Source organism: Mauremys reevesii, linkage group 23 (genome assembly GCF_016161935.1).
Source record: "Mauremys reevesii isolate NIE-2019 linkage group 23, ASM1616193v1, whole genome shotgun sequence".
Taxonomy (NCBI): Eukaryota; Metazoa; Chordata; order Testudines; family Geoemydidae; genus Mauremys; species Mauremys reevesii.
The window spans coordinates 11940533-12213864 of record NC_052645.1 but is presented as its reverse complement, the minus strand read 5'-3'; the positions used below and the strand labels follow the sequence as shown (position 1 = coordinate 12213864).

The window sequence follows — 273332 nt, the reverse complement described above, 5'->3', positions numbered from 1 at the left end:
AAAAATGACTAGTAATATTTGCAGCCTTATGGGTTGGATGGCTAACTTGAGACACCTTAGAGGGGCCTGATTTTCAGAGGCGGTTGCCCAATGCTGTTTGACAATCCCTTTCAAGAGTTCTCCCCACCCTCCAATCACTGGTCACTTAGGAGCATCTCAGCCTGAAGAGCCTTAGATTCAAATATATTCTCCTGTTTTTCATTGAGCTTGTGACCAGGGTCCTAGTGGGGAGCCAGAGGTGGTCACTCAATTAGGGTGAACTGCAAAGAATAGGGCAGACAATCCCCCAAAAGCCGGTGGATATTCCAATATTTAGATTAACCAGGACAGCATAAACCAGCTTCTTTATTACCTTACAGGTTACTCAGAAATCCAAACAACACAGGTCTCTTAAAGTGATCCAACCTCAGGCCTCCTCCATCCAGGTACCTAAGTCAAATATGATGATTTCTGAAAATCTTATTTCATCATATAAAAGAAAAGGTTCTGTCAATCCCAACGGATCAGACACATTACCTCCCAGGTTATTGAATATTCCAGATCTTAACTAAATACACACTACAGCCAATTCTTAGTAACTACACTAACATTTATTTAAAAAAAACAAGAGAGAGTATGGTTAAAAAAAATCAATATACATGCAGACATGAGTTTAATTAATTGAAGATCAGATTCACAGCGGAGATGGGGAGCTTTGTAGTTGCAAAGAGTTCTTTCAGAAATAGTTCATAGTTCATAGTCCAATGTCCAAATACCATATTCAGGGTGTACCAGCATAACTGAGACCTCAGTCTTGAGACTCAAATTTCCCCTGACGAAGCCTAAGCAGATCTGAGATGACAGAATCAGGACCCAAGGATCTTTTATCCAATTCATGTCTTTTGACAAGTTGGAGTTCAAAAGGTAATTAGCATGACCTTGAAGGACGTCCATCCCTGGTACTTAGCTATAGAATTAACATAAGGCAATTTGCTCGTTCCTCCACCATTCACAGATTATTTGCTATACATTTCAGAGAGAGATGAATACTGAGATATCCCACATTTACAATTCATTAAAATTCTAGGATGTTCTTTTGACCTCTGAATGATCAGAATACAGCATAGACAGGGACTGTTGATTACATTGTCGACCCTACTCATACACATGGAAATACACAAAAACACAAACATTCTCTCCCCACATGTCTTTTGAGGGCTATTTATTTTATCCCTAGAAAGGGATGTTTAACCCTTTCTAGCCATGCCTCACGGAGGTATTCTTCAATGTCATGCACATTGCTGGAGGATTATTAGTAGCATCTAAGAATGATAGCGTGATGATGGCTGCCCTGTTGGCCAACTCACTGGGGACCTCCAAAGCTAAAAGCATGAGCCACTACAACATGAACTAAAGAGCCAAAGCTGTGTAGCTAGAGACTGAAAAAAAACAACTCATATCCTCTGTGCATCAGCCCAGAGGGAGTCTCGTATCACACACTCACCAGAGAGTTACAATAGCACCTACACAGAGCATCATGTGTTCATGGGAGGGTAATGAGCAGTACTTAAGTATTCCTCACAGTGCAGACAGGCAGAATCATTGTTCCCATTTCACAGATGGTGCAACTGAGGCATGGAGAAAGAAGACGATCTGCCCAAGCTCACACAGCAAGTCAGTCAAAGCCATGATGGGAACTCAGCCATCATTTTTGCCTCTTGATCATAAATCTGTGCCTCTTCTTAACATCTGTTTGCTATAGCACCATATCAGGGTATTTACTTATATATTCTGCATGCAATTTAGCACTCTCTTGGGGACTGGATGTAATAATGATAGATTATATAGGAAGGCATGACACAAAACTGCTTCCTGTTGTTTGTATGCATGCTTCGAGAATGGTTGATCGGTATAAATCTACACATTGGTCCTAACCCAGGAGAAGGGCTTACTGCTCAAATGTCCCATTTTAAATGAGCCTGGCTGCTTACTGAAGTAATCATAATCCTGGGTTGGTGACATAAACATCTCTATGACAACCAGCAGTGATGTCACCATCAGAGGATTATGATGTAAGAAGCAGCAGAAGGAGCTGCAGATAGACTCTTAAAGAACAAAGAGCCACCTTGACACACACATATCCCTGCTGGGAAAATACAGGGAAGGGAAGGTGTAGGGAAGGGAAGGTGTAGAAGACAGACATACTGCTTAGCACTTTCGAAAGCAGTTTACTAGCGAGCTGGTCGAACTCATGAAACCTGCTCTAGCAACTGAACAGAGAAGTGGTGTTACCTAATGGTTAGAGCAAGGAGCCAGGACTCCTGTGTTCTGCCCCCCTCCTCTTCCTCTGTCTTGCTGTTTGGCATTGGGCAAGTCATTTCTCTCTGGGCCTCAGCTTCTTCCATGGGGATAATATACCCACTCCAGTGATCTATGGGTAGATTAGAACTAAACTAGATTCTTTGCAAGGGATTAGCGATCAGCTACCTACCTCCCAGGGTAGTGTGAGTTTAATTCATGTTTGTGAAGTACTTTGGGTCCTTTGCATGGAAGGCACTTAAAATGATTTCCCCTCATTAGGCATCAGCTTCTCTTTAAAATCAGCCTATGGCACGTCAGACTAACTGTGGCCTTAATTTAATTCCTAGCCCATGTATCAAATACCAGATGAGGCCTAGTCAAAATAAACAGAGATTCATTTGTGTTTTGGTGGAAAAGAAACTGGTCTGTTTTAACACCCATTCCCAACAGGGACTTCTGGAGCTACAAAGAACCAACAGTGGGCGGATCCTGGCAAAATGTCACGGTTATCCCAAAATAATTTACTCTAATGATGCTGTGTTTAGCCGAGTAACTGTTAGGGTTATAAAAACAACAAGGCGTCCGGCGGCACCTTAAAGACTAACAGATTTATTTGGGCATAAGCTTTCGTGGGTTAAAAAACCCCACTTCTTCAGATGCCAAGGACTGACAGCCCCTAGGGGCCGATCTTGGAAATGCTCCATCCAGGACCCATTGTGGGAAAAAAGCAGCATCTCTCCGACCCATGACCAGCCAGGAGCAGGATTCGGGGGGGAGGCAGGGATATCCTGGGGAGGATTTAGTGCTTTATCCCATAGGGGGAAGGTTGGAGTCCCACCTAGGCCTCCCACCAGGGATCGCTATCAGGAGGGCACCGGCAGCTGTTCCACTGCACTGCTCCAGCGAGCGAAACCAAGGGAGAACAGAGAGCCCTGGAGACTCAATAACCATCAGCGAGGCCGTGACCTGAAGGGGCAGGGCTGACTCCCCAATGCTCTTACTCAGCAGCTCAGCCAGACAGAGGTTACCCTTGGACTTTAGCATCAGCAGTTTTGTTTCCTTCTCCGGGTTTCGTAAGCCATTAACTCCCAGTCTGGTTCAAACTCCATCTCAGCCTCTAATCCTAGTCCCTCCCTCTTGGCCTCCTGCCCAGTCCCCTCCCCAGTCTTCACCCCCCCCCCCAGTCAGTCTCTGCTGTTGGCTTCCTTATCTCACCATTAAAGCCCTACAGAGCTCTCCCCCCGTACCCTCCCACCACGCAGGGCTTATTTTCTACTAGCCATCACTGGTACCAAGAACAATTTTAATCTAACGCCGGCTCCCCCCACACCCGTAGCCTGCCAATGCCAGCTAGCATTCCAGCAGCGGGAGCTTCCTCCCAGCAGTGCCCTGGTGTGGCAAACTTCCTCCCAGCGGTGCCCTGGTGTGGCAAACTTCCTCCCAGCGGTGCCATGCCAGCGACTGACCTAAGCAATGTGAGCTTTACCAAAGCAGTGCCCTACAGTGGGGAACTTCCTCCCAGCAGTGCCCTGAGGGGGGGAGCTTCCTCCCAGCACGACCATGCTCATGCCATCCCCGCCTCACTTTCCCCTCCCATGTTTCAACTCCAGGGCATAGTGTTGCTCAGACAACAGCCGTTGAACCCAGGCTGTTGTATAAACCTGCCCTCTTTTTTTCCCCTCTCTTTGTTGAATTTCCTCACAACGACGGCGCTTGGTGGCCCAGGCTGGGTTGGCACCTGAATGAAAGAGTGTAACCGTGTCCTATAATTTCCTACTTGATGTCGAAAGGCGATTAAGAAGGGCTCTTTGTGAGTGCTTGAGAACACTCTGCTGATGGAGGGAGAGACCCCGGCGCAGCTCCTCTCTTTCTTCCCCAGGTGCTCCATTAATTGCACTTGCAACTCCTTTGTTTCCATTTAATTCTCTCTTTCTTTTTTTTTTTTAATTAAATGAAATCTTGGAGAAGGAGCCCAAAGCCTTGAAACGACAAGTCCCAGCTGGTGCACGGGGAGAGTGGGCCAAACACAGCCCTGGTGTAAGGGGGAGCAATCGCTTAGGTGGCTACGAGCTCCCCATGTGGCGCTGCAGGGCTGACCCACGTCCCAACCTTCCTGCTGAGAGATTCAGTGGCAGACGATAGAATGGGGAGAACTGACATCAGAGCTACCCTCCAGTCATCTCTCTGGGCACGCCCCCCACCACACCCGGGGAGCTAGGGGGCTCCACTCACCCCACCCCAGCCGGCCCCACGGAGAGCTGGGGGCTGGCGAGGGAATGAAATTGGGACGCTCGCTATTAACACACATGGCCGCACCCCCCCCCCCCCCGGAGACAGAGCCCCTCTCGTGTTGTGCATGCTCCCGTCAGACACAGGCACATGCAAACCCTTCAGCACGGTCACAGAAACGCACAAACCCTACAGCTCCACGCAGCCAGCACCAGACATTCCCTCCCCCCAGACACACACACACGCAATGCCTCACACACCAACCCAGCTACAAAGATGGACGCCCTCCCCTCTGCACACCCAATGGGCCGGCTTCAGACTTAAGGCCTAATCCAAAGCCCCTGAATTTTCACTGACTCCGGTGCGCTTTGGCTCAGCGCCCAAAGGGAGCACGCCTGCCATTAGTGGCGCGTCGGCCCGGGTGTAAGAGGATGCAGAGAGCATTAAAAATGTATTTGCTGACTGCAGGGTTGGATTGCAATGCCCAGGGGAGAAGAGGAGGAGAAGCAGGACAGCTGAAAGGGCTGGGCTATTTACACCAGCATCTGGGCTTTATCCCATGCTACGGCTGGGCCTCAAAACCCAGGGTGCCAAACCGACGCAGCACGAGCCATCGTGATGCACTATTGCGGGAATCAGTGCAGCGAGTCCAGAGTCATCTAGTCCTTCCTTAATAAACACGTGGTTGCAGAGCAGAGGAGGCTGATCCGGGTGGAAATCCAGAGTAAACTCAATGCAGACGATCTGGATTTCCACCAGGCTGAGAGCAGAACCCGGCTCAACCCCCGTTGCAGCAGAAACTTTGGGTGCCGGATTGATTTCAGGACACACTGAGATTCCTATCTTCCTCTGCAAATGTTTCCTCCTTCCTCACTTCCCCTCCCCCCCCCAGGACAAAGGAAGAAATGAGGAAAAGAAGCAGATAAATAAAATGGGGGTGGTGGGGAGAGGTACCGATAAATCAATTTAAAATAAAAGGAAGGAAAGACAAAGCGGTGGAGGGGGAAGGGGCTGAAGGAAACGGAGGAGCGCCCCACACAATGGAAACCAAGCCAGACAGCTCCAAGTTCATTAGATTCTCCAATAATATTGAAATGACATGAAAAACAGAAAGGCCGCTCGGCGGGGGGGCTGGGGGAAAGCTGCGTAGCGGGAGAAACTGTGTCATTAAAGGAGCCATCAATGGGGAATTGCATTGTGGATTAAATTGCAGGGTAAAAGTGTGTGTTAGGTCGGGGGGGGCGGCGGGAGAATCTTAAATTCAAGTGATTATTGCAGCTGAGAATGAATTAAAATCCCTGTGCAAGCAATTTAGGTCACAAACAACGTGCTCAGAAAGTACCACAGAAGGAGCAAATGCGTATTGGGCTCAGAGGAGCGTATATATTCCAGGGCTGGGCGCTGCCCGGCAGTTTAGGGCCTTTATCAAGCTGCCATCTCGAGCCTCTGACTCTCTGCCGTTCCCTCTCCCGTCTTTCCTTTTCACTCTCCTCTTTTCTTTCTTCCTTTCCATTCCCCTTCTGCCTTCTCCTGAGACCCGGCCCCTCCCACTGTCTCTGGAGGGGCAGGGGTGAGGAGAAGGAGCAAATGCAGATTGAGGTGGGATGTATTTCGAGCTGGTTCTACGCTCTCCCCAGAGGCAGGATTTTGTGATCTGGGCCTTTCCTTCGGCCGTTCTTGAGAGCGCAGTGCCCAAGCTGGGACCAGGTTGCAGATACCCCTAAACAGGAGGGGAGTTTGATTCAGCTCCTGCTTTCGCTAAAGCTAAGAACAGGCCAGGAACTTCCCTGGAAAACCTGAACCAAACCCTGCTCGGGATCCATCAAAGCCCAGAAATATCAAATGTTATGGCTGGCTCCTTTGCTTCCCACTGAGGCGAGAAGCAGAAGCGATCAGGAGAGGGGAGTGAGCCTGTATTCCTGGCCTAGCTAGCTGCAGCAGTCATGTCTCCAGCTGCAGGGGCGTTCTCAAAAATCCACACAGGCCTCCCAGCTCCAGGGCTTTCCGCTGAGCCTTGTGGTAAGTCTCTGGCCAGGGGGAGCCATGGAAGTGGCTGCAGAACAGGCTCCCTCCTCTGCTGAGAGCCGTGGGGCGCCAGATCAGGGTCGAGCCTCAGACGGCAGCTGCGCTTAGGGGCTGATGCCATCAAGATCCATGGAAAGACTCTGGCTGATTTCAGTGGGCTCTGTCTCAGTGCCTAAGCAAGGACGCCGTTGCAGGGACAGTGACAGCGCGGCGGGTCCTTGGTGTTGGTTTAGCTGGGGACAATGGATGGAGCCACCTGGGCACATCCAGATCTCAGGGGCCACAGCAGTGCATTCTGGGACACCCATCTTCTAGCGTCCAGCATTGTCACAAGGGTAATTTCCAAGCATCGGGGCCTGCCTGGTGGGATGGAGTTAGGAGGACCTGTTGTGTCTCTGATTTACACCAGCCCACTGGATCTAGACAAACAAACAAACAAAATCCCACAGATGCCCAACCCAAGACCCGCTGGAATCAATGGAAAGATGTCGAGCCACTTCAGTGGCCTCTAGATCAGGCCCTAGATGCTCCAGTCCACCTCCCTGCCGGTGCGGTGTTGTTCCCTATTGGATAGGACAGAGATCTCACTCCCCAACCCTCATGATCCAGAGCACAGCCCTGAGCATCAGGAGACCCACGGTCTAGTCTGAGCTGGGCCCCTGACGGCTGGTGTTGCCTTGGGTGCGTCACTGCACCTCCCTGCAGCTGTTTCCCCTTCCACCCTTTGGCTGCAAGTTCTTCAGGGCAAGGACTGTGTCACGCTGTGTTCATACAGCGCCTAGCACAATAGGGCACAGATCTCAGCTGCGGCCTGTAGGTGATGATAATAATATAATATAACATCACCATTTCTCGCAGGGGCAAGCTCATTAAAAACGTAGTCCCCTGCTAAACACGGATATCCCCCAAACTCCTATCCAGACAGGGAGAAGATGATAATCCCATGGAGTTTGAGCTGAGACCTGGGGGAAACTCGTGCAGCGTGTGAGCCAACAGAGCTTTCAGCGGCCTCTTTGCTGTTTCTTCCCCCTTCGGGACCCAAATACCGTCTTGCTTGGTGTGAGATAAAAGATGCTGCCTGCAGCTGCCTGTCAGGAACAGGTTAAATTTACACACACATCAGGCGGGTGTGTAGTGGTGGTGGGGAGGGGGGAGGGGGACCCAACAACCTGACAACGGTGGTGGCCTCATTCTGGTTCGAAAGGCAACACTGACACCCCCGTATGTCACCCATCAGCTCACCGCTAAGCTCGCTCTCTCACTTGGGCTTCATTTGTCTGCCTGCCAGCCTCCTCCTCCCTCTCTCCTGCTCTCCCTCTCTCTCCCCCTCTCTCTCTCTGCCAGAAAGCAGCAGCTTGGAGAGCTCTGCAGTTCAAACATTAAGGTAATTATGATGCAGTGGGCGTTGGGGTGGGGGAGTGGGTGGGGAGGTTGGGGAAATGGCTATACACTGTCCTGCAATGCCCTATTGTTTCAACGACTAGATGGAAAATTTGGAAAGTGGGGTGGGAATGTGTGGGGGGGGTCTAGTGGGATTTTCTGGGAAGGGGCTGATGCAGGAGGGGCTCTGATCTGTCTTCAAGTGGCAAATGGGGAGGTGGTGGTTATGGAGCAATTCATGCGGGCAGGGGCAGCTGCATACCTATAGACGCACCGATAGCCGCATGTACCGACGGACCTGTCAGGAATTGTTTTGGTAGCCAGAGGGAAACAGTTCTCTCCATATGTGCGTCTTATTGTGGTTGGATGTTGTACCTCCTCGGGTTCAGTAATTTATCGGCACCTTCTCCATATCCCTGCTAGTCACAGCCTAGTTTGTATGGAAACAGGCTGGCCAAGGCATTCTCTTTATGGCCCATTGTTCATTCTGCCCTGCCCTTGTCCGATGCCGACACAACCTCTGCAACCTTCTCCATTCTGTCCGCCTTCTCCTACCCCTCCATTGTTCTACTCTGCCTTGCCCTTAGCCATCCCTTCCAGAGGCTTATCCAGTCGGTGCAGCCTCATCTACCCACATGCTCTAACTCCAGCCTTCTATCGAGAGAGGATCTTGCAAGTAGGAGAAGGAAGAAACGTATTGTAAGACCATCCCCCCACAATGTCTTGCTCATCCTATTGTTCAGCTGAACAATACCCATCCATCTTTCCATATTCATACTACACCTCTAATTCTCTGGATGCATCCTAGACATCCCATTCTGCCTGTACACTGGTATTACTATAAATCCTATTGTTCTATGTACCACTACCTGTACATCCAGCACCACTAGATCCTGTTCTTTCAGCGACATTGGGAGTGGCATGGAGGTGCTGGGGACTCAGGGGAAATACAACATTTCTCTGGATTTCTTCTTCAGCAATTTGAAGGAGAGACAAAAACCCAAGGTCCCCCTTAAGAAAATGCCCCTGCCTCGTAAACTACCTCTAAGGCAAAGCCGGTTGTGAATTTGCGTCAGCGGGATTTTATCCTGCTTCAGACATGCATGAAAGGGGCTGAGGCAGGGAACGAGTCATGAAGATCCGGCTTTGCAGATGAGAATCGATTCCTCTCCTCTGCCATCTCATTAGATACATTTTGTTCAGGCAGCGGCAGGTCAGCTTAAAGGAACAGATCTGTGAATGCAGAGAAAAAGCTGTGCAAAGAATGCACCAAAATCTAGAATAGCAGGATACTCTGTGACTGAGGAATGAGCGTCTAGGTTAGGTATGATTATTATTAATAATAATCCAGTAGCATCTAGAGACCACAGCTGATATCAGGGCCCATTAGGCTAGGTGCTGTGTGTCACACACTGAGAGACAGCCCCCCAAAACTTACAGTCTAAACAGAAAAAGGAAGGATGATGATCATCCCCATTTTACAGATGGGGAAATTGAAGTACAGAGCTACTTGCCCAGTGTGTTGCATGGAGTTTGTGGGAGAGCTGGAAACTGAACCAGAGTCTCCTGGGTGCCAGTTCAGTGCCTTAGCCACCAGCCCATTCCTCTAGGGAAACTTGTTCCGGTTCATTTCCAGACTCATGAATCTCTTGGGTCTAGGACTTGGGCTGTACCTCCTGTGAGATCATTTTGTCTAGCAAGGTATCAGGTTCTTTCTGCCTCGAGGCAGATCACACAGAGGTACCCCCAGACGGGCCTTTGCCTTGGTGTTTGGGCACTTCCTGGCCACGGGCCAGGACATACAGAAGCAGCTGCAAAATCACAAAGCAACCCAGGAAAAAACAATGAACCCAACTCTCTGGCACCTGCGTGATGATCTGAGTGACTCAGCCGCGCGCACTCAGCCAGCCGCCCTCACCATCGAAGGAGCCCCAGGATACTGGATAACCCCAACCCCCAGAAGGCGGCGGGGGGGGGGGTGTCCAGGCCCAAACTAACCAACGTGCACTCAGTGCACTGGCACAGGGCCCCCATCTCAGGGAGGCCCCGGCCTCTGGGGGGGGGGGAAGCAAACCACCCACCCGAAACTTCCCGCAGCCAGCCCCAGTTAGCACCCCACCCCCCAGCCCAGGGAGGGGCCAGCCATCAAGCCATGCCAGGGACAGGGAGGGGGCAGGGCGGGACACTGCTTGACAAGGCCCCCCACCAGCCCGCTGTGGAAAGAGCCAAGGACCATAGAGGGGAGCTGGACCAGCCCCATGGCACTGGAGCCACAAGTGCTCTTTCTCCCCCCCACACACCCCGGGGCAGGACCCAAACCCCCATGTCACAGTCCAGGGGACAGGACCCGACCCCTCCCTTGGGCCTCCCAACCCCCCTGGGACCAGGGAAGATGGGGGGGCCCATTTCCATAGTGCGCAGTACCCCAAAATTCTTTCAGCCGGCCCTGGGAGCAGGCAGAGACCTCCAGGGGAGGCGGGGGAAGGTGGGGACCCCCCTGGGGCGAAATGGGCCCATTAGACTGAAAGAGACAAAACAAAATGCCAACAGAATCAGCCAGGAACCTCCGGCTTCCCCCTTTGCTGCCAGCCCGTTAACCAGCCCTGTGGTCTCTCCTGCACCCTATGACTCTGCCCCACCCCCTCACTTTCCCTGGTCTCCCCACTGCCCCATAGCCTCGCCCCTCTCCAGCAGAGACAGACGGAGGTGATGGACCCTGATGTGCGGAGCCCGGGGTTCATCGCCCCTGCTGGCTCCCTAGTGATGGCATCTGCTTCAGGAAGGGCCCAGCCAGGCCAGCACCATGGAGAGCTCCTGGCTGGCGGGTACCACCGAGATTAGCTGTAAAGAGCAATTTTATTTTTATGCAGACCCTTCTCCGGCCCCTCTGCCTCCTCCTCCTCCTCCTCTCGCACCCAGGCCCCCGGCTGCTAGCACTGGGGAGAGGCAGGCAAGGTAGACAGAGGCCTTGTGAAAGCCCTGCCCCCCACACCCCTCTCTCTAGCAACACCCCTGGCTTGACATCCACCTACTGATGCCCCTCAGTTCTGACCTGCAGCAATCCTGCTACTCCCACCCTGGTCCCTCTAGAACAGAGACGGCCCCGCACCCCAGCTTGTCCTCAATTCTACAGGGGTGGTTCAGGGACGCGGACTAACTCCTGCTAAGAACTAGGTTGAGACCACCAAACTCGCATCATATGTGGTGCAAGCAATAGCGAACCCAGATCCAGCATCTCAGCCTCCCCTTTCCCAAGCGCCTTTCATGGTCCAGTTGCTCAGGTCACGAACTGGGACTCAGGACAGCTGGGTTCTCTTCCTGGCTCGGCATGACCTTTGGCGAGTCTTTTCCCCCACTCTTTCTGCCTCCGTTTCCCCTTCTATGCAACAGTGATAACGCCATCGCCCCAGCTTTGAGATCCATGGGTGAAAAGCCCCCTCTGCCAGCCCCCAGTCTTATTCCTTCCTCTGCTCACAGCAAAGAGGATTTTCATTTATTTTAGTCTATTCTTAGCTCTGACCTTGAAATTCACCTACAGGCTTCTCCAACCCAAGAGGGGTTTGATTTGCACACAGTCAGCACATGATAGTCAGCACATGTCACATTCACTGTCCTCAGGGAACATTTTAAAAAAACCCTAACAACCCCACACCACCACACAGCTCACTGAAAACCCACTGAAAACAGGGCTGGCAAATGAGACAGCCAAAGATGAAAAGACGATTGGCAAATGTAGGAAGCTCCATTTGTTCCTAGAGTTTTGCTGATGTGGGGAATAATTATTTTTTCCCAGAAAAATCTTGCAGCCTGATTTTCCACCATTTCCTGCCCCGGCTTTGGCTTCCCTGTGAAATGCAATTAACTTGGCCAGTTGTTTGCTGCAGAAATTCCAATGTCTAAAATGCTAAAGCCAGGAAGATGGAAATAGGGTAACTGGAGATGGTGGGGTGGCAGGGGAAAGGGAATTCGGTGCTGGGAGGAAAAGGGGAGGAGGTTAGTCTGAGGGAGAGGATCAGGGGAAGGGGACAGAAGGAGGGGCAGCTTTGCTGCTTGGTAGGTGAATCCATCCCCGTAACATTCCCTGTGACACAGCTTCCATTCCACTGCCGCACATTAACGTGCCATGGGGGACGTGTGCGCCTACTCCTTCTGTGAGGTGTAATTAAAGCCAGCATGGCTGAGAGAGACGAGGCTGGGGTTGGGGGGGAGGCTGGCTTGGAGAGAGCCAGATTAGTCTTTGCAGAGCCATTATTACCGTTTAGCTAATGATCCGGAGAGCAGAGACGCCCCTGCGAACAAACACTAAGCCACATGCCCCTAAGGGTTTGTCTACACAGGAAAGTAGGGCCTGAATTTAAACTGCAATAGTTATACCGGCATGACTCCCCCTGTGGACACACGCCTTCTGGAACAAAAGGGCCATGCTCTGGTTTAGTGTATGTTGCTTTGGAAGTGGTTTAAACTCAATTGAAGAAAAAGCCACTCTTATAGTGGAATGAGCGTGTCCACACGGAGAATGATATGGGAAAACTACTGGTGCAACTGGAAAAAATCTCCCACGTAGACAAGCCCTTAGCCAAGCCAGCAGGATCCAAGCAAGCAGGGCCACCCTGCACCCCCATAATGCACCCTGCCTCTGGGACTACCCTTCTCCTTCAGCCCTCCCTCACACCCTTGGAGCAGGGGTGGAGTGAACAAAATCCTGAACTGACGCAGAGGGAAAAGCCTGATTCGAGTTCAGAGGGGCACAGGGACTAGGCCAAGGTCACTGGTCACCTGGCAACCCTTCAATGGCAGGCCTGGTTTGAGGGTTAAAATCGAGTGCCAAGCAAAGCCAAGCCCAGCTCTAGTGGAGTCCATAGGAACAGAGGGCCCCACACAGGCCTGAGTCCCGGGAGGTTTTCCCAACCCAGGAGATTGGCTCTTTCCTTAGCAGGCACCTCCTGCTCGGCCCTAAGCCCGGCTAGAACTGCCTGGCCCAGCCTGCCCCCAGCCAGAACCAGCTGCAGAAACGGAAACGAATAGGAAACCTTCTCAGCCCCGGGGGAAGGCACTGTCCGGGGGGGACAGAGTTTGGGGTAATGCGTCTCCTGCTTTGGGCCTGACCATTTATTATTATTATTATAATAAGGGCCTAGAGACCCCACCCAAGCCCCATTGCACCAACACAGAGCAAGCCAGAGCCCCTCCCCCAAAGAGACAGGACAGCCCCAGGGGGACAGAAAGCAGCTCTCATGATCCCCTTTTGTGGACTGGGAACCGAGGCCCAGAGAGATGGAGTGGCCTGCTGAGATCATGCCGGGAGGCAGTGGGAGAACCAAGATTTGAACCCTTGGACTGTGGTGCTGCCTTTTCGTTCTGTGTTTGGACAACTCCTGACGCAGTGGGGTCTTGGTCCCTACAAATAAATAACAACCCAGATCACATAAGCCTTAGTCTGGTCCCTCAACCACCAAATTGCCCTTCCTCCCAAGCACTCTGCGGAGGGAACCGGCAGCCGCCCCACAGAGCTCGCGGGGACAGGCGTTAGAAGTGCAGACAGATTGGACTGGCAGGCTGGCCCTGGGAGCAGCAGAGCTTGCGTGCATAGAAAGGCAGGGTCACATTTAGCTCACTCTGGGGATTTCACTTGTACGTAAGGAAGGATTGTGCCAGTTGTCATGGCAGGACCTTGGGAGGGCCCATGTCCCCACTTGGTGCCTCAGTTTCCCTCTCTGTAAAATAAAGGTAAGGGTGTTCATTGGGGGCAGGGATTGTGAGACTATTAATTCTTGCAAGATCCCCGATGGAGGTGGAAGAGGGGAGCTATGGCCTTAGCTAGGAGCTGAATAGAAAGCTAGCCTGACTGTGTGGGTATCTGCTGGTGTGGGCTGGCACCTCGTGCCCCCAGGTTTTGTACTAGGAAGGGAAGAAGAGAGCATCATGCCTCTCCATGCCTGACGGCCGGTCTGGGCACCGGCTGTGCCACCTGGGGGCAGAGACTCCACTGCTTTAATGGGCATAGCTCCACTGAAATCAACAGGGCTCCATTGATTAACACCAGCAGAGGATCTTCACAGCGACACGGGCAGGGGATGTATGAACAGCAAGCGCCTCGGCAGAGCAGGAGGGGGCAACTAACAGTGCCCCCTACTGGGCAAGGACTGGGGCGCGCTGCAGACGGTCATTGCAGGAGGAAGGAAGGCGGCCGAAGGCACCGTGGCCATGACAGGGGAGAGATCGCCCAGTGCTTCGATGCCAGGGACCGTCCTGAGGAGAGAATTAGACAGAGGTGGAAACGAAGGGCCCACACAAAAAATAAAAGCCATCCCATCCTAGAGAGCATGGGCAGGGCTATGACATCACCAGCAGCCAATCAGGAAGCTCCATTCCACCCCAGAGTCCCAAAAAACTGTTTCAGAATAAAAGTCGCCCAAGGATCTTTAGCCCAAAATGTTAGTGGGGGTTGGGCCAAATTCATCTCCTGGTGTAAACTCCACTGACATCAATAGCTTTCCAGCAGCGATGGATGGGAGTGGGGTGGACAGAGAAGATTAGATACCTCAGCCTTCAGGATGATGTCTATGACAAGGGTTTTCTAGGAACGGAAAAGCTGCTCTTCCATTGTTGTCACATCAGGAGCCCTTCCGGTGCTTTCCCCACTTCCTTTGGACCCAGATGTGAGGTGATGGGGGAAAGGGGGCAACAAGGATGGGGTCTATGCAAGGGGATGGGGCAGCAAACAAATTATCCCCACTTAGCTGGGTTTTTAATTGAACGGAGTTTAGTGTAGGATTTGTTCTCACCTCAGATCTGTGAACCTGACCTAAATCCGGGAGCAGCAGGGGTGGGCTTAAAGAGACAGTGTCCTTTAAAAACATAAAAATAAATGGGCATATGATTTATTTATTTGCCCTGTGTGGAAGATCTCCTTTTCCCATCGTTGTCTCCGCAAAACCCATCCTCCCTCATGCAGACAAATAACCGGGGCTGCCTGGCCGCGGCAGCCCAGGGGACAGCACTCCCCGCCCCAGATTCATTCATGTCACCATAAATGTCTCAGCTGGCCTGTTCCGTTATGTTCGCTCTAACCCTGAGCTCTGGGGAGGGAGCAGGAGTTGAGGGACCTGGCTTCTGTTTCTGGCTTTGCCACCGATTCCCTGGGTGGCCTCGAGAAGCCGGTACTCGTGTCTCAGTTCCCCCAGCTCTGCATTGGGGATAACAAGACTCATCTGCCTTTGTAAGGGGCTTTGAGAGCCTCCACTGCAGAGCAAAGCAAGACTCCCAGGTTTTGCTGGAGCGCCCAAGAGAGGCCTTTCAGATTTGTTCCCTGCATCCCCACCCTGCCCCAGATCTAGTCTACGCATGCTGTATGAGACCTAACTGGCTGCTTCTTGCAGGCCCTCCCTGTCTCTGCCCTGTTTCCCCACAACCAGAGAGCCACGCCCACCTCTTTCACAGCCTGGTGGAGAGAACAAGCTGCACCCACCACACAGACAGCAGAAGTTACTTGCGGCCGGCTCAGCAGAGAAGTCTTGGGTCCCCTTTACCTGCCCATTAAAGTTACATTAATCACTGGCTCCTCAGCCTTTGATCTACATTAGATCCACGCGACCGTGACGGCAGCCTGGTCACGGTGCCTTGTGCTTTAGGGTTTTAGCATTTTGAATGATCCTGATCCATTGCATGATCCTGACCGTTGATAGGGTGACCTGTTACCCGAGCCCTCACCCTCCTGATCACAGAAGAGTTTCTCGAAGGGAAGATGTGGGGGGCCTGATTCTCCCCTTTTATTGGAGTAACTCCATGGGCTTCACTGCAGTTACCCCGAGTCAGGGCCCAGCCCAAAGGCCATGGATGGACTCCCATTGGCTTCAGTGAGCTTTGGATCAAGGCCTGGAGAACAGGCTGTAGGGAACAATCCTCCACCTAGACCCCGGGGAAGGGACAGGGTGAGCCAACAAGTCTTTTTCCATCACTAATTTCTATGGTTCTTTCAAACACAGGGCCTGACAGGGCTTAATTTGTGCTAAGGCTGAGCCCCGGCCGCGCCAGGCCTGGCAGGACGTAAACCCACCCACCCCCCGGCCCCACCAGGCCGATCAAGTCAGTTATGAAAGTAAAAAAAATTGCTTGAACCCCGGCACCTCTTCCTATCGGCGTCAGAGAGAGGGCTGGGCCCACAGACAAACAACAACAATTGAGCCGTCATGAGATTAGTCACAATAACTTTGAAATCCTCCACTCAAGCTGTCCTACGGTCTCCTCTGGGCAGGCTTGTTTATACCAGCTCAGCACCGGTTCCTTCCCACACATGCACGCATCCCTTTAGCATCCGTTTTCGCGTCAAGTCAGAAAAGGTAATTTACAGCTCCCGGGCCTGCCTCTTCTCTCACTTACACGGGTGTAAATCAGGACTGGCGCTGCCCACATCCCTGGCGTCACAGCCATATACAGTCAGCCAAGGTAGGAGGATGACGCCGATGAAGAATCCGCATCACTGCAGCACCCGGAGGCCCCAGTTGAGATCAGGACCCCCACAGTGCTAGGTGCTGTACTTTCCTAGAGGGAGAGTCTGTCACAGGGTGTGGTGTGTCCCTTTAAAGGAGCCAGGTCTAATCAGCTGCCTCCCAGATTGGGGTGATTAAAGCTAACAAGCAGCTCCCTTCAGGGAGAGACCTGCAGGGAGGAGGGTGAGTAGAGGTGCCAGAGAAAGAACCCAGTTTATACGCGAGTCATGGCTAGATGGCCCAGGAGTGAGATCCTACAAGGAGCGGGTTAGGAAGGAGAAGGGAACAGTGAGGATGCCCCAGGTTCCCAGGCAGAGGGGCTGGAGGGTGAGACCAGCAGCGTGTGGATAGGCTCCTGCAGGAGATCCCAGATCAGGGAAAAGGCACAATCTAGAGCCTGGCCCGACCTTGAACTGTCTTATTTTGGAGAAATAAAACTCAGCCCCTGTAGAAGAGAGACAGAAATCCTGGGGCTGAAGAGGGTCCTGTGATGCACTGGCCAGTGGGCTGGCCCTCTGCTGGAAGCATCCCTGGCCCCAAAGAGCTGACACGCTAAATACACAAAACAGGCCAAAGGTGGGAGGGGAAACTGAGGCAGAGAGTGGGGCAGTGACTCTCCCAAGGTCACCCAGCAGGCCGGTAACAAAGCCAGGAATAGAATCCAGGCCTCCTGAGCCCCAGGCCACCCCCACATCCTTTAGAACATCCTGCTTCAGAGGAGCAGAATCGCTACGTCTTGTGTGTACAAGGCTCCTAAGTGGTGTTACGGGAGAGAACGTTCATTAAGCCAAAAGGGACATTTTCTCCACTTAAGAAAAAAACGTGTTTCATTCCCCAAAGCAAATAGGTTCCACACTGCTCAGATCCCTAAACCAGCCCCTTTTACCTTCCTTTTTCTTTAATAAAAAAATAGACTGAATCATGGGGATAAAATGTTAATTCCAGCCCCTTTCCCCCAGCTTTTGAGATCAATCACTGACCTGGAGGGCCACAGAGTGAATGCACGTCACTGAAATGGTGATCAAGTCCTTCCATTGACAGGTGTATTATTTTTAAGGCCAGGCCCACTAAGGTTTTCACAGTTGCAGTTCAGAGTGTTGAGTGCAGCCGGGGGACAAACAGAGCCAGCCCGACGCTGCCTTTGATTGCGTTCAAGAGAAATATTGTGGATGTGTTTAGTGCTCCCGAAAGGAGAGAGTTGCCTGGCCGATACCGGGCGATTTTCTCTGCCAAAGCACCTCCAACCTGGCCTGCAGCTTACGGACCCTCTCTCCTGACCTGCAGCATCCGGCCCCTACACAGCTCTGCCAACAGACCAGTCCTGTGCCCCCCACAGCTCTTGCAATGCACCTCAGTCACCCCCCTGCTCCTCCAGTTCTGGGCTCCCCACACAGCTTAGCCCAGGCACCTACGTACCACTGCCCTCGTGTTCCAGGCCCACGTCCCGCCTCTTGAGCGGCGGCAAAGGGCCAGATTCTGAGCTCAGTTACATCAGTGTCATTTCTGACTTCGGAGGAGTTACTCCAGCTTCACGCCAGCGCAGCTAAGATCAGATTCTGGCCCCTCTTGTGCAGTGGTGTCACGTAACGGGGAAACGTTTGCGACGGGTTAGGACGAAACCACTGGATCCTCCCTTGAAGTCAGCAGAGTTGCACCAGGCATGAATTTGGCCAGTCCTCACTACTGATGTGTGGCTGTTAGCTGGGATTTGGACTCTGGGTCCCCAGTGGTGAAAGGCAAGGGGGGGTCACAGAGGGGGTTTCCTTTCCATCAAAAAGCATTAGGGCCTGGATCCTCACAGGGTGTGAGCACCCACAATTCCCGCAGGAGTGGAAGATGCTCATCACCTGGCAGGATCAGGCCCGTAGCCCTGTCTCCGTTTGCCTGGAGGTTGAGCTCTCAGAAATGGTGCAGTGCACATGGGTTCGTTATTAGGGATTGAAGCACCTTCTGTCCTAGCTTCCATCTAATGCCGTCCCTTGCACGATGCACTGGATGAAGGAACCCATCCCTCCTGCCAAACCAGCTCGGCTTCACGCTCGTTGTGTGCCACCCTCGATAACCCGCCGCAACCTCCCAGGGAAGGCAGATTGATGGGAAAGGAGCCAGGCAGCCATGACAGAGACTGGGCCAGCACGGAGCCCTTGCTTAGCAGGGCCACAGCTCGCCTCTTTCCGTTCGCCTGCTCTGAAATCTCGCCTCGTTTTCTCCTGTCGAGCTGAAGCATCGACAGAGCTCACCAGTGCAAGAGGACATCCCCCGGACAGCAGAGACACTCCCAACAGAAGAGATCCCTCTGTCGCCTTCCCAGGGCTATTAGATAGACGAACCCCTTTTATTCAGGCAGACCCCCAGTCTGCTTAGAGCAAGCGCGTATCTTACACCTCCAAACTCAACATCCCTTATGAAAAATGAAGCAAAGCAACATTCTTTTCCGCGGAGACTTGTTTGTACTGACTCAGGCTTATTGCCTTGGTCAGATCTCTGGGGAAAACGGTGGTTTTCAAGACCACCACCCCGTCAGGGTTTGGGAGAGACGTGAGCTCCAAAGATGGGCTATTAGCACCAAAGAAACGAAAGGGGACTGTAGATTTAGCAGTCACTCAAAAAAAAAAAGGGTGGGGGGACCTTCCTTGCTATATCATTGCTAAATAACAAATTAAATATTGATATTGTGGAAGCGGGAGGCACCAGAATGGCCCTTATTTGGATTTTCTATATTAGGAGTTTCTGTTTCAATTATTCTGGCATTTGATTTGTCTCTGCCGCACCCTCCAAGCCTTCGCTGGCAAAACAGGGGTGTACTATTAATTATTATTATTATTCCCAAAAGATGCCCATCCTGAGCTCTGGGGTTCCCCAGCATAACGGAATTTCACAACCACCACACAATCCAGTGGACTGCTCCCTCCAATAAAAGTCAGTACAGAGCAGCAGACCAAAGCCATATAACAAAACTACCCCTCCGTGAGCGCAGCCCTGCAGACACTTCTGCAGATCAACGTTTGCCGGATCGGGCCCTATCTTAGGTCATTATAAAAGTCAGATTGCTGGGGGGTATTGTCATTAATATCATATGCATACAGACAGGATTATATTTCAAATTACCATCCCCAAAATGTGCTAAGCGTTTCCCAAACACACGAGCTCACAGTCCCGGCCTCAAAGAGCAAACAATCAAAGGCCCCAGTTCTGGAAACCCTTATGGGAAGGGCCTGATCCAAAACCCAAAGTCAATGGGAGCCTTTCAATGGTCTTTAAATAGGTTTTGAATCAGGTCTCAGCTGAGGAGCTTGATGCAGGTTAGCACTGCTCAGAGAGGCTGAGGTTTGCAGAACAAGGGGCTTTAAGAATAATTTAATAGCCCCCGTGTTATTATTGAACATCTAGGTTGCATTAGCTTCAAGCTGCTAATCAAAACAGGGCCCATTTTTGGTAGGCACGTGTCGATGCCCAAAATGGTTTACACTGCAGGTCCCTTCATTTGAACGAAAACCAGAATCATTATCTAGGTATTCGGAAAGCGCTTCATCATCACGAGATCTGGGCCCCATGTAATGTAGAACTGATGGGATAAAATAGAGAGCATCCGTAACACCTGATAAATCAGAATAGAATGGAAACCAACCAGTCTGGTTAGAGATATTAATGAAAGCATCATGTGATTGCTTGGAACGCAGCCAGGCCAAATATTTTGGAGGGGTTTTGCGTATGACTGATGAAAAAAAAAATTCTCCTGAGGTTTTATTGCAACTAGAATGTGAATATGTTGATGGCAAGTTCACAGGGGGAATCTGCTGGTCTGGAGATTTCTGTGCATGCATGGTGACACCCCCCTGCTTTCTATAAAAAGACAGATTCACAGGAGGGAATAATTTCTCTGTGAAATTCTCCCATCTCATTCCTGGCTCTGGCTAGAGACCCAGTCTTCCAATACTGACAGTGCAGATGCACCAGTGTCGACAGGATTGCTAGTTGGTTTAACGGTTGCAGCATCAAGCCCATGAGGCGTATGCGTCTACAGATCTCCTCTCAGTTATGCAGACGTCAATCCATAGCAACCCCGTTGAAGTCAGTGGAGCTGGAGCCGCTCAGAACGTACAGTGGTGTAATAGAGATCAGAATCTGGCCCCCACGTGCAGGCTCATAGGAAACCATCTGTGTGTATTCACATGTCTTCAAGGGTAGTAACTGATGAGTTCAATCCTGCCAGGTGCTGAGCACCCTGGCCTGGTCCAGCATGAACCCTGTATTCCACTTCGACCTAGCTAATAAGGGCCGTGTAAGACTCATACACAGTCCCTACCAAAATCAGACCAAAGACAAGGCACAAAACCAGAGGGGTGTCAGGTGCAACTGGGCCATGTGACAGGACGCTGCCCAATCACACACTTTGATTTCTATTCATTAGGCACGACTGACTATATCACGTTGGTAGCTGGGTCTCCAGCATCCGTGTGGGTCACGGGATGACCCCCAAAACTGTGAAAATAAAAAAAGGGAGTCCCCTCCTCCCCCCGTACTCATCCCACAGCATCAGGGAGGAATCCTAACACTAAGGAAGGCAGAAAATCCTATCCAAGACCTTGGCACAGATGGTCACTGCTGTTATCTCAGTGGTGGCTCAGCAAACTACCTTTCCAGGGTTTGCTAAGGGACCTGCAAGTGGCAAGGCTCCTACTGACGTCAGCGGGTTTTGGATCAGCTCCCAAATCACCCCGACAGCTCTGCCTCTCAGTCACTCGACTGAACTCAGTGGCATGGCATGAAGTGACTCCTGCTCCTTCCCCATCTCACCGTCCTGACTCGCCAAACTAGGCCGGGTCCGTTGCAGAGCCCAGCAGAACGATGTTCCCAAGCCAGGAGAGCTCCATAGCAGAGCCAACCCCCTGACAGATTTCTTTGCACACCAGGGTCCAAGCGACATATCATTTGCTTCCAATGATCAGAGATAACCAGCGATGAGCGGCCCTCGCAGCGTGGAGCAGCATTAGCGGAGGATGCTAATATCCATGTTTGGTCCTTCTCGCTGTGTTTCATTTTCTCCTTCCTGGTACTATGATCAATATATTTTAAATGATCGTTTTAATCCCAGCACTTGGCTCATCTCTGGCACCCTTTTCTCCGAGGACTGCAAAGAGCTTAAAACCACCCATTAAGTCTCCCAATTGGCCTGGTAGAGATAATAACGCTGATTCGTGCCCCTCTTACAGCTGGGGACATTCAGACAGTCAGAGAGGGGAAGTGACTTGCTCAAGGTCATCCAGTAAGTCAGTGGCAGAGCCAAAGAAAGCCTTCAAGAGTAGTTCTCCAGCCACTCAATATTCTTCCTACCCACAAACAGGAATAAAACAAAGAGACCCGATTCCCAATCCCAGGACCATACCACTCCCCCGCAAATGTGGGAATAAAAATCCAGACTCCCTGCCCCCTGCTAAAAATTACTCATTTACCTTCCCTTCCAGGCCTGGGAAGAGAACCCAGGTGTCCTGACTCCCACGCCTCTCTTGTTCTAACTGCAACTGAAACGCACTGCCTTCCCGTTAAACATATTTAAGCGGAAGTAGCCAGGATTCAACTTCTAGGAGTAAAACACCCAGCAGGGAACGCCAAATGCATTTACCTGAGCTACAAAGAGGAGGTCAACCATCCACCCTGCCTCATCCCTGCAGAAGCCTGGATGCCCTCTATTGACTCGTGTGGAGGAATCCACTGGCGAGACTGCGCCCGCTTGCAGGCTTTCTGGATCACGGCAGGCCTGCGGAGCTAATTTGTCAGCTCCAGAGCCGAACACTGCCTGTAGGTGAGCACAACCTAAATCCATGGATTTTAGGGCCAGAAGGGACCATTCTGACCACTGACTCTAGTCTGACCTCCTGTGTAACATAGGCCAGGAAGTTTCCCCCTGTATCAAACCCAAAAGCCTGCAGTACAGTATAATATAGAGATTCGTAGGCTTTATGGACAGATGGGACTCGGATCATCTTGTCGGATCTGCTGTTTAACAGTGACAGGCCATAGAATTTCACACAGACCCCCCCACTCCTACATCCGGCCTATCATACTGTTATGTCAGGGGGCTCTTCACAGCTGGCTGGGTTCTGGTTCCAAGTCCCACCTCCACCCAGTGCTAAAATCACACCTGGATTCACCCCGGTCCAGCCCCTCAGCTTGCATGCAGCAGACCCAAGGCTTGAGGAGGGCAGGGTCCTGCGCTGGTGACAGCATGATTGATGCAGCCCTCTCTCAGAAGGCTCATCCAAAAGAAATGAATTACACATATTGATTAGATTCTCATCTGCCTGGGCCAGGCCTGGGTGGGGGAGAGGCTGGGAGGGGGGTGGCGGGCATGGGGAGGAGAGGGAACCAGGAGGAGGGGACAGTTAATTCAAAAAATTAATTGCTGTCAAGCGGATTTGGATCCCAATCAATCAAGGTCAGGACGCTGCGATTCCCCGTCGATAGACGTGTGCTGCAGTGCAGAGTCTGGGCCCGCGGACATGCTAATTGACTGGAAGGGGAGGCTCTGCGGCCTCCACTAGGCACAGCCACGGAGGTGGGGTGGGGGTGGCTCTGTAGCCTTCGCCGACCTCCTGCAGGCTCCCATCACTTCCAGCTAAAAATACCCATTAGACAATATCTGCACAACACAAACAGCCCTTCCCTCTCCCGGCCCCCTCCCCGCCCCCTCCTGGGATTGGAAATATCTCGCTTCAGGGCAGAAAGACACAATGATAATCACTGATGGGGGGCGGGGAGGGGAGAGCGAGAGAGAGAGAAAATGAACAGGGGTGAGAGACTCGGGGCCCCGGTTCCAATCTGGAACGGCATTATCCCTGATTTACCCTGGCAAGGATCAGGCCTGCGGATTCTAATGCCAGGAAGGTGGAGTCAGAACCGGTGCTGTCCCTTTAAATGAGGCACTGTAACCAATATGACTAATCTCTTATTTATAGCCCCTTCCATTTTAATGAGGCTCCCTGACACCGGACTGACTCAATGCATCGGGCTCGGACTCCCCGCCCCAGTGACCGAGGAAGATCCTGGGCTGTGCAAGCGCTGGAGTGATCTTGACCTCCCCGCTGCGAAGGCCGGGAGGGGCCAGATGCTGGGAGGGGGTTCCTGGGGAAGCCAGGGCAGCGGCCAATAGCTGCCCAGCCATAGCCGGCCCTGCGGGGGACGTTGAACCTTGGCTAGGACAATGCCTCGGTTGGCTCCCATGGCGCTGCCTGCCAGGCAAGAGCCTTGATGCTTTGTGAGCTCATCTATGGGCCTCGTGGCAGGAGCGAGGGGAAGGGCCCTGGGCTTTACCGTCTCCTCTGAAGGGCAGCACCCCCCATGCACGGCACGGCAGTGCCTGGCCGTGCTCGGCCACAGCCACAGAACGTCTGGCTGATTCCAGCTGCCACAGACGCCCCCCTGCGCCGGCTGCCACAGAAATCCTTTCCCCCCCAGGCGGGCATGACAGTTACAGCTGCCATCTCACACGTTGTCTCTCCCCTTCCCAGCAAGCCGCCTGCCTCCCCCCCCCCACTAGCCCAGGGGTACATATTCAAAGGGCTTCACGCCAACCTGATTAAGACGAGGGGCCCTGATTCCCCATTGCCTTGCACCCTGGGCCGGTCCCTTTCACCCGTGAAAGGTGGGTGTGGAATGCTACCAATCCAGAGTTGGAGCAGGCCCAGTTTGCACTGGGATAAAGGATGATACAACAGAGGATCTGGCCCCAGGCCTCATTCGCTCCTGCCTGGTGCCTCATCTGGTCAACTACCCCCGTGTAAACAGGGTGTAAAACGCTACCAAGCTGGAATCCTCTACTCACTCCCCTCTCTGTGCTGCTCTTTTCTCTCCCATCCTGTAGCTGCCTTGTCTCCTTCCGTCCTCAGCTCTTTAGGGCAGAAACGGTCTCAGTCTCACTACGAGTCCGTGCAGCCCCTAGCACAGCAGGTCTCTGATCTCAGTTGAGGCCTCTAGTTTCTAGCATAACAGATGTTGGTCGGCTACTCCCCAGCTTTTCTCTTCCGGGAGCATTCCAGTTTGCAGAGTCTGTAATTTGGGTGGGTTGTGTGGCTTCTTTGTTAAAGTCATTTGCAAAAGAACATCAGGGACCAGATCCTCAGCTGGAGTAAATGGGCTTCGCCCTATTGACATCAAGGCAGCTGATACCGGTGTACAGGAGCTGAGGATCTGGCCCTGCTGTATCCCGTAGGCCTTCCCACAGGAGAGCAGTGCAGAGTCACAAAGCTCCAGGCTGGGAAGAACCGGTTGTTTTCAGCTTGTTCTGTTGTCTAGCTGATAAGAAAACTCCCTCCTCAGCTCCTGCTTTTTAAGGAGCTCCTCTCTCCTCTGTAGCTGCCTCCCGTGATTTGTGTTTGCGTCTCCGTTCGCGAGGGGTTATGGTTATTATGTGGTTTACAGCAGGCCCAGGGTCAGAGTCCCCATGTCACAGCTTAGCCACTAGATTAGGGCTGTGGTGAGAAGAAATAAGACTTTATTGATACTGTAGGCTCTGAGGCAGGGACCGTAGGTGAAATACTGGTCCCATTGACTTCAGATTTCATCCCATGTCTTTATTCTGTGTGAAGCATCTAGCCAGGCTAATAATTCATTATCCCATCAGGTACAGTCACATGTCACCTGCTCCTGCACCCATTTCTCTCCCCCACCTCAGCAAAAGGCCACCACTGTCTCCTGCTATCCAGGGAGTCAGCAAACACACCTATGCATCTAACCAGCTACGCCCCCAATGGTACCATACAGCCTGTCCAGGCTGGGGACAGATTCCTTTGCTGAAGAAAATAGTGTACTCAGAAAACGTTGCAGGGTTAGTTATGGTCATTCAGGAAAGTGATTTAAAGCATTCATGTTGTTGATCATATAGCACATGTTAAAGATTTCTTTAATTAAAACCATGTGCCCTAGAATGGGTTTTGCAATCAGTTAACGACACTGCAGAGTTCAAAAGATTTGCTGTAGCGCACTGCAGAAATCAGGGCGATTTACATAGAATATAGGTCTAGTGGGCTTCAGAGGATGCACATACCACTCGTTATAAGCACCAGTCTTGTTTATCTAGCCAGCAACCAGCTAGTACTAGTACTAAAAATATCTGTAATTATTTATCCACATGAAGGTGAAAGCATTTTATTTATTAAACAAATCACAGATCTGTTTAGTGTTACTACACAAACCAGGGTGCAGGTTTTTATAGGCTAGAAATCTGCTATTGGGTTACAGGGACAGAGTCAGGAAAGAAATACTGTATTTAAAATATATATTTTTTTAAATTCATGTTACCAAGAACATCCCTATATTGCTAGTGCAGAAAGAATTTTGAAAATCTTATTTCCCTTTTATTTTAGTTATTTTTAATTCCACCTAGATAAGACAATGAAAATAGCACCGTTGATGTTGGGTCAATTTCACTTCTTGGTTCTCAGGTGGAGCTGCAGCGTTCAGGGGTTTGCAAAGACTGCAGGGGAAATATTTAAGCCCTGATCCTGCACTGAGAATTCAGGGCATAGGTATACAACCAAGCTACTGTTCCCATTTAAAGCAAATTAGGAAAATATTACTATTAATAGAATCATTTATTTTTAACACAGAGTGGCATTTTTCTAAAGCACTAAGCAACTCTGCTTCTGCTGAAGCCAAGTGCTGTTCAAAATCCTGCTCAGAACCAAAATATTGGGCCTAACTATTGTGTGGCCAATTCTCACCATTTTATCCCCACTTGCATGATATTTGGTGGTTTTCTTAAAGCCCCAGCTCCTGGAATCAGGTGATTGTATGAGAATCTCAGCTTCCATTTAAAAACAACCAACATTGCTAGCCCTCAGGAGCGTGGGGGAAAACAAACAAACAACCCCCCCCCATGAACCCTGAAGGCTCAAAAGGCAAATAAAAATAAACTAAAAATGATTTTTGTAAATCTCATGATTTTGGAGGAGGAGTGGGGCTGATTCATGATTTTTGAAGCCTTGGCATTAGCAACACTGAAACAATCCATTTTAAACAGCAGAGTACTAGGCAATTACTAGGGCAAGACTCTAGGAGACGCTCAGGCCTGTAGCATCAGGACACCCTGGGCAAGTTTTGGGCTGGATACCAAACAACATTCAGTTATTTGCCTCCGATAATAATCTAGCGTTGTCCATTTGCCAAAGGCACAGGTCATTACCCCCACCTAAAGCACAGAGCAGTTATGGGGCTTGCCCGAAATCAAACAGCAGCTCAGTGGCACAGCCACTGACATCACCCAGGAGTTCTGAGCACCAGCCTCACCCTGTTGGCGCTGAAAACAACACCCTTAAACCAACAGGTGTAGCAACCCCCTTACAAGGCTATGGCTCAGAAAGCAGCCTGCTCCCCGCCCCTTCCCTATTTCCCACCCTAACCAACCTGAAGAGCGGCTGTGGTTAGCTTGATTGTTTGGCCTTTCGAGGAATAATCACAAGGCCACTTCTTCATCTGCCAGAGATTTACCCTCTAACTCCAGGCCCATGGTCTCTGCCCAGGGCCCTGCAGCCCATCCCTACGACAGAAACCGTTTCTAATACCCAAGGGGGACTGAGGCCACCGTTACCCTTCTCCCTGCCCGCAGAACAGACAAAGGCACTGGATGGTTAGATCCGAGTGAATAAATATTGCCGTGACACGAGGCTTTACGTGGTCAGTGGCTACACCTCTATTTTCTGTCTAACCCAGGGCCTGATCCACACCCCAATGGAGCCAACCAGTGTCTTTCTATTTACATCAATGAGCATTGGCCCAGGCCCCATGCTCCCCACCACATGCCCCCTCGTGCTTCTGATGATCCATTTGATTCGTACACAAGCCCTGCCAGGAGCGACAGAGATTCCAGCCCTGTGGTTTAAGGGCTGACTCAATAAATACGGTAACAGCCAATCTTGCCGAAAAACTCACCCTCCACTGTCAATCTCTCCCGGGTGTGCAGCGGACTCCCAGGCAGGTCCTTGTGATGGGTGAGGACAAAGGGCGGGGCTTGCCGCCTGCCTCCTGGAGCTAGTTTTTGGTTTGTTTCATGGTTTTTTGTGATGATCAGGAGGACGCTACTCTGGTATCTGGGTCTATGCCCAAGCTGCAAGACTGAACCCTGCCGCTGGGCTTAGAACTCGGCGTGGGGTGCTTTGCAGAGGGGAGTTTGGTTTGGTTTGTTAAAATAAATTCAGTGAAGGCGCAGGGAGCTTGAGCAAACCCAACCGCAATCGATCGAAAGGCCAATTCCGCAGGCGCTCACTGGCTGTGACAGCTTCAATCCTAGGCTGAGCGGATCCACCTGAGGGTCATTGAGGGCGGCTGGTTTAGCTTCAGCCTGGAGTTTCTTTGCTTCTCTTTGTCCGTTTAGTGCTCACGGGGCTTTGGGGGGCTCCCCTTGGACGTGAAATTAACGTTTTTCATGGGCTAATCTTCGAAACGTAGGGAAAAAACCCAAATGGGTCCAGAGGCCGGGCATCGGCTGCAAACTGGGGCAGCATTATGAAGCTGGCTGCGGGCAGCAGCTACGGGGACTCGGATCGCGGGAGTTTAGAAACGGGAATCGGATTTTGTGCAATTGTAGGGGAGCCTGTTATTTTAAAAAAAAAAATTTCCCGCGAAAGAGCCTGTCTTTGTGGTGCTTCTGGGACTCTGATTTCCGCGGAAGATTGAATTATATTTGCTGAGGACTTAAAAAAAAAGACACCCCCCCCAACAATCTGCGACCGATTCTAGAACGGAATTTATTGAGCAAAACAAAATACGGAACCGCGCAAGGGACCCACGCGTCTCCTTTGCCGGAACTCTAAAGAGATGTAACCTCTGAAAATGGGGAGCAGGAGGCATGAAATAAACGATTTTTTTTCCTGACTAAATGTCCCCCTACGAATGTGAAAATTTATCTGGGCCGTGCAGGCGATTTTCTCTATTCAGACGAGTAATGAACAAAATAACCTACTTCCCAAAGGCTGATCCCGGCCCACAAACGAATTTTAAAACGAGAATTTCTTTTCCCTTAAGCGCTTCTCGCGGAGCCGGATTCCCTGCTCGGAACTAAAAATCTTCAACAAACGCAACCAAAGCGGAGATTCCCACTACGGAAATGAGCCTGATACAACCAGAGACACCCGCGTTGCCTTTCAGGAAATCTGTAGATTTTATATATATTTTGAATCCCGCCTAACCCTGGCAAGTAGGAGAAGATTCTGAACTTTTAAATCTCTTGATAATCATAATAATTAATACATCCTGGCAGCCCTCGTGTTTAACAAATAAATTCAAATAAAGTCATCGGGGGTGGTGGGTTTTTTATATATAAAAGCAGGGAGGCAAACGCAATGAAGCCACCCAGAAAATAAATCTCCATTCGGAAACGATCCCTCGAAAGTTCCCAGGGCCAGTGACTGACACTTGCGGGGTCCTTCGACCTCACCTTTTGGGCAGACACCGGCAGAGCTTTCGGACACTGCGGCAGTTCTAATCAGGGGAATTCACTATTGTGGCTCGTTGTGCCTGTTGGTCGTTATCGATCTGGCTTGTTGGCGTTTTCCTCTCCGTGGTCCTTTACGATGCCTTGTGTGCCTCCTTAACAGCCCAGGAAAATCTCGCCGACACAGAAAACCAGAAGCCACAAAGGCAGCAGCAAGACAGAAGAATTGAGGGAACCCCGGATGAATTCCTTCTATAGGGTGACCCAGCAGGGCCCATTCATATTTATGCATATAGGCTAAACCCCAGTCGGCTCTGGGTGCGCATCGCTGAGTGGGGTCACACGAGGCAGAGGGGTTGGTTTGGTGTACACGTGAGTTTGTGTATATGGTGTCCAGTTTTTGAGGCTAGAATCGCTGAGGATTTGTAGTAAACGGGAATACAGTTTTCGGGTGGTGGTTTTTCAAAATCATCCATGCAAGTGTTAGTCAACGGAAGGAGATTAAATGAGTGGTGTTATTTGCTTCCCTTGCCGCTGTGAAATATACAGCTCCCCCCCCCCTTCAGCCTCACACACCCCTGTAAAAGAAGAGAAATCGACATTGCGAGGCTGTATCAGCTGCCTGGATGCCTGGCCATGTTTCCTAGCAAGTTACCAGCTCTCAAGGATTGGTCTCGTCTCCCGGGTGCATCACAGGGTGCAGGGGGGACACCGATGGGTGGCGTGTAGGGGGAAGCAGGATTAGAAGTAGCCTGAGTGAAATAGACAAGGTAGGTGGAGAAAATGTCAATTTCAGCCTGCGGGGTAACACTAGAATGAAGGGAGCCGGTAGCGAGCGATTTGGAAACTTCAGCCATCCGGGTTGGGCTGTTTTGCTTTGTTCCGAAAATCCAAACGTTAGTTTTTTTTGTTTTGTCTTCATTTAAAAATCGCATTAAAAATGAGGGTCGTTTCCACCGAAGGTGAAACAAATCAGCCACAAGCCTTTAAGTGCTGGAGAGACGGAGCGAGACCCGAGAGGATCCCCGTGTGTCCCAAGGACATTTCAGGGGGTTAATTCGATTTATAAATCGGCTGGGGACAATTTTTTTGTCCTAGAGGCGGTACAGTATTTCCCCCTCCGATCTCGGGGTGGGGTTTGTCCAATCGGCTCGTTGCTTTCCCCGGGATTCGTTGCTTTAGCAAAATTCCTTGGCCCAAAAAAATAAGCCCCGGCGACCCGTCTCCTGCCGCGTTCTCCGCTCGTTTGAAAAGTTACATTTCAGCGCGGAGCTGCGCGCAGTTTGGGGCATCACCTCCCTCCTCCGGGGCGTGGGGGGGGGGGTTTGACCCCCGTGACCACCCACGTTTTAAAAGGGGGCGCAGGGACAGCGGCGGGGTCTGAAATGGTCCCCGCTTGGATCCGGGGCACGTGCATCGGAGCCACCAACGATTTTGCAACCAACGGGGCAGCCCGAAAGGGCCCCCAACCCCGCGGGCGCAACATGAGCGGAGTTTAAGCCGCTATGCAGCTAAGCCTCCCCCCACTGCGGCTCCCCCCCTCCCCAATTCCTCTTCCCTGGTTTCCATGGCTCTGTGGGTGGCGCTGGCTTCCCCGCTGGATGTAACGGGTTGACAGGGACGCTCGGGGATGCAAGGACAAGCTTGCGGGGGGGGGGTTGATGAGGATGATCATCATCAGCCTCATTTCACTCGAAACTAGCTGCCGCGGCTAATGGACGGGCCCGGTCCGAAGGGACCCAACACACCAGCCCAGGGGTGTTATTTGCCTTCTGAGCCTTCAGGGGTTCAAACCAACCCACCCCCACGCACCCATCCCTCCTCCGAGCAGCTGCCCGCTGCAGGCCGGGAGATCAGCCCCCGGCTGCCGTCTGGAGCTCTAGGAAGAGGAAACAGAGGCAGGGTTTTCCCCCCTCCCCCCCTCTAGCTGGGGGGGGTCATCTGCCATACAACCCTATTGTCTGCCCCTCGCCTGTGCCCCAGCTCATCTGCCCTCTCCATTGCTCTCACCCCGCTAAATAAACCTCTCTGTAGTCCCCTTCCCCCTGCAATGAAATATTACAACCCCCCCACCAAAAATCCCTCCCCTTTCCCCCACCCCGGGCTCCCCCCTGCCCGGCCTGACGGGTCCCCAGAGCCCCTGTAATCTGGAACAGCTGAGGCGCTCTCACTAATCCTGCTCTCCGAATCATCTGGGTTGATGATGGGGGGGGGGGAGGAGGGGGCGGGATGGGAGGAGAGAGGCAGGGAGTACATCGTACAGCACAAGGCATCTTTCGCCCAGTCCGGGGCTGCGCTTTGGGGTGGATCGGGCTTGGCCAGGCTGAAGGAGTTCTGGTTTCATTCCGATTTCCCCTGGAAAGGGATCCTGCCAGCCGCGGAGCGGGGCTGGCGGGTTGTACCCTTCAAAGATCGCCTCGCCGCTGCGCCGAGACGCGGGGATGCTGCGGCGGCCGCCCCAGGTGCGTGGAGGAGCCGCTTGGAAGGGGCCGGTGTGATGCCAGCTCTGGGCTGGGGCCGAGTAAAGCAGGAACTCCGTGACCCGGGCGCGGGTGGGGTGGAGGTGGGCGCTGGGCAGGACAAGACTTTCCCATTGTAGGGCTGGGGGGGGGGACCAGCTAAGCCCTGGTTTCTCCCCCCCCAAGACTCTCCAGTGCCTGCTCTGCCTGTTTTTTTTTTTTTGCATGATCCTTATTTGTGTCCCCCCCAAAATACGAGCCGATCCCCCGGGGCTGCCGAGAAGGGGGATCTCAGGGTCTGGGGAGGAGGGGGAGGAGAATCTCCATCCCAGCCCTGGAGGGGAGGGAAAAAAACCAAAGGAACCAGCCGCGCTGGAGCCGAGCAGCCGACCGCGATCACACGGGAGACCGAGGGACCGGGGAGCCGAAGACCCTAAAGCGAAGCGTGGAGGCAGAGCCAGGAGTTATCCGCAGCCGGCAGCAGCCTCGTCCCCCGCCTTCTGCCGGAGGAGCCGCGGCGGGCGAATCACCCAAAGGAGCTTGGCTCGCTAATCCGGCGTGACTCCGGTTCCTTCGCCGCTCGGCTTCCGCTTTTCGTGTTCACAGCGGACCTTGATTTAATTTCATACAATTAAGGCACGCGGTGAATGCCAAGAGAGAAGCCGGACTCGTACGCCTCGCCCCTGGCATCGCTCGGCGGGGAGGAGATGGATCCCAGCGCCGGGGAGGCTCCAAGGACAGGAGGGTGAGGGGAAGGGCGACGATCTCCTCGCTCCGGAGCCGGCTTTGCGCAATAAATACTGTCTGTGTGGTTACGGTTCCCAGCCTGTTTCTTTCTGCTCCATCCGGCCGTTCTGCCCTGGGCACCTGCGGAGCTTGTTCGTGTGCTGTGCTCCGGCGGAGGGCAGGGACCCGGCGCAGCGAGCGACCCCCGCAGGGACATTCGGAGCGAGGCGCAGAGGAGGTGCGTGTCCGTGTGAACACACCGGGAAAGGGGCTGCTCCCTTCCAGGCGGTTGACCTCCCGCCCGGGGCATTGTCCTGTGCACACAGAAAGGGGGGAAATGTTGCTTTGTACGTGGCGGGGCTGCGGTGTGAGGGGCTTGCTGCTGCCCGCCGGCTGACGGCTCTGCTGGGGGTCCCGGGATCCCGCTTTCACCGGCTTGGGGGAGAGGGGGGAAGGCGCTGCTGGATATTTTGTTAAGGGGGATTTAAAAAAATGATTCCCCTGGATTTAAAGCGCCAGAAGATGGAGACGCCTCTTGGGGGTGAAACCGACCAGTGTCCTAACGCGGCCCTGTGCGGGTCTTGTCAATTGCAGTCAGAGGGAGGGGGAAGGGGGCTGGATGCTATTTAATTCCTGGGATTTAAGGCCAACGAGATCTTTGTCCCTCCCTTAAGGGAAACGCCGGCGGCCCTGGCTGATGCGCCCCCGCGGCTTTCCAGCAGCCTGGGCAGGTTATTTTAAACCCAGGGAGGCAAAGGGTGATGGTCTTAACTGCAGCTTTCTCGGGGCTGAGGTCTCCCCCTTCTCTCAGAAATCCTTACCACAAGCAGCCAGACGCACTTCTCCAGTGGCGGGTGGGGGAAGAGACAGTCTCAGAGCTGCCCGCGCTCTCAGGGGTTTACGGTAACTGGAGGCCTGGCTGCACGGTGAGAGGCGCTGGAAGCCGCCGGGTGAGGGTCGTGCAGCGCAGGAGGGAGCTCTGGGAACGGAGCCTGTCACCCAGGGGTGCCCTGGCTCCATGGTTCTCCCCCCCCGCCTTCTCAAGGACAGAAGGACCAGAGGTGTGTGCGGGGGTGAGTCAAGGCCAGAATCACCCGATGTAAACTAAATGACTAACATCCCAGCAGTGCCCCCCCACCCCCAGCCCCATCCACTGACCCACACTCTCCCATGCATTCAGGGGCTCGTCTACACGGGGCGATCTGGAAATTTTAATCCAAATTAAGGCCAATGTGTGGTGGATTAAACTAAATCCGATCAAGGTCACTTTAATTCTGCATAACGGCATCCTCGCTGGGATTTATGGTGGTATCACTAAATGCCTTCAACTTCACACCTTTAGTGAATTCGTATTAGATGGCCCCCATGTAGACAAGCCGTCCATAAATACACTCAATGCTGCAGCCACACAGCCACCCACCCTCTGAAATGCACATGCAAATTCACACTCAAACACTAAATCATACACACAGATTCCCAGCCACTCGTCTGTACCCACTCACAACTGCAAACACAGCCACCACTACCTGTCACCTTGACCAGCCATACAAAAAACGACGGGTGATCCCCCCCTCCCCTTCCCCCCTTTAACTAACAAGGGGTTTGGGCATGTTTCAGTGATAAGCTTTTAACAGAAAACCTGTTCTTTTGTCTGTTTGCATCTGTCTCTCTTACCCTGTGACTTTTATTTATAGGACTCACGTCCAAGAAAGGGAAAGCAGCAGCTAAAAGGGGGAAAAAAGAGAGACAGAAAAGCAGCCCTGGATTTGAACATAATGGGTGAAATCCTGGCCCTCCTCGAAGCAAAATTCCCATTGTCTTCAATGGAGCCGGGATTTTACCCAGCCGCGGGTGAAAAAGAGCAAGCACGCGCTGCATTAGATATAGTTCATTGGCAGGGGAGAGCCTGCTGACCAACTGATGGAGCTCAGAGGGCCTGGTTCACCAAACACTCGTGCAGCCATGAGTGCAGAAACACTGAGCCGCGGGCTGATCAGCTGGCATTGGGCACCTCCATGGAGCTAGGGGCAGTGACTGGGCCACGTGCAGGCCAATGGTGACTCACCACCCCAGTGGGGCTTTATTTACTCCTTGGTGTTTCCGGGGTACGAAGGCCTAACCCAAAAGCCTCTGCAAAGGCTCCCAGGGATGAGGGTCGGCTCAGACCTTGACGAGAGTCATTAAGGAATGAGCCAAATCTCTAAATGACGTCGCTGGTTCCCCTTTGGAATGCAAAGTGCAGGTTTTTAAGGTTGTGATTTTGATTTTCCCCTGAAAAAAATAAAGGCTTCCCGTCCACTCCTCAGTTTAGCAGCCGCCCATCCTCAGCACTCTGATCTGCCTTGCCTAGGATCTACCTTGCTCCCTGCATTTCACAGGCATCTCATCTTTAATCCGGCTGCTGGGTTCTTGAGAACTGTGTTTCTTTCCTGTCAGCCAGTATTTCCAGCCACACAAGCGCCTGAGTCGCCTTTGAGGTAGAGTTAAAATCCAATGGCCCTCACTTGTGTGCCCGCGTGCGTGTGTGTGTGTATAGGCTCCAGCCAATTTAAATTGCTAAGAGACCCCACAGGAATATTCTTATCCCACTGCTAAGGAAATTCGTTATAATAAAGCAGCCAGGCATGGGTCAGGCTCGCTGCAGACTTAGAGATGGAGTGGCAGCTCATTATAAGCCTTAACAGGCATTTTTCTGATACAGGGCTAATTTGATGGTGGGCCATTAGGAAAGCACCCCTGGGTAAGGTCCCTCATTCTTGACCTCCAGGAGCGGGTGGCCCATCCTGCTCAAGCTGTAGAAGGATCATGACGTGATCAATGGAATTGATCATCCCGTCCCTTTTTTTCATAGCTAAACCGACGGCACAAAGCGACCCCAGGGAAATATTCCCCTTGAGCTATTCAGCACTAGGCTGAAGCTGTGCAGGGAGAGCGTCCGCAGGAGACACCAGGCTGATCCATCACCCATTGAAGTCAGTGGGAGTCTTCATCTGATGTCACTCGACATTGGATCAGGCCCCAAACACTAGAACCCTGATGGCTTTAGGCTTCCGTAATTCACGAGGCACCTTGCAGCATTTTCATCCTAGCCCCGTGCAAGGCTGTTGGGGCAGAATCCACTTTATGGATTCAGCTGCTTCATTCAAAGAGGATGAAGGAAATATTGGCTCTTGCTAAGAGATCAGAGTCTACAGGGCAAAAGGGGAGGTGGAGTTACCCTATAGTAAGCAATGACTGGGAAAGGGAATATAAACTTCACCCATAAGCCCTGAATGTAGAGCAAAATGCCTGCCCTGGGCCCCCTTCTACAACCGTAGCTATCAGGCAGCCGCCGGCGTTTTGATAGAAAAGAGGAACTGTCGCCCGTCTCCATTGCTCGCCCTGATGGATTTGGGCTTTTTAGGGCTTTTCAGGATTTTTCTGAGCTGAGGTGGCTTGAAAAAATAAAATCAAAATCCAGTCTGTTTTTTTTATTTGACCAGCAGCTAAGGGGCTTTGTGTGCGTGTGCAAGGAGTGTCTACATCTGGCCGAAACACAGAGGCAGGCAGGGAGTTAATGAAGTGGAAAGAATGGCTATAGATAGAGGACATTTGAGAGGAAGCACGCAGTAGGCAAAGCATTTAAGAAGAGGGTTTATTTTTTCTAAATAGAAATGGGGATTTTTGTTTGTTTGTTTGTTTAAAGTGGAACTCCACCTCTCCTGCCCCATATCCGGCTGCAGTTCTGCTAGTGAGAATACCCTGAGTTTTTCCACCCATGCAAAAAAAAAAAATCAATTAGACATTGGTGATCAGCTCTTAACAGAAACAGGACAGCAGTGCTCAGGCGGGGGCTGAGAGGAAGGGGAAGGCGGGTAACTTGTCAGTGTCCTCTAACAAACAGCGACCAGTTCAAATCTTTCCAGAGGAGAGATTTTCTGTTCAGAAAGGCCTTGACAGTGGGCGGAGAAACAGGCAGACACACAAACTGTGCAATGCCTTAAGGGGCCTTCTTTAAAGCCCACTCAGGTCAAAGGGAGTCTCTTCCACGCTGCTCCATTCCTCTTATGCTCAGCTTTCTCGTCTTTCCTTAGGGGATTCGGCTCCTTTCCTCTCTTCTACCAGGCTCCGGCACTGAGTTTTCCTACAAATTCTTAATTGACGAAGGAAGAAAAAACTGAAGTTCCCCCCCAAAGCTGGAGGAGGGAAATGGGAAATTGACAAGGAGGGTTAAAGGTCCTTTCACAAAGCTCTCCGCACCCACCTCACTCAGGCCCCAAGTGCCATGAAAATGGCCGACCCAGGCTGGTTGGTAGCAGCCAAATTCAGCCTCCCTGCTGTTGCAGTGCATTGCGGAGCAGACGCTAAGCCTATGAACTCAAGGAAAGGAGAAAAATCCACGTGCCTCCAAGATCCTTGTTAAGTGTCACTTGCTGCCCCCCTTGCAGTCTGTGGCAAAACACCCGCTGATCAAGTGAGCAGGAGAGAGCCTGTTTAGGGTGACCAGAGGTCCCGATTTTATAGGGACAGTCCCGAATTTTGGGTCTTTTTCTTATATAGGTTCCTGTTACCCCCCCACCCCTGTCCCGATTTTTCACACTTGCTGTCTGGTCACCCTAAGCCTGTTTGACTCCTTGCAGACAGCCCCATACAATGAGGCCAACATCTATCATAGGCCTTGAGCTTTATTCTTTATATTACGTTAAATTCAAACCAAACCCAGCTCCTGGGCTGAGCCAAAGCCCAGGGCAGTCCTCGGAAGGACTCCTGGTGACCGCAGGCCCTTAGTTACTGAATTAATGGTCCCGAGCCTGCTGCTTCCATTGGGTACTTCTGTGGCCAGCGGTAGCCTGCGGCAACAAGCCTCTGAGTCCTGATCCACAACCCCGGGCTTTGCTACCTCACTAAGTGAGGAAGGCCACCCCCACACTCACCCCAGGTTTCAGAGCCCAAAGTCGAGCCCGAAGCACAACGTTTTCACAGCTGTTTTTAGTGCAGTAGCGCAAGACAGGTGAGGCCGTCGAGCCAGGCTCACAGGCTCACCGCCCCGGGCTGCATAAACATCCCCCTAGAATTCAGGGGCAAAACTCCCCTGAACCCGGCTGGCAGGAGGATGGGTCCGTAACATGTCAGAGGTGCAGAAATTGAGTTTCACGGATCAGGTTTCTCCCACCCTGGCTGTTTCTAGCCCACGAGACTTCATGGGGGATTCTGGGTACAAACCAAAGCTCGCAAAACCACGCGCCCAAAGTTACAGCCCCTCTGAGAAGTTCACGAGTTGGCCTTTTGTTCAGGCAGATGAATATTTTGTACCTTTCCCATACTCCCGATGCCCCCTCTACATTGGCTAAACAAACTAGCTGACATGGATTAATGATGGGGCCCGAAACCCTGAACCTTCAGTGCTCAAAGCCTCAGCTGCTACTGCTTGAGCTAAAAGGATGAAGGGCCAGATTTGAAAGGTATTTAGGTGTCCGAAGATGTTTCAGTGTCTCTCAATGACCAGTCTGAGGACCGGCACCAGTCCCTGAGATCCCCCTGTCACGGTTTAGGAAGACAGCAAGCCGGTCTCTGGCATCCAAAAGGTTGAGAAACCTGCTTTAGAAAACAGCGTTAGGTGTCCACCTCTGATACATGTGGAAATTCATCCTTAAGACTCCTAGAAGGAATCAGTATCTCTCTCTCTCTTTTTTTTTTAATGTGAATCAGTCACTAGAGGGCAACAGAGAGGCCTTCTCCTCGCATGGGTAATAAACACAGTACTTACCAAGTAAGGCATCATCTCCCCACCTTTGCATTCGATCTTGGGGGACACCCTAGGAGCATCTGTCCCCCTCGGCATGAGCCTGCAGGTCTGGAGGAAGCACAGGGAAGATGCTCAACCTGGGAAATGGGGCAGACACGGGGTACGTTTCCTCCAGGCTGAGCTGCTGGCACATGGCCTGTGACTTGAGGACTCACGACTTAGCAGGAACCAACACGTCCCACTTTACATTTGCAAAGCACAAGGTGAACTAAGGACCCAAGCCCCTGCCCGCTGAGAGCAATAGCAAAACTCCCCTTGACTTCTCTGGGGCTGTCAGGGCTCGAAGGGTAGAGCACCTGCAGCTCAAGACATAGCCAAGGGTCAATCAGTGGGAGCCAGGCACAGAGCTCCTGCAGGGCCCGGTTGTGGGCCTGGGGCCGGTCGGGTCTATCCTGCTACCTCTCAAGCTAATGCAGTTCAACTGAAGGGCTAACAGAGCTCAGGCACTGCCTTGGGCTGGGGGGAGGGGAGGGCACAAGCCCAGACTCTGTTTTCCAAAGTGGAAACATCAAAGATCAGGTCCACAATTGCTCCTGAGCTGCGCTGCCAAGCAAGGCCGGTTTGCTGGCCCCAGAAGGATTTGCAGGACGGTGTGTGCAGGCTGCTGAAACAAAAGGCACAGGGCCTGTGCCTTTGGCTCTAGGCTGGGTGATGCACTGCTGCTCGCTCAGCCCCCCATGCCGCAGCCCCCATGGCATGCTAAATGCTTGGGACGCCAGTGGGAGGATCCCTGAGTTATACTCCCAGTTCGGCCACCAACTTGGACACATCATCCCCACTCCGTGCCTCAGTTTCCCCATCTGTAGAATGGCGCTAACATTGATGCACCATAGCGAAGAGCTGTGAGATGGATGGACAGAAACCCCTCTGGCAGCGTTGAGGGCTATTAGCTTGGCCCTCCCTTTGAAACACCCGGAATTTACATATTCCTTTAGCAGGAGACACAGATCTGTCCATTTCCGCTTACACCTTTACCCTTCTCCAGGATGACAGAGCCTTGGAAATCAGGACGTTTGCTAGGGACTCACTGTCCTTGTTCCTACTGGGTTGTTTTTTCCATTTGGCCAGGGCAAAAGCCTGGTGGCGTTACTTACATTTGCAAAACGAAGAAAGCTCCCCCGCCTGGGCAGATGGCATGCGGCGCCGGGGTTTGCCCACACACGCCTGCTCTGCTGCTTTTCACGTGGCAGCAGACAGAAGCCCCAACCCCACTGCGCCTCTTGCCCGCAGTAGCCATGCCAGCCAGCACGACGCAGCAAGCGCGGGACCGAAAGGGAAGGGACCGACCAAGAGGACGGATGGTGAACACACAGTCAGGGGGCTGCTGGGAATTCTGGGAGAGGGAATGAAAACGCCGCCATGAATAAGAAACAGCTGCAATTACACCCACTCAGATAAAGCAAGCAGGGCCATCAATCCTCACGCTTTGATGCACACACTGATCACCAGCTGGGGGGAGGAAGACATCTCTCCCCTCCCCCTCACCTCTGCAGTGATACTGGCCTGGATCATCATGCAGTGCTTACTGGCATGGAATTCCCACGAAGCCCCCTGGCACTACAGGTCTGCCCCCCTCCCCCGCAGTGCTGTACAGTAGGTGCATTACAGGAGATTGGCCATGTGGGGGTGTGCCGGGGGGGTGTCAGATCGTAACACCCAGCCCTGGCTGCTACCAGAGTCCCACCCTGGGACAGCTCTGCGTCCATTCTGAAATGGAAATTAATTCTCTTCCCTTAAGGCAGTGGATCTCAGCATATTTATCATTGTGGGTAGCATATGCCTGGGCCGCAGGTTGAGAACCACAGCGCACACCCCCCCAAAATCCCTCCAAAGACCCCTATGCGCAGCACCTCCAGAGACCCCCTCCACAGAGAGGGGCCAAGAGCGGAGCCCTGGGCAGGGGGCTGGGTGGGGCCAGGCATCAGCCCTGACCCTGGACCTGCCTGCACAGGGCCAGGCAGCCCCAACCCCGGACCCCCATCAGGCAGTGGGGCCAGGCAGCACTCCTAGACCCCTGCTGGCGGCAGTCCCAGATCCCCGCCATGCTGGACAGTCAGGAGCCTGGATCCCGCTGTGGGTCCCCACGGCCTTTAGCACACAGCTGGCCCGCAGGTTGAGAACCGCTGCCTTAAGGCAAAGTGTCTCCAGGGCCACTTGGCACATTACCCATGACATCCAAATACATTCAAGAGCCTGCACAGACATTTAGGAGCAGGGGTCCCCCCCCACCTTTCTCCTTGGGTGGCCCACATCTTCAGAGTGAGATTGTCCTGCGGACACCTGCCAGCCATGACCATGCACCCACCCACCTCCCCTCTCACTGGCCATCACATCCCAGCCCTGCGGCAACTGCAACAACTGCTCCCACAGGAAAGAAACATCCAGGAGGTATTTAGCTGCCTCCAAAGCAAGACAGCAGCCGGAAATGAGGCAGAGCCAGCCGCCCCTCCACAGCCCACCGGCAAGTGCACCGTGTCTGGGGACCATGGGAAGTGCTGGAGAGGGACAGTCATGCCAGGAATCAGGAAGTTTGCCTGGGACACGAGCCTGGTGCCAGAATTTAGACCAATCAGCAGGAGGGGGTGGTACAAACAGGTAACATGAAAGGGTGGCTGGGCAGCCCGCACCATGCCAATCATTGCTGCTAAAGAGAGGAGGGGCTTGGTGACTCAGTGCAGTCCAGGCGATGGGGAGAAGGCAAATGCAATAGGATGGCACAGACACCCCGACAGCCCAAGGGAAATGCTGGAGTCAACTGCAAAACTCCACTTGACCTCAGCGAGGCCTGGATTTCACCCACAGCCTTCGCGCAACCAGAAGTGATCAGGCCCCAAGTGCCAGAGAACTCAGTGCTGTGCCTTATACAATTATTAGTATTTGTGTTACTGTCACAGCTAGGAGCCCAAGGCATGGACCATTGGGCTAGGCGCTGCACACCTGTATTGCTATTAGGTGTATTACGGTAGCACCCAGGAACCCCAGGCACAGACCATTGGGCTAGGCGCTGCACACCTGTATTGCTATTAGGTGTATTACGGTAGCACCCAGGAACCCCAGGCACGGACCAGGACCCCCTTGTGCTAGGCGCAGCAAAGGCACCTACCAGACAGGGGACCAGATTTCCAGAGGATTCAGGGCTGGATTTCCAAGTGCTCAGCCCCCAATCTCAGGGCTGGATTTCCCACCGAGCTCAGCTCCCATTCAGGCACCAGAATAGGGACCGGATTTGCACAAGCGATCAGAGCCCAGCAGCTCCCCCTGGGACGCGCCCGGCCACGTTTTCACAACACGCCGTGTTCTTTTGAAGCCCGAGCCCATCGCCTCTGTCCAGACACAGCCAGGGCTGATACGTAACCGCGCAGACAACAGCAGGGGATTCGCTGAAGGAATCTTACGGAGGCTCCGCTAAAAGGATTGGGTGAAGCCAGAGGTCACGGAGCCATGGGGCTGCTGCACTTCTAAGCTGCTGCCATTAGAACCAAAACCATTTTCATTAGCCGCAGAGCATCAGTCGGTCAAAATCTGGTGATGCTTTACCGGCAAGGCACAAAATGAGAAACCCTCCGATGCCTCGGGGCTGCCGCAACAGAAATAGGAACGATACGTTCACAGATTTCTTTCCTATCCTAGCTCAAAAAACCCTTTACAATTTAAACACAAGCATCTCCAAGCCGACGTTCTCAGTCAAAAATAAATGAGACCTGGGGCCTGCTCCTGCTCTCATGAGTGGGATCAATCAGGTGTAACTCCACCAGCATTGGTGCCCCGTGTTGTAGAACCAGCAGAAGCAAGATCAGAACTGGTGCCCAGGGGAGATGGGCTTTGCAGAGCGGCATCATTCCAGTGCTGAGCTGGCGGGGCGCTGCTAAGGCACAGGGGCACCGGGCTGGAATGGCTTCATTCCAGTGCGCGGGCGAGGTGCTGCGGCCTGCAACGGGCAGGAGGTCAGACGAGAGGATCACGCTGGTCCCGTCCGGCCTTAAAGTCTATAAGTCAATGGTGTGACTCCAGATTTACTCCGGAGTCCAAATATGGCCTTTACGCTCGGGCTAGAGCCTCCGCTGGGGCCAATCAGAATAGCTCCACCGAGGTCAGTGCTGCTAGAATCCCACTTTACAGCAGCTGGGTACCTGCCCCCTTGTGCCACAACTTCATTATTGATTCCTCTGACACTGACACCCAGGGACCTGGCAGTCAGCCCCACCCCCTCCGGCGCAGGGCAGGGTGACCAGATCACAACACTAAAATATCGGGACACATTGGGGTGCCGTCAGCCCCGCCCACAGTCCAGCCCCGCTCCTCCCAGGCTCCGCCCCAGGTCCCGCCCCCCCCACCATGCCCTTCCTCATCCCCAGCCTGCTTGCTGCACCCCTCCTCAGTCCCCCACCCACTGCTCACCTCTTCACCCCCCCGCCTGCCAGCCACTCATCCCTACAGCACTGACTTCTGCTCTGCCGGGTGGGTGCTCGCTCACCCCCCCACCTCTTCCCACCCAAGCATCTGCCCTCGCTCTGCTCCCATTCCACCCGCTTCCCGCAAGTCCCCGTCCCTGCCCTGCCCCTTCTCCGCCTCCTCCCCTGAGCGTGCTGTGTCCCCGCTCCTCCCCCCTCCCTCCTGGAAAGTGCTAAGCGCCGCCAAACAGCTGTTAGGCAGTGGGAAGCGCTGGTGTGGCGGGGGAGGGAGGAGCGGGTATGCGGCGCACTGGGGGGAGGGGGGAGAAGGAGATGAGGAGGGAGGAGCTTGGCTGCAAGTTTAACCCATGGGTGCTCCAGCCCCAGAGCACCCACAGGGTCAGCGCCTCCCTCCCGCTCGCCTCCTTACCCGAAAATTGGTACAAATGGCGTCCCGAGCATACATTGATCGGGATGCGGGACAAAGGGTTAAATATCGGGCCATCTGGTCACCCTAGCGCAGGGTGAGGCACTCTGTATAGGAGTCAGGGGTTACACGGGGATTGGGACCAACTCTCAGCCTTGGTGGATCAGGCACGAGCAGAGATCACATGCCGACCAGTGGGTCCCTCCCAGCTGCACCCCCCCGCAGAGCCACAAGCACGCACCGCGTGGTCCAGAGCGAGCCACATGGGGCCGTTTCAGCCCGAGTTCGGTTCCTGGGAGTCCGGCCCAATGCTGCACTGCCACTCCAGTTCTGTAACTGAACGCTCCCCTGCCTTGTAAACAAGGCCAGATTGGAAACAGCCAGCCAGCTGCGCCATTAAAGCAAACAGCATTCTGTGCAGCTTCGGAACGCCCGAGAAACTTGTGCTTCATGTCAGCGTCTGTAACGGACTAGCCGCACGCAGACGCTTTAAATAAAACTGTGATGTAAAATTGGTTTAGTTAAACTGATGCAAAGGGCTGTGTGGACACTCTTAGTTCAGTTCAAACCAGGCTTAGCTCTGTTAGGAGAAGGTTGATGGAAACTAAGCCACTCAGACTGAAATAAGAATGTCCATCCAGTTTATTTAAATCAGTGCAAGTTGGCCCAGACAAGGGCTAAGGAACAGGGGTTTGGAAGAGGGTTTAGAGCCTTCGGAGGGTGAATCCATTAGAACCAGACTCCTTGTGACCTGGCTCCACTTTTTATCCAGACTGTAAAATCCTCAAGGCTCTGTAAAGTGTTGTAACCACCCACAGTGCCACAAACAGTTAATATTAAACACACGCTGAATCCCCTAGCGGCTGCACCAACTGCCTGTGGGTGGGTTTGTGTTAGAGACCCCAGCCAAGATCATGGCCTCATTGTGCCAGGTGCGGTACATATAACCAGCTAGAGACGGCCTCTGCCCAGAAGAGCCTTATAGACCAGACAGAGGCTGGGCGGGAAAACAGAGACACAGCGACGGAATAGAAAGCCGGCCTCCCGAGTGCCAGCCCAGCAGCCCAGCCACCACCTGACGGCTGGTGGGGAACCTGTGTAAGTCGAGGACTTAGGTACCTCTCTCCGATACTTATAGAGCCCCCTTTAGCCTAGTCCCTGAGGACTGTAATGTATTTATTGGCACAACAGCCCTGCAAGTATCCCCATTGTACAGATGAGGAACTGAGGCAGAGAGAGACAAAGCAACGTGTTGGAATCCATGTCTGCCAAGTCTCAAGCTCGTACCCTAACTCCTGGGCCATCCTTCCTCGGCCTCCCCAGTTAAACCCAGGATCTTTTACCAGATAAAAAATAAAGGGAGGGGGACGGGGTTGAGACCCCCCTCCCCCGAGGGATTTCTATATGGAAATATGATAAAAATCAAGGCTGGTTTTCCAGAGGAGCCCACGGCATTCACACCCCTCAGCTGCCTTTGAAAATCTAAATCAACAAGAAAAGTCAGAACGTGTAAAACAAGGGACGGAGGAAAGGACAAAGCAGCGGCCGCGATCCACCCGGAGGTGGCTGGGTAACCGTGGCAGGGGGAGCGGTTCCCCTCGCGTGTAGCTGGCGCAGCTTTTGGGGAAGACCGACCCTGCGCATAGATGTTAACGCTGGCAACAGGGAAAACAGGGCACAGGGAAGGGAAGAGAACGGCATCTGCAAGTGTCCTGAAGACCCTAAGCCACGCTGGAGCGGGTCAGGCTGGACTGACAGATGGAGAAGGGCCAGAGACAGCAGAGAATCAGAGAACAGCTGTTTCCTCAGAAGCAGGGTGGGCAGCACCAGCAGACGTATGGTCACCGCTCTCTGCATTGGGGTGCAGGAAAGGTTCCCCTGATAATCTCCGTTCCCAGAAGGATGGGGCGGCTAAGAGGGGAGTGAGGGATCAATAAGACAGACAAGGTGCCCCGGCTCCATCCCTTGTCCAGACAGATGGATTCGCCCAGTAAACAGGCAGGTGGGAGGCCAGGGTGAAGTGAACCCGTCACACGTGTCCACCGCAGGGGAAGGTGGAGCTGGGCCGAGCCAATGTCTGAAGTTTGGCAGGAGCCGCTAGCCAGGGACACCTGTGGGTCGCCCTTCCCCCACTCCTACCTAGTGACTCCTGCATCTGCTCCATGACCAGGCACTAGAGCAGATTACCTGGGCCAGCATGCTCCAGCTGGTAACCGGAGTCACCGCACATGTGGCCGAGAGGACACACTGGGGCAGCAGCTGTGCTACAGAGGAGATGAAGGGCCAAGCCAGGTCAGACGATGCCAGTGGGCGGCTGCAGGCCCCGGGTCTCAGCTGCACCTCGTACAAGAAACTCTTTGAAAGTGGGTTTGGGGCACTTAGTGTTTGGCCGTGAGCATTAACAGAAAGGCCCCCTCGGCCGATGGGTAACCTACGAAAGCCTTTGCCACTTGCAGCTCCACTCACTGAGCAATGCTGCCATGGGGAGGGAAATATCTGGGAGGTGGAAAGGCAGGTTTGATCCTAATGGGGCAAAACGCAAGGCCGCACTTCCAGGAGTTAACAGGCCAAGTAAAGACAGCGGGGCGGCCTAGTGGTTGGGCTTGTCTGCGCAGGGAAATTGACTAGCAGCGGTTTAGCTGACTTCTTCTATGAACTATGCTGGTCAATGTCCCCTTGCAGCCAAGCCCTTGAATGGAACAGCCTCCATCAGGAGAAAACTATAAATTGTCTTGTCTTGATTTTACTGTGTGTTGATTTGAGCTGGTTAAATTGATTTAAGGCTAACTGCTATGCCCATCACCCCCTCTCACCGGAAGATTTAACTAGCTCTCTTCTTTCTCAAAGGTTCTCATTCCTGCTCACAAGCAGAAGGCTCCGAACCATGTCTCACTGGCAACTATTTTCAAGTCCCTCCTCCATAAAGCTCTATAGAAGGAAGAAACCAGTATTCTTGTCCAATGATTAAAGGAACATCAGGAAGATTTCATTCCCAAGCATGCTGTTTCTGCTGGGTTTTTATACATTAGATAATTTAGGTCTCTTCTACCCTGATTTTTCCTGGAAGACATTCCAGATGGCTGGAGAGCTCATGAGACTTTATCACAATCACACCTAGGAAATGATATTGGATAGAGGAGACACTTATTCCAATTGTATAAACACACTGGACTGGATCCCCCGCTACTATAAGCTGATGTAGCATCACTGGAAAGGAGCAGAGCTGATTTATAGGAAGTGGGGAATCCGACCCTTTGTTTTTGTCAACACTATTTTAACTCAAATGCCTGAGGAATAGTTAGGAGAAAAATCTCTCAAGACCAGACTCACTCCTATTATGATGGATGAGGGTTCTGTGATGGGATGTTCGATGGGATGGGATCTGAGTTACTACAGAGAATTCTTTCCTGGGTGCTGGCAGGTGAGTCTTGCCCACATGCTCAGGGTTTAGCTGATCGCCATATTTGGGGTCAGGAAGGAATTTTCCTCCGGGGCAGATTGGCAGAGGCCCTGGGGGTTTTTCCTCTGCAGCGTTGGGCACGGGTCACTTGCTGGAGGATTCTCTGCAGCTTGAGGTCTTTAAACGATTTGAGAACTTCAGTAACTCAGACATAGGTTAGGGGTTTGTTACAGGCCGGGTGAGATTCTGTGGCCTGCGTTGTGCAGGAGGTCAGATTAGATGATCACAATGGTCCCTTCTGACCTTAAGTCTATGAGAGCTGGATTCAGTTCCAGTGATCTTGGGCAACCCAATTCACCTCTCTGGCCCTCAGCTCCTCACGCTGTACAACGGAAATGCTAGCACCCTGTCGAGTCAGTCTGTACAGCTCCTAGCACCGCAGGGCCAGGATCTCAGCTGGACGTACATAACAAAGAGCTCCAGCTTTCTGAGGCAAAGCCAAGACTCGTACCTGCTGATACCTCCAGGAAAACAGTCCGTTAAGGCCTGTCTCCCGCACCACAAAGCCGCAAAACAAAGGAGGTCACAAGTCCATCCCCTCCCCCGGCAGGTCACCTTTCACTTCCCAACTTTCAGACTCATCACACAGCTGGGCAGAGCCAAACAGCTGCTCTTTCCTTCTACTCTAATTATTCCAACAAAGGGAGGGGGGACGACCCTGCATCATCCCCAAATACCCCCTTGGGTCAAGCCCTGCTGATAAATGAGCCATCTGCTTCCAGAACCTCAATCGCCTCCTTTATTAGCAGGACCATGGGCCAGGCTCGGATGTCAGAGGCAGCAGAGCCGCATGGGTTTTGGGGCTTAAAAGATACGTCGGATAATCCAAATGCTGTGAATTTCATTGCCGGTTACGTGCCAACCTCTAACTGCCCAGGGTTAGGAAGAAAGCTTCCCCCATGTAGGATCACCCACACAGGCATGTTCTTGTCTGATCCCTGCAGGCTCTTTCCCCTGCCTCTGGTTACTGTCAGAGGTCTAAGGGGCTGGACGGATCCATGCTCCAGGCATGCGTGAGCTTTCCCAGCAGCCCTCACCTGAGATGGGATCGAAACCCGTCCCTGAGACCCCTTTGGAGCTCACGCTCTCAGCTGAGTGGGGCACTGATTGCAGTGGTGGATTGATACCCAGTAGGAACTGACATGAGTTAATTTTCTACAGGCTCGGTCACCCAGGGACACGGCCCCACCGGAGGGGACTTGGCCGGCTGCCTCAGCCCCGAGCACTAGCCATGGCCAAGCAGGTCACACGAAGGACTCGGGCAGCTTCTGGGGCCAGTTCTACGGCCTGGGAATTCAACGAGACCAGCTGCCAAAGTTCTGCTTTCGGACACCAGAGCGCTGAGCCCAGGGGGCGTGACTGGCCTCAGAACATGGCCCAGGCCGAGGTGGGAATCGGGCTCTCACACTCCAGTGGCCCTGGCAGCAGGGGGAGGACAAGCCAGGCTGGGGGCTGGTCATTACAGGGGGGAGGCCGGCAGCCTGGAAATAAATGGATCTCATACATACATGGATATCGCCAAGCGGCCCCGGGCTCCGGGAGCAGCGGCTCTTCTCCACGAATACAATTAGCACCTTAACACTTTCAGCGCTGGAGCCACTCTGGAGCCCCCCTTTCCATAGGCCAGTGGGAGGCTGGTCTCCCCTAAGGGGCGAACGAGGGGGCTGGGATCAGACAGCTGCACTGGAAGGCAGGGAGCCCCCAACAGAGAGAGCCGGGTGCAGCTTCCAGCTGTGGGCGATGCGCTGCCCACGCCGCACCACGCACTGCTCTGCGACGCCCTCGCTGCCTGCCCATGCTCAGCACAGCCGGGGGGGGTGCTGACTAATGGTTACAGCAGGAGACGGGAGCCCAGGGTTGTGGGTTCTGTTCCCCTCTCTGCAGTCGGATGTGGAGGGCACGACCCACCCTCTCCATGCCTCCGTTACCCCTGCTGCAGTCACAGCAGGAGGGGCCCTAGGCAGAGTCCTTGAGCAGAGCATCTCCCCTCGGGACCTGCTCCCCCAGACAAGCCCCAGGAGTTCCAGCCGCAGCTTAGGGCAGCACAGTCGAGTCCCTGCCGGGGACATGGGTGGATACAGCGAATAGCTGAGCCAGCACCTTGGTGGAGACTCTCCCAGGAGCACTGGGGGTTTCCCTCCCAATGAGTCACTGAAAGACCCCAGGAGGGGTTCTCTGCCTGTTGGCAGTTTGCAAGTGGTTCAGCGGGAGCCTTTGAAAGTTCTGGTGTTAATTCGTTTGGAGCGGAGTCGTGGGTCACACACACAGGGCAGGCTGGAGACACGCTCGTGCACGACTTAGGCACCTGGCAGCTTCCAGACAGCCCCTGTACCAGGGGAGCAAACCTGGTGCCTTGAGCAATATCCTTGCACCTGTTTAGAGGTGATGCTGTAGGTGGCTGCTTCTCTCGACAGCCACCCAGTCCTGCCCTCACAGCCACCCTCATTCCCACAAGGGCAGATGGGAGGAGGCTCCCCTCCAGAGCAAGTTATCAATTAAAGGGACAGTGAGTTAGTGTCAAGCCCTCCATAGCCCCCAGGAGCCGCTCCCAGGGCTGATACAGCCCAAGAACTGGCCCCGGCTCTCCTTTGCAGAGGGACAGAAGCCCATGAGGCGTGTGTTCAAACACAGAGGTGCTGCGCCGCATGCTCTCGACCGGAGGTTCACCAAGTGCTTTGCAAGACACGAGTTACCCAATAGGCACCGGCGTGCAGAAATCTGATGCCTATTCAAGGTCAGGAGAAGAACCAGCTGGACCCAGCCTCTCTCTTGCTCTGGCCAGGACACTACACTAGCAGCTCCTCTGCAGACTGCAAGCAGCCAGCTCTGAAATTTGAGGCACAGGGGCATACAGGAGTGAGGCACCGAACAGAGGGACAAACATGACACTGTTCACCCTGGGACTGCACGTGTGGGAGTCTCCTCTGCTGTGACGGGTGCTTCCCATCAGATCTGCCTCTTGCTGCCAGGCAATGCGACTTTGTATTACAGTAGCGCCGAAACGCTTCCACGAAGAACTGGGATTTCATGGCCCGAGGTGCCGAACCCACCCTAGGAGACAGCCCCTGCCCCACAGAGCGTCCAGAGCTAAAGTAGATATCAAGGGCAGGGCTCCACTCTGCAGAGCTGGGCACCGGCTGAACGCCCACGTTCCCCCCCTCCCAGTTCAGGCTCTGATCCTGCAGCCAGGTGCTGAGCACCCTGAATTCCCGTGGACTCCAGAGGCACTGGAGGGTGCTCAGCTGCTCCACTGAGCCTTTCCTGCTTTCTAACCCCCTCTGCAAGCCCAGCTGGTATCCGCTGTGAAGGGGAGTTTCCCCACAGAGAATGAATGGGCCTGTGCAGCAAGGCTAAACGGTGCAAGGGCTCCCTCTTGTGGCTAGCACCGGAAACATAGAAGTCCCACATTTTGGTGCATCTGGAACAGGTTCGTGACTTCACCTTTCCTAGAGTGGAACATCTCCTGCTTGCGTTGCCATTGTAACATTCTCTTTTGAGCAGACTGGGCTTTATTTATTTTTTTGTTTCCCCAGTTGGCTGAGAAGCGTTAAAAGCTGCACATTAACCGCGATGCCAGGAGAGAGCCGATCTAGAAGGGAAGGTGAGAACGAGCGAGATGTAAGAACGTGGAAGACCTTCAGATCTTCACTGATCAACCAGATTCGCCCACAGGCCAACTCTGCGCACGCTGACACCTCCTAATGCTATCAGGGCTAAAACCAGGAAGATCCATTTAAATGTCACAGTAAGAACTCAAAGTGGCAATGCCAGATAAAAGGCAGGATACCAGGCACTTCAGAGATGTCCTCCAGCTTTTTCATTCTACAGACCACAGCACAAGAGAAAGCCTCTGGCCTAGCCATCCTGTGGGTCTAGGCCATTGCCCAACTCCTTTTGAATCTCAGTCGGGCGTTAACATTCCTGGCCCACACCTTTTATCTTCCGCTCTGTTTCTCTATGTAACTAGCATCGGACCAGCGTCTTTCAAGGAGGGGGGAAAAATGGAGGATAGTTTTGTGGCTGAAGCACAGGCCAGGTCAGGAGGTCTATATTCTAATATGTTATAAAGACAACAGTGATCAATTGTTCTCCATGGCCACTGAAGGCAGGACAAGGAGTAATGGGCTTAATCTGGGAGATTTAGGTTAGATATTAGAAAAAACATTTTAACCGTAAGGGTAGTTCAGTTCTGGAACAGGTTGGACCAACACCTGTCAGGGTGGGTGTAGGTTTACTTGGCCCTGCCATGAGTGCAGGGGGCTGGACTAGATGACCTCTCAAGGTCCCTTCCCACCCACCATTTCTATGATCTTTGACCTTCACCGTTGGCTTTGGGATCCCAGTTCACTTGTGAAAAACCCGGGTTAGCTCGTATCTACCGTACAGGGCATGTTGGGAAGCCTGATTCATTCACGGGAGCGAAACAACTGTTCACACAGCAGGTGCTAGAGGCGGGCAAAATTGTCCACTGGTGCCTACGACTAAGGTGGCATCAGCTGGTTAACCTTGTGCTGGAAGCATTCTCTACCCAGTGTAAGGTGGTAGCTATGCCATCACAGAGGGCAGCAGTTTCAAAGGTGGGTGACTAAACTCCACATTTAGGTACCTACGTAAAATAGGTGGCTCAGTACGTCTGTGATTCAGGCCATTTTATTTAGGTACCTAAACGTGGATCTAGGTGCCTGATGTTCAGCTCTCCACCACACTTAAAAACGTTGACTTTAATGTACTTTTCACCCTTTATCATGTTTACAGAGTCTTAAAAAAAAAAAATCAACTTGGACCAGAAGAACAGATGAATCAGTTTCACTTTCTAGCCCTGGAGCTAGGACAAGTCAGCAGCGTTTGTTTTGCGAATGCCCCAGGGAAATTTTTTAAGTGGAAACCAACACTGAAATCTTATTGAGTTAAAAAACAGTAGATCCCGTAAAGAGGAACACGTTCACTGCTGCACACGGCATGACCAACCCCAAGCCTTCAGAAATCATGAGACTTTTTTAAAATGACAAAAGTTGGATTCTTTTTATTTACCTTCTGGGTTTTGAGCCTTAGTATTCACGGTTTCCAGCTTCTCAAGTGTTAGTTCAGGGCAACTGCACCTGTATTCCCTCTTGACGGTGCAGCAAGGGCACCCAACTCTAGGCTTCCGGCCCCTCAGTTGTGGGCTGTCTTGGGTGGAGACGAGTTTCCCTTTGACTGGGGTATTTCCTGACTACACTGTGAAATCCCCAGCAAGAAGCAGGCTGCCGAAGCAGGCTTCTTTTGCCTTCTCTTTGGAGACGGTACACACTGTAAATGCCACAGGTATAAGTTAGCACACAGCAAAGCAAGCATATTTTATTCCTAAGGTAAAAGCATTACAGAGAAAACATTAAAAACAATAAAGAACCTACATGCATGCTGATGAGCTTACCAGAGATCACCCTGGCTGCAGCAGTCCTTGAAACCACATGAAAACCCCTCTGCGGGGTTTTGAAGTTCGTGACACCCTTTGCTCAGAACAAGAATCCTTGGGAGTTTGGGAGACACTCATCCCATTGGGGACTTTGGAGCGACTGTGGATTGTTAATCAGGCGGACAATGGATCTCTGCTCCAGGTTCAGCTACAGAAGGATGGACTCAGAGGTGGGTCATTTGCATTCACTTCACCCCAAGTATTGCCTAGGAAATTCACTTCGTACATATTGTCCCCAAAAGTCCTTTCAAGTCCCTAAGTGCTCCTGGAGATTGCATTCCTCAGGCCTCCTAGTGAAGTTACATACAATTCCACAACACAAACAATTGCATTTTTAACACAATGGACCCCAACATTATTAACTCCATAAGGTTTGTCCAGGAGACTTGCAGGATACTGTCATATCTATCTCAGATTCTCATATAATCACAGGGGCTGGGGCTTTAAGAGAAACCACCAGACACCACAAGACTCAGTAGAATGGAGTTGGCAATGCTGCAACAGAAGCTGTGCTCTGGGCCGCAAGCTACCCGCCTCTTCTATTCGGTCAGATCTTCTCATACATCTGGATAATGCTTAACTTCCTGTTGTGAGGCTTAATGGTTCATATACAGCTTTGAGGACTCCAGCAAAAGGTACTGTTATAGCCCCTTCCATGCTAAAATGAGGCCTGGTCTACACCCCGTATAATTATTTCAGCTAAGGGGTTTTGTGATTTACAGTACTACGGACACAATTATACTGGCAAAAAGGTGCCTTATACCAGCATAGCTATTCCCCTTCCCACATGGGAATCAGCGATACCATTTGCATCAGAATAATTACATCCCCACTAGGGGAGGCCGGCCACCATTAGATATACCAGTCTAGTTAAAGCAGTGCACATTGGTATTTAGACAAGGCCTTATAAGCCACACACAACACAGTTGACATTTCAAGCATTCTTGACACCAAATCCCCCTCTTTTCACCCTCTCACTCTACCAAGAGGCCAATCCAGATTTCAAGATGCTCACAGGTGGAGAGATCTTCCAGTGCACACAGACACATTGGGATGCATCTAATTCACATCCCCAGAAAGCTTAAAAAAACCCCAACAGCAGCCCAAAGGATATCAAGGTGATCACTTGCTGTGCTCTGGCTCTTGATAAGCATCTTTCTTGGACCACGTGGGTGTGTTTTTGGGATGCTTAGACAAAAAGCGAACACCTGCCCCCCAAAAATTGAAGCCAGAATTGTTCAGTCCACCCAAGCAAGATGCAGCTGATGGCATCACAGATGCTGCAAAGAGGCAGGTAAGGTGGTTTAGGAATGGAATATTATTACAGATCAATTCAAGGCCCTAATCCTGCAATCATTTAAGGATCATTTAAGGGCACTGGTGCCCCTCAGTCCTTCCTATTCTCTGTCTAATGCACGGAGTACTCTAGTCTCTTGTGGACGGTAATACTTCACAATAATTTTGACGGTTAGGTTTACTGTGTGGGTGCTGAGTGGCCTGGGATATACAGGAGGTCCCTTGAGACTATAAGCACATGCATTTGCAGAACACGTTTTGCTCCCTGAGAATTCTCAAGGAATATATTCTAAAATAAGAGAAGTTTCGTTTCACAGGGAGGGTGGAGCAGGAGAAAGCCAGCAGAGGAAACAATAACCTGCCTTGGGTTGCGTTAGCAGGCACAACAACAAAGGCCGATGCTGAAATGGCCACACTGCACTGTCGGGAGGAGCTTGAAACGGAATTCAAAGCTAAGGAGAAGTCAGATCCCCAGCCTGACTGTTCTAGATGTGCGGTTTCATTTTCAAATGTGCTTGGTGCTTAGGAGCCCAAGTCCCCTGGCAAATCAATGAGCTAAGTCACTTTGGGTCACCTGTTTTGGCCTCATTGCTAACCAATCTCAGAATGGAACAACCCAGGCAACCAAGGGTCATGAGAGCTCCCTACCTTCTCTGTAAGGGCACCTTCATTTGCTTCAGCAGGGAGAAACTGTACGCGACACTCCCTCTGGTGGCTGAAAGAAGAAACCAGAGAGGCCTATTTAAAATGGGCTGCTTGTGACTTCTTAGGAGTTGATTTTACTAAGCTGAGCTCAAGCGAGCCTGGCAGAGAAAGCCTGTTCTCCATCAAGAGCTGCCTGTTCTCCAGCTCAGCAGAGCCATTTGTTCAGTGAACCGTTTGCAGCAGACGCTACCAATGAGGTGGAATTGTGCTATCAACAGACAATGGAATCTCAGAACTAGGTAATGATCAAACTGTGTGGCTCACCCACTTAGCTCAGGGAGAGTGAATATTCTATGGAAATCCATTGAGAAATTACTGAATTCTACAACTATGGTCCTTGTCAAGTAAAAATATTCCAGCAAATCAACATTTTCACACTTACCTGTATGGAGATCATTATGTGTCATGCCACCATGGCCTGCAGACAAAAACCAAGTTTACCCAAACGTAGGAAAGCTTTTGCCATATCCTGCAACCAGTCCTGCAGTTCACAACACAAAGCACTGCCACAGCTCATTAGGAAGTAAAGCTTCCTTAGATCTGTAATAAGATCCCTGGAACTGACCTACCATACAACCTGAATATCACAGTATAGGAATCCTTTATATCCAATGCCAGAAACACACCCACTTGATGACGATGATTCCCCATGTACAGTTACATTCTGAGACCTGTCGGTTGGCCAATTTTTAATCCATTTAATGTGTGCCATGTTCATTTTGTACCATTCTCATTTTTTAAATCAAAATGTCATGAGGTAGGCAATTACCTTACAGAAGTCTAAATATATTAGATCACTGTTACCTTTATCTACCAAACTCATCTCATCAAAAGATGATATCCAATTAGAAAATAGATCCTGTCAAACTATAACCCATGTTCATTGGCACTAACTACAATACCCTCCTTTAATTTTTTAAGAGACCCAGATCATCCACTCCATTATCTTGCCTAGGATTGATTTCAGATTGACAGGCCTATAATTACCTTGTTCATCCCATTTACTGTTTTTAACTAACTTTCTGCCAGTCTTCTGGAACTCAGAGTTAACTTATTGAAAAATCAACATTAATGGTCCAGCAAGCTCCTCGGCCAGCTCCTTTAAAACTCTTGGATGGAAGTTATGTGGACCTGCTGATTTAAAGATGTCTAACTTTAGCAGCAGCTGTTTAACATAGTATGGAGTTACTATTGGAATGGAAAGACCATCCTCATTTTTTGCCTGATTACGTCATGTTTTTCCCCCAAATACACAACAGAAACATGTATTGAACACTTCCACCTTTTCTGAATGACTGATAAATCTACTGTTTCCATCTGGTAATGGACCAATACCATTGTTAGGATTCTTTTGATTCTTAATACACTTATTGTCCTTAACTCTGTTGCACCATAGATTTTTCCATGTGTCTCTTTGCTTCCCCCAATAGCAGTAGGTCAAAGCCGACTACAGAACTTTTAGTGCGCAGCAGCAAGGCCCACCCATCAACTTGGTGAACTGCAGATTTACATCTCCGGTTGCCTTGCACTAAGTCTTTATATAGAAAAGCCTTCAGACGCCATGTGGAAGTCAGCACCATCGCGTCTGTGCTGACTTCCACAGGGAACACATCCCCGAAGAGCAGATCTGGGTAGCACGCGTGTGCTATAAACTGGAAGTGTCCCTCAAAAGTAGCCCACACATTTTACAATAGCTCCATCCAAAAGGCTGCAAATCACATCAGCATCTAGGAAGAGGTTAAAGCTGGCTTAGCCCCATCAGAAATCCCCATTTCTCTCTCTCACACACACCCCCACCCCTCCCCCTTTTTACTCTCAGCACCATCTGTTTGGTCCTTCCTTTGATATTTCCTGTAAAATATATGTCAAGTGGCTTAAAAATTCTATTTGCTCCAATGGCGGCATTTTGCACCCGATAAGACCTTCCATCCGAGAATCCCAAAGTGCCTTCCATGCAGCAATCAGACTAAAAGTATACCTGGCCTATGCTTATGAAGCCAGTTTTACTGCAGAGGGGTTAAGCGACTTGCCCAACATTGGAGAAATTTGTGAGATCCCGGGAAAAACAGCTCCAGCTCCTGATCCCCAGACCTGCGCCTTAAGCTCAAAACCATCCCTACCTTGCTGAAATACAATGGCTTCATTTTCTCCTTGTAGGGAAACCTCAGAGCTGGTTTACAAACCTGGGTCCTAATCCCACTGAGCTACAGGTGGGCTGACCCCTGTGACAAGCAATGACAAGACAGACATGTTAAAGTACCAAGTCCAGGCAACTAAGTCAGCTTTGGTTCAGAAAAGAAGATTTTAACTCTCACCTGAAGCTAACACAAGGGAACAAATGCCACCTCAATTACATGAGGCACATCAGCTGGGTGCAGTCCCAGACTGTTTAAAGTGACAGTTCACTTAAATTTAAAAAGACAAAAGTAGTTTCATGTGTTACATCTGAGACTGAATCCTGGTAAAATTTTATGGGATTTTCAAATCACATTTTTCTGTTCCTTTAACACGTCTTTCCCCTGTTGCTGTGTAAAGATCCACCCTAAAATGGGATCTGACTATACAGAAGGGAACAATGAAACTGACTATGCAAAGTATTGTGAATTGCATGGACTGACCATACAGAAAAACCTCCCTCTTCTTGGACTTGTGGGACTCGGGTGTTACTCACAACAGCAGTAGGTAAGACATCTTCAGAGAAAAAGTATGCTTAAATTGACAGGCCTCTTCAATAACGTACAATATATATGCTCCTTCCAGCTATTTTGCCCTGGTCATGAAGCTTTAAGAACTATGCAGATTTTCCATGATCAAGTTTTTCCCAATGGAACACCAGTTTGTAGCAGGGTAGCGCAGATCAATTTGCATTTACATTGCTGAGCAGGGGCAAAGAGGGAACAGTCAGTAGGACAGATGAAGAAATCAAGGGATTAAATCCAGGCTGGAAATTTCAAAAGAAAATAAGGGAATGAGGTGCCCAAATCCTATTAAATACAATGAGAGCTGACCAAGCTCCCCTCAACTCCTTTGAAAAATCCTAATCTCAGAGCTCAGGGTGGTCTGTCCAGTAAGCAGGCGATCAGGCAGTTAATAGAACATCTTTATACCTGTGACCTTGAGACAAAAGACTGGTAAGTTAGTTTAGACACGAAAAAAAAAGTGGGGAAGGGTTTCATTCTCCAGTCTGGAAAGAAGTTTTCCCCCCATGAAGCTTTTCAGTTAACAGGTTTAACTCCACAAAACCTAACCATCTCCCCTTCTGTGAGAGAACCTCCACTACAACAGCCAGTGCGAATGCAGGAGAATCAGGAAGTGAAACAGTTTCTTTGCCCCAGGTGAAGGAAATGCAGAGTAGACAGCTAGCAATAGTGAAAACCATTTGATAATCAACACCCATTTAATAACCACAAGATATTCTTCATGACATTTTCCCCTCTCAGCAGTATCCCATTTCACTAACAAGAATAAAGTTCTCTTCCAGAGCTCAGATGCTCATTTTGTTTGCCGCCTGCTCAGCAGAAAGAAAAAAAAGCAAGCAGGAGAGTTGGATTTTTTATCTCAAATTATTTCACAGGAAAAGGAGATCATGGACCCAAGTCCACCCTTATGTGTTTGAAGGGCTTTGGTAGAGTCTTCTAACCTACTCACTGAATAGCTAATACATCCCGTTATTTGACACTGACATTTTTTGTACTTGGGAAAGAGGGAATGTTGTGGTGTAGGCGGGAGCCAGGCATAGTGCATGCAACTGCTGGAGAGTTATGGCCTTCACAGATCAAACGCTGCACCTCAGTCCTGACCTGCGGCATCTCCTGCTAGTCCACGCCTGGGTTCCCTACACAGCTGCATCAATGCACCTCAATCCTTGTTCTTCCCATCCTGACCTTCCTAAACAGGGACGTCCTGACAAGTCTGGTATTTCGGGGATAAATATCATTTGTAATGTGGGAAAATGTTCAGAGATCAAACTTACTTTGCCTGGCACCTTGGAAGCCAGGCCTCCAAATGCAAAAAGCTGGCATGATAACCAAAGCAGCTGTACTCCTTTATCAGGCAAACCTCAGCTGTACCAGTCAGTCCCCATGCCCAGGTTTCATGCTTAGGGCCAGTCTACACTAGAACTCCTATGTTCCTGCACCTGTTTACCATAGACCATACCCCAATTCTAGTTTAACAGGTGCTGTAATGTGAGTCAGCAATTGATTAGTTCAGTTTGATCTTGTTCACATACATGAAAACAGTCACCATGGGATCAGGCTGCTACCGGATCTAGGTCTCAACAGTTTTGTTATACACGGGCCAAACTGACCTGCTTCAAAGCCAGTCTCAAAACAATGAGGGTTTGGATGAGACCAAGCTCCCATGGAGGATCAGAGTGCACACAAATTAAAAAAAAAAAAAAAAAAGTGCTGGGTCCCAACAAAGATGTTTAAAACAAACAGGGGAAGCCTAGAGCATTGGCTCAAAACCCTGCAGGGATCACACAACGAACCAGAAGTTAGGAATGGAAGTATTCACCTGCTGCCCTATTTGCAATTTTATTCTCCCATGTCCAGCCTCCTCGTAGCCACAGCCAGGGCAGCACCTACCCCACTGAAAACTAACTGGAACACAGAAGTGATGCTCAACAGGATCTCACGTTTATTATTGAGAAGTGATTAATGGTGAAAAGAAAGGCAACGCCCATTCCTCATTGGCTTAACAAGAAACTGAAGAAACATATTCACTACACATTTTACAATATTTTTCGTTCAAAATTCATGTTCCTGTAAACAAAACAAGTTTTTACCACCGTTCTCAGCCTTTAAATCAAATTAATCCAGACTTAATCTGTAATCCATATAATGCACAAGAACAGAACATTTCTTAGGACTCCTAGTACTTGACTTTTGAGTAACAAAGGGTCAGAGGAAAACAAACCACCCTTAGACACAACCTTGGCAATAATTTCCATTCGATTCTTCCAGGCAAATAAACCCAAATAAGTCATAAAATTCCTCCTCTTCCAGTCCAAGGAAAAAATAGTTCTTCCACTTTCTGCAGCGGATGTCCAAAAAAAAACAAGTCACAACTCGGTGTTCCAAGTGCAAATGTCAAAACCAGGGGGAAAGGAGGCACGAGGGAAGTGGAAGAAAGGGATGCAGCGGGGTTTAAAAATTAGAGAAAAAAGGCATATGCCACTTACGGATTTTCAAATCCGGAAAACATAGTAAAAAGACAAAAAACAAAGCATATGCTCTGAAATCACAACCAAAGCCAAAAGAAAGGGGACAGTTTTTACCTATACTCTACCTAGAAGGGATTTTTTTTTGTTTTTGTTTTTTTAGTCCTATGTCTCTTGTGACATTCCAATACTTTTTTTTTTAAACTGCAAGTTTGTAAGTTTTTTTTTGTTTTAAAGTCAATGAAATTAAGAAAAAAAGTCCTAATTCTCTCTGGGGTGTTTTTTTCTCCTCTCTCTGAAAGATATCCCGGATGCAACCTCTGCTGCAGTCTCTGTGGGAAGGGTAGCCTTTTACTTGACACGGCCTTGGCGTTCCTGCAGGAGAAAAGAGAAGGTGGTTAGTTTAGAGCAACTCTTGCAAAACTTCCATGGGTCAAGAGGGAACAAGATTTTGTTCACTACTATCTCATACACAGACTATGAAAACATAGGGCTGGAACAGATGTCAAAAGATCAACCTTGTTCACCTCCCCACGCTGAAGCGGGATTAGGTATTCCTAAAACCTTCCCTGAGGGGTGTTTGTCTACATTAATATTTAGTGATCTGGTTTATGACAGGAAAGGTCCATTGTAACGAAGCTGAATCTGAGAAACAGTCTGTTTCTGTTCAAGGAGTAGGAACTCATTTTAAGAGGGCAGCTGCACATGGCTAGTATGACAAAGTACTTACATCCTATCTGGTGATGCCTCCCAGCTCTTGCCATTTCCCCTTTATAATAGCAGTTGCCACCACAACCCCTCCCCCCGCACCCTGCTCCTTTCCTCTCCCTACCCCCAGCAACATCTTCTGCAGACAGCAAGAGCAGAGGGCCCACCAGTCTAATTCATTAAAAAACAGCGCTCAGATGCAACCTGCTCAGATTCCTCCAGTTCTGTACAGCCTGCCAAGTATAATGAAGGGAAGTGGGACACGAACAAGGAGAGGGGGGAAAAGGGCAGCCAGTGAAGAGCTAGTGAAATAAACAAACTACTCACTGCTAATGTTAAGTCAATTAACTGGTTGGACACAGTCTGCGGGGCCAGGTAGAGGCAGCCACTGTGCTAGTTATCAGTGAGGGTTTCCAGTGCCTCACTGGTGGGGCGAAACAGGGCTCTCTTCCCCATTCCTGTACATGGATCTTCAGAAAGCAGTTCCCAAGAGACCTGCCTCCAGTTCTCAATCCTATCAGGCTAGAAGCCAGTCTAGAGAGTGAGTAGGTAACAGTGGGGAGGAGTGAACCTGCCCTGGTACAGGAGGGATTTGGGTGCTTTCAAGAGTGAATTGGTAGCAGGGTTCCATTTGCTGAAGGAGATCAGGTACTCATATGTCTAGTGAGAACAGGAGAGGAGGAACTGAAAACCGTTTGTGTTCAGTCCCTCAGCGAACTCGGCACTGGCAAGTTGCTTGCTCAAGGCTATAAAACCAAGCCCCTGTGAGTTCTCCAACCACAGAATTCATGCCGTGAAGACTGGTGATCCAGGGTACGCGCTATTTTAAACAGCCAATGTGACAGCAAAACGGCAGACTGGGCCTGACGTGGTATTGGTTCACACTTCACTTTTTCAAGGTAGACAGTACAAAAGAAGAGCAAATGGCCCCATGCATTGAATGGAGCGGTAAGCACTGAAACCTAAAGATGACGATTCATAAGAACAGCCACGCTGGGTCAGACCAATGGTCCATCTAGCTCAGGACCCTTTCTCCGACAGCGGCCAGTGCCAGATGCTGCAGAGGGAATGAACACAACAAGGCAATTTCGAGTGATCCGTTCCCAGTCATCCAATCCCAGCTTCTGGCAGTTGGGGTTTGTGTCTCTGACCATCTTGGCCAGTGAGTCTCAAACCTTTTTACTGGTGACCCCTTTCACACAGCAAGCCTCCGAGTGCGACCCCCCTAATAAATTAAACACACTTTTAAATATATTGAACACCATTATAAATGCTGGAGGCAAGTGGGGTTTTTGGTGGAGGTTGACAGCTCGTGACCCCCCATAAATAACTTCACGACCCCCGTTTGAGAACCCCGGATCTTGGCTAATAGCTGCTGATGGACCTATCCTCCATGAACTTATGATTTTATAGATCTATCATATCCCTGTTTAGTCGTCTTTTCTAATCTGAACAGTCCCAGTCTTTTTAATCTCTCCTCACATGGAAGCTGTTCAATACGCCTAGTCATTTGTTGCCCTTCTCTGCACCTTTTCCAATTCTAATAGGCCTTTTTTGAGAGGAGGTGACCAGAACTGCAGACAGTATTCAAGGTGTGGCCATACCATGGATTAAATATAATAGCATTACGATCTACCCCTTTCCTAATGGTCCCTAAATCGTTCACTTTGACTGCCACTGCACACTGAGCAGATGTTTTCCAAGAACTATCCACAATGACTTCCCAAATCTCTTTCTTACCTGAGAGCAGCTAATTTAGACCCCATCATTTGGTATGTATAGTTGGGATTATTTTTTCCAATGTGCATTATTTTGAAACTCATTGTTGATAACTGCATCTGCCGTTTTATCGTCCAGTCTCCCAGTTTAGCGAGATTCCTTCGTAACGCATTAGAGTCAGCTTTGGACTTAACTATCTTGAGTACCATATATACTCGTTCATAAGCCACATTTTTTTTAGTGAGAAAGGGAAGCACCAGAGAAGGGGGTTGGCTTATGAACGGGGATAGAGAGGGAGAGGTGGGACACAGCCCCTCCCTGCAACAGAGGCAGCAAAGCCAGCAGAACCAAAAGGGGAGTGGGGGGAGGGGGCAGAGTCTCTCCACTTCTGGCCACGCTGCTCTGCCCCAGCCTCTGAAGCGGCTGCAGCTCCAGGGTTGGCAGGCTGCGGCCAGGCCAGAGACATCCTCCCCGGCCCTCCCCAGATAAGGCGGGAAGGGATGGGGACAGCATGGGGGTCCTGGGCTAGGGGTGGGGTCATGTGGAAGGTGGTCACAGCGGTTACGCCCCTGACTCCCAGCTTCTCCCCCCCAAAAAAATTTCCCCACCAATTGCTGTCCCAGGCTGTCACAGTAAGCAGCTGGCGCGCTGGGACACTTTGTTTACGTAGGTATACCTCTGTGCCTGCAGATGCTCGAAGTAAACAACCCATCTCAGCCCACCAGCGGCTTATCCTGATGGCCCGGGAGTCAAAGTTTGCCGACCCCTAAATTATAGGGTCTGCTTATGAACTGGTTATAAAAATTTTTCATTTTTACTTATCCATCTTGGGGGTGAAATCGACTTAACGAACTGACTTATGATCAAGTATATATGGTAATAGCATCTACAAGTTTTGCCACCTCATCGTTTGCCCATTTTCTCAGATTTGTGAATACGTTGAGCAGCACAGGTCTCAGTACAGATCCTTGGGAGACCCCACTCTCTCTCTCTCCCCCTTGTGAACACTGACCATTCATTCCTACACTTTGTTTCCTATTTTAACCAGTTACTGAGCCATGACAGCACTTTCCCTCTAATCCCATGACTGCTCACTTTGCTTAAGAGCCTTTGGTGAGGGACCCTGTCAAAGGCTTTCTGAAAGTTCAAGTATTCCATATGGACTGGATCACTCTTGTCCACGTGTTTGCTGACCCTTTCAGCAAATTCTAATACATAGATAAGGCACGATTTCCCTTTATAAATGCAGTGTTGACTCTTCCCCAACATAGTGTGTTCATCTACGGGTTTGATAACTTTGCTCTTTACTCTAGTTTCAAACCATTTGTCTGGTACTGAAGTTAGGCTTACTGGCCTGTAATTGCCAGGATCACCTCTGGAGCCTTTTTAAAATCGGTGTCACATTAGCTACCCTCCAATCTTCTGGTACAGAAACTGATTTAAAATGATGGTTACACATCAGTTAGTAGTTCTGCAATTTCATACTTGAGCCCCTCCCAGTCCCTTGGGTGAATACCATCTGGTCTTGGTGAATTACTGTTCAATTTATCAATTTGTTCCAAAATCTCCTTCTATTGACCTCAATCTGGGACAGTGGAAATGTCAACTATTTTACTGCTGATCATTTTAACAGAAGCAGGTAGTTATTCCAAAATCCCAAACTACTTCCTATGGTTCTCCAGGTGCCAAATCCTCATCTGTCCCCTACCTAGCTGCCAAAACCGCCAGCTTCCCCTTGACAACCGCTACACCACAATTATGCATTGTCAGGATAAAAACGACAGCATATCCAAAAACGAAAGAGTGGAAAAGAATAAATTACATTGAAATTCATAACAAAAACCTCAGCAGCTACTGCACTGATATTTGTTTTCATCTTGGATTCATTAACTTTTTAAATGTTAAATGCAGCTGCTGCAAAATTTCCCTCTGTGCTACTTCATAATCAAGGGGCTTCGCCACAGAACTTGAGTCCAGCTTTCCACAAAGGGTTAAGAAAAGCAAGCTGGGGAGAGAGAGATGCTTATTTAAATTAACTCAAAACATTTTCTAAACATTCCTGACAATTTAACATGCAACATCAATAAGATGACCAAAAATCTGCCAACAGATGAGCTCTCCATGAACAATAATGCTCACATCCAGTTACTGATTGGCCCCTTTTCTCCACCTAGTCATTCCCCGTGATCTCTTGCTTCAAGTTCATTGAAAAAGTTGGCCCTCACTGAAACCATTTTTGGATCCAGTTTCTACCCTCAGCACTGGGAAAAAAGTTAGCCATTACCATTCATCAGCAACAGAAAATGACAGCTACAGGTGTCTGGTTAGCCTCAGGCCTTTGTACCCCAGTATAACTCCCTGTATCAAGATGCTTAGGCTTGGTCTCCAATGAAAAAGTTACATTGGCATAGCTACATTGGTTGGGCATGTGAAAAACCACTGCCCGACTCACACAGTTATGCCACCAAAACACAGCTATGCTGACAAAAGTCCTTCCAGCCATGTAGCTCATATCATCTGGGGAGATGGTGTTCTGCACTCACAGAAGAACCTCCTTCTGTCATAGTCTGTCTCGACACTAGGAGACTACGCTGGCATAGCCTCCACAGTGTGTAGACAGCCATATTTTGGTACAAGGGGGCCTTTTCTGATTTAGTTTGTGTCGCTTGGAAAAAGGTTTAATCTAAATCTAACCAAACCACCCTTACACTGGAATAAGAGTGTCTGCACAGTGGGTGCAGACACTGCCTGGATAACCAGTAAAAGTTTCCATGCAGGCGAGGACTAAGCGCCAATTTGAAACAATACATTTCCTACCCCCATCAACCAAGGATACAGTGAGTGGAACGCTGCTTCAGTTTTAAAGCTTCCTCCCCACAATAGGCCTAGTCAACCCATACTTCCCTTTCTCCACAGGACACCTGAGACAAAGCTCTGGATACTTACACGTTGCCTTTTTTAAGGTGGAGTAAATTCTCTTCATTAATATTTGCCATACAAATGGAGCAGAACTGAAAACTGCAGAAATCAGGAACCACAACAGATAACCAAAGCAGTTTTGATCCCTGGGCACCACAGTACAAATAAATAATAAAGCCATATGCCTGGGGGAAGCTGCAAATCGAAATGAAGTTGCCAAGTCTTACTCCTCCTCTGCCTCCTGGTTCTGAATCCAGCCCAGTTCACTAACCAAGGACAGATGGCAACATGCCACACCCACACTCAGGAAGAGGTCACAACTGCATGAACTCCACCCTCTCAGGCACAGATGGGGTTTAAGCTAGCTGCAGGAATACACAGCCTTAGAACACACACACCCAGCCCCACCACAGCTTCAAGTGAGACAGTCCCATCTTGTCCTGCAGATGGTGGCTGCAGTCCCTGCTGACCACTTCAACTGATTAGCTGACCACACAGATCCCAAACCATGGCTTTAATGAGTTGCTTTCTCCTTCCCCTTCCATGAAAGTAAAGCGGCTCCAAAGGCCAAAGCATGGCACAAGGAAAGGAAGACAAGGGGTCTAAGAGGAATAAGAACATAAGAGCGGCCAGACTGAGTCAGACCAAAGGTCCATCTAGCCCAGTATCCTGTCTTCCGACAGTGGCCAATGCCAGGTGCCCCAGAGGGAATGAACAGAACAGGGAATCAGCAAGTGATCCATCCCGTCGCCCATTCCCAGCTTCTGGCAAACAGAGGCTAGGGACACCCACCCCTGCCCATCCTGGCTAACAGCCATTGATGGACCTATCCTCCATGAACTTATCTAGTTCTTTTTTGAATGGCACAAGGGAGATGGAGCAAAAAAAGCCACAGGATGCAGGAACAAAGGACAACACAACCCAAGAAGAGGCCCAGAAATGGATCCTTCATACAATCTGGAAAAAGGCCAGAGATTGAAGAAGCAGACTAGAAACAAACTGTTTAATTTCAGGATTGGGGATTGTACTGCAAGTTTCTCTCAACTGAATATTCAGCAGAACCTGAAGAGGCTTGAAGAACTAGTGTCACACTCTGGCACAGAATAATCCTGTTACTTCCCCCACTACTGCAGCTTCACAGAATATTTAGGGGGAGTTTCTTATAAAGGAATGGTGTAGGGCGTCTATTTGCCCCCGTTCAGATTTTTGGCTCATTCCGTTACCCACTGCAAGTGACTTTTCCTCACATGGCACAAGGATCTGGGTTTATGCTCTCATCCATGCATATGCCATGGAGGGAAAGCAAGCAGTTTCCTTCTACTCCGGTGCAACCATCTGGGGTCCAAAAGCCCCAGTGTGCTAATGTGAGCACTGCTCTCAGTGCTGAAGGAGATACGGGGCGTGATTTCATTCTCTTCATTCATGGCAGTAGTTTTTTCTGTGCTTTTGTTTGTAGCTGAACGAGCAATTTCTCCTGCATTTCCTTCTAGGAAAGAGCCCTTGGCCTAGAGATGATGTCCCCTCTATACAGTCCAACATTGTCCACACCCTCATCCAATGCAGTGGGACACCCCCCTGGGAGAGATGTCTTGCTCTCCAGGGGTTATAGAAGGTAACAAGTGAGTGCTGGACCATGGGGGAGGGGGGGGTAGATTTTTTGGGATCAGAGGTGGGGGTTAAGTGCTGTGTACCTACATGATCTCTATTCTTGTTTTCCTCAGATCTCAGGAGTGTAGGGAATCCTGCTAAGATAACACCCACGTGAAATCCCAGGAAAAGGGCTTGGGACATGTGTACCTGCAGGTACTAACCATGATTCTGCCCTTTGACATGTGAACCCCTGGATGACAAAAAATATCCACATTGCGTTTTATTAAAGTTGCCCTTGATCAACAAAGATTGGCTCAAGTATAACGAAAAACTGAAGAAGGGATAGAGGACAGACCAGGCAAAACCAGAGCTGTGAAGTATCAGTGAAGGACAGGTAAGAGCACTGTGCGAATACAATGGGAGGACTAACTGTACACAGTACCAAGCAACATGATGGAAAACAAGAAACGTATCCTTGCTCAGAGCAGGTGGAATAGACACCTATACACTTTTGCAAGCACGGCCGTGGACATGCTGTGTTTACAGATATCCTAGAGAGCTGAATCAAAATTCTCCATTCCAGACCACGTTAAAATGTGAGATTAGAAGCCCTTTGTGATTATCCTGCATAAATAATTTCAGCCATGTCATCACAGTTATAGGGAGGAAGACGTGATGTCACAAGCTGGCTTGTGACATTACTGAATGAACGGGTCTAGCGCAGTAATCTGATGAGAGGATGTAGTTTCCAGTCACACAGCTTGGGAGCCAATCCTGACAGGAGAGTAAAAGACTTACCTGAAAGTTTATAGCTAGCACCTACATACTGTGATGAATGGCACCTTAGAAATGACGGATACACAGATGCCAATACTACGCACTTGTATAGCACCTAGCAGAGGCTCTCACATTGATTTACAAGCAGCACTTGCTGTGAGGTAGGCAAGTATTATTCCCGCTTTATGGCTGGAGAAAGATTTATCTAAGTACAAATAGGGACAGAACCCACAACTCAAGTGCTAGTTTCATGCCCTCACCACCACACCAGTGACTGCCAAGTGTGTCGGCGCACTTGGTGGTGGGCTGGGCATGGTGTTGTCTGATTTCAACACACGTTACTTTCCCAATGTTTTTCCACATAAGCAACTGCTGTAATGAGCACTGCTGTAGCGTATGCCTGAGTGGGAGAAGTGGTGAGACCTGAAACTTTTAGGCTGTGGGCCGCATTATGGAAATTGGAAAACCCGTACTTTAGACCACTCTCCTTCCTCTAAGGTCATATGCACTGATGACTAAGTTCTGTCCTCTAGATATGTGCATGCAACTGCAGCTGAGATCAATGGGAGATGTGTGCCTTGCCCAACAGCAGAATTCAGCCCCATCTTCAATAACGTTTGCTGGAATCACAGGGATTCTTAAATCTGGAATCATTCTGTTCACTTGGGAAATAAACCATTTGAGGCCTCCCACATCGGATCATATGCAACCCTAACCAAACTAATACAGTTTCAGGGCTTCCAAAAGTTATGCTGCAAGTCAATTTGACTTCTGACTTGAACTAGAAATAAGAGTGATGTTTCTACCAATGCCGTTTTTGCTCTAGTTGTATACTGCCAGCCTTTCCAACCAGATCAGCTTAAAATGTGGTTATGGTTAGCACAAATCGCTTACTAAAATAGCACCTTGTCACACTGCTTATCTGCTCCCCATGCAGCTTCTGAGTCTTAAAATGCTCAGTTTATATACAAAACACAATATTTTACTACTGTTGGCACTGGAAAGCCAATACAACTGCAGAGGAAAGAGCTGCATCCTACCCTGACCTACACAGCAACAGAAACGCTTGCTCCATTCAGTCTGCAGATTTTTCCTTGGTTTGTGACAATGGCTGAATTTTAGTTATTTATCACTTTGCACTCTTGTAAAGGAGCTCCTTAAAATTCAAAAAAGTAAATATACTAGACATGTTGATAACCCCATGCTAGAACTCCTCCTGCTCTGAGAGCAAATTAAAGTTTAATCAAAATCTTGATTAAACAAGAAAGCCTTACAACTTGACCAGAGGGCAAGCAAAATGAGACCCATCTGTGGGATCATATGCCAAAGGAGGATATGTAATCGGTCCTGGAAATCTGAATTACAGGCACAGACAACTCAAGTGTTCCAGCAAACCTCAACTGCATCCATCTGCAGGATATAGGAGAAGAGGGACTCTCTCAAAAAGGTCCCCGTCACAGACTGAAAAGCCAAATCACAGTATCAGGCTGAGTTTGCACATCCTGGCAGTTAGAAAGGTCTTGCTTCAGCATAAAAACCGAGCACATCACCTAATGTTTGTCTCAGATGCCTATCACCCTGGTATCTAATCAACAAAGGGCTATCAAGGCATACAGAGTAAATAGGGAACAGCAAGATGTCCTCTTTCAAGAGTGGTTGTAACCAAAACATGACTAACCTACCGGAAGCATTTACAGAGCACCAACCACCACATGATCTGTGCGTTTTAAACCATAGCTTGCATTTCTATGTCAACCATCCAGCTTGGGAGCTAGGGTGTCGGGAGGGACTTCATGGAAGTCTTAGAAAGACTGCCTCTATTTCTGCAGCAGCAGCAGCATCCTGTCAGTTGTTCCTGGTTGTCAGCTGGCTGGCAGACATGCTCAAATTCCTCCCTACCCCCAACTTGCTTTCAAGGCAGCACCAAAACTGATGCAATTTAGTGCAAAGGATGAACTCTGCCAGTCTTCACACTCCAGATCAAAACTGCATTTTGAAGCAACAAGTCGTCCAATTTCTGCAAACACTTAGAGGAACTTTCCTGCAGGAACCAGCTGCCCTGAAGCATATAACTTGCACAGGGAACAGAATGGTATGTGGTCCTGAAGCAAACAAAAACATGCTACTGGACACCAACTACCCAAAGCCATGTCACTCAGTGAATATGAACATTTAGATCCCCTACAAAAAACAGGTAGTTAAAAGCTTTGAAAAATTTACCAGCACACCTTACCCATCGGGAGGGATAGCTCAGTGGTTTGAGCATTGGCCTGCTAAACCCAGGGTTGTGAGTTCAATCCTTGAGGGGGCCATTTGGGGATTGGTCCTGCTTTGAGCAGGGGGTTGGACTAAATGATCTCCTGAGGTCCCTTCCAACCCTAATAATCTATGATTACTGGAAGTTAATACAAGTTATGGGAGCCTTCTGAGTAGGATTCCAGAGACATCTATTAAGCACCAATGGGCTTCCTACTTGGGCATGGTATTTGGACCCGAATCCCCTCCTGGCTTTAGTGTATAGGCAAAATATATTTGTAGCTTCCATTCCAAGATCCCAGAAGGAAACAGGATTCCTTGTTCCCACACCCAGCTGTTAATAAGAACATTCCCAACACCCTCCTTCTCCCCCCACCATTTGGTAACTATGTGCTACAGCTTTCCTGAACAGCCAAATATAAAAACTTACAAGAAACTCATTAGCTTTATGGCTGCTCAGAGGGCTATGGGCAACAGCAGTGAAACTGACTGTACTCTCCTAAGTTTCAAACTGCAGCTATTGGTGAGGCCCAGAAATTTTTTTTCTACTGGCAAGTCCAGTCTTCTTCCCTTGCCCCAGTCCTACTTCATCAGATATTCTTGTGTATATACACACACGAGGCAATAATGGACTATTTTTTCAATTTGCTGGCCCTGTGCATTTCACAGCACTTTGACTGTTTCCCTGCTTGGGTCCTTCAAGGAGTATGGATATCACACTTTCTGCATTGACTTACATATTAAAGAGTTAAAGTCTCCCATCCCAGCTTTAATAAAGTCAATGGCATTTACCAAGAACCTTCCTTTGAACCTTGTTGTAATGATCAGACTTACAAATTTACTCTAATTGAGGGCTTAACAGTAAAGAGTATGTGAAAGTTCATAAGAATTCACCATAACTTAAAACAAGGGTTAATGTGAAAAGGTCCAAATGGAAGACAGAAAATCCAAACAAAAAGACCTAGTATAACTCAAGGACTGCATTAAGATCATGCCTGGTAAACAAGAAAATCGTAGAACTAAAAAATGAATGAACCAAAATTGGCGTCTCAGAAAAAGGTTTAATTGGTAAACAAAATAACTAGGGGATGGGCTATTCCACCCATCACTCCCTTCTGGGGTTCTTAAAAATATTTTGGGGAGAACTGGCTACTGGAGGAAGCTTCACCATGATGGCTGGTACCCCCACCATCTCCAGGGACCCAGGACCTTTGTCACCCTGATTCTGAGACATGTCCTGACCAGACCAGGCCAGACAGAGGGACTCAGATGAGCTCACCACCTTTACCAACTCTAGCTGAATCCCAACCGCCACCTGGGATGAAACAGCATTAGATTTCAAGAGTAACCGCTCCAGCCACCTCAACTAACTTCTTCTCTTCTCCCCAGAAGGACAATTATTGCCATCTTAATATTATCTAAGAGACTATTGAACAAGGAGGTTTTTCCTTCCATAAATTTTCTCCAGCTAAAGGAGAAGAGATACAGGATGTTAAAATGTAAATCTTAAGACTTTACATTTCAAATGCTTTGACTTTTTCCTTCTTTAAACTTTTATTAAAGGTTAAAATGATTTTTAGAAATAGTGTATTTAGCTTGCTTAGTACCATGGCAAAGTCTTTGTATATAAAACCCCTGACCTTGTTTAACACGGTTTAATGTTAACAGACATAAACCAGTTACTGTCTAACACCATTTATTCCATCTAAATACAACACAACATTATAGTATATCCTTGAGTTTTAATCTGCAATGATGACAGTGAAGTAATACACCCTTGGTGCAGGCTTGGGATCAAATCTCACTCTGGGTCACATGAAATGGGTCTAATGACTTTGGCTGACTACACAGTAGAGAATGTAAGTGTTAGCACCACATAATTTGAACCACAAGATGTTCTGGAGAGGGAAGTTCACCCACTTCCCAGATTCAGAATCTCAATTGATGCAAAGCTAATAAAGCATGTGTTGTACTCATCGTCATACAATACAAATGTGACAGCCAGGTCTGAATAATATTGAAGCTTGGACAACTCTACATCCACCCCCATGGAGCCTGGACAACAAGTACTTCATTCTGTAAGCCAGAGAAGCTTAATATTCATTTTAAGATAAAGTCACAGACAACAGGCCTTGCTGTCTCCCACTTCCATTAACCAGCTGATACCAAAATTCAGTTAATGAGCTCCAGTAAGGAGGGCAACATTCCCTATGACTTTTATACAAATATCTCTATTTCCTAGGTATTTAAAAGGGAATCTTATACCCCAGCAACAGTGGCTGGGGCATACGAATTCCTGCTTAGTTCTTTATAAGACAACACTATGAAACTGTAAACATATATAAACCCAAGTATCAAACAGTTTGTGGCCAAAATATGACCTGTTACATGAGACTCCAGAGAGAATGATCCTCAGGGCTTTAATCTCTTAAAGATCCACTATGATGCCAAGAAATTCTTAAGGTAGCCACTTTATATAGGGCCTGTACTTTTGTCATTCTTATAATGACGGACAGGCCAGGGAGCACAGCAATCAATAACACCATGCGCACACAGAAAAGGAAACAGATGCCTTTTAATTTCAAGCTCAATTAGACATACAGGACAGATGGGAAGGGAATTATAGTTTCTTTTCTTTCTCTCTCTCTCTCTCCCCCCCCCAAGTTCCTACCTTACTAGTCTATAACAAACAATAGAAAAGCAGCTAACTCAAAAAACTGCTCAGCACTGCTCTTTTAATAAAGAAATTCTAACAGTATGAAACTAGAATTGCTGTCTACATTTTGAGTTCTCTACAGAATGGCTCACAACCCCCCCCCCCCCCAATGCTATTATTAACCTGATCAAATGCATTACTACATGACCTATCCTTCAATTAAAAAGCAGCAGGCTGGGCAGCTACCCACTGGAAAGAGCAACAATCAACTCCCTCGTCTAGTCACCAGCTTGCATAACCACAATTCTTGTTAACCAAGAGTTCCTAGGACAACTTTACTGTAGTAAAAGTGCAGTTGCACTATTTTACAAGACAATGGTCCGGTTTTGTGCCACTGGCTTATTAATTTGTAATGCTGTAAGAATTATTATTACTAAGTACAACAGAAATTTTAGAAATTAAGGCAGGGTTCTACTAACTGTAGCTAATATGCTCATACAATGACAAAATAAAAAGAGTACAAAAAGAATCCTCTTAAATTAATACTTGTCACCAGATACCTTATATAAGAGACAAAGCAAAAAAGTGACCCATCGGACAGAAAAAGGTTGCAGGAATACATTCTAAGAACAAAGAGAAATGTAGACCTAGAGGTCAGTGATCTAACTTATCCCCTTGCACTGAGGCGAATAGCTCATGTAAAGCTAAACCTACGACAACTCTGAATACAGGAGGTTCATGTGTTCACACACTAATACTTTTCTAGTTCTTCCTAGACACTTATCAGCTTAAGCAGTGTCACCTGACCAATTATACTTCTTCACTGGGCAGAAAAAGCAGGCAAGAGAACACTACATATGCTCAATTGCATTGAGCTTTCAGAAAACAAAATAGCCAACTGACATTTAGCTTCAGAGAAAAGTAACTTTCCTTGAGCAATTGCTGCTTCTCAGATTACTACAGCTAAATTACCTAGAGTTCTGTAACCCTGCCCTCCACTAATGGGCTATCAACCAGTGTTAGTAAATTACCAATATTTCCCTTAAAAAAACCCCCACAACATTTCCCCTCCATGTATCAAAATCTCATGAAGTTTCTGGGGAATCCTCTTCCTAAAGCACCCCAAAAACATTCAAAGAACAGCAACACAAACCCTAGACAGCAGCACCTTTAACTTGAATTATTGGGAGAGAGAAAAAAAAACGGACACCCACCACATTAAAAAGGCTTTCATTTTAGTTCACTGTGGTATTAACAGCTGATGCATGCAGCTTAATGTTTTTTAAAAAACCAAATGCCAAATAAGATCATTTAAGAGAACTGAGACATATCAACAGATCAAGTTTGCTTTGAGGTAGAAAAGAACAAGTCTTCTGCAAACTGTCCCTTGCCAACGTGCCCCTGCACTGTTCTGGAGAGATCACCTCCAGCAGAACAACATTCAATTTCCTTGGTCTCTTCATGAGGCTGTCAGTCCAGGTACCAGTTGTGATTAAGCAACTGGCTCATTGGAAAATGGCCTGAGATTAACTCATTGCATGTAGGCCATTCCCTGCTAGAGGGTAATACCTTTTGGTTACTCACAACTTGTACTGCATTTCACCCGGTGGCCTAGAGGTGAAAGGCTCTTAATCCGATTACCAATCCTAAAGAAACAATTTTAAACTTCTCATCCTGACAACTTCTAGGGATCAGCTTCACAAGCTACCAGTTGACTTTAACAGTCATTAAATCTTGTAGCTTAATGAGCTTTAACAACTCGCTAAAACTCAGAGTATGTCTATGCTACAAGCATTACAGTGGCACAGCTGCAGCACTGCAACTACCCTGTTGTAGCAAACGTCCATGGCACAATGACAGAAGATGTTTTTCTGTCGCTGCCGTATATCTATCCCCTTGAGAGGCAGTAGCTGGGTCTATGGAAGTAGTTTTCCATCGACCCAGCTGTCTACACAGTGGGGGTTAGGTCAACCTAACTATGTCATGCAAGATGCAAATTTTTCCACAGCCCTGAGCAATGTAACTAGGTCAACCTAAGTTTTAGGTGTAGACCAGGCCTCTGTGTCATTGCAGTAACTAGAACTGGATTACTTTTCACAATCTAACTTCCATTTTGTTTGTACTAAGATGGCTTCTGGTTATTCTTATTTTACAGCAGAGGAACAACTCCCTTCTTCTAAAGGAGGAAGCATGTTTCTGGATTAGAGCATACAATAAAGAGCCATAAGATTTCCCTTTTTAAAAAACCCCACAGAATATATAATGAGGCTCATTTATCAATTTCAATTAAGTGCCTTGAGGTTGGATAAAAGGCATAATAAATGCAAAATACACATCAGCAGGTAGGTACTGAGACAAGGAGAGTAGTTTATCCATTGCAAATGTATTAACTAGCGCACTATTTAGAGAAGGCTGAAACTGTGATGTGCATTTCAGAACTTTAAAGAGTCATAGCAAGGATATTCAGCACTGGCACACCTATCAATTGAGCTTATACTGGCCAGGTTTTTCAGGGGGTTTAGTACAAGTATGGTAGGTAATCTTATGACCCCTGGATGAAAGGAACCATGTCAGTGCAAGCAAAAATTACTTTACACCATGAACTGCAATACCCAAGCAAACAGAGAAGGAAGTTCTAGCTCTTTGTTTACTCAGAATGGTTTTATCATGTTCTACAGGATAACACAACAGGCATTAGGCAAGAGAACAGTAACAGAAGAATCATGAGGATCTCCACCAGTCTTTGGAAAATACTTCCCCTCCCGCTTCCCCAGCCAACTACAAAACCAAAGAAATACAAACTGTGTTAAACAAAAACCAAAAAAATCAGTGCTTAAAAGTGACCATAAAAAAAAATCCAGGTTAGTAAATGCAGATTTAACATTTAGTTGTTTTTCCACAAGTTGCACCCCTCAAATTTGGCAGTGACATTTACCACTCGTATCAGAGGGAGAGCCATGTTAGTCTAGATCTGTAAAAGCAGCAAAGAGTCCTGTGGCACCTTATAGACTAATAGACGTATTGGAGCATGAGCTTTCGTGGGTGAATACTCACTTTGTCAGATTCACCCAAGAAAGCTCATACTCCAATATGTCTGTTAGTCTATAAGGTGCCACAGGACTCTCTGCTCAGTATTTTAAAGGTTTAATATTTCTCCAAAGCATCAGGTGTCAACCAATGAGAAAAAAAAGAATACACTTCAGGAAATGATGGTCCGTTTGGCAAATCCTACGCCCCTGTTTTGAGATTGACAGATACACCCGACACCCAAATCAACTCTTCAGCTCTTTTGGAGTCAATACAAGCTTGATTCTTACCTTCTGAAAAGTACCTTTATCAATAGTGAAGGAAGCACACTACAACAAGCATTGTCACTGGAACTGGAGAATGTAAATCTTTATGCAAACTCCTTTCTAAAGTCCACAGAACGTGTGCACTGTTTACATGCAATTCATAATGCCAAGGCAACAGAACAGAGCTATAAAGCTGAGATCCAGTGCAATTCTTTAGAGAGCACTCATGATTTTACCTCCATTGCTTTTGAGTCTGGAATACACAAGATATTGCCATTACACTGTAAGCAGAATCTCATGAGACTTCCCTGTTAAATATGCATGACCACTTCACTGAAGTCAATGCAACACCTTCTAGAAACAAAGAGTTACTGCTAGTTTTAATATATAAAATAAAGCAGTCCACACACTGCAGCAGTCAGTGATGGAGTGTGCTGTGGGAGCAATTGTCAAGGGTATTGAGAAGGACTATGTTGGCTATCAGCTTCAGCAGTCTTGGATAGGAGAACATCGAACGGTTTGAAGAAAAAAAATCTAATTCTGGATTGGAAAACAGAACAAAACCTAACTAAGGACAGGGACGAAGTGGAGACCAGCATAAGAATGTACATGCAGCAAAGAAGGCCCAGTGGTCTGTTCATAATAGATTTAGACAAACTCAGCCTTTTAACCTCCCTTTATAAGTGAAAGGGCATAGCACGAACACCAAAGCAAAGTACCACTTACATGCCTGTTTAGATATGCTACACAGTGCTCTAAAGAAATCTGTCACTCCTATATATCTTGGATGCAGATATTCTTAAAGAGATAACCTGAGAAACAGGAGAGAAAACCCAGGGAGTCCCCAGAATTTTGAGAGGGTTAGGGGAGAGAGTACATTCAGCAGACACTTTGTACAAGCTGCTCTGGAGAAACAATTAATAGAACAGCCTTGGCCAAGTTTGAAACCAAATGAAACAGTTGTAAGCTTGTTAAAAGTTAGACATCAGCCAAACTTGGAGCTGTTTAAGCTCCAAGGAACAAGAATGCAGAACATGTACAGAGCACCATCTTCCACTGACAGTGACTGCAGAGATAAAGAGCCCTTAGCAGTGGGTTTTCTCCAGTACAAAAGAAGTCTAACAGACCATGGACAGGCAGTCTGCGTCATTAACTGCTGCTGGGGCAGTGTTTTAAATTGGTATGTGGATCCTTTTCAGGTGGCCAGCTGAGGTGCTCACAGAATGCTGCCCACACAAGATTTGCTTTTGCCAACAACAGTCACAAGGCAGAAACACAAGTATCCATTTTATTAATGCCCAACAAAACTGGAAGCCAGGAACCAGTCTGCTGGTTCTCACTGAAGTGATGAAACAGTAGCTGAAGGAAAACCTAAAGATTTTCAAGGCTGCATCAGAAAGTGATGCAAAAGGTCAGGCTGCCCCTGAGGTACCGTACTGAAAATGACAGGCTAAGTCACTTCCTCCATACCAGACATTATAGGCCAGGAACCCCATATACCATAACAAAGAAAATGAGTCTGTAGTAAAAAGCAAACATACTGACTTCTAAATGTACAGGAGTTCATTCCTTGCCTACGAACTTCAGAGATGCATGTTTAAGTTCCCTCACAGGGAGAGAGGAAATTTCCTTAACCACTTCTCTACCTGAGTGTTACATTAAGCTAACTGAAATGTAATGCCAAAAGGAATCGCCAGTGTTCTAAACATCTTTTTCAGCTGCCATTTCTGCTCTTAGCATTCTCACCGGTAACTCTCATGGGAGCGGTTTTTGAAGGAAGCAGGGGAGAGAAACTGCAAATACATTTTTAAAAAACTGAAGGTGAGGTTTAAACCAATTTAATTTCTTAAGATGCTTCCTGTATGGACCATTAAGTAAGTTACAATTGAACATTTTTACTATTTTAAAAAAATATTCTAAACTTTAAAAAGCTACCAAGTTTTCAAATCTGTTTGCTGGGAACTTTCTGCACCTTTGCATTTGTTCTCAGTTCTCCACTGAGTTAATCACACCCCTTCACATTCTTCAGCTGCCTCCCTTCCCCAAGATGTGACCTTCCCTTGCACTGCAAATTCTGCTGCTCTGCACACCTTAAGTGTGAAACGTACTAGGAATCCCACTTCCTGAAGATCTCCATCCCACACTTCAGTGATCAGATTTCTTAACTTCTCCCTCTGCTGCAAGTTAAAACTTAGTCTGCTCTTGTCTGGTTGCTGCATTCTGGGCCTCAAATGACCTGGCAGCTTTTAGGACATGAGACCACCCAGAACCTGCAAACTGCCATCAAGTCCAGCCAAGTTCACACCATGTCAATAGAACTATTCCAATGCGTTCCCACCCAGACTGACAGGGTTTCTGCTCAATGCTAGTCATGTTTGGTATCCCGTCGCTGTATACTAGTAACAAACATTAAAATATTGTACTTGAAAAGGTGTGCACTGTTTAATTTTTTGTTCAATGATTGTCACACTGAATTGTTTGCAGCTTATGTTTTAGCTCTTCAAATACCAGGTGGGGGATTTCCGGTTGCTGGATCTAAGGAGCCTTACAAAACTTGGCAACAAACCAGGAGCTGCTGCTGGTGCTAATTTTTAATTAGTGTTTTGGATCAAATAAGAGTCATATCCCTAAGGGGAGGGAGTCATCCACAGGCAAATTCAACACCCTGATTTGTAGCAAACTAAAAATTAAGGCCACTAAATTTCCATCTAATATCAGTAAGGATGGTAATTTAACTCCATTGGTAAGAATGTTTTGACCTCTAAGATTCCTCATTGCTTTGTTACATGATCATATATTACCTGATTGCCACTCTTATTGTAGAACGTATACTTGTCAAAGAGGAGTCTTGACAACACTGATCAATTTTATTTTTTTAATCAGGTAAATTTGATACTCAGAAAAAAAACTTTGACTTGCAGCACTGACTAGCATCTAGGTTAGCGCAGGCAGGTGCCACACAAGCTTCCCCACACAGCTCCACCAGAACCGCACTGATGTTCTCTAGAACTCCCTCCTACTCTTGGTCCCATCCAGAGCAGGAGCTGCCAGACTAGATAGTAGATTCATGATGTGGGGAAGTGATTAGCTAGGAACTAAAGTGAGACCCCAAACTCACTTATGAGTGCAAGTCTCCAGGTTACTTCATTAGTCCATTGTACCACCTAGCTTCTCTATGCTTCCCCATCCCACAAAATTCCTGAAGACAGGTAGGCAGGTTACCTTTTTAACATTTTCCTCCTCCTCCTGGCGTTTCTCATAGTGTGAGAAGTCATCAAAGATGGAGGTGGTGTGCTTGTAGGTGGCAATGATTTTCAACACCTGCTTAGCCTTTTCCAGAGGCACTTCCTGAGTGTCCCTGGAGTTGGTCACTGGTTTATTCTCGTTGTTCTCTAGGCGGATGTGCCGCAGCTGGCTGTTCGGAACGTCCTTCACAAAAATCCACCTGACATCAAAACGTCCCTTCCATTTGTCCTGGGACCACACACCTGCACATGTGTTGTAGTCCACAGCAGATTTCATTTCTGCTACTCCGCAGAAGTGACCACTGCCGTTGACACTGAACAGTAAGTAAACGGGGCCTTTCCCGTTCATGGAGCGATAAGCAGCATCCAGTCTCTTGTTGCCGTGCTCTGTACTGCACCAGATGTTATATTTAATGGAACGGTGGATATCGTCCTCAGAGTAACTCTTAATGATGAAAACCCGACCGTGTTTTGGGTTCCAGTCAAAATCCTTGGGGTTGTAGTTGTTGATGGACCTCAATTTCTCCAACACTGGGTGCGGTTCCGAAGGAGCGGAACCAGAGCTGGCTTGAGACTGTCCCACTCCATTACCATCCACTCCGTTTTGACCAAACCCATTGCCACGGTTACGAGGTGCAACCCAGCGGGTTGGCTGAGCTGCCTGTTGCTGCACTGGTAGCTGGGCTGGCTGTGGTGGTGGTGGTGGCAGCGGCTGCGGCTGTTGTCCTGGAGAAGCCTGTGTCACTGGTGGGCTGTTATTGATCTGTTGGCCCACTGGTTGAGGGGACACCTGGGTTGGCTGCTGACCAATATTCTGAACTAAAGCCTGGGAAGGCGCTTTTGCTACCGGCCCTTTGTTATCCCAAGTTCCAATATCCATGTTATGTTTTATTGGAGGCGGTGGAAGACTTGAACCTGCAATGCCATTCTTGGTCTTCAGCTTGGGCTGTTGTTTTGCAGGTTTGCTAGCAATATCAGCCCATGATGTCGGTTTCGGAGGAGCAATGGTAGCAGGAGGCAAACTGTTAGATGCCACGATATTACTGGTAATGGACCCGCTACCAACAGCGGAACCAACAACTTTTGGGACATTGCTTGCAACATCCGTGCTGCCCAACTTCAGTGCTGCCATCCCTTGGTCTATGGTATTCATGCCAGGAGCCTTATTTAGAGTCTCATTGGCAAAAGCAGACTGTCCATCAATCATGGCTCCACCCAGTGAGCTTGGTGCATAAGCATAATTGCTACTATATCCAGAGCTTTGAGTGGACTGTCCCTGAGAACTGTTATTCCCCCAAGCTGAAAAGTCAATTCCACTTGGAAAGAAGTTAAAGCCATGCTGCCCAAGAAATGGAGTGCTGCCAAGCGCCCCTGGCTGCCCAAACATTGCATCTGGGAGAAAGTGAGGCTCCCCATTGCTTAGCTGTCCATAGGATGTTAAGTAGGGCATGGGTGGGTCACCTCCTGTAGACCAGGCAGCTTCGCCTAACGAGTAGGAGAATCCAATGGATGGACTGTAGTAGCTGGGCAAGTAGGAGTCAGACATCGCAGTGTATGCATTATTCTGCAAAACAAAAATAAGCACTGAATAGTTAGAATAAGCAGCACAAACCATCCAGGGGCCTGGAATAAAACCCCTTTATTCTCTTCTTGTGCCCCACCCCTACCTCAGCTGTTCAAACATATTCAAAGCCTTCAGTAAACAGGCTTGGTGGCTTTCAAATGTACCCTCTGTCAAATGTGTATTAAAACGTTTCATTGACAGAAAGATTAAATGTAAAGATTTAAGACACTATTCATTCCAAGATGTAGAAGCATTAAGTTTACAGATGCACCACGTGGAACTGGGCACCGATTTTATAGCATAAGCAAAATGCTCTGGAGCTGTTCAACCTTTTATCTAGAGTACAAAGAATAACTTCATCATTTTATACCTGCCTGACGCCGTGGGTTTTAAGGTGTATTTTTTTGAATAGGGGGCATTTTATAATCTGCATGGTTGGTGGGGTTTTGGAAGAAAGGGATATACTGGGGGGCGGGGGAAGACGGGAGGAGAAGGGACCAATAAAAAGCACTATTAAAATTATGAACAACAAACAGTTTTATTAAAGGCCACATTTATTTCTATTGAAAAAATCAATTATCCATAAAAATTTCTTCAAAGGTTAATATTAAAGTGCTCACAAATATCCCAAGAACTTTAAAACCAACATGGAATTTACAGTATCATCCTCAAAACTCAAACTATTCTGGAGCTCCAGCCACATGTTATTAGTGACATACTACAACAACATGGGATAACCTAAAGCTTTTCCAGAGGGGCCTTTCCAGCACAGCTACAGAGACTGACTTCAGGTTTGGAAGAAAAAAACTTGCCGAGTTTTCTACTCTAGATGTTTACATCCAAACAGCCCCATATTACTACCATGGATGTAATTAGGAAACTTTAACAGACATCACTAAGACTTGCTTACATGAAGATCTGTCATTTCATATTTAAACCATACCACCAGGGAGTTCTTGCAGTAACACTAGTGGGTTTTATCATCCAGTAATTTGAACCTGTACGCACACAGGTCTTAGTGCTACATGATAGTTTACATGACAATCCAATGCAGATAAGATGAAAGCCAGGTTCCGTTCCTGTTTAAAAGCTTGGCTTACATTAGGCACCATTCCATTTTTCACTGAATTATGCCAAGAGCAGTTCCTGAAGGACTTCATGCCATATATGCATCAAAACCTATGTAGGATCAAGATAGCTCTGCACACTAAAGAAACAGCAGTTCTGTCTCCCTATCTCTTTTTGAATTAAGTGAAAGTAACCTGCCTAGACTCAAAATTAAAAGAACAGGTTATATTTGGCCTGAAATTTATCTAAAATTAGTAGAAAATTGTAAAGATACCAATGGAGACAGGTTTCGTTTTAAAAAAGTCTCCTGAAGTTCTTGTCACTCAAATAATCATCATATCACTGGGCTACTGCTTGAAAACGGAAAATAAATCTGACTAGTCTATTTTCATTTTCCCAGCTGAGAAGAAAAAGATAAATAAGTAGCACAATAAAAGTGAATTCACAGATTCCAAGACCAGAAGGGACCATCATGATCATCTAGTCTGGCCTCCTGGATAACACAGGCCATAGAACTTCCCCAAAATAAATTCTAGAGCAGATCTTTTAGAAAAACACCCAATCATGATTTCAAAATGGTCAGTGGAGAATCCACCATGACCCTTGTTAAAAATGTCTGAATTTGTCACTTGCAGCCATTGGATCGTTATACCCTTCTCGGCTAATCTGAAGAGCCACTTATTAAATATTTGTTCCCTATGTAGGTACTGAGACTAACCAAGTCACCCCTAAACCTTCTTCTCTTTGTTAAGTTAAATAGGTTGAGTTCCTGGAGTCTATCAGTTAGTGTGTTTGGAAGAACAGTTCTAATCATTTAAGAGCTCGATCCTGCTAAACCTAACTCAGTGAACAGTCTTTACTTTAAAAGTTGATGGGACTATTTAAGTAAATGAGATGTTGCAGGACTGGGCCCTACAGTGTAATGTGTAATATAAATAAGGATTTTTTAAGATGTTAGCTAAAAATCATACATTGTTCCTTTAAAGGATAGAGACCTCTCTCTCCCCAGTTTCAGAGGTAATTTAAAATACTCAAAAGGAAGTTGCCTTAAAAATATATAATGAAGACTACATTTAAAGCTGGGACCCATTCTATCCTGGGGATGAGATCTTTGGCTTAACAGATTTCTCCCATACAGTGCACAAAAAAAGTGACACTGTCAGATCAAATTTGGTCCCTAATGAAGTCAACATAGTCTCTTTTCACCCATTCTCTTATGGTTTGTCTCAAATAATTTTCAGGGGAGGGCTTGATTACAGAAGAGACTGATATTGTCTAAATCTATATCACAAAGTTATTTGTGCAATAAACCTATGAGCATACAAATTAAAATAAGGGTTAGAACAGTAAATTCAGAGAAGAGAGGTCTGTCTGCTCAGTGATGAAATCCTAGCAATGTGCATACTGTTATTAAACATGAAGTCCAGTGCTTCTATATCTCTCAAACTTGAGTGACAGAGTGTCACTGATTAATATGCAAACCGAACTCCACCAGTATTCAATTCCCCTGGATGACTAATGCTTTTTGAAAAGCCCCCCCCGTCTCACTCTTCCTCTGCATTCCTCTCCCCAGGGATTAGAGTTCTTAAGACTTTTTTAATGTTTAAGACTCACTAACTGTACATTTGAGCTTCGGAATACAAAGCAACTTAGTCAAATTTAAGGAGATTCAGTAGGTTGCCAAATTAGTTAATACTGGCTCAAAAAATGGCAGCTCTCACTTGCTCCTGAATTAAAAAGTATGCACCTGTGTCATCTAGTTACCTAATGTTTTATACATATTAGCTGGAATGCAGTTTCAAAATGCAGCCACCCCTCATTTGTGTTACCATCACCTCTAGGAGTCCTACTCATAAGCAGTTGACTATGTTAGCCAACCATGAGTGTCTTGTATACATTTTCTGTCCCATCTTCCGATAACAAACCTTGACACTGTTTTCTTACCCGCCTGTCATTTGTTCAGGGGCACCACAGTCAACTCTGACTGTGATTGTTTCTCTCATCTTATCTTATATGAGCTGACAAAATATAAGAGCAGGTGACAAACTATACAACATAGCGAGAAATGAAAGGAAATCATTCTAGTGGGACTTAATTTTATTTGGAGCTAACCAGCTTTGTCTCATCTTTCATTTTTCTTGCTGAATATGTCAAGGGACACCATCAGTTTGAAATTTAGTCAGTTTCAAAGAGTTCTCAGTATTATGCCAGCCAGTGAATTCCCCTACTAATTTTTGTAGTTCAACAATCATTTTCCTATTTTAAAAAAATAGTTTCCCCTGTGTTCTGTGAAATACCTTCACAAAGAGGGAAAAGTGAGTGACTATTCACTAAGCACTTATTAAATGTTCCAAATAAACTAAAAAAAAAATATTGCTTTTCCTCTAAACTGTCAGATATAGTAAATTTAGCAGTTTAGTTAGTAGGTAATAATTTCACACAGAAGTGCAATTTGTAAATTGAAAGTCTCTTTAAAATGCTCAAAAACCCTTCAGAATTAGTGGTATCAACTTCTATGACAACAAAAAGTGCCATCTAATGAACTAGGCGGGGACATAGCTATCTTTATCTAGGACTCTGCGAAATAACCTAAACAAACACTGTCTACACAGATTCAAAACTAGGTTTTACACTCTTCCAGAGAGCTAGACTCTTATGTGACCTTACCAACCGGGTAGGCTGCTAACAATAGCAATTAAGTTCACTAGAGGCAAGGGAGGATGGGCACTGATTAAATAAAAAACCAAGGAGATGTTAGACTTCTATCTTTAATTTGCAACAAGTATGACACTTCCTATTTAGAATTCTCTTGACAAGAGCCAATGAAATATATATCACTGTTTGAAAAACTACAACTATAAAAATGTGGTTGACAAAACTAAATGAATTGAGAAATGCAACAACTTACTGGCTATTTTAGACTAATACCTGAACTGTTTGAGAAAAGATGAGCTAACTGGGATGAACTGAAAAAGTCACTGATACAGCTTAACAATATGTAGACCTACCATAACTGAGCCTATACTGCCTCGAGTCTGACGTATTCCTTCATCTTTTATATATGTCACACAATACTCGTTTAACAGGATTAACAGTATAAGTTATCTTTAATAAGAAGCTAGTAAAAAAAATTACAAAAAAAGAGTGGTGAAGTCTCTGGTACTGACAATTTCAGATTTGACTGCAGCCTTTACAGCTCAGTTTCTAATTAAAGCTAAGGTTTCATTTGCCACTGCCTTTTCATTTATCAAACCACCTAGTCTGGCTTTTGTAAAAAATAGAGCAAAACTAACTTCATGCATTTTCCAGTTTGCTTGGTAAAGAGATAAGAATACTGATAATATCCTCTGCGAAAGACTAGCCTCTAGAATGTTACCACATTTTACTGAGATATTTCACATTGCCATACAATACAGTCACTCATATTGTATAATCAACCAGAAATGAGTAAGGAAGTGACGTCTTAACAGTAAAACTGAAAGATCAGAAATGATCACAAGATTTATGAATTCCTTTTACTACTTCTAGCTTCATCAGAAGCACAACATTTTATGCTCAGGATAAACATTTTGGGGGTCAAATTCTGCCCAAAGCTACATCTGTGCAACCCAAATAAGCTCCTTAACGCTTTTGCGACTTCTTTTACCCTTATGTTTGTTCCCCAATCCCAAGGTGTTTGTTTGTTTTTTAAATTATTGCTGTTAAAAAACAACAACAATATTCACTGTAGCAGCCCTATACCTAAATATTTAATCAACTAATGAGAACTAATTACCACAGTGTTTTCTACTCACAGTACTGCCTATTTACTGACAAAACAGTATTATTTTAACCGCCACAAAAAGCTAGCAAATGTCAAAACCCAATCTCTGGGATAGAGGAGACGACTTAAAAACATCAAAGAAAAGCCAAAGAAAAATTCATTTTAGTCAGTCACTGGCAGAAAATTAAGTAATTGCATAGCACACCCTACCCCTTAACTGAAGAGAGAAGTTCTGTGGTACTCACCGGTCTGGCCTGAGGACTCAAGTAGGGTTCAAAGTCATCATCATTTAACCCATCCTTCTGATGCACAGATCCATTTTGCACTAAGAACAAAATTAATGCCCTTAGAAAGAACTCCACAATTCAAACAAGTACACGCATTAACCTAAAAGTACTTTTTGTATTACAACATAGGTTGTGATATCACTAATGTCTCCCTGGTTCCAAATGTTGCCAGCTGAGCTGCATTAATAAGGGCAAGGCCTCACACACACCAGCATGGTCCTCTAAAGGAAATTTCCTCTTACTCACAATGGCAGCTAATCTAAGTTCCCTGATTCACCGACACAATTACTTCTGCTGTATAGCTTCCAGACATGGCCTGCAGACAGCTCCAATATATAAACTCACCTGGAGGCAACACAGAGATTCCTTGAGAAATTCTTTTATCCTGATGCTGAGCTCCCAAAAGAACTTCATTTCCCACCCCCCTCTTATTTCCCACCTGATCCTTTAAAAAGGCCCATTTTCCATGCACCGAGGAATCCGCTACATCCCTCACACCCCCACCCCGCAAAATCCTGCCCCTCTGCAGCCTGGCCACCATGGTAGCCCCGGACATTCATTCCCACCCGCAGCCTCCAGTCCCCCGATTTACTATCACCGCCGCCACCCCGGGGACCCCCCCCCAATCCAATCTCCTCCCACCCGCGTCCCCGGGGGGCCCGGCGGCCTCTCACCTTTGTTGCCTTGGCCCTTGGGTCTCTGGAGCGGCGGCGGCGCGGCCAGACATGGAAGAGAGGAGGGGAGAGCGGTGAGCGCGGGACGAGGCACCGGGCGCTGCAGCGCCCGGCTCGGGGAGACCCGGGCTGGATGGAGCCTGGCCCGGGGGTCGGGCCCTAGCGGCGGCGGCGCCCCGTGTCCGGGCGGCGAGGCCAGGCTGGCAGGGGAGGCCCAGCCGGACCCGAACCCGGCGCGGCCTGGCCGCAGCCACCCCGCCCTGGCCCGAGAGCCGCCCGCCGCGGCCCGTAAACGCCCCCCGCCCCCGCCCCGGGGCTAGGCCCGAAACCGGGGCCTTTCCCGGCTCCCTCCCCCGAGCGCGGCGGCCGGTACCTGCTCCAGGAGGCTGCTGGCCGACATGGCTCCGGTCGGGCTCCTCGCGGCGGCGGCGGCGGTCCGGGCTCCTCGCGGGCGGCGGCGGCTTTGTCCGGGGAGCGGGGCGCAGGCACCGCGCGGCTCGGCTTCCTGGCGGACTCTGACTCGCCCGCCCGCGGCTGCTGCGGCTGCCTGCTCGAGCGACGCTCTAGCCGGCTCCTCGCCCCTTCCGCCAGCGTCTATGGCCGCGGCCGCCTGCCTCGAGCTGGCACCGTGCGGGCGTCACGAGGGGCAGCGCGCGCTCCCCTCCGAGGCACAATGGCGAGAAAGGAAGCGCGGCGCATGGCGGGCCGCTGGAGGACCTAGGGGCGTCGACAGCGCCACCTGCCGGAAGTACTTCGTTAATGCCGGTGAAAAGGGGAATTCACTTAGGCGTGTCTGTGGCTGGGATCTCTTAAAGGGACAGGGTCCCCTTTAATGACATCCAGGTTCCAATTAAAAGGGATGATCATGTTAATTAACTTTTAGCACTTACACTTGTTTTATCTTTAACTGAAAAATAATTTAAACTTTTAAGTAAAATCATTGAATGCAGCATTGGTGTAGCCATGTGGGTCCCAGGCTATTAGAGTGACAAGGTGGGCAAGGTAAAATCCTTTATTGGATCGACTTCTGTTGGTGAGAGAGATGAGCTTTCGAGCCCTACAGAGCTCGGCTTCAGGTCTGGGAAATGTACTCAGAGATGCTGGTCCAATAAAAGTAAAATCATGACATTTTAGTGGAATTAAAATTTTAATAAACAATGTTTAATGCAAAACTATTGTCACTTTTAAATGGAATAATGTAAGCCCCAATCCTGCAGTCCGACCCATGCAGATCGGAATAATCCTGCAATCCTGAAGGTCCACCTGCACACCTCTGCCCCGAGATTTGCTGGATGGGGGCTTCTGTGTTTGCAAGATCTGGCCCTTAATGTTTAATGCACAGGTATTGTTAATAAAACTGAGTATTACAAATGAGCCTCCACCACAGAGACTACAGCATTTCCCAAGGGAGCAAACATGGCTGTTTGCAATATCACAGCCTTGCACTGTTGATTTTGATGGGAGTTGTAGGTATCTGGCACCTCTTGCAATGAGGTCCTAATAAAGCTGAAGGGATCTTCAGTTGAGCCTCCTTTCTGCAGAACATAATTGTGCTGACATGAGGCCAGCATATGGTGTGTGTGGGGAGGAGTGGGTTGGAGGAAGATGGTAAATAAGGGCTTCCTAAAGGTACAGATTGTTTTCCTCCCACCTCAAACCCTAAACATCATGAATCAGCCAGATTCCTCACCCCCTGGAAGAGCCCTAGCAGTTTGGAGGTGGAGGGAGTATGGATTGCAGGGGATCGAGCCAGGAAGCATCTGTGTGTAGTTGGAAGTTTTCCATTTATTCAACTAGTAACAGGTGTTACCAAACTTCACTATTAAATATCTTATAATTCTCTCAATGGATCTCAGGCTTTGTAGTCCGTGCTCATCGTTCATTGATCTGCCAAGTTCCCATTAACCTTCAAAAACAACGTCTATACCTTGGAGTTTCTCCCACCCAGAGATGGGCTGTAGCCTGCTGCTGATCTGAGGAGTTTCTCCTGCCACTTACCTGCAAACCATAACTCAAGCAAGATCCCAGAGGATCGTGTATTGGTGCCCCCCTATAGCTGGGATGCCAACTCCACCAGCACTGTGCGCTCAGGGTGGTTGCTTGCATTTACTTCCCACAAGACAGCACAGCCCTTGTGGTGGCTGAAGTGCCTCCACAGAGAATGAAAAACAGGCAGAGATGCACTCTGTCAGCGGCTGCCAAACCTGTTGGGGAAGCCATCCAACTTTACTAGCCTGAGATCTTGGCAGTGCCAGTTGCCACCTATTCTCCCCCATATGCAGCGGTGTGCACTGTAATCTGTGATGGTGCTGGAAGGAGCTGAAGATTTGCCAGCCATTCCATTTGGAACCGTCACTCGGACCTTCAAAAGTTCCCTACGTTAAACAATCAAGGGAAGGGAAAGGTGGCGGGGGCGCTGCACAGTTGCAATAATTAAACATGAGGCCATGCGCTAACTTCACCAGCATGCAGAGTTTTCAGCATTACAGGTGAACACGGGCCATTAACAGGCTGGATTTCCATCACAGCAGGACCCTGACCCAGGCTGCAGGGTTAAACCCACCTCGGGGTCAGGCTGCTCACGTCCAGTTTTAGTGTTTCGTGGCAGTACCTGTGCACAGCCCTGCTACTTCAGGCTTTTGCCAGTGATCACTGGCTGCCCCTCCACCCCACTGCCTGCCAGTCCCCCGTCTGCTTTTCTATATGAATGATAAGATTTGAGTCCAGCTGCCCTGCTAAACCCTACTGCCGCCGTTCCTACTTCCCATTCAAATGGGGGGCACTGTAGCTCACAGTGGTGCTGGGCAGCTCCAAATCCACCCCTCTCTCATGCCTCAACTCACTCTGCTTACCACTCACTTGTTCTAGTTCCCAGTAATGTCAATGGAAACTTTTGCCATTGACTGCAGTGGTAATGCAGCAGGCCCCATTCTCCACTGGAGTTAGATCTGGTAAAAACAAGGCTTTAGGCTGGTAAACGGATAGGCCTGGTTCACAGAAATTTAGAGTAGCTAGAAAGGTCTCGGGGGGAGCGTTGTTCTGTGGTTTTCCCTTGTGTGACGCAGTGTCGTGGAAGAGCAGTTAATTCCCTGCAGAGAAACAAATCCAGAGACCCTAGGCTCAGAATAGCTCTGAAGTGAGCATCCCAAGTGCACAGGGCAGGTCAGACACAACCTTTTACAACAAACCCGCAGTGTGCCCGTCACGCTGATCCAGCACCACACCATCCGAAGAGCTGACTGGCCAAGGGAAGCTACACACAATGGATCTTGAGGAGGTTTCAAACTCTGTTGAGAAGGGAGCAAAGCTTGCCCGGCCCTGCTCCTTGACCTAGCAGAGCAGATGCTGGTCTTCCTGGGTGGGGCTTCAGGAGTGGAGCACAGCATGGCCCAGCCTGGCCTCTCCTCATTGGCCACCTTCCAAAAGCATGGATGTCACCTTAGTCACCAATTTTCCATCCCCAAGCCCTGGGTGGGGGAAAGGGAAATATTTTTTTGAACAATCTGAAAGTCAGAAAGATCCCTGGTGTGAGCAGCGATCTGCATCCAGCTGTTCTCCCAGGGAGGCAGAGAATTCTGGGAGAAAGGACCTAAGTCCACCTTTCAAAGCCAATGGTGGCCTGCTTGCACATTCCCAGGGGAGAAGGGGAAATCCAGTTAAGACTCCTGGACAGGAAAGGGTCTATAGAAGGAGGGAAAAGCAGCATGAGAGAGAAAGGAAATGTGACAGATATTGCAACAGCATACAGTACATTTGGGGTCTATATGGTATTACATTTAGGAATGGTTTATAGAATCATAGAACTGTAGGGATGGAAGGGACCTCCAGAAGTCAACTCAGCCCCTGCACTGAGGCAGGACCAAATAAACCTAGACCATCCTCAAAGAAGAGCTCTGTGTAAGATCAAAATTTTGTTTTCCTCACCAACAAAAGTTGGTCCAATAGAAGATATTACCTCACCCACCTTCTCTCTAGACCAACCCTGACAGGTGTTTGTCCAACATGTTCTTAAAAACCTGCAATGAAGGAGATTCCACAACCTCCCCTGGAAGCCTGTTCCAGAGCTTAATTACCATTATAGTTAGAAAGTTTTTCTAGTATCTAATCTAAACCTCCCTTGCTGCAGATTAAGCCCATTGCTTCTTGTCCCACCCTCAGTAAACACAGTGAACAATTGATCACTGTCCTCTTTATAGCAGCCCTTAACATAGCTGAAAACTATCAAGTCCCCCTCATTCTTCTTTTCTCCAGACTAGACATTCTGGTTTTTTTAAAACATTTCCTCATAGGGCAGGACTTCTAAACCTTTTATCACTTTCTGTTGCTCTCCTCTGGACTCTCTCCAGCTTGTCCACATCCTTCCTAAAGTGTGATGCTCAGAACTGGACAGTTCTCCACACGAAGCTTCACCAGCGCCGAGTAAAGCTGAACTGGTATCTCCCATGTCTTACATACAACACTCCTGTTAATGCACCCCAGAATATTAGCCTTTTTGCAGCTGCATCATGTTGATGACTCACATTCAATTTGTGATCCACTATAACTCCCAGTGTCTTTTTCAGCAGTACTACTGTCATAAACAGATAGTTAAGGGTTAATGTCTCTTTTACCTGTAAAGGGTTAAGAAGCTCAGTCAACCTGGCTGACACCTGACCAGAGGACCAATAAGGGGACAAGATACTTTCAAATCTTGGTGGAGGGAAGTCTTTGTTTTGTGTTCTTTGTTTTGGGGGTTGTTTGTTCTCGGGACTGAGAGGGACCAGACGTCAATCCAGGCTCTCCAAATCTTTCTGAATCAGTCTCTCATGTTTAAAATTTGTTAAGTAACTAGCCAGGCAAGGTGTGTTAGTCTTATGTTTATTTTCTCAACCTGTAAATGTTTCTTTTTGCTGGAAGGATTTTTACCTCTGTTTGTTGTAACTTTGAACCTGAGGCTAGAGGGGGTTTCCTCTGGGCTATCTGAATCTAAGTACCCTGTAAAGCATTTTCCATCCTGATTTTACAGAGATAATTTTTGCCTTTTCTTCCTTTAATTAAAAGCTTTCTTTTTTTAAGAACCTGATTGATTTTTCCTTGTTTTAAGATCCAAGGGGATTGGGTCTGAACTCACCAGGGATTGGTGAGGGGGGATGGTTAATTTCTCCTTGTTTTAAGATCCAAGGGGTTTGGATCTGTGTTCCCCAGGGAAGGTTTTGGGGGGACAGAAAGTGTGCCAGACACTGATTTCTGGCTGGTGGCAGCGTTACCAGATCTAAGCTAGAAATTAAGCTTAGAAGGGTCCATGCAGGTCCCCACATCTGTACCCTAAAGTTCAGAGTGGGGGAAGGAACCTTGACAGACTTGTTTGACATACATTCACTTGTTTGACAAAACCTTGACAACTACCATGTAGACAGTCCCCATTTTGTAATTGTGCATTTGATTTTTCCTTCCTAAGTGTAGTACTTTGCACTTGTCTTCACTGAATTTCATTTTGTTGAATTCAGACAAACTCTCCAATTTGTCAAGGTCATTTTGAATTCTAATCCTGGCCTCCAGAGTGTTTTCAGCCCCTCTCAGCTTGGAGTCATCTGCAAATTTTATAAGCATGCCCTCCATCCATTATCCAAATTATTAATGAAAATATTGAAGAGTGCTGGACCCCGGACTGACCCCTCCAGGACCCCCACTAGATACGCACTCCCAGTTTGATCACTTTATGCTCTTTCAACCACTTCTGCACCCACGCTATAGTAATTTCTTCTAACCACATTTTCCTAGTTTGCTTATGAGAATGGGAAACCAAGATATGTCATGTCTACTGTTTCTCCTCTATCCCCAAGGCCAGTAACTCTGTCAAAGAGGGAAATTAGGTTGGTTTGGCATGATTTATTCTTGAAAAATCCATGCTGGCTATTCCTTATAACTCCATTATCCCCCTAGGTTCTTACAAATTGATTAATAGTTTGTTCCAGTATGTGTCCAGGTATTGAACTTAGGCTGACTGGTCTACGATTCCCCAGGTTCTCTTAGTTCCCCTTTTTTAAAGATAGGTTCTATGTTTGCCCTTCTCTAGTCCTCTGGGACCTCATCTGTCCTCCAAGAGTTCTCAAAGATAATTGCTAATGGTTCCAAGATGGCTTCAGCTAGTTCCTGAAGTACCCTAGAATTGATTTCACCAGGACCTGTTTACTTTAATACATTTAACTTATCTCAATATTTTTAACCTGTTCTTTCCCTATGTTGGCTTGCATTCCTTCCCCCTTGTTGTTAATATTTATTGAGTATCTGGTCACCATTAATTTTTTCAAATAAGACTGAAGCAAAATAGACATTAAATGCCTCAGCCTTCTTGATGTCATCAGTTATTAGCTCTCCTTTCCCTAAGTTTATGGCCCTTATTCTGTAGCTCTCACTCCTTCCTTTCCTTAGAATCATGAAATCTGTCATTTCATGATCACTTTCACCCAAATTACCTTCCACCTTCAGATTTGCTACCAATTCCTTCCTCGAATCGAGTCTAAAATGGCTGTGTCCCTGGTGACTTCCTCCATTTTCAGAAACAAAAAGTTGTCCCGAATGCATTCCAATAACTTATTGGAAATTTTGTGTTTTGTGGTATTATTTTTTTCCAACAGATGTCTGGGTAGTTAAAGTTCTCCATTACCACCAGGTCTTGTGTTTTGGATATTTCTGATATTTGTTCTAGAAATTCCTCATCCACTTCCTTGTCTTCCTGATTTGATGGTCTGTAGTAGACCCCTACCATGTGGTCATCCCTATATTTTTTTAATCTCTTATCTTTACCTAGAGACTTTTAATTGGTCTGCCTCCCACCTCCTTCTGGACCTCAGAACAAATGCAGATATTTTGATGTGTAATGCAACACCTCCTTCCTTTCTCATTGCTTGTGCTTCCTGATCAAACTCTACAGCTCTATACCAATCTTCCAGTCATGAGACTTATCCCACCAAGTTCTGTGATGCCAATTAAGTCACAATTTAGCATATGTACTAAAACTTCCAGTTCTTCCTGTTTATTCCCCATACTACTTGCATTTTTTCACAGACAGCTAAGATGTTGAGCAGATTCCACCCCTGATTTCCCTCTCATTGCTCCTAGGATCCTATTGTAATCTTCCAGGCTACCCACAACATCTATCTCTCTCTTCAAGTTGTCTTTTTAATGCTTACCTGTGGGCTTTTGATGCATCACTGTGGGCCAGGAATTGTATGGATGGGAGTGAGGGGTTCCCATGGTTCCTCCAGGAACTAAAAACTGGTGATGGGAGGCTGATTAAGGCTAGTAGCTGCAACTGTACATAACTGCAGAGAACAACCATGCTCTGGGGTAGTTTGTATGGACTGGTTAAAAGTGGGGTTTCCAGAGGACAACAGACAAAGGAAGGGCTTTTGGTATAATAAGGCTGAGTTTAAAGTGGCACAACAGGACCTTATTTTTTATTCAGAAAACGGAAAGGAGCTTTTGTCGGGGGGGGAGGAGGGGCACATCTTGCACTTAGGACGGAAGAATCCCATGCACTGCTACAGACTAGGGACCAACTGGCTAGGCAGCAGTTCTGCAGACCTAGGGGTTACAGTGGACAAGAAGCTGGATATGAGTCAGCAGTGTGCCCTTGTTGCCAAGAAGGCTAATGGCATTTTGGGCTGTATAAGTAGGGGCATTGCCAGCAGATCGAGGGACGTGATCATTCCCTTCTATTCGGCATTGGTGGGGCCTCATCTGGAGCAATGTGTCCAATTTTGGGCCCCACGCTACAAGAAGGATGTGGAAAAATTGGAAAGAGTCCAGTGGAGGGCAACAAAAATTATTAGGGGGCTGCAGCACGTAACTTATGAGGAGAGGCTGAGGGAACTGGGATCATTTAGCCTGGAGAAGAGAAGAATGAGGAGGGATTTGATAGCTGCTTTCAACAACCTGAAAGAGGATGGAGCTCGGCTGTTCTCAGTGGTACCAGATGACAGAACAAGGAGTAATGGTCTCAAGTTGCGGTGGGGGAGGTTTAGGTTGGATATTAGGGAAAACTGTTTCACTAGGAGGGTGGTGAAGCACTGGAATGGGTTTCCTAGGGAGGTGGTAGAATCTCCTTCCTTGGAGGTTTTTAAGGTCAGGCTTGACAAAGCCCTGGCTGGGATGATTTAGTTGGGGACTGGTCCTGCTTTGAGCAGGGGGTTGGACTAGATACCTCCTGAGGTCCCTTCCAACCCTGATATTCTATGATTCTATCATCTTGCAGAAGGATTGGAAGGACTTTGCTGGCTAGAGCCCAATAAACAGATCGGTGAGCTCTGGTGAGATTTTAGCATGTGGTTAGGAACTTTTGGGCTTTTTTATATGTTTTTTCTGCAATTCTTTCTCCCTCAGAATAAATGTATTTGGTTTTGTGAAGGCTGGCTATTAACTGGTATACACTGTTGTAGCCCCTGGGGAAAGATTAATCACAGGCCCTGGACCCTGGTCAGCACTACTGCTGGGGAAAACACAGAGAAGTGCAGACCGACTTCAAGCCTAAACCCCCAGATATGGAGGAAGAGAGACTGGATCTCTGCCCAAGAGAGGTAATAGCTGGGAAGCCTGAAACCTTTAAGACCCCAGGGGCGGAGGGGCGGGGTTAACCCTGAAACTGTGACAAGATGATCTGGTGGTTAAAGCTGTGGTCTGGCACTCAAGAGATGTGGGTTCAATTCAGGGCTTTGGAGCTGTGCTCCGGCTCTGATCCCACTCCAGGCAAAAACCTGCTGCTCCACTGCTCCAGAGCTGCTCCACGCTCCAGCTCCGGGCTCCGCTCCAAAGCCCTGGTTCAATTACCAGCTCTTCCTAAGAACACCTGTGCAAACAGGAGCAAGTCAAAGGGCCCATTCTCCCTGCCTTGCACCTTGCGTTATTTATATCCGTGCAAAGTGGGTATAAAAAGCTACCAACCCAGAATGGTAGCATCATACACCCCCTTTGCCCACTGACAAGCTACAGTCGAGTGGAAAATCAGGCCTTTAATGTCTGTCTCTTAATAAATAATATTTCCTTTCTCCCTTCCGTTGTTTACAGTGTAAGTGCTATATTCATGGACTATTTCCTATGTGCAGGAGGCGCAGTGCCTGGCAAAACAGGGCCCCGATCTGAATTGAGGTGCTATTAAAATACAAACAACAAATTCACCGGTCGTCCTTCCCATTAATAATCTAGATGCATTTAGATTTTTCCTTTTAATGCAAAAAAAAAATTAAAAATAAAATAACCACACACCTCCTCCTCCTCCCACTCCGGGTCTATTTCTGTTGTTACTGTTTTGCTTAATATATTTCAACCAAGCAGATTTCCCCCAGCCCTCCCAATTCCCCACAATTCAACAGTTAAACTAAAAATAGTTTCCCTCCTTCCCTTCCTCGCCCCACAAAGAAACAAAAGAGCCCCCCCACTAAAGAAGTGGCGGGGGGGGGGAATGCTGAGGCAGTCACAACGCTAAAATAATATGCCTGTTCTAATCCTGCAAATAGATTAAGGGAAAAAAAGAAAAAACTCACACACCAACATGTAGCAACTAGCAAATACAGTTTCCAGCGTGCGGCATAAACAGATGGGCTCCTGCCCCGTGGAGTCCAGCTCTCCCAGGAAGCAACAGCACAACACACGCTTTATACATCCAGGAGGTCAGCGCTATGCTAAAGGGAGGGCTGTGTTTTTACCAGTGGGTTGATTCTTCTCCTTTAGGCACCAGGCTTAAGCGAGCAGTGTCTTGTAACAGTGTCCTGCGGCAAAAAAACTTACAATGCCTGGGAGGGAGAAGGCCAGGAAGGGAAGAAGCAGGATTTGGGTGACAGAACCCAAAAGCAGCTTAAGCACTTTAGCAGCCAGCAGATCTGGAAAGGGGAAGGGAGAGCAAAGCAAAAAAAAAACAAAACAAACAACAAAAACCACAGGGTGTGGGAAAGGGGACAATGAACGCTACAGTCAGGGTTGCTGTTTCCTTGCCAAAAGCAAAATACCAGCATAGTTGATAATGAGGAGTTGGACAGAATTCCCTTCCCTGGGAAAAAATAAAAATGAGGTACCTGTTTCCCGCAAAGCAATAATCAACCCCTTCCAGCAGTAAGATCAATGCTCCAGTTACTGGTCAGAGAGTCTTTCTCAAATAAAATAGTCCTAGCAATGACCAGGCCTGGGCAAAAACGAGAATATGGACTGTATCACAGTGTGCTCTCAGGAAGGAGAGGTGATGTCCCCTTCTGGTCTGCAGAATCACTCCTTCCTCCCTGCAGAAACAGTTGATTTTGTCCATCACTCCATGGAGATGGAGCCTTTTCTTGGGCCTCTCTGTGTTTCTCCAGCTTTTTCCGTTTTTGGACTGTAAAAATGAAAAAGATCCACGGCAATGAACAGGATGACTGTCAAAATAAAAAAGTTTTACCAAAAAAAAAAAAAAAAAAAGAAACCAACAACCCATCCCACCAATGAGATTTGCCTTCCTTGCTAATCCTCCAAGACAACAATCTCTACATTGTGCACCTGGTGCTGATGGTCCTCAACCTCTGCCATCACTTTCTCCTCTGTCCTCAGCTCAGTTTCCAGAATCACAGCTTTGCCCTCCGATTCCTCAGTCTCTGCTTCAGGATCTGGTGCTGGGTCTATCTCTATGATGGTCTGTCCATCTTCTGAGGTGCCCTCAACAGCTTGGATGGTAGAGGTCAGGCCAGACTCCATGGCCACCAGTTCCACAGGGTTCACCACTGTGGCCACGTTAGCCAGGCCACCGCTGTCCTGCATAGCAGCTGAGCTCAGCAGGGCCAAGCTCGAGGACGGATGAAGGGTTACAGTGTCAGATGAACTGGACTTGGAGGAAGACACCACGGTGGCATATCGGAAGAGCTGTGAGGATGGCAAGGTGTGGAGAGTCACTGGGCTGGATCCCTGGCTGATGGTTGCCACTGGAATGTTGCCCACTGAGAACTGCTGTCCCATAGGGGCAATGGCAATGGGTGAGATGACTGTGAACTGAGGCTGCTGGACGGGGGTGGAAGAACTCAAGACTGTGGCTGAGGCCGGGCGCTGCAGACGAGGTCTCTTAGGGGGTTTTGGAGCACTGACTGGCATCAGCACCACGTTCTGGATCGTCTGAGACTTTATCTTCTGATCTCTGGCGAGCTTCTTCTGCTCCTCCAGCTGGCGTTCCAGGTCTGCAAGAAGAATCACAATGCAGCATATTCAGATAAATCTTGAGTCACTGAAAACAGAGGGAGATACTAAAAGGGACTCCATAGAATCAGCAACATCTGGTGCCACATATTATTTATTTTGCAGCGAGGCATCTCAGATGTCCAATCAGGTGTTTCTCCTCAATCCACTTCGGACAAAACTTTGTTCAAGACTGGGGCCGGACTGACTATGGCCCTGCAGCTTCAGCAACCATTCACACCTGTGCAGAGTGGAGGCAGAACACTGCCTTTCTGATCTGGTAGCTTTTTACACCCACACTGCATTTGTGTAAATGGCTGCACAAGGTGCAACACAATGGAGAATTAAGGACCAAGGTCCTTGGGATTCCCCCTGTCTCCTCATTCTGGAGTAGTTATCTACCTCTACTTATCTGCTCACAGTCTTGTTTTCACTGCTGAGAAGATGGGTGCCATTGCTGCACATGCCTGTTCCAGCTAGGAGAGACCGCGGCAGCGAGTGCCATCTCCTGAGCTCGGTTGGGTGCCATCTCAGGATGGATGGCATTCATGAGCTGTCGCAGAGACTGGGAGTCCCGAGGCCACTCCCGAAGCTGGGTCTCCAGCACAAACAGAGCTCAGATAAGGATCTTTGGGGGATATAACTGAAAATAAGAAGAGGAAGCATCAGCCATAGTGGAGCAGATCAGAAGTCCAGCATCCTTCCCTCAGCAGAGGGCATACCTAATACTACACACTCCCTAACATCCTGGCCAACGGTTCATTGCTACACAAGGGACTTTGGGGGATTCCTACCTGATCCCTAGAATGGATGGAGATTCAAGTACATGTGTTTCATGATGTAGTATGTCAATAATTTGCAGTGACACAGGATAATACACCAGTTGCGTGCTGGTGTATGGAAAAAAAGGCAAATTTAGGTTTTAAATAAAGGGAGTAACATATTGCTTTGCATTTGTTCAATGTCAAATAGGAAAGCGCATGAGTCACATCAGCTCTAGAGAGCTGTGATGGGACACCAGGTTTCACTAACAAAGAATTTCCCAGGCATTGACCATACCTGCTAAAGTATAAAGAAACTGCTCTTCTCCCTGCTCTGTTTGGCTTTTCCTGTTGTCCAAAACTTTCTTGACTGTGTCCATCAAGCCAAAAGTGTGGGCCACATTATTCAGGACTGCAGCATCTGCAAGGAAACCCCACATGTGAGTGCTTAAAATTCCTTAGACAGCCTGAGCTTCCAGTCAAGGAGCCAGACAGGTGAGATTTATTTATTTATGCCTAAAATCCTCTAGTGCTGTCTGTTAAAAGTTCTTAATTTTTCCAGAGTGCAATTCCAGGGGTGCTGGCTGGGGAGGGCATTCCCACCCCCATGGACATCCAATGATGGAAAAACTCTATTCATATCAAAATAAATAAAACAAAGACCCATCGCTCAAGCAGCTCTGAATAGCTGCAAATTATAGCATCATCTGTATATGCAAATATGCTGTTAGACCACCCCCTACAATTTTTCTGCCCATAATGTTGGCAGTGTCATTAGCGCTCCAGCAATAGTGAAGGTTGCACAAGTTTTTCTATAACATACGATTTTCTGAAACTGTCATCCATCTGCCCAAAGGTAAATGAAAAAAGACCAAAACAAAACATGGGTGTAAGTAAAAAGAGGATTTGATGCCAGGAGAGGATTTTGTGAGTAGGCAAGGGCCAATTTTCCCTTCCTGTCTCTGACTATAGCCCCTTTTTCAGTAATCCTTTAATATCAACACAGAGGCTGCTGGCCTCCCACCCACCTGTGATCTGGAAGGGAGATTGGCCGAGCCTCTGCTGGACACCTTTCAGCACCTCTTCTATCTCTTTCTGGATGTTGCAGACGACCTCTTCCATCAGCCCCACGTCGGCTATTCCTTTCCAGAACATCAGCGTGTCCTCTGGCACAGGAAGAGACAGGAGGGAGAAGAATTCGACACGTACAAGCATTTGGCATTTTCCCGCAAGGCTACATTAAAACCGTTCCAAGAGCAGCGCGCTGTCATGCAGCAGTAACTTTGGAAGCCGGCTTCTAATCTGGCCATCAGGGCGGACATGACATGCAAAAAACAGAAACAAACAAAAAAAAATGGATCTGGGAAGTAAACATCACTAGTGAGGTCTTTCATACAGCTTACGACTTTAAGAGCAGTACTTCACTACCTCTGCCTGTCTGCACAAGATACAGAGTCTAGGTCTTCACCTGCTGGCCTGGGGAACTCTGCCAAAGCTTCTGGACAGGTATGAAGAGGGCCAGTGAAGCACCTGTAACAATAGTGCTGGGAGAAAGTGGATGGCTCAGAGAACTGGTAATAAGCTATGGAGGGCTTTGCCTCTAGGTCAGTAGTTTGAATCCAGCCATGGCCAATAGGGACTGAATGTGAAGTTGTTCACTGGCCTGTGGAAAATGAGTGGGTGGTCTCTGCCCAGTTCCTGATAGGCTGGTGTCTATTTCATAAAGAGTCACCATATCGTAACAGGCACTAACTGACCTGCTTAGTCATCTCAGCAGAGAGGCCAAGGACTGAATGGGCTTAAGAGACTGAACTCACCCTTACTTACAGTTGGGGGCACCAGGTGTGTTTGCAGGGGAGAGGGGAAACTTGCACTACTGCTGCCTATGTCATACCTGTTCTGAGGACATTAGTCTCCCAGGCAGTAAATCTGGAACCTTTCATCAGCCTTAAATTCACTCAGAAAATGTGGACAGGTGGCAGAGACTAGCTTAAAGACAGTATGAACTTACCCGAAATCTCCTCTGTGTCCTTCTTGATGCCCTCCTCAGTGGCCATGGTGACAGCAGCCGTCAGAGCAGAGTTCCATTCAATCCCCTCCTCCATGCTCTCCTCCGACAATGCGATTTGGGTGATGCTCCCTGCAAAAGGATCCAGAAGAGGAGGCTTCAGCTCTCTCGACAGCACCAGGAATTTCACGCTCCAATCAGCAGTTTTACTTTCCACTCCCCCAGTGTTTTTCACTCTCTGTCAGGCTATTTGTATCTATAAACCAAACTAGCAAAAAGCAGATGTTGCTTGTCGTCAATGGAACCATATCTATGAAATGCACTAGGGTTTGTGGATGGAAAACCGCTCCCTCTCCAAAGAGTTAAACAGAGATCCATCCTGGTGTAAAAGTAGCAGAAGGGAACGGAATAAACTTAAGGGAACTTAAGGAGCAAATTGGTTGGTCATTTCCCTGCCTTGTCACATTGGGAACATAGGACTGTCCATATCAGATCAGAGCACTGGTCTATCCCGACTGGCATCATACCTCACACACTAGCTGTCACTTCAGACTTAGAGGAAAGTAACCTAACCAATTTTATGATAATGTACAAGGGGAGGCAATCTCCTTCCTGACCTCTGCAAAAGATTGGCTTATGTCCCGAAGTATGAGATTTGATCAGCCTTATTTCAGCATTCATAGTTAAAATGCTATTGGTCATTCAAAGTCTCCACCCAGAGTAATTGCTTCGTTGACTTTCTAAACAACATTAAACTTGGAAGCACTTTGTTTTTCATTTTTATTCTGAGTAGCAGCCTGAAACGGCAGCACCACTGCAGAAGCCATGCATCATGTATGTAAATGGTACCAAACGCCAAGCTGTAGGGTTACCAACTACAGCATGTGGAAAACTGGGCAAACTGGTAAGGCTGCAGGTGGAAATACGCTGCCAGAGGTAGAAGTGGGAGCCAGATCCCGGCTGGCTGGGGTTTTAATATTCCATTTGTTTATTTTTCAGAGTAAAAAAACCCACCAGAAATCCAATATACTCCCTTTCACGTGACCCTCTACTAGGCCTGCAAATAGGACACGCGTCAGGAAAACCACTGCAAGCAGGTGTCTTTCAACTGTTTTTTCATGAGCTGTTTTGTGTTCCACACCCAAGTACTTTAGAACAGAGATTGCCAAGAGGTCAGTTACCAGCAGTTTTCCGTTGGGTCCCAAAGCACCACCAGTGCATTGCTGGCTGCTCCCCACCCCATGTACAGTTCATTGCTAGATCCCACTGATCCCCACTTCCAGCCGATGCAACAGGAAGCTTCACCCCTCCCAGGAATCTTTTGAAACACCTTGGGTGCAAGTAAAAAGTAATCTGAGATGTGGGACTGCTAAATGGAAAGGTGGTGGTGCACTGCATTAGGACACTGCACACAGAAAACAAACAGAGACAACTGGACAGTCTCAGGGAACAGGAGGAGGAGCGAAGTGCTACAGGGTAACACACAGCATTTCTAGCTGGCTTTGTCCCCTACCATCAGCTGATGTGGGCGTCTGCACCACACTTGTCTGTTGCCCTGGCACCGGTGCTCTGGCACTGCTGATCAGGAGATCAAATTTGGTGCTTCGACAGGTGTTGGTGCAAACCTTGTCGTGCTGGTAGAAGTCGATTTGCCCAGAGTCCATCATCTTCCTGTGCACAGAATGGGGAGAGAACTATGCAATGAACTCAGCTTGGATCTCAGAGGGGCAGAGAGAGGTCAGAGGAACAGCTATGACTGCATGGGGAGGAGGAAGATCAAGAAACCCATGACTCCCCCAGAAGATCTTAACTGAAAAACAGTGCCCCTCATTTCTCCATTCCCCAACTTTGTGTTCATGGTTCTGGCCCTGTGACAGTATCCTTATACCCCATTAAATACCATACAACCCTACCTGTATATGTTCACCACATAATCTCTGGGACGTAAGGTGAAATCCTGGTGCCAGTGACAAAACTCCCATTGACTTCAAGTGGGGCCAGGATTTCACCCTAAAGGTCCTGCAAGCTGCTGGCCATCCATATTAAAAGTGATTTGCTGTTCCATCCACTTTTTCTTGATAAGAGATTTGACTGGCATGTATTGAAGACACAGAGGCAGATGAAATGTCTGCATAGGATTCTGTCGCTGCACTGAGGAAGTGCTGAAGCTGGCTACCATGGTGCACAGTCATACCTCAACATGATTCCTCCAAGGCGAATGGCTCTCTTCCAGTCCTTCAGGGTAGACTTGCCAGCCAAGTGAACAAAGTGCTTAGGGCTGATCAATTGGTCATTAAACTAAAAAACAACAACAACAACAACAACAAAGAATTCAGCCAGGCAGAAGGACAGATCAACAAAACCAGGAGGGAACGTTACTTTACATTAGGACACTCCACAACCAGAAGCCATTGGTCAGTTCTTCTAGCCCAATATCCTGTCTCTAGCAGTAGCTTCAGCTGAAGGAGACCGCCACCTCCCAATAATGTACGTAACCGGCAATGCAACAGTGGGTGGCTATTGGGAGCGGTTCCTTCCTGAACCCCTTCCTGGAGATCATTTTACACCCTGAAGCATGTGATTTGATACAAACGTAGAAGAAAATCCAGCACATTTAGGAGGGATGTCTGATTTTTTTTCAGCAGGGTGGCCAAAAAGCCCAAAGCAGCACTTTAGCACTTTCTTTTTTTGCTGCCTTAAAGGTAGTTTTACAGTCCATGAACAATATTCCTACCATAAACAGGTCCAATTACCTTTGAAGCCAGTGGTAGTTGCTCCCATTTACTCATAGATTCACAGATTCCATGGCCAGAATGGACCAATGTGATCATCTAGTTTGACTTCCTGTCTAACGCAGGCCATAGAACTTCCCCAAAATAATTCCTAGAGCAGAGCTTTTAGAAAAACATCCAATCTTGATTTTAAAAAATTGACAGTGATGAAGAATCCACCATGACCTTTGGTAAATTGCTCCACTAGCTAATTACCCTCACTGTTAAACATTTACACCTTATTTCCACTATGAATTTGTCTAGCTTCAACTTCCAGCCATTGGATCATGTTAGACCTTCCTCTGCGAGATTGAACAACATAACCTTTCATACCAAAATCAGAGAACTCAGATGTCGGTCATATTTTGCGCTGACATACACCTTGGGCTAACTCACTGGCTTTTCTGGGTTGCGTGCAACAAAGAATTCGGTTTGGCATATGCTGTATGGTAATAAGGCCTGTCCTTGCTCCCACTGAAGTCACTGAAAGTGCTACCACTGAATTCAATGACGCAGCATTGGGTTAATAACTAACAATATATTTGAGAGATGAACCACAACCAAAGCTCCATAAACAAACTTCAGATGCAGATATAGGTTTAGATCTGAGTTTGCAGCAGAAATCTCAATCTGTAGTGGCCTGTATCAGAACAACAAACCTAAACACCTGGAACTTTGGAAAAGTTTACACCCCAAGTTCAAGAATATTTAGACTTGGATCTACCTGTAATAAAGATCCAAGCCAACCTGGATCTGGATTCAGAGACTGGAATCAGAGGACTTGCCTCTCTTTAAAATTAAGGTATCTATTCAACATGCAAATTAAAACACTAAAATGGTCAGTGTAAATAAAACCCGATTTAATCGTTTGTTTGACTTTTGGCCCATCTTCTCACCTGCTTCCATTAATTCCTTCATTCTCCTAGTTATAAAAAGTGATGAGTGCTTTAAAACGTTTTAAAAAATTACCCTTTTTGCCACCCTTAAATCATACTTCTAATCCTTTAACTCCCTTAATTAAATACATGGCAGTTTAAAGTGATGCACACATCTGATTTACACTAGGCTGAATTAGCTCTATGTGTCAAATGACACCCCACCATCCGTGTGACGTGAGCATTTTACTTGGGAAATACCCTCAACTTTACCTCCCACCAATAATTGAGACATGCCCTCCTAAAAGCCAAGCAGTAAAACACTGAAGCCACAAAGTGCACATCAGCTGCAGGAACCAAGAAGCTCTGCACTCAGCGTTTCTGGCCTGCAGGACTTGCGTGAACTTACAGACGCGCACACTGGCATTAACCTCAATAGCTTATCACATTGCCAGCTGGGGGACCCGACAGCAGTGCTGTGATGTTATATTGGAGCTGATCCGCAGCTGAATCAAACTGGTGTGAGCCCTGTTCCTCAAGGGCCAGATTACCTGGTATTTTCTGTGAGTATCCATAGGCAGGGGCTGGATACTATAGGACATGGTTTCAGAGGGGCTCAGATACACCTATTGTTAACCTGCAAGGCAAAGTGATGGCTGGCAGAGCCTGAGGAGATTGTTTGGGCAGCTAACAGACTCTTGGTATCAAGGAGCTGATGTCCAGTTAAGCACCAGCAAGTCTCTCTCACACACACAGTCCTGCGCACCCCTAGAAACCATCACAACATGGCTCTAAGGGAGTGTGATGGAAGAAAAGAAAAAGCAGGACTTTAAACAGGGATCAATAGCGACTCAGAAAGAAAATGGGGCTGAGAACCCTCCACCCTGAGATTCTCCCTGAAAATCTGCTCATAGTCTTGCCTCTGACAGAGACAAAACCAAGGCCCATGTTTGTGGTCCTGCATGCTGCCTAAGCAAATTTAACAAACTCCAGTGTGGAGAGACAGATGAAATTGAGAGAGAGAGAGAGGGGGAAAAAAAGTACACTGGAAGAAAGAAGATGACCTGCCACAGTCCCAGCTTCAGAGAGGGGATCTGCAAAGGAAATCGGGCTACTCTATAGCAAACAAGTTACCTTGACGCACTTGACATTAATTCCTGGACAGACAAACTTCTTCCAGAGGAGAATGGCTTTGCTCTCCCCACAGGTGATGGGGTAGGCAATCTCAATTTCCTCGTTGGTTTCAATGGTGCTGGGGTCTGCAGGCAGAAGCATGGATAACATGAGATTTTCATTACTGGGAGCTGAAACCACAAAGGCAGAAGTGTAAACGTCCAGTTTCGCGAGTAGGACACTTTCTAATTCAGCAATACCCCTCTTATCCTTCCCAGCCCCATAAAGCCATTGCAGCTAAAGGGTCCATTTTCTTGCAGCAGGTGACTTCCTTCTAAATGGCAACACCCAATATCTACGTTTTTCTTTAGCAGAATCTTTTTGAAGTGATCACCAATGCTAGCAAAATGCATCCAACGCAAGCACTAAGAAAGGTCACCAAGGGTCAGTAAGTAGAACGACATCCTGTCACGTGGGAAATCTCAGTTTAAATTTAAGACATAGGAGAATGTTCTGCTCTAGTGTCTAAGCAGTGGGTCTCTGCTCCAAAAGCCTGTTCCGTGCAGGTGCTGATCTTCTACTAACGTCAATGGGAGATCCACACACAGAGAAGGGGCAGAATACTAGAGTCAAGATCCACTGTGTGATTCTGAAAGAACTTCCCTCTAGGCTCTTGCTCCGTGGGCTGGCAGGGAGCACTGCAGAGCCAGCATGCTCAGCTCATTCTATGTAACCCTAACCTGTATCAATCCATACAAAGCAAGAAGCCAGCTGTTTGACAGGGACTGGCGTGGATGCTCAAACAGTTCCTGCTGGATTCCCTGCTCACACAAACACCGTACAACTGCCGTTCTGGTACACAGACGCTAGCACCTGTGTATCAAGAAGGCCTCCAAGGTGAATTCCTGGCTCCACTGAAACCAATGCAAGTTTTGCCATTGACTTCACTGGAGCCAGGATTTCACCCCCAGTATCTAGAGTCCTAGTGTCCTAGCACTGGTGATCCAGGTGGGAACACCCCAAGACAATGCACTCCACGTCCTGGGGAAACAACATCCCCAACTGTCGATCCCAGTAGTGAGAGAATCCCAGTGTATTAAAGGTGCAAACCAAACTGTAAGTAATTCTGCAGGAGACATGTTTATGCCCACACCAAAGAGAAACTTACCAATCCCTTCTTCTAGTTTGTGTATGGTATGTGTTTCTACAGCCACCACAGCGGCACTGGTCTCAGAGCCCTCTTCGTAAATCCTGTTGTAAAAGTGTCCATCGATAAACAAACTATATAAATCACGGAAAAATTAAGATTCATAACACAGGGTTAAAAACCTCATTTCATTTTTTGCTTACTTGTCCCTTTGGGACAAAATCTTTTGTTTTACAAACTTTTTTTCGGGGGGGGGGAGGGCGGGAAGGGAAAAGGGGAGGGGGCAATTCAGATATAAAAACTGAGTAATAGTCACCAGGGATTGAAACATGCATAGCTGTTACCAATGCTACGCTCCCCACCCCCACACTGCTCCACCAGTAAAACTGTAAATTCTCTGCTTTACATTTGTACTGCAACTTTGCCTACCACCTCAGATATACACATGTGGCATTTTGCATCACTGTATATCCTTGTGATCACAGACTGAAAGATTCAGTTGTCATGCCGACAGGCAAAGGGACAGAGTTACTTGTTTATAAATCTGCACTTTTCATGTTATGAGTTTTATGCACGTAAAATCCCAGTTCATGTTGAACAAATGTGTTTTGCAATATATTTATTGATTAAAAGGCATGTAACTGGTGGAAGTCATATACCCCTAGAAAGAGACTGCCAATGCCGGGTACCATAATACACTGCCAACATTTAGCACCCTGGCTTTATTATATTTCACAGTAGGGGATGCCAAAGCAGGAACAGATGTTTGTGTATGTTGATAAAGTTACATTATCACATAGGTGATGGTTTCCATGTGATCAACTGCACTCATCATGCCCCTTTGCCTGGCTCAACTGCATACGGCTCATTAATCTATCTCCCCAGGCGTTGTTTTAACATTCATACCCCTGAGCAGCCATTAAAAAAACCCAACAAACTACTAGGGAACGTGGAATTTCCCTGTCCTATAATTACACTGGCCCAAAGCTCAGATACCATAGTGGTGGGCCCAGTATGTGACCCCAAATAGAACAAACTAAAATAGAAGCAGCAGTATTTAGTCCTCAAACAATGACAAGTTTAAGGTCTAATATCTCATGACCCATTAGGGCTAGAAGCAAAACTTTTATAACTTTTTATTTTAAACACAACATAAATTAACCTGTGGAACTCATGGCTACAAGACATTCAATCTGAGAGCTGAGCAGGATTCAAAAAAGGATCAGACATCTATATATGGCTAATGAGAAAATCCAATTACACAGGATAGGATTACAAAACAATGGATATAGACCATCATGATTCATGGCATAAACCAATCTCTGCTTGGGGTTAGAAAAAGGCTTCCCCTAAGGACAGGCTATTTGGGAATTGTTCATTATGGAGATTTCTTGTACCTTCTGCTGAAATACTTGGTACTAGCCATTGTTACACAGGATACTGGAGTAGATCTGACCACAAATCTGATCCAGTATGGCAATTCCTAACCATTGCAAAGGGGAGGGATTCTTAGCTTCCCTCTGAGACGCCCAGGGCTTGCTTCTAGCTTGGGAATTCCCAAGATATTGAATCTTAAAGTCACTACCTTATTATGGATGTGAACTATTTTAGGTCATTGTTAGAGGTTAACATTTTAATCAGTTATAATTTCTCTTTTCCGCTAAGGCTTGCAGAACAGAATCAATCAAAGTATAACCCTTTCAGAAGTACCCCTTAAAGAGCATGCTGAAAACGGACATGCCTTGGATCACATACATGAGATTAACCACATTGCAAACATACCCCCTTCCCACACCTGTGCACCCACATGCGTGTCAATATTCTAGAATAGGCAAAGCTACAAGGATCACTCACCCTTGCTGCACTGGCTGTAGCTGTAGTATCACTTGGGTTTTGGTATCTTCCGGGTTCTCCCCTTCATTTCCTTCGCTTGGTACAACCACCACATCCCCCACAGGGACACTCACTTCGGCATTTGCCATTTCTCACATGCAGTCAAAGGGCTGGGTGGCCAGTGTGCTGTAGCAGACAAGCAGAGGCAGCTATTTATCCTGGTCTCAGGGGAAGAAGAATGCTCTATGGTGTCAAAATGGACGAGCAACTGTCGCCAGCAGTCCTGCCGCAGTTAACAAAATGATATTGGACTAGTGGGAGCTGAGACGCTTACAGAAGAACGATTCTCAATCTCTGAGCAGGTGAAGGGGAGCACTAGTTGTTGATAAAACTCCATGCTGCAGAAGCAAACTGAAGTGCAACAGCTGCCATGAAAGAGAAGGGGATATTGGGCTTCTGATGATGGGCAAGTATAAGCCAGAGAGTGTACCTCTCAGCTTGCAGAGCAGGCAGTTGAGACCATTTAGATCTAGTATCAGTGAAACACAAAAACCACGGAACCCCACAGTACCATATTCACAAACATTTTAACAGCAGACAGAATGCAGAGTGGAATTACCTGTACAGTGTAGTTTAAGGACTAAACATTGCAAAATCAGTGCCAGCCAGGTCAGCGTCAGCACTAACCCACATGCTTGGTCTTGGCAGCAGACATGAGTGTGCTGGGAGACGGGTTTCTAAGATGGGGCTAATTTCCTCCTTTCCTTAGTTGCAAGATTCCTAGCAGGCAATCTGATGCCATAATCTTTTATTACCAGACAAATGCATCGGCCAGGTCTTTCCCCAGTGCATTCAAGCATAAATGTAAGACTGTGATCCTAGCATCAAAGATGAGTTGAGGAGGGGACTAAAGGTCTTTAGAGTGGTTTACTGAAAGCACCTTGAGTATTTGTTGTGCTTTGCTGGAATATTCTCTAGTGCTCACATGGAAAAATACATATGTAATTTTATTACCGGAGGAGTTAATTGCTTTTTTTTATTATCCTTGCCTAAAAAGCATGGAGAGAGGATAACACGTTATGTAATTTGTTTGAAGTAATCCAGGCTCCAGTTCAAGATTGTTCTCCTTGGTTTTAAAACCCTCCACAGATTTGCACCAGTCTGTTTCAGAAACCATGTCTATTTCTCTACCTCGTCTTGTCTAGCTGGCCTCCTCTCTGCTCTTCTCCAGTCTCACTGACCTTGACATGAGAGCCTTCTCCTCTTCACCTCCTGCCATCTGGAATAGCCTCCATGTATGCGTACAGAGAGACCCACGTTTACATTATTGGGTTGCTGGAGGCAGTGTTCTCAGTGGCAGACCTCCAGCTGTGGCATTCCTTGCCAGATGAGATCAGGCTGAGTCTAAGCCTGATTCTGTTTAGGACCAAATGTAAGGCACAGCTTACCAAGAAAACCTTTGCTTATGTGCTGACCTAAAAAGAAGCACACGACCCTGCTTCAGACAGCTAGACTAGTTATCCTGGTTCAGATTTGCAGTGTGTTTTGGGACCAATCAGAACATGGCAGAGAAGCGACCCAGAAGGAAGCAAGGAATAGAAACATGATGTGGCCCAGTAAGGTTATGGCTGCATGGGATGCACAACCCAGAATTGCTCAAGGAGAATATGGCAGGATCTAGCTATCAAATCAGTTCTCCTTTGTTTTCAAGATTTCCTTGGCTTTTGTGTCTAGGGGGAATAGGATCTGCAGTCTCTGTCAGAGGGAACTCTGGGAGCTTCATAGCATATCAAAGCACCTAGTGTCAGATGTTACCAGGAAGATGAGTCACTTGGGTTCAGACAAATCTGCTGTGGAGTCTCCTGAGACGGTGGAGTTCAGTTGCTTCTGGACTCATTCTGCATATGTACAATTGAACTGCATCTGCAGTCCCCATTCAGCATTGTAAATGCCCTAGGAATGGCAGAGTCCTATACCTGACATCTGTTCTCCCACAACTTGTGTGCCTGAAACACAGGCAGATTTGGTCCCATGGGAACAATACAACTCTCTGTAGTTCACTTACTACACATCAGAGGCTGTATATTCTTGGGTCCAATGTTTAGTGGCATCTAGGGTTGGATTTATGAAACTCAGCATAACATTCCCTCATTAAGTGTTCACACATCCCACTGCAGCCAAGGTCACAGTATTAGAAAAGTCTCCTCCTTCACCCTTCCATATAGAGGTGCACAAGCCCTAAAATATTCACCCTTCAGTAGTCAGGCTTTGGAGGGTGAGACCCCACATTCCTTTCGTTTTTTGGCTGTTAAGATAACATGGTGCAAGGTCCTTCACCTGTCCTGGGTAGGGAGGACATACTCACACTTTTTATCCTCAGTCAGGGTCCCAGAACATGAGACCAGTCACCTTTTCAGCATCAGGACAACACAGGACTCAACCCACCCAGCGAAACACCACTCATCCATCTGTAGTCAAGGTCCTAAAGGTAACACCCATGTCTGGGATGAACAGAGCGCTACATTCACCCACTATACACATACCTTTCACTCTCCAGTCTGGTGTAACCACCAGGGATTCAAAAGGCCCAACCCCCTACCTCCCCCAAGGCTTCAATAATCTAAACACACAGGTGGTCTGAGGATGCCCAGCCCCCTTCACACCTGCACGGCCAGTAGACAACAGGCACATGGCTGTCCGCCAAAACTACCTTCACACTGAAGATCAGATGGGGCAAGCCTCCACCGTAACAACCCCTTACCTGGCTGTCAGGAACTCAGAGAGCATGAGACCCTCCCTCCACCCCTGTGTCCCCATCATCCCATAGGGACTGGAGAAAGTGGGATGCCACCTTCAGAGTCAGGTGTCCAAAGGGCCGAGCTGCGCTGACCCCTAGTCAGCGGGGCTGGGGGGGGGGGGGAGGCACTCTATGGCATGCTGGCTGGGAAGGAGGAGCAGAAGGTATTGGCCGGCCGTACACACCCCAGATTTCCTCTCCACCTTGTGTAGTAACAGAGAAGGGGGCAGGAGCTTTCTCAGGATTGCCCCACCAACCCCCCCCGGCTAGTGGGGCAGGGCTCAGGCAGCACAAACTCCCCGTGCCACCTGTGGCCTTGGACAACTGAGTGGGGAGGGCACGTGCCAGAGGGCACCAGCTCCCCCCCAAAGGTCAGAAAGGGTCAGAGGTCACCAGCCCTCTTCCCCTGAAAAGGTGGGGAGGGGAGGGGTCAGAGGTCACCAACCCCCTTTGCCTATGAGACCCCCGGGGGGAGGGCCCAAGGCCCCCCCGCCCCACACGGGGGTCGGGGCCCAGCGCCCCCCGCCCTCCTGTGCCCCCGCGCAGGGGCCAGGGGCGGGGCTCCCCTGGGGAGGGGGTGTGGCCTCCCCTCCTCCCGCCCCAGGCAGGCGGGCGAGCGCCGAGCGGACGCAGCCACTCAGCCCCCCTTCCCCCCCCCCGCGGCGGCGCGACGTCCCTCTCCCGGCGGCGGCACGTACGGCGGCGGCGCGCTCTGGGGCTTCCCCTCCCCCTGCGGCCGAACCCCCCCCCGCACTCCGCGTCCGGGCCTGGCCCCTCCCGGCTCCCGTAGCGCGGCGCCCTCCGTCCCTTACCGTCTCCGAACGGCCGAGTCAGGGGCTGGGGGAGGGGAGGAATGAGCATGCGCAGCAGGCGCGCTCGCGACAGCACTCGGTCGCCAGCACTTCCGGCCGCCGCCTTCCTTAAAGGGGCCGCGGACCATTTACTCCAGTCTACTGCCTAAGCCGGCAGTGCTGCGCTCTGGGGCTGTGGTGCCCCCCCCCTTCCTCGAAAGGCGCCGGGTCCCTGGGGTGCGGCCCCCTCCAGCCCGGGCCCTGTGCACAGTGCGGGGGCCACCCTCACCCCCCACCTTGCCCCTAGGGCGATCACGTGGGAACCCTGCCGGGGGGGGCACCTCCTGGGGGGGCCACCCTCACCCCCCACCTTGCCCCTAGGGCGATCACGTGGGAACCCTGCCGGGGGGGGCACCTCCTGGGGGGGCCACGCTCACCCCCCACCTTGCCCCTAGGGCGATCACGTGGGAACCCTGCCTGGGGGGGTGCAGCTCCCCTGAGGGCACCCCCACCCCCACCTTGCCCCTAGGGCGATCACGTGGGATCCCTGCCAGGGGGTGCAGCTCCCCCGGGGGCACCCTCACCCCCCACCTTGCCCCTAGGGCGATCACGTGGGAACCCTGCCTGGGGGGGTGCAGCTCCCCTGAGGGCACCCCCACCCCCACCTTGCCCCTAGGGCGATCACGTGGGATCCCTGCCAGGGGGTGCAGCTCCCCCGGGGGCACCCTCACCCCCCCACCTTGCCCTAGGGCGATCATGTGGGAACCCTGCCTGGGGGGGTGCAGCTCCCCTGGGGGGCCACCCTCACCCTGCACCTTGCCCCTCGGGTAATCATGTGGGAACCCTGCCTTGGGGGGGCCACCCCCTGGGGGCCCACCCTTCCCCCACACCTTGCCTCTAGGGCGATCACATGGGAACCCTGCCTTGGGGCTCCATCTCATCCCTCCACGGGGTCATCCCCATCATCCTGGGGGTCACCCGCCCCTGAGACCTGTCTTGCCTCTAGGGGGATGGCCCGGGACCCCTGCCCTTGGGAGGCATCAGGGAGGCTCTGAGCAAAGGTGCTGCCCCCCTGTTCTCCTCAGCAGAGCATCTCCCCTTCCCTGTCCCTGCCATGTGACTCTGCACGCATGGGTTGCTGGGTCAAGGGCTCTCAGGGAGAGGGTGGGGAGGAGGCAGTTGTCAGCATGACGCTGGCCTGGTGCCCATGTGCTTCGGTACCCAATGACTGGAAGTTAGCTAATGTAACGCCAATATTTACAAAGTCTGCTGGGAGTTGACGAGTCCTCTCCAAGAGGTGGATGTTACTGATGGTGTCTGGCCAGCGGATCTGGAGAATCCTTCTGAGGCAGCTATTAATGAAGGTCTGGATCTTCCTGGTGGTTGTTTTGGTTGGCTCTAGGGGTGATCCCGGCAATTACAGACCGGTAAGTCTAATGTCGGTACCGGGCAAATTAGTTGAAACAATAGTAAAGAATAAAATTGTCAGACACATAGAAAAACATAAACTCTTGAGCAATAGTCAACATGGTTTCTGTAAAGGGAAATCATGTCTTACTAATCTATTAGAGTTCTTTGAAGGGGTCAACAAACATGTGGACAAGGGGGATCCGGTGGACATAGTGTACTTAGATTTCCAGAAAGCCTTTGACAAGGTCCCTCACCAAAGGCTCTTACGTAAATTAAGCTGTCATGGGATAAAAGGAAAGGTCCTTTCATGGATTGAGAACTGGTTAAAGGACAGGGAACAAAGGATAGGAATTAATGGTAAATTCTCAGAATGGAGAGGGGTAACTAGTGGTGTTCCCCAAGGGTCAGTCCTAGGACCAATCCTATTCAATTTATTCATAAATGATCTGGAGAAAGGGGTAAACAGTGAGGTGGCAAAGTTTGCAGATGATACTAAACTACTCAAGATAGTTAAGACCAAAGCAGATTGTGAAGAACTTCAAAAAGATCTCACAAAACTAAGTGATTGGGCAACAAAATGGCAAATGAAATTTAATGTGGATAAATGTAAAGTAATGCACATTGGAAAAAATAAACCCAACTATACATACAACATGATGGGGGCTAATTTAGCTACAATGAGTCAGGAAAAAGATCTTGGACTTATCGTGGATAGTTCTCTGAAGATGTCCACGCAGTGTGCAGAGGCGGTCAAAAAAGCAAACAGGATGTTAGGAATCATTAAAAAGGGGATAGAGAATAAGACTGAGAATATATTATTGCCCTTATATAAATCCATGGTACGCCCACATCTCGAATACTGTGTACAGATGTGGTCTCCTCACCTCAAAAAAGATATTCTAGCACTAGAAAAGGTTCAGAAAAGAGCAACTAAAATGATTAGGGGTTTAGAGAGGGTCCCATATGAGGAAAGATTAAAGAGGCTAGGACTCTTCAGTTTGGAAAAGAGAAGACTAAGGGGGGACATGATAGAGGTATATAAAATCATGAGTGATGTTGAGAAAGTGGATAAGGAAAAGTTATTTACTTATTCCCATAATACAAGAACTAGGGGTCACCAAATGAAATTAATAGGCAGCACGTTTAAAACAAATAAAAGGAAGTTCTTCTTCACGCAGCGCACAGTCAACTTGTGGAACTCCTTACCTGAGGAGGTTGTGAAGGCTAGGACTATAACAATGTTTAAAAGGGGACTGGATAAATTCATGGTGGCTAAGTCCATAAATGGCTATTAGCCAGGATGGGTAAGAATGGTGTCCCTAGCCTCTCTTCGTCAGAGGATGGAGATGGATGGCAGGAGAGAGATCACTTGATCATTGCCTGTTAGGTTCACTCCCTCAGGGGCACCTGGCATTGGCCACTGTCGGTAGACAGATACTGGGCTAGATGGACCTTTGGTCTGACCCGGTACGGCCTTTCTTATGTTCTTATGTTCTTATGTGCTCAGCCAGCCTGCACTTGTAGGGGGTTCAGACACCAAAACAGGTGTTGTCCATGGGGATGTCCTCACTACGGCCAACCTGTTCCTCTAAGGCTTTTGGCTTGAGACTCTGGCTTCCCGGGGATTTCTCAGGGCTGCCACTCAAACTCATCATTGCAACCATCTGAGAGTGGTACTGAACGGAGGATGAGGGCAGAGGCCCCATAGGCGTTGGAGAAGCAGCTCTGGTCTGGATTCGCCTCGGGCTGGGAATGAATTGTTTTCCTGGTTTAAAAATAATTAATGTGTCTCATCTGTTCTTTAGTCACATTCCCACCCACCAGGAAAACCAAACTGGGGTGGGAGACTGCTCAGCTGAGAGCCAGTTATCCAATGTGGGCAGCTCTGCCCCTCACTCTGCCATGTCTGCTGTCTGTCCCCGCCCCTGCCCCCCCCCCCAGGACTATAAGAAGGGGATCCTGGCTATTCTGCCTAAACACGGGCTTTAGATGAGGACAAGAGGCTCAGATGAATGTGGAGAAAGATGGGAGCCACACAGTGTGCAAGTCCTAGTGTGCAATTCTCCTTGATCCAAGGAGCAGGTGCCATCCACTCCAATCAAGATAAACCTTAAGTCTCTGTAGCCTCACCTCACCCCTGCTCCTTGGATCAAGGAGAATTGCACACTAGGACTTTCGGATTTGTGGCCTGGGCTGAGGCCACTGAAATCATGTCCACACTAGGAAATTACCCCTTTGCTGTTGATTCTCAATCACACTTTCAGTAACTGCTGCAAATGGTTCAGCCCAGTCTGTACTAGCAGTTCAGCTGTTTTCCATTTAAGGAGACCCACTGCTAAGCAGTTTTCAGCCCTGGCTCGATTTCCTAACACATACCGGACTTTTGCATGAGCTGGAGGGTTGCATGCTAGGACTTGTAGCCTTTGTACTTAAGCCTTTCGAATCACAATGGGGAGCATTGCGTGCTGGTCCCCAGAGGCTCTGTGGGCTGCTCCATTTGATGCAAATGGGGCATAGATGTCAGCCTAATGTCTGGTTGCCGCCGCAGACTTCCACTTAGCTAACGTTTGGGCCAGATACCATCAGGGCCGGCTCCAGGTTTTCTGCCGCCCCAAGCAGAAAAAAAAAAAAAAGCTGTGGCAGTGCAATCGCGCCGCTCCACTCCGGCAGCAATTCAGCGGCGCGTCCTTCGCTCTGAGAGGGACTGAGGGACCCGCCACCAAATCGCCGCCGAAGACCCGGACATGCTGCCCCCATAGCGGCCAGAGGGCCGCCCCTTGATATTGGACGCCCCAAGCACCTGCTTCTTTAGCTGGTGCCGGGAGCTGGCCCTGGATACCGTTTCCTTATATAATTAAGGCATTAATGACCCCTCCCAGAAGAATATGCCTGTTTCATGTTTGGCAGACAGCTGAGCACAGGCTTGATTAGAAACAGAAGCCTAATAACACTTCACATTTCTGTGACGCCTTTTCTCCCAAAGCGCCTCATCAGCCATGTACAGCACAACTGAAAAGCAGCTACCTTTGGGGTGGAGAGCAGTAGCCGCCTGTCCCACCGCGCCCTGCCTGACAGCGAGAGTGCCTCCTGCTCTTATGAGAAGCACCGTCACCCACTCCTTATTGCCTGCACAGAGCAGGAAAGACCTTAGGTTGTAAGGTCTCATCTGAAAGAGCCACATGCAGCAAACGGCACAGGGCCTGATGTGGACAAGGATAAAGGGCTGAGTCAACCTGCCCAGCATTGCCCAGGAGTTTAAGCATTTCAAAACTGGAGCTGAGTCTTCCAATTGCAGAAGGAAAGATGTAGATCAGGGGCCTGCCCACACCCAGGGCCGGCTCCAGACCCCAGCGCGCAAAGCGCGCGCTTGGGGCGGCATTTTGCCGGCAGGGCGGCAGCCGGCTCCGGCGGACCTTCCGCAGTCATGCCTGCGGGAGATCCACCAGAGCCGCGGGACCAGTGGACCTCCCGCAGGCATGACTGCGGAGGGTTCGCTGGTCCCGCAGCTCCGGTGAACCTCCCGCAGTCATGCCTGCGGGAGGTCCACCAGAGCCGCGGGACCAGTGGACCTCCCGCAGGCACGTTTGCCAGAAGTCCACCAGAGCCGCGGGACCAGTGGACCTCCCGCAGGCATGACTGCGGAGGGTGCGCTGGTCCCGCAGCTCCGGTGGACCTCCCGCAGGCATGACTGTGAAGGGTTTGCTGGTCCCGCGGCTCCGGTGGACCTCCCGCAGACATGCCAGCGGATGCTCCACCGGAGCCGCGGGAACAGCGCACCCTCCGCAGGCGCGTCTGCCAGAGGTCCCCCGGAGCCGCGGGACCGGCGACCACCAGAGCGCGCCCCGTGCCGCCCTGCTTGGGGCGGCGGGATTCCTAGAGCCGCCCCTGCCCACCCCCCCCAAATATGCTGAGATTTTGGCCCAAGATTGGGTTCAGTAAGGAATGACAAGGAGACAGGAGGTTGGAGGGCCTGTTTTTAAAAACGTCCAGTGTATGGAAATGAGGCTTGGAAGTATGCAAGGCCCTGACATGGATTTCATAGCACACAGCGGACCTGGTTCTCCTTTCAGGCCAGTGTAAATCAGGAGTGCTTTAGAGCCAGGTTTTCAAAACAGCTCCTTTAGGCACCAAAATAAGTGGGGATGTTTCTAAAGGCGCACTCTGCAGGTGGGCGGTTGAGCACTTTTGAAAATCTGGCCCAGAACTGAAGTCAGTAGCTGGGGTAGCTGCTGCTTGTTGCACCAATATCCTTCAGTCCCGCCCTTGAGAGACTGGGTTTCCCAGACAGCATGAAGTGGACAGAATGGCTCTGTGCCAGGGCCTCTTGCAGCCCCTAGTGTGGGTGCTGGCGTGTCAGGGGAGGGGGGTGACTGGAGTGCCCTGGGCTCTGACTAGTCTCAGCTGCCTGTGGCATAGAGGACTCTGGGTCCCTGAGGCTGCTCTAATTTACCCCTTGAAGCAGGCAGGGTCTGGCCTGGCCCAGAACACTGGCAGGTGCAAAGTTAATTTAAAGAGCATCTAGGTGCATCTCAGCCAACATCAGAATCAAGCCCTCTTGTCTTTTAATCCCCTCACAGCTCTTCTCACTCAGCAAGAAGAGAAAACACAATAATACCAACCTGCTCCACACTGTCAGCATTATACACCTGGCATCCGGCCCCCAGCTGGGAGAAAGAAAACCCATGAACGTTAGTTTCACTTTGCTCAGGCTTGTTTTCAAGTTCAGATGGGGCTCAGTGCTGCCCCCTCTGGGTTGCAGACACTGCATGGGGCAGGTTTATTTGTTTTAAACCCCTTGTTTCAACTGGGTCCTACGTCTGTTTACAAATATCATGGGAAACCTTTGCTAAGTGGGTTTATGGTTTGACGAACTCTAAGACTTGAGCGCAACGTTCTCTTTGATTTTGCATTGTGTCGCCTCCTTTCGGTGGAGGCGTCACACATGGTAAAGGCCAGTGCCCCACCCTCGGGCCCAGGCAGGCTCTGGAAGCCAGTAAATTTGTACCAACTTACCTGTGTCAGCGTAAAACTTATCGTGACCACACGATGGCGCCAAGGGGCATCTGTGCCAATGTGTGTCGCGCTCATGCCAAGCATCTGCAGAAGATGTAAAGAAGCCTACAGTGAATAGCTAATTAACAAGAGCTGCTGCTTCAATAGGCATCAGGCACTAAACATTAAATCAGAAAGGGTTTCCCTGGAACCTGACTGCCCCACTCCCGATTATTGTTATTTTAAGGTGATGGATATAGAGGCATTTATTCTGATTGATATTTTACTGTCTGCTCCTTTGTGCTATCATGTCTCCATGGGTGGATCAGCAAACTGAGGCAGAGGCAGGTTAAATAGAGACACAGAGGAAGAAATGCAGAGGACTGGTGCCTCACTTCGCCCTACACTGGGGCTGTACTAGGGAAGGGCTGTAGGTAAATCAGTTGTGCAGGGACAGAGATACCTGTGCTGACCCCGCATAGGACAAAGGAGATGGCTGGTCAAGGGAGGGGCCGCCCAATCCACGTTTACATAGATTCAGAGACACCCACCCGGCTCCTGGCACAGGAGTGGAGCCGCGGGAGAGGGGCAGGGCTGGGTGGCGGGCGGTGAGTTTCAGTTTACTGTTACAGCACACACACACTCTTCCGCTGCAGCAATTACTTGGGTTTATGAGGGTGATGTGGATTTTACCCATAATGCACCCGCGGCAAATCTAGAAACAAAGCCCAGGAGTCCCTGAAGCAGCAAATAACTGGAATCTGCTAGTTGGTTACTGGGATAAACACTGGCTGAAGGGGACGCAGGCCAGTAGTGCATTCATTCATTCATTCATTCATTCGTCTAAGTAATGTGCAAGCAGTAATCACTGCTGTAGGACCAGCCTAGGGCCACACTGTATCACTGACCCCCCTGGTGGAGTTCCCATTGACACAAAGTTGGGTTCTAGAGCCCTAGCTGTGCCACAGACTCTGTGTGTGACCTCAGGCAAGTCACTCGGCCAGTGACTTTGGGTGCCCAATCTGAGACTCTTTAGGCCTGGTTTTCATAGACATTGAGCACCCATTGTGCCTATTACCTTAAAATAAGTGTGGGTGTTCAGCATCTCTGAAACCCAGGTTCCAGGGGTCTCAGACACAGCTCCCAAAACCAGAACTATCCTGCACGAGTGGAAACTTTTTCCCATAGTGCCTTGTTCAAGGCCACATAGCGAACTGTAGAGCCAGGATCCAAATTCAGAGCTGCCTGGCTCCCAGTCCTGACATAGTCTCATCTGATGGTGGTAAGAACACTCTTTCCATTGTGCTAATATTCACTAGGAGGATGTTAAACAGAAATGACTACAGTTAGACTTTCTAAAATCAGCAGGTAAATGGTCATTGTAACCAGGAAATCTGCCCCCCTCAGCCAGAGCCGGGTTGGGGAGTGCTGCGCTGGCAGCTGTGGGGAGCCTGGGTCCCTCCACCTGCCAACGGCTGCCCACGCTTTCTCTTCGACCAGGCTCTGGCAGGGGGATGCCTCGGAGCCTCAGCCTGGCCATGGTAAGTAGAGCCCTGCAAATCCGTGGATAACCACAGACAAGTTTTGCAGATCGCAGATCAGATGTGGATACACATTTTTGTATCTGTGCAGGGCTCTACAGAGAAGAGCCACCAGAATGATTAAAGAATGGGAAAACCTGCCTCATAGTGATAGACTCGAAGAGCTCAGTCTATTTAACTTACCAGAGAGAAGGTTAAGGGATGGATTGATCACAGTCTAGAAGCGTCTACACAGGGAACGAATATTTTATAATGGGCTCTTCAATCTAGTGCACAAAGGTATAAAACATCCAACGGCTGACAGCTGAAGTTAGACAAATTCAGACTGGAAGTAATTCATCCATTTCTAACGGTGAGAATAACTAACAATTAGAACAATTTACCCAGGGTCGAGGTGGATTCTCCATCACTGACCATTTTTAAATCAAGATGGGCTGTTTTTCTAAAAGATCTGCTGGAGGAATTACTGTGGGGAGGCTCTCTGGCCTGCGTTATACAGGAGGTCAGATAGAGGATCACACTGGTCCCTTCTGGGCTTGGAATCTGCTCCTTCCTCAAGGCCATGGTGACTCTGGGTTCTCAGGACAAATTTTCTGGTGGCCTCAGAGTGCGGCCACCAACTCTTGCTGGTGGCCGCTCTCACACATTCCCCTAAAATACTGACTTAGCTTTAGGAAAAACAAATAAATATGCACATAGACACGTACAAATCCTTGTAATTTATTTATTGCTAGCTAGGAAGTAAGTCTGTGTGAAAAATGATATTAACAAACATACAAGTATCACTTTTCACAGCAGACTTACTCAGCCCTGGCAAGCCTGGGGGCAAATTAAGCCCTGGATAGGGGTCCAGGGGAGGTGGTCAGAGCCCGAAGCCCCCACGATCAGAGCCCAAAGCCCCCACCCCAAGGCTGAAGCCCAAGCCTGATCCCCACTGCCCCAGGGAAGGTGGGGAACTCACTGGCTGCCTGCTCCTCCAGCGTTGTGCCCCAGGTGTCTCCAGAAGGGGACAGGGCCTAACCCCTGCTGGGGGTTGCATCCAGGAACAACAGGAAGGATGAGAGGGTAGGGCCGCTACTTTGCCCCAACCCCAATCACTGTCCAGGCAGTTGTGGACACAAGAAAAACCCCTGATGGCCGTCAAATGCGGTCACAGCGGCTGCATTTAAAAAACACTTAATGCCAACATGTAAATATTGTTTGGTAGAGACGCTCCCCCATCCCATCCCGGATTTCTGTTCATGTTTGGGGGCTTCTAGATGGAGCAGGTGTGGGGGGGAGGAAGGGGTGTCCCACTCTTATAGAGAGAGTGGTTTCAGTTGTGATCTTTGGGTGCAGATCCTGGTTTGGATTCTGATCCTCTCCCAAAGCTGGGGGGAGAGATCGGTTTGGGGAAGGGCCCCCTCTCCTTTCAAACTCCATCACTGATGGGCTGCTCGCCTGCTGCAGTTCTCAACCTTTCCCGGCTACTATCCCCCTTTTCGGACTCGGAGGCCCAAGTCCCCCCTAACCCCGTCCCGCAGCCCCCAGGGGTAATGGCTCCCCTGGTGAGAAACACTGATCTAGGTAAAAAGAACAAGGAGTGCTTGTGGCACCTTAGAGACTAACACATTAGGGCATAAGCTTTCATGGGCTAGAACCCGGCTGCATGCAGTGGAAAATACAGTCGCATGATATATATAAAAGTGTTAGTCTCTAAAGTGCCCCAAGGCCTCCTCCTTCTTTTTGCTGATACAGACTAACAGGGCTGCCACTCTGACCCCTGATCGAGGTGTGTGGGTGTGGGAGGCACCTCCGGGGGTCCCTGGCGGAGACCCACTGCTCTAGGGGGCAGGGAGCTGAGGTTTCTGCCTGACTTTGTGGCCCAGCCCGGCAGATCGCCGCCTCCCCCTCCTCGCCAGCCGCTCTGGACTGGCTCCCACGTCCCACTCCCCGCGTGACGCGTCCCGGCGCGGGCAGAGCCGAGCTCCCGCACCTGCCCCGGCCCCTGCCCGCGCCTTCGCCCCGCTTCCATAATAGGGCACGGCCCGGGAGAGCCTGGGACCCGCTCCCCGCTGATTGGCAGCGGGGAGAGGCCAGTGGCCCGGGCCGGGCCGGCGCCGGCAGCCAATGGCCCGGGAGGGGCGGGGAGACTCCCGCGCGCCGGGATGCAGCGGCCCGGGGGCTACAGCGCTGCGGGGCCGGAGTCACTCCGGGCCGGGCTGCTGCTGCCGCTGCCGCTGCCGCTGCGATGCGCTCCCGGCTGCGGGCGCCGCTGCTGCTCCAGCTGTTCCAGCTGCTGCGGCCGCTGGACGTCTCGCCGGCCGGCGCCCAGAGCGGTGAGTCCCCGCGCGGGGCGGGGGGAGAAGTTCCCGGCTGCCGAGGAAAAGTTTGCGAGTGGCAGGCGGGGTGGGGCGGGGCAGGGATCGCAGAGCCCCCTTCGGGCTAAAGCGGGAGAGCCCACTCCCCGCATCGGACCCATGGCGGCAGGGAAATGCACCGGCTCTGCTGCCCAGAATAGCCTCCCTCCCTCCAGCTGCTTCCACTGACCCGGCTCCACGCTGGGCTCCGCGGGGCCACCCATAACAGTACTATAAGGTGCGCGCTATGGCTTCTTTTAAAGCGCCTGCAGGAATCAAATGGGTGGCCAGTCCACGCTGGACTGTCACAGGCAGGTAGGCTGACAGCTGATCGCCCCCGGGGGTGCTGAGCACCCCCTATTTTTTCCCTTGGGTGCTCCAGCCCCAGAGCACCCATGGAGTCAGCGTCTCTGATGCAGAGTGTGCTTTTTCCAGGCGAATCACCCCAATCTTTGGCGTGGGGGGTCTCCTTGTATCTGCACTGTTTGGAAACTGAATGACTAACAAAATCTGGTTTCAGAGGGGTAGCTGTGTTAGTCTGTATCAGCAAAAACACGGAGGAGTCCTTGTGGCACCTTAGAGACGAACACATTTATTTGGGCATAAGCTTTTGTGGGCTAAAACCCACTTCATCAGATGCATGGAGTGAAAAATACAAAAAGCCGTATAACTATTACAGCCCATGAAAAGGATGGGAGTTGCCTTACCAAGTGGGGGGTCATTGCTGACCAGGCAAAACCCAGTAAGCTGTGAATTTCAGTGGATCGTAACTGTTACCCCACAGACGTGTGCGCTTGTGCCTGTGTATATGCATGGGGTATATGGAGTAGGAGGTCAGAATACCCGTCTCTGGCTTTTGCATGATTGTTCCTCCAAAACTCTCCCATTGGCATCAAGGGGAGTTTTGGCAACTCACGCTGAAGTCCATAGTGTGTGTGTTGCTGTCCATTGTCATGCACATATAGGACTTGACTGGCTGTTTATACGCTGGTTGCGTATTAATGCCTCTTTCTCAGTCTACATTGATTGGTTTTGAAGATGTGGATATTTCCAGAGGCTCCTCGGTGTGTTGTATGAATGAAAAGCTACAGAACACAGGTTCTCAAACTGGGGGTCGGGTATTACATGGGGGTATTACATGGGGAGGTCACGAGCCGTCAGCCTTCCCACCCCAAACCCTGCTTTGCCTCCAGCATTTATAATGGTGTTAAATATATTAAAAAAAGTGTTTTTAATTTATAAGGGGGGGGGGTGGCACTCAGAGGCTTGCTATGCGAAAGGGGTCACCAGTACAAAAGTTTGAAAACCACTGCTATAGAAGGACACATAGGAATGAAACATGTGACCAGTATGTATACCCCATAGTGTCTGAATTGTACAGCAGAAGTTGGCCAGATTCAGGCTTGGTCTACACTTGAAACATACCAGCCTAGTTCTATCAGTCAGTGGCGTGAACACCCCCCACCCCCCAGCCCCCTGCCACCATAGCTATGCTGAGAAAGTGCCCAGTGCAGACGCAGGTCTGCCCATTTGGCATAGCAGTTGTTGTTCAGGGGGGCAGTGTTCCTATATCAACAGAAAAATTCCTTCTGTCGGTGCACGTCTTGTCTACACTGGGGTGTATCCGGCACAGCTCTGCAGTGTAGACATAGCTTAAATGTTGCACGGCCCCTTCAGATGGGATCAACCTCCAAAGCCCAGGTACCAGGCCTCACACTCTCCTCATTCAGCCACCTCCTAAAACCTCACTTCTTCTGAAACTGCCCAAAAGACATCAACACACACAAGGGGAGCAAACCGCAAAGTGAACACCCGCCCTGGACCTCCAAGCGTGTCCTGTCTCCTCGGGGGTTGTCTCCTGGATAGCACGTTCCTTGGGGCAGGGACCAGCTCAGCTTTGCACCTTGTACAGCCCGAGCACGTTGTCCAAGCTTCATTCAATGCAAGAAGTGGTTGTGAAGGTTTTGAGAGCTGCAAGTCGGAGGAGGAGTAGAGCGTAAATGCCGGGCCACAGTCTGCCCGGTGGCCTTGTAACCCTTCCCTGAAAGGGGAACAAGTGTAACCCACTGCTGAGTGTGCTGCAGAGTCTGTTGTGCCGACCCACTGAGGAGACGAGTCTGTTGCAGCCGTGCGGCAGGCGCCTTTGCTCAGTGTGTGTTCACTGTTTCCCGGTTCGATCCCAAGGGTGCCGGCCAACTTGGCGGCCGTTGCATAAGCCCCTTTCTGTTCCCCTTAGCACCCACGGACTGATCTTGTGAGCAGCTGCTCCTTGCTTATGGGCCTGATCCGGTGATGTACTGAGTGCTTCCCAACTCACACTAAGTCTTTGAGGGGTGCTGAGCATCTTTCAGGATAGATCCTGCTGTGAATAAGGACTGCTGTCATGGGTAAGGGTTTTCAGGATCTGGCCTGGCACTGGTAGGCATGGGTACCCGTCTGCTCCAGTCAGTGGCTCAGAGCCTGATCCAAAGTTCATAGAAGTCAGTGGGAGGCTTTCCATTGGCATGGATCAGGCCCTACATTCCCTTTGACTTCAGTGGAAACAGGAGCAGGCCACACGGTTACATAGAAAGGAGCAGCATAAAAGCTGGGTGGCTTCTTTTATCTGCGGAAGGGGAACTGATTTAGCTTAGCCGAATAATAAGAAAGTTCACGAGACTTAGCATTTATATACTCAGATAATTAAACCACAGCAACTGTCAATTATTCCAGTCCGAATCTCAAGTCAGGGGCTGTCATGATGTTACTATAAGAAGCCAGTGGGGAAACTGGGAACAGGCTGGATGGAATGGTGGGAAAACACACGTGTGAAGGGAACGTGTAAGGGAGAAATGAATGAATTAGCTAGAAAAATGTGCTTTTCTGCCTCCTCCATTGGACAGATGCAATGATCTCTTCTCCCCGCCCCAATCTCTTACCCTTTCAGGTCCCTACCATGAAAGCTCGTCAGTATCAAACAGCGATATCCCCTCCCCACATATACTGCGAGCGCTGCAGCTGCTCAGTGCTGTTATCTGCTCTTTTAGACTGGGCATCCCACATTACAATGATCATGTTGCACATTAATGCCGTGTAGTAAAACGGTATCATCTCTGACCCCAGGGCCTCGGGGAAGCAAGATGTGGATCTTGCAGACTTTGCTATGGAGCCATGACTGTGGACCGGTAGTGTTATGAGGCCTGATTCTGAATTCAGCGCTAAGAGGATATATACAGCTTATGGTTAACAGCTGGGCAAATCTTAGATCCTGATCCAAAGCTCCTGATTCCAGTTCGCAGCGATTCATACAAATCCTTTCCCCCCTGTTTGCATCAGTTCACACAGGCTTTGCTGACTGTTGAGTTTGGGAGTTGGATGAGCCCAAAAATACTTCCAGTGAAATTCATCTGGTAACTGTGTGAAGCGAGTGAATTTTATGTGATTTCACGCCTACAACCATGCTGATAACAATTTGCACGTTATAGTATTTCTCATTCATAGATATTAAAGCCCTTCACATAAATGGGTATCATCATCTCATTTTGCAGAGTGGGAAAGTTAGAGAAGAATGGCGACTTGCCCAAGGTTGCACAGAGGAGCGGTAGCAGAGGTGGGATGAGAACTCAGGTCTCCTGACTCTGTGCTGTGATCAGTTCACTAGACCACAGCTTGGTCTCCCATAATCATGAAAAGGTTTGCAAATTTCATTTAGCCTGGTTGGAGTTTGGTATGAAACACATGAGCCAAGTAGGAGATTTCGGCTGTCCATGGCATCTTGTGCATGGATTAAGGGTAGAGATCGGCAAGTAATAGATTTTTAGGTTCACCATCAATTCAGAAAAAATCGGGGAGGGCAGGGAATTAGTTTTGGGATGAACCAAAATTTTGCAAAACTTCTGTTCCGCTGAAAAGTCAAAAACTCACTTGTGGTCAAATGACACATTCGGTTTACATGCGGAGCATTTTAAGACAGTTTTGACGGTTTTAAAAATAAAATTAAAGGACATTTTTGAACAAAAACTCATTTCAAACCAAAAAATGGAAAAAGTTTAGAAAATGTGAAAATGAAGTTTCAATTTTGGGGGTATTCCCCCTCCCCCCGCCGAACAGTTTAGTGAAATTGACATAAAGTTGCAAAATAGTTCAGGGTCTCCACACCTGCTTTTTTCGTTCGTTTTGTTTTTGGCCAAAACCAGTTTGCCCAGCACTAGTTAAGAGTCCGCTGTAGTCCTCTGAACAGGATCAGATTAAGGGAACAGGGCATTTTCTCTTGTAGATTTCCATGTAAATTGCATTTGGTTTTCTTTTTTAAAGCTGTAAGCTGATTTCTGGGTTAAATATTTGTGGCGCTAACTGATTCCTAGAAAGGAAGCCTTTGGAAGTAAATAAATTAGACATTAACCTATTGATACACATACACACACCGAGGCGATAGACATCTAGCATTGGCCTTACAGAATGCAAGTGCTGCCTGGTTTTGATGCAGTAGCTTGGAAGCAAAAGGAAGTGAGATGCAGTGTTGTGTTTTGTCTTTCCTGCATCCTGTAGCAAATATCCTGGCAGGAATCTGCTGAACACGATGAAAGTGTTTTCCTGCTGAATATACCCAGGAAGATGCAAGGGTGCCGGGAAAGCAAAAAAGTTCAATTAGAGTTTTTTACATATCAGGAAAAAATAACCCCCAGACCGTGGGAATCGGGATTCTGCAGAAACTGGGAATTCTGCTGGCTTCCTCCATAGCTCCACAGCTTTTGCAGTTTGGGAAGGTATGAGACGGGATCATCAGGGGTGTTGCAGGCAGGTCCAGCAGGTGGGAAGTCGGGGTGCACATGTTCCTTATGAAAAGGCGGGCTTGCAAGAAGGTTTGACAGGAGCTGGGAGGGTTGGATCCCTTGTCTGAATCCTTGGGTGGCAGCCCCCATGGAAGGGGGAAAGGATGAAGATGACTGGATGCTTTGAAAGACAATTGCTCCTTTCCTTTGTTGGATAACAGTGACTCTTTTCACTGGCTTGCTCCCTTGCAAACCCCAAGAGGCTGATCAAGGAAATTTGCATTCCAGAGGCAGCAGGTAAATGGGTGACTAGGGCAGGTGAGAGGAGCAGGAAATGATTAATACAAAGAGCCTTTCCCGCAAATCCCCTCTTTGTTGGGAGAAGAACGTTTGTGTGTATAATTTCTAGTGGCCCAGTTACAGCAGGAAGCAAGGAGCCGAGGTATCAGCACAACAAGGGCACTGGGATATACTCCCCCACTGAGGCTGCCAGTCCCCAACCTACCCCACCAATATCCATTAATCCCTAACCTGTAGGCATAAGAGGAGAGTTCAGTCTCCAGGGCCCATTTGGACTGTGGTGTCTCTGTCACTCAGTGGCAGTGGGTTTGTGTGACGCGGACACTCACTCTCGAAGAATTGGGTTGAGACCCACCAAACTCATGTCAGAGATGAGCTCTCGTGGAAGCTTTCACTCCTGGCTAACAGTGGCTGCATCTGGTGCCTTATAGGGGAACAGTAATGGCTTATGAGCCTGTCTCCTGAGCCATCTAGTCCTCGGGAATTCAGATATCGCCGAGCCCAGGCCATAGTGGGGATGCCGGTGCTGCTCGAGAGGCCCGAGCGGCTGGACAGGAAGCAGCGTGGCGAGCGGGTGCTCAACAGCCCTGCCTCCGACCTGCTGCCCAGCCCCAGCCACTGGCTGCTGGCCCCGAGCACGCTGTGGCCCCCGGGCTGCCCAATCTGGACACCACGGGCCAGGCGCCGCCAGTGAGTAGAGCCCTGCGTGGTTGTATCTGCATCTGATCCACTATCCGCAAAAATGGTCCATGGTTATGCAGAGCTCTACCCATTGTGCTAGGAGCTGTACATACACAGAGAGAGACGCAGCCCCTGCCTCAAAGAGCTCATGGTCTAAACAGACAAAGAGCAGGACAAGAAACAGAGGGATAGGAAGATGAAGGGACTTACCCAAGGTCACTGAGCAGGTCGGTAGTAGAACCAGGAACAGAAAGCTGGTCTCCCAACTCCCCCAGTTTAGGGTTCTTTTCACTAGCCCGCACCACTGAAAGGGAAGGGAACTTCCCCTTTGAACAGCTGGTTAGGACTATTCATGATCACTGTTCAGCAGCGTTCTCCCTGCTCCAGTTACAACAGGCCCGGAGCCCCAAGGAGAGTGGGGTGTAATTAATCAGCAGGACTCCCCAGGCACCAAGTGTTACATGCCTTATTAGTTTTCATTTTTCAATTATCAGACACCCGATAGCATCTTCATAAGCAGCAGAGTCCTGAAATTAAATCCCCGGCCGCAAGTGTGGAGCTCGGCTTATCTCTGGCATGTGCGCTTGGCATGTGCGTTAGGGAGGGTTTGGATGTTTCTACAGAGGGCTTCATTTCCCAGGCCAATCTCCTCCTGGCCCTCTCTCTCCATCTTCCTCTGAGCTGCAGCAGCAGGATCTTCGGGGGTCAGGGGCGGAGAGGGAGGGGTGATGGCGGCTCTTCTAACCCTTACCTCCATCTCCCATCCCACCACCGCTCTTCCAAAAGCAACCCTGCACCTCTGCAGCCAAGCCAGGTGAGGGAGAAACTCCCCTCAGATTAGGAGCTGCCTACTCTGCTGTCTGAACACGGGCAGCAAAGGGGAAGCCGGATCCCTGGCTTAAGGCACAGCGAGGGCTCCGGGGTTCTGTTCCTAAATCTGCCAGTGATGGAGCTGCAGTCCATAGGGCGGCCCTGGTATCTGAGGAGGGTCTGGTTAAGGGGATGAAAAAAGAAGTGTGAAGTTGCTTCCCCTTGGCCTGTTTCTGGTCTTCTGCTGAAGCGGGTTTGTTCAACCCCTGACGGCCAGGTCCTCTCCAACACCGGTGAATCCCCATTAGCCCGTTCTGACTTCTCAAAGCCAGTGGCCGGGCAGCCCCCACGCGGGTGCCCACAAACCGGCCATCTCTTGCCATCGTTCCTTTGCCGTCTCTCCGCCCCCACCCCCCCATTCTCTTTATTGGATTATAAATACGCTCCAGGCATTTTGCTCTGGAACAAAAATGCTTCCTGCCGTGGGAGTTGGAAGGCAGCAGATAACACAGCCACAGCGGCGCACGGCCAGAATCTGCGGTGCGCTTTGGATGTATTTTGGCATCACGCTGGCCAAGCAGATTACCCTCGCCTGCTCCCTGAGTCTTGATTAAACTCTAACCCTATGACATTAATCCCATTCATCTGCCTCTTCAATCTGTGCAGCAGGTCAGCAATTCCCGGAAGTGCCATGCTCCCCGTCAGGAGGAAATTACATTGATTTTTTTTCCAGTTAACTCAAAAAGAAATTGACGGGGTGACCTGACAGCTGAGGTTGGGAATGGACCAGGGAGACTTTCCCCTTTAGGGCACTGGGTCTGATTCAGCCTAGTTCCAGTTATAACTAACTCCCTGGTAACATTTCCACCCCCTAAATCAGGGGTAGGCAACCTATGGCACGTCTGCCGAAGGCGGCACACGAGCTGATTTTCAGTGGCACTCACACTGCCTGGGTCCTGGCCACCGGTCCGGGGGGCTCTGTATTTTAATTTAATTTTAAATGAAGCTTCTTAAAGATTTTAAAACCTTATTTACTTTACATACAACAATAGTTTAGTTATATATTATAGTCTTATAGAAAGAGACCTTCTAAAAACGTTAAAGTGTATGACTGGCACGCGAAACCTTAAATTAGACTTGGCACAGCACTTCTGAAAGGTTGCCAACCCCTGCCCCAAATAAAGGGATGATGGAGGTCACCTCCCTTGCGCTGATGGAATTGTTACCCCCACTTCCTCTCCAAACCTCTGGCTTCCGTTAAGCCCTCCTTGCTAGAGAGGACTTTCCCGTACAAATACCAGATGGGCGGTGGGAATGTCACGGCACCGCCTGCTTTTCCCCCTTATCCAGAAATCTACTGCTGAGGAGCAAATTCTGTGCCACCGAATTGGCCAAGAGTGCACAGGAAGAGCCTGGCTGGCCACCACCCTGCACCATGTGCTAATCCGTGACATTTGATCCGCATGGGTGTAGAACGCTACTCAATCAGAATGCGTTGGTGGTAGCGACTTACCCCTCTGAGCACAGGTGTCGGTGGTAACGCAGGGTGCAGCGCGGAGGGGAATCAGGCCCAGTGATTGAGATTTGCAAAGCCCGCAAGGGGATTCAGCGACCCCCACTTGCTGGCAAATGGGGGTCATGTGGGGACATCCCGCCATTGGCTTTGAAAAGCTCAACCAATGTTTCTCCTGGGGAAGCATCAAAGTTAAGGGCTACACTCTCTGTGGTCCAACAAAGACAACCACTCTAGGCTCTTGGCTCCCCAGCTTTCACCCCTCTTGGACAGGGACCCGCGTCTCTCCCTCTGCACTGAGATTTTTCCAGGCTTCACAGCTCCCTGCCTGCACTGTGATATCCCCAAAAAGCCAGACTGCCTAAAAGGCCTGCATCTGCATTCTGCTTTCTCCAAAGGCAATGACCAGGTAATTGCCCAGAGCTCTGTTACCCCACACCTCTTTCTAAGCAAGCACATTTATTCTTAAGGTAAAAGCATGACAGAGAAAACATATAAAAACAATCAAACGACATGCATGCTAATAAGCTTACCAGAGATCACGCCCAACTCCAGCCTTAAGCTCTGGCAGGTGTCAGTCCTTCCAACCCTTCCCTAAGGATGGGGGCCCCTCTTGGACAGAAGGATCTGTCCATTTGCTGCATCAAAAAGAAGGCCCAGCATCAGTTTAAACTCAGGCTGTTCATCCAAAAGTCCTTTCTTCATCCGTTGGTCTCTGGAGAATCCAGTCTGAACCAATATATGCCGGTCTCTCCAGGTGAGGGTGCCTCCGTAGCAGTGTTAGAACCTGAGTGAAATTGTCTGCATTACCCCACACTGTACTTCCTCCCCCATGGAATTACAGCCCCCAATGATCCACCATCTTAATACAGTGAGATCTCCCAAAGATAGTGCAGGAAATTGCCAGATCTGTCACTGTAGGATTCCCCCACGGTGCCCCTTCACTGCAAAACAGGCCAGCTGACATGATCAGCAATGCAGCTTGAGCCAGATCCTCAGGCAGTGTAAATCAGTGCAGCCCTGCCGACATCAGGGGAGTTGTACTGGCTAACACCTGTCAAGGATCTGGCCCAGGATTTGTTTTGGTTTTTTTCGGTATAAATGTAGCCAGCAAAGCACAAGCTCCTGGAGGAGTCTGCCTGGGGATGCTGCCTTCGCCCTTGGGTGGGGCGAGAGCATTTCAAACTGGATTCCCCAGTTCCTCATCCGCCTTGCTCTGCATTACGCACACCCCTGGCCTCCATCCGGGGCATTTCAAAGGCTAAGGGGGGAGAGGGCCATTTTGGAGGAGCCCCTGGTTACAGCGCTGGCAGTGCCTTGCGGGATTGGACGTGGCCAGCAGTTGTTCCCATCTGGCAGCCGTTCGCAGGCTTCTGTGAAAGGAGATGGTGGTTTGAGCTCAGCGCCTCGTGGGCAGGAGTCCATCGCACACAAACCGGGGTCACTGGCGCCGCCTCTCAGAGAGGGACTCAATGAATCATGGAGGCCTAGCGATTGCCAGGCCTAGCGACCGGGGGAGGTGAGGGCTCATCAGCAAGGCAGGAGGAGAGAGCTTGCCTCCTGTAATCGTCCAGACTTTCCCTGTTCTGTGGGGAAATTCACTGTAAACCTCTGCAAGCTATTTTTTCCTAAGGGAAAACACACCCCTTTCCTCCTCTCTCCCTGGGATTGACAGGTAGGGCCTGCTTCTAGCAGCTGTGGGAATCCACTCCGGGCATCTGAGCTTGGAGCGGCGGCATTGACTCCCCTAGAATTGATGTTATTCTCCTGCCTTACTCTACGAGGGAAGTGCCAGATTTGGAGAGATCGGGTCAGCGGCGTGACTCCTGATTTATGCCATGTAGGACGACCACCTGGGTTGGATGGAAATAAGGGAAACCCACATGAAAAATAAGGTTCACCACTTTATTTTAAGGGACATTTTAGGGAAACGCTATTTCCTTTAGCATATCATGGATTTTTCTCTCATTTCTATATGTTTCCACTGTCCTCTAGTGTACAGTGCAATTGTCATAAGCTTCAGCTAATGTTTAAAAACGGTCAAGGGACACCATTTAAAATAAGGGACAGGTGGTCACCCTAAGATGGATCAATGAAATGAGGGACGGGTGTGTCACCCGAACTCCACGACACTAGAATCAAGCCCTACGTCTGCTTGTGAATGCAGCGCTGCCCAGAACACAGCTGCCCGCCCCTCTCCCTCTGGCCAGCCTCCTTCGCAGCAGGATGGTGTTGCGAGGGCTGCCGGAGGTCGCCCCGGACCACGGGAGCTTCCTGCTTTGGCATTCAAGAGCCGATGTGCGAAGAAGAATAGTTTGGCCTCCCACAAGCGGCTCTTGCGGGAAGGGTTTTCTCGAGCTGTGCGCGCTGGGGTCTCCTCTCCCTGCGAGAGGCCGAGAAAAGCAAAGGGAACAGCAAGCGCGCGAAGGGACGCCTTCAATGTCTCCGTTTTGTCCTGCTGCCAATAGATGGGGATGGTTGGTTTTGGACGCGGCCGCTTTCATTTGAAATGCAGGCTGCACAATAGCTGACAAGCAAGAGAAGGGACCTAATTGATATTTGGCCACACAGTGGCTCCTCTGTTAAAGGCTTTGCCCCAGCCAGCGTGTGCTATAGCAACTCCGGACCATGGGCTGCCAAGGGGGTGGCTGGCAAAACTGGGGGCTTTATGGGGCTGAAAAGCAGGTGTGCTGGCGGGGACAGCAGCCTGGCTCATGAGCTCCCAGCAGCCTCAGCGTTACCGGAAATAAACAACGAACCCGTTTGCGTGAGGATAATGGAGTCTTTTCTCCTCCTGATCAGAAGCACTTGGAATGAGCTCCAGAGACCACACTCAGCCTCCATTGGCCAGGACCAGTCTGTGGTTGATGAAAAGACCCCCCTGAATAGAACATCTTGGCAGAACCCTGGTCACCTCCCTCCTTCTTCAAGTTTTGCTTTTAAGGGGCACTGTCAATTTAGTGTAAGCCCCAAATTGTTTATTTCATTGTTTATTTCCTCTTTTTAAAGGGACAAGGGCCTGATCCAATGTCCCCTGAAATCAATGGAAAGGCTTCCAGTGACTTTGGATCAGGCCGTGAAAGTGAATATGAAGAGAGGTTTCCCCTGCTGTGGGCTGTTAGACATTGTTATTATTTAAACCAAATCAAGTTTTTTCTCCCTACGTGGAAGCATTTCTCTGTCGGGGTGGGAAACCAGGCAAGCACAACAGCTTGCTAGTGCAGGAGACTGGGAATGTGAAACTGACCGGGAATGGGAAGTGAAAGTGATCAGTCTGGTTTCATTGGGCCAGACTCAGTTTGCAAAGATCAAGAGGGAGCCAACTTGCTTTCTCTGATAGTGTTGTTAACGTTCTCCTATGCCCATGGCATCTCTTCTGTAATCTGCGGCTGGTGGCAGAGCTGTAATGTCTGAAGGGACAGAATTCCTGATTTTGGTTAACCACATGTCACTGCTGCCAGAGAGAAAGCTGGAAGGAGGCAGGGCAGTGTGGTTTGAAGTTTTTCAGGCGGCGGCAAAAACAAACAGCTGCCAGGTCCAGCTTTATCATTGTATCACAGTAGCAGCGACAGGCACCAATCAAAATCAGAGCCCCACTGTGCTCGGTGCTGTATGTGCACAGAGCGAGAGCCAGGCCCTGCCCTGGAGAATTTACAGACAAAGGGTGGGAGGAGAAACAGAGGCACAGAGCAGCGAAGTGGCTGGCCAGCCATAGGCGCCGACTTCCCCACTTTCCCGTGGGTGCTCGACCCCCTGCCTCCAGCCCCAATCCCATTGCAACCCCTTCCCCAAAGTCTCTGCCCCAACTCCGCCCCCTCCCCACCAATATTCCAACTTCTTCCCCGGCCCCGCCTCCTCCTCTGAGTGCGACGTGTTCCCGCTCCCTCCTGCAGTGTGCTAATGCTGCCAAACAGCTGTTTGGCGGCGTCCGGGTGGGAAGTGCTGAGAGGTAGGCGGAGGAGCAAGGACACAGCGCACTCAGGAGGGGAGAGGGGGGGTGAGGGGAGCTTGGCTGCTGGTGGGTGCAGAGCACCCACTAATTTTTCCCCGTGGGTGCTCCAGCCCCGGAGCACCCACAGAGTCGGCGCCTATGTGGCCAGCAGCTCATTGGCACAGCCAGGAACTGGCCTCAGTGTCCTGACTCCCAGTTGCGTGCCCCCCCCCTTTAGATCACATGCCAAGCCAAAGGGACGTCTTTTCAGTGTGTATTATTTGCACTGCAATAGGCCCCAGAGGCCCCCAACCAATACTGAGGCCCCATTGTGCTGGACACGGGACAGACAAGGAGGGAGAGACAGTCCCTGCCTCGAAGAGTTCACAGTCTCACTAGACAAGGCAGACAAAGGGTGGGTGGGGAAACGGGCAGAGAGAAGTGAATAGCTCTAAAAATCTCGCCCTAAGTGACTTACCCAAAGCCGCACAGGGACTCTGGGATGGAGTTTAGGGCCCTCGAGTCCCAGCCCAGCCCCAGTCCCTTGGCTATAAGATCATCCAACTTCTTTATCTCATCCGTGGCTGGCCACAGTGGGGAATTGAAAAATCTGGGATTTTAAGGCTGGCTGCTCCCCGCACTCCAGTTCCCAAGATGTTTCTTGGCCCTATGGCCCGAAAAATTACCCAGAAAATGATGTTTAATGAGGAAAATATTTTAAGTGACTCTAGAGAATGGTGGGAGTTGGGAGTTCAAGGAGCGTTTACTTTCCAGCTGGTCTAATCCAGACCCCTCTCCGTAGTCCTCCTCTGTTTTACACAGTGGGCCCAATTCTTCACTCTGTTACTCGTCTTTAGAGCCAGTGTAACTCCATTAAATTCTATGGCCGAGACAGAGGGGGTGTCCATTGGTTTCAGGGGAGTTCGGCTGGGGTGTAATACTGGAGTAATGTGGCGGTGAATCCGTCCAAATGACACCAAACGCCTGAGGTCAGGCAAGTATGGTCCCACCTCAAAGAAGGCTGCATTTCCGTAGCAACTGAAGTTTGTGGTGGACTTTTGGGTGAAAGGTATGCAGGGATGGCTCTAGACATTTCGCCGCCCCAAGCACGGCGGCACGCCGTGGGGGGCACTCTGCTGGTCGCCGGTCCCGTGGCTTCGGTGGACCTCCCGCAGACGTGCCTGCGGAGGGTCCACCGAAGCCGCGGGACCAGCAGACCCTCCGCAGGCACGCCTGTGGGAGGTCCACCGGAGCCCTGCCTGCCGCCCTCTCGGCGACCAGCAGAGCGCCCCCCGCGGCATGCCGCCCCAAGCATGCGCTTGGCATGCTGGGGCCTGGAGCCGGCCCTGAAGGTATGGGAGAAGGGGCAGTGCAGTTTAGTGGACTAGGAGTCAGGAGAGACTGGTTCTATTCCTGCCTCTGCCAGGCAAATCACTTTGCTTCTCCGTGCCTCAGTTTCCCCTCCTATCCTTTGTCTATCACAGGGGTAGCCAACCTATGGCACGCGTGCCAAAGGCAGCACGCGAGCTGATTTTCAGTGGCACTCACAGTGCCCGGGTCCTGGCCACCGGTCCGGAGGGCTGTATTTTAATTTAATTTTAAATGAAGCTTCTTAAACATTTTAAAAACCGTATTTACTTTATGTACAACAGTAGTTTAGTTATACATTATAGACTTATAGAAAGAGACCTTCTAAAAACGTTAAACTGTATCACTGGCACGATTCTACATTAAAACCTATTGGGAAAACAGCAGATGCAATGGTCTCACACGTGTGGTGAGAAATGAAGTAATACATTGTCTTTTGGAACAAGAAATAACATTTGTAGACAACCCACTGATTAGAGAGACACACGTCCAAATAGATATGGCAGGAGTGAGGTCACTGGATTGTTTTCTCATCCACACGCATTCGTTTCCAACAACTTTTTTTTTTAAAGCTGATTTTAAAAGCCCTGAAATCTGTGGCTGAACGCATCTGAAGAGAAGAAAGGTAGATGACACTTTTGCTTGTATTCCTTAGAGCCCCTCTACCTGTAGGCCATGTCTACACGACCACTTATGCCAGCAAAACTTATGTCGCTCAGGGGTGTGAAAAAAAACAACCCCCGGAGCGACATACGTTTCGCCGGCATAAGTGGTATGTGCCCAGTGCTGTGTCGGTGGGGAGCTCTCTCCCGTCAGCAGTGAGCAGCATATGAGTGACCTTCCAGCGACTCGCCTGCATTGGTACAGCCATGCTGGGTAAGCTCGCTAGTGTAGACACGGCCTAAGTACCTTTCCCAGGCCTGAAGAGCTTCTGAGCTACACACAGATCTTCATCTCGCTCATCAACAGAAGTTAGTCCATTAAAAGATATTCCCTCCCCCAGCTTGTCTCTCTAATCCCCTGGGACCAACACATCTGCAACAACTCTACATATGAGCTACTCTGGGCTATTTCCCCGTGTAGACAAGTTCTTAGTGGTTAGTGGTTATTAATCATTCTAATAAATCATACAGATTTTGATCTTTTATAGCACCTTCCACCAAAGCTACCAGAGCACATTACAGACACTGCTGAATTGATGCTGCCAACAGTCCTGCAAGGTTGGGGGATGTTACTACCCCCATTTTACAGGTGGGAAAATTGAGACATGGAGAAATTAAGACCAGCATTTTCCCCTACTTTTTCAAAAACGATGAGGAGTCCTTGGGGCACCTTAGAGACTCTTAGTGATGTAGAGGCTCTTAGTCTCTAAGGTGCCCCAAGGACTCCTCGTTGTTTTTGCTGATACAGACTAACACAGCTACCCCTCTGAAACCCCCCTCTGGGTGCTCCTTGACTCTGAGGGGTCAGTTAGTGCCTGGACCACAGGGGCCATTTCTGGTTGAGCTGCATCATGGCCCATGTATCAGCTGAGAGAGGCACGTGCGCCGCTGGTGTCTGAAATGCGTCTGGCCGCCTCTCACCCTGCCTCCTTGTGTTCCAGGGGACGGATGTGGTCACACCGTGCTGACGCCTCGCAGTGGGACGCTGACCTCCAAGAACTACCCTGGCACGTATCCCAATCACACAGCCTGCGAGTGGAGGATCCAGGCAGCCGAAGGGAGCTCTCTGCTCCTGGCCTTCGGGGACATGGACATCGAATCCTCCCAACGCTGCGCGTCCAGCTTCTTGCTGCTCTCATCCCCTTCCGATGGCACCAGCCGCGGTAAGGACTTCCCTGGCACAGCCTTCGCCGCACAGGCAGAGGCAACCACCAAAGCACGACGTTGCAGGGCGTACGGGGGGGATTTTTCCTTGCCTCCCTCGGTGGGCATAGAGCGCCGCAGGCGAAGTGGGACCAGTGCAGTACCAGGGAGGGCGGGGTTTGGGTAGGCCATGGACACCCTTGTGTGCCCAGAGCACAGCGTCAGCAGGGATCCCTGCAGGGAGCAGGACTGGACGGAGAGGAGTGCGGGGGTGAGCCGGGGATCTTGTGCTGTGTGGACCCCTTGGCTGCATGCAGCACGGCTGGAGGAGAACTTGAAGCCCTTAGGGGTGAGTTAGCCCCCACAGGGGAGAATCACAGTGGTACGCCGGGCTGCAGCCTGCTCTCCAGGCTCTTGATCCATTATCGGGGTGCTCGGTGCTGGGCAAACAGGGAGGGAGACCCAGTCCCTGTCCCACCAGCTCCCAGCGCCACCTGTTCATTTCAAAGGGGTTCTGCCTGAGCAGGTGTTTGGCAAGACGCCAAACTCCAGGGGTCTCAGCGCCCGATGCTCTGCTAGGGTACGGCCAGTCCTGCTCCCAGCGGCCCAGCTCCGAGAGCCCTTGTTGCGATTCCCCCTGAGCCACCAGCTTTGTCCAAAGGAATCACCCAGGCTCGGGGTGGAGCCCATGGACTGAAAGAGTGTCGCCCTCTGGTGCTCCTTCTCCACCGACCCTGGCCAGAACTCCCAGCAGGTGATGGCCTGGGACTGGCACCCAGTGACACACGGAGTATGGACCCACTGGCTGCGGCTTGACCTCTGAGCCCCACCGGCCGGCGCCGTTCTGCCAGTTCTGCTGCCTTTCGGCGTTCAGGAGCCCCAAGGGGACCGAGGCATCTCCAGCTTCCCAAGCTAAAGCGCGCGGCCCTGCAGCCTCCGGCCACGATCCAGCAATCAAAGGCCTGAGCTACCAGCTCTCAAGCCTGCAACTGGGAACAGACCCCTCCCCGGCCCAGTGGGGCTCAGATCCGACTGAAGGATTGTAACCAGGGTTACGCAAAATCCTAGATAAGGAGAAGCTCCAGAAAATCTTTTGACAGAGGAGCTATATGGGACGTGGGGGGTCATGACAGAGGGGAAAGGGTGCAGGGATGGGAACAGATGTGTCTGCAAATTAATTAACTTTGCTGAGAAATTGCCCAAATATTGCAAGGATTTTCGGGGAGAGAGTTAATGGACGTAAGAGGGATTTGACCGGCCAGGCAGAGCAGCGGCTGCCTGCAGAGAAATCCTTGTGGAGGGAGGGAGAAACAACCTTTGGAAATCTCTGCCAGGGAGATGTCTTCCCAGAATCCGATCACTCACGCAACAGGCTGCCCAGGCCATAGGAGGGGGAGGCGACCAGCCCCGAGCCAAGAGGAAACGGAGCTAACCGCGGCGTGGCACAGCCTGAAGCAGGAAGGGAATTGCCCGACAAAGAGGCACAGAGTGACAAGCAGCCAGGAAGCTCAGTGCACAGCGAAGAGAGGGCCCCATTGTGCTCGGTCAAAGGGACACAGGAGAGGGGTCGCTGCAGGGAAATCAAATGCGTCTCTGAATAACCATAGAAATTGGAGACGGAAAATGCCTATTAAATCACTGAGTCCATCCCCGAGGGCCGGGACTGTTCCTACAGTCTGTTCTCTAGGGCTCTCCCCCCGCAGTGTAGTTAGTCCTGTCGGGAAGAGTTCAGAGGAAGGACAAATCCCCGGGAGGGTATTTTACTCAATATTTGGTAGCCAGTAATTCAGGCTCCCTTGTTAGGGATTGGGGCTCAGTCCTCCACTGGGGGAAATCAGGGCAGCTTCATTGGCCTCCATGGAACTGCTCCAGTTTACCCCAGGAGAGAATGTGACCCATCGGCTTTGCTGCCCCGGGTCACACCACCCTTCGTGCAACCCCCCCCAGCGACCTTGACGGCAGCTGTGACGTTGGACATGGGGGACCTGGTGCCGAGTTTAGCAGCCCAGCGTTGGAGCTGCGCTGTGCAGGCTGCTGCAGCTCCATTGGTGGGTGGACTCCATGGGGTCGGATAGGAGGAGCCCTACAGCCGTCGATATTTCGGCCTTGCCCCGCCTCCCCCAGCCCACGCAACACCACGGGACGCACCCCACGTACGTGGTCCTCACCTCACGCGCCCATCTCCTCCAGCGCCTCGTGCGGGGGCCGCATACCGCTCCCCTGCCTGGAGAGGGACTGGAGATGCCTGTTCGTACTGGCAGCTCCCCACTTTGGCAGGGGTCATTAACGCTGAGCTGCATTTTGTGCAACTCGGATGCCCCTGGCGCTGGAGCTCCCTGCTGGGAAGCGCCATGAACACAGCAGCTCCTGCCGTGGGATGAAGCTAGCCGGGCAGGGTCAGGTTAGTCCCAGGGCCTGCACATGAAATCCCTCTAAGCCAGGGGTGGGCGAACTTTGTGGCCCGAGGAACGCATCGGGTTTCCTAAATTGTATGGAGGGCCAGTTAGGGGAGGGGGTTGTGGCCCGGCCCCCACCTCCTATCTGCCCCCCCCCTCCTGGGACTGTTGCCCCATCCAACCCACCCTGTTCCCTGATGGCCTCTCTGGGACTCCCACCCACCCCCCCTCACTCCCTGTCCCCTGACCGCCCCCAGATCCCCGCCGCCCCATCCAACCCCTCCTCTCATTCCTGACAGACCCCAGCCCCAGACCCAGACCCCTGCCCCCGCCAACCACCCCTTGGCCCCTGACCGCCCCCAGATCCCCGCCGCCCCAACCACCCCCACCCCTCATGCCTGACAGACCCCAGCCCCAGACCGCTGCCCCATCCAACCACCCCTTGTCCCCTGACCGCCCCAGATCCCGCCGCCCCATCCAACCCCTCCTCTCATTCCTGACAGACCCCAGCCCCAGACCCTGCCCCATCCAACCACCCCTTCTCCCTGTCCCCTGACCGCCCCAGATCCCCGCCGCCCCATCCAACCCCTCCTCTCATTCCTGACAGACCCCTGCCCCAGACCCCTGCCCCATCCAACCACCCCTTCTCCCTGTCCCCTGACCGCCCGAGATCCCCGCCGCCCCATCCAACCCCTCCTCTCATTCCTGACAGACCCCAACCCCAGACACCTGCCCCATCCAACCCCCACCCTCCTTCCTGACTGCCCCGGGACCTCTGCCCCCATTCAACCCCCCATTTCCCCCGCGCCCCCCATGCACACCCCTGCCCCCATTCAATCCCCCGTTTTCCCCCTGCCCCCCATGCACACCCCTGCCCCCTAACCAGCACCCCGAACTCTCCTGCCTCTATCCACACCCCCGCTCCCTGCCCCCTTACAGCCGGGCCACACTGCTGCCGCCACCACGCAGCTCAGAGCACCAGGTCAGGCCCCGGCTCTGCAGCGGCGCTGCCCCAGGAGCTCGCAGCCTCGCAGCCCAGAGCATTGCTGGCGGTGCAGTGAGCTGAGGCTGGGGGCGAGGGGGGACAGCTGGGGAGCGGCCGGGGACGAACCTCCCAGGCCAGAAGCTCGGGGGCTGGGCAGGACGGCCCGCGGGCCGTAGTTTGCCCACCTCTGCTCTAAGCCATTAGTATTTCCAAGGTAAAGAACAAGCAGGGGTGGGGGTGGGGGGTGACCCCCTTTCAGCCCTTTCTCCAGCCCAGAGGAGCAAAGCAGGGCACAAAAACGCCACTTCTCTCCCCTGGCAGGACACCTCTGCCGCTCCGTTTCTCGTGGCAGGCGCAGTTCACTCCGTGTGAACTGCTGAGTAAATGTTTAGGAGCCAGAACCACGTGTGGCTGCCAAGGGCCTCGTTGCTGCCAAAAGAGTCCATTCTGCCTGGAAGCAGCAAAGAATCCTGTGGCACCTTATAGACTAACAGACGTTTTGCAGCATGAGCTTTCGTGGGTGAATCCCCACTTCTTCGGCTTTCCGACTCCGAAATACCCCGGCCTGCGCTTAAAGCCGCCCCAGGTGTCCCAGGGCGCTGCAGAGCTCCCGGCGTTACCGGGCACGGCCCACGTGGGAGTTAAAACTTTGCCTCTCCTGGCTCTGGCTCTTTTAAAAACCCTTGTGTTCAGTCTCCTCCACCCCCGCCCCCCCTCCCCCAGTACTTCTATGCCCTCCCATGCCTAGTATTCCAGTCCTGAATGGCTTCTCCTCACTGCTGCGCCTACGGCAATGTGATCATCCCCATTGCCCAGAGAGGGCACTGAGAGGTTAAGTAACTAACCCAAGGCCACACGGGGAGTCTGTAGCAGAGTGGGGACTGTGCCCACGTCTCCCAAGTCCCAGACTCGTGACCCGACCGTCAGGGCCGGCCTGCTCTCCTCATTGAAAGGGCAATAGTACCAGGCGTGAGGCTAGGCAGGATGGTTCAGTGGTTAGGGGACTAGACTGTGACTTGGAGCCCTTGCTCTTCCATGGGCTTCTTGTGTGACCTGGGCCAGGTGTCTCTGGGCCTCGGTTTGCCAGCTGTGCAATGGGGCCAGTAATACTGCCCTGCCTCCTAGGGGCGGTAGGAGGGCAAATACATTGAAGACTGTGAGGTTCACAGCGACTAGGGTAACAGAGTCACATAAGTAGCATAAAAAGAACAAGAGACCTTGTGTCACCTTAGAGACAGACTTCAAGCTCAGTGCCCCTTTAGGCACCAAAATAAGGGCCAGATTTTCAAGTGCTCCCACTGTGACACTTCAGGGCCGATTTTAAGTGGAGCTCCACACCCGACATGCTGTAAACCTGGCCCGTGATGTACTCGGGGAGCTGGGGATCATCACTTCCCAGCCCCCACATTTGTATAGAGGACGCGGTGATAATGAAAATACGAAAAACACATTTCAAAGGAGTACTCTTCTCATGCTGTGTGTGATTGGCCAGTGGAACTCCCTGCCACTAGATCTCACCGAGGCCAAGAATGGGGAGCAGCAATGTGAAATCCACAGCTGCCCTCGAAAGACAAAACAGCATGTACCGGGTGTAAACCCTGCTGCTTCAGGGCAAAGCCAGTCATCAGTGGCTCGAGGTTGGGAAGCGTTTTCTGCTCCGGGTAGGTTATTTCTTAACTGTCCATTATGAGGTTTTTTCCCACCTGTCCTAAGATTGCCCAGGTGTAAATGACAACACACGGTGCAATGCAAGGGGACAGTCAGCCCCACAAGGCCCTGGTCTCCCTTTGGAGAGCACCAAATTCCAGCACGGGAGGGAGGCACAAACTTCTCTTTAAGGCTAGACTCATGGCCCTGGGCCAGGCTGCTTCGAGCCCCGGCCAGTGGGCATTCCTCTGATGAAGGGGGGGATTCACCTGGTGGCATGGATCCAGCTGTAAGCTGCATACCCCACTGCCACCAGCACAGGGCCCTGCCAGAAGGAGAGCAGGGCTGGAGCCGGCTGTGCTCCAGCAATCCCCAGCCTTTGCAACGGGCCTTGGGGGCCATTGCAGGCGGCCATGAGTTAAAGCAGCTGCGGGGCCCCCACTGATTGGGAGAGCAACGAGGTGGCAGAAAATCGCACGTGCTGTCCCCCAGCTACAAGGGCAGCAGACTGCGTGCAGCCAAGGGCGGCTCTGGCCGTGGATTCACACGCTCACAGCAGCAGGAGGAAGACAGATTTATTTATTTTTTTAAACCATCGGCGAGATCTTGCCATTTTCCTGACATTTCACAGGCTGTTTGCAACACCCCTGGGATGGAGCCTCCCTGGGCTCCGGTGTCATCCCCCCCTTTCCCCCCCCCGCCTATATATGGTAACAAATCAGGGAGCCATTTGCTGCATGTGGGTTGTGGCCAGTATATTTTTAAATGCGTCTTGCAAGGCCTGATCTAGCTACTCGACAAAAGGGATTGGGCCACAGGGCAGCGATCGCTCTCCAAGGGCCTCTTTCTGGAGTGGGGTGGGGGGTGCCTTGGCGGGGGGGGGGGGGGTGTGCTCCGTTGGACATGGGTTGTTTCTATCTGTTGATAATGTCTTGAAATGGAATTTGGTCTCCTTTGTGATACTTTTAAAAATTCCCTTTCTTTCATGCATGTGCACACTGGTTTGTTATTGTAGGGTTGCTCAGGAGCCTTGAGGCTGCACCACGCTGTGGTTTGTTATTGTAGGGTTGCTCAGGAAGGCCGAGGCTGCACCACGCTGTGGTTTGTTATTGTAGGGTTGCTCAGGAAGGCCAAGGCCGCACCAGGCTGCGGTTTGTTATTGTAGGGTTGCTCAGGAAGGCCGAGGCCGCACCAGGCTGCGGTTTGTTATTGTAGGGTTGCTCAGGAAGGCCGAGGCCGCACCACGCTGCGGTTTGTTATTGTAGGGTTGCTCAGGAATGCTGGGTTACAGTCACTGGTTCCCTCTAAATAGAGCTGGAGAGGCACTAATTTACACCAACAAAGAATTTGGCCCAGTAGGTCAGCTTGTGACCGGTGCAGCCTTTCCTCTGAAGCCATTTTTTGGCTACAAGAGTAAGTTTTGCTTGGATTTTTTTGCCCATCTAGCTCACCCCACACTGGCTCTTGTTCCCGACTGGCACAAACACTATAAACAGATCCTTGCTCCCAGGCAGGGACTTTTGTGCCCAGTTTTAACCTGGAGCAAAGCTTTCCTGGCTGCGTGTTGTGGTCAGTGGGTTGCAGAGGGTTTCCGATTGCGGAAGCTCTGCCGGAGCTGGGGCTCGGAGCGGCAGGATGCGGGCTGCTGGGACAGGAGACCAGCTTCTGGCTCCAGTCTCCTCAGCATGGTTGGGTTTTGTTTGCTGTGGGAAATTACACAGCTGGCCAACTCCACACAGCTGAGGCAAGCGGTGTGGAATGAGAGATTTCACGCCACCGTGCTCCGGCCCCGGGGAGCAGCCGGTCTTTGCAAGAGTCGTGACGCCAACAGCAGGGCAAGCTAGGATCCAACTTGGGTTGTCCCATGGGCTAGAGAAGATCTAGCTGAGTCAGCCTTCCCCACCGCCAGTGCTGAACCATCCTCCAGCCTGGCAAGTCCCAAAGGGAGGTAGCCTCTTCTGCAGATGGAGAGCAACCTGAATCCATCTCTGGCTAGGTCGTTGAGGTGCTCTGGTTGGATATCCAGTTTATGTCCGTCACTGGCCACCTTATCCCACCACCAAAGCTCTTGGCGACCACGTGATCACTGGCCACAGAGGGACATTCCTTGGTGAACTCACTTGGCAATTCATTGGGCTCCCACCGGAATAATCCCAACTCTCCTCCACGCCGAGCTCCTTCCCCAGGATGATCTCCATGGAGCATCAGCACGTCACCTTTCTGGTAGAGCATCCAGCTGGAGGGAGAATGTGACAGTGCGCTGTGCGGGGCAGGTTTGAGAGAATGGGAGGAGTGATCCATCAGTAGATCTTACCCACCAGCCGCAGATAACCACTGCTATGAGGGCCAGGGTTTTCCTTAGACCTCAGCATCCGGCAGCCCCCATTGGGAACCATCTAGGAGATCTGAAAAGTGTAGTCACTCCTGGGAGAGATGGGAGCTGTGGTGTCCTGGGTTCCTTTGGACATCTGGCCCCACGCAATGAAGAACAGACCAGAGAGAGCCCCTCCAATGATCCTGCCTCCGGCTGACCAGCCTGCCAGCCAGAGCACTCCAGACCTTAAAGCTGTGTAACACTGACAGACCCTGGTCATCGGCAGGCGGGATCGAACCTGGGGCCTCCGGAGCTAAATGCATGAGCCGCCTCTACTGCATGAGCCAAAAGCCTTGTGGCCCCTAGCTCAGGCTGTAGAGCCGACTCCTTCATCTCCAAGTGGTCTTGGTGCCACAAGAGGGGACAGAACATCACACCCGGGCGGTGTGTGGGTTACAGCTGCTGCAGCCACCGCTGCTGCCATTTCTAAAGCTCCACCGGCCTCCTTTTCTGTTCTCAGCCCAGCCCGCGCCCTGGTGCTGCCACACAAGGTGGTCCAAGGGGCTCCGCCTAGGAGGCAGCTAACGCTACATCTCAGGCGAGTTCCCAGACACGGTGTGTGGCTGTAGATTCCAGTAAGAGGGCTGCCACGTGACTGTCTCTTCATAAGAACAGCTGCCAACCCCGTTTCCCCTTGGCCAGAGGAAGGGATGGGGGTGAGGAAGCCGGGGGAGTCGACAACCCTTGCTTGACTCCTGAGCGAAGTTTCTGTGCGGAGGGAGGATTAGCAGTTTGTCTGCCGGCCACTGCAAGCACCGGAAACTGTTTATTTAGAATTGGTCCAGGCTTGCTGCGCCAGCCATTCCTCCTGGAGCGTGCGGGAGACGTGCATCCCCACCCGCCTCCCGTCCGTCTACCCACACTCAGACATACACCCCCCACTCGCTCGTGCGCACACAAACACACACACACTCTCTCTCTCTCTCTGCCCCAGAAGGTTCAGAGTTAGGCACAACTAATACAAACATGCGGTGCAGCTAGAGAAATACAGAGCAAGGGCCAAAGGCGGCAGCCCCAGCGACAGGAGCAGCGTCACCGAGACCTGAGCGATTTGGCCCCAAGAGTTGGCGCTTAGATTGCAAAGCAGATACCGACGGGCAGGGCTCAGAAGGACCCGAGAGTGGCACCTAGATCTTTGCCTCTACCACCCGGCCATGCTGCATGAAAGGAAGTTGTACAGCTGACAAGGGCAGAGCCTGATTTTCAAAGGGGCTGAGGCGGAGCAACAGGGATAGAACCTGGGACGCCTCACCCGAGGCCTGAGCTGCTGCCACTTGACCTAAGGGATTCATAGGCGCCGACTCGTGGGTGCTCCGGGGCTGGCAGCCAAGCTCCCCCCTCCTTCCCTCCTTCTCCCCCCTCCGGCGAGTGCGGCGCATCCCTGTTCCTCCCAGCGCTTCCCGCTCCCCAGCCACCTAACAGCTGTTTGGCGGCGCTGTGGACTTTCTGGGAGGGCAGGGGAGGAGGCGGAGAAGAGGCAGGGCAGGGGCAGGGACTTTGGGGAAGGGGTGGAATGAGGGTGGGGTGAGGGCCATGCTGGGGCGGGAAGAGCGGGGCAGGGCCAGGGGGGAGGTGTCGAGCACCCACCGGGCAGAGGGGGAGTCGGCGCCTATGCAGGGATTAGCTTCTGCCTAGCTACTAGCAGTAGTAGACTCTTCTCCTACCTGTGTACCAGCCACCAGAGGGGGACACAACACACGGAGCCAGGATGCCACATTAATACCAATGAACTCCCATTGACTTGGGCAGCAGCTGGGGGCACTCAGCACCTGGCAGGATTTGGGCCCTGATTCGTGCATTTTGATACTCTCGTACATCCCAACATGCTGGAGCAGGCCCAGAAATCCCTGTTGTTATCGCTCACTGAACTGTAGAGGGTTAAACTCAACAGTCTGTTCCCTTCCTCTGCAGGCACAGCTGGGAGGGCCCCTCGGGGCTCAGCAGATTGGGAAGTTCTGAGGAAAAGTTGGTTTAAAGTGGGAGAGGGGCCGAGGACAGGACGAGGTCAGTGTTGTGGTTGGAAGAGGGGCTTCCAGTCCCTCCCGCTGCTCTACTCACTGGCACTGGCCTTGGGAAACCAGGCCTCTTGGAAGTGCTGTTTGAGCAGGATGAGGATGTGGGATTCACTCACTCTGACTCAGATGTCGCTTCTGGCTAGTGATCGGCACCACTTCGGATGAATCACGGCAATATATACATAGCAAGCCAGACCCCCAGCCCAACTCCAACCGCTGCACCGTAGCAGGGCAGGCAGCACATCCAGGAGAAGTGGGCAAGGCTAGAAGGTCCCTATAGCTGGCAATCCCCTGCTGTTGGGAGAGACCCGGGGCCATGAGCACCCAACTAAATTAGAGCAGCCTTAAGGCTGCTCTGATTTATGCTCGTGGTCTGAGTCCTCATAGTTTGGCTCCCAGATCTGGGGGCTGCAAAGGTGACCGAAAGCCCCTCTGTCCCCCATCCCATCTCTGGTGTTGTGCTCAGTGCAGCTTGGCTAGACTGGATGTTGCAGCCTCGTGTTTTGTGACGTGTTGCCTTATGAGTGGAGTCTGAGCCACAAACGCCCCCAGAGCTTGAAGGAAGGGCATTTGGAGCTGGGGGTGGTCAGTCAAAAGTAGACATAGGTAGCATACAACCTGAGCTGGTTGAAGGATTGGGCCCGCTGATGTTTAGTGATTATAACAGTTGTTCCTGGGGTCTATTCCCAGCTCTTGCACTGACTCGTTTGGGGCAAGTCACTGCTCCGCTCTGTGCCTCAGTTTCTCCAGCTGCATAACTGGGAAGATAATAATCACCTGTGTCCTGGGAGGGCTGGGGAAAGTCACTAATTATTACAGCAAACGGCTCGATAGAGCAGTGGTTCTCAAACTTTTGTACTGGTGACCCCTTTCGCAGAGCAAGCCTCTGAGTGCGACCACCCTTATAAATTAAAAAACACATATATATATATATATATATATATATATATATATATATTTAACACCATTATAAATGCTGGAGGCAAAGCGGGGTTTGGGGTGGAGGCTGACAGCTCGTGACACCCCCTGTAATAACCTTGTGACCCCCTGAGGGGTCCCGACCCCCAGTTTGAGAACCCTTGCGATAGAGAGAAAACCATAAGATAGACAGGTCCCTGATAGATTAATGTTGGCAGAGCCGTTTGTGATCCTGCCAGGAGATGTGCTATAATAGCCGTGCTAAATGTTCCTGGTCTTGTGTGGCACAAACCCCAATCTAGCTACGGTGCCCTCCTGGCCCCGGCTCGACACACAAAGTGCTTGGTGCTAGCTCGGGGCAGGGTTAAACTTCCTGGGTCTGATTTACTGACCCCGTAGCAGGACCTTGTTGCAGCAGAACGGAATGTACCGCAGGAGAGAGCAGGGGGCGTTCGCTGACTCTGCTGCACTGACAGCCTGGAGGGAGCAGCCCTGTGTATTGAGGCAGCTCGGAGTTTCTAGCCTGAATCGGCACATACCAAACACGTCAGTAACGGCAGAACATCTGGTACAGCATGTGTCATGTGCCGCCATCTGGCTGTAATACAGGGCTGGCCAAAGAGTGGAGGAGAGGGGAATCTTTCCCCAGAAAGGACCCCCCCCCACCATTCACAGAGAGCACAGCTGGAGGCTCCTCTCTCGCCTTGGGACACAAGGTCTTAATGATGCACAAATTTGGGGTGACTCATCTGTAGCCTGGGAGGGCTTGGGGGGAGGGGAAGGTTACAGGGTTCCTTTCTATCCCACCCACGGGCTTTTAATCAGAATTCCTCCCGTGTCTGTGGGGGGCTGAGCTTTGGTCTCTTCCTCCAGTAAACTTAACCACTGCCGGGGTTCATGCAGCCCAAAGCAGGAGGGGCCAAATCCATCCCAGGTGCAGATCCATTGAGTTGGATTGACTTGTCTCAGGGTTTTCCTTTCGTGGTACAGGCCTGGTTTCAGAGGTGCTGATCACCCGCAGCTCCCATTGATTTCAGGTGTGGTTCTTGATGCTCAGTACTTCTGCCAGTCGGGCTTCTGCTCTGGCACCGTCCACCACCACCGAGGGGTCCAGAGACGCTGATCGGACTTACGCTGGCTCATTATGTCTCCATGTCAGGCATCCCTAACGTTCGCATCCCACTTCCAGGCCACATCACGTCACGCCCGTCCGCCTAGACGGGGCAGGGTGGTTCCCTGCAATGCACTGGCCGATGCGCGGTCCTGAGGTTTAAGTGATTCAAGCAATGGCACTTGCACCTGCTACCCAATAACAGCCTGTTCCACAGTCTAGCAGCTCACACCCTTAGGACACTTTGTTTGATGGGCAGCCTAGGTTTTCCTTCTTGTTGGGTCCTTTTCCCAGCCTCATCCCTGTAGTATCTGAGCATCTTCCAGTCCTGCATTAAGTGACAGGACTAACATCTATCTCGTGCGTGGTTCGTTCTCTCGCTCATGGATTAGCCACTGGGTCAACGGGGCCCATCCCCAGGGGCTCCGGCCAATTGGGTGCCCCCACGCCCCAACCCTACTCCCCAGCAGGAGTGCTGGGGCGGGCAGGGGGGGGGACCACAAGTAGAAGGGGGGGGAAGGGCCCTCCACTTGCTCTGGCCTCTGGTCCCCAGGGGGAGACTCCTGTCTGCAGTGGAGGCTTTTGGGTGACGTTTATATCGACATGCTGCTGTGTGTGTTAGCAAAGGCAGGGTGCAGAAGCACGTCCAGCACCTGGAGTGGGAGGTTTGTGATGGCCCTTCATCCCGGTGGGTGTTCATTCCACAGCCTCAGACCGCTGCCCCAGGGAGCTCGGTCTCCTGCCTGGAGGAGCTTTCTGGTAGAAAGTCCCTTTGGTCCGGAGAAGCAGAGCTGTCAAACCACAATCCCCATCCTGGAACTTCAGCCTCTTCTCGACATGCTGGGCCCAGGCACCATGAAGACAAGGGCAGAGACCTTGAGCTTTGGTATTGGATGGGGAGCCAGTGCAGAGAGCAGAGGCCGGGTCTGATGTGCAGGCAGGAGCCAGTGTTGCAGAGGAGACACACTGCAGTGGTCTGTACTAGTTGGCGTTTCCCCAGGGGCTGATGGCTGCCAGCCCAACTAACTGCATTGCTGTAGTCTACCCAGGGGGTGACGAAGGCCTGTATAATCAAAGCCAGGTCATCATCCAGCAGGATGGGACGGAGTCTGCTAGCCAACCAGAGAGGCTGGAAAGCATTGCTCAGGGATACTGCTAGGCGAGAACTTAGCATTGGCGAGGAATCCACAGCAGCACTTCTGAACTACAGCCTAAACAGTGTCCCTTGCTCACTGGAGTCCCTTTGGCCTGCCCTCAATTCTTATAAACAGCTGCCATAAATCCTGCGTAGACTACTGGCATGGTGCTGATACAATGACTCCCCACACACACACACACTACAGGGCACCAGCAGGGACTGAACCTGGAACAGGCGTCTACCACTTGCGCTAACGTGGTAACTATTAGCTGGTAGCAGTAGTAGGCTCTTATCTTCCTGTGTGGACACCAGCCACTAGCAGAGCAAGACGTAACACAGTGAACCAATGGGTTACAACACGTGGTGCTCTCTCTGTCCGTGTGGGGAACAGAGGTGCAGACACAGATTATTTGCAGCGTGGCTGGTTCTGCTAACAGTGCCGGGGAGCTGTGCGTTAGCCTCTTGTATCCCTGACCGCTGTGGCAACGGAAGCAATAACTCAACAGGACTTTTTTTCTCAAACCCCCCCCCCCTCCAGTGGTAGTTTCAAAATCCAAGCACAGTTGCCATTGAGGCATGTGACCCTTTCAGCAGGAAAGCGGAGCCTGTGAGAAGAGAGTCAGGTGGGCAGAGGGGTGTTGAAATCCATCTGGAAGGGACGGCTGTGGGGCACGAGAGTAGACGGGAGGCGTGTGCTCTGGAATTGGAGCTTTGGAGGCTGCTGGAGAAGAAGAGAGGTTATGAGAAGCCGTTGGTGATCTTAGTGCTCAGAGCATCTGTCTCTGTTGGGGATGGGGTCCCTGAAAGGTGACCCACAAAGAAATCAGCATTGGAGTTGGGGTCACTTTTTTTTTTTTTTTTTTGCTTCTCTGCGACGCATAAAGCAGGCCTGGAAGATTTTCAGGGTCTCATTTCCTCCCCGCTGGGACACAGGCTACACACTACGTTGTGTCACCAACGCTTTTCAGGCCCGACACAGTACTATTGTTATGCCTTCTCCTTGACATCGTTACCTAGCTTTTGTTTAATAAACTTGTTTTACTTTGAATAGCAACCAACCCAGTGCCGTGACTGAAAGAAGAGTGTTTGCCAAACCCTCTGTTGTATTAGCAAGTTGCAGGTGTTGTCCCTTGAAAGGAGCAAGAAACCTTAGTAACTTCTGGGAGTGTTGCAGGAGAGGGCTGGATGCCACAGACGAATCCCTGGGGAACTTGAGCGCACTGCAGATTGCCTGCAAGGCCAGGTGAAGACTGGCAGAGTCTCGAGGAGTTTGCCGATGAGGAAGGCAGGCTGGCATGGCAGGGAGCTGACACACACTCGAATCTCCAACAAAGCTCTCTCTTGCTGAGGCAGAGACAGAACACGGTGGCTGAAAGTTCTGGGTGTCCTGAACAGCATGTTACCCCCGCGCTGCCTCCATTCCCTTTGCTTGAGATATTAAATTCCAATCTTAGCTGCCCTTTGGGACTCCGTGGTGACCGCAGAACTCGTCAAATGACAACATCACAAGAGCCAGGATAGAGGACGCTGAGCCATTTGGAGGGGAAGGGATTTTTAGCCAGATTGTTTAAAACTTTGGGCGAGATCCTCACCGGATGTAAAATTAATAGAACTCTGACTTCAGTGGTGCCCTCCTCACTCCTATCCTCCCAGGACACATCCCATAGTTTGTTCTGGGTCATTCTTATTTAACTCAAATGCCTAATGAACTCTCCAAAGTAAGGAATTCTGAGTTAAACACTGACACCATTTCATTTACGATGCACGTTCTCACTGTAAACATCCCTGAGACATCCAGCAGGTCCTCCAGCACAACCAGACTTGACACAAGCACATTTTAAAAAAAAAAATCCCTCTCAAGTTGCCTTTAAATGAGCAATTATGAATAGCTTATTTGAGGTAAGGACGAAGGCTTGTGGACCTCATGGAGAAGAGCGTCGATCTTGGAAGGAGTGGGAAAATAAATGCCATCCTCATTGTACAGACAGGGAAACTGAGGCACAAAGAGGGGATGTGACTTGCCCAAGCTCCCACAGTGAATCAGTGTCAGAGCTTGGACTAGAACCCAGGAGTCCTGACTCAACCCATTGCACTGTCCTTGAGCGTATTCTTCCTCTTTTGTCCTTCCTGTTGTCCTCAGTGCTATAAGGGCCAACGCCGGGAATGAGCACCGCGGTATTGGAGAGGTGTGACGTGCCTTGCTGAAGGCCCCTCTGTCCATGTGAGCGCTGCCAGGGTGTGTTGAAGTGCCCGGGCAGCACGTCGCAGAGAATTCCTCCCACCACTCCTGGAACAGTTCCCGAGCGTCTCTTGAGTGGCACATGCCGTGTTGTAGCTGGTTTGGTTCCCAAGGCGGGTGAGGGAATCTCTTTTATTGGGCCAGCCTCTGTTGATGAGAGGCTTACACAGAGCTCTTCTTAAACACAGCCAGAAAGGGAGGGGGGAAGATACAGCAGGAAGTGACCAATCAGGCTACAGAGAGAGAGTCAGGTGCTTTGGTTTAAATTTGTCTTGCTTCCCTTGGGCTTCAGCCTTTCATCAGCCGAGGAGATATGTAAATGGAGTTAAAAATTATCTAGCCACAGAAAACTTATCGCCAGTTACACAGGCTGTGAAGAGAACCGCCCTTCGCATTCCACTAGGACCTCCAACCGCTTTCTAAATGTGAACTAAGCCGTGTCCACCACTGAGCAATATTAATCTCCCTCTTTTATAGATGGGGAAACTGAGGCACAGAGCAGTAAAGTGACTTATACGAGGTCACTGTCCACTGTAATGGGTTTGAACCAGAACAGAGCCTGATCTGAACAGCTTGGACCCACCTCTACGTTTAAGCCTGGATCACCTTTCCTGGCTCTTTATTCAGCATCAAGTCGTCCTGCCTGAGTCCCACTAACCTCCTTTTTAGAGAATAACGTCTTATTGTTGGACCCCTCCCCCGTGTGGGAAGGATCTGCCAGCTTTATGGTTCCCTTTCATCAGCTGCAAATCCTCTCAGATCGCCTCAAAGTCGCCACGTTCTCCACGGACCTGCCCAGCCTTTCCTCCAGACTTCGGCCCAGATCCTCAGCTAGCGAAAGTGAAGTCACTGGAGCTGGGCCCACTTACACCTGCTGTGGCTCTGACCCTCGCTATTTAAACTGGCTCCGTGGTTAGTCTCCTGAAGCTGTTATTAGCAATACAGGAGAGGCCAGGGATTTAAAATGCAAGGGACGGCTCTTCGACCCCTCCTTTGCACCAGTCCAGCAGCATAAAGGAGATTTAAAGTAACGCCTGAGCTGTATAGGAATCTGCAGCTGGTGCAGAGATTGCTTTGGTTTCCTGGTGTTGGAGGTGTTACAGGTTGGGCTGGGGTTAGGGAGGGGGCCAGAGTATGATGTGCTCCATGAGCCCTGGCCAGCAAAACACTTACCCACCAGTGAGAGTTAGAGCAGCCACGAGGCTGCTCCAACTTGCCCCGAGTGCGGTTTGGCCCCCAGCAGTCTCAAGGATCAGGGGAGAGGTGGGAAAGTGGCAGAAAGCCACCTGGGCTTTTACCCCCACTCACTGCAATGAGCCAGGGTGCTCGGGCCAGTCTTGAGATCTGGGCCTAAGATATTTATCAGGGCGCTGTCACTTTAAAAGGGTTTGTGCATTGTCGGCACGTTGGAGGCTCTTGCGGGAAGCAAGCCCAGAAGGCAGAACAGGAGAGTCCCGCACGAGCGTGGGCTGGACCTCGGCGGAAAGGCAATATTGAAACAAACTGTCCCTATAATGGGCCCGATTCTGCTCTGCTTTTGCACTCACCACTCACCGAGCTAAACGGAGTTACTCTGGTGGAAAGACTGTGTGAGGTCAGAGTCAAGCCCAGGGACTTCCGCAGAGCCACTCCTGGTTCACGCTCCCGCCTGGCGGCCGGGAGAGGAGAACGGGGCCCTGCGTTGTGCTTGTCACTGAACGCAGGGCTGGGACAAGTTGGGGGAGTGACATCCTCCATCTGCAGGCCAGGGGCAGGGCAGGCTGGGGCAGGAGAAGCCTGCTCAAATGCCCTGCCACGGGGCCTCCTCCACCCCGCCCTTGGGAGACCATCCCTAGAGGCCAGAGGGCGTTCACGGACCATGGCACGCTGCTAGTCCTGAGGCTCCATGCATTTCTGGACAGTGCCCAGATACCATGGTGACGGGTGATACAATAGAGCAGAATGGCCCATCCAGCCCCTGGCCTCTCTACCGAGACTTTGCAAAAGAGGTGAAGGGAAGAACAGAGCCGGTGCTTTGAGGATGTGGGAACCTGCCCCACTAGGAACCAAAGGGACAGGACAGATTCTTCCCATAGGGTTTTCATCAGAGAGACGTACTGGCAAATTCACTGGGATTAAATGGTTCGAGGCCCGAAGGGTTTATTTGCTGGGTCTGGTTTGTGCAAAGAGGAAGGTGGGGACAGGGAGCCTAAACAAATGCCCCCTTAGTCTTGTCCCCATCCTCCAGGGCCATCAGACGAATTAACAGCCACTGGCTGTGCTTGCATTTGTGAGGTGGACTTTCCTTCCAGTGAAGAAGGGTAGTTCACACTGGGGCAGCCTAGTCTGTGCGGGTGTCCATGCAGGACGTGGAGCGAGCGATTCCGGCTGCCTGATAAGAGCGGAGGGTTAGGATCGCCTGTCTCCCGATCCCCAGACATGACGTAATTTGAAGAGGCCCTCATTAGACATTATTCTGGGAACGCTGTGGGAGTCTTGCCACTGTGGGAGTCTTGTCCTGCCGCTGCCTTGCATACCAGAAGCCCGAAGGAGTGCAGATATTTTTCCGGCTCTGGGAGCGAGCAGGCCCCAAGCTGCTTGGAGAGAGATCTGGAACCTGCCATTCTCCTGGCCTGGTTAGATGGCCCGGGAGCTGGCCTGAGTCAGCGCACACTTGGAAGGGATTGCCGGTGCAATGGCATTTTCCCCACTGATGCAGAACTCAGTGGCACCAGCCATTGAGCTCAGAGATGGGGAGGCTCCAGCCAGGTCAGAAGCAAAGTGAATTTGGGGTCTTCTGTTTAGTTCAGGACAGAGGTGACAAACTCCTGCTCTGCTGGTCCAGCCCCCTTGCCGTGTTGACCTCCCCCCCGATTCAAATTATGCACAGTTTAAGGTTTCAGTTAAAAAAAAGGGGGCCAGATCTTCAGCAGGTGTCAACCAGTCTAGTTTCACTGATGTCAAAGCAGCTACACTGATTTACACCAGCTTAGGGTCTGGCTCTAAATTTCTAGCCCTTATGGTTGTGAAGGAAACTGCACTGTATATATGCTCTATATGCTATACGCTGAAATGTAAGTACAATATTTATATGCCAATTGACTTATTTTATAATTATATGGTAAAAATGAGAAAGTCAGCAATGTGTCAGTAATAGTGTGGCTGTGACACTTCTGTATTTTTATGTCCAATTTTGTAAGCAAGTAGTTTAAGTGGAGGTGAAACTTGGGGTACACAAGACAACTCAGTCTCCCGAAAGGGATACAGTCGTCTGGAAAGGGACCATCTACACCCCAAGTGAAGGTGTATGTGTAGCAGGAGTTGTTGGGCATAGCCACACTGGCTTTAATCTAGCACATAACAATTAGCAGTGTAGATGCAATTGGACAGACCAAGCCTTGGCCAGCACCCAAGTACCCACCCAGAGTCCCTGGTGGGCTTGTCCGAGGTAGCAACGTTCACTAGCCACTCTAGTCTTCTCTGCTATTGTTACCCGCACTAGCTGGATTAAAGCTGAAGCAGCCGTACCTACCAGCAGTACAACTATCCCTGGTGTAAACATACCCTTGGCTTGAAACGAGAGTTCAGTGAGAGGTGTAAACACCCCTTTCCTCTCAGTAGGGCACGAGGTCTCTCAAACAACACAGGCCACAGCCTAGAATCTCCATAGTTTGCACTGTCCTTCTCCGTAGGATGTGTACTCCCATCCTGCCCCAGGCCCCATCCCAGTGTCACATGAGAAATGGGCAGTGTAGGGCCATTGATATCCTCCGTACTGTGTTCCAGCTCTGGGGGGGATTCTCCCCTGACCCCTTGCGGTACATTTACAGGCCCTAGGCTGCCAGGAGCAGCACCATCCTAAACTGCTTAGCACTCCTGTGCACTGTTAAAGAGCTGCCATCTTCCACCCCAGAGGTGGCTGCATTTCAGTGGTGGGCAAAGTGATTCCTGGACATAAGCACCACACGAAGCCCTCTGGGATCCTACAGGAGGAAAGGTCCTATCACTAGTGATAGTGTTAGAGCTGCGCACTGGCAAGAAGGAGCCTTCATTTCCAGCTGACGTGCGGCTGCAGCAGGGTGCCCCTGAGTAGGGCAGGGAGAAGCAGCATTGTACGTGACTCACAGCACCCACTGTGGTCTATGATGCTGAAGGACTCTAAAATGAGACATCGGGTTTGATTGAATCTGGCAGCTCCATTTTGTCCACGATCCAGGGTCTGACAGTAGCCAAGCACCAGCTGCTGCAGAGGAAGGTGTCTCTGAGCAGAAGGGGCCTTGAGGATGGAGTGGGGTGAAAAGTGGATGTAGGGAGGGGGAACGGGGTGCATAGGGTGCCCTACAATAATCCGTAGCAGAGATGACTCTGCTGGGTGTCTGCTCACTTTGCTGCTGGGCTTGGCCGGCCCTTCAGAAGCAGACTCAGCGCTGCAGAAAGCATCTGGCCATCTGGGCCAGTTCGTATTGCTCAGCAGTGACACTGCAGCCTGCCTCCCACGCGGAGAGCGAGCCAACATTTCCCCACTGAACGTGGGCAGCGTCCTGCAGGGGAGACATTCTTCTAGAGCGTGTCCCGGCTGAAATCAGCCAGTAGGTCTTTTTGTTAAGGGCTCATCCCTGTTCCCACTCAACGCCAGGGGAAATCTGTGATGGTCTTTGGGGGCAGCAGAATTGGGTTTGAAGTACAGGGAATAGGGACCAGCTTGGCCGGGATCTTTGGGGAGGTGCTATGGGTTTTTGGAGCCTTTGCAGAGCAGTTGTAATAACAGATCTGCTCTCCTCATACCGGTTACTCCAGCCCTGAGCTGAAATGCCAGGAGAAAATCTGTGGCTGCTTCGGAACACCTCTAAATCCTTCTCTCTTCTACTCTTTATCTGCCGGTGACACATACCCACCCCTTGCGCCCCTCCACTCCCGCTGCCAAAATAATCTCCTGTTCCTTTCACCTGGACCACGTCATTGTCTGATCCTTCCTCTGCCTCCCACGCATTGTCTGCATCACCTGCACGGCTCCCTTTCCTGTTTGCATCTCTCTTCTCATTTCTTCTCGCTTGCTTTGCCCAGCCCCACCTGTAGGCCAGTTTCCTTCGCCCACTCTGTTGCCTTCTCCTCCTGTGCTTGGAGCACCTTCCTCTCTCCTCTTGCATAGCCGTGGCTACGTCTGATCTGGGCCCCGTTATATCCACCCGCCCCCAAAAGGTCGGCGTGGTGGGTGCAGGCTGGTGATTCAGATTGTGGCTCGTGGATGTTGGGGATGGGGAGGTGAAGCAGACACCTGACGGATCACGGTCAAGGTCAAAACAGGGGCGGCAGAGCCCTTTGCCCTAGGAGACGCCCCTGGTCTCTGCCCATCTCTCCTGTTAGCACCAGCGGAGAAGAAAATTCCCCCATGTTTCTGTGTATGTCACTCAGGGGCCTCTTCTCCCTCGACAGGTCCGTACTGCGGGAATTCAAACCCCACGCCTCTGGTGCTGAACTCCAGCTCCGTGACCATCCAGTTCAACAGCACCACTCACCGCTCAGGGCGCGGCTTCCTGCTCTCCTACGCTACCAGCCAGCACCCAGGTACAAGGCACCCTGCAGCCACAGGATGGGGTGAAGCTGGTCCTGGGGAGCGGGGGAAGGGACAGGACACAAGTTGCACAGCAAAGATCCAGCCCCCTCTCCGTGGGGTCAGAAGGCCCCCAGCCAGGAGTCCGTGCTGGCGGATCCTCCCCACCCCCCAGCACACCACCCAGCCCAGCTCTGTGTGGATGTTCCTGGCAAAGCCGGGGTGGGTCGGCCAAGAGGATCCCTCACTGCATCTGTGCTCTAGTCCTTCTCCTGAGCGGGATAATCAGGGACAAAGGACTCAGAGGTCCACAAATGACGCTGTCTCCCTCTCCACAGGGCATTCGTGGTGCTGTTACAAATCCTGCTGTCAGCCCAAATGTGGTTGGACCCAAAACTATTCCCCACCCCTCACTGTTCAGACTTGCCAGCAAATCAAAACTCCCCTTATTCACACAGCCCCCCCCCCCCTCCCGGACACATGCATGCTGACCCTGTGACCGAGCTGTGCAAGTCGTTCCAGGCTCATGCCAATTAACCCTTTATACCACACCCCCCCCGCCCCCACCATCATGAGTTCTGTATCCGCCACACACGTTACAGAAAAAAATATGGCAGGGATCTCACATAAAGAGCTTTGCAAAATGATACTGGGCTACACCTCAATTTCCACCCTCAAAGCCAGGTGTCTTCGTTACCATCCGTTAAGCAGGGCGGAGTTCAGGGGGAGAGAACAGTTACAATAAACAGACCTCTGCAGAAAAGGATGTTCGGTCACTTTTCGAGACACAATAATGTGACCATTTAAAAATATGGAACTTCAGGGCCTCCCAGGGCTAAAACCGAGTGCTGGGGCCCCATGCGAATCTCCCCTTGTGAATCCTTTCGGATGGTGCTGTGACAGGTTCCCCCCCATAAGATGCCACCTGATGTACTGGGACACCGTTGAGCCTGCCTGTTCTGCCAGCCTGGGCCCCCTTTAACCTGTCTTGCTGAGCCAGGCTATTACGCCTCCTCCAACGCAGACACAGGCAGGGCCACACCCAGCTGCAGAACAACACAGACACGGAGATCAGCTCTGGGAAGACTCCGCTAACGGGACTTGCCCCAGCACTCAGGTGCCCACCTCCCTTGGAGTATATTATGAAATCTACCTCCTCCCTCAGTGTGGAGGAAGGTGTGCCCGGCCTCCTCCTCCCACCCCCCAATTATGAATTGCACAAACTGGGTTATATTATAATAAACGTTTTTTCTTGTTTAACAACAAAAGGTGGATGTTAAGTGAATATAAGAGATAACAGACAGAACAAAGCAGCTTACTAAGCAAATAAAACCAAACACGCAGAATAAACTTGTTTCACTAAAGAAATTGGTTACAAATAGTAATTTCTCACCCTAAATCTTGAATTTAGGCAGGATGCAGCGTTTCTGTAGCTCTGAGCTCCAGTTATTTCTTCTTACAGACTAGACCCCTGTCTCAGTCTGGACTCACCCCTGCCTTTCCCTTCAGGTCGGTTCCTTTGTCCCTTCAGGTATGTTCAACAGTCTTCTTGGGTAGGCCAAAGAGGAGAGTCTAATTTGTCTTCCTCCCCACCCTTAAATAAGATTTACACAAGGTGGGAGTCCTTGGTTTCCCAAATTTGATCCCTCTTCCCTTTCAGTGGAAAATTACAAGAAGTCCAAGATAATGTTCAGTATCAGGTGACAAGACCACCTGACCACCTGGGGGTTGGACTAGATACCTCCTGAGGTCCCTTCCAACCCTGAGATTCTATGATTCTATGACCTAGTAGTGTCACAATTAACATCCCAGGACGCCTCCCAGGATGGAGAGAGATTAGTATCTTCACAGTCTTGTTGTTCCTCCTAATGGCCCATCAAATCTGATGGCCTGTCCCAGGGGTAGGCAACCTATGGCACGGGTGCCGAAGACAGCACGCGAGCTGATTTTCAGTGGCACTCACACTGCCCGGGCCCTGGCCACCGGTCCGGGGGGCTCTGCATTTTAATTTAATTTTAAATGAAGCTTCTTAAACATTTTAAAAACCTTATTTACTTTACATACAACAATAGTTTAGTTATATATTATAGACATAGAAAGAGACCTAAAAATGTTAAAATGTATGACTGGCACGTGACACCTTAAATTAGAGTGAATAAATGAAGACTCGGCACAGCACTTCTGAAAGGCTGCCGACCCCTCCTCTGGTGGGTGTCTTCCCAATACACATCCAGTTGTAATTGTTACATAGTCCATATTCCTAACTTAGATACAGGAATGATACATGCATACAAATTGGATAATCACATTCAGTAAGTCATAACCTTTCCAATGACACCTTACATGAGCCATCTCAGTTATGTCATAAGCATATTTTCATAAGGAATATGGACCGGAATGTCACAGATACAAAACTCCCAGTCCCAGCACTGCAGGGCTGTGACAGACCTTAAACCTGGCTCAGGACTGACTCTCACCCAGCCTGGGCCTTGAGCCGGTGTAATTTGGAGGGGGCAGGGGTGGAGAAAGGGTGGGGGGGATTCCACATTTAGGAGAGGAGGAAACATGTCTGCAGTAGGTGGATTTAAAACTCCAGTTGGGATCTGTTAACTGCTAGCTGGTTTGCACTTTATCACATGGATAATGCCATAGAAAATACCACTGGAAGAGGGGACTCACCGCTTGCGTGCCCCCTCTGGCTCCTGGTGTAGCTGGCTCTCCACTCCTGGCGCCCCAGCGGACAGCCACTCCGGCCTTGCGGCGGGCTGCTTCCTGTGACTCAATCCTCCAGCCAGGACACCTTTCCCGCCCCCCCTCTTCCAGGGGGACAAAGTCCCACAAATAAATAGTTCAATAAACTTGTGTCAGCAGCCCCTGACTCTGGGCCCCGGGTCTCAGGGCTTCCAACAGTCCTTATCCCTTGTAGCTTCCTCTGGAGCGGCTCCAGTCAAGATTTGCTCCTGCCGCATCCTTGCTGCTTCCCGGGGCTTCTTCTGACCTGGGCCTGCCTTCAGGGCCTTTTCCTCAGCCCCTTTCTGGGCTCCAGACGAGTCCTGTCCAGCTCATGGAGCAAGCAGTTCCTCCCGGGTCCTGCCCTTTTATCCAGGCTCCCTGCCAGGGTTCACTCCTTGCCTCTGGCTTCACCAGATCTCTCCTGGCCTGGTGTCGGTGTGTCCATCTCAGGAGTGGATCCCAAGAGGGGTTCTTCCCCTGGGCTGGGCAGAGGGATTTCCTCCCTAGCCTCTGACTCTGTGCTGAGCTCCGCCCTTTGTAGAGACCCAGCTGGGCCTGATAAGCAATTGGTTCGCCCACCCTCCAGGTGCCATCCTGTGGGCTAATTATGCCTTCAGCCTCCCTTTAGCCATTTGGCTGCCAGTGGAGGGACAGTAAGAGGGGCCCACCGCATCACAACCACATATATGGTGGGGTTCTCCAGGTGATTATTCACTTTTGACCACCTCCCCTGCACTTGCCCACTGGTCCATCTCCCTGGGACTTCTGTTCTACTATCCCAGCCCTTAACAGCCTCAAACAGCCGCTGTAAAAACACCCCCGAGTCACAGGAAAATCTCCTTCCCTTCCCAGATATGGAATTTGCCCCCAAAACATCACAACTGCCCCAGGCAGGGCCAGGATCGCCCACTAGAGAGCAGTAAAAACAATGTTCGGGACACAAATGCTAATGTGGATTTTCTGTGCCCCGATTTTGCACAGAGCGCAGGGACTGTCGCCTAGATGTTTCCAAATGGGACACCCACCTCCCCTTCCATTCACACGCAGGCAGGTCGCTTCTCCTCCCTTCGGGGATCTCAGACTCGCCGGCTGCTTCCGTGGCAAAGTCGGTTTAGGAAAATACTGAACGGCTCCATCTCTCCATGCCATTTAGTAGCTGGAAGTAAGGAAGGCAGTGCCATGTAACCAGACAACCCATCAGGAAATGCCCCACAGTCCGCCAGTGGACTATGGAACCCCCACCCCCACCCCCCGAACCTTTGCTGTAACCTAGGGATCATGTGCAGAATCCAGCAGGTGAGGTGTGGTGACAAGGTTTTATCAGCTGTCATTTGGGATGCTGAGCGTGATTCATACCTTTGTCACTTGTGAATAATGCAGTCATCCCAAAGTCAATGCTGGCTAATCCTTTCTACCCTGCCACGATCTGTGGATTTGCATGTGAGTGTGTAGGTGCGTGCATATGGTACACACACACACACACACACACACACACACACACACACACACACACACACACACACACACACACACACACACACACACACACACACACACACACACACACCCTGATTCTTATGTACACTAAAGCTCCATGCTGGCAGTATAAAGGGGCTGTAAAGTGGGCACCGAGAATCTGTGCTCTCATTTCACGACCCCTCTCGTGCTGCCCTGAGTGGTGCGACGGGGCCTTAGTGCAAAGGAGATTCGGGGCCCTACACTCTGACCCTTCCAGATGTGCAGCTGGTGTCTGATCCGGAGGGACTTGCACATCAGTCGCTGGGTGTACGCCACAAACATCCATGAGTCACCTTCTGTTTTCCTCCGTCCTCTGTGGTTTCTGGAGGAATGGTGAGAGTGGGTGGGTTGGGCCGGGCTGCCGGGAATCCACCGACATTGGATTGCAGTGTGTAATTTCCTTTAGAAGAGCCAAAGAATAACAGCTTGGGTATCCCTGTGGCTTCCCTAGGGAATACGCCACAGTTCCTTGCATTATTCAGCGTGGTCCCATTCGTAAGCTAGCAGTTTGGCGGCTAAACATTGCCAGTACCCGTGGAAGGCAGTGTCCGTTGATGGTTAGAGCAGGGCCTGTGGGTCAGGACTCCTCCCTTCTAGCTCCGGCTCTGCCACAGATTAGCTGTGTGAGTTTTGGCTAGTCACCGATCGGTGCCTCAGTTTCCCCATCTCTAATATGGGAATAACGATACTCACCCGAGGGGTTAGGAGGCTTGATTCATTTTTCATTTGCGGAGACACTTTTGATGGGAGTGAGGCGCGTAAGAACCTTTGAGGATCTGGGCCTGAGCGACCACTGAACGCCACATACAGAGCCCCTGTCGTGGACCCAGACAGGCTCTAGGTGCAGTACAAACAGAGAACCAAATTGCTGCCCCAGAGAGGCAGATAAACTCCAGCCTAAGGTGCCCGAAGCTGAGACCATTTTGAAGTCAATGGGAAGTTAGAACATGGCCCTTTGTGAATGACTGTTGGGGTGATAAGGGTGGTATAACACCGCATTACCGTGTGGGTGTAACATGGGCCGGGTGCAGCACAGGCCACTGTGAGAGCATTGCTGAGCAAGAGGGGTTTATAATACAAACAAGGGCTTTATTGATGGGAGTGAATCTGCTGTCGCTCAGACGAGTGTAAATCAAGAGTGACTCACTGCACTGCACTCCCTAGAATTGCATCAGTGTCAAGCCGGAGAAACAAACAGCAAAGCAGTCTGCCTCTGGGTATGTGAGATGGGGGAGGCCACTGGAATTCTCTGTCTGTCTGTCTGTCTTTTAGATCTGATTTCCTGTTTGGATAAGGGGACCCACTACCACCAGGAACAAATCAGGTGAGCGGTTTCTGACGGGGAGTCAAGAGGTCTCTGTGCTATTGCCCAAGCAGAGTCCCTGCGTTATAAACTTCTGGGAGGTTTAGCGGTGCGTCGAGCCTGCTATGGTGTCCTCCGCTTCATCATGGAGAGTGGTGCTAAGGGTTGTGAGGTGGTGGTGTCTGGTAAACTCAGAGGCCAGCAAGAAGCCAAAGTTAGTTTGTGGATGGGATGATGATCCAGTGAGAGACCCCAGACTACTATGTCGACAGCTGTGTCTACCACTCCTCCTCAGGGCAGGGCAGGGTGGTATTTATAGAAAAGTTAGTTTGATTATGGGACAAGGGAAGAAGATTGGGAAAGAGACCCCCCTTCAGACCATGTCAGATGTGTGAGCAAGGAAGAGAGAAGAGACCACCCACACCTACCAGACCAGAGGCAGAAAGAAACAAAGGCAGCCAGCCCAGCCAGCCCCCCACTGCATCCAGGCATTTTTTTTTTTTGGGAGGAGGAGGAAGGAACTGTTGCCCATGAAAGGATCTTAATAAAATCTGAGAATAAACCAAACTCATCCACAGAGTAACTCCACTGACATCAGGCACGGGACATGTGGAGAATGTGCCAATTTGCACCGATGTAACTGCACCGATGCGCTTACACTGATGCACATTTCCATAATATAGATAGCCCCTAAGAAGCCAGATTCCGGGGTTCTCTGCCACTGACTCACTGAATGGCCTTGGGCAAGTCACGTCCCCTGTCTGTGCCTCAGTTTCCCCCCTAAATCGGGGTAGCATCTGCCTCCCAGGGGGATTGTCAGGCTTTGTAATCACTGGTTATAAAGCACTACGAGATCATCCAATAAAAGGTGCCATTAGTGCAGATTATTCATGGTTATTAGCCACCCACCAGTGGATTCATTGCACAGGTGAATAATTTGTAGTAATTTATCCGACAAATGTCACCTCCTTTCCTATTCACAAACTGCCCATGAACTGATCATGATTTCCTCCAATTATTGGAGATGCTCTACCAAAAAATAGCTGCCGATAATTCTCTATCTGCAGCTCTTTTGTGAGCAGCCCATTGGGAGTGTATTTGATATTCAGAACCCAAACTCCTTTGGATTGGGTACACGGGTCCCATGCTGGCCTGTCTGTGACCTAACGGGAGGAGCGTAACGGAGTCAGGTTTCTGGTGCGAATACTCACAATTACAACTTCACCGCTCGCTTTCTGGGCACAGGCCATTGACATTCACTCGGGCGGTGCCCGTTCCTGCCGGGGAACTTGAGCATTAGGATGTTTGCGGGGAGTGAGCCCCAATTGGCACGAACAGATTAAAAGCCCCTTGGTCTGAATGGAATTTGAGGGGAAATAGTTTGCGGGTTTGGTCCAGCTCTTTCCAGGACCAGGGGATGCTGCTCATGGGATGAACCTGATGGGTCTCTGACGTGACTTCCCCATGTACATCACACAATCCACCACCGTGCTCCCCCTTCCCGGTAGCCTCAGTGAACCGGGCAAGAATGACTGGGCTGAGGACACCGAATATCTCAGAGGCTGGTTGGACAAACTTGCCCTGCTCTGTCTGTTCTGAGCATAGAGGGTTGGTCCAGCAGCTTCCATCAGATCCGACTTTGCTAAATGAAAATAACGGGGGAGGAATAAATCTCCAGGCCCCAGGGTCATCGGGGATGAAGGGAAGCCCAGCTGCGCTGGAGAAGAGCGGAGAGGTGAGAATCTCATCCAGGGTTCTCCTTTGTTTCAGCGTTTTCTGCCCGGCGGGCTGCAAGGGAGTCACGGGTGACATATGGGGAAACGCGAAGCAGGGCTACCGAGACGTGAGTACCAACCTCAGTGCTCCTTGCAAAGTGACCGGCCCTGAGCGGCGGCTGTAGGGGAAGTGAGTCCCCTTCCCAGGGGAGAGGGGACACGTCACAGGGGCCGCCACGGGCACGGCTGCCTTAATCCGTCTCTTGTTGGCAGTCTCAGCTGGGAAGCCAAGAGTTGAACGGGCTCCTGGAAGGTGAATTCCCCAGGGTCCCCCAGGTCAAGCCCGTTGGCAGGGGCAATGTGGGACAGCATGGCCATGCTGGGTCTGAGCCATGGGCACGCGGCGCTCTGCAGAGTCCAAGGCTGCCGTTTCCACCACTCTTTGCGCCACAGCGAAATTCACTTCAGAAAATAAAGGGCCTGATCCTGGTCTCGCTCCAGCGCGGCTACTCCCGATGGCAGCGGTGTGAGATCAGAATCGGGCCAAAGTCTTCACAAAGCAGAGATCACAGTCTGTGTGAGCCAGACTCTGGTCTTGTCAATCTGGAAAAGCGCCCCCAAAATCAGTAGGGTCACTTCGGGTTTACACCACTGCGAGTGAGGCCAGACGCTCTCTGTCCCATGGAATTGCCCCATTCTGGATTGGAGCCCAGGCTGGGTGTTCTTATTGGGGTTTTCTCTCTACCTCCCTTCATTTGCCGCTCCAGACCTCGGTTCTCTGCAAGGCGGCCATCCACGCTGGAGTGATCTTGGATGAGCTGGGCGGGCAGCTGACTCTGTCTCGGGAGAAGGGGATCACGCTCTATGAATCAGCCTTCGCCAATGGACTCCACTCAAAAAGGTGAGTAGCCAACACACTTGATGCCTGGGCCGACCTCCCGTGGGGTCCGGGCCCCTCCGGAGGACGACTGGCCCAGATCCTCAGACTGCAATAGAATTAGGTTGATTTATACCTGCCTGAGACCTGGACCGCTGTTTTTAGAGGCACAATGTGTAGCTCAGAATCAGAGAGCACCAAATCGTGCAATGTTTACTCAAGCAAAAGTCCATTGAAGTTTTACCTGAGTGACGGCTGCAGAATTTGGCCCGTATTTTCTTTTCAAGAGCCGATGAATGGGGCATCGGAGAGGCTCTGGGAGACCTGGGTTCTGTTTTCAGCTCTGATACTGACCTGCAAGTCGCTTACGCCCAGATTTGGAAAGGTCCTTAGGAGTTACTGCGTTCAATGCTGCAATAGCTAACCGATTTAGGAGCCCATCTCCCAATGGGATTCAGGCACCTAACCAGGGACGTGCACAGGAATAAAAATGTGTCCACTTTTGGAGGGGCGCTTTCTGTGCCCCGGGGTGGTGGAGCCGGCTCTCCTCCTCCTGCCCCTCCCCCAGCCAGAGGAGCTGGATCTCTCCCCACCGCAGCCCCAGGGCTGGAGGAGCTGTCACCTCCCCCCCCAGCCAGGCCGGAGGAACTCACTCTCCCTGCCCCGGCCACAGAGGAGTTCTGTGACCCCACTGATTGGGGGGGTGCCCCTGCTTCTCCTTCCCCCACCCCCCGCACGTGTCCCTGCACCTGACTCAGCTAGGCAGAGCACCATGGCGTGCAGCAACGCTTAAAAACCTTTAAAAACCTGGGCCCTTATCTCTCTGGGCGGCTGTTTCCCGAGCTGCAATGAGACTTGTCCAGTTCATGGGGTGGGTGAGGCTCAATATGTTCATGAATGTTTGTAAAGCCCTTTGAGCTCCTTAGATGAAAAGGGCCATAGAAATGCAGATCATTAGTAATCAGGGAATAGAAGCCAATTCTGATTTAATTCCAACAATACAATCTAGCTGCTGCTTTCCCGAAACAGTGACTTGCGTCAGCAGCGTTCTGTCAATCTCCTCTCGCCAGCAGCCCTGCTTGACCAGTCTGGCAGCTGGCGTGTACAGGGCCAAGCCGCCCCATGTCTGATGCAGAGCGCGTGGTCGGCGTGTGGAACGAGGAACCGGTCTTGCTTTCTAGGGAGTTAGATGTGGTGCTGTCCGCAGCAGCAGCAGCCAAACTGTAATCGGCAATGGCTGAGGTTGTGGGGGTCGGGAGCGTTTGACATCAGGGCAGGGGTCGTAATCAGAGAGTAGATGTAACGCCATTGAATTGGGGAGCAGCACCCATTTACACCCACTCTGATTTTTGCCAAGGGTGTCAAACATGGTTTCGTTTCCATCAGCTCAAGGTGTCACAGCAGGGAAAATGTGCTCTGCGATGGTTATTCCTTCTTGCAAGTGGCCCGGTTCTCCTCTCGCTCATACCGGAGTGAATCAGGAGTGACTCCGCTGAAATCAGCGAATGTAACCGTCAGGAAGGAGAGTGAAGCCTGACAACTGAATTTTGCTCTGAATTACACTGGGGCAAATTTGGGGTAACTCTACTGACTTTGGGGAAGTTACTCCAGATTCACACTGATGTAACTTACCACGGCATTGACCTCAGTGGAGTTACATCTGAGCTACGCCAGCATGAGATCAGAATCAGGCCATCTCTGTCCGCCTGTTTTGTAATGCTTTCCACCCATTTTTCTTTAAACAGGGGGTCCTTATCTGAAAAGCGCCTCATTTTTCACAAAGGTACGTCCTCTTCCATTTCTCCTAGAATAAGCCCAACCCGGCTGCCGGCGAAATCAGTAGCAAAGCTCCCGGCAGCTTCAGTGGGAATAAGGGGAGATTCCCCGGGGTGGATTCTCTTCTCACTTACACCGGAGTGAATCAGAATGAACTCCAGCCAACGAGCCAGCTCGTCAGCTCTTCCAGCCGCTCCCTTGCAGTTGAGGGACCTATTCCAATTTACTCCAGGGGAGCACCTGGCCCAGCAGAGCTACGCCAGGTTAAAAGGGGGGCGGAGAGGCGGGCCAGCAGGCAGGTGCAAGTGTAATGCCCGGCTTGTGATGACCCTGCACTGCGGGCTGCGCTCTGCCAGCCGCGCTGACCTTTGGCTGCAGGCGATGAGCGAACTGCTTGACAGAGAGGCTCCCAGCTGGGGAAGATGAATGGGCGAAACCCAGCCCTGCTGCTGCATGGAAATGAAGCCCTGCTACCCCTCTGCTAAGCGGGGCAAGCTTTGTCACGAGGGATGAGGATCAAAGGAGGAGACGGCCAGAGAAAGGCAGCTACGGTCAGGGGCTAATGCTGAGTCAGGTGGAGCTGCCGGCCGTTTGCTGGGGCTGCACCGTACACTGGCCTGGGCCACAGACAGAGGAATTTTTCATTAAGACCCATCAGACTCCCCCAGCACATTCCCTCTGTGGCTGAGCCACTGTGGCATAAAGGCCCCCCCACCCCCCGCTGTGCCCAGCCCCCACCACCCCGTGATGTCCCGCCTCGGCCGGTTCTTCCGCTTGCCTTTCAGTTTTACACCTCCTTTTCCAGCCTGTGACCACGCCCTCGAAGCAGCCGGCTTCAACGCCTCCTCCTCCTGGCACGAGGTGAACGCCATGGGGCAGTACACGCCCTGGACAGCGGAGCAGGCGGCGTTCAGCGCCCACGGGAGCTCGTGGGCTGCCGATCCCAGCTCAGGGACCGAATGGCTGGAGATCGATCTGGGCGGAAGGAAGAACATCACAGGTCAGTAAGTATCTCTTCCTCCAGGACTGTACTACCGCAGACAGGAGCAGCTCCTGAGCTGCGTAAACCAGCTCAGCCCCAGTCGCTCCAGTAGAGCGACGTCTGTTTAAGGCCGGATCCTCAGCTCTGTCAATGTAGGGGTGTAAATCGCTGTAGCCCCATTGCTTCCAGGTAGCTGTGGCAGTTTACAGGCTGTCCCGTGAGTCCCAGCGAAGTCCCTCCAGAATCTGTCTCACAGTCATATCATGGGCCTCATCCTGAGCCCACTAGCACCGGCGTAAATCAGGAGTAACTCCACTGACGCAGGGGCGGTTGCACTCCCTAGGAGAATCGAGCGCCATGCGCCTTTGATGGACTATTCGGAGCTAGAGCCTCAAATGGTGTAAATTGGTGTCGCTCCCTTTACTTCAACGGAGCTAAGCTGATTGACACCAGCTGAGGACTGGCCCACGTGTGCTGCTGGCCTGAAGCCTTGTCAAATAGTCCTATAGCCTCAGACCCCTCCCGCTTCCTACCCTGTGCCCGGTGCAGCAGCTGTGAGCGTCACGTCAGCTGTAGGTGGAGCTGAAGCCCATAGAAGTGGAGGGGAGTCAGTGGGCATTGGCCCAGGCCCAAGCGAGGTGTAAATGCTGTTCAGTGGGTCCCACCGGATTGGGGTGGGAGTGACAGAGGCAGGTCCGGGGTCAGTTAAAGCGGGCGGAGAGGATCTGCTGTACCCAACCCCTCAGCGGAGAACCCGCGTCTCTCCTCGTGCCGGGTTTGTACCGCCGCCGTCGGTGGAGTTCCTGCCGATTCACACTGGCGTCAGGGAGAGCAGAATCAGCCCCAGCTCCTTGTCCAGCCACGGCTCTCGGGCTGCTCCCTTGGTTGTCACACGCAGCTGGGCTCAGAGGCCATGCGATAACTCACCCCTGCCTCCAGGCACCAGAGCGCCGCTTCTTGGGAAATCTTGGCTCATCCTCCTCCTTCCATTGTCCCAGCTTCTCCCCACCCCGCGCCAGGAGACATTGAGGCTAGATTTGGGTGCTCTCTGGCCAAGTGGCAGCCCACAGCCTGGGGGTGCCCACATTTCTGGGGTGCAGGTGCTTTTCACATAAGGATGCCCTGTTTAAAGGAAAAGAAATGGACAGTGTTATAAGAAACAAAGTTATGGGGAGAGACTGGGTTTGAGTCTGATCTCATACTGGTGTAAACCAGGCAAAGCCAATGGACTCATGCTGGATTAAGTGACCCTGGTGTAAATCTGGAAAAATGTCACTGAAGTCAGTGGCGCCACTCCAGATTTGCTCCATTTAACAGGGAGCCTTCCCCTTGCGTCCCTTCTAGATCCCTCCCCACCCACACAATTTCCTCCCCGGGGGGTTGTTGGCCTTGTGTGCACAGGGTCACAGACCATATGATTCCTCTCTCTAGCCCTCTCATTCACTCTGGCCTTTTATCCTTTTTCACTGTCTCCCTTTTCTCACTCTTGATTTTTTCCTCCTTTCTCTCTCTTTTTTCTGGCTTCACAGTAGCAGCCTTGTTTGTCTGTATCTTTTCTCCCCCTCCCCGCACTGTCTCAGGGGTAGGACTGGCCACCTCGGGGCTGAACAAGTTAATGTTTTGCTTGTGCATCAGCGGCCAGCAAATGCCCTTTGTTTCGAGAGCCCTGACCAAAATTGGGGCTTTTGTGTGGCGGGCCCAGAATGCCTGTGTTAATTGGAAGGAGGAAAATGGAGGCATTGTGAGGCGGGCGGCTGGAGGCTGAGTGGAATGCAGGCCGGGAGGGCAGTTGAGGGGTTATCTGTTCATCTCAGGCGGGGTGAGAGGAGCCAGTTTTCACAGAGGTTAGACATTCAAACCCGGCGGCATCTCAGCAGTTTGCGGCGGGAGATGCTGGAAAGCAGGTGGGGGGAACAGAAAGGAGGGATTCAGACAAGAACGGAAAAGGAGCTGAGATGTGGGGCGACAGCAGGTTCTTATGAAATTCCTAGCAGGAGACAACTGGAGGGAGAGAGAGAACCTAATAATGACTAGGCCCCTCTGGGTCTTCTCTTCAGGGGCTCTCAGGGGATCCATTAATTCCCCAACACACACACACCCTTCAGGCAGTATCATCGCCCCCATTTTGCAGATGGGGAAACTGAGGCACAGAGGGGGACATCACGCAGTGAGTCACTGGCCAGAACTCTTGATGGCCAGACCCGTGCTCTTGCTTCTGTCTGGGAAGGAACCCAGGAGTCTTGTTTTCCTGTTCCAACCGCTATATAACAAGAGCCGCAGTACCAAAAACATGGGGGGATTCTGCCATTAAAGCGAGAGAGCTCTTCGTTGCCTGGTGTCAAGGGCCAAATTCCAACACCTGCTTAGGGCAGTGGGAGTCGGTCCATTGACATCAATGGGAGTTGGATCAGACCCACCCTCGGGGCGGGATCTCTGCCCCATACGTCTATGTCTATCAGACACCAACCCCAAGACTATTTCAAGACCCCAACCACCAATGGCTGCCTTCACATGTGTCCTACATCCTGTTCCGGGGTTACCATTTCCTGATTTCATTGTACGTGTTCCAGGAATTATCACCAAGGGATCCTCAGATAGATACAACTTCTACGTGAAATCCTACCAGGTTTTCTCCAGCAGAGATGGGAAGAATTGGAAAGCCTACAGATCCAGCAGCGGGCAGGAGGAGACGGTGAGACTGTGTGGCCTGACAAAAGGAGGTCAGGTGGTGGCGAGAGCAGAGAGCATGGTGGGAATTCTACAAAGGGAAATTTTACTGAATCTTTCTAAAATTAGCCTATTGGGTTGGTCTGGTTGCAGAACCTGCAACAGGAGCTGGGGTATTTCTCTCTGGAGTCAGGATACAGATGCTTAGAAATAGATTCTGGGCTCTGTTATTCCATTGTAAAACTGGAACGCCACAGCATTAAATCAGTGGAGTTGTGGGCTTCCACTGGTGTAACATAGATCAGAGGCTGGCCTTTGGAGATGCTTTCCATTACTATAGTTCTCAAACATTAATTAAGCCTCTCTACACCTCCTGGTAGCTAGGTCAGTGTTGTAAGCAATCGCTGCCGTTAGGACTTTATAGCTGTCCTTATCCAGCATATCACAGCCACTTGGAATTTAACAATGACAGAACTGGATTTTCCTGCTCCAAAAAGCACATCCCCCTACCGCCGGAGCTGAAGAAGAATCCCTTTTGGTTGTTAGGAGTATGGGAACTATGACCTATGGTTTGGATTCCACGCAGCGGAAGGCAGTGGGGCACATACACACTAGCCCATTCCTTACAGTTGTTATCCCCATTTTACAGATACAGAGGTACAAAGAGATTAGGTGTTTTGCCCAAGGTCCCACAACAGGTCAGTAGCAGAGATGAGGCTAGAATCCAAGCATCCGAAACAACATTGCCTCCCAGTTACTGAGGTGTCACATTTGCATGAAATTAAAATTTGGGGGGACATGGGGGGGAAGCAAAAACAGGGAAGAAAAATTGACATTACAAAACATACAAAGCCCTGAGAGTGCTTTAAAGAGAACATGGTTTTAAAATAAAGTAGGGACAGTTTTCAGGTGTTTCAAGCGTCTTCCTGTCTCTGGGCTGTGTTCCCTTCTCAAGCTGATTGGGAAAGGATTCCACCCTCCCCTCACCCCCCGCCAGGAAAATGTAGACAGCAATGTTGGTTTGCAAATTTTCATCAACATTTTTCTTCGAAAATTTTCAGGGCGAGGGGTAACTTTTGAAACCTCAGAACTGAAATTTTCCCATGAAAATTTGAAGGGTTTCTGTTTTGTTTTGCTTCGTTTCCAAAAACTGACTTCTTCATGAAACCGTCCATGTGGTCAGAAAAGTGAAAAAACATTTTTAAGGGAAATTTTCAACCAGCTCCGTTCTCTTCCTGTCACTTGCCTGCCTGTCTATTTCGATGTAGGCACCCGCCTCCCCGACACACATATAGGTCTAAATCCCTAGCAAAGCCCCTCCCCCACCAGCACATAAGGAGAGCCACGTGCACAGAGTCACTTTGGGGGAAGGAAGTGTCCTCCCCCATTATGTGAGCATATGTAGAAGAGAAGGATCCACTCCAAAGCATCTGGGTCCTTTCCCTCCTCCCCCTACCCCATATAGATCCCAAAGTATACGGTTAAAGAATAGAGCAGGGGTAGGCAACCTCTGGCACGGGTGCCGAAGACAGCACGCAAGCTGATTTTCAGTGGCACTCACACTGCCAAGGTCCTGGCCACCGGTCCGGGGGGCTCTGCATTTTAATTTAATTTTAAATGAAGCTTCTTAAACATTTTAAAAACATTATTTACTTTACATACAACAATAGTTTAGTTATATATTATAGACTTATAGAAAGAGACCTTCTAAAAACATTAAGATGCATGACTGGCACGCGAAACCTTAAATCAGAGTGAATAAATGAAGACTCGGCACAGCACTTCTGAAAGGTTGCCGACCACTGGAATAGATCCTTGCTGAGGAAGTGAGAGGGGAAGGCAAGGGAGAAAAGGGGCATTGCCAGCTGAAATCTGACATGAGATGGGGAGTGGTTACACAGGAAGGCTGCTCTTGGTGGCAAGAGCTGCAGCGGAGAAGGCTCCTGCACCAAGGGCAGTGAGATCATAGAATCGGGACCTCAGGAGGTATCTAGTCCAACCCCCTGCTCAAAGCAGGACCAACCCCAACTAAATCATCCCAGCCAGGGCTTTGTCAAGCCGGGCCTTAAAAACCTCTAAGGAAGGAGATTCCACCGCCTCCCTAGGGAACCTATTCCAGTGCTTCACCATCCTCCTAGTGAAAAAGTTTTTCCTAATATCCAACCTAACCCCTCCGCCCCCCACAACTTGAGACCATTACTCCTTGTTCTGTCATCTGGTACCACTGAGCAGGGGCGGCTCTAGAAATTGGGCTGCCCCAAGCAGCACGGAGCGCTGCGCCGCCCTTCCCCGGTCCCGCGGCGGGTCCCCTCTTCCCGCGGCTCCGGTTGAGCTCCTGCCGGCATGCCTGCGGCAGGTCCACCGGAGCCCGGGACGAGCGGACCTGCCGCAGTCAGGCCTGCGGGAGCACACCCGGAGCCGCGGGAAGACGGGACCCGCCGCAGTCATGCCTGCGGCAGGTCCGCTCGTCCCGGGCTCCGGTGGACCTGCCGCAGGCATGCCGGCGGGAGCTCCACCGGAGCCAAATGACGCCCCCCCGGGAAACGGCCGCCCCAAGCGCCTGCTTGGCGCGCTGGTGCCTAGAGCCGCCCCTGCCACTGAGAACAGTCTAGATCCATCCTCTTTGGAACTCCCTTTCAGGTAGTTGAAAGCAGCTATCAAATCCCCCCTCATTCTTCTCTTCTGCAGACTAAATAATCTCAGTTCCCTCAGCCTCTCCTCATAAATCATGTACTCCAGCCCCCTAATCATTTTTGCTGCCCTCTGCTAGACTCTCTCCAGTTTTTCCACATCCTTCGTGTAGTGTGGGGCCTAAAACTGGACACAGTACTCCAGATGAGACCTCACCAATGCCGAATAGAGGGGAATGATCACGTCCCTCGATCTGCTGGCAATGCCCCTACTTATACAGAACAAAATGCCGTTAGCCTTCTTGGCAACAAGGGCACACTGTCGACTCATATCCAGCTTCTCGTCCACTGTAACCCCTAGGTCCTTTTCTGTAGAACTGCTGCCTAGCCACTGGGTCCCTAGTCTGTAGCTGTGCATGGGATTCTTCCGTCCTAAGTGCAGGACTCTGCACTTGTCCTTGTTGAACCTCATCAGATTGTCTAGGTCCCTCTGTATCCTATCTACCTCTCCTCCCAGTTTAGTGTCATCTGCAAACTTGCTGAGGGTGCAGTCCACGCCATCCTCCAGATCATTAATGAAGATATTGAACAAAACCGGCCCCAGGACCAACCCTTGGGGCACTCCACTTGATACCGGCTGCCAACTAGACATAGAGCCATTGATCACTACCCATTGAGCCCGATGATCTAGTCAGCTTTCTATCCGCCTTATATCCATTCATCCAGCCCATACTTCTTTAGCTTGCCGACAAGAATACAGTGGGAGATCGTATCAAAAGCTTTGCTAAAGTCAAGGAATAACACGTCCACTGCTTTCCCCTCATCCACAGAGCCAGTTATCTCATTATAGAAAGCAATTAGGTTAGTCAGGCATGACTTGCCCTTGGTGAATCCATGCTGACTGTTCCTGATCACTTTCCTCTCTTCTAAGTGCTTCAAAATTGATTCCTTGAGGACCTGCTCCATGATTTTTCCAGGGACTGAGGTGAGGCTGATTGACCTGTAGTTCCCTTGATCCTTCTTCTTCCCTTTTTTAAAGATGGGCACTACATTAGCCTTTTTCCGGTCATCTGGGACCTTCCCCAATCACCATGAGTTTTCAAAGATAACGGCCAATGGCTCTGCAATCACATCCGCCAACTCCTTTAGCACCGTCGGATGCAGCACATCTGGCCCCATGGACTTGTGCTGGTCCAGCTTTTCTAAATAGTCCTGAACCACTTCTGGCTCCACAGAGGGCTGGTCACCTCCTCCCCATGCTGTGCTGCCCAGTGCAGCAGTCTGGGAGCTGACCTTGTTCGTGAAGACAGAGGCAAAAAAAGCACTGAGTACATTAGCTTTTTCCACATCCTCTGTCACTAGGTTGCCTCCCACGTTCACTAAGGGGCCCACACTCTCCTTGACCTTCTTGTTGCTAACATACCTGTAGAAACCCTTCTTATTACCCTTAGCATCTCTTGCTAGCTGCAGCTCCAAGTGTGATTTGGCCTTCCTGATTTAACTCCTGCATGCCTGAGCAATATTTTTATACTCCTCCCTGGTCATTTCCACTTCTTGTAAGCTTCTTTTTTTGTGTTTGAGATCAGCAAGGATTTCAGTGTTAAGCCAAGCTGGTTGCCTGCCATATTTACTATTCTGTCTACACATCGGGATGGTTTGTTCCTGCAGCCTCAATAAGGATTCTGTAAAATACAGCCAGCTCTCCTGGAGGGAGTAGAGGGAGGCGAGTTGTGGGCGAGATGAGGAAGTGGCAGAAGAACAGACCAGATCCTGGGTTGAATTCTGCTCTTGTCGTCCCCGTGTAAACCTGCCGTGACTCCACTGACTTCAGTGGCGCTAATGTGGATCAATGCTGATGTGACAGCTCAGAGGCTGGCCCATGGCAGGTGGTTTTAAACTGGTTCCGCCAGTGTCCAGGGAGGCATTGCTCGAGGATGGGAACGATGGGCTCAGCCAGCGGGGGGTGACGCTCTGCATGACCCCGCTCTGCTTTACTGACCCCCCCGCTATCTTCCTCTCATTCCCCAGGTCTTTGAGGGAAACGCCGACAGCCTCCAAGAGGTCTCCAACACGTTCATCCCCCCCATCCTGGCCCGCTACCTCCGCATCGTGCCCCGGAGCTGGAACCAGAGGATCGCCCTGAAGGTGGCACTGCAAGGCTGCCAAGTGGCTCGTCTGAAGGCGCCCCGGCCCTACGGTGAGAGGCTCCACGGGGGCCGATTGGGAGCAGTGGGGGCTGCCCAGTCAGACAGAGGTGATTACCACTAGCCAGCGACAGCGTCCTCCAGCATGGACCCGTGTTGGCGTCATTGCTGCATGGCTCTGGGTGCAGGCGGCTGCCCTCCTCTCCAGTGGCTCCCTGGGCGCTGAGGAGATGAGCCTGAATCCCAAGACTGCTCTGCACCGGTTAGCTAAGGATTAAAGCGCACGCTTTGCAGCCAGGGCTGAGGCAGATGGAGATGAACTTCATCCAAGGGACGGAGCCAAGCGGCAGCTGTCTCTGCTTGTGCTGTGCTTCTCTCTTGTAAGCTAAGCAGGGTTGGGCTGCCTCGTGCCTCAATTGGGAGACTTACACAGAGTGTGCAGAGGGGTTGGAAGTGAGCCACTCCCCCAGGTAAGGGCTGGACTCCTTTCCATGTGTCCATTAAAGATCCTAAGGCAGGTTAGCCTGGCTAGATCCTGCTTAGCTAGTGCATCCTGCCACTCTAAATTCCCCCTGCCGTTTCAACTGAATTTTCTTTCCCTTCTGTCCTCAACTGCTGTGTAGCATTACAGCAAAGTGTTAGACAAGCTGCCTTCCACTCCCGAGGTAGCTGCATTGCAGCAGAGGGATGAAAAGCACCGTATACAACAAAGAGTGTTGCCATGGAGTCAGATAGTGTTACCATCAGCTTGGAACAGTCAGGCTTCCGCTGGAAAACAGCCACTTCTGCCCCCTCTGTCCTGCCCCGTGCTGCTGTCTAGGGAGCAGGGCAGGTTCAGGTGGACACAGGCCAGATTCTTTGCTGGAGAGGAGTAGTTGATTGTTCATTACTTGCTAATGGTGCTTATTAAACTGTGCGGTTTGCAGTATCCAGTGCCCCAAAGGAGGTTCCCATCCTGACCAGTATCCCCACCGATCGCACCCCGATCCCTGGAGTCGCCATAAATCCAGAGAAAGCAGGTAAGTGCAGCTCAGAGCAGAGGGATAGCATGGCCTAGTGGTCCAAGCTGGGGGGAAGACTTTTATCTTCAACTCTGCCACTCACTCACTGTGCGACTCTGAGAAAGTCAGTCATTTCAGGACCAATTTTTAAAACTTACTCACGTGAACCAGTAAACAGGCAACCCTGGGATGAATCTGGGCATGCAAATCCAGGCTGTGCAAACCCAAGTGGCCAGTTAGACCTGTGGTCAGCTACTGGCATGTGCAGACACCTGATCTGTGCACACTACAGAGGCAGTTGTACATGCAAATTAGGCTCCTGATTGCACATGCAGGTTAGCTCATGCAATTGGATATACATTTTTTAAACAAGTCAGGGTGTTAACCTTTCTGCCGCAATTTCCGCACCCAGAATGTGGGGATAATAATGCTCTCTTGACAGTGGAGCCATGCAGGATAAGAAATTTTCAAAGCGCAGCTCGACATCCAACTCCCCCTGTGCAATCAGTGGGAATTGGATCCCTAACTCCCCTCTGTTCCTTTTAGAATCCCCCCTTGTTAAGTAGCATGTTAGCCCCTTACAGCGCTATCAGCATCTATTTGGTCTTGTTTCCGACTGTGAAAGGTCTTCTCGCCCACTGCCTGGAACTCCTGCAAAGTTAGGCAGGGATGTGGATGGGAGGTGGGGGCCGCTTGACTCACATGGGAGGGAAAGGGATGGACTGAAATGAGTTGGAGGAACTCTGAGCATGATCCAGTGCCCTTGTGCTGCATCACTTCAGCTTAACCCAGCAAAACTCCGTCCTCTGCAGTGCAGTGATGCCAGAGCAAACCAGCAGTGACGTAGCTGGGAATCAGGCCCTTTCTTTCAATAAGGAAGATCTGCCCAAACTCTGCTTGCACTAATAGTGGTATCAATCTGGAGTGACTCCGGATTTACACAGGTGCAGCTGAGGTCAGGGGTTAAAGCAAGGGGTGGAAGTGATGGAGAATTCAGCTCCTCTTCCCCTGCTAAAGCAGCAGGGATCTCCCCTTCCCCTCCTCAGCTAGTGCAGTAGGAGCTACTCCTCCCCTTTCAATCTCCTTTAACCAGAATTTGGCCTCTTGCGTTTAGTTTGCAAGCTGTTCGCCTGCCCATTGATTGCAAAAATGCAGGGGAACATGTGGTGACCTGAAGCCTGTTTCATGAGGTCCGTATTGTCATCAAAAGGAGAAGGATTAAATAACAGAGCTTTTTTTAAAAAACATCCTGCCACTATTAAAAGTTTTCAGGAATTTTTCTCTGTGGTTTTGGTCAATCTGCCTTTCTAAAAATACTGTCCAGAGTTGTGATCCTTGACAGGTCTAACCGGCACTCATGCCCCTGAAGCCAGTCGAATCACAGTGGGGTAAATCAGGAGTCACTGACCTGCACCCAATGGAGTGACACGGGCATAGAAGCAAAAAATCAGATTCTGTATTTTCCTTTACCTACCAGGCTCCTGTTGGGAGTCAGGGCTGCAATGGCACAGCTTGGACCCTCTGTAACAGGGGTCTGGAACCGTGCCTCCTCAGTGGGGTGGGGTATAACCAGCTCCCCCTGACACCAGGAGGGAGGGAGGGAGGGACAGAGGAGCCCTTTGCTGAGTCCCTGCTTCCTTCCCCAGGCTCCATGTTACTGGTGATGCTGCTGATCGGGGGCTTTGTGCTGCTCTCGTCTGGCCTCTTGCTGCTGGCTCTCCTCTGCCGTAAGAAGAGGTGGGTAACACCCTTCCTGCCCTCTCCCCCTTTCCCTCCATCATTGCCCAGCACCCCCTGCAGAGGCTCCCAGAGCAGGGTGCTCCCCCCTGGGATCAGACTTGTCCCTCACCCAGGACACCAGGGCGGAGTTTCTCCTGACACCGAACCTGCTCCTGACAGAAGCCAGGGCTGGGCACACAGGCTGCGGGGTCAGCACCCCCCAAGGCTGGGCTGGCACCCGGCAGGCCCCGCTGAACATGCCTCCGAGAGGCCCAGCCACAGCAGGAGGCCGCTCACCCTTTGCAAAGCTCAGTGCCAACCTTCTGGAGCCCCGAAGGCTGCACCGAAGGGAAAAGCCCTCGACCGTAATGGTTGCTGGGACTTGTGCTCCTGAGCCCTGGTAGCCAGCGTGCTAGATGCACAAGCCGCTCACCAGCATCCCCCTACTGGGGCTCTGTGGGCTTCAGTGACTCACACCCCCAGCCCCTAAATGAGGGGCTCCTCACAGCACCTCTGCTCTGGGCCTGAATCGCGATCCCCGTCTCATCGATGGGGGATACTGACGCTCAGCGAGGCAAAGTGAGCTACCCACAGCCATATAAACCAGTGAGAGGGCCAAGAATAGGACCCAGGAGTCCTGGCTCCTGCCAGAGGCGGATTAGGGGGTTGTGGGGCCATGGCTAGAACAAGTGGGGGCCCTTCCCCACTCCTTCCGCCTGCAGTCCCCTCTGCCCACCTGGCGCTCCTGCTGGGGAGTGGGTCAGGGTGCGGGGGTGCCCATGTTTCTCCCCCACCAATGGCTGGGGGCCCTGGGCACAGGCCCTGTTGGCCCAGTGGCTAATCCGTCACTGGCTCCCACTGCCCTGCACTCACCACTACGCCATGCAGTTGCATTCACGCCTGTGCCGCTGGATTCTCCCATTTCTCCCCCCTTCACAATGGCAGCAACAGTATTTGCACAGATGCCCAAAGCCAAGCTGGCCCTCTGCGTCCTGCACTGCTGCCCTGGGCACCTCTCAGCTGGTAACCACGGGGCAAAAGCAAAGCTGATCCACAGCTGGTGAATTCACTGGGGTTTGAGCGGTATGTTCAGGTGAACCCTGACTCCTTGGGCTCCAGGGCTTATGTTGCATGAGGTTGCCGGTGTGGAACTGCTGGCTTCAGCCTTCCAGTGCGCACAAGCTCCGCAGGAACAGATCAGGAGCGTGGAGCTCTCTGGTGAGCTTAGGAGCTCTGTACCCCTGAAGCACACGCTTACCAGGCCCCTGAGATTTGGGGTGTCCCCTGAAACCCTCGAGTAACTGGGAGTTCCAATTATGTGACACCCTGGGAAGCTGTCCACGAACAATGCTCTGCATTAGCCTGCAAAGATAGATTCTGCCTTGGGCTAGTTTGTAGCAAATGGGCTGCTCTAACCTCCTCACTAGCACCTGCACCACCAGGCGCTGGCTTCACGGGAGCTCAGACTGTGCGGTGCTGCTGTGGACTTGCCTTGTTTCCTCTCTCTCTTTTGGCAGGAAGACAGCAGCTGAGCTGAACTGCAGCCTCATGAAAGGTAAGTGCCCCCTGAAGCACAGGATTGGAGTAACCGGGTGGGATGGTAGCCAGCTGGCAAACTGCCCCAGGCTTCCCTGAGAGTCAGGAAGGGCTGGACTCCGAGAGCGGGTTATTTCCACATTAGCAGCGAAATGAGTCACTCTGGGTTAGCGTTTCTCAGTCTGTCCTGTTGGCAGGCTCCTCCGCAGACAGATCAGCGCTTCCCAAGCCCCTCTGAGCTCAGACCCTCAGCCAGGCTGCTCCTCGCTTAAGGCGGATATTGCATGGGCTCCAGTGGGGCTCGGGCCGTGCGCTGGCCTCCTGCTTAGGAGGCATTTCACTCCCCCACAAATGCATAAAAGCCACAATGTTCAGATGCTCATTCTGGGTGTCCCCTTTGAGCCACCCTGGCCCAGATCAAAGGTATTTAGGCACCTAACTCCCCTTGAAATCACAGGAGAGGCACCTAAATACCTTGGAGGATCTGAGTCCTTGGGCCCTATTTTCAGAGCCATTGAGCACCCACAACTCCTCCTGACTTCAGCTGGGGTCATAGGTTCTCACTCTCCATCTTAGGTGCTTACAGTGTCCCCCCATCTCATCCTCTTCCCTGTATTTATCCTCAGATACCCCTGGGAGGCAGGGCAGTGCTGGTATCCCTGTTGGGCAGATGGGGAACTGAGGCACAGAGCACAGCTAAGGGACGTGCCCAGGGTCACATAGGAAATCTATGGCAGAGCAAGGACTCAAACCCAGGTCTTGCACAGCCTAGGCTGGCAAGCTAACCACTGGGCCAGCCTCCTCCTCAGTCCCGAGGTGTCTCATGTTGGGCACCACAATGACAAATGTTGGCCTAAGTCTTTGATTACAAGCTTGTGACGGAGCTCTTGTCAAAACCCTCCTCCCCCACCCAGGTGTCACTCACACCCACTTCTCTGCCAGCGCTGATATTGCTGGGGATTATCTGGGGGACGGGCAGGTGCCTTTCCTGGCACATGGCTGCTTTGTGTCACAGACAATGAGCGCCACATGAATTCACCTGCCTCCACGGAGCCCGATTCCTCACTGCCTCCTACGCCATTTACACCTCTGCAGAGAGCGTCCTGCTCGAGCGGTGGGCCATGCTCACTCTGCAAGGGGGGAAAGGCGCAGGGCAGGGGAGAAGCAGCTCGAACGCTGACGTGTCCGCTCTTAGCTGCCTTCCCGTCCCCAGTCTCTTACTACTCCCACATGGGAGTTGTCTCTATTGGAAAAGCTGCTCTGATGTAAACAGCTGCATTTAAAAATCCACCTGGGAACACTGGTGCAAGGGCTGCACAGCCAGCTAGTTGTGGCGAACCAGGCTGTAATTCTTCATGCACTCGTGTGACCCTGGGACCAACTGGCAGAGGGTGTAAGGGGTGCACGGGGCACCTTACGGGTTCCATCGTGTGCGTTGACCCACTGCTGTTAGCGAGCAGCAGGCCAGAGCCCTGAACAGCCCCCCGGGGTGCCACACACTAAGTCCCCCTGTGGAAAACCCCACAGACACTGCCTGACTGCAAGGCAGTGTTGCCTAGTGGATAAAACCAAGAGACCTAGGTTGTATTCCTGGCTTTGCCATGGGCCTGTGGGTGACCTTGGGGAACCCATTTCCCCTCTCTGCCTCAGTTTCTCCATCTGTAAAATGGCATTAGCGATACTGGGCTCCTTTGCGTATGGCCCTTCGATTGCTACTGCTGGAAAGTGTCCTGTAAGGGTGAGGTATTGGCATTAAGCCAAGTTAGCATATAGAACCCAGGAGTCCTGACGCCCAGGCCTATCCTTCCTCCAGGTACTTTGCTTACCCCCATTTGCTCTTCTATGACCTGGTTTGAGAAGCGGCCTCTCATTTTGCACCCATTGGTTTTCTGGGCCACCCAACTACCAGAACTCCTCGGCAGTCTGTTTCCCTGCTTGCCAGCCCTAACACTGCAGCTGCACCGTGCGCGGGCCCAGCCTTAGGGAAGAGAAGAAAACCCACCCGACTAATAGAGGCTTGGGGGGGTTTCACCTCTCTCCTTAGGGTACCCGAAATTGGAATCTAGCCAGGTGTGCGCCAGCGAGAGCCTGCAACCGGCCAGCTCTGAACTGACCTCGTTCCCCATGGCTGGGACCCCGGTCGAGCTCAGGGGGGCTCATTCGCCAGGTAAGGGGGAGCTGGGTGTTCCATTCGAGCATGGGGGCCACTCACAGAGAGCATCACCTACCCCTCCCTTACCCCTGCTCCACGGCTCAGGATTGTTCCCTGCAGCGTGTTCTCCAAGGCATCGTCCACACCAGTTTTCAAATAACTCGAGCTATAGGGTTTCCTTGAGAGATGATTGGACAGTCCAAGAATGCTCAGCCTCCAGAAATGGGACCTGTTTTACCAGAATCAGTCTGATCAGGCCAAACTAGACCCACCAAGATTCCCAGGGGAGCCCTCACCCCCACACATTAGCACCAGCATGTTTGCGCTGATGTACCAACCTCTCTCCCTAAGCGTGGGGCAAGGCAGGCCACTTTGACAATCAGTGGCACCTTTGATTCAAGGATCCCTCAGCACTTTACAAACACTAACAGCTTCACCTCCCAGGGGTATCAGTATCCCCACTTTACAGCTGGGGAAACTGAGGCCCAGCAAGGTGAGGTGATTTGGCCAAAGTCACTCAACAGATCAGTGGCCATGCTGAAAACAGAACCCAGGAGTCCTAGTTACCACCTGCTCTAACCACTAGACAACGCTCCCTCCTGCTGCCAGGAACAGAACTCGAGTGTGACTCCCATTCTCTTGGGCAAGAGCAGCCATAGGTGTTTTGCTGACCAAGGCAGAAAACATCCCCCGCACCCACCCCCAGAGCAGCAAAAAAAGTCAAGTGTTACAGAGCCCCCTGGAACTTGGCACCCAAGTCAGCTGCCCTGCTTGCCCGCCCCCAGATCCACCCCTGCTCCTGCACTAGCGCCTATCACCAGCCTCCATGGTCTGCTACCTAGACACGTGCACCACCCAAGAATGGAACTTGCGACCCAGCAAACAGAAAAGATGGGCGCACAGACAATGCAATGCTGCACCTGCCAGCAGAGGGTGCTGGTACTACCTACACCAGCCAGCCCAGCTCAGCCATGGGGCTCAGGAAAGACCCGCTCCACAGTCACAGACAGCAGTGAACTGGCTAACTAAGGGGGCGGGAGGAGCGAGGGGGAAATCTCTGCTGTTGACACAGGAGCCTGCCGTGCCAGTGAGGGGGAACCTCTATAGCGCATCTCCCGGAGGGTGCATGCCCTAAGCCACTGCCTGGGATAGGGAGCCCTCTCCTGGCATGGGCTGAGAGTGGGCAGCCTTGGGGACAGAGCTGAAGCGGATGATACTGCCATGCAGGGCTTCTGTGGCCACCTTCCCGACAGCTCCCCTGGTGGGGAAGGGCGGGGGCTTGACAGCCCTGGAGACCAAAGATCTCTGTTTACCCCCCCCCACCCCGTTCTCACCTCCCCCCATGATCTCCCTGCCAACCCTGATCTGGAAGAACCAGCTGGGCAGGAAAGGATGGAGTTCAGTCTCCACGGCCAGTTAGCCCTGCCCTCCCCTCCCCTCCAACCCCCAACAGCAAGGGGGCCATTGGAGGTGGTGGATTCTCCAGCGTGGGCTGCTGCTTGCTGCAGCCTGGGCCGAGAGCCATTAAACTCACTCCCCCGCCATGGCCACTGGTGCTCTGGGCCAGATTTCATCCAGCCTAGCGCTGAACAGACTCCAGCTCCCATTGTCACTGCTGGCAGCTCCCGAGCCAGAGCAGGCCAGATGGCTGAGCCAGGCTCCACCGGTCAGGTCTCACTGAAACAACCCAGCGCAGCTGCAAAGAACAGCTCCTGTCTCTCTCTCTCTCCCTGGAAACCTTGGCCTGGCTTCCTCTCAGCCCTTGGCACAAGCCGATCCAGGACATGTTTGTAACCCAGGCCCCACTCCCAGCGCCTGATCGGGTCTCTCTGCCCTTCTGTTGTCCTGCCTGTGTGCGCGCAGGGCTCTGCCTGTCTCTGCACGTTCCAGGACTTGCCTCTCCTGTGGATTTGCCCTAATTTCAGCTGGCCATTGGAGTCGCTGCATGGCACGCGCCCTTCCTGCAGACAGGCGCTGGCACTAATCGCCTGCCCAGCAGGCAGAGCCCGATCCAAAGGGAGGGTTTTCCTCTCTACATGAGGGGATCACACCCAGTGCCGCTACCCTGGCGCCTGTACCTGGAGCAAACCCCAGCTGCAGGCAGGGCTGGGCCCAGCTCCTCCAAGGTATATAGGTGCCGAGCTCCCATTGATTTCAGTGGGATTGTGGCACTCGTTACAGCTGAGGAGCTGGGCCCCACATGCTGCAGCGATGGGGGGTGGGTTAAGATCTTAGATCTCTCTGGGCTAGGTTCCTCCCTGCATTGGAGCTCAGCTCAGTGTATGGATCGGGGGGTGGGGGGCAGCTTTATACCACCCCCTTGGCCCCTTCTTCCCCATGCTGGGTCAGCTCAGGATTACCTCAGCCATCAGTACAGGTCCCAGCAGCCCTTCCTCATGCCAGCTGCCAAGGGTGCCAGCAGCTCGGTGTAGACAGGAACATTTCCCCAACACCTCCTTCTGCACCAGGACCTGCCCTGCCAAGGGGGTTGTCACCAGCTGCCCTGCCTCTGCTGGGGGACCCCTCTCTGTCAGGGGAGTCTCTGGGGTCCCCACTGGTGCCTTGATAGTTACCTGACATACATCAACATAGGGGCTATAAAGCAGCTGCAGGTAGGTAGGTGGCAGAGGAAGGGTGTCCAAAGCAAACTCACCAGCCAGGCAGTATTACAGCAAATTCACCTCAGTCCCCACCCCCGTGTCAGCTGTTTGGCACTGCAGCAGTGGGTCTTGTCTCATGATTCTGGCCCTCCGGCCAGGCCCCTCATGATCTCACCCCTTCTTGGGCAGTAAAGGGTCCCACAGGCCAGTATCAGATTAACAGCCCCAGCCTGGGCTCTGTAGTTCTTGTGTCCTTTACCTCAGGGAGGCTTTCCTCCCCCGGTGCTAGGGAGAATAGGGAACCCCAGACCCACACTCACCGCTGGGTTCCAGATCAGAGCCCCAGAGGAAGTGGCTGGAATCAGCCCCTTACTGGTTCCTTGCCCAGCTTCCTACCACAGGTCATTTCTCAGACTCAGCTTCTGGGATCCTCTCCTCTTGGAGGTCTGGATTCTCAGACATCTTCTCTCCCATCCGTTGCTGAAGGACCTGACAGTCACCCTTGCTCTATTCGGGGCCAATCCCAGACTCGACAGCCACCCTCCTCTCACTCCTATTGCCACTAGCCACCCTGGTTCTCCCCAGCTGGATCAAATCCTTAATTACCTGCCAGTCTCCCCTCCAGGTGTCACAATGGGCTAATTGGCCTCTCCAGCTCCCTTTAATACTATCACTGCTGGAGTAGGGTTTATGCATCCCATCACGGAGTCTCATCCCCTCGTCTCTGTCTACCTGGCTGTGTCATTCTCTCAGTTTTCAACCAAAATGAAGGGGGGGGAGGAGCATAACCCTGTTTTATCTCAGCTGATGTCCTCCCCACTCGGGGAGCCCAGGCTCAGCAGTTGGGTTTGTTTACCCAGACATTTGTTCAGGGCAGGGCTTCCCATTGTCCAGATGTGAAGCTAACCAGGGAGGGAAGATGCCCATCAATTACCATCACAGGGGAGGGAGTTGCTTCCCTCCCTGCACAGGGGGGTTGAGACACTTGGCCCACGGACTTCCCATCCTCAAAGGTTGTGATGGGGGAACAAGCAGCGCTGGCCTGGAGGGGGAGGGGAAATGGGCCTCAGTCCAGCAGCAAACATCTGGACGCTTGAGCAGCTGATAACAGTGCCATCCGTACAAAGGAACCTGTCAGCTGGAAACAGGGCAGGGATCTGGGGCCCTGAGTGTATTGTTGGTGATGTCTGGGCATCTCGCCAGCATCTGCACCAGCTGGTGAAAGCCTGGCAGAGAGAGCAATCGGCTGCTTTGCTGAGGGTGGATCAGCTACAGGGAGCTGCAGTGATTCCCGATCCGGGTAGGAGCTTGACCAGGGCTGGCAGAAAGAGGTCCCTGGTCCCTCACGGCAGAGAGGGAGGCCTGAAGGAACAAGTCACGCCCCTCTCCTTCCCCAGCTCTGGCAGCTGGATTCCCAAGCAGCCAGTGATGGAATCCTTTCCAGGCCCAGGCTGGCAAATCTGTGCCCATTGCATGGGACCAGCTGGCTCAGGGGCTCGGGTGCCTTTCTAAGGGCTTGTGCTGCTTTTCCTTTGCAGAATACGCTGAGCCCGATGTGGTCCAGGTGAGCCCCAGCAGTCAGACAGCCCCATCCACCTTCAAACCCGCCCTGGATGAAGGCTACACGCTCCCGCTGGTAGTGAACCACTATGACGTGCCGGGCAAGTACCACGAGTACGCAGAGCCCCTGCCACCCGAGCCCGAGTACGCCACCCCCTTCACGGAGCAGGCCCTGGAGGCCGCAGGAGCTGCTGCCAAGAAGAACACCTGTGTCAAAGTAGTCCCCACCACCCAAGGCCGGGCAGGGTCCCCGATGTCCCCTGGGATCCTGCCACAGTATGACTTCCCAGCTCAGCAGCTTGGTGAGACACCGAACAGCACAAGAGGGGAGGGATCCCACCAAGCCAGCATCATGTACACAGAGCCCCAGACTGAGCGGACTTCCACCCCGTGGGGTGACGTCACCACCTCCCCAGAAGGGCACTGCTTACAGCTCCGAGACTTCCCTCTCACCCACATTTACCACGAACCTTTGTGAGGCTGTGGAAAGGGGATTCACATCAGGCACACGCCAGGCAGCTGGAGAAGGGCATCTGGCTGCACTGGGGAATCTGCTCTGGGCCTACAGAGCAAGAAGCACCAGCCCTGTCTATCACCAGCAAAGGGAAATGAAATAGCCATGGGGTTTATAGCACTGATCCGTGTGGAAGAGGCTGATCCTTCTAACTACCTGATTAGTTTGTTTTGTTTGGGTTTTTTCCCTTGAACTTAATAGATACCCCAGATCATCTTCACCTCCCTTTTGGATTCGCAGGGACAGTGTCAGGATCAATGATCATATAGAAATATATCTATCTGTCTCCTTTACCTGCATCACTATTACTGTTTTCTTAATAACCATCGTTTATACTGTGCCATGGGTTATACATAAAGTGAAAGAGCGCCCCCTGCTGCCCTATGAGCTCACTAACGCCTCTCTCTGGTATTAAAACTTGAATGGAATTTTACAAACCTCATCAACTTGTCAGCACCAAGGCTGTTGGTTTGTTTGTTCTTCTGCCTTTCGTGGTGAAAGCCGGCAGGCCGGTTTCACGTTTTGTTTCTAGTCGGTTTCAGTTCCTGTGTTTGTCTCCTGTCACTGGCAGATAGGTACCTTTCCAGCGCAAGCTGGTGGGGGGTGTTTAAATCCCAAAACAAAGGCTGCTCTTCCTTGAGGTATAAAATTAAAAGGGCAGGAAAATATGTACAGATAAATTAGGGCTTGTAAAATGTTTTTTAAAAAACCCACAAACTATGTTTTTTACACCTGCGCTTCACTGACCGGGGGGCTCAGTCCAGCAAACAGCAATGCTATGCAGGTAAATCACATTACTCACCTGCGCAGTCCTGTCGGTTTTAAGGAGTGAAATTACTTAAATATCTTTCTGCAGACACACATGTAAGTGCTTGGCACCTAAATACCTTTGAAGATCTGGAACTAAGTCGCTCTTTTAAATCAGCTATGAAGCGACAGGTATTCATGGTAGGACACATCAGGGGAAACTGGAATCGAGCAGAGGAATTGCAATTCTATGCTCTCTCTCTATGGCTTCTTGGCTGATCAAGCAGGCAATGCTTGTAATGGGATAAGAGGACACTGGTTGCAAAGGGTGGTGGCCACTCATTTCTATGTGTTAGAGAATTGCACCTGTTTCCTGTGATCTTGCTGCCTCTGCCCCTGCAACAAGCACTTCATCTGAGATCCTTGGAAAGGGACACAGCTGCATAGCGATCCTAGACAGTACCTGCAGTGCCAAGACAGCTCTGAGGATGGGGAGCGTGGTGCTCTTCTTAAGCAAGTACCATTGCAGGCCCAGCTCCATGGTGTTGCTCGGGGACAATAATGTTTCCCAGGGGGAATTTGATCGATAACTGTGTTTCTCTAACAGCAGCCAGATGAATGGAAAAGACCCATTTTGCATTGTCAGAACTGCTCATTCTTGGCTGACCCCATCCTTCCAGCATCTCTGGCTGTCAATTCCTCCAGTGGATGGGGAATGGAGCCTCAAATCTGGGTCCTGTGCTCCCAAGGAGAGAAGAATGAACAACAGTAATAATCACACCTAGCTCTTCTAATAGTGCTTTTCATTAGTAGCTCTCAAAGCACTTTACAAATGAGGGCAGTATCCTTATCCCCATTTTACAGATGGGGAGACTGAGGCACAGAGCGGGCATTGACTTGTCCAGGGTCACCCAGCAAAGCAGCGGCAGAGCCAAGAAAAACACTCAGGTCTCCTGAGTCCTAGTTCAGTGCCCTATCCACTAGGCCAGCGGTTCTCAAACTGGGGACCACGGTCCAAACCCCTGAGGGTCTGCGAGAGTACTGATCAACCGATGATCAACTCCTCCCCCTCCCTCCCAGTGCCAGCTGCACACCGCAGAACAGCTGTTCAGCAGCATGCAGGAGTGCTGGGAGGGAGAGAGCGGAGTAGGGACAGGGCGCGCTTGGGGGAGGGGGCAGAAAGAGGCGAGGAAGTGGAGGGGCAGAGTTGGAGTGGGGGCAGGAAGCGGTGTGGGGGGTGGACCTTGGGGGAAGAGGTGGAGTGGGGGTAGGGCCTGGGGCTGAGCAGGGGTTGAGTACACCCCCCCCCAGGGAAAATTAGAAGCTGGCTTCGGGGTCCTTGAAAATTTTTAAATCAAAATCGGGGTCCTCGGGTTGCTAAAGTTTGAGAACCACTGCACTATGCCATTCTCCTCCACCCATAGTCTGCACTCACCCTGTACAGAACCACACGGGTACATGCCTCCAGAGATGCACACACCCTCATACACAGATTGCTGTGCAGCCTTTCCTATACGCACTCCCCCATTGATTCCGAAATACTTCTGTAGAGGCACGCACAGCTCCTGGCAGCACCTCACAGCATGGATAAAGCCCTGTCGCTTTGGCAGCAGCCCCAGGACCATTAGGGGGTTCTTTAATATTCAGCACATGGACTCCAAGCATCTCAGGGCACGTGTGTCTAGTTGCCTTTTGCTGCAGATCCATCTGGCGCAGCACTCCTCACGCACATGCACAGAATGATGCAGCTAGTCCAGGCTCTGCAAGAGACTCCTGTGTGAGAGACTCTCAGCAAGTTCAATACTACGGCGTAGGAGGAGCCCCCTTGTATTTGAAACCCCATGACCAACCCCAAGTCTTTGCCTACCCCGTTTACTTTCAGTGTGGGGAACAGCCATCTTCCCCACAGCGTTGTGATGCTTGGTGCTTGAGAGGCAGAGCCACTGGCACTGCTCCGGCTCCCATTATAATCAACAGAAATACTCCCACTGACTACAGTGGGGTTTGGACTGGGTACTAAGTAAATGCCAGTATTGCAGCTCCCCAGGTTTGGGTGATGCTGCTCTGGAGGCCTCACCTGAGGGTTCGTGTGTCACAGTACCTGGATCTCCCCAAAGGGCAATTGACTGATTCCAAATAAAAGCCCCATTCACCTAATTGCCTGGCTCCAGTGCCTTGAAGATGAATGGGCCACATCCTTGGCTGGTGGAAATCCACATTGCTCAGTGGAGTGATGCTGCTTCACACTAGTGGAAGATCGGCTCTGAATGGATCAGTCAGAACTATGTATTTCCATTTGGAAACCTCCTCCCCAGTGGCTGGCTGCATCCAGTTCTGGCTTCCAGTTAGATTTGTGCCTTTTACCTTGGTACATTATTTGACTGAGACACAAGTGGCGTTCCTGTGGTTTAGCCATGAAGTTCGGATGGGATTAATCCATGGCCTTTTCATTGCACGGTACATGTTCAAAGCACTGTATGAGCATTCATTCCTTAATCTTTGCAACACTCCGGGTGGAAGCTAAGAATCATTATTCCTGTTTTACATGTGGGGAAACTGAGGCACAGGGAGGCAAAGTGAATTCCCCACACCCACTCAGCGACTAAGGAATTAGGGATAGAACTCAGTTGTTCCTGTCTCCTGTCTGTTCATTCCTCTGGATTACATTACATCCCAAGAACCCACAAACCTCCTGATGCCCAAACCTTTCTATTACCACTAGACCTCCTATACTTCCACCCAGGAGGGCAGAAAGGTGGGAGGCAACAGCCAGCCATTTTACAGCTCCTCCCTCTTGGCTACAAAACGTGCTGGGTTTCAGGATCCATGCACTTGGCTACAATGACTTTCTTCCTAGTGCTCCCACCGAAAGCCATCAGCATTCTTGGCCTGCGGAGGTAGGTTACCTAAGAGCTGGGAATAAAAGTTATTTGGACTAGCAGGAAAACATGTCTAAATGTTTGGGTTTTTTAAAAATCAATTTTCAACCAAAATGAAGGGTTTTGGTTCAGTCAAAAACCTGAACCTTTTTTATTTTTCAGTTGGGGGAGGGGGGGCTTTTTCTTTCTTTCTTAGTGGAAAAAAGGGAGGGTTAATGGAAAGACAAAGGGGAAACAACAACAAAAAAACAGAAAAACAAACGTGTTTTGCTTTTTGAAAACTGGAAAAACATTCAGTTTTGTTTCAGCCAAAAAAAAAAAAATTAACCGAAAACTGCTGGGGTGATATCCTGTCTCCATTGAAGTGAATGGCAAAACTCCCATTGACATCCATGGCAAAACTTTGTGAACAATATCAGAGAACCAAGTACCCAGGAAATTTCACAATCTGAATGTTTTGCAAGCAGAGCAAATCCAGTATTCCCTGGGAATTGTTTGCACGTCTCTAACATAAACTTTCCTTTCCCAAGAACACATCAACAGGGTCCTTGAGCATCATTAGGCAGTGCACAGTTCCTCATAGCAGGATGTTTCTGCTGGGCTAGTTTCTGTATCCAGTCAGTCCCTCAGCACACTAGACACGTGCTTGTCCTTGTCATTTGCACTTTGTGCCATTTCAACTGTGTGGGAGACATTTAATATTTTAAAGATTCATATTTGAAAGAGAAAATCTTTATAGAATCTATCCATCCCCATACACCCCCTTAGCTATCTAACCATCCATCCCCATACACTCCCTTTAGCTATCTATCCATTCATCCAGCCCCATACACATCCCTTAGCTATCTATCCCCATAATACCCTTTATCTAATCTATCTATCTAATCCTCATAGACATCCTTTATTTATCTAATCTATCTATGACAAAACTCAGTACACTTGGCTACATACACACATACAGACAGTGAATAAATACATTAATAAACCATAGTACTGTGCCCAGCATGATGTCTGTGTTAGTCTGCACTGGGAGGTGGGCTAAGCCCCTGTTCTTGATAACCAGTATTAATCTGGAATGATCCCAGCACCCAAAGAATTACCTCACCAGCACCCTCTGGCAACCTATCCACCCCCTCTCTGTGATTCAAACACTGCCAGCCACAAGATCACTTTCAGGAACAATATTTTGCAGATTGCAGCAAGATTTGGGGAAATCTGATTTTTACCCTTGTGCAGGTGGGTGTGGGGGGCTAAACTCAAGCAGGGAGCAACTTTAATTTCACTTGGCTAGATGGCCCTCTGTTAAAATAACTGCAAGCATACCAATGGTGTCTTGCTTCTTTCTTCCCCCCGCCCCATGTAATTAATGCTTCAATATAATCTAACTGCAGGAAGGGATAAATAATGCAGCATTAAGTATTTAGCAAACAGCAAGGCCAAACACAGAAAAACAGAGCAAGGGGAAGAAAAAATGCACATATTCTGTTCTAGGTAGTTAATAATTATATCAAGCAAATGAAATTCTACAGGATAAATGTACTTCCTGTCTGGAAAATTATGAAAGACTTCAAAGCAAGGGGGATGACGATATTCGTATTTGGAGTAGAAATAATTCTCAGTACTAGGAATTTAGAAATATATTTCAAGTATTTATTAAATTACACCCACTCACACCCTTAGTGGGAAGGAAAACAGTCTGGGAGCAGTCAGTCATACCCTTGAGAGAGAAGGAAACAGTCCCATTTAAACTAAACGACTTATGGAAACACAGTTTAGGGTGTGGAAAATCCCTTCCCCTGCACACTCTGTCCATTCTCAGTTAGAAAACTTCCGAACACCCAAGCAAGGTAGCCAGAAACACTGAAGACATAAAGAGCTAATTCTAACACAGCTTTCAAAACTCGTTCTGATTTTAACAACGCAGTTCGGGGCGCCGGAACCAACGATTACCAGCTGCCCCAGGAGCAAAAATTGTGCTTCCGAAATCTCTTGATGTCGATTCCGCACGAGGCAGGGTAAGGCCGCAGCCGCCCCACTCCATGTGCCATACACAGCAGAAGCCCTTTTTACCGAGCAGCACGCAGCCCCGCCTCCCCAGGCTGTGACTCCGCTTTAAGGGTCAGGGCGAGATGCGGGTCGGCCCCCTTCACAGAAGCGACTCGTCACATCCCACAACCACCCCCATTTAGTCCCATCGCGGCTTTTTCGTTTACTTTACTGTACTTTACCCAGAAATCGTTCAAATGTGCGCACAAGAGCGGGCCGGCAGGAGATGCAAATAAGGCGCATGGCACGCTGGGATTCCACCATAGACCAGGCAGAGCAGAGCGGGAGGAAGGGCGGGGCCAGGGTCAGGGGAAGGCGGAGAATCCGCAGCAGCTTCCAAACAAGGTAAAAGCGCCAGCCAAGCCCCAGGCTGGCGGGGCTGCTGCAGCCCCTGGGTAAGAGATGGGAACTAACAAGGCAGAGAGCGGGGGGTGGAAAAAGTAGCAGTTTGGAATAGGGACCTGGATTTGAACCAAGGACCACTTGATCTGCAGTTAAGTGTGTTACCAGTGAGCGATACCCTCCAGCCCCATAAAGCCTGCTCACCTTGCTGCAAGGGTGTGTTCTACTGTGACCAGCTCCTGTGTCTTGCTTTCTCCCCCAACATCTTTCTCTCCGTGCATCTGAAGAAGTGAGGTTTTTACCCACGAAAGCTTATGCCCAAGTAACTCTGTTAGTCTTTAAGGTGGCACCAGACGCCTTGTTGTTTTTGTGGCTACAGACTAACCTGGCTACCCCCTGACACTGGCGCTCACCATCTCTCTTGCGGTTGGCCAGGGGTCTCTCCTCTTGCGACTCTCACGCTCGCTAGCTCCTTTCTTCACTGTCTGTTCGCTACCTGCACGGATGGGACAAGGGGAGCACAACATGAACCCAACCAAGCTATCAGCTGCTGCCCCAGGCTCTGACCCGCACCAGCCCAATGTAAACCGAATTCCCGCCCAGCTCTGCCCAACACCTCTTTGCCCCCCGCCCCATGATTCGCCTTTTTTCTGCTTAACATTTCGTAATGAGTCGCTATTATTCACCGCGCCATAGGAACGTGTCATAGGGTAGCACCCAGGCGGGGCAGTCACAGACCTGCCCCCCCGGTGCTCGGCGCTGTACATGGCTCTAGCGCGCCTACAAGCTAAGCGGCCGCCGCATCCTGAGCCATCTCGTTGGCCGCGTCCAACCTTTCCTTAAACAGCCAACGCACCGCCCTTTCTCGCGGGACCGGGGGAGGGGGCGGGAATCTACCTGACCCCCCTCACTCCCCTTCGCCCCTGGGTGGCTGTTACCCGCACGCGGGACGGCAGCGGGACCCCCAGCGGGATTCACGGTGGGGCCGCCAAGGGGCCTAAGTGCCCGGGGTAGGGGGGCTGCGCAAGGCCAGATGGGGAACCCGTTGCGTTGCCATGGAAACACCTCAGGTTAGGGGAGTTTGCGCAGAGGTTGAGGGGGGGCTGGGGCATGCGCAGTCGATGACGGGAAACAACCGGCAGAGGCGCCTTCTCGGGGGTGGGGAGTTGACGCATGCGCCTTTTGGGATGCTTGCTCGTTGTGCGCATGCCCAGCGTCGTTTCCGTGCCAGCTGTGCCAGGGAGGCGCTGGTTGGGCGCGGGGTGAGCGCTTCCGGGCGGCGGCGGAAGGACGCTGCTGCTGCGGGAGGGTCGGGGCGAGTAGCGCAGCGCAGCGCAGAGCCGGCAGCAGCTCAGCCGGGGGATCCGGCCGCGGAACATGGGGCGATAGGCGGGGGCGCCGGTGAGTGCGGGCCCCGCCCGGGGCTGGGCTCCCCCCCCGGGGGAGAGACGGGGGGAGCAGCCGCCCCAGCGGGGGTTAGGGGCTCCCCGCGCTCCCAGGCAGGACCCCAGCAGGGATTCAGGGCTCCCCCCGCCCTGTGCTCCCAGGCGGGCCAAGCCCTGGGAGACTCTCTAGGGAGCGGTCCCGCTCTCCCGGCATCACCAGAGAGGCGCCTCCAGCATGGGGAGTGGGGGGGGGTTAATCTCCAGCATCCCCTTGCAGAGCCTGGGGTGCACGAACTGGGAGTGAAACGCCATGGGAAGGACACAGACTTTAAGTCATTGCTGGAGGATTCTGTTCCAGCCCAGCAGGGCGCCCTTCTAGGTGGGTACAGTGCGGCCAAGAGCAAGGGGATGTCAGGGATACCAAATCTTTAACTCATCCTGGGGTAGAGCGACCAGACAGCACCTGTGAAAAATCGTGACTGTCCCTATAAAACCGGGACATCTGGTCACCCTGTCCCGGGGTCCTAAATTCAAATGCGAAGTGCAGTCTAATTTTATTTTGTATCGCATCTTCAATCCAAACTCTAGCTCTTAAATGCCTTAGAGGGGAAAAATAACAGAAGGAAAACCTCAAAGCTCTAAGGATAAAAAGTTGGTTTCAAATGAGATTTGAAAATAGATGGCAGATCCATTTAATTGCCCAATGACTTCACTCGTGGTGTACTGGAGTTTATAAAGTGAAAGAGAAAGCTCTGAACTCTTACCGTGTGACTGGAACACCTGTAAGCTCCCATGGAGTATTCAGTTGTTCATGCAATGAAAAACTACTTCAGACAGTGGGTACAACTATAGGAGAAACTGAAATTTCCCTCTGTGTTCTCACATTTAGAAAATGTATGCATGGTCCTTTTCCTTGCATATCATTGGAGATGCCATATTATATTTTTGGTAGCTAAGAGAAAAACTTGAAGTGCTAGGGAAGTATGCCTTAAAAAAATCTCTAAAGGGGAAAAAATGGCCTACTCTGTCCAAAGTGACACATGTTGAATAAGCAAATACTTAGACCATGTTAAATCCTGCAGTGTTTTGTTTAGAAGACTTTGGACCTGGAAATGTGAAGTAAAAACACATTTTTAGAACCCCGCAAATCTGTGGATATCAGCGGACCATGTTTGTGGATTGAATTCAGATACAAATTTTGTATTCGCACAGGGCTCTACACGTTTTTCCTTAGTTAAATGCAGCATTTATATTCTGCCAAATCCACAGATGTTATCTTGGAAAATAGAACTTGTTAGTTGTTGAGAATATATATTGCACACTATCCAGTCATAATTAGTGCATTATTATTGCACCTAGGAGTCCATGTTCAATGCAGGAAGCTTGCAGAATTTACTGAGATTTCCCTAAATGTCTGTGAAAACTTAATTATACTGTAGTTGAGCATTCAGAGACTGACGTTTTAGAAGTCTGTGAGGACATGAGATTAATTTTTCAACCTTTGTTAATGGAGCATAGCCACAGAGAACCCCACTGTATACGTTTTTTAAATGAGTTAATGTCTGCTGTGATACGCAAGAAAACAGTATACATTTTCCTAGAGTTGAGAGAGATGATTTATTCCTGACTCAAACACAAAGAAGAACCTTATGGAACTGTGTTAGGGTACAGAATGTATTTCTACAGTTCTGTTTTTTAGCTTGTTCATACAAACCTGAGTAGGGCTGTGGATGCATTGTATAATGTGTTCTCCTGATGTCCAATGTATTAAACTGGTTCAAAAATGGGCTCTTCATTTCAGAAGTGGTGGAACTGATTTTTTTTTAAAGTAAAGATAGGTGGCCTCTGTGTTCATATTTAGGTTTTTGCACCTGATTGATTATTATATTGATTAATTAGTATAAGATCCATGACCATCTATATAATCAGCCATAGTGCCGGTGTTCGGTGGCTTCTTTTACAAAGTGTGCTGACATATTTTTCTCCACATGTTAAGGTTTGAATCAAACCCTTAAAGGTGACCTACAAAGGGGAAAACAACGGAATTTGTAACTTTTCTTTGGTCTGAGGAGCATGAGAGGCTGGAATGGGTCCTGTCTGCTTAATTTTTAACACTAGAAATTCTGGTTTTCATTATCCTGGAAGATTCTGTGATAACTTGAGAAATAATTAAACTACGACTTTGCAAGGCTGAAAGCAGAACAGTTGAGAGGGAGGAAGGTTTTTAGCCACAGTTAAAAACTTGAATACATAAATCACTCCAATGCCTAATGAACGCTTAGTAGAAAGGAGATCTCTTAAAGATTCAGCCAATTCTGCCCTTACAATTAATGTATAAATACTTGCAACATACCTCTCCTGAGATACCCACCGCTTCCAAAGAGGTCCTCTAGCAAAACAAGGGATGACCAGACATGACAGTCCTGAGATTTCTAAATTAAAAAGCAAGCTATTAAGAAAACTCTTTAAGCTTTTATCCATCATAAAGAAGCCAAAAAAAAAGTACATCCAAATTTCCTAAAAAATCCTTTGCAGATTACTTTTAATTTCTCTGTACAGATTTCTTTGCTTAATGTCTTTTCTTCCTGGAAATGGGAGCTGGAAGCACTCTGGCAAATGATTCAACAAGTTATCTTGTTGTGTAGACTATAAGTAACTTTGCATCTTCTAGTGGCATCAGTACAAGCCATGGGGCATAGTCCTGCTGTGGAAGAAAGCTATTGTTGCAAAAATCTGTACTCTAGTGCCCTCTAATCCAATACCAACTAGCCCTGTACTTAAACTTTTAGCCTAAAAACAAAGATTTGACGTAAATGTAGACTTCCCTTCACCCTTGAGGATCCTGGGAAATACCTTGCCACTTCAGAAGACAAGGTATGCTAGCTTCACAATTACTATTTAAAGTAAGGCTTCATATTAAACACCCAGAAAAATTACATCTAATCATTTTAATAAGGACAAGGCATACCTATGTTGTGGTGTGTATTGTCTGCTGAAGCTTGTTTCCTTTTGATCTTCCTATGATATGGTAGGTGATATGCAAAATAACTGGTATCTTTGTGGGAATGAGAAGTATGTAGCACAGTAGGAGGGGAGACTAGGTTAACACTGGCTATTTACTTACAGGAAGCTTTTGGAAAATGGCCGCTCCATTCACTGGGCCCACAGCAGTTGCTGATGTAATTAAAGATCTAGACACTCAGATAGCTGTGAGTAAATTGCTTGAGCTTGCCATGAAGTGGCATGTAGGACTTGATGTTGAAACCTGTGCATCCACATCTTGTTTGTGTTCTGATGATTTGATTATGCCCAAAGGTTGAAATTAGAGGTGAGGGTAAAAATTGCTCTGCATTAATATAGTGCTTTTTGCCCAAGGATTTCAAAGCATTTCACGTCTTCTGACCCCTCCGTTGTAGGTAAGATTTTCCTACCTTGTAAACTGAGGCACGGGGCTAAGTGACTGGCCCAAGATCACCCAGCCAGCTAGTGTCAGAAGCAGAAATCCTGGAATCCTTTCGTCTGCTTCTTGCACTATGCTCTAGGGGCCTCACACCAGAAATGCCAACAAAGAGCTTATAGGGCTCTGTACGATTGAAAAACATCCCAAGGCACGAACACAGGGATTTTGCATTATTTTAAAATCTGTTAACATTGGGCTAGAAACTGATATCAGAGCTACATGAAGTGACTTGCATTTGTTTGTTTTTTAAAAAGAAAAATATACGTAATATATTTACAGCGGTGCATGACTTTGAGCATTGGAATGAAACACTAAAATATCAACTGGCTAAGCGTTCTTGTGTGATTATTTTTGAGTGATTTTTTTCTGTGTGAATTAATACAAACTAACAAAGAATTTAATGCAGTTATAGGGGAAAATCACATTTTCTACAAAAGGTAGAAAATATTATTTCCCTTCATTTATATATAAATGTCCTTGATCTGTTTTGGTTTTGTTTTTTCCTGGTAGCCTGTTTTCAGCTTGCATCACTTGTGTCACCGTGAGAAGAGACATTTCCAGAGGGTGCTGTTTTGTAGAAAAGTTTGAGGAAAACTGCAGTATAAGAGAATTTGAGACTCCAAAATCTAATTATGGAAAATAAATCACTTAAAATAAAAGTCAGAAATACAAAAATTGTCATCACAACCAGTTTTATGTTCAGACACAGAAAATGCAGTTGCCTCAATGCACGGGCAATAAGATTTTTCAGAGTTAATATAGGCTGCTATTAAAGTTTCCACTTAAAAGTCACTTCATGGCTTAATATCTGTCCTTTCAAATAGTGAGATGCATGTTCTATGTAACCACCTACTTATTGGTCTGAACTATCAGCAAAATAGTGGCAGAAGCAGGACAACTGCATTCATTGAACTGAGATAGTAGAACGGTGAAAGACTTGTAAAAGCATCTGAAATCTCTTACTCTGATAGTTCAAACAATGTAATAAATATGTGTGCATTAGTACTAATCACTGCAGTTTTCCTTGACCGTTGTTGGTGGTAACTGAAGAACACAAGTTTGGACAGAGCCATGCTATTATGGAGCTGTGGGCCACAGATCTGACTGCAAGGAAGCCAAGTGGCGGGTCTGTAGTAGTGTGCTAGGAAGAGTAGATGTCTCAAGGTTCTACACCTTATTTACTAACCTAGGTTGCCAGTTTGGATTCAGTCCAAAAGTTATCTGGTGTTTAGTGGCCTATGACATGAGTTAGTCTGAGAATCTTATGGCTAATCCGGAAAGAGCAGGCCGTTAGTTAGGCGTATGAAATTAGTCCTGGCCTTTGCTTGACAGTCCACTAAATTCCATGTTGTGCAGCTGAAACCCTCAACGGAAGTAAGGAATCAAGTAAATCAATGGAATTAGAGGCAAAGCAGGGTTTTCTACTGTCATGTCACTTTAGGAGACCTGGCTTAATGCTGACAAGGTTTATAGGTGAAATTGAATTCTAGGGCTTACGCCAGCCTTTCAATATCTGTTCTCATTGCAAAACTGCCCGGCTGTTGGAAATATCTTGGTTCGGGAATAATTACCAGTCAGATTTGAAATGCATTGTGGGTGTTGTGTGGCAGACGCTAGAACTGTGCCTTCCTGCTCTGTGTTAGGTTCTAACCGGTGCAGCTACATAAGGAGCTTGTACTCGGCTTTCCCCTCTTCCCAACTAAGCAGATGTCTGAAATGGAAAAATGGAGAGTCTCATATGGTGATAGTGCCTAGAGACCCCAGTCATAGACCAGGCCCCGCTGTACGTAGAACAAAAAGATAGTCCCTGCCCTGAGGAGTTTTTATAATCTGATTTTTTCCTCTTTAGTGAAATCTTCCCAACTATACCTCAGGAGGTTGTCATTAATCAGTAAGTATGGAGACCTCCAAAGAGGCACAGGTGGAGAAGAGGGAAAAGACCTTTCACAGGTCTGGAGGATTCAGGCCTGGGTTGAATTTTGGTGTTAGACTGGAAGAGGGAATGCAACATTCTCAGGATATACTCAGGCTGGCTCAGTCAGACTTCACACCCATCATCGGTTCGCCATTCAGTGAAATCTGTGCAACCATAATGCCTTCCCTTAAAGTTTTATTTTGAATGTACGAAAATATTTTCCTTTTCCCACCCACGTCCTTCCTCCCCTCAAAGTGTGTTTAGAAGTATCGGATTAAGTTGAAAGCCTCCAGGAACTGCCTATGGGATATGGTCTTAGTACAGATAGCGAGGGGGAGTTTAGGGAGTGAAATCCAGTCTCTAAATTCACACCTTTACCCCATTGTTAATTTTGGTGTTCCTTTCCTTCTCCAGCTGATTGGTCTGGGTCCTCACAACCCCAAAAAGAAGCAGGATCTTGACAAGCTGTATGATTTAAAGACTAAAGCCCAGCAGATTATGAACCAGTTTGGCCCATCTACCTTGATCAACCTATCCAGTTTCTCCTCGATAAAGCCGGAACCAGCCAACACGCCACCACAGAGCTCCATGGCAAACAGTACCACCGTGGCAAAGATGCCAGGGACTCCTAGTGGAGGGGGACGCCTAAGTCCTGAAAGCAACCAGGTAATTTCACTTGAGATCTTGGCCAGCAGGGAGTTGTTCAGACCCTCCCATAGTTTGATTACTCTCCCTTAAATGACCTGGAAATGTTTTACGTTAATTAAACTGATCAGTTGAGTACCCACGGTTCACGCAGCACTACACAGAGATTCGGTTCCTGCCTCTGTTGAGCTTACAATCTGAATCAGACACAGGCTGTATGGATCAGCTGCAGGTTGCATCTAGTCTCCTAGTGATGCACATCAGGAAGAGATCAGAAAATCCCATTCAAAGTGTGGCTTGTATGAAAAACAAAATACTGACTACAATGAAAATCTGTCTTCCAATGCTGTAGGTCATCATAACAAGTGTAGGGCAGTGTGCTAGAGTCCCCTCCTCGGCCTCCCTGAAATAGGTCAAAACAGTCAAAAGGTCAGTTTAAACCTGGCTTTTGAAGTCAGATTGCTGGCTCCAACCTACTGTGTATGTAGGTAACCTATACTTGCTCGGGACAATGAGGAAGCAGCACCACAGTCAAACAGCTGCCATTTTACGCATATAATGCAACACTTGTTTTCAGTTTTTAACACACACACACATGCATTGGATGCATTCTGGCAACAAAATGGGACGTATTCCGGAAAAGGAAGGTATCTGATTTCAGTCTTCTCCAACACCATGCCTTCTCCTGCAGAAATATCCCCCACCCCGTGCGGTCCCATTCTTGTGGCAATGCTGGGGCTGGAATGGAGGCTGTTGCTCCGCTTCAGAAGAACCAAGAGAGAAGCTGAGATGGAAAGAAGGTCGTGCTCCCCTGGAGGGGGGTAGCTCAACAGCATAATCATGTCTGAACTCCCTAATCTTGTGGGAATCACAGATCAGATCCCAGTAGCTTTGACTTAGCCTTTCATTCTACCCTGGGAAACAGACTGACTGCCGCACAGTTTGTGTGTAGATTTTCTGGTGCTTTTTAAACTCAGGCTTTGTGGACATTCGACTCCTTGGCACTTCTCAAAAGAGAAGGGGTTTGCCTCAGTGTCATTGAACCAAATGTATCTAGTTTACCTTGTAAGACTTTTGGGACAGAGTGATCACTGTCCCTTTATATCCTGCAACAATCAGCATGCTGCTGATGCTCAATAACTAATAAAATCCTCCCTCCCTTCCTTGCTGTTGTGCAGCATGCTCTGTGCTAATTGGCCGCTGTCCTCCGCCCAGCTGTGGTGTATGTATCTTGTTTGAAGCACTTCTGAATGACAGGCACCATAGAAATGTAAAATATTATCTTTCGCCCATAATATAACCCTGCAGTTACTGAAATTATCCTTGTACTTACAGTCCACCCTTCAAGAGTTCTCATTACGCAATTGTTTTCTCTTGCCAGCACACTTTAATCAACAGTATTTTGGTCTGAAAGAGATGGTACCAAATGTTGTCTCACGTGGGAGGACGGCCGTATTCATTATTCCGGCCCGTTGGCCATTGCTTTGTTTGTAGCTGCCAAGTAGGTTTGAGAACGCCTAGTTATTGCCCAGTGTTTCTGTGCCGTTCCATTTTGTCAGTACTGTGCACAGCCTGGACCTTTGACAGTTTTGGGGGCAGTTTGAGTGAATTTTTTTTTATTATTTTTTGCTGCTGTGCTGCGCATTGCCAGTCAGATTGCTAATGCAGTGTGGGAAATCATCCCCCTTTTCCCCGCAGGTTTTAACCAAGAAGAAGTTGCAGGACCTGGTGCGAGAGGTGGATCCCAATGAGCAGCTGGATGAGGATGTGGAGGAGGTAGGCCATGTGTGACAACCCGTACCAGTAAAACGGGCCATGCAGAGCCAGTCCAGAGCTGTCATAGCCCCTTACCCAATACAGGGAGGATTGGTTCATACTATGGTGCTGTTACACAAGCTCTGGTCAGCATCAGACCTGGTGCTGAAGGTCCATATACATTGCTGGTGCTCAGAGGTATTTATTCTAATTTACTAACCAGCTCTTGCTGGTGACTCTCCCAGACGTCCCAGGGGATTTTCTGTAGGGTGTGGTCAGACTGTTTTCAGCAAGCAGTGGCTCCTGAGGGCTGAATTTCATAGTGGTCACTACATTGTTTGACTGTAACAGTCATCGAAAAATGTGAAGGGGTTTGAGGTGCTGCTTTCTTCAACCCCCTACTCCCCCACAGATGCTGTTGCAGATTGCTGATGATTTCATTGAGAGCGTGGTGACAGCTGCTTGCCAGCTCGCCCGGCATCGCAAATCAAACACTCTGGAAGTGAAGGACGTCCAGCTGCATCTCGGTAAGAGATTTGTATCTCGTCAGTGAGGAGACAGAACTGAGGGATAGAAGTACCTGAAAAGGGATTGTCCGTGCTAGGCCTTGGGGTAGGGATCTGGATACACTACACAACTAGGGCAAACCCTGAATAGGGACATTTGAGGGAAATAGTCTAACTGAAACGTATGGAAGCTTGAGCCTAGGATGGCTGTCTAGGCGTCCTGCTGGGAATCAGGTACAAGTTAGATGTTTCTCTTCCTCCAAACTCTCCTATTCCTATGCATGTTTATGCCATTTTGTACCATTCTGCAACCTGGATTGTAAGATCTCTGGTGTAGGGGCTGTTTATAATAGGTGTATATAGTATCCAGCCCAACAGGACCCTGACTCAAGTCCTTAGATGCAAGCACAGTACAAACAGTAAATAACCTTTAAATGCCTTTAGTCACTGGAGTCCGGATTCCCCGGCACCCCCATTTCTCACGAAATATCTGCAGCCCTGGCACCAGGGGGGTTCACTGAATAGTTCTTACTCTATTTCTAACTAGTTCTTATTGTTCTGGTACATTGAGGGCTTCCCTGTGTTGGGCATTCTGCACAGCTTTCTTAGGCAGGGATCTGTGCTTTCTGTTCCAGAACGCCAGTGGAACATGTGGATCCCAGGTTTTGGTTCTGAAGAAATCCGGCCATACAAAAAAGCCTGCACTACAGAAGCTCACAAACAGGTGAGGAGCCCCTTGCGAATGCACTAAAAGCCAAATGTCGGGGGGTCAATACAAGCAGAGTCCTTGTCCAACTCCCACCACACGTGCCAGGGCTGCTCTTGTTCATCTCCACTCTTGTATTGTGTCCAAGAAAGAAGGGAATCCTGATGAGTGTGGGGAGCTTGGATATTCCTTTAGACTCCCGCTGCAGTGTGTTCCCAGGGCTGCGACAATCTAAGCCAGGGAGATTCCTGGGTGCTGCTAGGTTCTCGCCTCTTAACTGGTGGCCACACGCTTCAGGTTGTGGTAGAGACTCAGTTGTTGGGAGACTCCATGGGAGACACTGCTAGTTTGTCATGCTGGCTCCCTGCACAGTGGACCTTGCAGTTAGTGATGACAGTGCTGGAGAGCAATTCTCACCTAGCCTCTGACGCTCCAAGGAGGAGCCCAAAACAACCCTTCATCCACAGGCAGTTAAGCAGTCAGGGAGAAGGCACTCAGTTCAGGAGCCAAAACACAACCATGACCATGAGACAATGCTGCATGACTGGTTTTTCATGGTCCATTCTGCATGGAGCCAACATACATGTGAATAGCCAGAAAGCTCTCTCTCCAGAAGAGTTTAAAAATCCATGTTGACTGGAGGGAATCCCTGTCTGTAAAACCGTAGGAGTCCAGGGATACCATTTGCATACTATGATCAAGAGTGACTAGGACTGCAAGTCTTGCTGTTTGTTAAACGCCGTATTAAAATGTATGGCTGATGGCTCTGTCAGCTAATGGCAGCAGCCATGCATGTATTTAACAGTGACTCAGGTCTTACTGAGCTACTGCAGGACAGCTGCAGAGTCCTTTCCACTGGAAACAAACGGTTACCGCACAACGTGGCAGCAAGTGACTTGTTGCCATTGTATATAGGGGCAGCTGAAAATTGTTTCCTCTCTGACCTTAAATATCTGGCTGGGGCTCCTCTTGGAAGAGCACTTGTGCTTGTCCTGGAATGTCAGCTGTTAGTTACTTGTTCAGTACTGGTTTCTGCCTTGCTCCTAGTTTGGAAGTTGCTGGAGTTTTTTAAGTCAAAGGCCAAAGCCATCAATAAAAATCTCTACCCCCGTGAAACACGCCAGCATGGTAACGTGACAGCTCCATTTCTGACACTGGGGATAAAACGTTGTGCCGGTGTGGACAGAGGGCCTTAAAGTGGATTTTGATTCACTGCACAATGCAAGTAAAATATTTAAAATGTGCTAATGATTGAGTGAAATTAGAGTTAAGGTAGAATCACCAAACCAAAATGACGACTCCGGACAGAATTTCTCCCAAGGAGAGAAGCACAGACTCTCTGAAAACCTTTTTTTTAAACATTCTGGCTATGGATCTATCCAAGCTAGGATTCAGATAGACTTAAAGAACAATGTTTAAACACAGATCGGGCTAATTCATGGTAGAACGTTGCCTACAGGCTTGTACAAGCCTGAGAAGGATCCAGGCTGGAACATTTCTCAGCATGGCTTATAGTCTGGCTTCTCCCACAAGTTAGACAAATCAAGTTACAAATGGATTTAGCTAGAGCCCATCTTAACTGTTAAAGTGTGGTTCCCAAAGTGTTTAAAGGCCATTGTAGACAGGGCTTGTGTCTGTAGTTCTTGATACATCACCACTGTTCACCAGAGCTTACTTTCAACATATGGTATTGCATAAGCAACCTGTTGTGGACCCTGTGTTTCTTCAGTCTCATTCCTATATAGCCATGTTCCCAGCTTGATTTGGAAATAACCATGTTCCAGACTCTGTTCCCTGTATTTTCCCTTTATCGTTTCAGAGGATGGCACTGATCCGCAAAACAACCAAGAAATAACCCCAAGGAATAGCAGGGAGACAACTTTGCGTTTTGGGATATCTGCCTCTAAGCTGAAGCCTCCATGACACCATCCATGGGATATTTTTTTTAATGCTTTACAGAGAAGCATATATTTTTTATTAACAGTGCAGCAATATCTATGACTTTGAGGAGATCGGCCAAAAACCATTATATGCCCCCTTCCCCAGCACCCCATCAGAGCGCATTGTATCTTGAAACAAAGACTTTATTTGTGACCATTAAAGTGGTTTATTGTATAAGTGATTGATTGTCCAAGGAACAGAGCATTTTGGTCTTGTTTGGGACAGTATTAGAAGCATCTGTAGAGGTTTTCGTTTTTTCCCCCTTCCCTCCTGCCAGTTCAAGTACTTTGTAATGTCAGTGTTTATATAAATACTTGCATTTGTTTTACATTAATAAAGAAATTATTAATCTAAAGCTGGGCATAGTCTCGTGCTTCTGCATTTGATGTCCTTTGAACACCCCTGCAGCAAGCAGCCCCTCTCTCCTACTGCCTATAGTTTTAAAATTTAAAACTACAGGCAGTAGGAGAGAGGGGCTGCTTGCTGCAGGGATGTTCAAAGGACATGCCAGGTTTAGGTTCAAAATGGAGGGGATTGCTCTTGCACTGGTAAGGGACAACACAGACCATTTTGCCTCTAAGCCAGTTGAAATCCGGCCGAGGTGAGTAGTGACCACAAGTCCTACCATCTTTTGGTTGTTTGGCCTATTTGAAATAAACTAATGGTATCTGTCCAGTTCCTAGTGCACAAAGGTTCACATTAAGACCGACTGGAGCCCTGGCTGACAGCTACAGCAGAGAGGCCAAAAACTTGGTGAGTCATGGAGACTGGACTTCCTTCTGGCTCCCTGCGGATCAGGGATGGTGGGATAGAAGCATGTGCTATTCCATGGCTAAATGGAAGTCTTCAGTCTCCAGGGCTGTCAATTGAGCACATTTCATCAGCACATAACTCACTTTAATACTGTTTAGAAAAGAAATTGAAGCTTAGGCCACAAATTTGACCCTAGTAACTCTGCTAATCAGGTGGGAAAGGTTCTTCAAATTGCAAACAGGAAAGGGGAGGGGTGTTCCTAAATCTGTACCTCTTGAGTTTTGGGTCGACGGGGATGAAATTGAAAGCTGCCCCCAAAGGCTTTGAAATATATACATGGTCCTAAAATGAGCTTTCCAAACTAAAGGCCGCACCGCAGATAAAATCCAGACTTCTTATCTGGTTGGCCCACTTGTTACCTGGGGTTCTTTGAACCCAAAGCTCTTGGTAACTTTTACTCTGTGCGAAGTGGTGTCAGGAAATAAATCAGCGGAGACACGGCCGTCCGACCGATAGATGGCTGGCACAGACAGGACAACACGAGTGCTTTCACTTAAAGCTAAACTTTACTTAGTCTCAAGCACTTATGCACGTCCCCAACAGGTTAGTAAAACACCCCCAACCCTCAATAATTACCGAAGCTGAGTGTGGCTTTCAAGTGGCACCGTGACAGGCTTCCGCTGGCCAAATTTCCGTCTGCCGGTGGGGACCCCAAGGTGCCTCCAGAGGAAGCGTTCCTGAAGAGCCCCTTCTGAGAAGTCCAGCTACCTCAAACCTGTTCCCTTTATTTATACATTAATAATACAATGGCATATCCAGTAAAGAGGGGATTTTGCAAGAATGCTGCTGAGACTGGTTAACTTCATAAGTTCAGTGCTAGTGCCTGAACAATTACTGACAGCATAGGCAGTGTCCAGAGTGTCCTAAATTGCCATTCTGACACCTGATATGGTCCTTCCAAAATGGGGATTCACACTCGTAAGTGTGAATGTCGTCCATTCTCTGCGCCCAGCTAATACTCAGTCTTTCCGCTGAGACTGCCATTGTAGGGGCCAGTTGTAGAGATGGTTCTTTATGATGTGGTTTAAAACAGCGGATCCCAAACTTCATTGGTTCACATGCCACTTTCTTAAAAAATTGTTGTGAAGTGAACGGATGGAACATCAAGTTTGGGTACCACAGTCTGGTCTGGAAACTGGTTGGAGACCTGCCCAGTTCATTGCTTATAGTGGTCACCTAAAAAGCCAACAGATCCTAGTTTAAAAAAAAATGCTATCAGCGTGGTCTAGATTCTAACCAGTAACCTGGAGGTGAAAGTTACCCTGTTCTGTCTTGAAGGCATTTCAGTATCCTGCGTAGTCACAAGAACACAGCCTGTGGAAATAGCCAGTCCTGTTGGCCTAGAACCAGATTGCTAAGTCTAAGTGTTAGGCCTGAGAGGGAAGCTGTTTTGCCCAAATAGTGACTGTTTTCATATTAGAAACTTGCAGCCTTGTTCCTAGGCCGCGTCCTTTCAAGCGAAGGGGAAGTCCAGTGACATAAGAGGGACGTGGTGGCAGGACAACCTGCAGCAAAACACCACTTACTGTTAACTTGAGGGTTTTAACATGAGGAGCCGCATTGATGAGAATGGGAGAAGGTGGGGGTGCTTCATAGGCTGTTGCTGGGTGGCTCTGCAGACTCCGAGCTGAACATCGGTGCTGGGAAGTGCTTCACAACCAGGATGGCTGGAAGAATGTTTAGTCTGTAGAAAATGCAGCATCCATGGAGATTCTAAATCCTCTGAATCTGCAGGCAGCCCCTGAGTCTAGTGTTGCTGTTTATGCCACTTGGGGGACACTTGCTATTTTCATTGGCATGTTTATTGTTCTAACCATTTAATGCTAAAGACAACCAGAAATATTAATAAAATGTATTTAACTTTGCATCTGAGTGTAAATTCCAGTCTTTTCCAGTGCCTAGACCACTGGATTCCTATTTGGAATCTCCTCTAAGCACAAAGGGTGCTGTGTAATCCTGCAGCCTTTGAACACGAGTGGATGGAAACATTACCGGTTCCAATTCCGTTTGTTGCCTTCGATGGGAGAGGTTAATGGGAACTACTAGCCTGTTAGAAGAGGCTATTGTGACTGTCCTTGCATATAATACTGCCCGGCAGCCAAGTCTCATATGGGAAGGTGGGTGATGATAGCTCACTCTGGCTTCTTAGTCCACGATGTCTGGCTAGCACGAGCACTTCTTCTGCTTCTCTTGTTTTCCCAGGTTCTGTACTTTGGGCTCCTCTGTGGGTGGCAGTCTGCTTTTCACCCCATCCCAATCCTTGTTTGGGCTCAGCATCCCAGCCTTCACAGCTTCATAGATCTCCAAGGTCAGCAGCTGGAAGGCATCATCCACGTTGCTGTTGCTTTTAGCGGATGTCTCTATGTACTTTGCCCCCAGTGAAGAAGCCAGCTTCTCGGCCTCCTTTCGCTCAACCTGGCGCTGCGGCACCAGGTCACTCTTGTGCCCAACCAGCACAAAGACCACGTGAAAAGGTTTCACTGTCTCTGTCACCTCCCGATGCCACTCCTTGATGCTCTCAAAGGATGCTTGGTTGGTCAGGTCAAACATCAGCACTGCCCCTGCGGAGTTGCGGTAGTAAGAGCGAGTCACTGACCTAAGACATGAGGAGGGAACGGCATGAGACTCTACGTTCTTATTGCTTTCCTAAGATCTTTATGGCACAGAGGCTGCCTTGTGGAACTGCTTGGAAAATGTTTTTCTGCAGAAAATTTCAGCTTTTTGGTGGAATATCGAAAACCAAAACTTCAATTCAGAATGGCACTGTACTGCCTCATGGGAATTGTAGTTCAGGTGCCTTATTCTGACTAGACTACATCTCCCATGATGCACCACTTTTCTCTATGGTAGTGAGAAGTGATGCATCCCATAAGAATCCCTGGTCATGGTGCATCATGGGAGAGGTAGTCTGTGTAGAGAGCCCACCCAGAGAGGAGAATGGAAGTCCTGTGAGATGGCTGAGTGCCATTTTGAATGAAAATACTTTGAGTTTGGGACAATCATTTTTTTTTTGACTAAAAGTTCTGAGGAAAGCTACTTCTCGTGTCAAAACAAACAAACAAAAAAAACCCCAAACTAAACCCTGCCTTCCATGGAAAACTTTTTTGTTTTTTTGTCAAAATGGTTTTGATGGAATTTTTTTAACTAGCCCTAATGCCTAAATATATCATCTGTCTATGGTACATGTTCAACCAGATTCGTGTGACAGGTGTGACTCTTAGCTGAGCCAGTTGCTTGGTTGATGATCCTATCAGTTTATGCTCCCATATCAGTGCATGTTAGGAAAATCCAGGCAGCTATCCCTTTGGACTTTGGCAGAGGGCAGAATGTCCTGAGGACCTCCTGCCCAGTAGCAGATAGAGCAATGGATACTGGGATGCCCTGTCCGCCTGAGAGCTGGTTACTCCAAGCCAGTCTCCTACAGTCACTGTGCTAGCTTATGCTGCTGGTGGCAGAGAATTAACCATGTGGGGTGTGAACAAAGCATGTTTACAACCAGTCTGGGTTCGGCCTAGAACAGGTCTTTGGGAAACTCTCCTGATGTTGCCCAGCCATCTGTGTGGCCCCACCTACCGTGGCAACAGCGCAGGCATTTTCACCTTTGTGTTGTCTGCCTGCTCCGAACACAGAGGTATTAAACAGCTGAACCCCGTCTGTGCTAATGCTCCCACTCTTGGGAAATTCCTGGAAACCTGCTGCCCGTGTCACTAACTGGTTACAAACTGGCCAAACCTCCAGCGTAAATGAAACTTCCGAAGCCCCTTTTCTCCCACGTCTCGGGGCTGGCCCAGGTGCTTCAGGTGTGCCCAGCCAGTTCCTTTCAACGGGCGTGTGGCTGGTTAATAATTAGCCCCGTTATCTTAGGAAGCAGAAAACTCTGTACCTGATCGCCTGGGGTGCCGGATTAAAGGGCTTTGGGTCTGGACTGGATAGCTGGTCTCAGTCCAGCCCCTAGGGACATGGGTCTCCTTTCATTTACACTGATGTAAATCAGAAGGATCAGTGGAGTTACACTGATGTCAAGCCAGAGCAAGAGCAAGGAGAATCAGGCTTTGGTGCCTGTATCCCCCCTGGCCTGGCAGTCTCAGCCACAGAGCTGGAACTCCCCTCTCACCCAGGAGGTGGTTGTTAACCCCTTGCCTGCCTTCCTTCCTTCCTCAGAACCTGGGGTGCATCCTGCTCCCATTGAAGCCAATGGAGGGGGGAAGGGAAGGGCTCAAATAGTAACGTTCAGACCCTGCCCCAGCATGGATCCCACAGGTCCTGCCCTTGGGCATGGGCGGCTGAGTAGGTGCCCACCCTGGTGTTAGCGGGAAAGTTCTTTGCACCCAGTGTGTGACTCTCCCTGACAGTGCCCCAGCCCGGGCACCAAGCCCCATTGTATAGCAGTGGTTCTCAGTACTATTCCTCTGATAATAATTAAGGGCTGGATCCCCGCTCCCACTCTGCACCTCTCCTCTGAGCAATGGAGCCGGTGTTTGCTGGGGAACCCCACGAGTCTCCCCTGCCGTACCCTAGCAGGACAATGATACATGCACCAAGAATTGGGGAGGAAGGGAGTCCCTAAAGTGAGGCCTTTAAACTCCCCCAAAATGTTCTAGAGAGCCCCACGCAGCAGTACCTGAGCATAGCTGCAGGCACTTTACATGCGGTGTTGGATCCAGCCCAGGGGAAATGAGCTTGGGGGTGGGGGTGGGGGTGGAGCTTTCTGTCCCTTTCCCAGGGGTTAGGATGCCCCATGGACTAAACCGCTCTCCTGCACGGCACCAGCTGTCCCCTTTGCTGCCTGTCTCAGCAGAGAGGCCATGGAGAGTCGGAGAGACTATCTAGGATCCCTCCAAGTTGCACTAGAGCAGTGGTCCCCAAACTTTTCAGGGTTGTGCCCCCTCTTACCCCTGTCAGTGTGCCCCCCCGCAGGAGCCGGGCTGGGAACAGGGCTGCGGCTCCCCGGGTGGGGCAGGGATGGACATGGACAGGGATAAGGAGGCCGAGACTGGGGCCACAGCTGGGAGCATGTCTGGGGCTGGGGCCAGGAATGGAGTTGCGGTCAGGGGCCGAGGCTGGGGGCAGGGCCTGAGCAGAGCTGGGGGCAGAGTGGGGGCGGGGTGGTGCTCCCTCCCCACCCCCCATGAGAGGCTGGCTAGGGCCCCACTGCACCCCCCTGAATGTTCCTCTGCACCCCCCCCCCCAATTTGGGGACCATTGGGCTAGAGACACAACAGCAAGGGGCAGCATGGGAGAAGTTAACCGAGCCATGGCCCATGCTTTTCCCCCTCCAAGGCCTTTGGTCTCCAGGCCTATTAACCAAGCCCCTTTCCTCAGCATTGTTGACGCAAGAAAACAGCCTGCGTTCGAGCCTGGAGTTTCCTGCACCTGTATTAATCCCCATGGCAGCTTTCAAGCGCCCTTCCTTGGCTCTGGCTCTGTCCTGTCCACACGCTTACACGTACGTCTAATCCTCCCCTGGCAAACCCACCTGAATCGCTCCTGTCCAGCCGTGTCCCAGAACTGCAGCTTGATGCGGAGCCCGGGCTCCAGCTCCACAAACTGGACGTAGAAATCCACCCCCACCGTCTGGTTGATGGAGTCGAGGAAGGCGCCCTCGGTGTAACGCTTCAGCAGGGACGACTTCCCCACCGTCGAGTCCCCCAGCATGATAATGCGGAACTGGTAGTGCCAGAGCGAATCCATCCGGAGTATCCCAGCGGGACAAGGCAGCCTGCGAGCCGCAAGGAGCCTGGAGCCGAGCGTCTGCGGACCGGAGAGTAAACTCCCACGGCGTTGCCGGTTGGGACTTGCTGGAAGTGGAGCGAGATGGTTCTAGCTGAGAGCTGCTCTAGCTCATGTCCAGGCAGGCAGCTGCCACCCCTCCCGCTGAGTGTGCAGTGTTTATAGAAGGGGAAGGCAGAGAGAATATATTGCTCCTACGTTTGGCCGTCAGGACTATCTCTCCGCTCAGTAACACTGGGTCCTGTGTGTCAGGGGAAAGGAACGAGCAAAACAGATGCAAAACGCTGTGATGAGGAAGCATCTCCTTGGCATTAGGTTAGATTAAGAAGATAAGATTATGTGTAGGGGCCTTGTAACTAGTGAGGTCTGGGCATCAGGTGACTTTGGGTTCTACTCCAGGCCCTGGCACTTTCTGTCTCTGGGCAAGTCACTGCACCTTGGTTTTCCCTCCTGTGAAATACAGATGATGGTACTGACCTCACGGGGCAGTGGGAGGCTCAGAGCTTGTCTATCGTCCTGGGGAGCTATTCCAGAATAGCCATTCCTCATTAACGCTGTGTGTGGACACGGCTGCCCAGAGAGGGGTGCAAAAGGGGCAGTTTGTCCCAGATCTCCCATCTGAGAGGGCCTCCAAACCCATGGAGTACGAGTGGGCAGCACTGTGACTGGGTGCAACGGGGTGTCAGTGCCACTTCAGCTTGGCCCAGCCACTGGGGTGCTGAGTAACGCTGTGCCCCTGTGCCCCAGGTCCTACACTCCATGACGGAGTGGTGGCTGGGCCAAACCTGGGCAGTGCTGTGGTTCTGTGTGTCAGATCACAACACCCAGAACGGGGAGCTGGGCCTGGCCCCATGGGACAGGCACTGTCTCTGTGGGGTGAGCGCAGGGCAGATTCACTGGCTAATCACCACCCACCCTGGCCCCCTGGGGAAGGGTGGGAGACCTCTGTGTCAGATATTGCCCTGGGCCCCCCAAAACCTACCCATGTCCCTGTGTGTAGACACACTTATTCCAGAATAACAGTGTCCACACACAGGATTAATCAGGAATAGTTAATCTGGTTTAAATCCACACCTTACTTTATTCCAGATTATAGACAAGCCCTTAGTCCAAATTTAAAGGTTTTGAGCTCTTTGGCTGGAAGGCCCTAGAGATGGACTATGATTTAGTATGCTATTATAGAGAAGATTTAAAAGACTTTCACATTCACTTAATAGGATGCACTTTTAAAGGCAGTTCCTTCCCCGCCCAGCTGCAGCCAACCTGGGCATGAGCCGAGCCCCTGGGGTAAGCAGAGATCTGTTGTCAGAGCCACTGGTTTCCCTTGGGAGAATGTTTAAGCAACAAGACAGGACAGGGCATGTATTGCGTTGGGTTCATTCATGCCTTGTGCACTCTGACGCCAAAGACCAAGCGTTGATATTGCAACTGGGCGTGAAGTAATGCAAGACATGCCTGGTGCCTGGGTGGCTGCTTGGGCCTGCATAATACTTGTATTTGAATCAATACAATCAGCTCCCAGCTTCACTCGACTCTGAGCCCGGGTTCACCCCAAAGATTTGAAAACGTCAGTCCAGGCTGCAGTGACAGACTCTTCCTTACTGCCTCACTGGTGTCAAGCAGATGTAACCCACACCTACGCCATGTGGTGGCACTATTCCCTCTCCTGCCAGTGGTGTCTGGCCCACACATGTACAGGTTGATACCTCTCTTATAAGTTTAACAGAGCAGAGCCTTTTAGCTCAGGCAGTAGCAGCTCCTGGGTTAAGATGCAGCATTCACAGGTTCAGTTCCTGCAGCTGCCAACCCACCAAGCAGCAGGATGTTCTACAAACCGAATCAAAGATGTTCTGTTGGTTAAACTCCCCTGTTACACCACGTCCTGCTGCGGCAGCTGACAGGGTGAGGAGGAAGCACCACTTTCCCCCATGTGGCGCCACAGAAGTCCCACCCCAAAGGGTGGGGGGGTGTGGGATTTGGGAAAGGGCCCCTCCCAGGCTCGTGAGGAGAGCACTGTGAGAACTTGAAGAGACGAGATCAGGTAAATCCTGACCAGTTTGGCCTGGTCTACACTGGGGGGAGGAGGGGACGATGTAAGATACGCAACTTCAGCAACGGGAATAGCGTAGCTGAAGTCGACGTATCTTATTCCGACTTACCTCCCGGCCTCCCGGCGCGGGATCAACGGACGCGGCTCCCCCGTCAACTCCGCTACCGCCGCTCACGCCGGTGGAGTTCCGGAGTCGACGGGAGCGCGTTCGGGGATCAATTGATCACGTCTAGACAAGACATGATATATCGATCCCTGATAAATCGATCGATACCCGCCAATCCAGCGTGTAGTCTGGACGTACCCTTTGATTCTAGAGTTTTGTAGCGTGTAAGGCCAGCAGGGGCCACTCTGACTATCCAGTCTGATCACCTGTATAACACAGACCCTAGGACTCCCCTGAATTAACAGTGTCTGACAGTCCCCACACAATTACCTCCCTATCTCCAATGGCACATTAACCAGGCAAACTCATGTGATCACTGCAGAACTGAAACACCAGTGGGCCCAGATACCACAGTGGTGGCTTTATAAGAAATGTGATAGCTAGACTAGGTACAATAGAAAAAAAGAGCTGACAGATTAGCTCAGTGGTTCTCAACCAGGGGTCTGTGTACCCCTGGGCGGATACAGAGCTCTTCCCGGGGGTACATCAACTCCTCTAACTAGTTGCTTAGTTTTACAACATGCTAGTGAAGTCAGTACAAACTAAAATTTCATAGAATGACTTGTTTATACAACTCTATATACTATACACTGAAATGTAAGTACAATGTTTATATTCCAATTGATTTATTTTATAATTATAATGGTAACATGAGAAAGTCAGCAATTTTTCAGTAAAAGTGAGGCTGTGACACTTTTGTATTTTTATGTTTGATTTTGTAAACAAGTCGTTTTTAAGTGAGGTGAAACTTGGGGGTACGCCGGACAAATCGGACTCCTGAAAGGGGTACAGCAGTCTAAACAAGCTGAGAGCCACTGGATTATTTTATCCCAGGAAAGAACTGTTAATTTAAACTGAAAGTTTAAAACTCTTTTAAGGGGGATAAAGTGCAGCCTAGTGAGTAGGGAAGGTGGCCTAGGCATCAGGACTCCTGGCTTTGCCACTCTTCTGAGCAAGTCACTTGACTTTATTGTGCCTCAGTTTGCCCACCTATAAAATGAACGTAATATTTCCACCCTTCACAGGAGGGGGTGAGGCCTCATTACTTAAAAACTGTTGATGGTTTTAAGATCCTCAGGTAAAATGGAGCCACGGAAGTGCAGAGCATCAGCAGAAGGCCTTTTGCTGCATAAGCTGGCACAGTTTTCTCCCTTCCTAATCCCCAATCTTGAAGGAAGCACCAAATCATACAAAGGAAATGATTTATTTGTAATGAAGAATCCATACGAGCTGGAGACATGTGAGTACCAGGGTTGCACTAGTCCATATGTAGCACAGCTTCACACCCACAAACAATAACAACAGACACCTGCAAATACACTGGCCTTAAATCCTGGTGCTACATAGTCAGCGGGAGTATTCCCATGGGCCAGGATTTTAGAGAGTTTAATGCCAGCTTGATTTTCGACAGATGCAGTATGCCTGGCTAGAGAGGAACAGAACTGGGATTTTTCTAACTAGATGCAAGATGGTACCGTAATGTCACTCTTGTTTAGATCCAGGCTATGCCACTGAAATCTATGGCATTGTAGAGGGATACGGGAGGGGTGAATCTGTCCCTGGGAGTTTACCCTAGCAGTTTTTAAGTGTTCAAATGCAGTCAAGCCATAAGACTGAGTATAGGAGCATGATCACCGAGGGTGTGTGGCCAACTGGATAGGACACCTGTGGGACAATCAGGAGACATAGTTTCTATTCCCAGCTCTGCCTATGAGCTTGGACCAGTCACGTCCCTGCTCTGTGCCTCAGTTTCCCCTCTTACCCCTTTATCTATTTAAATTGCAAGCCCCTTTGGGCAGGGACCGTCTCTTACTATATGTTGGTATAGCACATAGTAGAATGGGGCCCCGATCTTGGTGAAATACTAATAATGTACTTTTAAGGCCTCCTCAGTCTAGACCAAATAGCGTAGGGTTACGCTAGAAACTGAGCAATTTATTCTACAATTAATGAATTAATTAAAAGAGTGTCTAAGCATGAGACTGCCCCTTTGCAAAGGGGTGACTCTCTGCACTGAGCACTGCAACTGAATTCCACCCTCTGGAAACATCTAATCGGCTTCCTCATATCCTGAGAATTCTTCCACTCACCATGTTCCTTAGGCACCCAAATTCAGGCCATGATGGTTTCTTTGTAAAGCTGAGGTCTCTGGGATGTTTCAATAAAGCAGGGAGTTTTGGATTTGATCCCTTGTAATGCAGTACCACTCTGGGGACCCTACTAAGGATCAAGGCCTCATTGACTGGCTCAATTGTTCGATGTATTTGATGCATTCACATGTATGTTTTAAGAGCTGCACTCCTAGATACCTAAAGATTTTCTTAGTCCTAAATTTCAGTTTAAAAAAAAATTAAAAAGTTTTAGAGCCAGTGCTGCAGTGTATTAAAAGGGATTTCCCCTGCTAAGAACCAAAGGAAAGCCTCTAGCAGCTAGTCAGTGTTGCATCACTGGTCCTGGATTCCCTGTTCTCCACCTAAAGGGGGCAGTAGTGCACTTTTTACTATTCCGATGAATTCATCTACTATGGGTGAAAGCAAGTCCCAGAGGTTTTTATTTTCCTAGAGACAAACTGAACTCCCGTCCCCCTGAACCTCCAACCGTACATCTCAGGCCCATCCCTAATTTATTTCTGAATCGGCTCATCCAGTCCCTCCCTCCACCAACTCGATCCCCTACGCCAGGTCCTAGTCCCTAACTTCTGGGTTAACACTGGCATTTTTCTTGCGGTTTTCGCCTCTTCTTCTGGGGGTTGCAGGTTCTCTTGTGAATCACCTTCACCCCATCCCAGCCTTCCTGCAGATCGATCTCCTTGTTCTTCAGAGCCTCATAGATGGTGTTGGTCAAGGTCTCGAAGGCCAAGTCTACATTGGTGTTGCTTTTGGCAGATGTTTCAATGAAACCGATGCCCAGGGAGGCTGCCAGCCCCTCTGCCTCTTCGGTGGAGACTTTGCAGTCTGACTTCAAGTCACTTTTGTGGCCAATCAGGAGGAAGATGACCTTCTCCATAATCTGGATGCTGGCCACTTCATGGTACCACTCAATGATGTGCTCAAAGGACCTACGGTTGGTCATGTCGAACACCAGCAGCACTCCCACGGCGTTCCGATAGAAAGACCTGGTGATGCATCTGGGAACACAAATGTAACAACTCAGTGAGCCCTTAACTTTGCTTCTCACCTGCAAATTCCATCCAGGTACTAGGGCTGGTCACTTTGGGCCTTGTGTCACCTTGAACCCCACACACAGCTGGGGCCCTGCCCTTCTTTGCTGACTGATGACATAAACATTAGGCTTGAGAGAGGTTCCCCAGCCCCACCCCATTTATCTTTTATATTAGAAATTCAGGTCTTGCCTCTTTTTTTATTTTTCTGGAAGACTCTATGGACAACTAGAGACCAAACTGTGGCCCCAGGCCCGCACCTCAGAGATATTTGGGTATCTAATTCCCATTTATTTCAATAGGAGTTAGGCACCTAAATACCTTTAAGGATCTGGGCCCCAGAGATGGCAAAGAAATAAAACCTGATGAATTAATCAGGGAAGTGATTTTTAGTCAAACGTCTTGAAACTCTTTTTATTGTTAACATCTATTTGACTCAAATGCATTGCACACACTGAAGAGAAAAACACTTTTTGTTAAAGATTAAATGCCCCGTCCCTTGAGTAAGGGCTGAAAAACCTCCCAATCCACCTTTCTGGTGCTCCACAGAGCCCTTCAGTAGAACCAGGGAAGACAAGCCGGGAGGGTCCTGACACTTCTAATGTAAAACACAAGCAGGAAAGAAATGTTTCAGGCTTTCTTCAGACATCATACAAAGGCAAATAAGGGCAGATCCCCACTATTTCATCCATCTTTAAGGACCTATGTTAAGAGTTTTTTTTCTGGGAGAAGGGCTATCAAAGACTGGCCTTATGGCTTGGCTTCTCTCCTATGATACAGCAAAGCGGCCAAGAAGCCAACATCACTGGCTATGTGGGTGAGGAGTCTCCTTGTGCAAGAGGAATCCCTGGGTTGTGCAAGACTGATGTAGTAGCTCTGTATCGCTGCCCCACCCAGTCCTCAGCATGGCCAGGAAAAGGAAGCCATGGTTGCAGTGCCTGTGGTCCCTGGCTGGTGTAATTTAGAGCAGCCCCAAAACATCTCTAAATTGTGCCAAGAGCCGAATCACCCCCTGACTGGCCCCTGGATCAGGGAACTGCAGAGCTGGCAAAAAACCACCTTTGCACCCCACACTTGGACTCAAGTCACGCACAGCTCATGTAGACCTGAGGCTGGGCTAGGGAGGAAGGCTCTAGATGTTAAAACCACACCCCTCACTGTGTTATGGGAGCGCTTGAATAGTGAGGGCCTCTGGCCCAGGGGAGTTAGGCACCTAAATAGGCCCCTATCCTAGGCCCTCCGCTAGTTGTTTTGTGCTGCATTGGTGTGCCCCATGGAGCGTGTGTGCCATGGGGTGGGGTGTGCCTGGAGTTCAGTGCTAGTTGCTCATTCACTCCTTAGAGCCAATGTCCCCCCATGACCAGAAACCGCAGCGCATAGTACCGTTATAACCGATATACACTGCAGCTGTAGCTCCCCAAAGGAGAGCTGATTTCAGTGGGACTGTTTGCAGCGGTAAGAGCTGTTCACCTGCGTAGATCTGCCAGGCCAGGCCCATAACTAGTTATGCCACCTTCAGCCGCTCTGATCTCAACGCCCCCCCCCCCTCCCCCCGCAACAAACACGCCTTTCAGCTGATTGGATCCTTTTTCACACACAGAGGAATTGTTTCTCCAGCCTGCAGGAATCACTGAACAAAACCACCCACTCCCCCACACAGCCACCCACAGATCGCAACAATAGCAAACCCTGCCTTCTAGACTCCAAGATTCCCCTGTGCTGTAAACTTCATCCACTCTCCTTCCCGCTGCTCTTTCTCCATAAGAAAGCCAGGTTCCCAGTAAAAAATGAGTGGGTGGTTACTGGCAGCCAAATAATTGCTGGAATTGACCCTAAGTATATAAAAAAAACAACAACCAAGTTCTCCTATTGCAATGCAAGCATCTCTCACCCGGGCCTCTCAGTGCAAACACACAAGCGTGACTGGGTGACTTCATCATGCGCATGATCATGCTACAGCATGACATTGACAAAGCTGTAAAGAAAAGAAAACTGGAAGCAAAACCCTTTTTAAAAACAAAACCACCACCCTTGCTCAGGCCGTTGGGTGCAGGAAAGAGAAAGCACCAGATCAGGGATGATGTGTGTGTGCTGGGGGTGAAGGAAACCGGTTCGGAGCTGGTGAGCTGGATCCCCAGTTATGGGTACGTGTGTCCAGTCTGGGGGGCAGGCAGGCACGGGAGGTGGAGGGTTCTCGGTGTGACTCTCACTCTCTGAAGGGATCTGGTCTCTGCGGACTGGATCTCTGTGGTAGATGGGTAGGGGCCGTCTCCGGGATTTCTAAGGTTCTTATCTCAGGGCTGTGCCAATGCCAGGACAGTTATAACCCTGGGTGGGTGTGCGTGAGTGACTGGAGGGTGGGAATGTGACTCTGGGTGGGAGTGTCTGAGCCCGCAGGGTAAGTGCACTGGGTGCCTGGTGTGAAATGGGGCAAGCTGGGTCTCTGGTCCCTCCTCACCTGAATCTCTCCTGGCCGGCCGTGTCCCAAAGCTGCAGCTTCACCTTGATGCCTGGAGGCAGCTCCATCATCTTGCTGTAGAATTCCACGCCCACGGTGGGGCAGGGAGCCGGGATGAAGGACCCCTCGGCATAGCGCCTCAGCAGGGAGGACTTGCCCACGGTGGAATCCCCCAGGAGGATGATCCGGAACTGGTAGTGCCAGTTGCCATTCAGGTGAGAGACCGGAGGGGGTGGCACCGGCTCCATTCCAAGGAGGGGCAGAGGGACTGGGGCTTGGGGGGACTGGAGCAGCCTTTGAATTAAGATACAGATTCCCCAGAGGAAGCCTTGGGTGAATTGGCCTGGAGGAGGTTACAAACCCAGATTCTGGCCTGGAATGACAGGAGAGAGAGAGACAAAGGAGAGAGAATTTAACCAGAGGTCTCCACCCTCATCCCATTTACCTCCTCCCACCCCACCCTAGTGGAGTCCCCTCTGGGAGCAAAGTTCTGCTATGGGGAGAGAGACACTCCCGCATTCCCTTTCCCAGCCTCAGTCCCTATCACCTACCCCCACCCCCAGCCAATAAACAGAAAACTCCTCTGTATCAGATTACCGGCAAGCTCCCAGGGGAGGTGGGGGAGATGCAATTCTAGGAATGTAGCAGTTGCCAGACCAGATCAGACCTGGGGTCCATCTAACCCAGTGTCCTGTCTGACAGTGTCCAGCACCCAAAGGTAGGTGCAAGAAACTCCACAGTGGACAGTTATACCCACAGGAGAAGTTTCTTCCTGACCACAGACAGGTACTGGTTGGTTTGTGCCGTGAGACATGAGGGTTTATATACCCTCTGCAATGCTTTGTCCAGCCTAATCATAGAATCTCAGGGTTGGAAGGGATCTCAGGAGGTATCTAGTCCAACCCCCTGCTCAAAGCAGGACCAAACCCCTAATGTCGCCTTGGACGCTCTAGATAGACGTGTATCTTTCTTTACCTCTTGGGCTAGTCGGTTCCACAGTGTCTCAATTATCCAAATGAACTGAAAGAACACTCCTTGATCAGCATTTGAATGGAGACCCATTACTCCCATTCACAGGCACTGACAGTCCATGTGGCAACCACAGCAATTACTTATAGGGGAAAGTAATGTTAGGGAAGAGCTTGGTTTCCTGGTATTCAATAATGGAAGAACCACGACCATGTGCCTCACCAGCTCTCCACAGACCGCCAGCAAGGGCCCCCCGGAGCCCCGTTTGAGAGCTCATTGCCCGGCAGGAAGCCCAGCAGTGGAATGTTAATGGTCAGTTGGGATTGGTAGTGAGGTTTGCATTACTCTGTACTGACTCCCGGCTGTGTCTTCACTAGGTTTTCCCCCCCGGCCCCCTGAACCTTTCCCCGGTTGCTATCACCAGTGCAACTCCACTGCTAGCAGCAATGGGGGGAACTGAAGTGTAGCCAGGGAGCTGCTCAGAGCTAGTCCACATGGGATGGTGATTAAGATTCATAGATTCCAAGGCCAGAAGGGACCATTGGAATCGCCTAGTCAGACAACGTGTCAGACACAGGCCAGCCGCCCCAAGCACAATCCCACCCGAGCACCTGGATCTGTATTCGAGCCGCACCTGTGCTGCTGTTTTTAGGTGCTAGCTTGGGAAATCAAACCATAAATACTCTTCCTGGAAGGTTGCAATGTAACACTTATTGCAGAGACTCCAGAAACCTAACACCACCTCAGCCAAATACAGAGTGACACAGCAGGCTGCCCCCTAAGACAGCCAGGCACAACCCACCCCACCTCGCTCCAGGCTGCTTTGGATGCAGATCCCATACTACCCTCAGAGCCCCCTCACCTGCAAGCAGGAGCAGAAAGGCCCTTCGAATTTAAAGTGACAGCTTGTCATTTCAGCACAGTTCTCAACACACCACATGACATCCTGGATCCGTTTAAGTCAAAGGGACCTCGAGGCATCAACAGGTTCAGCCTCTGGCTTCATTCTCCATCGGGGTTGAAAACAGTTTGGCCTCCAGTCCACGCAAGCAAGCTCGATCCCTGGAGGATCTCTCCATTAATGTGACAGCTCGGCTCTGTCTATCCAGGCAGCTCCATTGTTTGCCCCCAGGACCAGAAGGGACAGAGAGACTCATTAAGAGGGAATTTTCCTAGTGCACACAGGGTCCTTGACTTAATTAGGAAAGAAATTATCTGTGAAGAAAATCCAAACACATGGAGCAAAGCAAAGAATGAATCAAATGAACTGATTCAATTGTCTCCAGATAAAAGAGTTCTGAAGACTCTGCAAACAATAGCAGCTTGCTCATTGCCAGGGGCGGGGGGGGAAGGCATGGAGGCCTCCTTTGTTATCAGCAAACAATCTGTCCCCTCCACCCGATGGGTCTGGGTAATGAAACATCTTCCTGGGCTAAATGACAGGAGTCAGAGTCAGGAAAAGGAAAAAAGTGAGACAAGGATGAGAACTAATTGAAATGTACGCACTTTGCCTCTGCTCTCCACAGTGGCCGGGTTTTCAAAAGTGCTGAGCACCCAATGCACTGAGGAATTCGCTGAAATCAATGGGAGGTCGATGCTTAAATAACTTCGCAGTTCTGAGCCGGCTCTCTTTTGAAAGACTGGCCTCTGACTGGGTGGGTGCTGAGCATTTTTGAATATCTAATCTAATCTTATCTATCTATCCCCATACACCCATCTATCTAATCTATCTATCCCCATACACTCATCATCTAATCTATCTATCTAATTTTAGGGTTTTATCCTGCTGATCATCCCCCTAGAATCTGAGTCTTCCACATTAAAAAAAAATAGTAATAGTGCCGTTACTAGTCTCTTGCGCTGCACCCTGCTTGAGGCAAGGTTGGATTTTGGAGGGGGCCTGGCAGAAGGTGATGGGGGACTGGGAATAGAAGGGGTTGTTTTGGTGGAAAGGCTTTCTCAAAGAGGAAGGTTTTGCACCAGTTCCTAATGGTCAGATGCTGGGGGCGCCTGATCCCCTCTGGAAGTTCGTTCCATAGCCGGAGCTGCTCACCTGAGAATGCCTTGTCCCCATCTCTCACATGTTTCATCATCTGGCCCCTTGTTTCGTTTGAAGGGAAGATGATGAGAGGAGATATTTCACCAGCTACAAAACTTAGGGCCGTCAAGGGCAGCCCAACCTGATACCAGTCATGTCGCTCTCTGGAATGTTGTTGGCTATGAAACTCCCAGCCTGACTCAGGGGCTTGGCTCAGGGGAGCTTTGACTTTGAGCTCGGAGGGGATCCACACACGCTAGACCCCAAGGTGACCAAACAAATGTAGTAAATTCTTTGCTTCAAATCCCCCTCAGACCCATAGCAAGTAAGGCCACATCTGCACTTAAAACTGTTGCCGCTATAGCAATGTTGGTCGGGATGTGATTTTTTTTAATAACATTTTTATACCAGTAAAAGCCCCAGCGAGGACAGAGTTATATTGACAAAATGGCCCTTTTGCTGGCGTCAGAGAGTCACCGGGCAATGCTCTGATCTACTCCCTACGAAGCCAGGCAGGACTCTGGGGGAGCCTCCTCTCTGGGAGCAGACTGTCTCCTGGGCAAGAAGCTTACGCAGCTTCGACCTTCCTGGGTCTGACCTTGGAGCAGTCAGCCTCCCCTTCCACACCGTGCGCTTCCCGCAGCGAAGCCGCACAGGCGGGGCTCATGGGGAAGCCAGAGGGTCCTGCACCCCAACTCCGCAGTCAGACGTGACTCTCAACCAGCCGGTAAAACAGAAGGTTTATTAGTCGACAGGAACATAGTGTAGAACAGAGCTTGCTATTACAGACATCAGTGACTTTCAGCCAAGTCCATCTTGGGAATCCTAGGCCAGATGCCCTGGATTCCCCCTCTTCCACCACACAGACTGCCAGCCACCAGCTACCTGACCTCTGACACCCCCCCTTGATGCTCCTCCTCCTTCTCTTTGTCTCGCTTCGGGCAAAAGGTGTCACCTGGTCGCATCCCCTGTCCTGGGACTCAGGTTACATAGGTGCAAATAGCTGGGCAGTCTCACTGGTCCTGAGGGCCTCAGCAAAATCACACCCCCAATTCCCACCACCTAAGTATTCGTGCAGTCCACAGGGAAACGAAGGTACACACAGTATTGGTATAGGACAGTAAGACTCACTTGCAACATAACAAGATGAATAAACCCCACTTGGTCACAGCGGGTATAGCTTATTTTGTTCAGGGAACTGATATAAGCTGTGCTGGCAAAAGCACTGCTTTGCGATACATGCTGCATCTCCCCTCTGTGGCAAACCATTTCTAGTGCAGACCAGGCCTAAGGCTGAAGTGGATGCATTTGCCACTGACGTTTGTAGGAGTGGCACCCAACTTACTCCAGGGCTGTCCTGGGTGCTAGAAGTTGCTTCTGCCTGGTATGAGCTGTGGGATCTCCAGCACGTTCCTCTTGAACAAGTGTTCCAGGCTCACAAACATCTCCGACGCGGCTAACCAGCCGCCCCCGCAGGCAGTGGCAATGGAGAGGCAGCTATGTACTAAGTGAGCCATGGAGACTATGCTCCCCCTCTCACAGTGGGGGGAAATCTGCCCTGCCAGGGAGAGGAGGTTGGCCAATGAAGACTCCTGTGACTGTGGGGCTTGTTTCTGATCCTTAGCCCGTTCACGTAGCCGGGCGGAGTTCCTCTGGGCGGCATCCACTGGCTCCCTTGACGCCTTCGAGGAGCAGTGGACGCTGTCCGGGGTTCTCTGCTCGGTGTCCCCATCAGGCTCCCTTCTTATGACCCTTTGACCGCACTCCTGTGCCTGTTCTTTTATTAGTTGTCCCCCGCAATTAGTGGGTTTCTGAGGTCCTGTAGATCCTCCCCTTAGGCTGGGGGGGATCCTTTAGCATTGGGCAGGCTTCCGCCCGCTCGGTTCCCAGAAGCCCAATAGGTACTACTGTAGCTTATCTGCAGCTAAGGGATTTCAGTCTACAGGGCTGGCACCCTCTCCTCCTGGCACTGGCCAAGGCACCCCCCCCCCCCCCATCAGTCCAGCAAGTTAGATGGGGGGCATCCCCTTGGACTGTGGGGCTTTTTTTCCTAGTCCCTTGTCTGTTCACATACCCACCCTCTGAGCAGCATCCACTGACTCCAGGCTCCTACTCAGATCACTGGGCACTGTCCGGGGTTCTCTGCTCAGTGTCACCCTCTCGATCCTTTATGTGACCCTATGACCTGCACCCCCATCCCTATTGTTCATAATCAGTTTAGTTCTGGGCTCTTCTGTGGCCCCTCCCTCAGCTGAGTGGGTGGCCTTCTGTAGCCACCCCCCCACCAACCCAACAAGCTGGCCCCAGCATGGACAGTAAGGAACTCGTGTTAAATGCACTCAGTCCCCCAGGTTTAACTGCAGCAAGGGACAGGGTACAAAGGAGGGGAACAGACAGGGTTACTTTCCTGTATGTTGGTTTGCAGCTCTCCCCCTTCTGCACCTTGGGAGCGAGGAAGGATGGAGCTGGGGGCGGAGCACTTCATGAAGCATCTGTAATAGACGCTGTTCTGTCTCCACACCTGCTTCCTGTCACCTGATAGCATCAGGAGTTCTTTTATTACAAGGGTCTTTGCAACTAGGGAAGGCTGAGCAAGGGGCTGACAATGCTGGACACAGGCAGCTCCTTCAAGCACAGCATGGGGTGAGAGGTTTCCTGGGGCAGCAGTTCTCATGCAACAGATCATCCTTTCCTTTCCTCACACTCCAGCTGAGGCTCTCAAAGCACTTTGCAGACGTCAATAAGTCAACACAGCTACCTAGGAAATAATAAAGTTAATTCCTAAATAATAATGTTAAATCTTTATCCATTTTGTAGAGATGGGAGCAGGGGCCACCCAATGAGACATGGCAGAAATGGGAAGTGAATGCAAGTCTCCTCTTGGAGGCCCATTCCCCCTCTTTGGCCACAACCCGATCTGTCCCCATTTGATATTTCTAGGCCGAGAAATTTTTGCGGCAAATGGGTGCCTGAATCTAGGCTTCCAAATCCATATTTAGGCATCTAAATGGCTTCACTCTGAGTACCAGTCAGCAAAGGGAGACAAACGTGGTCTCCATGGTGTTTTCAGGGGAGGGAGAACAGCAGCTCCCACCCCCATGCTTATGGGGCTGGGGGGAATACAGCCCACCCCCATCTCCCTCACTTCCTTGGGTAGGAAATGCTGATTCCACCCACTCTTTTAGGGTGGAAACTGCCTCACCAGTATTTTCAGGGAAGAAACCACCACAGCCCCAGGCTTCCTGCAAGAGGCATGTGGCCCCATCTCCAGAATTGTAACAAGGGGAGGGGAGGAAAGGAAAATGTGCCTCCTTATGCTTTTGAGGGAGTGTGTGAAATCCTTCCCACCCACAGTTTAGGTGTTGAGGGGAAAATGCAGCCCACACCCAAACTAACAGGCTTGGGAAAGGTGGTAAGTGGCCCCCACCCATTTCAGGCTTTTACAAACAGAATACACAACTGGGGTGGGTTTGTAGCTGGGATGAAGATCTGTGGTAGTGGTGGTGGTGGGTTACCTGCTGATGGACAAAATTTCCCATCTCACTATCATCTTATTGTACGGTTTTATTCTGCTGCCCATCACCAGGAAATCTGAGCACGTAAAATCAATAGCAATAGCGAACTCCCTATTAACCTGCAGCACCCTGTGTGACAACTGGTGGTTGCCTTCTTCCCCATTCTCATTTCAACATACCTGCTACGGAAGGGTCACTAGTCTGCAATGACAAATCATCACTTAGGCCTTGTCTACACTACAGCTGCTACAATGGCCGTTACAGCGCTGCAGCTTTAACTGTCCTGTGTTTTCAGTTCTGCCACTGCTCTGAGTCTCCATCCCTGTCTTACATGGATTTTCAATTCATTTTCTCCAGTAACATTTGGATGGAAACCCACTCACCAGTCACCACCACAGCCACCTACAAGGTCAGGAAAACCTTAACGCAGTTATTTTGACTGTCTACCGTTCAGAGTACTCTTGCGTAAGAGCTACGTGTTCCCAGATTAACAAGGCCTAGCTTACATAGACCTTTTCTTCATTAGATCTCAACATGCTTTAAAAAAAAAAAAAAGGAATATTGTAGTGTGGGAAACTGAGGTACAGAAGCATAGTGATTTTCCCAGCTCATGGTTTCTCAATCTGTGGGTCGGCACCCAAAATTGGGTCACTCAAATGTTTCATAGCTCAGTGGTTTGAGCATTGGCCTGCTAAACCCAGGGTTGTGAGTTCAATCCTTGAGGGGGCCACTTAGAGATCTGGGGCAAAAATCAGTACTTGGTCCTGCTAGTGAAGAAAGGAGGCTGGACTCAATGACCCTTTGGGGTCCCTTCCAGTTCTACGAGGTATCTCCATATATTATTATAGCAGCAGAGCAGAGAACAGAAAAATCAGACCATAAGTGAGTCAATTTAATTAACAACTAAAAGTATGAACAGAAAAGTCTGAGGCAGAAGTTTCTTTGACTGCTGTATTTATTATTTCCTGATGTTTTATTTCCAGATTCCCTACACAGGTGAGTTTTTACTAAGAACACAAGCTCTGGAAAGGACAGTCCTTGGGTTGTGTACTTATACAGATGCAGTTGAACCTGTAAACAATTTCCCATGATGTGAGAGTAGCGCTAGGCGATTTTCATACGCATGAGAAGGGATGGGCCCTGCCCTGCGGAGCTTGCAGCCTAAGGACAGGCAGACGGAGGTAAGAAAACTCCTCTTCCCTATGCAGGACAATGTTCTCTTTTTTGCTTTTAAGAGGGACTGAAAGTTGAAGGGGACAGTCCAGTCCCAGCTCAAGTTTCTCAGCTCTGTTCCACTTTCATCTGGAAATAAAATAAAAACAAAAAGGGAGCTATGGGATGAAGCTTGTAGCCTGACTCCCTGCTAGACCCAACTCACGAGGTAGCGATTTTAAACAGAGCCCACCTGTTCTGTTAATGATGGGTGCCTGGCCTCAGCCCCATATCCGCAGGATTCATCCAACAGTCACCATTTAAAAAGGAGTCATCATTGACCAGGCAGAGTTAAGCAGAGGTCTGTCTGTGACTGTACATTGAAAGGCTAACTGGAAGTGCTGGTGCGGTTTCTGCAGAAACCAAGCTAGTCACAGGGTGACATTTCTAGCTCTTATGGTTGCAGAGAAAAAACCCACCTCCCCCAGTGCCAGAGCCTTCTCTATGCAATTTAAGTATAGCTGGTAAAAAGGCTCTTCCGGATCATCGTAAAGCAGCCACCAGTGCTCTGAGTAGAGCAGTCCTACTCCCTGAGATATGGGGCCAGATCCTCAGCTGGTGGAAACTTAAGTTTTACCTGAATGTCAATAGTGCTAAGCTGATTTACATGAGCTGAGGATTTGTCCTACGGCTCCCAGGACTACTACCTGGAATCTGTCTACAGATGCAGTTAATTTCAGAAGTCCTTGTACTGTTCAGATGGTGACCGTTAAGGCCATTTAAGATGCCACAAACCCCAGGAGGCAAGTTAACTATCAAGGTTTTTGAAGCTGTTGCCATTTCATATATGGGGTGTGTGCACGTCATGTTTTAATACCAGTTCAGAGTCGAATCAGTTGCAGAACAGATTCCATTGAGTTAGTCACTCTGGAGTGTTGGTCAGGGATGGCAAACATGAGAATTACTAGCTCAGTGGCTCTTAGCTCAGTTATTTGGAAGCTTACTTTGCCCGTCCATGGGTCTTTCCGGCGTTCCAGCCCCTTGCGAGACACCATCATGTTCCGCTAGGTGGCAAGACTGACTGGCCAGTCCATTAGTTCCCCTTGGCAGCATCAGCCTCTTCCACTTAGCAAGAGATTCCTGCAAAAGGCAAAAGTGGAACTGAAATTAGATCAGAAGTGCACAGGCCTTTATGTACAGAAGAATGCACCAAATCAGCACGAATAAAGCCAGCACCTCCAAAATTCAAAGAGGGGAGGGGGAAGCATGATCTAACGATCCCTTCTGGCCTTCATTTGTTAGCGCATTCCAAAAGAAAGTTGCATTGAGCAGTCTAAGATATTTACCTATAGCCCTCCCCCCCCCATAAACTATACAGATTTACATTTCACTCAGGGTTTTGCAGATACATTGCTGTGTTCCAAGCCAGCCCCTCTCAGTGCAGGACTGTTCTGGCAGAGAGAATGAGACCAACTTGCATTTTACTTTGCCTCCTTTTTTGACCATGAGATCGGTGTTCAGATCTGATGGGAAAGGGATCTGGAGGTGAAGGAAGCTGCACTTCTGCACTGAATGGAGTTGTCAATCTCACCTTGCACAACAGCTGCTGTGTGCCCACTTCATTCCATCCAGCAGGTGAGAGATCTCAGCAACTGTCCGGGTTCTGAAGGCAATCTGCAGACCGGCCCTAGGAAACAGATTTGCACCACCATCCTTACAGCCAGTGAAGAACAGGGCTGCATGCCACAGAACTAGGAACTCATGCAACTAAGGGCCTCTAAACAAAAGCACTCCATCAAAGAAGCTAATGCCCCACAAGTGAAAGCTTATAGGAGAGGCGAGTGACAGCCATTGGCACACAGGGCTTAGCTGCCAAAGTCTCTCCTCCTTGTTCTTGCATGTAGTTGGAGATCCTGTGGCTATTTCACTGAGCCACAGCTCTTGGTTTTACATGCACTGCAAATGCTCAGCACTGATGAGGCTCATTACAGCTGCTGGAGGGTTATGGGGAGATTAGAGGACAGGTAATGTGGGAAAGGCAGTGGACAAAGCACTGGACTGAGACTCAGAAGACTTGGGTTCTATTCCCACCACAGGCCAAGCTTGGGCAAGTTCCTGCCACTGTTTGTGCCAGTTTCCATATCTGTAAAACGGGGATAACACCAACTTTTATCCTGAAGGTGAGAGACAGAGAAATGGTCACCAGAACATGAGCTAGTTGCAAACCACAGCAAGTGGTTTCCATCCCATTTAGTATTTTGCCTTCAATCCACCCCCAACCTGGCTGCTCTGCAACAGATGGTTGCTCCTACTCAGCCAATAACCAGCACCATAAGCAGAGCAACATCTTGCACTCACCTGCCGGACTCCGCCGCAGTCTCCAGGACAGGGGCACCAGCTCCTCACCTGAAGAGGGAGGGGAAAAAAAAAAAAAAAAGCAAACAGCCCATTAGCCCACCACAATCTCAGTCTTATGGACACTAAGTGCGACTGGAACAGGAAGGAAGCAAAGCAAAGCATGGTTATGGCATATCCCTCTCTGGTCCCCTTTCAGAAAGCACACCTGATAACCACATGGCATTCAACAGCTGTTTCTCTTCCAGAGGATGGGGCCCAACCATTGCAGGCTGAATCTAGGAACAAGTTTTATGATTGCCACAGGCTTCTAGAACCGCCCCCTTCCCAACAACAGGAAAGCCTGAAAATAAACAGTCCTCAAGACAGTCCTACAAGTCTGTATGTAGACAGAGGCCCTTCTCCCATCCCTAGACACCTCCGGGTCTGGCAAAGCCTGTGCAGACACTCCTAGCACATGTATTTTCCTGAAATGTTGCTGGACAGTTACAATGGAACAAAACTGAACAGCGACCGTCAAGGAAAACAGGTCACTTTTGGCTCCTTTTTGACCACGTCAGCTACACAAGAGAGACAGACGCAGCTTCGATAGGGCCGTGGGAATGTCCGAGGGCTTCCGGGGGAAGGCAAAGCATGGCCAATTATTGTTGGCTTCCTTAACCACCCTGCTCAGTTTACCTGCTGACCCAAGAGATGCACCCTCACCCCCCAGCAGGGTGTACAGCAAGACACTTACCCTGTGGGGAAAGCAAGTGAACAATGCCAGGCTCATGTCTGAATGGTTCCAGCATCTCAAGGCTCTGTCCCAGCCCATGCACAGATACCAGGTGAGATCTGGAAGAAAGGAATGGCAGGATCAGCAAGGATAAAAATTGATCTCTAGTAAATAATCCATCTATCATTCACCATTTTCTAACATACAAAAAATGTAAATTAATGATAACTTAGTATTAAACGACATAATTGCTTCAATACAGGTGTATAGTTACTCTCCTAGGTAGCAAAAAGATGTGCCAAATCTAGTGTAAAGGCTCCATTTAGTTTTAGATCAACCCCATGAGCCTGTGCCTCTCTTTAGAAATGTAACTGAAGTACAAATGGAAAAAAGATTATTAAAATCAGTGATTTAAATTGAGGCTTTAATGGGGGCAAGGGGAATCGCTTCTCCATTTTAATGGACCCTCCTCTTCTCTTGCCCCCCCCCAAGTCTTTCCTGAAAGGCTAAAATACAGACCTGTCTCCATATAAGCCTGTCTAACCTAAACACAGATTTTAATCCACTTCCCTATGCCAGCTTCCCTCACTCTCCACATTGCAGGGACCTAAGTCCAGCCTGGGGCCTCCATATCAGTAATGCTTGGTGGTTAAACTCAGGAGGAGTTAAATGCTGCATCAGAGCTAGTTAACAATTTGGCATTAGCCAAAGCTGATGGGGCCCAGCTCTGCTGACATCACAGTAAAGCCACCGAGTGCAGAATCGGGCCCTGTATCATTGCCATGCGCAAAACCCACCCACCTAGTGAAACACCTTACTCACTACCACCCCCTTTCCCACTCCGCCAAACACCGGAAAGGCGCTTCTGGACAAACACAGGCCTCTGCCTATTTGCAGAAACACACAGCTTCCTGCAACGCTGCATTCCTGGGCACAAAACCACCCCTACTGCTGGGCATCAGCCTTTGCAAACAGGCTGTTTGTCTGATCAGCTGCCTCATCCGCAGGCTAGTGGGGCTGGACCCCAGGGCAGGGTTACTTCCTGCCCTACCTCCGGGCATAAAAGTAAAATAGACATATTGCTTGAAGCCCAGCACCGCTTTAATTACAAATAGTGAGGTGCTCTCCTCGATGACTCCCCCACCCACCCCACAACAGAGCCTCTCCCAGCCTCCCTGCCTTTATTGCTAAACAGCCCTTGAAGTTTTCCCAGCTGTAGAGCCCTGCAAACCCCCGCGGGTATCCGCTTTCTATCCGCGGGCAGGTTGAGGAAAATGTGGGGCAGACCCTCCACCGCCCGTGTCCTTGCCCCTCAGGGCAGGGCAGGTGGAGGGGTCCAGGGGGGCGCCTCGGAACCGCAGCCTGGCCAGGGCGAGCAGAGCCCTGCAAACCCACAGGCCGTTTTTTGCGGCTCGGCTGCGGATACGCGGATTTTTGTACCCGCGCAGGGCTCTACCCAGCTGCCCCCTGCGATGATCCGCGCTTCCCGCCCCAGGCAGCTGGGAATCCAGCCCGGAGCCGCCGGGAGCCCCATTCCGCGGGACCCTTTGTATTTCCAACCCCCAGAAAATATAACCGCCAAACCCGCCCCCCGGAAAGCTGAGCCGCTCCAGGTCAGCGGGCAGGGGGCAGCGCCCCCAGGGGAGAGAGGATGGCGACGGATTGCAAACGCCCCCGGGCCTTACCCGGGCAAGCTACCTCCCGCGCGCACCCAGCCGGGGACCGCCGAGGGAAAGAGCGAAGCGCTTCCGAGACGCGGCTTTTAAGGGTCGGCCCTGCCAGCGGCGATGTTCTGATTGGCTCCTCCGCCGGGCCTCCCAAAGCCTTATGGGAGCTGTAGTTCAACCCGCTGCCCACCCCTGTATCCACACAGCCCGGCTGGCGGCCTGTCTTTAGCCTGTAACTAGCCCAGGGACATGGAGGTTGCAAAGTCAGGCGCTGAAACGTTAGGCAGCTCTGGAGCGGAGGCTGCCTGTGTCATCTGAATTCCCACCCCCACCCCCTCTTGTGCATATGCAGTAGGATACAGACAGGGCTGACCCCAGAGGGAGGGGAAGCCAGTACAAATTACGGGGCCCAGCCATCTGGAAGGGGCCCCGGCGTCTGGCTTCCCCGGCCCTGTTAGTCGGTCCGCCCATGCTGGCAGGCCTGAAAATTTTTTTTTCACAGGGGCCCAAACCCGCTCTCGGCGGCCCTGGATACAGACTTTAATTATACCATCACCTGCGATTTCTTCCACAGGACTTCTGCCTCCTTCAGGTTTTACTGTGGGGTTCTTCGCCCTTGAAAAAGTCTGGGGGTGATGCAGTAGCCCACCGCCCTCTCCTCCAAAATGTGCGCGTATGGGGGAGGGGTGTGTGCCTCTCATCTGCCCACTAGACATTTTCCATAGATACCCCTCTTCCAAAAGCACAAGTGAGGTTTTCCCCAACCCCTGCCTTCTGAAACAACTGGGTGAGATTTCCAGTCTACCACCCTCTGGCAACTTTGGGGAGAAGCCTTCTCTCCCCCCCCACAAAAAAAAATACATGGGAACTGAATTCCACCCCAAAAGTGTTCCACCCCTCCTTCCCCCAGGATACCTTGACTGTTGCCATTTCCCTGGATACAGGGACTGAACTGACACTCATAACTTGAACTCTGTCTGAAAAGTTGGTGAACAGAGTTGTTTTCAAAATGTTAAAGGGGAAAAAAAGACCACGTTCCATGTTGTCCAAAAGAGAGAGATTGGTCCCGTCACAGCCTAAAGAGCACAGGTATTTGGAATTCCAAAGGGGGGCAAAGAAATCCCTCACAAATCATGCCATTTACATTGTGCCTGAATTGAAGGTCACTGTGGTTATTGAATTAGATCTCCTGATTGGAGTAAGAGCCTCTACTGATATTAATACCATCCTATGGTCAAGAAGTCAAGTGGTATGCTAGAAGAGCCTGCAATCCCACCAGTTTGCCAGCTGGTCCTTTCAGAATTCATCAGTAGCCTGACCCAACCCCACCTTTTCTGCTTGGCCACCTCCTGTTTACAGCACTGATCTTGCTCTAATGCAATGAGGAGAGAGAAGAGAAAGAAGGAGGCAGGGAGGGAGGGGTGCAGAGACCCAGAGACCTATCTGTGGGGTGGTGGGGGGGGTCTTTTTTCTCCTGATGACCTGGGTCTGTCTGGTTCTGTCTGGCATATTTGCTCTGAACCAGAGGCCTCAGCTGCATACTTCTAATGCCTGCAACTTCTCCATGTGTGTATGGGGTGCTGGGGGAGAGACATAACATGTTAACACCGGTGAAATAAACATTCAATATGATATTAGCTGTGTAAGCTGCAATTGGTTTAATCCTGGGTATAGTATGAGCCACTTGCTACGAGACAAGGAGTATGAGCTTGTCCTGCAAACAGAGAGTACCATGCAGAATGTTCTTAGATAAAACGACGCCATTTGCACCTTTCCCACAGAAGCATCTTGTCACTTCTGAAGAATGTAATGCTTTGCGGGCAGGCAGAAAAGATGAAAGCAGCACCCTGACTGGTTTTATAGAGCAATATATAAACTACAGAATGCAGTGTGTTTTCACGTGAGCTGCCATTGATTTCTTGCTTTGAGTGAGATGAACAAAAATTAGAATTTAGTTTACTCCATGCAGGCAGTCTGGTGTGTCTCGGGCTATACCGAAAGCTAATAAATCTGGGCTTTTTCTGTAGACGTCTGAAAAAATTGTCCGTGTTATTAAGACAATATTTCATTTGGGTTCCAACTGACCAGTGGACACCAGGCCACTGGAAGTTTCGCAACACTGCATTAAAGGCCCCTCTGTGCGCCGATGCGGAGCTGGAGAAGACAGAAGAGAAAATAAAGGAGGACTAAGAGAAAAGATGCTGCAGATGAAGTATGAATGACTCTCCAGAAGCCTGGGGTGGATAATTCAACATCTCCGCCCACAAAAAAATGCTGGGGAAGATTGCCCTGAGACACACCACTGCCCCCCTCCACTTCCAAAAAAAGTCTGTCTGGGGTTCAAGATTGCCCTCTCCCATCCCAAAAGGCAGGGGTGCAAGGATTGCCCACTTTTCCACCTCCCCCTGAGGCTATGGTGTGGAACCTGTCTCTGCTCCCTACTCCTTTGCCAAGACCTGGGACACCCCCACCCCCACCACGAGGACATGGCGGAGAATCAACTTTTTTCTCTTTGCCCTTCCCCCTTGCCCGAGGTAGTGAATCTATTTGTCCGGTACCCAGGGACAGTGGTTCTCAACCTTTCCAGGTTCTTGGACCCCTTTCAGGAGTCTGATTTTAGCCCTGCTGCCCGGGGCTGAAGCATGTAGCTTAGCTGTGTGGGGCCCCAGGCAACTGTCCTGCTTGCCACCCCCTAACGCCAACCCTGCACTTGCAGCCCCCCTAAACCTGTCCCATGACCCCTTTCAGGGTGGCAAACCCCTGGCTGAGAAACACTGATATAGTATGTAGAGCAGTATTAACAAGTCATTGTATGAAATTTTACTTTGTTCTGACTTTGCCAGTGGTTTTTACATAACCTGTTGTAAAGCTAGGCAAATATCTAGATAAGTTGACATACCCCCTGGAAGACCTTTGCGTACCTCCGGTTAAGTCCCACTGCCCAGGGACACCCGTACACCCACCCGAATGGTGCAGTGGGGAATTGCCTCTCCTTCCTCCCCATTAGGGTGTGATTAGCCACTTACACTAGAGGAGGGAAGCGAAGGGAGGGATTGCTATCACCCTCATTTCAGAGAGTTCCCTACCAGTAAATAACCTCAGCGCAGCCCCTAGGCTCACCGCAGTTCCTCTTCTAGAGGAAAGGGTGAGCTATATCAGGCTCTATACAAATCAACTAACAGGTTTCTCGAGGAATTCTTGCTGGTTTCTGTACCTACCACTTCCTCCAAAACATTTTCAGGCTTCCATACGTGTTCCCAGAATTGCTCTGCATCTAGATAGCTGTCCCCTCCCATCACTAGACATCTCAGGTAACCGTGCAGCTGGCCAATGGAACAAACTGGACAGGGACAGTAGAGAAAAATGAGTCATCTTGGCTTCTTTTCAGCTATGCCAGCTCTAGGAGTGCTGTGGATTTGATAGGGGCGTGGTCAGTTAAAAATGATTGCAGTGGGTGAAAGATACTACACTGCATGCCCTTCCTTCTCTACAGAAAGGGTTTTTAAAGGGGTTCCCATGTCATTTCCCTTTATTCTCCATTCTCCTGCAAGCCCCCTGCCCTTGTGACAGGGTACACTAGGAGGACAAGATATTAGGTCTGGCTTAGCCATCCATTAGGAAATATTAGCTAGGATTGCAGCACTGATCAGCCTTATAACTGTCGCATGTATTGATGTTAGTAAAACAGGTACATTTCAGGCACAGCCTCAGGTCACCTGCAGCAAACAGATTAACCCAGGAGGGCTAAACTATGAAATCATACCCTGGAACATTTTTTTTCCATCGTGGTAGGGCAGGAGAGAATAAGGAATTCAGAACATTATTATTGCAGCTTGTTATATGAACACTCAATCAAAAGCATTAAGCAACAGGCTAGTACAGACCTCTTTGTGTCACTGCTAAAATTCCATTCTACTGAAGTGAAACCTCAGAAACAAAGGGAGACAGTCTGCCATGTAACACTGCTGGTCAGTTACATCAGCAGAAAAATGCACTCAGCTTCCTCTCACCTGTCCAACTGTACTAACCACAAAAGGTGTCTTCACAGAACACTCAGATCCTTAAGCCCAATACAATCACAGCTCAAGACAATGTTAACATTCAACCGGGCAAGTAAAGATGGTGGTGGGAGACCTACGTATATACATAGACATGCAAAGAATGTAGAGGTCCTGTATTTCCCTTACTGTCACTCATTTAAAACGACACCGAACACGTAAGTCGCAGTTACCTCATGAAACATCACATCATGTTTACTATTTCCACTGCACTTGATAAAAAACAGACTGATCTGTATTCTAATTACAGAAAGAGCCTTGTCACAGCAGCGGGTTCGTTGAGGAGGTCAGACTAGATGATCATAATGGTCCCTTCTGACCTTAAGTCTATGAATCTATAAGTACACCTCTACCCCGATATAACATGAATTTGGATATAACGTGGTAAAGCAGCACTCGGGGAGGGGGGGGGCTGCGCACTCTGGTGGATCAATCAAGTTCGGTATAACGCGGTTTCACCTATAACGTGGCAAGATTTTTTGGCTCCCGAGGACAGCGTTATATCGGGGTAGCGGTGTACGTAGCTTTTGCTGCAAATTTCTGCATCAGCAGGGCTAGAAGGGCAATTAAATGCTTCTTAGTCGCAATTTTAGTTACCAAATGCTTTCTTGGGATATGTTTATTGCAGGTAGTTTGTCTGCTCCTATTTCACGAAGACTATATGGCACTGAAGCCTGAAAAGGGCTTTTAATATACTAGTATGTACATAAGTGCCTTTTTTTCCTGTCACACCTAATACAACACAGCATTAGCTTAAGTACATTGCTACCCCATCCAGCATATACAACAGCAATTAGAAAACTGTCTTTCATGCGAGTGGCCCCTTGGAAGTTACACAATATATTTAATTACATTGCTCTGACCTGTTTCTCATTCATTATTTTAAATTTTACTTTTAAAACATTCACCCAGACAGGACAGGAAAAGTAAAGTCTAGAATCTTAATGGCCCGTCAAAGCCTGTCCACATCAATGGACTGTTGTAGATAGAACCACGATTAAATGGGATTGCTGTTAGCAACATTATAAATTGTTCCTCTGACCACTGGGGGAGAAATTCCTCACACATACATCAAGACCTAGGCAAGCAAAACTGTGCTAATGGCTAGGTAGAGAGCATGAGCCTACGATAGTTTCATACTACTACTCATCCTCTCCACCTCCCAAAAAACCCTCCCTGTCCAGATTGCTCAAGATCACCGTGCCAGAAGCCTGGTAGCACTACATTGGTGTATAGATAAAGCATAGCAAAAGCCTCTGTCTACATGTTTTTCCCTGTGATCTACAGCCACCTTACCCATTCCATGTTGCGGCGTTGAGACGTTTGAGTGGTGATTGACGGTGATGTTTTAAAGAACGTATTTACTGAAGGTAGTTTCGTGTGAGTTTAAGACAGTTAAATGAGTAGCAAAACAGAGAGAAGAGCAGGAACCAAAATGCAAAGGATAATTTTACTTAAAAGACCAATTTTTTTTTTTATTGTACATTGGAGAAGAGTCTTTCCCCTGTGCCATCTTGTTTAAAGTTTATAAATTACAATTCTCCAAGAAGTATTAAGAGTTCATTTTGAGACCAAAGGAATAAAACTGTTGCAGTTCTAATTTTCACCATGAATAAAAGCTACCACGATGCTCCTCCAATACTCATTGTGTACAGGAAATGCCACAGTCCCCCTGTACTTTGAGTCAGAGACCTGGGTGGAAGAGGGGCCATCCCTTCACTACTGCAGGTTCCAGGTGCAGCGTAGGAGTCTGGTGGCCGCTGGCTTGTCGTGTAGAGACAATGCCTCTGCAATGAGGCTATAACATGGCTGGAATCTCTGAAGAGACAGTGTCCAAAGGCTGCCAGTGACAGTCCATCAAGGCATCATAGAGTTCTTCACTCTGTTCCATAAACTGTTTGTTTGCTTCTGTCACGTCCATCTGAGGCAATGGATCTAAAAGAGGAAAGAAACAAGGCATCAATAGGTCACATACAAATTGTGCTTACAAATAACTAACATGAATTGTATTGAAACAAATGCAGAGGTTCACTATACATTCCTGGCACTTGCAAGAGAACTTTCAACCTGAGCATCTGAAAATGCTTCACAGTCATAGACTTTAATGACAGAAGGGCCAGCCACACCTGCCGCTGCTCTGGCAGCACTAGGCAGCTGGCCCTGGGGACCGCCTGAGCAGCGGCCGATGCAGCTGGTCCCAAGGGACGCCTGAGCAGCAGTCCCAGGGGCAGCGGGAGCCCAGGACACGCACACTCTTTCCGGGCCCCCGCCCCCCGGCTGCTGGTGCCACAGGCTCCCCTCCTCCTGCAATGTCCCTCCCCTCCCCCCCAAGATTCATTCAGGAGAATGTATGGTATAAATCATGGACAGGTTCCAGCAGTGGTTGGTGTGGCTGTCCCCAGGGCCAGCTGCTCAGCGGCTCTGGGGTCAGCCACACTGGCCACTGTAGAAGTCAGAGAGGTCTCAGGAAGTCATGGAATCTGTGACTTCTGCAACCTCCGTGACAAACACGAAACCCTGTTCATGATCACTCAAACCAATGTTGTCGTCTACAACCTGTTCTTCTATGAGGGCCTCACTGCTTACCAAAACTAAAGCTAAAATGGCATCACTTCTTGTTGGTTTGTGACTATTTAGTAAAGAAATCTGTCAGTTATCACATCCAGGAATATCTGGGCCCTATGATTATTAGTAGTACTTGTCCTCCAATTTATAGCTGGGAAATTAAAGTCTCCTAAAATCACACAATTCCCAGTAGTATTTATTTCATTAAATTCATCGTGAACCGAGCAAGTGGCACAACACCCCTGTGAGGTAGGTCTGAACAGGGTCCCTATTTTACATTTGGAAAAAATGTTTGTAAAGCACTTTGAAATTGAACAGCAAAGCGTAATGTGCTGACATTCTATTACTACAAAAATGTAAACTTTAAAGGGACCTGTGAGGCTGAGTTAGCCGTGTACTTGGACTGGCAAAAAACAAATTAAAAAATCCCAGAAATATTTGCAATCTAAAAAACCCAACCAACTGGATTTAATATTCCCCTGTCACATATGCAACCCAAAGATTACATTATCAGGTTAGCACAAGCACCAGCAAAGTGCATGAGTCAGAGTATGAAGTGAAATTGACTGGTCCATTGAAATGGAAAAAAAGAAAAAACAGACCATAGAAGTGTAAAAATTCGATTGTAATAATGCTGCATTTTAATCAGATCAGACATGAATAGATCATGTGAGGAACATTTAAAAATATTATTAGATAATATATTTTTGGGTTTTGTATAAAATTCAACATCTAAATACAGGGCAAGTTTAGTCAGCAAGAAAAAAACCCCACAACAGAGGTACTCTAATTGGTGCTTTGCTGTATCAATATCAGAGGAGAGGAATTATCTTATATTATGAAATATTTTTAGAAACAAAGAGGGCTTTCCAGTTAAGTGATGTCATACTCATATAGACCCTTGTAAAGGATCTGGCTGCTTGACTTTTTTTTTTTATGTATACATTTAAAAGAGTGAGACATCCTATAAGTTGCATACTCAGCTCATGACTATTAGAGTGAACACCACACAAAAACTGTTGTTGCTTCCTGATTAAATATAAAAGAACAGTGATACCCTGAACAAACAGAATACACAACTGTGATGGTTTTATAACAGAGAAGATTTATTAAAGGAAGGACAACATCTTTTGATCTGCACATGATTTAAGTTCATATTTTCAAGGGTGGAAAGGTATAAGCACTATTCCACACAATCCTCTCAATGCTAGCGAAGACAATTAGTCTGTGCCCTGGCAAGGCACAAGACTGGAATAGTAAGTTTGGAATAAGGGTGCAGAGAAAGGGACTTCTTAGGGAAGTCTGCACTGTATCTGTCCACACTACCAATCTGAAACTTTCATGAACCCCAAATTCATTCAAAAATACAGATGTGAAATGCCAATCCATGAAAACTCTGTATCAATATAATGAAAACAGCCAGTTGCAACGCAGATTTAAAATAAAGACACGTACCTTCCAATGCATCCTCACCAACTTCTTCATATGTCTGCAAGGGCAACAAAAATAGCTTCAGGGGAACAAATATATAACTGCGTCTGAAAACATCACCTGCTTATTACTGCCGCCACCACTAGGACGTTCACACAGGGGCTGATTAAAGCAGAATCCTTAGTACCCAAGCCCTGGGGTCCAACCCTAGCAGGCTCGGAGATTCTGTGTAGGTCTAAAAGATGCAGCCCTTCCTGGAATCCCTGCAGTCCTGCACACAGAGGCCTTGCTCCTGGCACACACCATACACCAGGGCTTGTGGTGGGATCCTTGAAAGGCAGCTTTATGGCTGTCATCCACAATGCCTATACCAGAGGTATCCTTCCCCCAGCCACAACTGGGGCTTCAAGTGTCCCTTTATACAGCTCTGACTCCTTTACCCAGCATAAAGGTAAAGCAGCAGGCCACAATACCAGTCAGCTGTTTGCTAGGTGGCTTTGCTTCCTTATGTGGCAAGAAGATCAAGGACCCAGGAAAACAGGTGTCCCTCTCCTGTTTGTAAAATGCTTTGGGATCTTTTGTGATGAGAGATTATTGAAATATAAAAAATTAGTGCCACGGCCCTACCTGCATGGTGCTCTGTGTGTATCCATACTGGGGATAGCTGTAGCTATAACTGCCTGTGTTCTGGTCGTATCCCCACTGGGCATAGTAGTTCTGATATTGTTGGTAATACTGGTTATAATTATAGTTGTACAGCTGATTGTACTCCACCGTCTTCACACGGTTACTTTAAAAAAATAAAAAGAAAGACGTTACAAACAATGAAGATTTAAGGAAAAAAAACAGACGAGTGACATGATTTGATCTACATCTTCCAATACTGTGGACCGCAGGTGCGCCTTTTGTTGGTGATGTTTTGTGTTTGTTTGTTTTTCCATCCTCAGACATTTGTAGGAGGGACTGGTTGGCTTTCCATCCCCACTCCTTCCCCCACTATTATTTTAATTATTAGAACACTTTGCTTTCTTACTACTGGATTCATGTAGCACAATTTTAGAGAGTAGCAGAGGGAATAGCTGAGAATTGTGAGCATCAGGTCTGGACTACCTAGTCACTGGAACCCAGGATTCAAATCCCCACAGGGAGGATTCATCCCTTCATCCAGCTGATGAAGTAGAGATACACTGAGTACTGTGTAGCGTACGGAAGGGTTTAGGGGGTGGTTCTGGGTTTTAAAAACGAGCTCCTTTTTCTGTATGTGGGTGCTGAAGACCCCTAAGAGTTTTGCAAAAGAATAGTAGTATACCCTGGTCTGTGACAAAACTTCCCCTCACTAGTATGCAGCAGGCTGTGTGATGAATGGTTGCCTCCTTCCTCTCAGAGGTGGGTGCAGTTCTGTGCTGTGATATGCATACAGTTTATGAAGTGCTTTGGGTTGAAAAGGGCCATAGAAATGAAAAATTTTAGTTTTCAAATGGTCTGTGAATATGCCGAATTCTCTTTTCTTTCCATACAATGGCAATGCTTTCAGGGTACAGGTTCCTGATTAATATGGTTTGAAATAAACGAGGGGGGCAGAAAGGAGAGAGGACAAATATCTCTTAAAAATGAAAACATTATTTCACATATGAAAATACCCTTAATCAAGAAATTAAAGAGTGCTAGAATAAAGAGCAAACAAAATCTTAACACTACAGGACAACCCTGTTCCCACCCAAGAGTTTTGGGGACATTGAAAAATTGACTGGGGAGCAATTATTTATTATTTGTATTACCATAATGCCAAGGAGCCTTAATCACGGACCAGGATCCCATTGTGCTAAGTGCTGTACAAAGATTGTCCCTACCCCAAAGAGTTTAATATCTATTGAACATTGCTATGGGATTACCAAAGAGACCACACTTTGGTTACCTACAAGTCAAATGAGCAAGGTTAGACCATGTCCTATTTTAATGTAAAGGGACATTGCCAGGTCAAAAAAAATTATTTAAAAAAAGAAACAAACCTGAATTTCTTACTGAAGTACATAATTAAAACAGAGTTTTGAAAATGTAACGTTTAGTCTTGGTTTAATTTTTGCACTTCACTCAGGCTGGACAAAGAAATGAGGATGGTCATTTTTTAATCAGATTAATCTTTATTTCCAATGTTTCTGGTGAATGTCATTTTTGGGGCGGGGGAGTCTCATATGCTAGTATAATGTGGCTATCTGAGACAATTATGAGCATTCCCTTGTTTGTTTTGTGATTTTATGGTGTGGGATGGGCACTGAAAGCACTGGATGGGTGCCTAAATAGAAAATAATAAATTTTGGCTTGGTAGATCTGTAGGGGAATGTTTAAATCCAAACCACAAACTTTTCAAAGAGTAAAAATACTAGATCTCTCTATTCATATTAAATTTAAGACATATTCTTCTGAAATGCAGACTATAAATTTTAGGCCTAAACTTCCTGACAGTGTCTTCCTATGTGTAGATATGCAGCAAAAATCAAACAGGTATGAAAAGCTCAGTTCTCTTTATTGTATACGATTTTCACCACTATAAGACATAGCAATAAAAAGTCAAACAGTCCAAATCAATGTTTAATGAACTTCAGTACAGTAACTCCAGGTTCAACATTCACATAATTCATTTTAACTGAAATTGATCTTTACATTTGATTTTAAAAACAGATTTTGAAAATTATTTACAACATCAGAAAGTCTTATGCAATTTAAACTACAGAGATTTTGCTCTGTTATCAGCTGCTAAATATGAATATGAACTGTGAACAGGAAAGATAATCATTACAAAACACTCATCTGCTCCCATACTTACGCTTTTGGTATGGCCACACTCAAGCGTACGGGTTTAGAGCCCAATCCCACAGCTCCTTGGCACTCTGTCAGGGCTCTTTTCTGTTCCAGCTCGTCTGTGAATTTCACAAACCCATAACCTCTGCAGAAAGACATGGAATGGTTTGTATCACACTAAAGCAAGAGACATTCCATTTTCAGATGTTTAAGACAAACCCACATGGGTTTAGGAATACTCTAGAACTAATAAAACATGGACTTGGGAGAATACTTTGCTAGTGAAATGTCAACACAAAAGTGAAAGCCTTTCCATCGTTGTTGTTTTTTTTAGCAGGGATTAAATGATTCCCTATTCCAGTGACTTTATTATTTGCAGTGTTAGAGGTATTTCATGTCCTAACAACTGCCGTATTTCCAAAGGCATCAGAGCAATAATATACATCTTGTACTAGTGGATTTTTGGGGACCTTTGTGGAACTGGCATGAGATGTGTTGGAGCTAAAAGCGTGGACGGGGTGTGGTGCAAGTGAGAAGATGAAAGGTAGGCACCGCTCAAAGTTCTTAGGCACCTGTATAGACACTGGGAAGAAGAACCGGCTTTTGATCTGTGTGACCTCAAGCTATGGAGATGAAGGAAAGAGGGAGAAGAAAGAATCAGACCAGAAGTTTCTTCCCCATCTGGCAGCAGTACAGGAAAGGGGGAATCGAAGCCAGGCTGTATAGCTTTTCAGTCAGTGCAGAGCTAATAAGCAGCCAGAGGCATCACTTGTGTCTAAAGCTGGCCCCAGTGTGATGCAAAGAGTTTGCTTGTCTACAGGGTGGATTAAGACAGACTTCGCAGTCAAAGCCCATCTACACTCGGGAACTTTTCTACGAAGTTTCTTGTTGTTGCTAACACCTGCGCTGCTCTGCCAGCATTAGCCACACTGGACATATTAATTATATGTGCTCTGGGCAGCTTCACTTGAACAACAATGGCATACAGCCAGCTGCCCTTCAACACAAGGCCTTCCAATGTCACTAACACCAGTAAAGCTGAACCAGAATTGGCAACAGCAGAAAATGTTTAGAACATTTTCCTAGCGTAGAAAAGGCTTTTGAGTGGGATCTAGAGGCTGTCGTGAGTAAGAGGTAATTCAGCAGCACACGACTGAGTAGTACCAGCTTGCAGGGGTGGGCTGGGCTGCCTCTCTGGACATGGCAGAAAGATCAAGGCCTTAGGAGTGAGAGGAAAAGAGAGTCTATCCAGGTGGCGAGAGGATGTTGGAAGGGAAAGAAAGCCTGGGCTAGTTAATTAAGCCAGAGCAAACACCTCTGCAGACACAGTTATAACCCATTTTCAACAGGTATCAGTTTAGTTTGCTCCCGCAATGGTACAGGGGCAAACTAAACCAATGTAAGTCACGTTTAAAATTGATGTAAGTGTACGCACAAAAAGCTGCACTGATCAACTAAATCAGTTAAAAAAAATCACATCTTTAATATAAAACCATTGCAATTCTGGGTGTTGTTCAGGCCTTCTTGGAGAAGGGCAGGGAGGGGGCTTACAGCTTAAAAGAATCTGACCAGAGCACTCTTCCCCAGACATAAAAACAGGACACTCACCTTGCCCCAATGACATGTTCTGTTTTTAAATTTGACTGCTGAGCAAAGAGCTCTTTTATTGAGAAGATACAACAGAAAGGAAAATGGTGCATTTAGGATGCCTACTTAATCATATCAAGAGGGCAGACTTCAGATTTCTAGTTTTGATTGGGTCATTTCCAGAATCCAAAAATGAGGGTTAAGCTACAGCATATTTAGACTGTGAATCACAGTTTTGTTTGGTATCTGGCTTCTATAGCATCTAAAACATCCAAAACCATCAGAATCAGGGCAGATTTTCAAAAGTATCTACAGAATTTAGGAGCCCAATTCACACTGAAAGTCAAAGGGGACTGGTGTTCATATATCACTTAGTGCTTTTGAAAATCTCCTAAGAGGCAATAAAACATTTTTAATAAAAATACACAGAGATCTAATACAGAGTAGCAAAAGTATGGTATTGTGAATAGCAGAAAACAGACATACTGAATGTTTAATAAAATATAGACAATTCAGTCTTGTGATCTGGTTTGTTAAGTCCTAAGCAAAACTAATACAACTACTCCTTTTCCCTCACTGCCTTTGGAAAGAGGCAAAGTCTACAAGGTTACAGATGGCCTATTTTCTCCAAAAGATCTCACAACATATGAAGCAAGAGAGAGACAGGCATAAGGAAAACTTACTTGGAAACTCCAGTCTGGTCCAAAACAACTTTGCCACCTCTACATGACGGATAAACTTTAACAAAAAACTCATATAACATGCCATCATCCACATCGGGGGTCAGATCTCCCACAAAGAGTGAGTATTCTGGACTAAAGGAGTCAATATAGAGTACATTTTATGAATAGCGATAAAACAAATAATGTGATATGAACAAGAACACAAAGCTATCCAAAACATCTGATTATTAAGTGGCATGAGTTAAAGGCACTATGGAGATACCAATATTATTTTTAAAAGCCTTTATCTATGTTACTGGTAATTTACATAATAAACATTAAAAAAAATTTCCACTGCTTATGCTGTTTGTATTTTCCTACTCAGTTGAAGCAGCAAAACCAGATGGCTCCTCCATTTCACTTTTTCCGCATACCCTAGTTCATGGCAGTGTCTTTGTGTTTCCAACACTGCAAGAGACCATTTATACCCTCAAAGAAATAAAAAGAAAATTCAGTGAATATAGGTTTAATTTCTCTTCATATTCGGTATTGTAAAACCATTTTTAAAAACAGATTTGTGGTTTAATTCCTTCAAAATAACATTTGGCACATGTATTGCTTTAGATTTTCAAACCACCATTACCCACTTTTGGGTAATAGCTCATTTGTAGATTTGCTAGTTTCCAATGTACTGACCTTTAATTGTAATCTATCAATTATAGGCGCTGATGCTGCAAACGTTTAAGCACACGTGTAGTGCAACTGAAGTCAGTAAGACTACTTGTGTTTAAAGTTAAGTACATATATCCGTGCTTGGAGGATGGGGGCCATGTTTTGACTCTTGGAATTCTTAAACAATATGGCACAGCATAAATTCCTGGAGATAAAAGACACCTTTTCTTTCCTTCCCATCCTTCCACATGGATGGATGTAAGGTTTGGAAAAAGTACAATTTAAAAATTCTTTATAAGTTAGAAAGCCTACAAGTGCTTAAAGCATAGGACAGAGTGAAGAGAGCAAGTTCTTCCGACTGCCACCGACTTATTGCATGTCCTTGGGCAAGTCACTTAATCTCTTTGTAATTCAGGCTACCCATCTGTAACATAAGGCTAATACCTAACACATGGGGCGATTGCAAGAATTAATCACACAATTGTTGTTATATGGCTGGAACCTCCACTCTGACCCCATCTGCCAGCTTTGACCCTCACCTCTGAGTCCCTCCTCAAAATGTACTTCTTCAAAGAGGCTTATGAATCAGTCTAAAAATAAAAATGTAACCCCTAAGATACAAATATCACTCACCTAAGCAACCATATTGTTGTCAACCTTGTACATATGTACCTCAAACCCTCCCTGTGTTGTTCTCAACTTCAGTTGTGTGAACTCTTCTGGGCAGGCATTCTGTCTTTATTTTACGAAGTGCCAGGCACATTTATGACATTATATAAACAATACATACATATTTTTATTATGTGAAGCACCTTGAGATGCATGGAAGTTTCTAAGGCAATGCATTGTATTTAATTACACTTTAAAGCAGTCTAGTTTATTAGTTATTGGCTTGTTGCCTGGCATTGTCCACCCCAAATGGCAATTAAGATTTAAATTGTATGCTTCTAGTTAAAATTCCCCTACTCTATATTGCTAGGAGCTGATCCGGTCCAGCAATACTGAATGTATGGATTGCACTCTCTGAATACTCTTTTGCAAGGGAGCTCACAAAAACAAGGACAACGTTTGAATACTAAACACTCACCTGTTATCAGGCTGTTTTCCATACGTTGCGTAGTTCAGTTTAAATCGCTTTGACTGCAACAAGGATAAACAGAAACTGACAATATGTAAAACCGTGTGGGTTCACTTTAGAACATTTTTATAATCATAATTAGAAAAAATAAAAGTGAGTTATAATAGGCTAATTTTAAACCATTTTCTTAATAATGGCAAGTGTTAAATGCTTAACACTGGCAGGTCTGCAGGCTAATGCATTAGAGGGCAAGTCCTTAGACAGTGTAAACTGACTTCAATGGAGCTATGACAATTTACACCAGCTGAGGATCTACCCCCAGGTCAGGAGGTCTTGCCTGCCCACCTCACGAGATTCTGGCTGCCTTTACTACAAAAGTATTCTAAAAGGCTAGCAGAAGACTGGGAGACACACCAGGGTCTTCCATTTTCACATCTCCAGAGAGAAGAGAAAACAAAAGTACCAACAATCACCATTGAATGAGACCTTCCACATTTTGGTGTTTTCAAATAAAACACAGAATACAAATTTAGAGAATTGTAACTTACAGGAATGTTAACCAAGTAGAATCTGACACTCTGGAAACCAAATCCTCAATCATAACAACATTTCTAGATACTTTACTTTACTAATACTTTACTCTGTATTTTAGATTGCTTGTGTAGTTTTGATGTGCATTTCCTGTGTAGCTGGACTTGAGTAACTTTTGTTGCTAAAGATCAAGAATGATGTGAGGCTTGAACTTCATGCTTCTCTTGGCAAACCAAAGTTACTCAAAACTCAGTGAAATCTCAGCTCCATTTCAACCCACATAGATATCATAATCTATGCAAAGTAATCAGCTAGTATTTAGCTGGTAACAGGTTACATAGGGTAGCATGGCGGGTAGGAATATGTAGCCTGCTTTTTCCTTCCTGTTGCCTGGTTTTTCATCTGTCAGCTTTGACAACAATGCAAAGGATCAGAAATTCACAAATGCAAATATCTGCTGCTACTCAAGTTTTATCCATCCATTCACCCTGAAATAAGTATATGTCTTAAAAATTAATGAAACCCTTCCAGAGACTTTGCTATAAAGAATGTTAGTAATTTCATACGGATAAGATTCTAAAGAAAACAATAACTCACAATTTGCTGTTTATTCTGCTTATCTGAATTCCTAATTATTGTGGGATCCCTTTTCTCCATCCCTCCCATTCCTGCTCCTCCACTAATTAATTTGGTTTACTTACTGGTGTGGCACCAGGAAGTGGTTTTCCATTGATTTTGTGTAAACACTTCTCTGCAGTAGCCAGATCTGCAAATTCTACAAAGCAGTAGCCTGCTGGAATTCTGAATACAGGGGGAAGGGAGAGAGAGTTAGTTTTAAGATTACAAAATTTAGAATTCATCTGGGCAAAAGTGTAATACTTATGATTCTCTGAAGGATGCAGAGAGGGTGAGGAATTTCCTATAATCACCATTTTAAAAATGAGAACATTTTCAAAATGTCAACTTCAGCTTGCATAGAGGAGCGACTAAGCAGCAAATGATCTCCAATGAAGTGACAGCCCAGAAGGCCATGTCAGCTGTATACTCCAGTTACAGAGCCAGCAAGGTGGAGGGGGAAGGGAGAAATAATAAATTTAGTACAAACCCCACAAAAATCAATCATAATTATTTTTCTCCCCATGTTTGTACTTATTCATTTAATAAAACATCAATTTCCTGATGCTCACTTTGTAATATGGTAACACCCTGTTAAACAGAAAGATCTGAGACTATATTCCTGTCTCTTTAAACAAAAGCCAATGATTGTTTTGTTTCTGAAAGAGACATGGCAAGGATTTGTGAACTTGTTAAAACTTCCTAAACAAACAGATAAAAAAACAAATACAAACTTCCCTACTAGAGTCTAACAGTTTTAAATGTTGGACTTAAATTACTTGCAAGCAAAGCTATGTAAGGCCGAGACTTTACTTTAATCTGCATCCACTAGTCTCATTCTAATCTTTATAAGGGAGATCAAAAGAGCCAAGCAAGACTGTGGCTAAACTATAAGTATTTTCTTTATATTTCCCACCTTTGCTAACACTGGCACAGCTGATCACTAGCATTTTAACCACCCTATCCCATTAGGCCTTCATCCTTTACTGTGCAGTATGCTGGTGGGCTGGATTGCAGTGCCTGCCTGGCACCCACTATCTTTGGCGGTGCTCTATTTGGGCACAGATAGGGCAAATGCAATACAGGATTGGTGCCTAACCCTATTCAAATACCAGCCTCTTCCTCGGTTCTTACCAGTGTAGCTGCATTGTTGGAAGCAATGGTGGGAAATGTAAAGGAGAACAATGCTAGCATAGACAAGGCCACGATGAGGCCTGTGGTTTGTAAAGGGATAATCTCAATGCAAGAATATATTATTAAAATGAACTGATAGTAAACATAAATGATTACCCTGTCAATCTATTTCGGATGATTTTTACACTCAGAACTAGTTCTCCCATGGTGGCAAAGGCTCTTGAAACGAAGTTCTCATCCATATATGGCTCCAGCTATAAAGAGAAGGTTGAAATTAGTTTGGGGAGTTGGGGGGATTACACACACATCAGTGTCACCCGTACCAGTTAAACATCCTGGAGAAGCACTTTCCCTATACACTGAAAAAAGGCAGTAAGACCTGTTTAGAAGGGTCAGCATCACCGACAGCATGGGCCAAAACCCCACACCCATAAACCAGCAAGTGTGCACAGAGCCAGTCTCAACAAGCTGGTCTGCAAAACGGAACCATTGGGGAACTGAGGGATGAAGGATTTAGGGACACAGAGGCCTTTCAGAGAAGGAACAACCACGGGGAAGAGGTATTTAGGAATAAACCTTGCATAGGATGAAGCGCTGAATGGGGGGGTTAGAGGGATGACAGCATATTCAAGGAGGGTAAGAAGTGACACTATCTGTAGATGTAATGGGGTAGAGAGTAGCACTATCTGTGGGGGTGGCACTGTACTTGTGTGGAAGGTAGGGGTGAGACTATCAGTAGGGTTAAGGGGCACATATTGGGGAGAGCATGGGTGGCACTGTATCTGTGGGGGGTCGGAGATACAGAGGTTATACTGTATGTGGGGGATGTATAGGCTGCAGGATGAGGTTGGGGTGGCACTGAGCCTGTGGGGGCTACACAGGTGGCAGCATAGGGGTGTACTGGGCAGGGCTGGCACTCTGTCTGGGGGGGATATAGAGGTAGGGGGTGGCACTGCAGGTGTGGGGTGATACATGGTGGCAGCATGAGGGTGTAACAAGCAGGGCTGGCACTGTGTCTGTGGGGGCAATGGGGCAGGGCTAGCCCTGTGTCTGTGGGGGGCTACATAAGCGGCAGCATGAGGATGTAATGGGCAGGGCTGGAGCTGTGTCTGTAGGGGATATAGAGGTAGGGGCTGGCGCTGTGTCAGCAATGGGGTAGGGCTGACGCTGTGTCTGTAATTAAATATAGAGGTGGGGGTGGCCCTGTGTCTGGCGCAATGGAGCAGGGCTGGCGCTGTATCTGTGGGGGCTACTTGGGTGGCAGCATGAGGGTGTAACAGGCAGGACTGTCACTGTGTCTGTGGGGGCAATGGGGCAGGGCTGGCGCTGTGTCTGTGGCAGCAATGGGGCAGGGCCGGACCCGTGTCTGTGGGGGACACAGAGGTGGGGCTGGCACTGTCTGTGAGCTAGCAGGGTAGGGATGGCATGGCACATGTGGGGGATATAGAGATAGGGGGTGGCACTGCAGGTGTGGGGGGGTTTAAGGGCTGGCACTGTGTCTGTGGGGCAATGGGGCAGGGCCGGACCCGTGTCTGTGGGGGACACAGAGGTGGGGATGGCGCTAGGGCAATGGGGCAGGGCTAGACCCGTGTCTGTGGGAGACACAGAGGTGGGGGTGCCGCTGCGGCAATGGGGCAGGGCTAGACCCGTGTCTGTGGGGCAATGGGGCAGGGCTGGACCCGTGTCTGTGGGGCAATGGGGCAGGGCTGGACCCGTGTCTGTGGGGGACACAGAGGTGGGGGTGCCGCTGCGGCAATGGGGCAGGGCTGGACCCGTGTCTGTGGGGCAATGGGGCAGGGCTGGACCCGTGTCTGTGGGGGACACAGAGGTGGGGGTGGCGCTGGGGCAATGGGGCAGGGCTGGACCCGTGTCTGTGGGGCAATGGGGCAGGGCTGGACCCGTGTCTGTGGGGCACACAGAGGTGGGGGTGGCGCTGCGGCAATGGGGCAGGGCTGGACCCGTGTCTGTGGGGGACACAGAGGTCGGGGGTGGCGCTGGGGCAATGGGGCAGGGCTGGACCCGTGTCTGTGGGGCACACAGAGGTGGGGGTGGGCAGGGTCCCCACGCAGGGGAGAGGAGCTCGCAGGGTGGGGTGGCACGGCACGCGTGGGGTGTGCCCGCCTGGGCGCGGGGACCCGGGGCTGGCAGGGCAGCGCGCGGGGTGATGGACACGGCGCGAGTGTCCGTGGCGCGACCCGCGCGTGGGGCCCGAACCCCCTCCCGGCCCCACCCCCGGCCCTGCCCGAGCCCCGCCCCCGGCGGCCCCGCGCCGCAGCCCGGCCGCCCCGCACTCACGTCCCCCATCCACAGGCTGGCGGCCATGCTGCTCCCGCAGGCCCCGGGCGGGCTCGGCGGGCCGCGGCTCCGGCTGCCCGCTCGGCCCCGCCGCCGCTTCCGCCGGCGCCGCCTCACGGTGTCTCCGGAGCCCGCTCCGGCCGCCGCGCTTCCCCGCCGCCTCCTCCTGCGGGGCCCGGCCGGGCAGAGAGCGGAGCCGCCGGCGGGCAGGGCCCCGAGCCGCCCACAGCGGGCCCTGCCGGCGGGAGGAGCAACGGCAGCGCGGGGGGGCCGGGCTGGGGGCCGGGGCAGGTGCGGGGGAGCTTAGGGGAGGGGTGGGGGCAGGGACAGGAGGAGCTGGGGTAGGGAGGGGCAGGGGGAGCTGGCGGGGTGGGGAGGGTGGGGCGGGGGCAGGGACAGGAGGAGCTGGGGTAGGGCAGGGGAGCTGGGGTAGGGTGGGGCAGGGGAGCTGGCGGTGTGGGTAGGATGGGGCGGGGGCAGGGACAGGAGGAGCTGGGGTAGGGAGGGGCGGGGGAGCTGGCGGTATGGGTAGGGTGGGGAGGGGGCAGGGACAGGAGGAGCTGGGGTAGGGTGGGGCAGGGGGAGCTGGCGGTGTGGGTAGGGTGGGGCAGGGGCAGGGACAGGAGGAGCTGGGGTAGGGAGGCGGGAGCTGGCGGTGTGGGTAGGGTGGGGCAGGGGCAGGGACAGGAGGAGCTGGGGTAGGGTGGGGCGGGGAGCTGGCGGTGTGGGTAGGGTGGGGCAGGGGCAGGGACAGGAGGAGCTGGGGTAGGGTGGTGAAGGAGGAGCTGGCGGTGTGGGTAGGATGGGGCGGGGGCAGGGACAGGAGGAGCTGGGGTAGGGTGGGGCTGGCGGTGTGGGTAGGGGGCAGGGGCAGGAGGAGCTGGGGTAGGGTGGGGCAGGGGAGCTGGCGGTGTGGGTAGGATGGGGCGGGGGCAGGGACAGGAGGGGAGCTGGCGGTGTGGGTAGGGTGGGGCAGGGGCAGGGACAGGAGGAGCTGGGGTAGGGAGGCAGGGGAGCTGGCGGTGTGGGTAGGATGGGGCGGGGCAGGGACAGGAGGAGCTGGGGTAGGGTGGGGCAGGGGAGCTGGCGGTGTGGGTAGGATGGGGCGGGGCAGGGACAGGAGGAGCTGGGGTAGGGAGGGGCGGGGAGCTGGCGGTGTGGGTAGGATGGGGCGGGGGCAGGGACAGGAGGAGCTGGGGTAGGGTGGGGCAGGGGGAGCTGGCGGTGTGGGTAGAAGGGTGGGGGCAGGAGGAGCTGGGGTAGGGTGGGGCAGGGGGAGCTGGCGGTGTGGGTAGGGTGGGGCGGGGGCAGGGACAGGAGGAGTTGGGGGAGGAGCTAGTGGTGGGACTAGGATGGGGTGTAGGAGCTGGGATAAGATGGGCAGGTGCAGGAGGTAGGATGGGGTGGAGCCAGAAGGAGCTGGGTTAGGGGAAGCTTGGGGGATGGGGCAGAGGGTAGGATGGGGACAGGAAGAGCTGGGATACGATGTGGGGGTAGGAGGGGCTGGGAGAGTAGATGGGGTGGGACGGAGGGCCCCGGGGCAGAGTGTGGGATAGTGGGGCCAGGGGAGCAGTGGCTGTGCGGTAGGGATTAACACTAGAAGTCAGGCTAGGCCAGCCAGGAGCATGGGGCAGGTAGAGCAGAGAGGTGAGAGGACGTCAAGAGCAAGAGTAAAAATGAGGGCAGAGTGAGCAGAGGCACTAGGACTTCGCTGGGGAAGGAGCAGAACTAGCTGAGGCAGAGAGAATAGGGAGCGGGGGGGAATAGCAGGGAGTGCGACAGGAGGGGTTGAGGTTTATTTTTTAAAGTTAATTAAATAATAAGCTGGCAGGTGGCCTGCCTGGCCTGGGAAAGGAATATGCAACCTGTGGCTTCTAGGCACTACTTTGAATCCAGACCAGAGTGATATTGACATTGTTGCCAACTCCTGTCACTGTATCTGGTGTTTTTCTTAAAGCCCCAGCTCCTGGATTCACAAGGTTACTGCGAATCTCCACTTTCATTTAAAAAAGAAAAAGTTTCTAGCCCTCATGAAGATTGTGCAGAAAAGCTTGAACAAGACATGACCAAGTGCAGCCTAAAGGCTCCGAAACCAGAAGGCAAATAAAATGAATGTATTTAATATTTTTTTAAAATTCTCATGAATTTTGAACGCTTTCAAGCATTCAACACTCATGGGACAGGCCCTCCAAAATAATGAGATATAAAACAATGAATTGTTTTATTTAGTTATTTATTTATTTCTCTTGGGGTAATGCATAGGAGCCCCTGTCACGGACCAATATTCCACTATGCTAGGTGTGGCGTAAACATAACAGAAAGACAGTGCACACCCCAAAGGGCTTGCAAGCTAATGATACTTTCACGGGTGATTTTTTTTTCCTTCTTTTTTTTGAGCCTTTAGACTTTGCTCGGCTCACATTTACAAGCTTTTCTTGCAAAAGCTGGCAATACTCCAGGACAGTGGGAGTTACTGAAATTGGCCAAGTTTGAAGGCTTTTGAGAGGCCTGTTTGGCAATGTTCCCTCTAATTTTTTACATCCATGTGTGGAATGAATGTTGTTATGTGCACCAATATGGAAGTGATGTGTGGTGGAGTCGGGCCGAGGGGTTTGGAGTGTGGGAGGGGGCTCAGAGCTGGGGCAGAGAGTTGAGGTGCAGAGGGTGAGGGCTCTGGAGTGGGGCCAGAGATCGGGGACTTGGGGTGCGGGAGGGGGCTCAGAGTAGGGCAGAGGGTTGGGCGTGGGGGGGGGTGAGGGCTCTGGGGTGAGGCCAGGGATGAGGAGTTTGGGGTGCAGGCTGCCCCGGGACTGTGGCGGGGAGAAAGGACTCCCCCCAGCCCTCTCTCACTGCAGCAGCCTGGGGCCGGGAAAGAGATACCTCTCCCTGGTTACACGGCTGCACAGCTTAGAGGGAATTTAGCTGTTTGTTTGGAGTGAGTTTCTGGATCTCAGACCAGTTCCTACTGGGGCCAGCATCTGCTTTACAAAATCACCGTCATGCTAGGCACAAATTAACCCACCCCTTGTTGGTATGCCCAGCAGAAAGGCCAAAGGTTGAATGGGCAACAGAGGCTGAATTCTCTAGGGGTGGGTTCCACAAGTCAAAGATGAGGCACATTGGTGGGATTATGTGTGTGTGTGCACTCCAGTTTCTGCTGCCTGTGCTGTATGGGTTCTGTGGCTGCCGAAGGAATTCAGTCGCCAAGACCCTCAGTTCGTCACCTCTTACCAGTGCTGGATTGGTGACAGCATGGTCTCTGCCTCTTCTCCAGTTTGTGCCTCCACAGGTCAGGTTCTTGCCAGCAAATGACTTCACCACATTGATTTCCTGAGGGATATGAGACAGCTGGCCGTTATGGTCTCAGGTATAGACAATAGCAGCACTGAGATAGCTTTAATGACAAAATTCCCAGAGGATTTTGGGTGGTTGTAATCTTGTTGTTGTTTTGTTTTGTGGTAGCATCGAACAGCCCTAGTCATAGACCAGGATCTCCTTGTGCCAGGTGCTGTACAAATAGAGAACAAAAGGACTCTCCTTCCCTTGAAGATCTTACAGTGTAAAGTCCTGGCTCCCTCTAGTAGCTGTCTGAATACAGTACATGCAACGTGCTCACAGTTAAAGGAATTCTTTTTTAATGGAGGCCTATGTTTTTGGGGCTGAAGGATCAGTGTTTGGTCTCTTTTGTCTGTATGTGGCCAAGGTGTGTGAGTTTTTTTAATGGTTTTCCTTCTGCATGTGTAGTTGTGTGTGTCTGTACATAAGAAACGTAGGTGTATTTAAAAAATTTCGGTGTGCAGTTGTGCACCTCTGGGTGTTGTGAACTACAGTGCTGATGAAGGAGTCAGACTGGCAGCCCTGGAGACTCAAGTCCCATCTTTATGCACAAAACAGACACAGTATGGGCAACATGAATGCCAGCTTTGTCCATGCTGTCCCCCAGGGCTCTGCTCTGGAGAGGCCGGCTCTACGAGTGAGAGGGGAGTTCACTCCTTAGGCTCATCACTGAGATTGCTAACAAGGGGGCCATTTGGTGCCAGCGATGTGGGTTGTTTTGTGATGTGGGATCCAATTCAGCCCAGATGAAACCAGATGCATTGGAGTCAATGGGAGATAAGCCTGCTTACACCAGGACCATATGAGGCCCCTCATCTCTCTGTATGCTTTGTAAACTCCATATCTACAATGGACAGACAGGTGCTCAGTATTAGCTGTAATAGATCAAACCTCTGAACCCTCTTTCTGTGTAATACAAGCCACAGACTGATAGCAGGAGAGAGGAAGAGGTTCCAGTTCTGTTTCCAGAGAGTAAGTGTTGCTAGATCTCTCCCATTCAGAATAAAGCAGAACTACATGGACATCAATAATCCTAGCTGAGGGTTTGTTGCCAGCTCTGCTCCTGCCAGAACAAGAGAGGGCAGCACAAGCTTGTGTAACTAACAAATGAGGTTGGGTGTCTTCATAACCTAATGTGAAGAAACCTCCTCGGGAAACGTTTTTGTGAGTGAATTTTTTAAAAGGTGCTGAAAAGCGATGTGTTTAAACATTTACTTAACCGTTTCTCTGAAGCATCGGCAATCTAGACAACAGCATGGTGGTGGTGCATGAAACCTGCTAGGGACAGAAAGAAACTGTCCGGTCTGCGTTCCCTTGCAAGTTAAAACTTAATAATATTATTTCCAGCCCCACTTGAGTTAGCAGGATTTTGCAGTGGGCTAAAGAAATTCCATAAGCTCTGAGTTAGGCAAGACCTGGCCCTATAACATCAGACTGCAGTATTGCCATCCCCAAGTGTTCAAAAATCACGAGTCAGCCCTCTAAAAATTACTATTTTGTCTTAAAAAATAAATTAAAAAATTCATTCTGCGTTCTTCTCATTTGCTTTCTGGTTGTTGAGTTTTTATTGTGCATACGGATCACGTTTTCCAGCTTTTCTCCTCAACCATGAGGACCAGAAACTTTTGTTGTTTTTAAATTAAAGCTGAGATTCTCATATATTCACAAGACTCCAGGAACTGGGACTTTAATAAAAGCTGCATATAGTGGAAGATGATAAAATCATGATTGTTTGCAAGACTGGTACTGTCGAGGATATGGCCTCCTATTTAGTAATTTTTCTAAATTTCATGGTGTAAATTTAGTGCTTAAGAATGGTGCTGTTTTGATAGCCGTGGGGTCTGATGTCCTCTAAGAACATAAGAACGGCCATACTGGGTTAGACCAAAGGTACATATAGCCCAGTGTCCTGCCTTCTGACAGTGGCCAATGCCACGTGCTTCAGAGGGAATGAACAGAACAGGTAATCATCGAGTGGTCCATCCCCTGTTGTCCACTCCCAAGCAACAGAACAGATACAGCATGGAGAGCAAAAGGCAAGCTTCCCCCACACTCTTCTCCTTGATTATCTCAGCTGGAGAAACCACCATCCCTGGAAGTAAAAAGGAAGTTAATTTTAATAATAATATTTAGTTATAATCTAGTGCTTTTCATCCATAAATCTCCAAGGTCGTTACAGTGCTCACTTTACAGATGAAGAACCCTAGCCCAGAGAGGTAATGTAAATTTGCCCAGCATCATCAATCAGTGAGTCAGGGGCAGAACTGGGAACAGATGTTCTGATTCCTGGTGTTATGATCTGCTGAACCACACTGCCTCCTCAAGAGCTGCTCAAATTGGTGGCTCTGCTGAGACTGCTAGTCAAGGAGTTGCGGGGGTTGGACCTGCAGACGGGCAGCGCACGGAGACCCCCTACCCTCCAGGAGGCTCTGCCAAACATGCCGGCTGCTTCCGGGAGCGGTGTGGGGCCAGGGCAGGCAGGGAGCCTGCCTTAGCCCCACTGCGTCACTGCCTGAGGTAAGCGGCACCCAACTGGAGCCTGTACCCCAAGCCCCCGGCCCCAGCCCTGAGCCCCCTCCCACACCCTAACCCCCTCATGCACCCCAATCTCCTGCCCCAGCCCTAAGCCCCCTCCTGCACCCAAACACCCTCTCAGAGCCTGCACCCTGAACCCCCTCCTGCACCCCAACCCCCTGCCCCAGGCTCAGCCTGGAACCCCTCCCATACTCCGAAGAGCCTTGGCCCCAGCCCACAGCCTGCAGCACCCCAACCCTCTGTCCCAGCCCGGTGAAAGTGAGCGAGGGTAGGGGAGAGCGAGCAACAGTGGGAGAGGGGGATGGAGTGAGTGGGGTGGGGCCTCAGAGAAGGGGTGGGGCAGGGGTGAGACAAGGGTGTTTGGGTTTGTGTGATTACTGATATTTTTACATTTTCTTTGAGGTACATCCTGCACTTATATTAAAAAAGTGATCTTGTGCTTAAAAAGGTTGGAGACGACTGGTTTTGATGATACAGTAGTTTTTGTAACCTGGACACTTTTCCACTGGTAACTGGTCTGAAATCCATCAAAGTCAATTTACACAGCCCACCAAATTACTGATTGTTATTACATCAGCTCACTGATTGTTATTACAGTTTGACATTCTGCAAACACTTTAAAAATGTCAGTGATTTACTCTTTGTTAAAGCAACAAAGAATCCTGTGGCACCTTATAGACTAACAGACGTTTTGCAGCATGAGCTTTCGTGGGTGAATACCCACTTCTTCGGATGCAAGAAGTTGTAATTAGATAAAGTGGTTCCAGTATCTTTAAGATTCTTTTGCGTTTTTCCTTCCCAATTGAATAAAACAGAGCATGCCTCCTCCTGAGATAAGCCACAAAGAGTAGACTGGAAGCAGTGACCGCACAAACAGAAGCCCAGATCCCGTGATCACATTGACCAGGCAGGAGGTAAGAGTTTTACTGGCCATTCTTCTTCTGATGTGACTGCTGTGCATAGAATGAAACTTTGCAATGGAATGAAACCAGTTGTGCCAGAAGAACGTTGTTACCTCAAGAAGCAATTTGTTTCCCCTTTGCTAAAGATGTGTGGCTTGACAAGGAAGCAGCAGCTCATAATAGAAACAAGTGGGGAATCCTCTATTATTAGACTATTGTGTGTTGGGATTTGGAGTGGGAGCTAGTCAACAACTGGAACATCTGCATAACGAGTCAGTGTTGGTGGGACACTGGGGACCTCTTACTAATCTTTAAGGGCCTGATTCTGCAAACTGCTGAGATCTTTCAGCGGTCTTTGAGGGAACCCATCGAAAGCATCTCACAGGATTCAGGGGTCCCTAGTAGACATCCAATCATTTCCCGTTCTTCTTGTTAAACAATTGTACTTTCAAGACGCTTGACTGGATGAAAGATCTATGGCATGATCCTGTGAGCTACTGACCTCCTTGACTCCCGTCCACTTCAGTAGGAGTGGAGGGGTTATCGGCCCCTCCCCTGAGGGGGTCCTGAGTGATCCCTGCTTTTAAAATTAATGGGTTTGTGTGCGAGAATCTGGCCTGGGGATGGTTAATTTTAATTTACTGGTTTTAGCTCAGCATTTGAAACTGACCCAGATAGTTTTCTCATCTGTGATATTGGCAGTTCTTGACTAAGAGCCTTTCCTATTATTGATCTCTCAGAGGGGCCTTCACTTAAACTGGTGGAGTTAGATTAGGGATGGATTTGGACAGGGATGCTTTAAAAAATGTTTGCAGATGCATGGAGCAAAAGCTGGAGGCTTCTGACATAACTGAAAGTAATGTATAAATTCAACGAGGAAACTGATGAAAATTGGTTCTCTATTATAACATAAAATGATGTCTTAAATTTTGATCGAAAACACTCTTTTTATGATGAAGATAATGTACCTTGATGGGACTAATAAATCTGATCATTCTTTCCCCACGTGATGTTTTCAAATTAATATAGAAGCTTGGCTTTTTTTGGCGGGGGGGTAACAACTTTAATTCCTATCTCAGCTTCACAGCAGGTGAAAAATTTTCCTGCTTGACTTTCAGCCCCCAGCTCCTAATGGCGTATTTGAAAGAAGTTGTGGCAAAACTGCATTACAGATTCAGATGTATTGGCCGGTTTTATTATCCACACCCCATTTATTGGGATTCAGTATTTTGCAATGGTGGAGACATGATAATTTCTCAGACACAGATCTGCCCCTTTGGTAAACAGTATGTATAGTTGCAGACTGCATCTATAATATATGTATGTGTGTGTGTGTGTGTGCGCACACGCAGATAGTAGGGGTTTGTGCTGCAATCCAATATGTTCACATTTCTCCAACCCTGTGGGTTTGTAAGATTCCTTAAAAGATTAAGGTTTGAATGGGCTACAGAGACTGTACTCCTCCCTTCCCCATCAAGGGGTCCTTCCAGATGAGGGTTGAGGCCCATTGGCAGGGTACTTAGGGGGTCGTTATGCCCCTTGCTGTACCTGATCTCTAGATAAAAGGATTTCAGTTCCCAAAGCTGTCAAGCTATCACCATCCACCAGCACTCAAGTCTTTCCTGTTTTTGTATTCTTTGTCCCATGTCATTACTTGACCCCTGTTCTTTTGTAAAGCATTTGTCTTCCTTATTTTTTTGTTTGGGGTAGGGTGTATTTCTGTTCGTTTTGGATGGAACTCCTTTGGGATCTCAACCCATCCCTACAGGGATCAAATAAGCCATCTCCTTTCACCAGCCCTAAATTTACAAAATTCAAACTTATATTTACTACCAAGAAAATAGAAAGTTTGACATCTTGTCTCCACTTGCCCAGTTGAAATGTTACACTCCCTCAAATATCTTATAAAAATAAAATGAGAGAGAATTTCAGGAGTTGTTAATAATTCTCCAGCTGGCATTATGTCTCATATGTTTACATCCTACACTAACGTCCCGTGGAACAGACTCAAACCCAGTGGCTAGATTTCATTTGAAGCAGATGTTGGGGCTCTAACCAAAGTGTTTGTATCTTACATGCTGTATGTTGTGGGACTCATGGAAACAATCCACTGGGCGACCGTGCAAGTGGATATCTTCTTTAGGTTTAAAAAAAATAGGCTCCAGATGGCATAAACCATTTAAACTATCTTGATATGTGTAACTTGAAAGGGGATTAAGTTAATTTTTTTGGTCTTCCAAATGCTTCAGATTTGGCTGGAAACAGAAGCCACTGTTTGATGTCGATCGTGACTGAACTGGATGATTCAGTTTGAAAGGAAACAAAATTGAATTCACCTTTTACCGTGTGTGGTGTTAAGTGGATGTAGCACTGGTGAAAGGTGGTGGCTTGACAGTGCTGTCTCTTTTTAATCTCTAGCATGGGAATAGCACAGGCCGCAGTGGTACAGGCTTCCCCATCGCTGCCACATTAGAGAGGTTGATTCTCCGCTGCATTGTGCTCTATGAATGTAGCTGCATCTGGCAGAATCAGGGGCCTGATTCTCCAAGATGTGCTCCTGTGTGGTTATTTACACCTGGGCAAAATGGGTGTAAAATACGTCAAACCAGACTTCTCCATTCTCTTACCCCAATAGTAATATTTTTCACCCACTTTGCACAAGGGTAAATGACTTCAGAGGGTGCCAGGCAATGGATATATGGGTTCTGTGGGCTTGATCCTACAATCTTTCCTTTGAGTGCTGCATGCTCAGACAGGTAATCTAATTAATGAGACTGCTTGCGTAGTGCTACTTAGCATGAGTAAGAGCTGTAGAATCAGCCCCAGGAGCATATTTGACCACGTTACAGTGCTCCATCTCAGCTATGGACACAGGAACCTATTTTGCTGAGCGAAGGAATATTTGCCAGGATGCTAGGGTGTTTGATAGATGCCCTGGGCACTATTAAATTCCATCTGCAGCAGTCCCTAGAGATGGCCAGAAAGGACCTTGCTATAACAGCTCGATCTTAGGATGGCATCTGTAAGGGCTGGTCTGTACTATGAAATGTTACCATGTTTGAACATGGCTGCGGATAGCTGAGTTAGCTGACAGAATGCTCACCACGCCTTTGTGATTAGTGTACATGGAACAAACCATGTTCGGCAGCTAACTTAATTCTTCACAGCACTAAAATAATTGAATGTAGTCAGTGCAGTGTTGTTCCAGGTACATTACTGCAATGTCTGCATTGGGCTGGAGTCATGCCCAGAATAATTCTTAGAGAGGAGAAATTGTTTAGTGATTAGGACATTAGCCTAGTACTTGGGAGGGGGGGTTCGAGTTCCTGCTTCATCATGCACTTCCCGGGTGACCCTAGGTAAGGTGCTTAGGTTCTCTGTACCTCAGCTCCCAATCTGTAAAATGGGGATCATAGCAGTTTTCCTACCTCAAAGGGGTGTTATGAGGAGAAATACATCAAAGACAGCGTCTGAGCACCTCGCAGTGTAATGGGTGGGTATATACCAGGGGTCGGCAACCTTTCAGAAGTGGTGTGCCAAGTCTTCATTTATTCACTCTGATTTAAGGTTTTGCGTGCCAGTGATACATCTTAACATTTTTAGAAGGTTTATTTCTATAAGTCTATAATATATAACTAAACTCTTGTTGTATGGAAAGTAAATAAGGTTTTTAAAATGTTTAAGAAGCTTCATTTAAAATTAAATTAAAATGCAGAGCCCCTGGACTGGTGGCCAGGGCCCGGGCAGTGTGAGTGCCACTGAAAATCAGCTCACGTGTTGCCTTCGGCACGTGTGCCATAGGTTGCCTACCCCTGGTATATACCATCGATAGACGCAGGTACAGCATGTATTCGGGGTGGCTTTGCTGTCTGAGCTTCAGGCAGACAGAGCTACTTTGCTCCGGTCCCAACCGGGTCGACTCAGCCCTTGGTTCCTCCCAGGCAGATAAATTGAGATCCATGCAGACTATTGGCAGATCATCCTCCGTGAGCCTTCACTACAGCACGACTACAAAAGGAGTCCAAAACATGGCTGGACTGATGTGATTACGGCCGTCTTCATATGGTGTTTTTGTCCCCTTTGTACTTAGAAATGTATCAAGGGGGCTTAATTAGAAATAGCTTTTGCAACATTGGATCTGAGTAGGTGGTCCCCAGTGAAGTGAATTTGGGGGTCTTGGTTTAATCTCCGTTGGACATTTAACCACAACACAAAATTGAAACACACTGAACATTTTGCACTCTGGGTTGTGAGAGGCACAGGATGGGAGCAGAAAGGAGTGTTAATAGGCCAGTATTGTGATGCACTGGCAAAGCAGTGCGTTTGCTGGACTAGCAGAGGTGAGCTGTAGTGGCAAAGCTCCGTGTCAGAAATGTGCACTGCTCTGCCTGCACTACGCCTGGTTCTAGCGGTGGTCTCCCACATTCAGAGGGACCAAAACCACCACAGCAGTTGGAGACAAATGATATCTCAGTTGTCTGTAGTTTGTAACTAATTTTAAACAAATAATATGTGCAGATAGTTGTGGCATATGACATGCTGATAAAAGGGTTAATTTCTAAAGCAGCATTTGAAACCTCTATAAACACTGTCCTTTGAAAAATTCAGCCAGGTGCCACAAGTACTCCTCGTTGTTTTTGCTGAGACTCTTTGGATGCTGTAATGCTTTATACCTTGCTGGAGAGCTTTACGGCTGGGTTCTGTGAGAAAGCTCCACAACACGCTTGTCTTCTCTTTCTTGCTAGCTGCTCATATGGCTAAACTGGCTGAAATCAGACAGCTAAGGTGCTACATTTAGGGAAGAAAAAACAAATGCAGAATAGGGGATAATCGAGAAGGATCTGTGATGGTGGTGGATCACAACCTCAACATGAGTCAACAATGCGATGCTATTGCAAAAAAAGCAAATGCAATTTTTAGTTGCATTAACAGAGGGATAGCATGCAAGTCACGGGAGGTGATAGTATCGCTCTACTCGGTGCTGGTTAGGCCTTGGCTGGAGTACTGTGTCCAGTTTTGGTCACCAATGTATAGAAAAGATGTAAGAAACTGGAAAGGATCCAGAGGCGAGCGACAAACGTGATCACAGAGTTGGAATGCAAGCCATATGAGCAAAGGCTGAAGGAACTGGGTATGTTTAGTTTGGAAAAGAGATCGAGGTGGGACATGATAGTGGTCTTCAAGTACTTGAAAGGCTAGAGAAAAGTTGTCCTCTCTTGCCACAGAAGGTAGGACGAGGCATTGGGCTCAAACTACAGCAGAGCAGATTTAGATTAAATCTCCAGAAAAACTTCTTAACTAAAAGAACAGTAGGACAATGGAACAGACTGCCTAGGGAGGTTGAGGAAGCTCCTTCACTGGAGATTTACAAAGGGAGGCTGGATAGCCACCTGTCTTGGATGGCTTAAACACAACAAATCCTGCATCTTGGCAGGGGGTTAAACTAGATGACCCTTGCAGTCCCGTCTAACCCTATGGTTCTATGATTCTAATTAATCGTGTACTCTTTAATAACTGATGCAAGGTGTAATTTTCCAAAGGAGATCTGGATTCACACTACGGGAATAAGTCAGCTTCTGGAAACAGTGAAATCCTGACCCCTCTTGAATTACGTAAATCAGTATTTGGCTATCTATAGAATGCAATAAAAACCAGGACGGAATTTCAGGGTCCTTATTATACTAACATGATTAAACTCCGGTCTGCACTACAAATTTGTGTCAGTATAATTATGTCACTAAGAGGTGTGGAAAATCCACCCCTGAGCGATGTAGTTATACCAACCTAATCCCCAGTGTAGACAGCGCTATCTCAATGGAAGGGCTTCTCCTGTCGCCATAGCTACTGCCTCTTGGGGAAGTGGGGTACCTATGCCAACAGGAGAAGCTCTTCTGTTGGTGTAGGTAGCATCTTCACTAAGCTCTAAGGCGGCACAGCTGCACCGGTGCAGCAATGTAAGTGTAGACAAGCCCTAAGCGTGAGAATCCCCAGGATGAAACGTGCTCTGTTGGCGAGGGGAAAGTGAGTGGCTCAATGTGAGGTTGTGGAGTTCGCCTCTGCAGAAGGAGTTTGTTAATCAAATGAATTTGGTGGTCACTGTGCCTGGAGACCAAAGCCTACCTGGAAACCCAGATCAGATAGACAGGAACGTTAATTTGCAGTCTGTAGTGCCTTCTGCCCTAGGATTGTTCTCCGTGGCCATGGAGGGTAAGATAGGAAGTAGTCGTCTTAGTTTGCAGCAGGGGAGATTCAAGTTAGATATTAGGAAAAGCTTTTTGACTCTAAGGATAGTTCAGCACTGGAACAGGTTACCTAGGGAATGGAATCCCCATCCTTGGTGGTCTTTAAGAACAGGTTGGTCTAGGTTAGGGTGACCAGAAGTCCCAATTTTATAGGGACAGTTCTGATATTTGGGGCTTTTTCTTATATAGGCTCCATTTACCCCCCATCCTCTGTCCCGATTTTTCACACTTGCTATCTGGTCACCCTAGTCTAGGTATACTTGGTCCTGCCTCAGCAGGAGGGGATGGACTAGATGACTTCTTGAGGTCCCTTCCAGCCCTACATTTCTATGAATCTATGTGATAATTCATCCGATTGGTACAGAGACGATCAGTCAGGCAATTCCACCCTGCTTCTTTCTTAACACAAAAACAAAGGTCATCCAATGAAATTGAAAAGCAGCAAATTCAAAACTGCCAAAGGGAAATATAGTTTCATACCGAGGGTCGGCTCCTGCGGATAATGAAGCCAGTGGCAAAACTCCCATTGACACCAGTGACACAGGATCAGGCCTACAGTGCCCAATTTGAACTGATTGCATGGAGGCCAAGAGCTTAGCAGGATTCAAAAAAGGATTGGACGTTTATATGAATGAGAATCAGGGGCGGCTCCAGGCACCAGCACACCAAGTGCATACTTGGGGCGGCAAGCCACGAGGGTCGCTCTGCCGGTTGCTGCGAGGGTGGCAGGCAGGTTGCCTTCAGCGGCACGCCTGCGGAGGGTCCGCTGGTCCCGCGGCTTTGGCGGACCTCCCGCAGGCGTGCCGCCGAATCCGCGGGACCGGGGACCTCCCGCAGGCAAGCCGCCGAAGGCAGCCTGCCTGCCGTGCTTGGGGCAGCAAAATACGTAGAGCTGCCCCTGATGAGAATATTCAGAGTTATAATAGTGAGGGTTAAGAATGCCAAGAGTTTTGGATCTAAATCCTAATGCTTCAAAGCACAAGCCAACTTTGACTAATGGGGCAAAGGGGGTGGGTAAGAAGAAATTTAACATGTAATTAGGTTCCTCCAACAGTCTATTGTAGGGTTTTCTTCCTCCAAAATTGGTGGTGCTGGCCACTATAGGAAACAGGGTATTGGACAAGATGAACCTTTGGTCCTGTCTCAAAATTCCTATGTTCCTGTTCTGTTACTGGAAACTAAAGAATGATGTTCCCTTTAGAGAAACACTGAAGGAACTTTTTATACCCACTCCCTTCAAAATCTTCTTAGAACTGTTCCCCGAAATATACATTTTTAGCTGCTCTAATTGGTCTGGGAAAAGGTGGCTCTTAGGTTCAAGGCTCAGGATGTTCTTGGTTGCAGAAGTCTTCATGCTAAGTTTACCGTATTTCCACATGGTTCACTTTGGGATCATCAACTGCAAAGAGGCCAGTGTCTGAGCCTGCCTGTAATTTGTGAAATGTTTGTGCTGATACCAGTGGCTAATTAAAACCTCCCCTGAAAATGTGTAGTGCTCGTGTGTGGTCGGGAGCGTATCATGTAGTGCATCTGGAATTTTCCAGAGACAGCAACAGCGTTTGAGCTGATGTCTTGAACGATATTTTTAGAGTATAATCCCAGTTGATAGCAACATCAGATTTATGGCTATTGACTTTGATCTAGGATAGCACACAGCTCAATTGAGGAGCAATACACAAATTGATCACAAACTTCTAAAAGACTGTTCTTTCTATAAAGGCCTCTCTGTACTGGCCTGCAGTATGTTATATATTTTTCCTGTGCACTCTTTACCATCATTATGACTTTATAAAGCTGTTATAACAGCTCAGCCTTGCCACTGAGAATCAATGTAATGATCTGGAATTGCTTTAAACCATCTTTGCCTGGTAATGATGCATGTGTCAGTTGCTGACAGACCTGTGGCCTGGCTGACACTTCCTGCTAACTTGAAGATAAAATGTAAAATTGAAGTCTTGACTCCTTGTAATCCGTAAAGATCCCAGAGGCATTTATGCAAGAGTAGGAGGGTTAACCTTGCAGATTTGGGGTAATGTTTTTCAAAAGTTAAGGTCATAATAGGTTGAGATGGAAAAGAACTATTGAATGGTTGAGACCATCCCTTTGCCAGTGCAGTGTAACAGATCCATAGCTATCTAAGACTTTACCTTTGTCACTATGCTGCAAACCATGGTAATTTCAGCAGGGATAGAACCCAGATCTTACTGCTCCAGTAGCTCAGCCTCTTGTATTTGAATTGAAGGAGAGCTTTCAGTAACTACGTGCCTATGACACATACCTGAGCAGCTCTGAATCTGTTCCGTAAAATCTATTGGGTTTCCGGGAAAACGGGGCGGGCAAAGCCCGCCCCATGCTAACGGACCCCCCCCCCCAGCCTAAGGGGAGGTACCACAGGGCCGCAGAAACCCACTAATTGCGGGGGACAACTAATAAAAGAACAGGGACAGGAGTGTGGTCAAAGGGTCATAAGAAGGGATCCTGACGGGGACACCGAGCAGAGAACCCCGGACAGCGCCCACTGCTCCTCGAAGGCGTCAAGGGAGCCAGCGGACGCCGCCCAGAGGAACTCCGCCCGGAGACGTGAGCGGACGAGGGACCGGAAACAAGCCCCACAGTCGCAGGAGTCTCCGTCGGCCAACCTCCTCTCCCTGGTCGCGTGGATGGCCTTTTTAGCCAGGGCGAGGAGGAGGTTGACCAGGAGGTCCCGTGACTTTGTGGGGCCACGGATAGGGAGTGCATGGATAAGGAGGTGAGGGGAAAAGTGCAGCCAGAAACGTAAAGGCAGTGACTTGTATACACACTAGCCAGTACATTACAGCAGGAAGACATGTTGGATATTGAACTGACACTGCATTTGATCCTAACCAAAGGCCAAGACTTCAAGGGAGGTGAAACTATCATAAACACAGAAAGTGAATTTGCAGCCAGAACATTTTAATAGATACAAAAAAAACCCAAAAAACAAAGAGGAGAAAAACTTGTGCAACCCCGTTGGCTCTCACCAGCTCTTGTAAAGATTTTCTTTTTACGATGAGGCTTCATAGCCAAATCAGTGAAGTAAGCTGTGCCCCAGCTAATACAAAAATTAGCACTTAGTTCTGTTGGGGCTGGGGGAAGGTCAGGTTAGAGTCCCAAACATGCACAGCAGGAGCAAGGAAGTTTATGAGAGTAGAGATGTTTTGGGCATGCTCAGTGCTAGCTGTAATTATTGTATGGAACTTAGATACTGTGGTGATAGGCGGCTACTGCTGGATGGATTGAGGAAGTGGTCAGGGGAGAAGAGGCAAAGGCAATGAGGTTAGTTTGAGAATATCCATGGAGGTTTAAAGGACAATGGCCAAATTCAGCCAAGGTGCTGGGATAATTTTTATAGTGGGCGTGCTGAGAGCCATTGAACCAAACTGTACACCGTTTATATAATGGAAATCCCTTCAAGCCAGGGGGTGTGGCAGCATCCCCAGCATTCCTAGTTCCAGCACCTATGAATTCAGCCCCGATGTAAGTGGGTGAAACTCCATTGGTTTGGATGCAGTTGCACCCGTTTACATCGGGGATGGTTGTGGTGCAAGGAGGGCAATACTGAACTGGTTCCTGGAGTGAGCGGGGAGCCAGTGAGATTAGTTCTTGGTTGCAGGCCTGTCAGCATTGCCATTCATCCAGAGCTGCTCCGTTAGTGAGAAATGAACTTTGAAAGTTTCAAGGGTTTAGTTTAGAGAAAATCAGTCAAATGTTTGGATTGCTTCTCTGATTCCAAATGTCTTTGATTAAGGAGTTAGGTTTGGAGTTTTGTGAGCACAGGCTTTCTTGTAAGGAAAACCAGGCCTGAAGAGAAACCTCAGATCCAAACATCCTTCATCTTCATGGTGTCTTTTCTCCAGATGTGAACCCTGTAGGTCAGACCCATCTCCATTCATAAGATTTCCAGTCGATCCTGGTTTTGGCTGGACCAAAATCCCAGTGACAGAACGTCTGTTGAGCCAACTTCAGTTCTGGCTAACACCAGCGAAAGCAGAGGGAGGAGAAAGTCAGTGAATCAGCTTTGAACCTCGGAACCATAAGGTGTGGGGTTCTGTTGGGTTTGAGCTTCTAAGCAAAGGTTCAGGTTGGTTTTTATTTAACCCCAGCCAGTCTGTCTTATCTTTACTCCTCATTGCATGGCATGGTGATAATTTTAAACTCTCTGAAGCAATTTTCTGGTGTTTTTGGCTTTGACAAGAAAGAGCTGTTGCCTACATCAAAAGCAAACAGGGAAAAGTGAGTAATTTCCTTCTTTTGTGTGGTTGAAAAGCTAAAGGTGCCACCTCCTAATTCTCAGCATCCACTGCTGCAGCTGGCACACAACAAGAGGCTTTGATCTTACCACTCGTCTTTGAACTACTCCCTAACCCAAAATCCCTTCCCGTCTCCAATGAGTGGTGTCACTTTCAGAGCTTATGCCAATTAGCTGAACCCTGGTGGGACCTAAAAGAAACACAGGTAAACTGCTCATAAAGTTTCAAAGCTATGGCTCCCCACCCAGTAGCTCTCGCACTTTCCTATTGCATTTCTGTGGTGGAATGTTAACTGCAGGCAATTCAGGATGTATGGAGCAGGGTTTACATTGATTCACTGAATATGGGGTTTACATTGATTCAGCAGGGCAGTGTTAAGAGTGGAATCCAACTCTTTTGCAAAGAATTGCAGGCCTTGGTCAGCCATCTCCTGCCCCTCAAGGCCACAGATGAATCCAAAGGCCTGGCCAGCACTAAGATCTGTCAGTTACCAACAGGTACATCTCCAGCAGTGGTAGCTCTAGTGTAGACGTAGGTCAGATGGGCTCAGGCATTTTTACCACAATATTGTCTAACTCTGCGGCATGTAGGAAACATGATCTGGGATATTTAGCAGAGCTTCCAAACCAGGGCGTGACATTCTTGATAGTCTAAGGTACAAATCAAGCAGAGAAGAACTTTTCCTTGGGGGAGAGGGAAGGAGACACCTCTTAGGTCTTCGTTGTCCATCACAAAGATGCAAAAAAAGGCACAATCCCCAGTTAAACGAAAATCTTTTGCAGGTCATCTTTATCCTTAATGTCCCAGCCTAGTTCTGAGTTTGGTAATAACATTCTGCCTCCATGTACTCTCCCTCTTTTAGAGATTCAGTTGTGTACAGGATTATTTTTCTCTTCCTGTGTGTGGGGGTGTTGTACTCTGCTAACGGGGACCTGCAGTAGTTTTTTCTAGTGACCTTTTTTCTTCCTTGATGATATAGTAATGGGACTTGAAAGGATTTATTTTTTATTTTTTTTCCCTTTCTTGTTTTTCCTTAGAAATATCAGGAACGTCAAGTCTGCTCTTCCCTGTTTTTTCTGGAGAACCTTTGGGAGCTCAGGGATGTTTTATTGTGAGTCACTAGTTGGCAAGGGAGGTAGGTAGGGGTGTGTGTGTGTGTGTGTATTTTTTAACAAAGTCTTCCTTTCTCCAGATAGTTAATTAGTCATTGAGGTCAAGTAGGGGTTAAGAAACAGAGTTTTTAACAGTCTGATTTGCCTTCTCTTTCCCTTTTTACAAATCAGTTGTTACTCTCTTGCCTCTTGTGAGGTCACCGTTTTGCTAGTTTTTCAGCAATCATAGAATCTTTCAGCCTAGACTGGACCTATACTTCCAATGTGAAAAACAAGCAGAAATCCCTTTACAGGTGACGTTTAAGCAGCTCCCGTGTCTTGCAGCTGCATTTCAGTTTTGGGTGAAGCAATTCATGCGTATCTAATGGACAAAACCATCATTAACTTTAAAGCCTGCTCGATACACAGTATTTTGTACGGGTATCTATCTTGGTTAGGGGGGTGATATTTTCTTTTAACCTAACTAGTTATACTGGTCCAGCCGAGCTAGTGTGGGCACAGTTATACCTGTGCAAAGGTGTCTTACACTGCTTAGCTTATTTGCCTTCCCATGCAGGCATAAGGCACCCTTACACCAATATAACTGCATCCATACTAGGGGTTGTATTGCTTTATACTGGTATAGATCTAGAGCGGTACAACTTTTGTATGCAGAAAAGCCCTAAGTGAAGAGAGGAAGAATAGTCCAGTGACTAGGGCACTAGCTCAGGACTAGGGAGACCAACATTCAGTTCCCTGATCCACCACAGACTTCCTGTGCGATCTGGGGCAAATCACTGAGCATTTATCGCTCTGTATGAACCATATGAACAGCAAGAAGAGGAAGCGACCACATGACTCTTTCCCTCTGGGGCCTGCAGTTCAGCATGGCCAATTTTGCAAGACCCTGCAGTAAAAGGCAACCTTTCCCAGGCTTCCGTTTTCCAAGTGCCATGGCTCTATCACAGCAGTCTGGTGGGCAGATGCAAAGAAAGGCAAGGGGGGGAATGGTCAGCTTCCTTTCTTCATGCAGTTGGCAGTCTCTAGTAGCTGCAAAAATTCTCCTTGCCCCACTGGGCGCAGCTTCCTGGGGAAAGCAGCAGCCGCCAAAATTAATTTGAGTAACACGCTGCTGCCCATCCCTACTGCAGTTACCATCAAAGCCCTCAAGGCTCCATATCTGATCTGGCTCAGGTCTTCTAAGCAGCGCAAGTTTCAAGCCACCATCTGTCAATGTTAACGCTACTCTGCCTCCCTTTCCTTCAGCCGATGCCTTGGTGAGTGAGTAAAAGGAATGTTGTTTGCTTTGGACTCAATCCCTTCTCCAGGTGGAGAAAATGCACTGACAAGACAAGGAGATTCTCCTGAACCACAAGGACCTGGAACTTGGCTACTAGCTTCCTCTGGGCCTTGCCCAGATCTCAGCCTGGGTATTTAAAATTTATTAATAGTACTAGTTAAATTAATAGGGGGGTTTCTATCAACCAAGTTATTTCCTCATGCTGGACTGACCAGGTCATGTTAGATGGTCACATTTTTGTTGTTTTAAAGTGCCAGCCGCAGCCCTGAGGATGTTGATAGGTTGAGGCACAACCTTCCTTTCAAACAAACTGGAAGCCAAATGGGGATTTTGTCTGGTGGAAGGTTCTCACAGCTGGGTTTGGACAGACCCCTGTGAGATCTGCAAAGAGTAACTCCAAGCTGGGACAGGCTAAGCTCAGACTAGGGGGACGTCTGTTGTGGTCTGCCTGTGGGTCATGAGGCTCTCAGAATGATCCTTCAACTAGTGGTGAGTGGGATTAATACACATGTGCGTGCCCAGAGACACAGGCGCACGGAGCTGGTCCGGCACTGGATGGAAGGCTGGGCCGTTTGCTTAGGTCCTCGTGGTGGGCGTGCCCTCTTTTGAAAATTCAGGCCATGGTCAGTGGCCTCAGGTTGTCGATGGAGGAGCTGGTTCAAAGAGAGGCTGGAGGTGTGTTGAGTTTCACTAGACTTCTGGAGGAATGTGGTTCTTCAATTGTATGTCGACACAGCAAAGAAAAACCCATGGTTGGCCCATGCTAACCGGCTGGGGCTGGGGCTGCGGGACTGTTTCATTGCTGCGTAGGCTTCCAGGCTCGAGCAGAAGCCTGGGCTCTAGAATCCTGCAGGATGGGAGGGTCCCAGAGTCCGAGTGGGCTGGGATGGGTCAGTCATGGGTTTTTCTGTGCTGGGTAGACATGCCCTAACAGGACTTCTCTCATTGCCTTTTGGAAAGGAGGAAGGAGTCTTTAGGGAGGATTTCCCCAGTCAGAATCACTACCTTGCTGCACTGGAATTGGCAACCTGGTAGTAAAAGCCTTTCTAGCCCACATCCAATCTCCTGAGCCATCCCGTTCTCATTTTCAGTGTCTCAGAAATTAGTGCACTAGTTTAATGCTTAAAGGCAGGAATGTCTGTGTGTGATCGAGAGATTGGGGTGGGGACAAGGACAGATACTGACCCCTGCGGGAGGGGCCCGGGCCATTGTCGGAGACAGGCGAGCCGATAAGTTGGGGCATTAGTCTGACCCCATGTGGCAATTCCTGCACTGCAGCTGGGTGTTGTGGAACTTGTAAAGGTGCCTTTGTGACATCTCAGAGACAGCCCAGATTCTGCCCATCTCTTCTTGGGGAGTGAAGGGCCCGATCCTGCAAAGGGCTGAACTCCTCCTGCAAGATACCGAAGCACCGTCCACTTCCATTGCCCTTAGATGGAGTTGAGAGTGCACAGCACCTCGCAGTATTGAGCCCTCGCTCGCTGACATCTAGGCATTAATCATCCAGTGGAGAAGGGGAAGGTGCTTTGGCTGCTAGCTAGAGGAGCAGCATTTGGAAAAAAGAATGGAATGGGCTGCACAGCTTATTGGGAGAGTCATGAAAATTGTGTCCTGTCCTGAAAAAGAAGAGAAAGAGAGAGTGAGCTCTGGGGATCTCTGACTGTCTGACTGTTCACCTGGGGAAGATTTAAAAGGGGGTGGCTGGCTGGCTGCTGGCTCTCTGAAAGACTTTTTTCCATGGTGAGGTATTCTGCTTGCTTAATTTTTTAATAATAGTGTGTTGTGTTCTGTGTTCTCTGTATGTAAACAACTTTCTTGGCAACAGACCATAGATGTAGTTTCTTCACTTCTTTTTCTTTACTATAGTCATTTTCATTGACATTTGGCCTATTGTTTCCCCTTCCCCTCAGTCCCTAGTGTTAAAACTAAAGCTTGTAAAATTTTCTCACTTTAGGATGGGTGTTCGTAATTAGATGGAACAAAATAGATGGCCTGATACCTCCTGTCTACCCTCAGCCTCACTTCTGTCTACACTCACTCAAGACAAAGTGAGCCCCCCCCCCCCCTCCCCAAATCTCTTCCCCAAAATCCACTGTAGTGCTCCCCCTTCGGCTGCCACCCACCACCCCCCCCCTCTCCCCTGGGAACAGACAGACAAGGAACAGAGGAGGAACCTCCCCCTCTCCCTCTCTCTCCCTCTCCTTCCCTGCCACCAGGAGAATGCCTGGATTCATCGCTCTCTGAACAGGAAACAGAATTTTCCCCCTCCTCCCCCCCTTCCCTCCCCCCCCAAGGAAGGAAAAAGAAAAAAAAAAAAAAATTTAAAGAAAAAAAAAAGAAAAAAAAAGAATAAAAGATGAGCTCAGAATATCTATGAGCCATAATATATAACCTTATCAATCTCTATCTCTATCCTTTTCCTCCATCAAAAGCAATATCAGCAAAAAGGACAGCAATAAAACATTTAATAAAACACACACAACGAATATAGAAATATCATCATAAATCAAATCATCAATCTAATTTCTAATTAATACTAATAATTAGTAGACTCCTCAGGAGAAGGAGAACTCATGACTGTCTCTGTTAGATTGAGGAAGAAAAAAGAAAAAGAACCCAGACAAAGGCCACTGACCCAAATTGGAATTTCTCTCTAGATGATTCTGTCATCGTCGTTTGGTCAGGTGGTCAGTAGGTACCTAACACCTGGTACTTAACCCTTAACTTTTATACAAGTCTGTCTGTTTTAACCTGAGCTAAAATCACCACTGGCACGTTATAACTACTTGTTACCTCTGTTACCCTTGTGTGAGTTACCTGGAAAGATCCTAACTTACACTTTGTAACCTAGTTTATATGTGTGCTTCCTTCCTTCCACCAGCTTTTAGGTGGAGAACATGGGCTTCCTTCCTTCCTTTAGGCTCCATGGTATGGGAATGAATCTGGCAGGTCAGAGGAGGCTGAGGACTGGGCTCAGGAGGCTCTTTTCTCATGATCATACTGAATACATGGAAAGCTCTATTTTGTTGATTTCAGAGAGCAGCTGTGGCTGCCCCTAGAGACTGTGCTTGACCCATAACAAGGCTTCCTTTCTGTTGACATCTTAGCAGACCTTGATTTCACTATTAACTTGTCCTATCAAGTTAGTAGCCCCAGGGCATGTCGTGACTTCCCCGTGCCTCGCTGACTGGGAGCTTTGCCAGAGATTGAATCACCAGCAGCACTGCAGCGTTCCTTAGAGGTCAGGTCTTCTCTTCAGATATTGAGACCCTGATCAGCTGGATCCCGATCAGCTGGTGAGATCCACTAAGGTCCAGCCCAAGTGTGATGAGGCTTAGGGCTTTAACAATGACATGGAGTATGCTCACGGGTTAGTAGCTAGCTTGCTAAGATTAGGAGAGTGTAATCAG

General features: G+C 49.6%; 7 protein-coding genes, 1 long non-coding RNA gene and 4 other non-coding genes across 23 annotated transcripts; 2 read left to right on the top strand and 10 right to left on the bottom strand.

Moving 5' to 3' along the window:
* Positions 1 to 58152: 58152 nt before the first annotated feature.
* YTHDF2 (YTH N6-methyladenosine RNA binding protein 2) lies at positions 58153 to 85985 on the bottom strand. Its single transcript, XM_039511908.1, has 5 exons — positions 85591 to 85985; positions 85218 to 85242; positions 84502 to 84581; positions 77839 to 79425; positions 58153 to 59073 (listed from the first exon to the last, which is right to left on the bottom strand). Exons 1-5 carry the CDS (start codon positions 85615 to 85617, stop codon positions 59050 to 59052), a joined length of 1743 nt encoding a protein of 580 aa, XP_039367842.1. The 5' UTR covers positions 85618 to 85985; the 3' UTR covers positions 58153 to 59049.
* An 8762-nt stretch (positions 85986 to 94747) lies between these two features.
* GMEB1 (glucocorticoid modulatory element binding protein 1) lies at positions 94748 to 110539 on the bottom strand. Of its 11 annotated transcripts, none has more exons than XM_039511780.1 (11): positions 110504 to 110539; positions 106916 to 107080; positions 105083 to 105195; positions 103936 to 104060; positions 101350 to 101453; positions 100669 to 100826; positions 99159 to 99287; positions 98176 to 98313; positions 97446 to 97568; positions 95721 to 96388; positions 94748 to 95559 (listed from the first exon to the last, which is right to left on the bottom strand). In XM_039511780.1, exons 2-11 carry the CDS (start codon positions 107041 to 107043, stop codon positions 95329 to 95331), a joined length of 1917 nt encoding a protein of 638 aa, XP_039367714.1. In that variant the 5' UTR covers positions 107044 to 107080; positions 110504 to 110539; the 3' UTR covers positions 94748 to 95328. The 11 variants fall into 11 exon arrangements, with proteins under 11 accessions (XP_039367714.1, XP_039367711.1, XP_039367715.1 ...); XM_039511777.1 differs by having other exon boundaries at positions 106916 to 108369; positions 110504 to 110521; XM_039511781.1 differs by lacking the exon at positions 110504 to 110539 and adding an exon at positions 109877 to 109895.
* Positions 110540 to 120610: 10071 nt separating this feature from the next.
* On the top strand, positions 120611 to 186135 carry LOC120389355 (discoidin, CUB and LCCL domain-containing protein 1-like). The gene is made up of 15 exons (XM_039511874.1): positions 120611 to 120743; positions 135722 to 135943; positions 156159 to 156290; positions 161800 to 161851; positions 163601 to 163673; positions 164313 to 164446; positions 166168 to 166205; positions 167004 to 167198; positions 169751 to 169872; positions 174506 to 174674; positions 175548 to 175640; positions 177269 to 177359; positions 178859 to 178896; positions 180922 to 181044; positions 185168 to 186135. The coding sequence occupies exons 1-15, from the start codon at positions 120656 to 120658 to the stop codon at positions 185665 to 185667; spliced, it is 2070 nt and encodes a 689-aa protein (XP_039367808.1). The 5' UTR covers positions 120611 to 120655; the 3' UTR covers positions 185668 to 186135.
* On the bottom strand, positions 167050 to 181255 carry LOC120389356. The gene is made up of 3 exons (XR_005590887.1): positions 181106 to 181255; positions 168108 to 168302; positions 167050 to 167173 (listed from the first exon to the last, which is right to left on the bottom strand). It is a non-coding gene; the product is annotated as an uncharacterized LOC120389356 (long non-coding RNA).
* A 5120-nt stretch (positions 186136 to 191255) lies between the features above and the next one.
* LOC120389472 lies at positions 191256 to 191397 on the bottom strand. The gene has a single exon (XR_005590947.1). It is a non-coding gene; the product is annotated as a U11 spliceosomal RNA (small nuclear RNA).
* A 1584-nt stretch (positions 191398 to 192981) lies between these two features.
* Positions 192982 to 204209, top strand: TAF12 (TATA-box binding protein associated factor 12). 2 transcript variants are annotated; one of them, XM_039511802.1, is made up of 7 exons: positions 192986 to 193118; positions 196229 to 196311; positions 198892 to 199143; positions 200821 to 200898; positions 201290 to 201404; positions 202019 to 202107; positions 203909 to 204209. In XM_039511802.1, the coding sequence occupies exons 2-7, from the start codon at positions 196243 to 196245 to the stop codon at positions 203942 to 203944; spliced, it is 639 nt and encodes a 212-aa protein (XP_039367736.1). In that variant the 5' UTR covers positions 192986 to 193118; positions 196229 to 196242; the 3' UTR covers positions 203945 to 204209. The 2 variants fall into 2 exon arrangements, with proteins under 2 accessions (XP_039367735.1, XP_039367736.1); XM_039511801.1 differs by lacking the exon at positions 196229 to 196311 and having other exon boundaries at positions 192982 to 193118.
* Positions 204210 to 205436: 1227 nt separating this feature from the next.
* On the bottom strand, positions 205437 to 212793 carry LOC120389221 (ras-related protein Rab-39B-like). Its single transcript, XM_039511607.1, has 3 exons — positions 212733 to 212793; positions 210320 to 210814; positions 205437 to 207439 (listed from the first exon to the last, which is right to left on the bottom strand). The coding sequence occupies exons 2-3, from the start codon at positions 210532 to 210534 to the stop codon at positions 207007 to 207009; spliced, it is 648 nt and encodes a 215-aa protein (XP_039367541.1). The 5' UTR covers positions 210535 to 210814; positions 212733 to 212793; the 3' UTR covers positions 205437 to 207006.
* Positions 212794 to 215368: 2575 nt separating this feature from the next.
* Positions 215369 to 218766, bottom strand: RAB42 (RAB42, member RAS oncogene family). The gene is made up of 2 exons (XM_039511585.1): positions 218408 to 218766; positions 215369 to 215916 (listed from the first exon to the last, which is right to left on the bottom strand). The coding sequence occupies exons 1-2, from the start codon at positions 218653 to 218655 to the stop codon at positions 215493 to 215495; spliced, it is 672 nt and encodes a 223-aa protein (XP_039367519.1). The 5' UTR covers positions 218656 to 218766; the 3' UTR covers positions 215369 to 215492.
* Positions 218767 to 226354: 7588 nt separating this feature from the next.
* On the bottom strand, positions 226355 to 226427 carry LOC120389475. The gene has a single exon (XR_005590949.1). It is a non-coding gene; the product is annotated as a small nucleolar RNA SNORD99 (small nucleolar RNA).
* A 1478-nt stretch (positions 226428 to 227905) lies between these two features.
* On the bottom strand, positions 227906 to 228038 carry LOC120389468. The gene has a single exon (XR_005590943.1). It is a non-coding gene; the product is annotated as a small nucleolar RNA SNORA44 (small nucleolar RNA).
* An 853-nt stretch (positions 228039 to 228891) lies between these two features.
* Positions 228892 to 229036, bottom strand: LOC120389466. The gene has a single exon (XR_005590940.1). It is a non-coding gene; the product is annotated as a small nucleolar RNA SNORA16B/SNORA16A family (small nucleolar RNA).
* A 7285-nt stretch (positions 229037 to 236321) lies between these two features.
* Positions 236322 to 250398, bottom strand: LOC120389365 (tRNA selenocysteine 1 associated protein 1). The gene is made up of 9 exons (XM_039511890.1): positions 250246 to 250398; positions 248107 to 248204; positions 246903 to 247002; positions 245680 to 245732; positions 243942 to 244073; positions 241697 to 241816; positions 239500 to 239662; positions 238897 to 238930; positions 236322 to 236811 (listed from the first exon to the last, which is right to left on the bottom strand). Exons 1-9 carry the CDS (start codon positions 250270 to 250272, stop codon positions 236675 to 236677), a joined length of 864 nt encoding a protein of 287 aa, XP_039367824.1. The 5' UTR covers positions 250273 to 250398; the 3' UTR covers positions 236322 to 236674.
* Between the last annotated feature and the right edge of the window lie 22934 nt (positions 250399 to 273332).

Excerpts from the sequence above, each read along its gene's own strand:
- YTHDF2 (XM_039511908.1), bottom strand. The coding sequence starts at position 85,617 with ATGTCGGCCAGCAGCCTCCTGGAGCAG. Across the intron at positions 84,582-85,217 it reads CAAGGGCCAAGGCAACAAAG|TGCAAAATGGATCTGTGCAT; the intron begins GTGAGAGGCCGC and ends TTTTGTTCTTAG. Across the intron at positions 79,426-84,501 it reads TGAGTCCTCAGGCCAGACCG|AATAATGCATACACTGCGAT; the intron begins GTGAGTACCACA and ends TTTGTTTTGCAG.
- GMEB1 (XM_039511780.1), bottom strand. The coding sequence starts at position 107,043 with ATGGCAAATGCCGAAGTGAGTGTCCCTGTGGGGGATGTGGTGGTTGTA. Across the intron at positions 101,454-103,935 it reads TTAATGTCAAGTGCGTCAAG|TTTAATGACCAATTGATCAG; the intron begins GTAACTTGTTTG and ends GTTGTTTTTTAG. Across the intron at positions 97,569-98,175 it reads ATCTCCCTTCCAGATCACAG|ATGCTGCAGTCCTGAATAAT; the intron begins GTGGGTGGGAGG and ends GTTTCCTTGCAG.
- LOC120389355 (XM_039511874.1), top strand. The coding sequence starts at position 120,656 with ATGCGCTCCCGGCTGCGGGCGCCGCTGCTGCTCCAGCTGTTCCAGCTG. Across the intron at positions 120,744-135,721 it reads GCCGGCCGGCGCCCAGAGCG|GGGACGGATGTGGTCACACC; the intron begins GTGAGTCCCCGC and ends CTTGTGTTCCAG. Across the intron at positions 161,852-163,600 it reads TACCACCAGGAACAAATCAG|CGTTTTCTGCCCGGCGGGCT; the intron begins GTGAGCGGTTTC and ends CCTTTGTTTCAG.
- TAF12 (XM_039511802.1), top strand. The coding sequence starts at position 196,243 with ATGGCCGCTCCATTCACTGGGCCCACAGCAGTTGCTGATGTAATTAAA. Across the intron at positions 199,144-200,820 it reads TAAGTCCTGAAAGCAACCAG|GTTTTAACCAAGAAGAAGTT; the intron begins GTAATTTCACTT and ends TTTTCCCCGCAG. Across the intron at positions 202,108-203,908 it reads CTACAGAAGCTCACAAACAG|AGGATGGCACTGATCCGCAA; the intron begins GTGAGGAGCCCC and ends TTATCGTTTCAG.
- LOC120389221 (XM_039511607.1), bottom strand. The coding sequence starts at position 210,534 with ATGGATTCGCTCTGGCACTACCAGTTCCGCATTATCATGCTGGGGGAC. Across the intron at positions 207,440-210,319 it reads GCTGGACAGGAGCGATTCAG|GTCAGTGACTCGCTCTTACT; the intron begins GTGGGTTTGCCA and ends CTCATGTCTTAG.
- RAB42 (XM_039511585.1), bottom strand. The coding sequence starts at position 218,655 with ATGGAGCCGGTGCCACCCCCTCCGGTCTCTCACCTGAATGGCAACTGG. Across the intron at positions 215,917-218,407 it reads GCCGGCCAGGAGAGATTCAG|ATGCATCACCAGGTCTTTCT; the intron begins GTGAGGAGGGAC and ends TTGTGTTCCCAG.
- LOC120389365 (XM_039511890.1), bottom strand. The coding sequence starts at position 250,272 with ATGGCCGCCAGCCTGTGGATGGGGGAC. Across the intron at positions 248,205-250,245 it reads CCAGCCTGTGGATGGGGGAC|CTGGAGCCATATATGGATGA; the intron begins GTGAGTGCGGGG and ends TTCTCTTTATAG. Across the intron at positions 244,074-245,679 it reads GGAAAACAGCCTGATAACAG|TCCAGAATACTCACTCTTTG; the intron begins GTGAGTGTTTAG and ends TGACTCCTTTAG.